Source organism: Oncorhynchus kisutch, linkage group LG21 (assembly GCF_002021735.2).
Source record: "Oncorhynchus kisutch isolate 150728-3 linkage group LG21, Okis_V2, whole genome shotgun sequence".
In the NCBI taxonomy this organism is placed as follows: Eukaryota; Metazoa; Chordata; class Actinopteri; order Salmoniformes; family Salmonidae; genus Oncorhynchus; species Oncorhynchus kisutch.
In genome coordinates this window covers 27,433,971-27,722,328 of record NC_034194.2, presented here as the reverse complement: position 1 = coordinate 27,722,328, position 288,358 = coordinate 27,433,971, and the positions used below count along the sequence as shown (strand labels likewise).

General features: G+C 44.3%; 5 protein-coding genes and 2 non-coding genes across 13 annotated transcripts in view; 4 read left to right on the top strand and 3 right to left on the bottom strand.

The window, feature by feature from the left end:
* The window catches only part of fndc1 (fibronectin type III domain containing 1), a 145,716-nt gene extending 113,195 nt beyond the window's left edge, over positions 1–32,521 (top strand). The window contains exons 16-22 of the mRNA XM_031800162.1: positions 14,807–15,043; positions 16,948–17,056; positions 27,267–27,346; positions 27,563–27,592; positions 30,829–30,990; positions 31,367–31,489; positions 31,729–32,521. Of these exons, the coding sequence (XP_031656022.1) occupies positions 14,807–15,043; positions 16,948–17,056; positions 27,267–27,346; positions 27,563–27,592; positions 30,829–30,990; positions 31,367–31,489; positions 31,729–31,844 (857 nt within the window). The 3' untranslated portion in view covers positions 31,845–32,521. The remainder of the gene's footprint in view (positions 1–14,806; positions 15,044–16,947; positions 17,057–27,266; positions 27,347–27,562; positions 27,593–30,828; positions 30,991–31,366; positions 31,490–31,728) is intronic.
* Positions 32,522–74,001: 41,480 nt separating this feature from the next.
* On the top strand, positions 74,002–89,644 carry wtap (WT1 associated protein). 5 transcript variants are annotated; one of them, XM_020454917.2, is made up of 8 exons: positions 74,002–74,343; positions 75,110–75,147; positions 75,255–75,310; positions 76,757–76,815; positions 80,116–80,243; positions 84,709–84,887; positions 87,876–88,030; positions 88,449–89,644. In XM_020454917.2, exons 2-8 carry the CDS (start codon positions 75,118–75,120, stop codon positions 89,081–89,083), a joined length of 1,242 nt encoding a protein of 413 aa, XP_020310506.1. In that variant the 5' UTR covers positions 74,002–74,343; positions 75,110–75,117; the 3' UTR covers positions 89,084–89,644. The 5 variants fall into 5 exon arrangements, 3 of the variants coding, with proteins under 3 accessions (XP_020310506.1, XP_020310508.1, XP_031656347.1); XM_020454919.2 differs by having other exon boundaries at positions 74,032–74,156; XR_004204668.1 differs by having other exon boundaries at positions 74,040–74,343; positions 84,709–85,673.
* On the top strand, positions 88,121–88,255 carry LOC116356261 (small nucleolar RNA SNORA22). The gene has a single exon (XR_004204747.1). It is a non-coding gene; the product is annotated as a small nucleolar RNA SNORA22 (small nucleolar RNA).
* Positions 89,645–90,558: 914 nt separating the features above from the next.
* On the top strand, positions 90,559–95,938 carry acat2 (acetyl-CoA acetyltransferase 2). The gene is made up of 9 exons (XM_020454916.2): positions 90,559–90,883; positions 91,567–91,701; positions 93,021–93,202; positions 93,370–93,487; positions 94,051–94,194; positions 94,412–94,534; positions 94,772–94,926; positions 95,027–95,137; positions 95,222–95,938. The coding sequence occupies exons 1-9, from the start codon at positions 90,835–90,837 to the stop codon at positions 95,390–95,392; spliced, it is 1,188 nt and encodes a 395-aa protein (XP_020310505.1). The 5' UTR covers positions 90,559–90,834; the 3' UTR covers positions 95,393–95,938.
* Positions 95,939–96,008: 70 nt separating this feature from the next.
* On the bottom strand, positions 96,009–104,399 carry tcp1 (t-complex 1). The gene is made up of 12 exons (XM_020454915.2): positions 104,033–104,399; positions 103,210–103,295; positions 102,974–103,102; positions 102,492–102,589; positions 101,190–101,300; positions 99,301–99,482; positions 98,630–98,756; positions 98,122–98,297; positions 97,821–97,944; positions 97,459–97,651; positions 97,067–97,230; positions 96,009–96,447 (listed from the first exon to the last, which is right to left on the bottom strand). Exons 1-12 carry the CDS (start codon positions 104,103–104,105, stop codon positions 96,234–96,236), a joined length of 1,677 nt encoding a protein of 558 aa, XP_020310504.1. The 5' UTR covers positions 104,106–104,399; the 3' UTR covers positions 96,009–96,233.
* Positions 103,456–103,596, bottom strand: LOC116356263 (small nucleolar RNA SNORA29). Its single transcript, XR_004204748.1, has one exon. It is a non-coding gene; the product is annotated as a small nucleolar RNA SNORA29 (small nucleolar RNA).
* Positions 104,400–105,626: 1,227 nt separating the features above from the next.
* On the bottom strand, positions 105,627–246,960 carry LOC109866231 (pleckstrin homology domain-containing family G member 1). 3 transcript variants are annotated; one of them, XM_031800481.1, is made up of 17 exons: positions 246,717–246,960; positions 147,452–147,987; positions 139,632–139,732; positions 138,926–138,995; positions 128,592–128,638; positions 122,308–122,458; positions 121,854–121,985; positions 120,243–120,425; positions 120,032–120,127; positions 118,728–118,814; positions 118,074–118,107; positions 117,882–117,974; positions 117,713–117,771; positions 116,159–116,350; positions 115,849–115,971; positions 113,797–115,693; positions 105,627–109,133 (listed from the first exon to the last, which is right to left on the bottom strand). In XM_031800481.1, the coding sequence occupies exons 1-17, from the start codon at positions 246,814–246,816 to the stop codon at positions 108,103–108,105; spliced, it is 4,932 nt and encodes a 1,643-aa protein (XP_031656341.1). In that variant the 5' UTR covers positions 246,817–246,960; the 3' UTR covers positions 105,627–108,102. The 3 variants fall into 3 exon arrangements, with proteins under 3 accessions (XP_031656341.1, XP_031656343.1, XP_031656342.1); XM_031800483.1 differs by lacking the exon at positions 246,717–246,960 and adding an exon at positions 181,757–182,086; XM_031800482.1 differs by lacking the exon at positions 246,717–246,960 and adding an exon at positions 170,920–171,433.
* Between the last annotated feature and the right edge of the window lie 41,398 nt (positions 246,961–288,358).

Sequence of the window (288,358 nt, the reverse complement as noted above, 5' to 3'; positions counted from 1 at the left end):
CAAGTCTGGAGGAAACCTGGCACCATCCCTACGGTGAAGTATGGTGGTGGCACCATCATGCTGTGGGGATGTTTTTCAGCAGCAGGGACTGGGTGACTAGTCAGGATCGGATCGAGGGAGAGATGAACAGCGCAAAGTACAGAGAGATCCTTGATGAAAACATGCTGGGTTGACTGGGGTGAAGGTTCACCTTCCAACAGGACAATGACCCTAAGCACACAGGCGACGCAGGAATGGCTTTAGGACAAGTCTCTGAATGTCCTTGAGTGGCCCAGCCAGAGCCCGGACTTGAACCTGATCGAATATCTCTGGAGAGACCTGAAAATAGCTGTGCAGCGACATTTCCCATCCAACCTGACAGAACTTGAGCGGATCTGCAGAGAAGAATGGCTGAAACTCCCCAAATACAGGTGTGCCAATCTAGTCTCATACCCAAGAAGACTCGAGGCTGTAATCGCTGCCAAAGGTGCTTCAACAAAGTACTGAGTAAAGGGTCTGAACACTTATGTAAATGTGATATTTATTTTTGTTATACATGTGAAAACATGACAAAAAAAAAATGTTTTTTTGCTTTGTCATTATGGGGTATTGTGTGTAGATTGATGAGGGGGGGAAAGGATTTAATCTCCTACAGAGACGGAGGGCCAATCAAGGTCCTGGACAGCTGCTCGCATTGTTTGCCGAGTACATCAGCAATTTTGCTTAAGGCCGGCTCTGACTGCACGTGTGTGTACGTAGACCCGTGAGCCACTGCAGCCCCTCATGATGATTTCAGTTTTTTTGTGACCCCACCCTCATAAAAGTTGCCCTCCCTGGTGTACATAATACATGGGACTGGGTCTGTGTATGAAGTGTCATTATGACAGATCAGTGATTTGGAGACAATGGAGTCAGTTGAGAAAGTTGTTTCCAGAACAAATGGTCACACTTTGTACTTCTCAATCCCAATGCTATTGGGTCTTGACAGGCCAGGGTCTTGACAGGCCATGGTCTTGACAGGCCATGGTCTTGACAGTCTAGGATCTTGGCAGGCCAGGGGCTTGACAGTCTAGGATCTTGACAGGCCAGGGTCTTGACAATCCAGGGTCTTGACAGGCCAGGGTCAGGGACTTGAAAGGCCAGGGTCTTGACAATCCAGGGTCTTGACAGGCCAGGGTCTTGACAGTCTAGGATCTTGACAGGCCAGGGTCTTGACAGGCCAGGGCCTTGACAGACCAGGGTCTTGACAGTCTAGGATCTTGGCAGGCCAGGGTCTTGACAGTCTAGGATCTTGACAGGCCAGGGTCTTGACAATCCAGGGTCTTGACAGGCCAGGGTCAGGGACTTGACAGGCCAGGGTCTTGACAATCCAGGGTCTTGACAGGCCAGGGTCTTGACAGTCTAGGATCTTGACAGGCCAGGGTCTTGACAGACCAGGGGCTTGACAGGCTAGGGTCAGGGACTTGACAGGCCAGGGTCTTGACAGGCCAGGGTCCACATGACATGGGTCTGAGTGGTCCTCCCTGACAGAACTTGGATCATGTGACATGGTGACCAAGGACTAGGGATGCACATGAGAACGGACGTCAAAACTCTATCTTTAACCAAAGATTTTTTTAAATGTGAAGACAATGGACATTTTATTTTCGGTGCATAACAAAAAAGAAACAAAGGCCAGCAATACACAGTTCCTCTCCCTAAATTCCCTTTCCCCTCCATGTCTGCATGCATTCTGACTCCTCACTCTACACGCTTGCTGAGTTCACACTCAAGCTCCCGTTAGGCCTACAGAAATAAATGCCTATAAAAACAGTGGGACGGTGGGCATATAAAAATGCCTCTAACTAATGGGATACACAAGCTACATTCCTTGCCAATGACAAAAGTTTTAGCACAAATTCAAAATGGACTGATTGATTGAAGTAGGGAAATATGTGTTTCAACAATGAGCTGCAGTTTTGGAATAATTGCGTCTTGTCTATTTTTTGCTTAGACTACTTTGTGCCATTTAGAATTGTTTAGCTTATGTCAGGGATGCGCCCACAGCCCCACAATAATTTTGGGGGGCAGATCATGTGGGGTCTCAACCAATGTTCCTCTAATTTTCTTCCGCACTGGGCAAAATTTCAGGTCTGCTGAGCGCAAACATGAACATTGTGAAAATTCTGTGCAACTTCCAGCGCGCGTTTACTATGAACCCTGAGGCTGTAACAGCTTTAGCTTACATTTTTAACAGTGGCCAAGTAGGCAACTGTGGCTATTTGATCATAATGTAGGCTTACCGGAGCTTACCATCAAACACAATGGAGAAAATGCTTCACATATAATTTTAACATTCTCTCATTCATCCTACAGTAGCAACCAATATATCCTACCATTTCTAACTATCCGTATGCCAGTTATGCTTATTTTTATATGAGCATTTTTGAGGAACAGTGTCATTTAAAAAGAATATCATGTTTTCATTTGTCAAAATTATTGTCACATGGTTAATCATAAAAATCTGAATTAAAATGATAAAAATCAAAAAGTAAATATTCAACGAATGCAAGAACACCAGCCTTTGCCTCTATGGACACATTGATACACCGTGATACATTGGTGGTTTAAGAAATTAGGCCAATCAGGCCAATGCAACAGCAGGCCTATAACTTGAATCACGAACTAAGTAAAATACATACGCCTAAAGCCGACAAATAAAAACAGTAGAAAATATCCAGATGAAAATTCAGGTTCCTTCAATCGCTCTACTCCGCCTGTCTGCCTCCCTTTCTATTTGTCTGTGTTGGGTTATTGTGTCATTGTCCTGTTGAAAAACAAATGATAGTCGCACTAAGCGCAAACCAGATGGGATGGCGTATCGCTGCAGAATGCTGTGGTAGCCGTGCTGGTTAAGTGTGCCTTGCATTCCAAATGGATCACTGACAGTGTCACCAGTAAAGCACCCCCCCCCCCCACCATCACACCTCCTCCATGCTTCACGGTGGGAACCACACATGTGGAGATCATCCGTTCACCTATTCTGCGTCTCACAAAGACATGGCTGTTGTAACCAAAAATCTGAAATTTGGACTCATCAGACCAAAGGACAGATTTTCACTGGTCTAATGTCCGTTGCTCGTATTTCTTGGCCCTAGCAAGCCTCTTCTTCATATTGGTGTCCTTTAGTAGTGGTTTCTTTGCAGCAATTCGACCATGAAGGCCTGATTCACACAGTCTCTTCTGAACAGTTGATGTTGAGATGTGTCTGTGAAGCATTTACTTAAGCTGCAATCTGAGGTGCAGTTAACTCTAATAAATGTATCAAATCAAATGTATTTATATAGCCGTTCTTACATCAGCTGATATCTCAAAGTGCTGTACAGAAACCCAGCCTAAAAGCCCAAACAGCAAGCAATGCAGGTGTAGAAGCACTGTATTCTCTACAGCAGAGGTAACTCTGTGTCTTCCATTCCTGTGGTGGTCCTCATGAGAGCCAGTTTCATCATAGTGCTGGATGGTTTTTGTGACTGCACTTGAAGAAACTTTCAAAGTTCTTGAAATGTTCCGTATTGACTGACCTTCATGTCTTAAAGTAATGATGGACTGTTGTTTCTCTTTGCTTATTTGAGCTGTTCTTGCCATAATATGGACTTGGTCTTTTACCAAATAGGACTATCTTCTGTACACCAGCCCTACGTTGTCACAACACAACTGATTTACTCAAACGCATTAAAAAGGAAAGAAATTCCACAAATTAACTTTTAACATGGCACACCTGTTAATTGAAATACATTCCAGGTGACTACCTCATGAAGCTGGTTAAGAGAATGCCAAGAGTGTGCAAAGCTGTCATCAAGGCAAAGGATGGCTACTTTGAAGAATCTCCAATATAACATATATTTTGATTTGTTTAACACTTTTTTGGTTGCTACATGATTGCATATGTGTTATTTCATAGTTTTGATGTCTCCACTATTATTCTACAAAATTCAACAACAAAAAAATGAAGAAAAAGCCTTGAATGAGTAGGTGTATCCAAACTTTTGACTGGTACTGTATGTAATGGGGAATTAATCAAAATAAACAATCAAAGGGCAAACAATCGGCACAATGAAACAATGAATGTGCAAGAATTGGCAGGAGACAGCGGAGCACATTCTGGAGTGCTGAGTGCATGCATTCTGGAGAGAGAAGCCCATATCTTCGCCACCCACCCTTCCCCTTCTTCTTGTCTCAACATTTTAAATTATACTCAAGACACATTATCTTGTCACAAACTGGCTCGTAGCCCGTAACAAAAAGGGAGACAACGCAGAGATCAAGGGATAACAAAAATATATTTATTAACTAAAGTAAACTATATACAATTAACAATGGTGTGTGTAGTCAGTAATCAGTAGTGTAAGTGAGTGGTTGCGTGTATCGATGGTGATAATGAGAGGTGTCAAAACAAATAATCCACAAAATGCCACAACCAAAAATAACAGTGTGTCTGTGTGGAGAGAGTCTCCTCAATGAATGGAGGGAATGGAGTATTTAGCCCCAGACACACCCGAGCCCAGGTGTGTCCCAATTTGCTTACGACCCTCCCGGCTCCGCCCACCTATTAAAGAAAACAAGAGAATTCCCCTACCATAAAACCGGGAATCACCAAGGACCCCGGGAACACCACACCAACCAAACATAAACATAATACTGCCCTTGTTAACACTACCCCACCGCAATGCACAAATTGCTGGCTCCCCAAATAGGTGCGAGCTTAGGTCTGCAAATTATGCATTGGGCTTTTTCAGGACAGATTTTTGTGAGAGTGAGTCCTCTCGCTTCGCCTCTTCTTCTCTGCTGAAACTAGCGAGCCAAACAGCACCCCTCTGTCTTACTATATGTAGCCCATGTATCTGATTTTGTCTGGTCAGAAAAAGTATGACATCCCATACTCCTTTTGTCCAGACAGCATCAGACGCATGGTCTACACATAAGGAGACAGAGGGGCGCTGTTTCGCTCGCTCGGATGCTTTATCTGAGATTGAGGCATCTTTCTGTCGGCGCGCATCTCTGTCAAATATTGCATGAAATGAGTTATACAATTGCTAAATGTCTATGCCCCATGGCAAAGAGTAGCCTCGAACGAACCGAGGCTAGGCAAAGTGTGTAGAATTGCACAAAATGAACTGTAAAACTGTTAAACATAGACAAAATATGAAAAAACATTCAATCAAATCAAATGTTATTGGTCACATAAACACGGTTAGTAGATGTTAATGCGAGTGTAGCGAAATGCTTGTGATTCTAGTTCCGACCATGCAGTAATATCTAACAAGTAATCTAACAATTTCACAACAACTATCTTTTACACACAAGTGTAAATGAATGAATAAGAACATGTACATATAAATACTTAAGATTTCCTGGGATAACAGTGTAAGAAATAATACATTAAAAAACAAAAAAACACTGCATAGTTTCCTAAGAACTCGAAGCAAGGCGGCCATCTCTGTCAGCGCCGGAACCCAAATACAAAGAGCATATTTTCATCATAATAATTAAGCCTAGGCCTACTCAGACAGAACAGGACTGGTTCCTCTCTAGGTTTCTTCCAAGGTTCCTGCCTTTCTAGGGAGTTTTTCCTAGCCACCATGCTTCTACATCTGCATTGCTGTTTGGGGTTTTAGGCTGGGTTTCTGTATAGCACTTTGTGACATCTGCTGATGTAAAAAAGGCTTTATAAATACATTTGATTGATTGAATGATACTCACCAAACAGAAGTTGTGGTCTTAGTTCATCACCATGCAGTGTTCAATGTAAAATTAATAACGTGCCAAAATAAGCCTGTTTCAAATTATCACTCCTTGAGAATAACTGTGATGTGAGATGCGCATCACTTCGCACTGAAATACGAGCATTTTGTCTGCTAAATTAACAGAACAAGGATATGCCATTGCACAACCATACAACGGCTTCTACAAGCAGACACCACTGCTGAGGTTACTACCTTTTTGAAGATTGTGTCCCACGATTTCAATAAATGGATCTTAAATGGCATATGAATATAAACTCATCCAAAAAGAAACGTCCTTTTTCAGGAGCCTGTCTTTCAAAGATATTCGTAAAAATCTAAATAACTTCACAGATCTTCATTGTAAAGGGTTTAAACACTGTTTCCCATGCTTGTTCAATGAACCATAAACAATTAATGAAAATGGACACTAAAGAGGACACTAAAGAGGCCTTTCTACTGACTCTGAAAAACACCAAAAGAAAGATGCCCAGGGTCCCTGCGTGAACGTGCCTTAGGCATGCTGCAAGGAGGCATGAGGATTGCAGATGTGCCTAGGTATATAAATTGCAATGTCTGTGAGAAGCCTAAGACAGCGCTACAGGGAGACAGGACGGACAGCTGATCGTCCTCGCAGTGGCAGACCACGTGTAACAACAACTGCACAGGATCGGTAGATCCGAACATCACAGGTACAGGATGTCAACAACAACTGCCTGAGTTACACCAGGAACGCACAATCCCTCAATCAGCGCTCAGACTGTCCGCAATAGGCTGAGAGAGGCTGGACTGAGGGCATGCAGGCCTGTTGTAAGACAGGTAGGTCCTCACCAGACATCACCGGCAACAACATCACCTATGGGCACAAACCCACCGTCGCTGGACCAGACAGGACTGGCAAAAAGTGCTCTTCACTGACGAGTCAAGGTTTTGTCTCACCAGGGGTTATGGTCGGAATCGCGTTTATTGAGTGTTACACCGAGGCCTGTACTCTGGAGCGGGATCGATTTGGAGGTGGAGGGTCCGTCATGGTCTGGGGCAGTGTGTCACAGCATCATTGGACTGAGCTTGTTGTCATTGAAGGCAATCTCAACGATGTGCGTTACAGGGAAGACATCCTTCTCCCTCATGTGGTACCCTTCCTGCAGGCTCATCCTGACATGACCCTCCAGCATGACAATGCCACCAGCCGTACTGCTCGTTCTGTGTGTGATTTCCTGCAAGACAGGAATGTCAGTGTTCTGTCATGGCCAGCGAAGAGCCCGGATCTCAATCCCATTGAGCATGTCTGGGACCTGTTGGATTGGAGGGTGAGAGCTAGGGCCATTCCCCCCAGAAATGTCCGGGAACTTGCAGGTGCGTTGGTGGAAAAGTGGAGTAACAACTCACAGTTAGAACTTAGAACATGTTAGAACATGTTTTTTCCATTGCAGGCCTTGCCTTTCTGTTCTAAAAACATATATACATTGAACAAAAATATAAATACAACATAGAAAGTGTTGGTCCCATGTTTCATGAACTGAAAGATCCCAGAAATGTTCCATATTCACAAAAAGCTTATTTCTCACAAATACATTTTGTGCACAAATTTGTTTACGTCCCTGTTAGTGAGCATTTGTCCTTTGTGAAGATAATCCATCCACCTGACAGGTGTGGCATTTAAAGAAGCTGATTAAACACCCTGATCATTACACGGGTGCACCTTCTGCTGGGGACAATAAAAGGCCACTCTAAGATGTGCAATACCACAGATGTCTCAAGTTTTGAGGGAGCATGACACTGGTATGCTGACTGCAGGGATGTCCACCAGAGCTGTTGCCAGATAATTGAGTGTTTATATCTCTACCATAAGCCACCTCCAAAGTTGGAGAATTTAGTAGTACGTTCAACTGGCCTCACATTGCAGACCATGGATCGCCACATCCGGCTTCTTCACCTGATGAAACTGAGTATTTCTGTCTGTAATAAAGCTCTTTTGCGGGGGAAAACTCAGTCTGATTGGCTGACCTGGCTCTCAAATGGGTGGGCCTATGCCATCCCAAGCCCACCCATCGCTAATTAATTAATTAAAATTAACTGATTTCCTTATATGAACTGTAACTCAGTAAAATCGTTGAAATTATTGCACGTTGTGTTTATATTTTTGTTCAGTATATTTTCCATTCCGAGTACTCTATTACTCAAAAAAATAAACATGCAAGTACTTGAACAGTCAACAAATGTCAAATACCCATCCCTACATTCTTAGAAGAAAGTGTTCCAAAAGGTTTCTTCGGCTGTCCCTCTGTGGAAAGGGTCCTACATGGATCCCAAAATGGTTCTACCTGAAACCAAAAAGGGTTCTTCAAGGGTTATCCTATGGAGACATCCGAAGAACCATTTTAGGTTCTAGATAGCACCTATTTTTTCTAAGAGTGTACCGAGGACACAGAAAGCTGTGATGTCAGCTGAGGCCAGTGAGTGTTCTGAAGCGTCCCGCTGTCTAATGTGCTTACTTTGATCTCCCCCTGTCTCCTCCATCCACTCCTCTGGCTGGAAAAACACGCTGAAAACCCCCCACAAAACATGAATATAAACAACACCTCTAATCCCCCCCATCACCCTCTCCCTCCTCTTGTCTCTAATAAAGGAGCCTCTTGGTGATCTTTGGGCTCATAATGATGATACGTACATTCCTGCTGAGTCACCAGAGAGCGCCACTCACTCATCTCCCATGTGACTGTGTAGATGTGGCATGGTTGGACAGTACCCTAACCAACAGGTCCCAGTAACAGCAGTGTTAGCTGGTATTGTTCACTATGAGGTCCTCAGTTTGGAATGTGTCTGTGTCATTGGAATGCCTTGGAAGCAGGGTTACGAGTTAGACAGTACCACCAATTGGAAATTAATTGCTTCCAATTGTTTGGTTGGTGCATGATGCTTGCAACACCATAGCCATGTACACTGAATATGCTGTAGGCCTATGTGTTGACAGCTTTGGGGAAAAGTCTGCTAATTGACCATATTATTACAATGTTATTACAAGCTTGATGCTCCACCATCATTTGCCCCTGATCCAGGTCTTCAAATCCAGTTAAACAGTTTCTGTGACGAACCTGTGAGCCAAGGCCGGCGGCCGCACAGCGAACACATCTGAAGCTCATTACATCCATGAAAGAAATCCTAGAACAGAATGAAATAGAATAAAAATAGCAGTGAAATAATGAAATAATATGAAACCCGCTGATATCAGCAGTGAGAGGAGAGGTCCCTGTTGGCCTGACACAGAGACATCCTCTCTCATATTTATTAGTTTAATATTTCAGATCCAACACCACAGCCAGCTTCCTGACACGTCCACCATTCTTCTATATAGGGTTCTCTCTCGCTCTCTCGCTGCTCTGTCTGTCTGTCTGTCTGTCTGTCTGTCTGTCTGTCTGTCTGTCTGTCTGTCTGTCTGTCTGTCTGTCTGTCTGTCTGTCTGTCTGTCTGTCTGTCTGTCTGTCTGTCTGTCTGTCTGTCTGTCTGTCTGTCTGTCTGTCTGTCTGTCGTCTGTCTGTCTGTCTGTCTGTCTGTCTGTCTGTCTGTCTGTCTGTCTGTCTGTCTGTCTGTCTGTCTGTCTGTCTGTCTGTCTGTCTGTCTGTCTGTCTGTCTGTCTGTCTGTCTGTCTGTCTGTCTGTCTGTCTGTCTGTCTGTCTGTCTGTCTGTCTGTCTGTCTGTCTGTCTGTCTGTCTGTCTGTCTGTCTGTCTGTCTGTCTGTCTGTCTGTCTGTCTGTCTGTCTGTCTGTCTGTCTGTCTGTCTGTCTGTCTGTCTGTCTGTCTGTCTGTCTGTCTGTCTGTCTGTCTGTCTGTCTGTCTGTCTGTCTGTCTGTCTTCTGTCTGTCTGTCTGTCTGTCTGTCTGTCTGTCTGTCTGTCTGTCTGTCTGTCTGTCTGTCTGTCTGTCTGTCTGTCTGTCTGTCTGTCTGTCTGTCTGTCTGCTGTCTGTCTGTCTGTCTGTCTGTCTGTCTGTCCTGTCTGTCTGTCTGTCTGTCTGTCTGTCTGTCTGTCCTGTCTGTCTGTCTGTCTGTCTGTCTGTCTGTCTGTCTGTCTGTCTGTCTGTCTGTCTGTCTGTCTGTCTGTCTGTCTGTCTGTCTGTCTGTCTGTCTGTCTGTCTGTCTGTCTGTCTGTCTGTCTGTCTGTCTGTCTGTCTGTCTGTCTGTCTGTCTGTCTGTCTCTGTCTGTCTGTTCTGTCTGTCTGTCTGTCTGTCTGTCTGTCTGTCTGTCTGTGTCGTCTGTCTGTCTGTCTGTCTGTCTGTCTGTCTGTCTGTCTGTCTGTCTGTCTGTCTGTCTGTCTGTCTGTCTGTCTGTCTGTCTGTCTGTCTGTCTGTCTGTCTGTCTGTCTGTCTGTCTGTCTGTCTGTCTGTCTGTCTGTCTGTCTGTCTGTCTGCTGTCTGTCTGTCTGTCTGTCTGTCTGTCTGTCTGTCTGTCTGTCTGTCTGTCTGTCTGTCTGTCTGTCTGTCTGTCTGTCTGTCTGTCTGTCTGTCTGTCTCTGATGTGATAGCTGCTGCTCATGTAGATCTGTTTATCAAAGGGTTGGTCAAGCCTCCCAAAGACAGCAGAAAAATGCAGGATAGGAAACTGTACAATTTACAATGGGATCCTCTGCATAGACAGACACGTGGTCAAGCAGTGTGTTATCTGAAGACTCATACAGAGCTTATTATGTATGTCAATGTAGTGTTACAAAAGGGAATACAATTATAAGCACCACATCACGTTTTAGGGAAGACTCAGATGCAGACAGTGTCGAAGTAACAAAAGTTCATTACTAGAATGGGGGCAGTCAAAACGACAGATCAAGGGCAGGCAGAGGTTAGTAATCCAGATCAGAGTCCAAAAGGTCCAGAACGGCCAATAATCTAGTGTTTTTTTTATTTTTATTATAATTCACCAGGTAGGCTAGTTGAGAACAAATTCTCATTTACAACTGAAACCTGGCCAAGATAAAGTCAAGCAGTGAGACACAGACAACAACACTGAGTTACACATGGAATAAACAAACATACAGTCAATAACACAATAGAGAAAAAAAAGTCTATATACAGTGTGTGCAAATGAGGTAAGATAAGAGAGGTAAGGCAATAAATAGGTCATAGTGGTGAAATAATTACAATTTAGCAGTTAAACACTGGAGTGATTGATGTGCAGAAGATGAATGTGCAAGTAGAGAAACAGTGGTGCAAAGGAGCAACAAAATAAATAACAGTGTGGGGATGAGGTAGTTGGATGGGCTATTTACAGATGGGCTATGTACAGGTGCAGTGATCTGTGAGCTGCTCTGACAGCTGGAGCTTAAAGTTAGTGAGGGAGATATGAGTCTCCAGCTTCAGTGATTTTTGCAATTTGTTCCAGTCTTTGGCAGCAGATAACTGGAAGGAAAGGCGGCCAAAGTAGGAATTGGCTTTGGGGGTGACCAGTGAAATATACCTTCTGGAGCGTGTGCTACGGGTGGGTGCTGCTATGGTGACCAGTGAGCTGAGATAAGGCGGGGCTTTACCTAGCAAAGACTTATAGATGACCTGGAGCCAGTGGGTTTGGCGACGAATATGAAGCGAGGGCCAGCCAACCAGAGCATACAGGTCACAGTGGTGTGTAATATATGGGGCTTTGGTGACAAAACGGATGGCACTGTGATAGACTGCATCCAATTTGTTAAGTAGAGTGTTGGAGGCTAATTTGTAAATGACATCGCCGAAGTCAAGGATCGGCAGGATAGTCAGTTTTACGAGGGTATGTTTGGCAGCATGAGTGAAGGAGGCTTTGTTGGCCCTTCTTTGCTTTAGTGTCCAAAGAAGGGCCAGAAGAAGAACAGAATGGTGTCGTCTGCGTAGAGAGGGATCAGAGAATCACCAGCAGCAAGAACAACATCATTGATGTATACAGAGAAGAGTCGGCCCGAGAATTTAACCCTGTGGCACCCCCATAGAGACTGCCAGAGGTACGGACAACAGGCCCTCCAATTTGACACACTGAACTCTATCTGAGAATTAGTTGGTGAACCAGGCGAGGCAGTCATTTGAGAAACCAAGGCTGTTGAGTCTGCTGATAATAATGTGGTAATTGTCAGAGTCGAAAGCCTTGGCCAGGTCGATGAATACAGCTGCATTGTATTGTCTCTTATCGATGGCGGTTATGATATCGTTTAGGACCTTGAGCATGGCTGAGGTGCACCCATGACCAACGGGATTCGAAATGGTCGGTGATCTGTTTGCTAACTTGGCTTTTGAAGACCTTAGAAAGGCAGGCTAGGATAGATATAGGTCTATAGCAGTTTGGGTCTAGAGTGTCTCCCCATTTGAAGAGGGGGATGACTGCGGCAGCTTTCCAATCTTTGGGGCTCTCAGACGATACGAAAGAGAGGTTGAACAGGCTAGTAATAGGGGTTGCAACAGTTTCGGCTGATAATTTTTAGAAAGAGAGGGTCCAGATTGTCTAGCCCTGCTGATTTGTAGGGGTCCAGATTTTGCAGCTCTTTCAGAACATCAACTATCTGAATTTGGGTGAAGGACAAGTGGGGGAGGCTTGTGCAAGTTGCTGTGGGAGGTGCAGGGCTGTTGACCAGGGTAGGGGTGGCCAGGCTTATTGAAATTCTCAATTATTGTGAATTTATCGGTGGTGACAGTGTTTCTTAGCCTCAGTGCAGTGGGCAGCTGGGAGGAGGTGCTCTTATTCTCCATGGACTTTACAGTGTCCCAGAAGGAGGTGCTCTTATTCTCCATGGACTTTACAGTGTCCCAGAAGGAGGTGCTCTTATTCTCCATGGACTTTACAGTGTACCAGAACGTTTTGGAATTTGTGCTGTAGGATGCAAATTTCTGTTTGAAAAAGCTAGCCTTTGCTTTCCTAACTGCCTGTGTATATTGGTTCCTAACTTCCTTGAAAAGTTGTATATCGCAGGGGCTATTCAATGCTAATGCCGTACGCCACAGGATGTTTTTGTGCTTTTCAAGTGCAGTCAGTTCTGGAGTGAACCACGGGCTATATCTGTTCCTGGTTCAAATTTCTTAGAATATAATAGATTCAATGCATAATGTACAGACAAAGGTATGGTAGAATGTGAATATAGTTGAGGTAAACCTAGGCATTGAGTGACGATGAGAGGTATTGTCTCTGGAGACACCATGTCTCCACATCACTGCATGTGTGGGAGGTGGGACAAGAGGGTTAGTTGAGGCATATTGAGCAGGGCTGGAGGCTCTACAGTGAAATAAGACAATAATCACTAACCAAAACAGCAATGGACAAGGCATATTGACATTAGGGAGAGGCATGCGTAGCCGAGTGATCATAGGGTCCAATGAGTAGCTGGACGGGCTGGAGACACAGCGATTCAGACAGCTAGTGGGCTAGCAGAAGGGCCTTAGAGGGACTTTGCGACGGAAGAAGACTGTTGTAGCCCCCCTCGTGTGGTTACGTCGGCAGACCAGTCGTGATGGATTGGCGGGGCTCCATATCGGCAATAAAAATGGTCCAGGCCAATTGGCAAAATAGGTATTGTAGCCCAAGGAGTGGCTGATGGACCTCTTCAGCTAGCTGGGAGATGGGCCTAGCATAGGCTAGCTCCAGGCTAATTGGTGCTTGCTACGGGACAGAGATGTTAGCCAGGAGAAGCCAATCGGATAGCAGCTAGCAAGCTGTGATGATCCAAGTGAAGAGGTTCAGAGCTTGCAGTAGGAATCCGGTGATATGGAGAAAAAGTAGTCCGATAAGCTCTGGGTTGAATCATCCTGTGCAGACTGGCAGGAGTTGTCCGGGCTAAAGCTTAGCTGATGACCGCTAGCAGTGGCTAGCTGACTACTAGCTAGTAGTTAGTTAGCTGGCTAGATTCTGTTGGGGGTTCTGGTTCTAAAGTATAGAAAATAGCAGATCCATACCACATTGGGTGAGGCGGGTTGCTTGAAAGTATGTTGAAGTTGGGGTTAAGAAAAATAGTTTAAAAAATATATGCGAAGAAAAAATATATAATAAGATACATATAAATATATATACACTGGATACGACAAGACAATGACAAAAGATGCTTGTCTGCTACGCCATCTTGAGAAAAAAAAGTGTGGTGTGACAAGGTACAGAATGGCAGGCAGGCTCAGGGTCAGGGCAGGCAGAATGGTCAAACCTGGGAAAGCTAGAAAACAGGAACTAGAATCCGGCAGGAGCAAGGAGGATAGACATGTTCAGATAAAAAAAATAAGATACCATGTGGAAACAGACACTTGTATACATATAGAAGAGAACATACAAGGACAGACACATCAGTGTATGTGAAGACTGTATAGACCAGAGCCATATATGTCCAGATGTGTGTCTGTAAGGACAGTATTAGATGAAGTTGAAACGAGTACAACTCTATTGACTTCTAAAAAGTGTCTGAAAAAAGGAGACGAGAAGCCAGTGAGGACAGTGACACGTGTGGCCCTATTGGCTTGTGCCTCTGGCTGTGTCTGTGCCAAGTCATGTGGTGAGGAGTCCAGCCAAATGTCCATTCCCATCGGCAGCCCAATCAGGCTGGGAATTCTGGGAGTTCTGCAAGTGTTCACAGCTGTGTATGGATCCATCTGGCACTAGCTCCCACTGACACAGAGAACGAGGGAAATACAGACAGACACAGACAGAGAATCACCCAAAGAGGAGGAAAGAAGGGACTGGAGGTCTCACACGGCCCGTTATACTACTCAAAAACACCCAGTCTTACTTCTCCTAAACTCCTGACTAACAGAGAGACTCTCATGGACTGGCTTCTAAACACAATAGATTGTTGCCAAATATTGTCATATGAGACTTTATTGTCCACCAGCAGATGTTACAACATTGCCTTCTTGTATCAACAAAATTGTTTTAGTGTTCGGTAAAGATGTAGTCCAACGAAAACCGGTGCTCTCCCAAAGGGTTTCTTGATTGGAGCGTAAAACCAGCAACAATGTAACATAATTGATCAACCATCTTCCTGCCTCCCCATCCCATCCCCCCTCCACTCCCATCCCTCCCTGCCATCCCCCTCCACTCCCATCCCTCCCTGCCATCCACCCTCCACTCCCATCCCTCCCTACAGCTCCATACGTGAACTTCATCCAGAAGGATCCGGGTGCTCCGTGCTCGCTGACGGAGGCTCTGGAATACCTCCAGGTGGACGTCTTGGAGAACCTGTTCAAGAAAGACAGCCTGGCCTCCAATCAGAAACAGCCGCCCAAGAACAAGCCCCACAACATCACCGTGGTCGCCATGGAAGGCTGTCACTCGTTCGTCATCCTGGACTGGGCCATCCCCCTGAAGGACGACATGGTGTCAGGTGAGTGGACTGGACTGGGCCATCCCACAAAAGGACGACATGGTGTCAGGTGAGTGGACTGGACTGGGCCATCCCCCTGAAGGACGACATGGTGTCAGGTGAGTGGACTGGTCTGGGCCATCCCACTAAAGGACGACATGGTGTCAGGTGAGTGGACTGGACTGGGCCATCCCACTAAAGGACGACATAGTGTCAGGTGAGTGGACTGGACTGGGCCATCCCACTAAAGGACGACATGGTGTCAGGGGAGTGGACTGGACTGGGCCATCCCACTAAAGGACGACATGGTGTCAGGGGAGTGGACTGGACTGGACTGGGCCATCCCACTAAAGGACGACATGGTGTCAGGGGAGTGGACTGGACTGGGCCATCCCACTAAAGGACGACATGGTGTCAGGGGAGTGGACTGGACTGGGCCATCCCACTAAAGGACGACATGGTGTCAGGGGAGTGGACTGGACTGGGCCATCCCCCTGAAGGACGACATGGTGTCAGGTGAGTGGACTGGACTGGGCCATCCCACTAAAGGACGATATGGTGTCAGGGGAGTGGACTGGACTGGGCCATCCCACTAAAGGACTATATGGTGTCAGGTGAGTGGACTGGACTGGACCATCCCACTAAAGGACGACATGGTGTCAGGTGAGTGGACTGGACTGGGCCATCCCACTAAAGGACGATATGGTGTCAGGGGAGTGGACTGGACTGGGCCATCCCACTAAAGGACTATATGGTGTCAGGTGAGTGGACTGGACTGGACCATCCCACTAAAGGACGATATGGTGTCAGGGGAGTGGACCACAATGTCACGCAGGGTGACTAGCAGCTTTCTAGTCCTGTAAGTGTCAAGAGTATTCTGTCAGTGCTTCAAGCAGCTAGTGTGCACTTAGTCTGACTTCACCCATTTGTTGTGCTTCTCAAAGGATCATAGCTGGTCAGCAGAAATAATCTAACTGGTTGTTGATGTACTAGTGAGCTGCTAGTTAGATTTTAGGGACTCGCCCGACCCCGATGTTTTAGACATCACAGAGTTTTGATTACTGTAAAGGAGGCTGTACTTGACCCCCCCCCCCCCCCTCTCTCTCCACACCCCTATCACTTCCTTTCCGATCTCGCTCTTTCTCTCTCATGTGGTTTTCCAGATGTGTTGCAAATTGTGTTACTTATCCCCTCTCCTCTTCATCTGTCTCTCATTCACATTGTTTAGTATAATCACTGGGCTATTTGTTATCATATACTACAGTTCCTGTCTTCTCTCAGTTATCAGGAAAATGATCAGAGGAAAGAAAGAGAGGGAGAGAGAAAATTAAAGGAGGAGAGGAGGAGAAGAAGTGAGTGACAGGCTGCAATAGTGGGAGAGAAAGAGGGAACAACATAATCTTGAGCCAGCTGTGTTGTCCTTGCTTCAGCAGAAATATTAGGTCCTAAAACATTCAATAGGAACACATCGTGGCTTGATGTGGCGGGAAGCGGTGAGCCTGGCCCTCGTAGAGTTTCCACTGGCTGAGTGGCATGATCTGAGCATTCCATGAACTCTCGACTCACACACTGGCCTGGGGCTTTATGTCGGATTACCCTCCTGTGTGTGTGTGTGAGAGAGCAGAGGCAAAAGAAGAGGTGAGAAACAGAGAGGCTCGGTATGGGTAGTGGTTGACAGATCCACAATGTGACTTATGGAGGCTGTCTCTAGTTTAAAACAACTGATACCTTTAAAATTAGTTGTGATTGTTGTCCTGGCTCCAATCACTCTCCTCTAAAATGAAAATCCTCTGAAAACCTCAGACCTCAGACCACACTAACAAGATGGCCACCTCTTTCTTAAACTTCAAAATGGATCTGTCTCTCTTCTGTAATCTCTCGTCACCTTTGCCCCCTAACCCTTGCCATGTGTGTGACCCCTGCAGGCTACATGGTCCACAGCGCCTCATATGATGACATCCTCAACAACAGGTGGTCCTCCAGCGCTTCCAGCGGCACACACCTGGCTGTAGAGAACCTCAAACCCAACTCCAGGTGAGAATATGCTCTGTTTGTGTGTGTGTGTGTGTGTGTGTGTGTGTGTGTGTGTGTGTGTGTGTGTGTGTGTGTGTGTGTGTGTGTGTGTGTGTGTGTGTGTGTGTGTGTGTGTGTGTGTGTGTGTGTGTGCGTGCGTGTTGTGTATTCAATGTTCAAACTCTAATCTTATGCGAGCGACCGGGTACACAAACAAAAGATTTGAGAGATTCTACGGGTCATAGTTTCTATACCGATTTGTGTGCAGTCTATGCAGGTGTTTGGCTGCGTGTTTGCATCTGTGTGTAAGTGTTTATAGCTACAGGGTATTGGAATGTGTGTTTAAATGATTATTGTTCCCGGTAGGTCTCAGTGATGTTAGACACACAACATGTGTACACTGTATCTGTGTGTAATTCTTGTGTATTTACAGTTGTGATATCAGGCCCAGTCAGAGACCAGCAAAGCGTGGTATTGTAATGCTTATTTAAGTGAATAAGCCCTCAGAGTGACATAAATCAGAGCTGACTAGATAGAGGCAGGTTTGAAAACACGTTGAAATCACCCTGAAAACAACGTGCTGAGATACTCCACTGAGACTCACACAGGAATGTACATAGAGCAGACACCAGCGCCACACACACACACACACACACACACACACACACACACACACACACACACACACACACACACACACACACACACACACACACACACACACCCACACAGATGAAACACGCGGCACTGTTATGATGTAGGGCTGTGTTCCTTATGGTTTACAGGTTGCATCTTTCTAAAGATGCGTATGAAAACTTACGCTTCTTTAGTTAAGGCTGGGGGGGGTAGTACTGAGTAGCTTGGATGAACAAGGTGCCCAGAGTAAACTGCCTGCTACTCAGGCCTAGAAGCTAAGATATGCATATTATTAGTAGATTTGGATAGAAAACACTCTGACGTTTCTAAAACTGTTTGAATGATGTCTGTGAGTATAACAGAACTCAAATGGCAGGCAAACATCTGAGAATAAAATCCAACCAGGAAGTGGGAAATCTGAGGTTTGAAGTTTTTCAGCTCATTGCCTATTGAATATACAGTGTCTATGTGGTCATATTGCACTTCCTAAGGCTTCCACTAGATGTCAACAGTCTTTAGAACATTGTTTCAGGCTGCTACTGTGAAGGAGGGGGGAATGAGAGCTCTTTCAATCAGGTGTCTGCCATGAGCTGATCACGTGCGCTCCCGTGAGAGGTAGCTGCGTTCCTTTTCCTTTCTAAAGACAAAGGAATTCTCCGGTTGAAACATTATTGAAGATTTATGTTAAAAACATCCTAAAGATTGATTCTATATATCGTTTGACATGTTTCTACGAACTGTAATGGAATTTTTTACTTTTCATCTGACCAGCGCGTCTTGAATTTGTATTTGTGAACTCAAGGCGGGAACAAAAAGGAGGTATTTGGACATAAATTATGGACTTTATCGAACAAAACAAACATTTATTGTGGAACTGCGATTCCTGGGAGTGCATTCTGATGAAGATCATCAACGGTAAGTGAATATTTATAACGCGATTTCTGACTTTTACTGACTCCACAACATGGTGGATATCTGTATGGCTTGTTTTTGTGTCTGAGCGCTGTACTCAGATAATTTTTTTATTTTTGTATTTTTTATTTCACCTTTATTTAACCAGGTAGGCTAGTTGAGAACAAGTTCTCATTTGCAACTGCGACCTGACCTTATAAAGCATAGCAGTGTGAACAGACAACACAGAGTTACACATGGAGTAAACAATTAACAAGTCAATAACACAGTAGAAAAAAAAGGGGAGTCTATATACATTGTGTGCAAAAGGTATGAGGAGGTAGGCGAATAATTACAATTTTGCAGATTAACACTGGAGTGATAAATGATCAGATGGTCACGTACAGGTAGAGATATTGGTGTGCAAAAGAGCAGAAAAGTAAATAAATACAGTATGGGGATGAGGTAGGTAAAAATGGGTGGGCTATTTACCGATAGACTATGTACAGCTGCAGCGATCGGTTAGCTGCTCAGATAGCAGATGTTTGAAGTTGGTGAGGGAGATAAAAGTCTCCAACTTCAGCGATTTTTACAATTCGTTCCAGTCACAGGCAGCAGAGAACTGGAACGAAAGGCGGCCAAATGAGGTGTTGGCTTTAGGGATGATCAGTGAGATACACCTGCTGGAGCGCTTGCTACGGATGGGTGTTGCCATCGTGACCAGTGAACTGAGATAAGGCGGCGCTTTACCTAGCATGGACTTGTAGATGACCTGGAGCCAGTGGGTCTGGCGACGAATATGTAGCGAGGGCCAGCCGACTAGAGCATACAAGTCGCAGTGGTGGGTGGTATAAGGTGCTTTAGTGACAAAACGGATGGCACTGTGATAAACTGCATCCAGTTTGCTGAGTAGAGTGTTGGAAGCAATTTTGTAGATGACATCGCCGAAGTCGAGGATCGGTAGGATAGTCAGTTTTACTAGGGTAAGTTTGGCGGCGTGAGTGAAGGAGGCTTTGTTGCGGAATAGAAAGCCGACTCTTGACTTGATTTTCGATTGGAGATGTTTGATATGAGTTTGGAAGGAGAGTTTACAGTCTAGCCAGACACCTAGGTACTTATAGATGTCCACATATTCAAGGTCGGAACCATCCAGGGTGGTGATGCTGGTCAGGCGTGCGGGTGCAGGCACGGTTGAAAAGCATGCATTTGGTTTTACTAGCGTTTAAGAGCAGTTGGAGGCCACGGAAGGAGTGTTGTATGGCATTGAAGCTCGTTTGGAGGTTAGATAGCACAGTGTCCAAGGACGGGCCGGAAGTATATAGAATGGTGTCGTCTGCGTAGAGGTGGATCAGGGAATTGCCTGCAGCAAGAGCAACATCATTGATATATACAGAGAAAAGAGTCGGCCCGAGAATTGAACCCTGTGGCACCCCCATAGAGACTGCCAGAGGACCGGACAGCATGCCCTCCGATTTGACACACTGAACTGATCTCCCCCTTTGAAGAGGGGGATGACTGCGGCAGCTTTCCAATCCTTGGGGATCTCAGACGATATGAAAGAGAGGTTGAACAGGCTGGTAATAGGGGTTGCGACAATGGCGGCGGATAGTTTCAGAAATAGAGGGTCCAGATTGTCAAGCCCAGCTGATTTGTACGGGTCCAGGTTTTGCAGCTCTTTCAGAACATCTTCTATCTGGATTTGGGTAAAGGAGAACCTGGAGAGGCTTGGGCGAGTAGCTGCGGGGGGGGCGGAGCTGTTGGCCGAGGTTGGAGTAGCCAGGCGGAAGGCATGGCCAGCCGTTGAGAAATGCTTGTTGAAGTTTTCGATAATCATGGATTTATCGGTGGTGACCGTGTTACCTAGCCTCAGTGCAGTGGGCAGCTGGGAGGAGGTGCTCTTGTTCTCCATGGACTTCACAGTGTCCCAGAACTTTTTGGAGTTGGAGCTACAGGATGCAAATTTCTGCCTGAAGAAGCTGGCCTTAGCTTTCCTGGCTCCGTAGCGGATACAGGCAATGATCGCTGAAATCCTGGTTGAAGACAGAGGAGGTGTATTTGGAGGGCCAGTTGGTCAGGATGACGTCTATGAGGGTGCCCTTGTTTACAGATTTAGGGTTGTACCTGGTGGGTTCCTTGATGATTTGTGTGAGATTGAGGGCATCTAGCTTAGATTGTAGGACTGCCGGGGTGTTAAGCATATCCCAGTTTAGGTCACCTAACAGAACAAACTCTGAAGCTAGATGGGGCGCAATCAATTCACAAATGGTGTCCAGGGCACAGCTGGGAACTGAGGGGGGGTCGGTAGCAGGCGGCAACAGTGAGAGATTTATTTCTGGAGAGAGTAATTTTCAAAATTAGTAGTTCGAACTGTTTGGGTATGGACCTGGAAAGTATGACATTACTTTGCAGGCAGTTCTATCTTGACGGAAAATGTTCTAGTTGGGTATGGAAATCTCTGAATTTCTGGTGGCCTTCCTGAGCCAGGATTCAGACACGGCAAGGACATCAGGGTTAGCAGAGTGTGCTAAAGCAGTGAGTAAAACAAACTTAGGGAGGTGGCTTCTGATGTTGACATGCATGAAACCAAGGCTTTTTCGATTACAGAAGTCAGCAAATGAGGGTGCCTGGGGACATGCAGGGCCTGGGTTTACCTCCACATCACCCGCGGAACAGAGGAGGAGTAGAATGAGGGTGCGGCTAAAGGCTATCAAAACTGGTCGCCTAGAGCGTTGGGGACAGAGAATAAAAGGAGCAGATTTCTGGGCATGGTAGAATATATTCAGGGCATAATGCGCAGACAGGGGTATGGTGGGGTGCGGGTACAGCGGAGGTAAGCCCAGGCACTGGGTGATGATGAGAGAGGTTGTATCACTGGACATGCTGGTTGTAATGGGTGAGGTCACTGCATGTGTGGGAGGTGGGACAAAGGAGGTATCAGGGGTATGAAGGGTGGAACTAGGGGCTCCATTGTAAACTAAAACAATGATAACTAACCTGAACAACAGTATACAAGGCATGTTGACATTTGAGAGAGACATACAGCGAGGCATACAGTAATCACAGGTGTTGAATTGGGAGAGCTAGCTAAAACAGTAGCTAAAACAGTAGGTGAGACAACAACAGCTAATCAGCTAGCACAACAACAGCAGGTAAAATGGCGTTGACTAGGCAGGGAGGGTCGGATTAACTACACACAGAGCCTGAGTGCGGCTGGGGCCGACAGATAAAACATAAACAAGCAGAATGGAGTACCGTGATTAATGGACAGTCCAGCATGCATCAGCTATGTAGCCAAGTGATCAGTGTCCAGGGGGCAGCGGTGGATGGGGCAGGGAAGGTAGACTGGCGAGTATTATCCCAAAAAACTGTCTGGCTGTGCAGAAGGTAAAAGGTAAAAGCCGCTAGCAGTGGCTAACAATGACTAAATAGCTTGTAGCTAGTTAGCTGGTTAGCTTCTGGAGGTTCTTGAGTGTGTTCTAAAAATTAAAAATAATAGCGATTCCGTATCACATTGGGTGAGGCAGGTTACCGGAGCGTATAAACGAATTAAAAATCGAAAAGAGAATGAAAGTAAATATGGGTCCAGTGAGTGGTTGGGAAGCGGCGATTCAGACAGTTAGCAGGCCTGTGCTAACAAGCTAACAGTTAGTAGGCCGGGGCTAAACAAGGTAGCAGTTAGTGGACCGGGGCTAAACAAGCTAGCAGTTAGCAGGCCGAATTAGCAAGCAAGGAGATAGCAAGGGCTAGAAAGTTAGCCTTTGGGAGACGTCGCGATGGGGTGAGTCTGTTTATGCCTCTTCATGCGGTGACATCGATAGACCGGTCGTGGGTCCGGATATTGTAGCCCAGGAGTATGCTTCGGTGGTAGCACAGGAGCTCTGGCCAGGATAGCTTCAAGCTAAGTGGGTGGAAACGCTAGCCAGGAGTAATCATCCGGGGTTGCGGTTAGCTAGTTAGCTAGTTGTGAAGATCCAGCTGAAAATGTTCCTTTTGCGGTGGGAATCCGGGGATAAAAAATAATAGGTCCGTTATGCTCTGGTTAGAGTCGCGTTGTTCGAACTGGCGAGAGCTTTCCGAGCTAAAGGTTAGCTGATGACCGGTTAGCTGAAGACCGCTAGCAATGGTTTGCTGATAGCTGGTAGTTAGCTGGCTAGCTTCAGTTGAGGGGGGTCCCGGATCCGAAGTAAATATAAATACTTTTGGGAAAAAAAGCAGATCCGCGCTACATTGGGTGAGGCCGGTTGCAGGAGAGTATTTATAAGTTGAGGTTTAGCAAAATGTTTTAAAAGATATGCGAAGAAAAATATGTAAAAAAACGATATATACAAGGGACACGACACGACAAGACGTCTGACTGCTACGCCATCTTGGATACATGAGCATGGTATGCTTTTTCCGTAAAGCTTTTTTGAAATCTGACACAGCAATGCATTAAGGAGAAGTTTATCTAAAGTTCCATGCTCAACACTTGTATTTTCATCAACATTTATGATGAATATTTCTGTAAATTGATGTGGCTCTCTGCAAAATCACTGGATGTTTTGGAAGCAAAACATTACTGAACGTAACGCGCAAATGTAAACTGAGATTTTTGGATATAAATATGAACTTTATTGAAGAAAACATACATGTATTGTGTAACATGAAGTCCTATGAGTGTCATCTGATGAAGATCATCAAAGGTTAGTGATTCATTTTATCTCTATTTCTGCTTTTTGTGACTCCTCTCTTTGGCTGGAAAATGGCTGTGTTTTTCTGTGACTAGGTACTGACCTAACATAATCATTTGGTGTGCTTTCGTCGTAAAGCCTTTTTGAAATCGGACACTGTGGTGGGATTAACAACAAGTTTATCTTTAAAATGGTGTAAAATACTTGTATGTTTGAGGAATTTTAATTATGAGATTTCTGTTGTTTGAATTTGTCGCCCTGCACTTTCACTGGCTGTTGTCATATCGATCCTGGTAGCGGGATCTAAGCATACAAACCTAGGGAGGCTGTTGCTATTTTCTCTCAAATGTAATATATAAAAAGGTTATGGGTATTATTTTGGAGTTGGGCACAGTTCGCTGAAAAGAGTTGACCCAAAATAAACTCTGTTTCTGGGTCAGATTTATCTTTTTTTGCTCTATGCAATGTGAACGGAGATAACGTTTGGATACTAATGAGTTCTTGGTAGCTCGACTGTGCGCTCATGGAGTGAGCAGCCTACACTGTGCTTGAACCACTGACCTTTTGTGATTAGCCAGTTCAAATAAACTACCACCCTCTTTTTCTCGATGTTTCTTTCTTTCTCTCTCTATGTACCTGTTTCTCTTTCCCTATCTCTCGCTCTACCTGTTTCTCTCTCTCTATGTACCTGTTTCCCTATCTCTCTCTCTCTCTCTCTACCTGTTTCCCTCTCTTTCTCTCTCTACCTGTTTCTCTCTCTCTATGTACCTGTTTCCCTATCTCTCTCTACCTGTTTCTCTCTCTCTATGTACCTGTTTCCCTCTCTCTCTCTCTACCTGTTTCCCTCTCTTTCTCTCTCTACCTGTTTCCCTCTCTCTCTCTCTACCTGTTTCCCTCTCTTTCTCTCTCTACCTGTTTCTCTCTCTCTATGTACCTGTTTCCCTCTCTCTCTCTCTACCTGTTTCCCTCTCTCTCTCTACATGTTTCCCTCTCTTTCTCTCTCTACCTGTTTCTCTCTCTCTATGTACCTGTTTCCCTATCTCTCTCTACCTGTTTCTCTCTCTCTATGTACCTGTTTCCCTCTCTCTCTCTCTGCCTGTTTCTCTCTCTTTCCCTATCTCTCTCTACCTGTTTCTCTCTCTCTATGTACCTGTTTCCCGCTCTCTCTCTGCCTGTTTCTCTCTCTTTCCCTATCTCTCTCTCTCTGCCTGTTTCTCTCTCTTTCCCTATCTCTCTCTCTCTGCCTGTTTCTCTCTCTCTATGTACCTGTTTCTCTCTCACACTCTCCCAGTCTATTCAGCTCCACAGAGAGGAAAGAAACACACACAACTTCAACCTTAAACACTCCATAACTCTGTATCCAGGGTTAATATTATACATGAGATGCATCCTCACATGAGAGAGAAAGAGGCAAAAAAGAGAAAGAGAGAGATAGAGAAAGAGAGATAGAGAGAAAGAGGGAGAAAGAGAGAGAGTGTGAGAGAGAGAGAGAGAGAGAGAGAGAGGGAGAGAGAGAGGGAGAGAGAGAGAGGGGGGGGGTGTTACACAGCAGAAAACAGTTCATGCAGAGCAGGTGTGTCAATACATCATAAGCGGGAAACCTGACCAGTTCAGCGATGGGCAGACACATACATAGACACACACACACAGACACAGACACAGACACACACACACACAGCTCTGCACCATACCCAAGGTTATGTGTTTCCAAGGTTACAGTTGGTAAGGGGGACAGGTTTATATATTTTATTTATTCAACCTTTATTTAACTAGGCAAGTTAGTTAAGATCTGGGCTGTCCAGACCTTTCCCCTCCTTCTGACAGCCAGACCCGAGCCAAAGGTTCATACCCAAGCCAAAGGTTCATACCCAAGCCAAAGGTTCATACCCGAGCCAAAGGTTCATACCCGAGCCAAAGGTTCATACCCGAGCCAAAGGTTCACGCTCAGGTGTTAGCCTTGCACAGGCAGACACATGTAATCCTACACATAACAGCACATTTGTCTCTGTCACACACACACATGCTGAGTTGTCCCACGAACATCACACACATCATCCACTGACACTGCGGACATGCACATGCACGCACACACAGAGACAGATGTTCCTAAATTCATAACTTCGGAATTTAGAAGCCTACTGAACATGCGTTAGCTTTTGCCCTGTGGTTTGTGTGTGTTTGTGTCTGTGTGCATGTGTGTCTGTGTGTGTGTGCATATGACTTGTGTATGGGTGGATGTGTGTGTGTACATCTGTGTCTGTGTGTGTGCGTATGAGTAAAAACTTTATGTGCAAAAGGCGGGTAGAGTGATTGACAGTTTATAATTGTTCATGAAAGGTTGAACTGAGCCAGGCCGAGTGAGGGTCTACGCTGCTTGGAGCTGGCTGTATATAAGGAGAAATCTGAAGACATGTATACACTGAAGGAACACTACATGTGTGTGTCTATATGGAGGCAGATGTCTCCAGGTGTGTGTGTGGGGGTGGGGGGGTCTGCTTAATAAGCACAGGGTGAAGAATGCTGCTCACTCAAGGGATATAGGGCATGAAACTCTCCTACTTACACCAGAACTATAGTTACAAGATAGACAACTCTAGATATGAAGTCAAGGTATATAGACAAAAGTTATATGAGAATCTCTCTCTCGTTAAAGGGTTTGGGTGGAAATTAGTGGACCGTCAAGTTACTGTACATAACCCTGAAGTGGAGGGAGAACACACAAACAGTCTTGTCTCATGGTGTTGTTTTGAATCTGAGGCGATTGAATAATTCCTACACTGTATTTAAAACACACAGAGACTAAAGTTTCTCAGAGTAGGAGTACTGATCTAGGATCTGACAATATAATATATCTTTTTTTTTTCTTTCTTATTCTTATGATCTAAAATGTCAAACTCCTACTCTGAGTTGCTTTGTGGATGCGGGCCCAGAGCTCAAAGTCTGCTTTATATCGGTCAGGAGGGACGTTGTGTCATATAGAAATGCTCTCTTTGTGACATTGCTGCTTTGAGGTCTTTCTCTTTCTCTTCCTCCCTCTCTCTCACTCACCCTACCTCTCTCCCCCTCTTTCAATCTACCATATTCCCCCTCTTTCTTTATCTCTTTCTCCCTGCTATAGGAACATAAAAACAGTATTCTCTTAAATCTGCCTCCCCCACTCCTCTCTGATGGTGCAGGAGTCGTCTCCCTTCATAGCCATCTGCTATAGTCTGCCTCCCTCACTCCTCTCTGATGGTGCAGGAGTCGAGTGCTGCCTCCCTTCCTAGCCATCTGCTATAGTCTGCCTCCCTCACTCCTCTCTGACGGTGCAGGAGTCGAGTGCTGTCTCCCTTCCTAGCCATCTGCTATAGTCAGCCTCCCTCACTCCTCTCTGACGGTGCAGGAGTCGAGTGCTGCCTCCCTTCCTAGCCATCTGCTATAGTCTGCCTCCCTCACCCCTCTCTGACGGTGCAGGAGTCGAGTGCTGCCTCCCTTCCTAGCCATCTGCTATAGTCTGCCTCCCTCACCCCTCTCTGACGGTGCAGGAGTCGAGTGCCGCCTCCCTTCCTTGCCATCTGCTATAGTCTGCCTCCCTCACTCCTCTCTGACGGTGCAGGAGTCGAGTGCTGTCTCCCTTCCCTAGCCATCTGCTATAGTCTGCCTCCCTCACTCCTCTCTGATGGTGCAGGAGTCGAGTGCTGCCTCCCTTCCTAGCCATCTGCTATAGTCTGCCTCCCTCACTCCTCTCTGACGGTGCAGGAGTCGAGTGCTGCCTCCCTTCCTAGCCATCTGCTATAGTCTGCCTCCCTCACTCCTCTCTGACGGTGCAGGAGTCGAGTGCTGCCTCCCTTCCTAGCCATCTGCTATAGTCTGCCTCCCTCACTCCTCTCTGATGGTGCAGGAGTCGAGTGCTGCCTCCCTTCCAGCCATCTGCTATAGTCATTAGGGTCTAAACCTCTTCCATGTGGAAACAGAGACCTGGCCTCTGTAACGCCTGTAATAATGGCTCTCTCTAATACACACTATTTTGTCTTGGTTGTTTTTTTTTACCTCAGGTACTACTTCAAAGTCCAGGCAAAGAATATCTTTGGGCTGGGACCGGTTAGCGATACGCTCACCTATGTCACTGAATCAGGTCTGTATGAGTATTAGGTGAGGTTGCTAAATACTGTTCTAGGGTCAGTTTTGCTTTGTGCCTGCAAATGGTTGTGGTTCTGGGATTGGAAATAGGTTTGCTGATCCTAGATCTACTAAGGCCACATCTACTTGTCCGTATCATCCAGTTTTTTTAGTTTATGTATGAATTCTGTTCCGGTTCATGTCTCTCATTTGAACTTTTTCTGTTTTTCAGACGACCCTCTTCTTATTGAACGGCCGCCTGGTGAGTTGTATGGAAATGTCTCATATGTTACTCTTACTCTAACAATATTGACAAAACATGCTGGCCTACATTGCTCTAGTCCAGAAGATCACTGCTTCAGGTCATTTGAAGAAACTCGAAGTGACAGTTGCAGAAAGCTGGTGAGGAGTTAACAGTCTGGGGCATACCAAAGGCTGCATGCACCTACACTGACATACACTGGACTTGGCTGACATCCATAGTGGTAAAACGATGCCAAAGTACAGTTTTGGTATTTATTGTTTTTAATTAAGAGAGTGAGTCAGGTATTTCGAAGAGGGGGGATGAGGGGGGCAGGTGCTCGTTCACTCCCTCCCCTCTCACCCCTTCCTACCCCTTCCCTTGGGTGCTATGCACAATTCACTGTGTATCTGAAAAGGAGACTGGAATGGTGAAAACTGTTAATAAAGGGAATGTGTAGTTAGTCTTGACTAGCTCTGTGAGAACTGACAGGTTGAGTGTAGTTTATTTTATCAGGGAGTCATACTGAGACCAAGGTCTATTTTACAGATGAGCCCTGAATTACATCAATTACAGAATAGACAAATAAAAATACAAATACAAAATGCAAGCAGAAAGAAAGAAACACAGTCATGAAAAACAAAGACATTCATCAGTAATAATCAGCGTTCTGAATTGGCCTAAAGGCACCAAAACATACACTTTTCAGAACATTTTGAAAATTGTTCCACAAATAAAATGCAAAAAAACTCAACACTGATTTACCTAACTCAGTAGAGACCAAAGGAATTTCCAGAGCTAGCATCCCTGAGACCGGGTGTGGTAAAGATGTGAGATACAGTGAGACTTTTTGTAAAAGGGCTTTATAAATGAAAACCTGGCCTCCTGAGTGGCTCAGTGGTCTAAGGCACTGCATCACGGTGCTAGCTGTGCCACTAGAGATCCTGGTACGAGTCCAAGCTCTGTCGCAGCCGGCCTCGACCGGGATACCCACAATTGGCCCAGCGTCGTCCGGGTTAGGGGAGAGTTTGGCCAGCAGGGATGTCTTTGTCCCATCGCGCTCTAGTGACTCCTGTGGTGGGCCGGGCGCAGGCGTGCTGACACAGTGTTTCCTCCGACTCATTGGTGTGGCTGGCTTCTGGGTTAAGCGGCATTGTGTCAAGAAGCAGTGTGGCTTTGTTGGGTCGTGTTTCGGAGGACGCACGGCTCTTGACCTTCGCGTCTCTCGAGTCCTTACGGGAGTTGCAGCGAGACTGTAACTACCAATTGGATACCATGAAAAAGGTGTTTTTAAAAAATGAAATAAATATGAAAATATAGCAATGTATCAACCTACGTGACATCAAAGAGGGACAACCAATGTTCTGGTAGAGAATGCAGTGATGACATCACAGAGGGACAACCAACGTTCTGGTAGAGAATGCAGTGATGACATCACAGAGGGACAACCAACGTTCTGGTAGAGAATGCAGTGATGACATCACAGAGGGACAACCAACGTTCTGGTAGAGAATGCAGTGATGACATCACAGAGGGACAACCAACGTTCTGGTAGAGAATGCAGTGATGACATCACAGAGGGACAACCAACGTTCTGGTAGAGAATGCAGTGATGAGTGCTAAAATTGTCGCCCGTAATAAAGCACAGTGTGCTTTAATAAACTGCATCGAACGGCTTTAATGAAGTGGCAGCTGCATTCATAAAGATGATGTCGCCATAGTCTAGGATCGATAGGAACATCGACTGAATAATCTGATTTCTACTATTTATTGAGAGGCAGGACCTATTTCTATAAAAGAAGCCCATTTTTATTCTCAGCTTCTAAACTAACTCGTCATGATGCTTTTTAAAAGATAGCTTTTCATCTATCCAGATGCCCAGATACTTGTAAGCAGGGACACAATCAATATAGACATAGACAATAGTACATGCTTAAATCATCAGTTATTTTTATGCGTTCTAGAGAACAACATATACTTACTTTTACCTGCATTCAATACTAATTTCAGGTCAATAAAGTTTTTCTGTAATACAATGAAGGCAGACTTTAGTTCAGATAGAGCCTTGTCAACTGTGGGGGCAATAGCATACATAACATTATTATTGGCATACAAGTGCAGGTTACAATTTTTTACAGGCAAGTTGATATTGTTAATGTGAAAATTACAGGACCCAAAATCAACCTTTGCGGGACACCTTTAGTAATGTCCAGGAAGCCTGATTTAACACCATCAGTCAGTTAACACCACATCGAGTCCTATCTGTCAAGTCATTTTTAAACCAGTTACATGCAGCCTGGTCTAGGCCAATTGATGAAAGCATCTGAATTAGCAGTGAGTGATTAACAGTATTGAAAGCCTTTGACAGGTCAATGAAGAGGGCAGCACAATGTAGCCTTTTATCTATACAATTAACCACAGGATTTATAACTAGGGATGCAGCAGAGATAGTGCTTTGACCTGGTCTAAATCCCAACTGATGTACATTCAGAATATATTTCAAAGATCAGAAAGATCTTAGCTGAGAATTAATCAAGGATTATTATATTTTAGCTTGGCAGAAAGTTTAGAAATAGGGCGATCATTATTTAGGTCACAAGGGTCACCACCACCTGAAGGGGGAGTACATGGGCCACGTTGGGGATAGTACCAGATATAATCGTTAGGTTAAAAGTATGGGTTAATGATTCAGCAATCAGGGTGACAGGATCTAACATATCAGCTCTACTCAATTTGTTTACATCAAACTTAAGCAAGGCATCTAGCACATCACTGATGGTAAATTGCTGAACTTAAGCAAGGCATCAAAAACATCACAGATGGTAAATTGCTGAAATGAAAACAAAAATTCAGTAAAAGTTGACGTGTTAACCGTTGAGTCAGCTAGAGGGAAGAGCAGTCAATTAGTTAGTCTTGACTAGCTCAGTTAGAGCTGACAGGTTGAGAGTAGGTATTAATGACTAGCTTTGTGAGTGTAGCATTAAGTAAGCACTCTGTTAGATCAGGAGGGACTGTCATGAAGGACATGCTGAGAGCTCAACCTTCACCGCAACAGTTTAGTGGTTATGTAATATATGCCATTTAGCAGACACTTTTAAAATGTAGTTATTTCGAAGACACGCTTATCCAGAACAACTAGGGTTAAGTATCTTCCTCAAGGGCACAGACCGATTTTTCACCTAGTCTGCAGGGATTCAAACCAATCCCTGCCGACTAGCCCAATGGTCTTAACTACTGGGCTACCTGCCTTCCTCTAGGTGGAGAGCCTATCTGGATCCCCTTCTCCTTCAGATTCAACCCCCAGCACAGTGCCTGTAAGGGCAGCCAGTACGTCAAGAGGACCTGGTACAGAAAGTTTGTGGGCGTGGTCCTGTGCAACTCGCTGAGATACAAAATCTTTATGGGCGATGGGCTGAAAGGTACTACTGATGTTACTTCTCACCTTTATATTCTTATCTCTCTCTCTCAAGTTCAAGTCTTGGATCAATTCAAGATGCTTTACAGTTTCTCCTATTCTTTTCTCTCTTATAATCTCACCACCATTTCTCTCCCTTACGCTTTCCTGTTCTTGTTTCACTACCATACCCTCTCGCTCTCCCTTTCATTCTCTCCCTCTTTCACTACATGTATCTGAATCACACCCTTTCTTTACATCTCTTCCCTATGCTACTGGGTGTTTTATGGTTTTGGGGCTCTGTGGACTCATTACATAATGGAATATTGTGTGAGAGTGTGTTCTTTTGTTAACCATTGAGGGCTCTTCCATCTCTCTCATCTCTCTCGCTCTCCTTCCAGAAATGTTCCACAGTATAGCAGACACATTCGGCCATGGGGAGGACCACTGCCAGTTTGTAGACTCTTACCTAGACGGGAGGACAGGCTCCCCCAGCCTCTCAACGTATCTGCCCACAGCACAAGGTACAATAACATAAATCAACTCCCAAAATTCATCACTCGCCTACAGCCTGGTGTAGAATAGTTTTTATGGTATTAAAAATAATTATATTCCAGCTAATATTAAGTCCCAGAGCCTTGATTACAGACAACCTCAATATCCTAGGCTGAAAAGAAACAGTCAGAATCCTCTAACAAAGCATAAAAAATGTGTTACATCTATTTATAATGCATAACAACAGTGCCGGTCCTCCCCTGTGCAGGTTACTATCGCTCTTACAGGCAGGAGCCAGTCAACTTTGGACCTATCGGCCGGCGTACGCCACATCCCTTCGTGGGATGGTACGAGTGTGGGGTGCCCATCCCTGGCAAGTGGTAACACAGGGGGTCACAAAGAGGTCATCACCGAGGGCATACAAACTCCAACCTGCTGCAGCCTCTGTCATGCTCTCACTGACCCCGCCCCCTGGAGATGAACTGTTGCTAACCACAGCAGAAAGACAACAACATTCCAAACTTATACTGCTTCAGATCAAAGAGAATATAATACTTTAAACAACACTAATATTTCCATGTATTCATTACCATGCACTTTTATAAAAGCAGTTTGTATATGAGGGGGGAAAAGCATGTATTGCTATTGCTTAGTTTAACTTTTGTCTTCTGGATCGGAAAGAATCCTTGTTTATTCCCAACTATTCTCAAGTGGAAGTGCACCTGTGATCATGACAACACTAATGAAATGGGAGATCCTGTAAAAGACCAAAGCACAAACTGAATAGTACTAATGGGAGCGAAGGGATTGTATGTGTGTTTACTATCAATCAAGAGATCTTGTTCATAACAGTAGTATGATACAGTAATGGCTTTTGACAACTAGTTTTGGTGTCAGTTTTCTTGAACATGCATAGTGTTTTTATAGTCTTTTGTATTTACGAGACTCCATAAGATCAGAAGTTACTGTGGAAGTGTTGTATGTATACAGACAATGAATAACAATACTTAATATTTGCTCAGGAATGGTTGGACATTAAATAAAGGTGCTATGGAAAACAAGGAACTTAACGATTCATTTGTTCCGTGAGAATATCTGAATTGTCCATGTTTAAAGAAACTCAAACATTACTAAGCAAATAGAGTTTCAGTTTCAATCTAGTATCATAATCTGTCTAAACCACAGTACCAGTCAAAGGTTTGGACACACCTACTCAATTAAGGGTTTTTCTTTATTTTGTACTATTTTCTACATTGTAGAATAATAGTGAAGACATCAGAACTATGAAATAACACATATGGAATCATGTAGTAACCAAATAAAACTGTTAAACAAATCAAAATATATTTTATATTTGAGATTCTTCAAAGTAGCCATGCATTGCCTTGATGACAGCTTTACACACTCTTGGCATTCTCTCAACCAGCTTCATGTGGTAGTCACCTGGAATGCATTTCAATTAACAGGTGTGCCTTTCAATTAACAGGTGTGAATTTCTTTCCTTCTTAATGCGTTTGAGACAATCAGTTTGAGTTTGAGTTTATTTTTATTTTTACAGGGACAGTGCACATTAATCAACATTTCAGTAAAAGTGCCGGTTTTAGCCAACCGGCTAATTTTCAACCGCAGTCCCTGGGCAGGTTATTAAAAACAATTACAATATAGACAATAGCAACATAGAACAAGCAAGACATAGCAACACAGGACAAGCAAGACATAGCATACAGACAGAGCAACATAGGACAAGCAAGACAGAGCAGCATAAAACAAAAAGCAGCAAGACAAAATTCATAAAAGCAACAAAGTGTTTCCACACCTCACAAGCTACAGACAACAGACAACATGGAGTGGCAACACACAGCTAGGGACCATGTTCACAAATCTGATTGACCTTTAGCCATGTCTTCAAGCATTTTGTGAAAGTGTGATATGTGGTGCAGTTATGTGTGTCTGATGGCAGTGTATTCCAGACATGGGAAGCTCTCACAGAGAATGCAGATTTACTAAAGGTGCTTTTCCTTAGGGGAACTATACAGTCACCTCTCATGGCAGACCTTGTTATGTTGTGACAAGGTAGGGGTGGTATACAGAAGATAGTCCTATTTGGTAAAAGACCAAATCTATATTATGGCAAGAACAGCAAAGATAAATGTCAGTCCATCATTACTTTAAGACATGAAGGTCAGTCACTCCGGAAAATTTCAAGAACTTTGAGAGTTTCTTCAAGTGCAGTCACAAAAACCATCATGCGCTATGATAAAACTGGCTCTCGTGAGGACCGCCACAGGAAAGGAAGACCCAGAGTTACCTCTGCTACATAGGATAAGTTTATTGGAGTTACCAGCCTAAAAAATTGCAGCCCAAATAAATGCTTTACAGAGTTCAAATAACAGACATATCTCAACATCAATTGTTCAAAGGAGACTGTGTGAATCAGGTCGAATTGCTACAATGAAACCACTACTAAAGTGTCGCGCCCTGATCTGTTTCACCTGTCTTTGTGCTTGTCTCCACCCCCCTCCAGGTGTCACCCATCTTCTCCAATATCCCCTGTGTATTTATCCCTTTGTTCTCTGTTTGTCTGTTGCCAGTTCGTTTTGTTTCATCAAGCCTACCAGCGTTTATCCCTCTACTCCTGTCTCTCGTTTTTTCCTGCTTTCTAGTTTTCCCAGTTTTTGACCTTTCTGCCTGCCCTGAGCCTGCCTGCCGTCCTGTACCTTTGCCCCACTACTCTGGATTACCGACCTCTGCCTGACCCTGAGCCTGCCTGCCGTTATTTACCTGTGCCCCAAGACTCTGGATAATCTACCCATGCCTGCCTTGACCTATCGTTTGCCTGCCCCTGTTGCTGTAATAAACATTGTTACTTCGACACAGTCTGCATTTGGGTCTTACCTGAAACGTAATACTAAAGGACACCAATAAGAAGAAGAGACTTGCTTGGGCTAAGAAACACCAGCAATGGACATTAGACCAGTGGAAATGTTATGAGACCAAATATGAAATTTTTGGTTCCAACCGCCATGTCTTTGTGAGACGCAGAGTAGTTGAATGGATGATCTCCGCTTGGGTGGTTCCCAACATGAAGCATGGGGGTGCTTTGCTGGTTACACTGTGATTTATTTAGAATTCAAGGCACACTTAACAAACATGGCTACAACAGCATCCTGCAGCGATACACCATCCAATATGGTTTGCACTTAGTGGGACTATCATTTGTTTTTCAACAGGACAATGACTAACACACCTTCAGGCTATGTAAGGGCTATTTGACCAAGAAGGAAATTGACGGAGTTGCAATCTACTGCAGAAATAGGCTGCAGAGTTCTGTCATACTATCCAGGTCTGCACCCAAACAATTTGAGCTTCTACGTTTAAAAATCCACATTTCCAGAATCAAGTCTCTCACCGTTGACGCTTGTGAATTGATTGCCCCCCATCTATCTTCAGAGCTCGTGCTGCTAGGTGACATAAACTGGGACATGCTTAACACCCCGGCCATCCTACAATCTAAGCTTGATGCCCTCAATCTCACACAAATTATCAATGAACCTACCAGGTACAACCCCAAATCCGTAAACACGGGCACCCTCATAGATATCATCCTAACCAACTTGCCCTCCAAATACACCTCTGTTGTTTTCAACCAAGATCTCAGCGATCACTGCCTCATTGCCTGCATCCGTAATGGGTCTGCGGTCAAACGACCACCTCTCATCACTGTCAAAACGCTAAAACACTTCAGCGAGCAGGCATTTCTAATCGACCTGGCCCGGGTATCCTGGAATGGTATTGACCTTATCCCGTCAGTAGAGGATGCCTGGTTAATCTTTAAAAGTGTTTTCCTCACCATCTTAAATAAGCATGCTCCATTCAAAAAATTGGAACCAGGAACAGATACAGTGAGGAGAACAAGTATTTGATACACTCCCGATTTTGCAGGTTTTCCTACTTACAAAGCATTTAGAGGTCTGTAATTTTTATCATAGGTACACTTCAACTGTGAGAGACGGAATCTAAAACAAAAATCCAGAAAATCACATTGTATGATTTTTAAGTAATTAATTTGCAGATTTCCAATGTCTTACCTCATTTGCACACACTGTATATATACTTTTTTTTGTTTATTCCATGTGTAACTCTGTGTTGTTGTATGTGTCGAACTGCTTTGCTTTTTTCGTGGCCAGGTCGCAGTTGTAAATGAGAACTTGTTAGGGTTCTGCATCAGAAGACCTGACCTCTACAATCACCCAACCTCAACCCAAGTGAGATGGTTTGGGATGAGTTGGACTGCAGAGTGAAGGAAAAGCAGCCAACAAGTGCTCAGCATATGTGGGAACTCCTTCAAGAATTTTGGAAAAGCATTCCAGGTGAAGCTGGTTGAGAGAATGCCATGAGTGTGCAAAGCTGTCATCAAGGCAAAGGGTGGCTACTTTGAAGAACCTAAAATATAAAATATATTTGTTGTACACTTTTTTGGTTGCTACATAATTCCATGTGTGTTTTTTCATAGTTTTGATGTCTTCACTATTATTCTTCACTATTATTCTACAATCTTGACGTTTAAAATTGCAGGCAAAGGTCAAGAATACAATTTTTGTAAGGGGGCGAGAGAGAGAGAGAGAGAGAGAGAGACCAGAGAGAGAGAGAGAGAGACAGAGACAGAGACAGAGACAGAGACAGAGACAGAGAGACAGAGATGGCATCTGTTAGTTAGACATCTCAGCTGGAGTAACGGGGCCCAAGAGCTTTCAGTGGACAACAGGTTTCCATGTATGAAGGAATACTGAGCTACTTGTACAGTGTCACTTTCATGTGATAACAGCAGAGTGATGGTTAATATATTCATGAATCAAGGAGTTCACTGGAGGACAGGAAATGTTCTTTGGAAGGAACAGAGGAACATTCTGGAAAAAGGTTTTGATATCTATATGGTTGACTGATTTCATTTTCTGTATTGTTTTGCCCTCTTGAACAAACTCCATCAAACTCAATAAGTAGTTCATCTGGAAACTGTATTTCATTCTCGGGAGATATCTACACTATTTAGTTTCCACATTACCTCCCTAAAAGTGAAAATATATTCCTGTTAAAATGTAATGACTTATTTATCAGGGGGATTCATTCTCATTGTCAGTCTCTGGTTGTAGCCCTCTTGTATGCATACAGGTGTAGGATCTTAATTTGATCACTCTTTTGTTGCTGAGAAAACCCATCCCAATACACTTTTCATGTAGCCCACTTTTGGCCTGCTAATAACCTAACCACCGACCATGCAACATTATGGACGAAACATTCAACTCCTATTGCTGCAGGTTTGCTTTGCTTTCGTTTGCTACATAAACATGACACACCCTCTTACCCTGAAGCTCAATTCATCAATTTTATTCAGTAGTATATGTCTTTCTGACTGATGTCTTCAATAACTCACAACAACAGGACCAGCAGTCTAGTCTGCCCTCTGCTAAGTTAATCTGGCACGTCTGAGTTTTCCTATACGAGTATTTTTTTAAATTTACCAGTGTTTTCAAAGTAGGCATTTATCTGTTTTCTGTGCCCTCAACAGGTCCCCACAGCAATCGAAATCAGAGAAAGTAACAGGGTATACCCACAAGGCTAAACCCAAAGATACATTTATCATCACTATAATTAATTAAATATCTTGCCCAGGGTGAAGTATGTCCTCCATGACCCATAACATAAGAGAGTTTTTATTTTCCGTTATGGCGTCCATCACTGAGAGAGTCTCCATCACCATGTTGGCTTCACCATTAGGAAGTGGCCCATTCTCTCACCATGTTTTCATCACAGCCAGTAAGAACTCAACCATAGAAGAATACTGCAGTGTTATCAGTGAACCCAGCCATTCCTTATCTGCTGCGTTTAAACAAAGTTTTGTTTGGGTTGGCTGATAACAGTCAGACGTGTTGTGGCGGTCAGTCCCATTTAAAAGGCATGGCAGCAGGGTGAACTGGGTGACACCCCTCATAGGGCAAGTAATGATTTTCACAGTGGGAAATTGTAGTTTTTGGGTTGATAGTAAAACCATTTTGTCTTTTTTTCAGATAAGAGTTGCAGGTGAAGGCTACTTCTGCTTCCCTTCTGGGTTTGACTCTACACAAAAATATTTGTATTGGCTCCTTACTGTCTTACAGTGCAGTAATTCTGAGCTGAAGATGGAACAGTGGCGTTTTGGTCCATTCTCAAATGTTCGTAACAACATGGGATGACCCCACAGTTGATACACATTCAAAGACTATATACTATAAGCCTGAGTAAGTGTCTTTCTTTTGGGGAAGAGAAGAGGAGAGAGAATGTGAGGGAAGAAGACAGGAGGAGGAGAAACACACTGCAATAGCACATGCTATGGGACAACCACATCTGCTACAGATGTTAGAGAACAGAGAAAAGGGATAAAATCACTTTGTACAGACTCCTGGACTTTGATGTGTGTGTGTGTGTGTGTGTGTGTGTGTGTGTGTGTGTGTGTGTGTGTGTGTGTGTGTGTGTGTGTGTGTGTGTGTGTGTGTGTGTGTGTGTGTGTGTGTGTGTGTGTGTGTGTGTGTGTGTGTGTGTGTTTGTTGATGCATGCGTGAGAGAGAGAGAGAGAGAGAGAGAGGGGGGAAAAGAGAAAGAGAGCATCAACAGAAAATATGAAAAGGTCAGGAATAATGAGAAAATGGAAAATAAAATAATAATAATGGGCAGATCACCGATGCAACAGGCCTCTGTTTGGAACAGCAGCTGGTTATAAAGACAACAACACCCAAGTAACTGATGCAACAGGCACAATCGGGCACAATCTCAATACCAGTGCACCAAGAGCAGATAATAAGAGCAGGTAATAAATACAACACCAAAGTAACTGATGAAACAGGTCTCTGTTTGGAACAGCATCTGGCTATAAAGCCAACAACACAAAAGTAACTGACGCAACAAAGGTTAGCTATGTAACCACGGTTATGTGAGCTATATGGATCACTCCAACATATTGGTATCACTACGCGACGGAGGGACACCTGTGTCATGGCTGGGGTCCACCCCTATATATAGACCCCATATAGCTCACATAACCGTGGTTACATACGTAACTTTTGTTATGTTTTGCAATATTGGGTCACTCCAATATATTGGTATACCCGTACCAGATTAGTCGGTGCTAGAGGGACTTTTCCGCTGGCTGGCGGAAAAGTCCCAGCGGGGGACCGAGACGCAGGGGCCGTCAATGTGGAAGGGGTGTCCCGGCACTGTCCCCGGAAGGGATGGCAACGCCCAGGACCGCTGAACCAACCACAGAGGGAGGTGCCACATTTATCCGATAGTACCTAGCAACGGTGCAAGAGGAAGCCTAGCTGGTTGCAACACCAACACTCTCAGTAGCGCCCAGGATGTTGCCACACCTTGTGTTGAATGTGCCACAACAGATCCCAGCACTGGCCTGCCAGCCAGGCGGTATGCTGTCATAATCGTGTCCACGATCCAGTGAAACAAAGAGCTGGTCTGTTGTTCTCACTGCCCGTGTCTGCTCCACATAGGCAGCCAGTGCCCTCACAGGGCACAGCATGCCGGAGGGAGGCCCAGACTCCCCTGCCACTGCCGGGGGGGGGGGGTCATAAGCAGACAGGATAAAAAGGGATGTTCACATGCCTGTCGGACAGAACCGTCAGGAGGAATGAAGGGTTGGAGCGGAGAGATATAATCCTCCCCCCTGGGTTCATCCGGTAGCACTCAGAACTTACCAAAAGAGAATGGAGCTCACCCACCCTCTTCATGGAAGAAATCGCTACCAAGAAAACCACCTTCATAGAGAGGTGTTTCAGGGAGGCAGACTAAAGGCTAAAGGCGGCTTTGCCGCAGCTACCAAGACCATCTTCAGATCCCAGCTCGCCATTGAGTGGGTCCTAACTGGACACAGGCGACGAACCCCCTTCATAAACCTGGAGACCAAGGGATGGCGCCCCACTGGCCTGTCCATACACCCGGCATGGCAGGCAGATATAGCGACCAAATACCCTCTCAGTGTAGAGGCTGCCAAGCCCTCATCCAAGCGAGACTGCATGTATTGGAGGACATACTGCACCCTGCATGACTCGGGCACAATCTCAATACCAGTGCACCAAGAGCAGAAATACAGGTATGCCGCGGGTATAACCAGCGCCCAGTGTACATTGTCCAGGGAGGCAAACAGATCCACCTGCACCCTCCCGAACTTGTCCCACAGGTGCTGCACCACCTGGGGATGTAGGCTCCAGTCCCAAAGTGGCGGGCCCTCCATCGAGAGCATATCCGCTGCCAAATTAAGGATGCCAGGTATGTGCGCTGCGTGTAGAGACGCTAGGACGTCCCTCAGCCCAGAGAAGGAGCTCCCATGCCATAATATGGAGGCGGTGGCACCTCAGTCCACCCTGATGGTTGATGTAAGCCACCACTGTGGTGTTGTCCATTCTCACCAGGACATGTCTCCCTTCAGATGTGGAAGGAAAAACTGCAGGGCCAGCATTACAGCTCGGAGCTGTAGTGTATTGATGTGCCTGCCGCTCCAAGGGGTAGCCAACAGCCGCTGGCCGACCTGCCCTTGGTCACACCCCCCCCCCCATCTGATCTGGGTGGCGTCTGTGCTTAACAGCTGGAACATCCTCAGCATCTCCACCCCATCTGAGAGAAAGGAGTGACAGCGCCACCTCAACAATGTCCTGAGGCCCTGTGTGGTCACCCACAGCTGGCGGTAATGGTGGGGTTTTGGGTGCAGCTGGTGGGAGTTGAACCACCGTTGAATAGGCCAGAGATGGATCAGGCCCAAGGGAATCAACAACGAGGCTGCCGTCAGCAAGCCCAACAGGCGTTGGCAGGTTAGGGATTCCACCGGCCCCTGCCGAAATTAGTCGAGGAAAGATAAGATCGCCAGAACCCTTCTGGTGGGCAGACGTGCTCTCGTGAGTCCAGTTCCATGCCAATGAAGGCCACCCTCTGGGTGGGCGTCAGACGACTCTTGTCATTTACAGTAATGCCCAGCCCACTGATGTGGGTCAGGAGCACGTCTCTGTCTGACAGGACCTGGGTCCTGGTTGGGGCACAATCAGCCAATCGTCCAGGTAATTGAGGATCACCAATCCTCCAGAAGTGAGAAGTACTAGGACTTTGTGAAAGTGCGGGGTGCCAAGGAGAGGCCAAAGGGAAGAACCATGAATTTGAAAGCGAATCGGAGGTGCTGCCAATGAGCTGGAGTGAACAGGAACATGGAAGTACACATCCATCAGGTCCAGTGTCACAAACCACTGGTCCCTGGACACGGCCTGCAACACGTGGGCAGGGGACAGCATGTGGAACCTCAGTACCTTCAAGTACCCATTGAGGTTCCGGAGGTCCAGAATCGGTCGGAACCCTCCGTCTCTTTTTGGGAGAACAAAATAAGTGGAGTAGAACCCACCTAGCCATTCTTCCTGCGGAAGACACCCTTGTCCAGGAGTGAGGAAACCTCCAGCCGCAGTGTTTTCTTCAGGAGGTCGACCACCATGATGACACGAAGGCCCCTGAAGGACGGAGGCCAGCACCAGAATTGGAGTCAGTACCCCTCGAACATTGAGGACAACACCCATGGGGACTCCACACACTCCTCCCACTTTGCCCTTTGAGACCAGGAGAAGCGTCCAAGGCCGGGTAAGGGTGTGTCAGGGGACCTGCCGGGGCTCTCCTCTGGTGTCCCGAGTGCATGGGTCCCCCAGGCACGTCCCTATGGTGGTGACAGTTGACACCATCACACCTGTCACAAAGGGAAGCCATAAGCTCAGCCAAGTCAACAAGGCCACGGAGGAGGGGTCCCTGGGAGAGCTTATGTCGTGACCCGATTGGAGGAATAGGAACCCGGTGAGGGATATATTACCCAGTACCTCTACAAAGACAGGCTGTTGCTTCACCTCACATTGTGCCTCTCCCCTCTGTCGTCCCTTAGCACGAGGTGATGGGGCAATAGAGGGACCCCACCGTCGTTCAGGTGCAAGTGGATGGCGACGGTCCATCTGCCTTAGACCCAGTGCCTGACGAGGTGGGATGAACCGTCTCAGGGTCTCCACGAACGTTATCGGTCTGCTCTAGAATGTCATCCACCCCTGGGCCAACGTCAGCCCTGGGGTGATGGGCAAACGTGCTCTGGAGAGCAGCTGGCAGACGGGATTGGGCCAGCCGGACATGGCGCCAGGAGGTAACCACCTGCACCATGGCCCGGAGGAGCTCCTACGTGCCCTCCTGCAGCCAGGAAAACAGAGTCTGCAGGTAGGCCTGCAGCAGCATGGCCGCGTTGGTCAAGAGAGCTGAGGGACCAATATGTGGCTCTCAAGTCAGAATCAAAGACTCTAGAGGGGGTCCAGCCTTCAGTCGCGGGTTCCGCCCTGGCAGGGGCCAAGCTCTCCCGCAAGGCCTCGCGGAACTCAGCAGAGATGGGGACAGATGGAGAGTCCTCACTTGTTGTCCACCAGTTGATGTCCAGTGCAGTGGCTACCCAAGTGAGTAGGCCTCTCATAGCCTCTCGAGCCACTGGCGGTGATGAAGCCCCGCTGGCGGCTTCTGATAGCCTGTCAGCCTGGTAGCCCCAGTGCCAGCATCGTCCCCCAGGAACAGCCTATCACTGGCCAACAGGGAACAGCTATCATTGCCATCAAAGTTATCAACCTCCTGACGCAGGGCATGCACCCTCCGTTCAAGGTCCGACTCATGCCTCCGTCCAGGACTGGCAGCAGATGGGTTCTGCCTGCGGTGGCTCTGGCCACGCTTCCTTGGAGGGGTACTGGGCCCAGTAGAGGGACTAACAGCTCGCTGCCGGCACCACTCATGAGGGAGGGAGCTCGTCCCCAGCCTGAGCCCCAGCCTGGTCGACACACTTGCGCATGGCCTCCAATCGCGCCAGGTGCAGGAGTTCAAAGAACACCACACAAAACAGGCATCCAGTATGGCTCAAACTCAGGCACTGCATACACGAGGCATGCGGATCCCCAAGAGGATGTCACCATCACACCTGTCACAAAGGGAAGCCATAAGCTCAGCCAAGCCACCAAGGCCACGGAGCAGGGGTCCGACACCCTGGGAGAGCTATGTCTTGACCCGCTTGGAGGAATATGAACCCAGTGAGGGATAAATGACCCAGTACCTCTGCAAACACAGGGGAAAAACCCTGTGAGAGAAACAGGCAGACAAAAAAAAACAGCAACCAGGTAATGGATTTGATATATGTGTTGTTTTTGTTTTGTTTTACGCCAACTGCGATTTTACCTAGCAGGTTTAATATCCAAGCAGAAAACAAAAAACAGCACAATATGATGGAGTAACTCCGCTAAGGAACTCCAAAGTTAATGTTTCAACATAGTGGCAGCCCACCACCATACTCTTACATTCTGCAGGAGAAACATCAAGAAAACCCTGCAGGGGAATTAGCAGAGAACCCGTGTAGGGGAATTAGCAGAGAACCCACGCCTATAGGCCTATATATAGGGCAGACCCCAGCCGTAACTCAGGTGTATACGGGAGTAAATCTGTAAAAAACAGCAGCTGGTCATAAAGACAACAACACCACCAAAGTAACTGATGAAACAGGCCAAAGTAACTTAATAATAACTTAATAGATGTATGATCCACAGGCACACCATAGCTGATTGTATTGCTTTGAAAGAGAGAGGATGTGTCCTAAATGGCACTCTTTTCTGCCCTATATGATATAAAAGTAGTGCATTGTATAGGGATTAGGGTGCCATTTCAGGTAACACCCCTGAAATCAGCAGGTTGGTACGCTCCAAAGACAGGATAGGAAATTCAATACTTCTAACTTCTTAACATTCATCCGCACTATCCTCTCTTCTTCATTGACTCACATTCATATCCATGTATTATAGCCCATACAATTGTTCCATGCAGCGGTACCAAAAACTGCACATGTGAGAGATTCTTCTGTCTGTGTCATATCCTCTATAATATGTTTCATGCATTTAAGTGAAAGTCAAGGTCTGGATGCTGTGCAAGCACTGCAGATCCTTTATTTAAAGAGGGCCAAAAGGCCATGGTGGCTTGATTAAGTCCAGGCCTAAATCATTTTCCACACGTGGATCTCACATTATAAAACTGAGCCATCTTTTTCAGTCCAGCTCCCAAATACCATGAGATTTTTAAAAACAAAAACAAGGATATTGGCTACACCATATTCATCAAGAGCGACCCAATTTCCATATATTTGGGTGACGGACACAACAATGCTAAATTACAAGGTTATAAAAACGTCAATTACAACAATTTGCGGCCACGGTAAAAACACACAGGTCCATGAACTGTATTCTACATACTGCTGCTTTTGTGTGTGTGTCATTTTGAATAAGTAGGTCATGCTCTGTTTGGGCTGGAAAATGTTAGCCCTCATTCTGCAGAGATTAAGTCATCGCTATGGGAATCGGTAGAAAGTGTGAGAGAGAGACAGTGAGAGAGAGAGTGAAATACCACAGTGTGCAATCAGAGCAGCAAGATTTGTGACCTGTTGCCACAAGAAAAGGGCAGCCGGTGAAGAACACCATTGTAAATACAACCTGTATTTATGGCTATTTATTTTCCCTTTTGTACTTGAACTATTTGCACATCATTACAACACTGTATATAGACATAACATGACATTTGAAATGTCTTTATTATTTTGGAACTTTTGGAAGTGTAATGTTTACAGTTAATTTGTCATTGTTTATTATCTATTTCACATGCTTTGGCAATGTAAACATGTGTTTCCCATGCCAATAAAGCCCTTAAATTAAATTGAATTGAATTGAGAGAGAGAGAGAGAGAGAGAGAGAGAGAGAGAGAGAGAGAGAGAGAGAGAGAGAGAGAATCGAGGCTAGGGTTAAGATTGAACTGGGATGTGGATATGAAGCTAGGGTTAGGGTTGGCTTGGGTTTGAACTGGGATGTGGATATGAAGTTAGGGTTGGGTTGGGTTTGAACTGGGATGTGGATATGAAGTTAGGTTTAGGGTTAGAGTTGGGATTGAACTGGGATGTGGATATGAAGTTAGGGTTGGGTTAGGTTTGAACTGGGATGTGGATATGAAGCTAGGGTTAGGGTTGGGTTTGAACTGGGATGTGGATATGAAGCTAGGGTTAGGGTTAGGTTTGAACTGGGATGTGGATATGAAGCTAGGGTTAGGGTTAGGGTTAGGTTTGAACTGGGATGTGGATATGAAGCTAGGGTTAGGGTTGGGTTTGAACTGGGATGTGGATATGAAGCTAGGGTTAGGGTTGGGTTTGAACTGGGATGTGGATATGAAGCTAGGGTTAGGGTTAGGTTTGAACTGGGATGTGGATATGAAGCTAGGGTTAGGGTTAGGGTTAGGTTTGAACTGGGATGTGGATATGAAGCTAGGGTTAGGATTAGGGTTGGGTTTGAACTGGGATGTGGATATGAAGCTAGGGTTGGGTTGGGTTTGAACTGGGATGTGGATATGAAGTTAGGGTTGGGTTGGGTTTGAACTGGGATGTGGATATGAAGCTAGGGTTAGGGTTAGGGTTGGGTTTGAACTGGGATGTGGATATGAAGTTAGGGTTGGGTTGGGTTTGAACTGGGATGTGGATATGAAGCTAGGGTTAGGGTTAGAGGTGGGTTTGAACTGGGATGTGGATATGAAGCTAGGGTTAGGGTTAGGTTTGAACTGGGATGTGGATATGAAGCTAGGGTTAGGGTTAGGGTTAGCTCTACACAAGCTATTGCATGTCAAAACAGCTGCAGTTGATAATAGTTTGTTGATAGTTTAAGCTTCTATAAACCATCTGTATGGCACTATCCAATTAAAGTGGGACCAAATGTCTATACAAAGCCTACACTAACTGTTCGCCCCATGTTGTGTTATGGAACAACATTTCTTTTGCAGTACTTTATCAGAACCCTGACTGGAGTTAGCCATTGAAGGTTAGTCTTGTATCCTTGGCGAAAGGCTCTGGAATGGAGGGACCGACCAAGCCGCAAGGCAGCACACGACCGAACAGGAGCCAAAAACAACAGGCTGAGGAAAACACTTCACTTTCCAAACGTAGGGCTACATTTCATGACAGGAAATTTAAGACCTGGGGATTGTCTACTGGAGGCATAATATTTACTGAATTCCACTGATGACATAATAGCCATTATAATAGACTCAATTCAGGTCTGTTGTTTTATGGAAGTTTGGATGAGGTACTGAACGCCTCACTCTTGCTCTTAGCTCATTCAGTCCTGGGCAATTATGAAGCACAGACCCCAGGTGCCATCTAGAATCTAAAAGGGTTCTTCGGCTGTCTCCATGAACCCTTTGAAGAACCCTTTTTGTTTTCATGTAGAACCCTTTCAGTTCCCGGTAGAACCCTTTTGGTTCCAGGTAGAACCCTTTCCACAGAGGATTCTACATGGAACCCAAAAGAGTTCTACCGGGAACCAAAAAGGGTTCTTCCGGAACCAAAAAGGGATCTCCTATGGGAACCCTATTTTCTAAGAGTGTAAGGATTATATCAGCTCCTTGGCACAGGCATGGCTCACGTATCAACCCATCACGCTAGTACAGCTGGAGCCGTGGGGGTAACTGGCTATTGTCATCATAGGGGCCGCTGAGGCCCGCAGTGGCTCGCCCTGCCAGATTCATTTAAAGTTTTTTAGAGGGGAGTGAAGGGGAGGAGGTGCAGGGTGATGGCTCAATGACACTCTCAGTGCACTGCCACATGATCATGTTTGTGTACAGTGTTGAGGAGATAAGAGAGAGAGGGAGAGAGGGACAGAGAGTGACATAGTGCGAAATCAGAAAGGGAAGAAGACAGCTGGACTTGGACCAATTGGAGGCCTGAACACCCCTGAGATATAGTCACATTAGTTACAGTACTGAGAGATGAGGGATAGGGGATTCAAGAATAAGAAAGCGAGGGGAGAGAAAAGAGAAGGGTATGAGGAAAAGAGGGAGAGTGGAGGCAGAGAGGGGGGTGAACAAGGAAGGGGGGTGGGACAAAGAAAGTGGAGAGGAGGAAGAGATAGAGGGATAGAGGGATAGAGGAGGGATAGAGGAGGGGAGCAGACAGACAGAGTAAGGGAAGATGGGAGACTGGGGAGATGTTTTTCCTGCCAGATTTATTCATGTCATGCGGTTTTGGAGAAGTCTTCAGACTCAGCTTAGGTTTCTGTGGAAATGCTGCTTCCATTCCATCGTACCATTAAAAAGTCTGCATCGCAGTGCATCATTACAGACCTGGGTTCGATCCCTGGCTGTATCACAACCGGGAGTCCCATAGAGCGGCGCACAATTGGCCCAGCGTCGTCCGGGTTAGTGAAGCGTTTGGCCGAGGGGGGCTTTACTTGGCTCATCGTGCTCTAGCGACTAGTTGTAGCGGGCTGGGTGCCATGCAGGCTGACCTTGGTCGTCAGCTGAACGTGTTTCCTCTGACACATTGGTGTGGCTGGGGTTAAGCAGGCGGGTGTTAAGAAGTGCGGTTTGGTGGGTTATGTTTTTATTTTTTTAACCCACTTTTCTCCCCAATTTCGTGGTTTCCAATTGTTAGTAATTACTATCTTGTCTCTTCGCTACAACTCCCGTACGGGTTCGGGAGAGACGAAGGTTGAAAGCCATGCGTCCTCCAAAGCACAACACAACCAAGCCGCACTGCTTTTTAACACAGCGCCCATTCAACCCGGAAGCCAGCCGCACCAATGTATCGGAGGAAACACCGTGCACCAGGCGACCTTGGTTAGCGTGCACTGAACCCGGCCCACCACAGGAGTCGCTGGTGCGCGATGAGACAAGGATATCCCTACCGGCCAAACCCTCCCTAACCAGGACAACACTAGGCCAATTGTGCGTCACCCCACGGACCTCCCAGTCGCGGCCGGCTGCGACAGAGCCTGGGCGCGAACCCAGAGTCTCTGGTGACCACTGCGCCACCTGGGAGGCTGGTGGGTTATGTTTTGGAGGACGTGACCTTTGCCTCCCGAGCCCATTGGGGAGTTGCAGCAATGAGTCAAGATAGAATAATAATAGAAAGAAAAAGAAAATAATATAGAAAACTAGAGGAGAGTTAGAACTTAGTGTTTTAATGGAGAAGAGAGGGGAGGAGTCACTTAACTTAGTGTTTTAATGGAGAAGAGAGGGGAGGAGTTACTTAACTTAGTGTTTTAATGGAGAAGAGAGGGGAGGAGTCACTTAACTTAGTGTTTTAATGGAGAAGAGAGGGGAGGAGTCACTTAACTTAGTGTTTTAATGGAGAAGAGAGGGGAGGAGTCACTTAACTTAGTGTTTTAATGGAGAAGAGAGGGGAGGAGTCACTTAACTTAGTGTTTTAATGGAGAAGAGAGGGGAGGAGTCACTTAACTTAGTGTTTTAATGGAGAAGAGAGGGGAGGAGTCACTTAACTTAGTGTTTTAATGGAGAAGAGAGGGGAGGAGTCACTTAACTTAGTGTTTTAATGGAGAAGAGAGGGGAGGAGTCACTTAACTTAGTGTTTTAATGGAGAAGAGAGGGGGGGAGTCACTTAACTTAGTGTTTTAATGGAGAAGAGAGGGGAGGAGTCACTTAACTTAGTGTTTTAATGGAGAAGAGAGGGGAGGAGTCACTTAACTTAGTGTTTTAACGGAGAAGAGAGGGGAGGAGTCACTTAACTTAGTGTTTTAACGGAGAAGAGAGGGGAGGAGTCACTTAACTTAGTGTTTTAATGGAGAAGAGAGGGGAGGAGTCACTTAACTTAGTGTTTTAATGGAGAAGAGAGGGGAGGAGTCACTTAACTTAGTGTTTTAATGGAGAAGAGAGGGGAGGAGTCACTTAACTTAGTGTTTTAATGGAGAAGAGAGGGGAGGAGTCACTTAACTTAGCGTTTTAATGGAGAAGAGAGGGGAGGAGTCACTTAACTTAGTGTTTTAACGGAGAAGAGAGGGGAGGAGTCACTTAACTTAGTGTTTTAATGGAGAAGAGAGGGGAGGAGTCACTTAACTTAGTGTTTTAATGGAGAAGAGAGGGGAGGAGTCACTTAACTTAGTGTTTTAACGGAGAAGAGAGGGGAGGAGTCACTTAACTTGAGAAGAGAGGGGAGGAGTCACTTAACTTAGTGTTTTAATGGAGAAGAGAGGGGAGGAGTCACTTAACTTAGTGTTTTAACGGAGAAGAGAGGGGAGGAGTCACTTAACTTAGTGTTTTAACGGAGAAGAGAGGGAGGAGTCACTTAACTTAGTGTTTTAACGGAGAAGAGAGGGGAGGAGTCACTTAACTTAGTGTTTTAACGGAGAAGAGAGGGGAGGAGTCACTTAACTTAGTGTTTTAATGGAGAAGAGAAGGGAGGAGTCACTTAACTTAGTGTTTTAATGGAGAAGAGAGGGGAGGAGTCACTTAACTTAGTGTTTTAATGGAGAAGAGAGGGGAGGAGTCACTTAACTTAGTGTTTTAACGGAGAAGAGAGGGGAGGAGTCACTTAACTTAGTGTTTTAATGGAGAAGAGAGGGGAGGAGTCACTTAACTTAGTGTTTTAACGGAGAAGAGAGGGGAGGAGTCACTTAACTTAGTGTTTTAACGGAGAATGGAGGGGAGGAGTCACTTAACTTAGATATTTAACGGGGGAAGAGAGGGGAGGAGTCACTTAACTTTGTGTTTTAACAGAGAAGAGAGGGGAGGAGTCACTTAACTGTATAAATACTGGGATTGATTGATTGATAATGACTTTCCTCTCTGACTATATGTGGGGTCTGAAGCCAATCAAACTCACATTGGTCGTTTAGACACACACACACACACACACACACACACACACACACACACACACACACACACACACACACACACACACACACACACACACACACACACACACACACACACACACACACACACACACACACACACACACACACACACACACACACACACACCTCAGCCATGGTTTCTTTTGACATGTATATGTAATGATAATTCTTAGGTCACTGGAGCAAACCTTTCCAAGCCATCACATTACCCAGTTTTTTTTGGGTTGTACGGACTCTTTATTGGCCCATAAACTACATGAGGATTATGGGTAATGAATACCATGGTTTAACCTGGGTGCTACGGAAAAGGCTATACGGAAAGGCACTCCTGACCTGCAAACCAACATTTTATTTCATAAATTGTTCAAATTAGATTAAGGTTAAGGTTAGAATTAGATTTAGATTTTGTTTAGTTGTTTTGCAGGTCAGCAGTGTCCTTATAGCCTCTCCCAGGTGCTACATTAAACCTCACTGTGATCTTGTCGTAGCAGAATCTGTATTTTACATCTAAAAGACATGTATGAAGTGATCTTGACACATATACAGTAGATCTTTACTTTAGTGTCTTTGTTAAATCACCAACGAAGTCAGTTTGAAACACTGTGCTGGATTAATGAGACACCAGACCAGTTAGCCGCCCCCTTTACCGCCAGTGTTCAAAGTCATTACTTTGAAGGTTACTTTAGTGAACTCTTTAAAAACATGATGTGATTTTCAATCTTTGGCCCTATATGCAAGCAGCTGCAAAGGGGTTAGTACTTTTTATCTTGAGGAATTTGTTATCCCCCCCCCCCCTAGCTAATCAGAAAGAGAGATGTAAGACTCTTTAATGAGCGGTATAAATCAATGCAGGGAGCTGACAGATAGCAAGAGGCTAATGATGTTAACCAGGCTACAAGTCTATGGTTCAAAGAGAGAGAGGATGATGGAGTGAGAGATGGACAAGGAGGGAGAAGGAAAGAGAGAGAGGGGGACGGAGAGAGACAGAGACGAGATGAGAATGATGGTGAGGAAGAGAGAGGATGAGAAGGGGGAGTAAGGGAAAGATGTATCCTTAAACATCCCCCAAAATAGCCAGTTTGAAAAACGGAGCGTTGAAATGACCACAGAACCGATCCTGGCAGTGAGACCCCATTCCCCACATGAAGCCATTCGACCCAGAGCCCAATTACCCACACTACTACTTTGAACTCACAGCTGCTTTAATGTTGTATGTAATGTAATGTTTAGTTGCAGACAGACACAGTACATAAAAATGAATAGCCATTAGCCAATCAGAATGACTCAAGACTGTGTTAGCCCACTGAGCCAAAGACTGAGAACTAACATGTCATCAAGTCTCAGGCAAGGTCAGGCTACTCGCCATTCAAAAATTGTTCAGCGAAAGACCTCCACTGCACTTGTCTTGGGCCAAATTACTCAGTTTTTCTATTACTTCATTGTTATTATCATGAGCTTCTGAGATAAATACTCTGGTACGTCATTGGATTGGTCCATGCCAGGAGAAGCCCTAAAGTATGGTTACAAACTGTTTCCTTGATATAGTCAAACCACAGGTTTGGCAGCAGCCTCTTCATTTGACAAGTTTATTGTTTTTGGAAGCAATTGTTACACATCTTAGTCCTCTAAACATTGGCGATCACAATAATGATGTTCGACGATGTTTCGGCGAGGAAATCGGTAAAGTTATTAAAATATTTACACTGCCTTGACAGAGTTCAGAGTGATGCCTCTTAATTTGTTCCTTTATGGTTTCCATGCCAACCACAAAGGTAACAATCAGAGAGGAACAATGAGGGCCTAAGAGGACCTGGGAATCAAACCCTAAACATTCTTTGAACAGAGCATAATGTTCACCTGTTGATGATCACTCTGACTCTACTCCCTGTTCTTATTATCCAGCAGCTGTAAAATAAATGTCTTATTCCGTTTCTTTCCTTTTCCTCTCCGATGAATGAGAGGAGACGTGCTCACTGGGGGCTTCTCTTTCCGTTCTCTGCCTCATCGCCTCTCTTCATCTCTTCAGCTAATTCCTCCTTTCTTTATCGGGCCTCTAAAAACAACCATTATTCCGCCTCAGGGGGCTGACACCTTAGGTGAGTTAGATGACAGTTATTTCATTAAATGGACCAACTTCTTTAAAGTAAGTGAAGCCAGAGAAGCAGTTATTCACGTTAAGCTTTTTCAACATTGTTACTGTCAAACTTGATCTTATCTAACTCACCATTGATCTGTCCAATGGTTTATAATGTTTTGGCAATGTGGCTCTATATCCAATGTCACACCGAAGGATGGCAGAATTAAAGTGAACACAGCCAAATGATTTGCACAGTGTGCTATAACTGTGCCAGTTATAGCTAGAAAGATGAAAAGTCACTTGAAAACAAAGGCAGTTTTCCAAGAGCAAGGAGTTACTCATTTCCCTCAGTCCTGAAGTGGGAAAAACTTCCCCTACAGAAATAGGTGACAAGCAGTTGCAGAACAAAACACAGACACCCATTTCATTCTCAGTATGGGACCATGAGATGGAAGAGGGTTCAGTATTCTCTCTCTCTTTCTCTCCTTCCCCACTTCATCTGTGAAAGAGTGCACGGGAGAGGGATCTAAACGTGGGTTAACTGTGTTACAGGTGGAATATGTGCGTTATTCTATAGGAATTCATGGATGCCCCTGGGCAAGTGACTGTTTCACTGCTACGGTCTCTAAGTATCAGCCAGAAGTGTTGGTAGGGAGTGTTGATGAGGGCTTGGTTTGGGAAAAAAGAAAGAAGTCAAATTCAAGAGCGTCTGCATTCCCTCTGGCAATTGATCCGATTATAATTGATTGATACCGTACTACAGTATCATTAATCAGAGAGTGAATTCATTCACCTGGTTTTCCAGATCTCCCTCGGTCTAAAGTCATTTCACAGATGGTGTTCCACCGCAGTCTCATGAACTGCAGTCCAGAGGCCAGTGACTGAGGGGCTAGGTATTTTCAGAGTGTGATTAAAACAGGATCAACTAGTGGTCTCTATTTCAGGAATACAATACAGGATTATCTCAATATGAACATCACCAGAGAGGTCAGGTCTCCAACAAACCACCCTGATTCTGATCGTTCAACCACATAATGGAACAAGTGCCATCATGTCCAGGTAAGCACTTGCAGGAATTTGACCTTGGCTACTATTTACTTCCTTCACACAATGTATATATGCTTGAACTGTCACGCCCTGATCTGTTTCACCTGTCCTTGTTCTTGTCTCCACCCCCCTCCAGGTGTCGCCCATCTTCCCCACTTATCCCCTGGGTATTTATACCTGTGTTTTCTGTCTATCTGTGCCAGTTCGTCTTGTTTGTTCAAGTCAACCAGCGTTTTGTCTCAGCGCCTGCTTTTCCTCAGTCTCTCTTTTTCCTCATCCTCCTGGTTTTGACCCTTGCCTGTCCTGACCCTGGGCCTGCCTGTCGTCCTGTACCTTGGCCCCACTGCACTGGATTATCGACCCCTGCCTGACCCTGGGCCTGCCTGCCGTTCTGTACCTTGGCCCCACTGCTCTGGATTATCGACCCCTGCCTGACACTGGGCCTGCCTGCCGTTCTGTACCTTGGCCCCACTGCTCTGGATTATCGACCCTTGCCTGACCCTGGGCCTTGCTGCCGTTCTGTACCTTGGCCTCATGCCCTGGATTATCGACCCCTGCCTGACCCTGGGCCTGCCTGTCGTCCTGTACCTTGGCCCCACTGCTCTGGATTATCGACCCCTGCCTGACCCTGGGCCTTGCTGCCGTTCTGTACCTTGGCCCCACTGCTCTGGATTATCGACCCCTGCCTGACCCTGGGCCTGCCTGCCGTTCTGTACCTTGGCCCCACTGCTCTGGATTATCGACCCCTGCCTGACCCTGGGCCTGCCTGCCGTTCTGTACCTTGGCCCCATGCTCTGGATTATCGACCCCTGCCTGCCTTGACATGTCGTTTGCCTGCCCCTGTTGCAATAAACATTGTTACTTCAAAACAGTCTGCACTTGGGTCTTACCTGAAACCTGATATGAACAGCAGTATTGGCAAGGTTACAGGATTATCTCTCCTCCATCCCTCTCTCACTCTGCCTCTGCCTCCTACTCCCTTAGTGTCTGTCTCTCCCTCTCCCTCTCTCCATCTTCATCTTGCATCATCTAATGTTATTACCATCCCAAGTCTAAGATTGTGCATGTTGCTGGTGAAGCAGTATTGTTTGGGAAAATCCGACACACAGACAGCGAAAATTTCAAAAGCAAAGAAAACATCTGGAGTGATGGGTGGTTGGGTTGCAAAGACATCAGTCTTGTGGTTACACCATGAACAGACACAATTAGTTTATTTATGCCTTCCACTGGGACACGATAACAGTATGACGATATCTGTAGACGATGAGATTGCACTGAGGGAAACGCACACACACAGACACAGGCGCACACACACACACAGGCGCACACACACACACACACACACACACACACACACACACACACACACACACACACACACACACACACACACACACACACACACACGGTGTCAGACTCACAGAGAGACAGATAGTTAGATACAGTAAGACCCCTCCTAGTCTTTCCCACGATCGGTTTGCTCTCCTGCTGATATTTAGCACTTGAGTGTCGGTGACCTGGGGCCACAGTAGCATCATCCATTCCAAACACACACACACACACACACACAGCCATGGTCACACACAGTTTTACACATACATGCATAGAGGCACACTCACGTGCACTAATAAATGTATTTACTCAATGAGTGAACACTAATGCTTAGATTCAGGAAACATAAAGCCTGTCTAGTATTATGACTCTGTGGGATCTGAGGGATCTGAGGGATTGAAAATATGTATTTCTGTCCTCCTCTTGGCAATTGCATCACAATACTAAATCTAGACAAAAAACACCACATCTTGAAAAGCCATTTAACAAAACCAGGGAAGCAAAACATAGAAAAAAATCAAGTTCACTTCTCCAAGAGTTGCTTCCAAAGCAATATATTACCTAATGTCTTATTAATAACGGAGCACTAAAAAACATCCTACATGTCAGGACCAAAACATATTGTGAAAGAACAGGTCCTACTCTAGTCTGGCCGATAGCTTGACTTCCGCAGGCCGATAGCTTGACTTCCGCAGGCCGATAGCTTGACTCCCGCAGGCCGAATAGGTTGACTCCCGCAGGCCGAATAGGTTGACTCCCACAGGCCGAATAGGTTGACTCCCGCAGGCCGAATAGGTTGACTCCCGCAGGCCGAATATGTTGACTCCCGCAGGCCGAATAGGTTGACTCCCGCAGGCCGAATAGGTTGACTCCCGCAGGCCGATAGCTTGACTCCCGCAGGCCCAATAGGTTGACTCCCGCAGGCCGAATAGGTTGAGTCCCGCAGGCCGAATAGGTTGAGTCCCGCAGGCCGAATAGGTTGACTCCCGCAGGCCGAATAGGTTGACTCCCACAGGCCGAATAGGTTGAGTCCCGCAGGCCGAATAGGTTGACTCCCGCAGGCCGAATAGGTTGACTCCCGCAGGCCGAATAGGTTGAGTCCCGCAGGCCGATAGGCGAACGGAAAAGTAATATGGTGGCCAGAGAACGAAAGAGAAAAGCGGGGGGACGCACAGAGAGCCCAGTTTAATTGGTTTAATGGCTGTGTCAGATCAACTTGAAGTAGAACCTCGTCAAGAGAGAGGAAAATTAAGCCCCTCGTCATCTGCGACATCCCCCACCGCAACAAACAAACATACGCATACGTATGCACACAAACTCTCCCACACTCTGGTTTGAATAACTTTTGGTAATTACAGTATGTTGGTAATTAGAGTTACAGATGTAGGATCTTAATTTGAGAAGTTTCTCACAGCAGGAAAATAATCCTGCTGCAATAGGAAATGTGAATTATTGTGTGGATTATAATTAATGGAAATTTTTGTATGGATTGATACATGTTTAGTTAGGGCAAATCAAGTCTGACATTTTACTAACTTTAGAAGCCTTTTTAAACCTTTAATACACTACAAGTTTGCAAGTACCAGTGACGCGCTCAATACGGAAGTGGTTCGATGAATCAGACACAAGGCTACAAAACTGTTTTGCTAGTACAGACTGGGTTATGTTCTGCGATTCATCCAATAGCATTGAGGAGTTTACCACATCAGTCACAGGCTTCATCAATAAGTGCATAGACGATGTCGTCCCCACAGTGACTATACGAACGTATCAAAACCAAAAACCGTGGATTTCAGTCAATATCCTTGCTGGGCTAAAGGCTCGAGCTACTGCCTACAAGGAACGGGACATGGAGGCATAAAACACAGCCCTCTACGACCTCCGACAAGACATCAAACATGCAAAAGGACAATATAGGAGGAAGGTGAAGTCCCAATACACCGGCTCTGACGCTTGTCGTATGTGGCAGGGCTTGGAGATGATAACGGATTACAAAGGGAAACCCAGCTGATCTGGCTCTCTGTGGCCGATGTTAGTAAAACGTATAAACAGGTTAACTCTCGCTAGGCCGCCGGGCCAGACGGTATACGAGGGCACATTCTCAAGGCGAGAGTCTTCACCCACACTTTCAATCTCTCCTCCCAGTCTGTTATAACATGTTCCCAGCACAAATTTGATCATTTGAGACTCGGATTGACAAAAAAATATAATAACTTAAGACTCGGGATTCGACTTTCACTTGAGACCGATGACTTGAAAGTATTTGGCCAGGTTTTGTAACAATTTGTGTCACAGAAACTCTGAGGATTACTCTACACTTAGCCAGAGACAGTAGCCGCGGCATCACACCTGCAAATCAAACGTGTAACAACAGATTGGCTGGTGAAATGCACACTCAACCCTCTGATTGGACCAGCAAACTGTCAATCAACACAAGAGCTAGAAAACAGACTGCCGATTTGCTGTACAGCTATTGGATCGGGTGCAGCGCAAACTGTAGGGAGATAGGATTTCCACAATAATGCAATCAAGCTCGATAGACCACCTGAGAGGTGGGGCAAGAACTGGATTGAGAAGAGTAGCGTGAGGCTGGTATGGTCCGGCATCAGAGGACAGGACACACCAAACTCACAGATATATTAAACAATGATCTTTATTAAATACACAGATTTAAGACAGCGTGTTGAAATGTTAGATGACCTACTAAATTCCTGCATTCTCTGTAACCCAATCACAAGTGCTGCAATGACCTAAAGGTGTAAGGTTGTGTGTCTTTCACCACTTGTTTTAACTTTGCACTGTTGGGAAGAGCTCATAAGCATTTCATGGTACAGTCTACACCCGTTGTATTCGGCACATTTGACAGATCCAATTTGATTTGGATCTGCACCTTTTCATAGCGGCACAATACTGAGAGAACCCCAATAATCCACATCCTAGTGAGGGATAAAGTAGGTGAGGTTAAGTTACGTTAAAAAAAGGAGAGAAATAAAAAGGAGAGAAAGAAAGTGGGTGAGGGTAAAATACAGAGTGAGTGACAAAGGGGGGACAGAGAGAGTGGCAGAGGGGACACAGAGAGAGTGGCAGAGGGGACACAGAGAGAGTGACAGAGTGGGGACAGAGAGAGTGGCAGAGGGGACACAGAGAGAGTGACAGAGGGGGGACAGAAAGAGTGGCAGAGGGGGGACAGAAAGGGTGACAGAGGGGGGACAGAGAGGGTGACAGAGTGGGGACAGAGAGGGTGACAGAGTGGGGACAGAGAGAGTGGCAGAGGGGGGACAGAAAGGGTGACAGAGTGGGGACAGAGAGAGTGACAGAGGGGGGACAGAGAGAGTGGCAGAGGGGGGACAGAGAGGGTGACAGAGGGGGGACAGAGACGGTGACAGAGGGGGGACAGAGAGGGTGACAGAGGGGGGACAGAGAGGGTGACAGAGGGGGGACAGAGAGAGGCAAACATGCTTTGAGGGGTTATTTTTAAGGTTCTTCACCACAGTTTCCTGGCTGCAGTACAACTAAAGCATCTGGATCTGTATATGATAGGGCAACGGCCATGGAAAATCCCAATGGCTGAGAGTCTTCTCTCCCTATTTTCCTCTCTCTCCCTCTCGCTCTTTCTCTCTGACCTCTGACCCCCACACATCCTTGTCTACAATTTCCCCCCTCTCACTTTATTACAACCTCTTCCTTTAAAAAAAAACTGACCTTCAACCTTTGATCTATGTGCCCAGCCGACACTGTCCTGGCCTCGCCCACCGCTCCATTCTTCCTCACCAAACACCCCTGTCTCCTCTACACCACAGCAACGCCCAACAGTACATACAATACAATATTCTGTATTTTCTACCATTGCACCTATCAAAAGCTGGTTCCAATTACCAAGCTACAGTCCAGGCTCCACTCCTCTCATTTTCAGTTAGCTATTCTCCGTTGCGACGGGATTTCATCCCCCCCTTTTATTCTTTGCGATCTGGTCCTCATCTCTAATGGGACCCCTGAGCGCCAGACCACAGGTGAGTGAGGAGAGGGGAGACTAGCCAAGGGTCTTCCAACTCCCAAAGCCTTCCCCGGGGTCCTCTCAAAGACTCCCACCGAGGCTTCTGTTAGAAAACCGATCCTGCTTTTTCTACAGACAGGAGGTAAAAAAGTTACAGTCTGGGCATACAGAGTGTTGACCTCATCATTCTCTCTTTCTCCCTCAGTTTTCCATCCATCCATCCATGGCCTGGTCCTGGACCACTAGTCCGTTCTGGTTCAGACAGTGTGTGAGATATTACATGCAGATGAATCTGTCTCAGGAGCTCAAGGAATTATAGTGTAAAAAGTCAAAATACAGTCCTGCATGCAGAGTTCAAATAACCGAGGGCTCGGGAGGGCCGGGCAGCCCTAGAACAATTGGAAGTACCAATTTGCCATCCAATCTACTGTCCCTTCTGTGTGGACATTATGCAGTAGTTGGTGTCAACAATTGAGGGCACAAACAGGTAGCACAAGTGTCACTGATTATGTTCCCGTAGCCTATATGTTATTATTGGCCTTTGCAGTTATTTTGGTTTGCTGTCTCTTTTCTGACTCCTTAATTGTTTCTTTGTAGTTCCCTCCCCCTTGTTGGTCACCATGGCAGCCAGCACACCTAGGAGCTGCCATACCTGAGCCTGATGAGCTAAACGAGCCTGTGCACCATATAAAAGGAGCTCCTGCTATGACTTCTGCCACGGCTGGGTGCACAGCTGGGTGTGAGGATGCCTCCGTGCCACGGAGCCACAACTGAGCCATGCTGCCACCTGGCAGGGGCTGGAGGATAGAGTCGAGCGAGGAGTTATATGATGCATAATGCCTGCTGTTGATCAGAAAAGCAGAGGGCAATTTCCTGGAGTGTTTGACTGTTTCCGAGAGAATGCTTCCCCTCTTGACCCCTGCTCTGTTCTTCCCCTCTTGACCCCTGCTCTGTTCTTCCCCTCTTGACCCCTGCTCTGTTCTTCCCCTCTTGACCCCTGCTCTGAGATCTTCCCACATTTGCAAATTCTTATTGTGTCAGAGGAAGTGTCAGAAACAGACGTGGGCGCTCACACAGCCCACTGCTATACTACATGAAGACTCTACTGACCTTGAATGTAAATGTATAGTACACTATACAGCTATACACTATATAATGGAAGCCAGATTTGACAGTTATATTTGAGTTTGCATACCTAACACACTGGCTCTTTTTCAGAATGACCTGCGTGCCAGTAAATTCAACTCTTTCTTTGATCCTTAGAGCAGGTGGTTTGAAAACTTATGTTCCATCCCTCTTCCCAATCATTTGTTTTCACTCAGTTCAGTAAAACCATATGTTTATTTTATGGCTGTCAAACCGGCACCTCAGTGGACAACTATTGGGCAGAGGAAAGGGAAAACAATAACATTTATTGATGTTTCATGTCGTGAGAGGCAGGGATGGTTCACTTGCAGACAGGTTCTATTTTGTATCTACATATGAGAAGAGATTACTTGACGAGCTCTGAATAGAATCTTACTTTTGGGAGGGTATCGTCAAGAGTCCATTTTCAATTATATTCTGTGCCATACTATCGTGCCCAGACTTTAGGTGCTGCATGAATGGATCATCCTGCCACAGAGAAATGCTCATACTTGAACAGGAAATACAGTCTTCTCCACATGCCAGTATAATATGGCATCTTGGGAACATTTATAATATCCTGTCTCCGGGCGTCTTCCAAATTCTCCCCGTGTTTTCCTCTCCAAACTGTTTTCTTCCCCTACATCCTGAGATCCATGCCAGGGAGGATCTGCTGACTCTTACCAAAAGACTCGAGAAGGCAGCCAAACCCTGCCTGAAAAACTTCTTTCATCCTCTTGATTAAATCCAAGGGAATTATTTCTTAAAATCCAACAGGCTTGATTGCCAAAATGAATAATGCAGAGAGAGAGAGAGAGAGAGAGAGGGGGAGGGAGGGATGCCCCAGAGAGGAAGGACAGGAAAGAGAGGAGAGCAGGAGAGAACTCTTTTTCTCTCTCTCCTTCCTTGCAACAGATTTATTCTCCACCTTGAGTGTTTAGGGCAGCTGGCTCTCACAGTCTGATGTCAGAATCAAACATTCATCCATGTTACTCAAAGTCAAATTTCGAAGTTGTTGCAAACATCAAATTTCAAAGTGTTTAAGGTTCAATTCAGTCATTGAATTGAATTGTTCGGGTTAAGTTTAGGCATTAACTCTGAATGGTTAAGGTAAGGGTTAAGGTTTGGGATAGGCATTAACTCTGAATGGTTAAGGTAAGGGTTAAGGTTTGGGATAGTTTTAAAACAAAAATCTCCAACAACTTTCTATCGGTGGATTTGAACTTGGAATCAGAGGCAGATGCTTACGGGGGAGGCAGATGCTTACGGCTATCGGCCACGATTTGTATTTCATATTTCTTCCTTTCTTTTTTAAGGCTGACAAGGGAGAGAGGAGCCATTTGGACACATCCTTCAGAATATTTCAATGGAGTCATTGATTTCAGTGTGGATTTGTCAAGCTTGGACAGAACCCATGTAAACCCAAACAACCTCTGGGCTGCAACAATTCATCATATTCACTGCTGAAATGATGTCCACCATCGCCCCAATTTTATTTCAATGGAGTATTTGTAACTGCCTGTTACATAACTGAGAATAAATGGTTTACAGGCTCTCTCTCTCTATCACACACGCTAACTGAAGCTAGTTTTCCAGATATGAATACTGTCCATGGGGAATCAACCAATAACAGACAACTAAAGTTGATGAAGTCCACCCATCCCTCCATGGTTCTTCTCCTGTGCTTAGAGTTCTTGAAGGCCATGATGAATAAAGCAACCCTCTTGGGCTAAGCAGCAAGAAGAGGCAGGTAGCCAGTCACCTAAGCCCAGCAGCAATCAAGCAAGAGCCCAACACCCTCATCCATACAATAACCTCCGTTCTCCCAGGTCCTTGGCTCCCCATACAGAGACAGGGAGCTCCATCTCTGGGCACTCAGAACCAGGCGCGAGGCCCAAACGGGTGCCCTGTCTTCAGCTCCAAATGACCACCGCCCCACTTTCATGCCAGGAACAGTGGAGCAACGGAGCTGGAAAGTCTTACCCTCCTCTTGTTGACGCTCCAGTTGAAACAGTTTTCCACTCAAACAGATCTGATGGCAGCTTGTAGAGGACATAGTGAATGGTACTCCATCTTTGGGACAAGTAAGGGCAGCTTTGTGTCCCTTTAGCTTAGCTCAGCTCAGTAATGTGCTGTCAAAGACACAAGGCCATGGAAATTATTGAGGAGTTTTTGGTAAACCACACTGAATAAAAATATAAATGCATCACGTAAAGTGTTGGTCCCATGTTTCATAAACTAAAATTAAAGATGCCAGAAATGTCCCATATGCAGAAAAAGCTAATTTCTCTCAAATTTCGTGCACAACTTAGTTTACATCCCTGTTAGTGAGAATTTCTCCTTTGTCAAGATAATCCGTCCATATGACAGATGTGGCATATCAAGAAGCTGATTAAACAGCATGATCATTACACAGGTGCACCTTGTGCTGAAGACAATAAATGGCCACTCTAAAATGTCCAGTTTTGTCACACAGATGTCTCAAGTTTTGGGGGAGTGTGCAATTGGCATGCTGACTGCAGGAATGTCCACCAGAGCTGTTGCCAGAGAATTGAATGTTAATTTCTCTACAATAAGCTGGCTCCAACGTTGTTTTAGAGAATTTGGCAGTACGTCCAACCGGCCTCACAACCTCAGACCAAGTGTAAACACGCCAGCTCAGGACCTCCACATCCGGCTTCTTCATCTGCTGGATCATCTGAGACCAGACACATGGACAGCTGATGAAACTGTGGGTTTGCACATCTGCACAAACTGTCAGAAACCATCTCAGGGAAGCTCATCTGCATGCTCGTCATCCTCACCAGGGACATGACCTGACTGCAGTTTGGCATTGTAACCGACTAGTGGACAAATGCTGACCTTCAATTGCCACTGGCACGCTGGAGAAGTGTGTTGGTCACGGATGAATCCCAGTTTCAACTGTACCGGGCAGATGGCAGACAGCATCTGTATGGTGAGCAGTTTGCTGATGTCAACGTTGTGAACAGAGTGTTCCATGGTAGCGGTGGGGTTATGGTATTGGCAGGTATAAGCTACAGACAACAAACACAATTTTATCGATGGCAATTTGAATACACAGAGATAACGTGACGAGATCCTGAGGCCCATTGTCGTGCTATTCATCCACCGCCATTACCTCATGTTTCAGCATGATAATGCACAGCCCCATGTCGCAAGGATCTATACACAATTCTTGGAAGCTGAACATTTCCCAGTTCTTCCATGGCCTCCATACTCAGCAGACATGTCACCAGTTGAGCATGTTTGGGATGCTCTGGATCGACCTGTACGACAGCATATTCCAGTTCCTGCCAATATCCAGCAAATTCGCACAGCCGAAGAGGAGGGGACAACATTCCACAGGCCACAATCAACAGCCTGATCAACTTGCGCTGCAGCAGGTAAATGGTGGTCACACCAGACACTGACTGGTTTTCTGATCCGATATCTGTGATCCGATATCTGTGACCAACAGATCCATATCTGTATTCCCAGTCATGTTAAATCCATAGACTAGGGTTTAATGCATTTATTTCAATTGACGGATTTCCTTATATGAACTGTAACTCAGTAAAATCTTTGAAATTGTTGCGTCTATATTTTTGTTCAGTGTATCTACTGCATGAGATGGAGCATTAGCATGAACAACTGCTCTTTCACCTAGTCATACCACAGGCTGTATGTTTTATTTATTTAACCTTTATTTAACTAGGCAAGTCAGTAAAGAACAAATTCTTATTTACAATGATAGCCTGGGAACAGTGGGTTCACTGCCATGTTCAGGGGCAGAACAACTGATCATTTACCTTGTCAGCTCGGGGATTCAATCTAGCAACCTATCGGTTACTGGCCCAACGCTCTAACCACTAGGCTACCTGTACACACATAGAAAGACAATTATAATTCGTAAAATGTGTGCGTGTGTGTGTACGTGTGTGTGTGTGCCTGCATGTCCGATATAGAGACAACCCTCTCGTAGTATGACGCACAAGGGGGAGTACAATGTATATATTTGTTAATGAAGTTACTCTCCTGTATCTCAACTCTAAGTATTTAGAAATGTTTTCTAAGAGAGAAAGACAATATAAGGAAACAGAGCAATCCAGTTTGTTGGCGTAAGGTGCAACTGTCAGAAAGCATTGACAAATAGTGCCACCTGTTGGTGAATGGAGATGATGATTCTCAGAGGAGAAGAGGCATCTTTCACAGTTAGTTAGTCAAGAATGACAAGGTCAGACAAACTGTCCTTTCAAAACAAGCCGGCCCTATGTGACACACAATACATGGCGAAAAGAATGTGGACACCTGCTCGTCGAACATCTCATTCCAAAACCATGGGCATTAATATGGAGTTGTTCCCCCTTTTACTGCTATAACAGCCTCAACTTTTCTGGGAAGGCTTTCCACTAGATGTTGGAAAATTGCTGTGGGAACTTGCCCCCATTCAGCCAAAAGAGAATTAGTGAGGTCGGGCACTGATGTTGGGCGATGAGGCCTGGCTTGCAGTCGTCGTTCCAATTCATCCCAAAGGTGTTCAATGGGGTTGAGTTCAGGGCTCCTTGCAGGCCAGTGGAGTTCTTCCACACCAATCTCAACAAATAATTTCTGTATGGACTTCGCTTTGTGCACAGGGGCATTGTCATGCTGAAACAGGAAAGGGCCTTCCACAAACTGTTGCCACAAAGTTGGAAGCACAGAATTGTCTAAAATGTCATTGTATGCTGTAGCGTTTAAGTTTTCCCTTCACTGGAACTAAGGGGCCTCGCCCGAACCATGAAAAACAGCCCCAGACCATTATTCCTCCTCCACCAAACTTTACAATTGGCACTATGCATTAGTGTTCTCCTGGCATCTGCCAAACCCAGATTCGTCCGTCGGACTGCCAGATGGTAAAGCGTGATTCATTACTCCAGAGAACGGGTTTCCAATGGCGGTGAGCTTTACAAACAGTTCTTGTGCTGACATTGCTTCCAGGGGCAGTTTGGAACTCAGTAGTGAGTTTTGCAACTGAAGACAGATGATTTCTACACGCTATGAGCTTCCCTCGGTGGTCACGTTCTGTGAGCTTGTGTGACCTACCACTTTGCAGCTGAGCCGTTGTTGCTCCTAGACGTTTCCACTTCACAATAAAGCACTTACAGTTGACCGGGGAAGTTCTAGCAGGGCAGAAATTTAACAAACTGACTAATCCATTGTGGAGGTCATAGTGATGGCACAGTCACTCTGAGACGTGATACTGAAATTGTATATGGTTATATTATGTAAACATTATGGTGCAACACTAATAAATCAAACATTATTTTATAACAAATGCGCTTCTCCCGCGTTGGATATGGTCGCGGTTCTGAAACAATCTTCAGTGTGCCGTAGAATTGACACCTTTCCCTATGTTGCTAAAGTTAACCAGCATATTGGGATTGAGAACAATGCAGTGGAGGCAGCAGCAGCAGAGATGGGGAAACAACCCTTGCCTTGAACCTAATTGTCTAAGAAAATTGAGGAGAGGAAACCCCAACTTAATTAGATCTATAATCAATAGCCTCACTGTTAAATGTGCCTGGCTTTATAAATCATCCATATATATTTGCAGAAATAAGACAGATCCTGTTTCTGTTGCTTGTTTGAGTGTTTGTTTAATAACCTACTGATTCTGTGAGCACCAAGCCTCATGCAATGGCAAAATGTCCAATTAAGTAATTTCACAGCTTCGGCTGTTTTTAATCTGTGCTCTGCTGTAATAAAAGCTTTTGTTTTTTTAAATCTGGTATTATTTATCATTTATTTAGTGTTGTTTACACTGTTCCAAACAGGCTGAATCATGATATTGTAATCTAACAGCACCTGTTTGTCACACATAAGATGCACGCAGCTCTTACTCCTTACCTTCTTCTTCTTGGTTTCCTTCTTATTGTTATTATTCCAATTATTATTATGATCATCATTATAATATTAAGTAGTGTCGTTATCATTAGTAGACTTTGTATCGTAGGTTTGTATAACCACCATCGAGCTTTAGGCCTAAGAGAGCGTCCTGTTTAGTCTTAATACCGTAACTTACTTAGGCCTATATTTCAATATATTGGCTACTGTATCAATCAATCACTCGTGCCTTCATGCCATCACATGAAGGCATGAGACATTCATACTTTGAAATGCAATCAAGCATTCTTGTTTTAAAATGAAATAACAAAGGAAGCTTTGAATAATTAGCCTAAACAATAACTAAGCCGCAATTCATGAATACATGCAACTGTTTTAAGTCTGCTGTAATAGAGGATTTATATATCTTATATAAAGGCTTTATACATACCAGTAAACATTAGCTCGTTTTGAGTTTCTTTTTCACGTCCTCTGCATCCATTTTGTAGACAACTGTTACTGTGTTGGGAGTTTGTTATAACCAATGTATTGATGTGATTATGAAGGGCTTTAAATCAGGCCCTATTGGTCATATGCATGCGATGCTTACATGTTTCATGTCAAGAGAGCAAGGGTTGAGAGAATAGGGAATGTTTTTCCTAAACAAATGAGTGATTTCGGTAACAGAACAAGTAAGAAACTAAACGGCTGACATGATGTTGCAGCTTCAGCACAGACAGGGCAATAAACACTTCCTGTGCTGTGGTGCCTTTTCGCTGCAGTAGGGAGGAGAGCAAGTCAACATGCGCCAGTCACACAGTGTGTCTTAATTATTTAATCAAACAGTGTGCTTAATTAAAGCATCAGTCAAGCTCAGTGCATATGTACAGTACAGTGCCTTGGGAAGTATTCGGCCCCCTTGAACTTTGCGACCTTTTGCCACATTTCAGGCTTCAAACATAAAGATATAAAACTGTATTTTTTTGTGAAGAATCAACAACAAGTGGGACACAATCATGAAGTGGAACGAAAATTATTCAGCCCCTTTACTTTCAGTGCAGCAAACTCTCTCCAGAAGTTCAGTGAGGATATCTGAATGATCCAATGTTGACCTAAATGACTAATGATGATAAATACAATCCACCTGTGTGTAATCAAGTCTCCGTATAAATGCACCTGCACTGTGATAGTCTCAGAGGTCCGTTAAAAGCGCAGAGAGCATCATGAAGAACAAGGAACACACCAGGCAGGTCCGAAATACTGTTGTGAAGAAGTTTAAAGCCGGATTTGGATACAAAAAGATTTCCCAAGCTTTAAACATCCCAAGGAGCACTGTGCAAGCGATAATATTGAAATGGAAGGAGTATCAGACCACTGCAAATCTACCAAGACCTGGCCGTCCCTCTAAACTTTCAGCTCATACAAGGAGAAGACTGATCAGAGATGCAGCCAAGAGGCCCATGATCACTCTGGATGAACTGCAGAGATCTACAGCTGAGGTGGGAGACTCTTTCCATAGGACAACAATCAGTCGTATATTGCACAAATCTGGCCTTTATGGAAGAGTGGCAAGAAGAAAGCCATTTCTTAAAGATATCCATAAAAAGTGTTGTTTAAAGTTTGCCACAAGCCACCTGGGAGACACACCAAACATGTGGAAGAAGGTGCTCTGGTCAGATGAAACCAAAATTGAACTTTTTGGCAACAATGTAAAACGTTATGTTTGGCGTAAAAGCAACACAGCTCATGACCCTGAACACACAGTCCCCACTGTCAAACATGGTGGTGGCAGCATCATGGTTTGGGCCTGCTTTTCTTCAGCAGGGACAGGGAAGATGGTTAAAATTGATGGGAAGATGGATGGAGCCAAATACAGGACCATTCTGGAAGAAAACCTGATGGAGTCTGCAAAAGACCTGAGACTGGGACGGAGATTTGTCTTCCAACAAGACAATGATCCAAAACATAAAGCAAAATCAACAATGGAATGGTTCAAAAATAAACATATCCAGGTGTTAGAATGGCCAAGTCAAAGTCCAGACCTGAATCCAATCGAGAATCTGTGGAAAGAACTGAAAACTGCTGTTCACAAATGCTCTCCATCCAACCTCACTGAGCTCGAGCTGTTTTGCAAGGAGGAATGGGAAAACATTTCAGTCTCTCGATGTGCAAAACTGATAGAGACATACCCCAAGCGACTTACAGCTGTAATTGCAGCAAAAGGTGGCGCTACAAAGTATTAACTTAAGGGGGCTGAATAATTTTGCACGCCCAATTTTTCAGTTTTTGATTTGTTAAAAAAGTTTGAAATATCCAATAAATGTCGTTCCACTTCATGATTGTGTCCCACTTGTTGTTGATTCTTCACAAAAAAATACAGTTTTATATCCTTATGTTTGAAGCCTGAAATGTGGCAAAAGGTCGCAAAGTTCAAGGGGGCCGAATACTTTCGCAAGGCACTGTAGCTGATTTATTCAAACACATAGGGTGTGTCTGTCTATATATGGAAAAATAAGTTTCAACATTTCGACCAATCGATTTGTCGAAAGAACAGGACGATTCTCGGGGACAGCACTGGGTGGCACCCTATGACGGTGCCACGTTGAAAGTCACTGAGCTCTTCAGTACGGGCCATTCTACTGCCAATGTTGTCTATGGAGATTGCATGGTTGTGTGCGCGATTTTAGAAACCTGTCATCAGCAGGTATGGCTAAAATAGTCAAACCTATTCATTGGAAGGGGTGTCCACATATTTTGGCCCTTTGGTGTATTTTGGGTTACCTGTTGAAAGTATAGCACTTTACTTGTGTACTTAGCTGACTGCTGCTATGGTAATTGAGACCAGACATCAACTAGGATGAAATTAGGGATTCTATAGTTTATGATTAATAAAAAGTTCATTGTATCCATATGGCTTGGATAGGATTTCCTTCAGTAGAATATGAAAATGGTTTCCGAACGAGCTTTCTTGCCATTGAATATCAATCATTATGGACTTTTCAAAAGCCAAGAGGCGTTTCCCCAGATCTGGTGTGTGTGGATGTCTGAGTTTAAATTAAAACAATAAGCAACTCCACTTCCCTGACCATCAGATATACTCTATAGCTCTCAATATTCTTTGATCAATTGTTTTCATTTGTGGCTTTTGGTCACACCTTTCAACATCAGGACAGTGGCTATCAATCTTGCGGAATATTTGTACAGTGTGACATTGTGTATGCTGATTAATTATGGTGGTATTAAAGTTCAAATAGGGGGTGCTTGAATGTGTCTTGTTTCACTGCACGTATAAGTGGGTAATGGAAATGTATTTTTAGCATATCCTAACTGTCCCTGAGACAGCCTTGGAGAGTGGGGTCACTTCCAGGGATCGGCCATTGACAGCAACCCTGGAGCAATTAGGGTTAAGAGCCTTGCTCAAGAGCAGATCGACAGATTTTTCACCTTGTCGGCTCGTGGATTCGAACTAACATTTCGGTTACTGGCCCAACACTAACCGCTAGGCTACCTGCAACCTAGACACTACATGTGAGTTACACTGACCTTTAAACAAAAACAACAAGCAGATACAACTCAAATTAAATATTTTATCATATTTCATCAAACACATTTGCCTAATATTGGTGCAGCACAGTCAGACAAAAAGCTTTGCAGACTAAAAATGCTCTCTGGACATCTGACACCTACATGGTACCGTATGTGACAGCCATCTTCACTTGGGTTATGAATATATTTTGTAAGCCATTAAGGGAGTTAAGGTCTGAGGGGATAAGGTTTGGGGCAGAGAGGAAGTTCTAGTGTGTGTGTTCTGAGGGGAAATAGTCAAATTTTTGGCAGACTGGATGCGTTCGCTCACGTTCTCCAAGTTGATGACGTTCCAGATGGCTTTGACGTAGTCGGGTCGAACGTTCTTGTACTGGCGATAGTAGATGTTCCCATATATCAATACCCAGCAGAGGGACCAAACCTGGGGAGAAAAAAATGACTTTAAGTAAAATAATGATGCAGCTTCAAAGTATTTGAACAGGCCAGACATCCATATGGTTATTACAGAGAGAGAAAAAATGTAAGATTTTACTGAGTTACAATTCATAAGGAAATCAGTCAATTGAAATGATTTCATTAGGCCCTAATCTATGGATAACACATAACTGGGAATACAGATAAGGTATCTGTGACCAAAGGGGATAAAAATTTATCAGAAAACCAGTCAGTATCTGGTGTGACCACCATTTGCCTCATGCAGCGTGACCCATCTACTTCACATAGAGTTGATCAGGCTGTTGATTGTGGCCTGTAGAATGTTGCACCCACCATACATCATGTCCGCAATGGTCATGTTAGGTGAAATGTGTATATTTTGGGACGTGAACACTCAGTGTGTTTTGTCAGGAAACGGCTCAAAGCCGGTAACAAAAGGGAGACAACGTGGAGATAAGGAGTAACAAAATATAGATTTATTAAATAAGTAAATAAGTATAATATACAATGGTGTGTGTGATCAGTAATCAGTAGTGTAAGTGAGTGTTTTGCATGCAAGAATGTGATAATGCAGTGTGTTGAAAGGTGCCAAAGCAAACAACCAAAAACCACCAAGAGACACAACAAAATCCATAAAGGTGTCTGCATGGAGAGAGTCTCTTCCATGAATGTGGAAGAGGTCTATTTATCCTGGGACACACCGGGCCCAGGTGTTTCCCATGTAGCTGACGACCCTCCCAACTCCGCCCACCGGCAGCCTAATAAGGAAACAAGAACAAAGAGAGAATACGGCAGACAGAGTGGGAAGGTCGTCACAGTTTGACCTTACAAAGATCCGTTTCAGATCGTAACGTTGTCAATAAAGTGGTGAATTGGGAGCTTTAACAGTGTGTGCACCTTCTTGTTCTATACCAGTATTCTTATTAGCTCAGCATCTATGTTTTTAAGGATGTGCTTATGACCACAATTTTTCTGTGGAATGTTGTCCCACTCTTCAATGGCTGTGCAAAGTTGCTGGATATGGACGGGATCTGGAACACGCTGTCGTACACATCGATCCAGAGCATCCCAAACATGCTAAATGTGTGACATTTCTGGTAAGAATGCAAGCCATGAAAGAACTGGGACATTTTCAGCTTCCAAGAATTGTGTACAGATCCTTGCAACATGGGGCCTTGATTATCATGCTGAAACGTGAGGTGATGGCGGCAGATGTATGGCACGACAATGGGCCTCGGGATCTCGTTGCGGTATCTCTGTGCATTCAAATTGCCATTGATAAAATGCAATTGTGTTCATTGTCCGTAGCTTATGCCTGCCCATACCATAACCCCACCGCCACCATGGGGGACTCTGTTCACAACATTGATGTCAGCAAACCGCTCACCCACACACGCTGCCTGCCATCTGCCTGATACAGTTGAAACCGGGATTCACACAACGTTTGAAATACAAAATACAATTAGAAACTGGGTGGTTCAATCCCTGAATGCTGATTGGCTGGCAGCCGTGGTAAATCAGACCGTATACCACGAGCATGACCAAACATGTATTTTTACTGCTCTAATTACGTTGGAAAACAGTTTATAAGGCATCTCAGGGGTTTGTGATATATGGCCAATATACCACAGCTAAGGGCTGTGTTCAGGCATCTGCGTTGCATGCAAGAACAGCCCTTAGCCGTGGTATAACACCCCCTGATCGTTTAAATATATCATTGTTTTTTTTTAAACCTTTATTTAACTAGGCAAGAACAAATTCTTATTTACAATGACAGCCTACCAGGGAACAGTGGGTTAACTGCCTTGTTCAGGAGCAGAACAACAGATTTTTACCTTGTCAGCTGAGATTTAATCCAGCAACCTTTTGGTTACTGGCCCAACACTCTAACCACTAGGCTAAATGCCGCCCCACAAAGATTATAGTTCCACCCATTTCCTTTCCAGATGGGTGAGGACGAGATGGTACACAGCAGGAGTTTCAAACTCATTCCATGGAGGGCCTAGTGTGTACTGGTTTTTGCTTTCAATTAAAACCAGCAGACACTCAGCCCTTTGTGGAATGAGTTTGACCAGAGGCCCAATTCGGGGAAAATCTGTCTCCCTCCAGCAGATGGCGTTTTTTCATTGTTTTGCCCACCAAGCAAGCACTTTTTGTTTGGCTTGGCCTTTTTTTCTTTACCCAAGTTGCATTTTTCACGTTTACTCACCAAACTAGTCCATAATATAACTTTACATGTGAACTCGTGGCAATAACTGGTTGACATATATATATTTTGAAATACTGTGTAATGTACTTTTATTCTAGCTTTCAAATTATACTTAAACACATCTAACATGCCAGCTACCTGGCTGATGGCATAGGCGCATAAAGTAGTGAATCATGCGAAGTTCCCCCGTTTTCTGAAGATGTTGAAACGCTATCTGGTTAGTTCAAAACATGAAACATGTTTGCATGGATAGTAATTGAAATTGATGTGATTCTGAGGTGACAGTGAGCTAGCCTAGCATCTCTGCTAGTATGTTAACATTCTCTTTGATGTGAACTCGTCCAGCCCTTCTTCAGCACTGTAGGGTTGTGAGCAGAGAGCTTTGATGCGCTGCTGCGACGCCATATCCATACCAAAGATTTGTATAACTAAACCAAGATAGACCACAGCCTGTCGTTTCCAATGGGAACAAACAGAGTGAACCTCACCTATGTGAAGAGCGCGTGTGCAATAACTCAATTCGCCTTTGCACTTCTTCTAAAGAACGCGATTTAAAGGGTAAATCTACCCAAGCTTAGTCCACTCTGTTCATAACATATTGTTCTTGCTATTGAGATCAAATGTTTTATCGGTTAGAAAATGTGAAGAACGTCGGCCAAAATCCATATCGTTCCATCTTCTCCCACTGTCGGCCAGTGGGCTTCCTCTCACTACCATATTCGGTGAAATATCTGTCTCATTGTCCTGTGGCGAATTCGAATAGCAAGAACTTTAATGCGCCAACAATTTTACATCGCAAACATTGCCAAGGGAGATCCATAATTTTTCTGCCACCCCACTTTAAACCGGGCAGATTCTTCTTCTTTTAAGATTTTGATGGCAGATCGCATCCGACTTAAGTGCATGCACCGCCACCTACTGTACTGGTGTGAGGCCATTCACGGCCTACCTACATTAAGTTATTGATATGGTAATACAACATTGGTAAAAATAAAAATTGCTCTGCCAACAATTAGCCCTCTCTCTAAGCACATATTCTTCCCATCACTCTCTCTTGGTCTCTGCCTACTCAGGAATCCTCTCAGTATTCCTCATCCTGTACCCATCTTCCTCTACCCCTCTCTTCACTGCTTCAGCATACAACCCTTTCTGTACTAGTCTAACCCTGGAAACCTCAACTTACCTCCGATCTCCAGCCTTATGGGCACCCCCCACAACTAAACACACACAATTTTCTCCACCAATACTACATATTCTTTCGTCTCATGCCCTTCTGCACACTTCTCACATCTAGGAATCTCCCTCCTACACACTGCTACAACATGTTCATAAACTTGACACCTAAAATATCGTAGTATTTACAGAAAAAAGCTCTCATGGGATAACTTACATTTCCCAACTTGACCTTGTCGGGCAGCGATTCTACATCAAAACTCAGCAGGATGGACAATACCTTCTCTGTTTCCCCACGCTCTCCACCGGATCTCCATCACACCAAACGGTTGACATCACAGACACCGGGAATTTTCCATTTTAACTGATCCTCATCAACAGTTCATGCCACCCCGTGATCACTCCTTTCCACAGCACCTTGCTCCGGAGAGCAATCCATGCCACATTTCTTGTCCCTAATCGTGTGATCCTGAGCGCCCACTCCCTCTGGACTGAAGAAACACAAAAAATCATCACCAATCCACTCAGAGTTACTCTCACCAACTCAACATTCCCCAACCTCTTCTCCACCCAACCTGACACAAAATACAAGGATCCATTATCTCCATAAACCTCACTCTCACTGGGTCAGAATCATCCTTTTCATCCTCGGGACGAGGCACAAACTTGGCTGTCCTCACCGCAGGCAATACATCCATACTCTCGTCAGGTTCCATCTCTTAGCTATTACATCACGTACTCCTCTTTTTGCACTTGATGCCAACCCACCTCGCCACACCGCTTCCCTCTACAGTACAACCAGCTCCTTTTCGGCGGTCATAACTGCACCTGCCACCACAATTAGTTAATTTGGGGTAATTTGGGATGGCAGGTAGCCTAGAGCGTTGGGCCAGTAACCGAAAGGTTGCTGGATTGAATCCCCAAGCTGTCGTTCTGCCCCTGAACAATGCACTGTTCCTAGGCTGTCATTGTAAATAAGAATTTGTTCTTAACTGACTTGCATAGTTAAATAAGTAAAATATTCCATCAAAACATATTCAAATGTTCTCCTCCTTTCTCCTTCACCAGAGCTTCCAGAAGGTTTCTGCAATCCCCCGTTCCATTTTTATTCATAATTATGTACCATTTTCTTCCTTTTTTCCTTGTCCGCCATCTTCTTTCATGACCCACACCTCCGTCTCTATTGTTTCCCTTCTTACCAATTTTGCTGGTGTAATTAGGTTTTTAAAAAATCTGATATGCCTACTTGTGTCTTTGAAAATACATTTAAAAAATACATTTAAAAAATACATGTAAAAGGTTCAATGAAGGCTATGCATTTTTTGTACAAATGTATGGACAGTGTTGAATATATGCTACGTCATAAAATAAGATTAGGATATATTGAAGTGCCCCTTTCCTCAAATATCCTGTTTTGTCATTTTAGTACTGTCCACAAGCTGCTATACAGAAACGATAGGCATAAATGCAAAATATCTTGTAAGATGATGGCAAGATATTCATTTGATTTTTCTTGAATGTGGGGTAATTTGTCACATGAACATATTCAAACTCCCACTATTTGGGAAACAGATCAGTGGTGGGCGCCTGGGTGGCCTACCCTCTTGGAGAACTACTGTACCTCTAGGCAGGATTTTCTAAGGTCATATTTTAAAGGGATAGCTTACCCAAATGAATTACATATTTACATGTTGGTTTCTTATGGACAAGGAAATACTGCCATCCATTTTATGGTTAGCCACTGCCACCAGCAATTAATATTAGCATTTTCTAACCAAAAAACAATGTAATTCAATGTCCCCCAGTTAGCAAAAACGAAATGTCATGCCCAAATAATCTAAAAGTAACTTCACCAAGTCGTCGAGTATGTATTCAACTTTAAAAGAATCCTGAAAACACTTGACCTGTGATGTTTTAACATGTTTATTCAACCCTGGTCATGGGCCTAAACCATGTGAAAATATGTAGAATTGCAGGACATTTGCTTTAAAACAGATTGTTCAGGAGGGGGTGAGGGCCCCCTGGTTAAGGGTGGAGCCATTTACGATATGAAATCACACTCCAAGCTACTCCATTTTCAAAAGTTGGCAGCCCTTAACTCAGAAATTAGCAAATTCGGATTGTAAATTGCATATAGGTAGGTGGGCGTTCAATACATTTGGGTTTCGAATATTAAAGCAAACGCGTAAGTGTTCATTCGCAGCAGGGTTTTGCGCGAAAGGAAAAAGGAATGTTCATTTGTGGACGGGGATAGGAGTCGTCTTTCTCCGCCATTTTGTGACAACAAGAAACGGAAAATATAGCTAGCAAAGAACCGACCACAGGTAATTAGCTAGCTGAACATTTTGGGGGGAAAACATAATTTAAGACGATGCATATTGACATTTATTTGAGGTCATAATTAAAAATAGGCAACGCTTCCTTGTAGACTGAATTCAAAAGTGGCTCGTAACGTGACGCTGGTCAATGCGAGGTGTTAATTGTATATATATTTTTTAACATGCTCGTTATTCCGTTAACGTTAAGCTAGCTAGCTACTTTTAGCTAACAGTTGGATAGCCATTGCATATTTATCCTGCTAACTCGATACTTTAAAATGACACCGCTACATATTAACAGTTAATAGAATTGTGGTTTTTAGTTAGGTAACCTTGAAGTAGCTAACGGTAACATTAAGAGATCAGCTGACGTTAACAGTAGTGCAAATCCACAAAACTTAACATTGATACATGACGGCTAACGTTAGCGGTTAAGCAAGCAAATAATGCATCAGACAGGCATATGCAAATTCAGATATTTTTATTATTTCAACTTGCTAACAACTGTACCTAGTTAGTTGGTGTATTATATGGTAGCAGTAGCTAACTTAACTAGCTAGCTAATCGTGTCCACACTGAAAGTGAAACTGCCAACCCACCGTGCGGTAGCGGTGTGCGCCTCAAAGGAACTGCGAAAAGAAAGTTGTCAGAATATTTGCAAGATCTGCTGTAACTAGCAGTTCATTCGACCTCAAGTATCATTATTGAACCGAACGTCTGGCTTTTGAAGCTTCCACTGAATTAATTGCTACTGCTTTCACTTTCCTTTCAGAGTTCAGAATGACGAATGAGGAACCCCTTCCAAAGAAGGTGAGAGAGAAGAGACTATTAGGAAACCAAGTGTCTCAGTATTGATCATGTTATGCAGCTAAAGACTTCTACTTGCTTACTAGAGTATTCCCATCTTCCTCATTCAGGTTCGCCTCAGTGAATCTGACATGAAGACCCTGACCCGAGAGGAACTGTGTGTGAGGTAAATGGATAACACTACTGTAGATGGAGGATGGGACAATTCTGTTTGGATGTGAGGACAAGTGTGTTCAATGTTAAGCAGGACAACGGGACAAGTTAAAATTCACCTAAGGCTGAAAATGGCAAAAGAACGTTGGCTAAACTGGAACACTAGCGCGAGCCCATAGCAAATGAATGGAATCGAACGTTCGAAGAGCCTGTTTTGGCTGGAGTGATGCATATAATTCAATTTTGCCGAAGTGCCACAACTACAATCTGTTCTTTGGACGAAACTGAAAAATAACAACTTGTGTAGAAAGTAACATCTGCACCTCGATGGTGCCAAGTGTGCTTTTGTCTGCATAACGAATAAGTAGGGGGAAAAATGGCAACTTCTAACTATTTCTGGTCTAGCGTTTGATGACAACGGAATACACTGCCCAGCCTTACATACTTAGGAAGAGGAGATACTCATGATTTAAAATGGTATCCAAATATAAAAAATCTATATATACACATTGTGAGATATTTTGCGAAATAGACAGACATACCTATATTTCCCTCTAGGAAACAATGGGACAACCTCAGTTCCATGAGTAATGTTTTTGTTGCTTACCTTTTAACTACAAACACTGTGGGCGGCTCTCCATTGCCAACAATGGCAAAGCAGGCATTGCGATGTAGAACGATTCTGCCTTTAGCCGCCTTTCCTTCCAGTTCTCTGCTGCCAATGACTGGAACGAACTGCAAAAATCACTGAAGCTAGAGACTCGTCTCCCTCACTAGATTTAAGCAGCAGCTGTCAGAGCAGCTCACAGATCACTGCACCTGTACATAGCCCATCCAACTACCTCATCCCCATACTGTATTTATTTATTTATCTTGCTCCTTTGCACTCCAGTATCTGTACTTGCACATTCATCTTCTGCGCATCTACCATTCCAGTGTTTAATTGCTATATTGTAATTACTTTGCCACCATGGCCTATTTATTGCCTTACCTCCCTTATCCTACCGCATTTGCACATACTGTATGTAGACTTTTTCTACAGTATTATTGACTATGTTTGTTTATTCCATGTGTAACTCTGTGTTGTATGTGTCGCACTGCTTTGCTTTATCTTTGCCAGGGCGCAGTTGCAAATGAGAATTTGTTCTCAACTAGCCTACCTGGTTAAATAAAGGTGAAATAAAACTTAAGCTGGGAATAGAACGTTCTGAAAGGGAGTTAGTGCCACGGTGCTCAATAGCACTAATAGGAGCTGGCAGGGTGAAAAATGTCCTAAAATAAGGCCTGTTTTTTGTGTCATTACTTCAAAACTATGGCAGGCTGCTGGGGCATATGGTAATATTATGAAAATGGGCTCCACAGAGGATGCAATGAACTAGTTTTTGTCCGATAAAAGCATTGTTAAAAATGTCATGTGTCCGGCCTATCAATGTGTTCATGTTTATTATTTGTCCTTTAGGTGGAAACAACATGAAGCCTATGTCCAGGTCCTGGAGGTGAAATATGCTGATCTGAATTGTAAGCGATCCACAAATGTAGGCCTACTCCAACATTTCATCAAGTCATCATTCGATACCAAACTTTGGGGGGTACAAATCCACACTATTGAAGTTTATTTTTGTTATGTTATCAAGGAAACCACTAGGTACAACCCTAAATCCGGAAACATGGGCACCCTCATAGATATTATCCTGACCAACTTGCCCTCCAAATACACCTCTGCTGTTTTCAATGAGGATCTCAGCGATCGTTACTTGCATTCGCTATGGGTCCGTGGTCAAACGACCAGCCCTCATCACTGTTAAACGCTCCCTAAAACACATCTGCGAGCAGGCCTTTCTAATCGGCCTGGCCCAAGTATCCTGGAAGGATATTGACCTCATCCCGTCAGTAAATCAAATCATCAAATCAAATTGATTTATATAGCCCTTCGTAGATCAGCTGCTATCTCAAAGTGCTGTACAGAAACCCAGCCTAAAACCCCAAACAGCAAGCAATGCAGGTGTAGAAGCACGGTGGCTAGGAAAAACTCACTAGAAAGGCCAAAACCTAGAAAGAAACTTAGAGAGGAACCAGGCTATGTGGGGTGGCCAGTCCCCTCTTCTGGCTGTGCCGGGTTGAGATTATAACAAGATGTTCATAAATGACCAGCATTGTCAAATAATAGTAATCACAGGCAGAACAGTTGAAACTGGAGCTGCAGCACGGCCAGGTGAGAGAGAGAGAGAGAGAGAAAATAAATAAATAGGACACCAGGAGAAGGACTCCAGCGTTAACAAACTGACCCCCGACACAAACTACTGCAGCATAAATACTGGAGGCGGAGACAGGAGGGGTCAGGAGAGGATGCCTGGTCGTTCTTTAAAAGGGCTTTCCTCACCATCTTAAATAAGCATGCCCCTTTCAAAAAATGTAGGACTAAGAACAGATATAGCCCTTGGTTCACTCCAGTCCTGACTGCCCTTGATCAGCACAAAAACATCCTGTGGCGGACAGCAATAGCATCGAATAGTCCCCTGGATATGCAACTGTTTAGGGAAGTCAGGAACCAATAGACACAGTCAGTCAGGAATGCAAAGGCTAGCTTCTTCAAACATAAATTTGCATCCTGTAGCTCTAACTCCAAAAACTTTTGGGACACTGTAAAGTCCATGGAGAACAAGTGCACCTCCTCCCAGCTGCACACTGCACTGAGGCTAGGCGACACGACACGGTCACCACGATAAATCCATGATAATCGTCGGCTGGCCATGCTTTCCTCCTGGCTACCCCAACCCCGGCCAACAGCTCCGCACCCCTCGCAGCTACTTGCCCGAGCCTCCCCAGCGTCTCCTTCACCCAAATCCAAATAGCTGATGTTCTGAAAGAGCTGCAAAACCTGGACCCGTACAAATCAGCTGGGCTAGACAATCTGGAGCCTCTCTTTCTAAAATAATCTGCCGCCATTGTTTCAACCCCTATTACCAGTCTGTTCAACCTCTCATTTAGTCCGAGATCCCTAAAGATTGGAAAGCTGCCGGTTCATACCCCTCTTCAAAGGGGGTGACACTCTAGACCCAAACTGTTACAGACCTATATCCATCATTCCCTGCCTTTCTAAAGTCTTTGAAAGCCAAGTTAATAAACAGATCACTGACCATTTCGAATCCCACTGTAGCTTCTCCGCTGTGCAATCCAGTTTCCGAGCTGGTCACAGGTGCACCTCAGCCATGCTTAAGGTACTAAACAATATCATAACCGCCATCGATAAAAGACAGTACTGTGCAGCCATCTTCATCGACCTGGCCAAGGCTTTCGACTCTGTCAATCACCCTATTCTTATTGGCACACTCAATAGCCTTGGTTTCTCAAATGACTGCCTCGCCTGGTTCACCAACTATTTCAGATAGAGTTCAGTGTGTCAAATCAGAGGGCCTGTTGTCCGGGCCTCTAGCACTCTCTATGGGGGTACCACAGGGTTCAATTCTCGGGCTGACTATTTTCTCTGTATATATCAACAATGTCGCTCTTGCTACGGGTGATTCCTTGATCCACCTCTACGCAGACGACACCATTCTGTATACATCTGGCCCTTCTTTGGACACTGTGTTTACTAACCTCCAGACGAGCTTCAATGCCATACAACACTCCTTCCGTGGCCTCCAACTGCTCTTAAACGGTAGCAAAACCAAATGCATGCTTTTCAACCGTTCGCTGCCCGCACCCGCCCGCCCGACTAGCATCACTACTCTGGACGGTTCTGACCTAGGACAACTACAAATACCTATGTGTCTGGCTAGACTGTAACCTCTCCTTCCAGACTCAAAAAATCCAAAATCTCCCAATCCAAAATCAAATCTAGAATCGGCTTTCTATTTCGCAACAAAGCGCCTTCACTCACACCGCCAAACTTACCCTAGTAAAACTGACTATCCTACCGATCCTCGACTTCGGCAATGTCATCTACAAAATAGCTTCCAATACTCTACTCAGCAAATTGGATGCAGTCTATCACAGTGCCATCCGTTTTGTTACCAAAGCGCCTTATACCACCCACCACTGCGACCTGTATGCTCTAGTTGGCTGGCCCTTGCTACATATTCGTCGCCAGACCAACTGGCTCCAGGTCATCAGGTCATCTCCAGGTCTATGCTAGGTAAAGCTCCGCCTTATCTCAGCTCACTGGTCACGATAACAACACCCACCCGTAGCACGCGCTCCAGCAGGTATATCTCACTGGTCATCCCCAAAGCCAACACCTCAATTGGCCGCCTTTCCTTCCAGTTCTCTGCTGCCAGTGACTGGAACGAATTGCAAAAATTGTTGAAGCTGGAAACTTACATTTCCCTCACTAACTTTAAAGATCAGCAATCTGAGCAGCTAACCGATCGCTGCAGCTGTACATAGTCCATCTGTGAATAGCCCACCCAATCTACCTACCTCACCCCCATTTTTTCAACTTTTTTTTTTTTCAACTTTGCTGCTCTTTTGCACACCAGTATCACTACTTACACACCATCATCTGCTCATCTATCACTCCAGTGTTAATCTGCTAAATTGTAATTACTTTGCTACTATGGCCTATTTATTGCCTACCTCATGTCATTTGCACACTGTATATAGACTTTTCTATTGTGTTATTGACTGTACGCTTGTTTATTCCATGTAACTCTGTGTCGCATCTCTTTGCTTTATCTTGGCCAGGTCGCAGTTGTAAATGAGAACATGTTCTCAACTAGCTTACCTGGTTAAATAAAGGTAAAATATAAAACTTGGCTCCTTTTCAGTTGACACATTATGGTGAGGTTAACTGTTATATCTGTCCTTTCACTGTTTCAGCGAATGATGTGACAGGGCTGAAGGAGTCTGAGGAGAAGCTGAAGCAGCAGCAGCAGGAGGCGTCACGCAGGGAGAACATCCTGGTCATGCGGCTCGCCACTAAGGAGCAGGAAATGCAAGAGTGTACAGTACGTACCCCACTGCAATACGTCCTGCTGTTTTCCCAAATGAGCAGACTGCAGGATATGTAGTCCTTCCCCTTGGCCCTCCATTTACACGTTCATGCATGCCTCCACCATGCATTGCATTCTCAAATAATCGGATCCCTTTACTTTTTCCACATTTTAATACGTTAAAGCCTTATTCAAAAATGTATTTTGAAAAATCCTCATCAATCTACACACAATATCCCATAATGACAAAGTGAAACAGGTTTTTAGACATTTTTGCAAATGTATTTAAAAATAAAAGACAAATGTCATGATATGAGACTTGAAATTGAGCTCATGTATATCCTGTTTCCATTGATCATCCTTGATGTTTCTACTACTTGATTGGAGTCCACCTGTGGTGAATTCAATTGATTGGACATGATTTGAAAGGCACACAGCTGTCTATATAAGCTCCCCCAGTTGACAGTGCATGTCAGACCAAAAACCAAGCCATGAGGTCGAAGGAATTGTCCATAGAGCTCCGAGACAGGATTGTGTCAAGGTACCGATCTGGGGAAGGGTCCCAAAAATGTCTGCAGCATTGAAGGTCCCCAAGAGCACAGTGGCCTCCATCATTCTTAAATGGAATAAGTTTGGAACCTCCCAGACTCTTCCTAGAGCTGGCCGCCCAGCCAAACTGAGCAATCTGTGGAGAAGGGTCTTGGTCAGGGAGGTGACCAAGAACCCAATGGTCACTGACAGAGTTTCTCTGGAGATGGGCGAACCTTCCAGAAGGACAACCATCTCTGCAGCCCTCCACCAATCAGGCCTTTTATGGTCGTGGCAAGACGGAAGCCACTCCTCAGTAAAGGCACATGACAGCCCGCTTGGAGTTCACCAAAAGGCAACTAAAGGACTCTCAGACCATGAGAAACAAGATTCTCTGGTCTGATTGAACCCTTTAGCCTGAATGCCAAGTGTCACGTCTGGAGGAAACTTGTCACCATCCCTACGGTGATGCATGGTAGTGGCAGAATCATGCTGTGTGGATGTTTTTCAGCGGCAAGGACTGGGAGACTAGTCAGGATCGGGGGGAAAGATGAACAGAGAAAAGTACAGAGATCCTTGATGAAAATCTGCTCCAGAGCGCTTAGGACCTCAGACTGGGGTAAAGGCTCACCTTCCAAGAGGACAATGACCCTAAGCACACAGCCAAGACAACACAGGAGTGGCTTCGGGACAAGTCTCTGAATGTCCTTGATGGGCCCAGCCAGAGCCCAGACCTGAACCCGATTTGAACATATCTGGAGAGACCTGAAAATAGCTGTGCAGCAACGCTCCCCATCCAACCTGACAGAGCTTGAGAGGATCTGCAGAGAAGAATGGAAGAAACTCCCCAAATACGGGTGTACTAAGCTTGTAGTGTCATTTCCAAGACTTGAGGTTGTAATCGTTGCCAAAGGTGCTACAACAAAGTACTGAGTAAAGGGTCTGAATAGTTATGTAAATGTGATATTTCAGTGTTTAAAAAAAAAAATTAAAAAAAATTATGCAAACATTTATAACCTGTTTCTTTGTCATTATGGGGTACTGCTAAAAACCGCTCCAAATTTTCTCCATTCGTTCAAATGACCATTTAACCAACACCCATCTATTGTTGTGACTACCTGGACCTACCATCTGGTTTTGAAGGATTAAAACCAAACCATATGATTTGAATGACAAGTATTTTAATTAACATGAAAGGTGACTGTAAGAAGTGCTCAACATTTCAAATAGGCTATATGTCGTAATAAACAGCATATAAACACTAAATAGGTCAGGAGCGAAGGAACAAATGTTAAAGCCTGCAAAGAAGAGCAGGCCAGCAGCGGAATACCCTCTCTGTGCTTGCAGAGCCACTGGAGATGCAAACACCCTTCGGGCAAGGCTGGGCAGGGATACAGATGTTTAGTTTTTTATATATAGATAGGCCTAAACGTTTTTAGCTAAAATGGAAAGCTCCTTGAAAGAGGTAATATGTCAGGCCTATTGGGCCAAAATCAACGATGGCCAATTGTATAGATAATAGAACAAAAATGAACAGATTTTTTTAGTTTGCTGTTGCTACAATGACACAGCTAGCAGCCACCTTGTTCCTTTCTCTTATCATGTGAACATAGTACACCATGCTTTCAGCATACATGACTTTTCAGATTCCACAATGATTCTTTAGTTGTGAACACTATATCGCCACACTCCCTCACTTGGTCCTCCATCCTTGAAAGTCACCTTGATTTTGCACTGGTGTTTTTCATCAGTTTCTTTATGAAAATATTTAGCTAACTCCATGACTGTAGCTTAGGCAAGGGGCTATAGCAGCACACAAGTAGACTACAAATGCATGTTGGGACGGGCATGCCTTGAGCTTGTGAAGAGAGCGGCATTTTAAGCGGGCGAGAAGGCCATTGGAAAACTCGCTCTTCGCTCCAGTCAAATTGGTTCACTGCTAGTTTAAGCTTTAAATATAGAAAGATATACAGTATATGAACAATGTGACGCCTTGGCAAAGCTCTCTGACTGACAGAACAGTGGCTCACCCAACAGCTTTACAGCAGCATATGCCATCCATTTTGTCCAACTGAGGTCAATCAAACTGACTCGACCAGTTGGGTACATAAAATGTTAAGTTGAACAGATCAAATGTTATTGGTCACATACACATATTTAGCAGATGTTGTTGCTGGTGTAGCGAAATGCTTGTGTTACTACTGCACTTTTGGAGCTAGAATCTAACAATGCACACATCTAAGATGTGCACACATTTAAGATTTACCGTACCGGTAAAATAAATAGTGGGGGTACGCCGTACCGGTAAAACGTGAGCTTATCACAATTTAATACAACATGTCTACAACAAAACTATAGACTATTACACCATTATTTGACACTACTGCATGTCTGCTACATGAAACAGTGAATTGACTGGAAACCGGGTGGTATACGCTCCAAATTGTGTTGTGGTTTGGGGAGAATGCTTACATTTTGCCAAGGCGGAGATGAGTGGCTGAGACGCTTGTGGACATTGCGGGCTGATCAGTAGCTGTGACCAAGGCAAGCGGACAACAGTGGATGCATCTATTCAGGCTACATGTGTAGGCGTAATGACAATTTTTTGACAGTTTTTCTTTTTTAAATTTATGATACCCAGGGGCACACTTCAACACTCAAGACATAATTTACAAACAAAGCATTTGTGTTTAGTGAGTCTGCCAAGTCAGAGGCAGTAGGGATGACCAGGGATGTTCTCGTGATAAGTGTGTGAATTAGACAATTTTCCTGTCGTGCTAAGCATTCAAAATGTAATGAGTACTGTTGGGAGTCAGGGAAAATATAAGGAGTAAAAAGTACCTTATTTTGACTAGAAATGTAGTCAAGTAAAGTTGACAAAATTGTAAGTAGTAAAGTACAGATACGACTTTAGTACTTTAAAGTATTTTTAGTACTGGTGTTTTGTGACTGTCTCTTTCCATTTGTCAAATTGCGGCTGCACTGCTGGGGTTTGGATGCTAAAATCAGTATGTAAGAAAGGGATGCACGTGGGTAACCTACAGGAGCGCCTTAAGTGGTTGTTTGACAATCCGGTGAAAACATAATGTCTTGTTATTTATGCCACATTAAAAGGCATAGGCGGCATGTCCATAAGGCTAGGGGAAGCTTCCCCTAAAGTAAATTGAATGAAATTGCCAAAATTATATCCTAAAAGCTTAATCCTGTCTATACAGAAATAAATAAAATCATTCAGAATAGGCTACTACATCAGAAAGCAGGATTTCGCCACAGAGGATCATTAGGTTGTTTTTTTCTAAAAAAAAATTGCATAGCCTACAGTTGGAAGGGCCCGCAGTTGGGCAGCTTGTGCTGCAAATACCAAATAGATTGTTGAGTGAAAACCAGTCAAGCATCACAATATTTAAAAATACAATCCTGGACAAACCGTTTAGAAAGCAAATGGCTGTTGCTGTAAAGATATGACAATGAACATTTTCTTAGTTATTAAAGTTCTTAGGCTACTGTTCGCTCAATTTTCTTATTGGTACCAGCGGAGAACATCGGTCATATCCCCGGTGAGTGTGCACGTTCACTGTCTTTATCCATGGGTCAGTGCCACTTGTTTGTTTTTGGACAATTTCCTCCTCCTGGTTAGATGGACGTCATATTGTATTTGTCTCCCATTTTTTGGTAGGCCAATCATATGGATCAGACATTGTTTTTCTTTATCTGTTTGTCAGTGTTGGCAGATTAGGATACCCTGTCATTTTTGTTATTTAAAAAAAAAAATCCTTGCACTTGGGTGTCCCGTCCCGGGAAGAAATGACATCTACTTTCACCCTTGCTCTTTTGTAAATTCAGTCAATGTAATTTTATTGGGAACTTGTACAAACCTAAGGATGGATTTATTTTCTAAATGGAGTTTGTGCTTGTGCCTTTTATTGACACCTGTCTCTTTTTCAACCTGCAGACCCAGATCCAGTACCTCAAGCAAGTCCAGCAGCCCAGTGCAGCCCAACTGCGGTCGTCCATGGTAGACCCGGCCATAAACTTATTTTTCCTCAAAATGAAGGGCGAACTGGAACAGACTAAAGACAAACTGGAGCAGGCCCAAAATGAACTGAGTGCCTGGAAATTTACACCAGATAGGTAAAGACGATCAAAATAACTCTTTCCCCCCCCCCCCCCAAAAAAAAGCCAAGACCTCCTCACACCCCCCACCCCCACTGCAGGCATGCAGGAATCATGGTGGGGGGGGGGCAAGGCTGAGAAATGCTGTACTCACCACAAGACTCAAACTTTACCAAAAACTCAAACCCAAACACACACACAAACTGGCATCCATGTTTTGTGTACTCTTGTACTGTCCCCCAGCTACATATCACATAATCTAAACTGAATGAAAAAGACAGTATGGTCAGGTGACACTTGTTTCAGCTCTATCTCCCCCCTCACCGTCCAGGGGCCCTGAAGGAGTCGGAACTGTTCCTGAAGAGGTGGTCACGTCCGAGACGGATATGCCCTGCCCCCTCAGCCGAAGCCAGACAGTTGCCTTATTAAATGTGGGGTTATGGTGGAGAATGAGGCAGTCTTGAGCAATCTGCCGGAGCAGGGAGAGCACCCCTAGCCTAAATCACCAATTGAACATTTGAAAGACAATGCCCCGCTAGCTAAAGACATTTTAACAGTGGAAAACAGCTCACTCGTACCCGCTAGTGCTCCTGAGACTCTAAGGCTCTTGTACAGATTGTAGAATACAATGAAAATACTGTGGGGAAAGCTCTAGAATAAGATGTAAGACTTTGGAAGGAGGGGCCAGTAGAATGTTTAAGAATCTGGAGGAGGAGCCAGATCCCTAGTCCAGAAGTGACTATGGTTGAGGCGTGGGCGAGCGAGGGTCCAATCGCCTATGTCTGATCATGGGCCCGCATACTGGTAGAGTGTATTTACATGTTTTATTTTGTGAGTTTCATATGCTGCGGTTTCATTTACTTTCCTCTTTTGGTTCTCTGATGTGCTCTTGCGCTCGCTGCAGTGTGTCAACAGAGCCATTTGCTCTGTTAGATTTGGTGCCCTTGAAAAAATAACTGGTCGGCTACGATGATTCCGAACTGTTTTTTCTAAAACCTATACACAACTGCAGTTGGTGCTTGAGTGTTATTTTCTCATAGTGATTACAAATGTGTGAAACAAGTAATGTTACAACTTCATGAGAATGTACAGTACCAGTCAAAAGTTTGGACACACCTACTCATTCCAGGGTTTTTCTTTATTTGTACAATTTTCTACATTGTAGAATTATAGTGAAGACATCAAAACTATGAAATAACACAAATGGAATCATGTAGTAACCAAAAAAAAGTGTTAAACAAATCAGAATGTGTGTTATATTTTGAGATTCTTCAAAGTAGCCACCCTTTGCCTTGATGACAGCTTTGCACACTACTTTGGCTACTTTGAAGAATCTAAAATATATTTTGTTTCAACACTTATTTTGGTTGCTACATGATTCCATATGTGTTTTATGTACAATGTAAAAAAATAAAAATAAAGAAAAACCCTTGAATGAGTAGGTGTGTCCAAACTTTTGACTGGTACTGTATTTATTCAGTGCAAAAGATTGTTATTTGTGTAATTTGTTGTTCACCTCACTTCCCCCCCCTAGCCAATTACCTTTTTGAACTTTTTTTGTGTTTGGGGTGGGGGGGTTCAATTCCAGTTAACATTCTAGGGATAATATGAATTGTTTGTCATAGTAATCTATGGGCAGTCTGCAATTAATTGATTTATTTTTAAATTTCAAACAACAGCACAACTAGGTAAACAGCCTATATCCAGCCTTGGATATCTGGCCATCAATATAGGCTAGTTACAACACTCGTACAGTTAAAATTACAAGAGCCCCCCCCAAAAGAAAATAATGCACATGAGTATAAGCTTTTGTCCTCAGTTATCTTTGCGATATCCATTGATGTGCTTTGAATGATTGTTCCGGTAATGTATAATGCCTTGTATTGGATAAAGAGTTCAAAAGTAAAGATTGAGGTTGGGTGGGAACGACTGGTAAAATTGCAAGGATCTGAGGTGTGGTTGCTGAAGAAGCATTGATGAGGTATGATTCAGAGGAAGTAACATTACATTTGCTAATGGCAAGCAAAAATAGTTGATAGCCCTTGAACTATTCTGGTAGCATCCAAAGTAACAAGATTGTGTGTTTTTATAATCCTCAATCGGCTGCTCCTTCAGTTTCTGCTAAAGGCTCGCACCAAATGTGGATGTAGCGTTCGTCTGCTGATCGTTCAGCGCACTGTGTTTTAGGGACCGCCCGCTGTAGATGTCTTACTGACAAACATTTTTCACCTGATTCTACATGTAAAATCGGTGTGCACTCTGTTCGCAAATTGCGTTGAGGTGCTAAGTATTCTCAGCCAGCAAACGCTTGGTCTGTCTGAGCCCTAAGTACTATAGAAAAAATAATATGTTTTGTCATGCTTACTACATTTATATCTCCGGTGACCTTGACCAAAGTGCTGACTAACTCGTTGGTTGTGACAGACTGGGATTTTTGATGGTGTCGTTTGCTGTTGAAAGTACAATTGGGCGTATAGAAACCAAAAGTATGGTTGCTGAAATTGGGTACTTTAACTTGGTGGGTCATTCATCCTGGTGGGCAGTGTAGGCCTGCTTTTAGTAGTAGAATGTGCATAGGGGTACTCAAAAGGTAAAGGTACTGTATGCTACTTTATAAGAATGTTGCTGTTTTATCATCTATGGGGACTTTACTGGTATTCTTTGCTGAGCCCAAAACTGTCTCTGGTATCTTCAACTGTACTCTTTTTGGAAATGGAAACTTGCTGTATGGATGGACCAAAATCATAGTGTTAGTGGATGGGATGGTGCTATTCCAGGTCTTCTTATTTGCAGTCGGGCAGGTGTACATCTGATCTACATGTGGATCCTGTAAAGCTTAACAACTCTCTAATTTGATCATCTGTGGCTCATGACTGCAGAAATGACAACCTTGAACAACACCTGGTTGGGTCACTGGACTGATTGGGCTGTCCCTGTCCTTGCCTGTGGGCGGTGTTTGGCTGGGGCCTGGTTCATTTTGTGATTTGAGGCCTGTCTACCTTGCAGCCAGACGGGGAAGAAGCTCATGGCCAAGTGCCGGATGCTGATCCAGGAGAACCAGGAGCTGGGGAGGCAGCTGTCCCAAGGACGTATCGCCCAGCTGGAGGCAGAGCTGGCCTTGCAGAAGAAGTACAGTGAGGAGCTGAAGAGCAGCCAGGATGGTGAGAACACAATAGCCCACCTCCATCTACAGTCAAATAGCATCTGCATTTCTACTTTGCCATAAAGGTTAAGCTTGAAATGTAACATTTCAGCACAGCGAAGACCCATGGGTGCTTTGTAGCTCCCCTGGTTATTAAACTGTGCTACATTAAAGTGTGGTCTGTAACCTCTGCATTGGAGGAGCTGTATTCTCCTCCACATGTATTCAGCAGACCAGTACATTCAGATGCAGGAACTTTGTGACAGCGTTTCTTAGACATGTTTCTAATATTCAATTAAACCAAATGTATTTTCCCCCTGGGGGAAAAAAACTGTTTGCCAACATTTAACTGGGTCTCTTTGTCTTGATCCTGACTGTGTTCCATCTCCCTGTTTTCTGACCAGTGGCTTCGTCTTGTCTGTTTCTGTCCCTCCCAGAGTTGAACGATTTCATCATCCAGCTGGATGAGGAGGTGGAGGGCATGCAGAGCACCATCCTGGTCCTCCAGCAGCAGCTCAGGGAGACCCGTCTGCAGCTCTCCCAGAACCCAGCTCAGGCTGCCTCTGTTGGCGCAGGGCCCAGCAGGACTTCACCCTCCAGCTCCTCTGCCGAGCCCCCCAGCCAGGCCGAGCAGACCTTCACCCCCTCCGTCCAGCCAGGGAAAGACTGTGAGAGGGTCTCCAACGGACCTAGCAACTGTAGCTCGTCCTCCCAGAGGGGCGCAGCAGCCACCCCCAGCCTGTACCGTGAGGTCAGCAGCACAGAGGAAGACTTTCCTCCGTCTCCCATGGTTTCCAGCCCCGGCGAGACTAAACTCTCCAACCACTCAGAGGCGGCGGGGGGCCTGACTAGTGACGGTGCAGGGGGTTTCGGGAGCCAGCTGAGTGCAGGGTACGAGAGTGTGGACTCCCCTACTGGCAGCGAGACGTCCCTGACGCAGCACTCGAATGACACAGACTCCAACACCGACCCCCATGAGGAAAAGGCTGTTCCAGTCGTCAAGGGCAACAGGACTGCTGGGTTGCGGCACGCTCAGAACGGCCTGGACTCAAACGGGGGCGCAGTTTTGTAATGTACTTTATAATAACACTGTCTTTTTCTTTTTATATGAGACCCAAACAAAAACAATGAACACATAGTCGGTAACAGTACTGTTGTCCAGAATTTGTGTACCCCCCCTTTCCTATCGTGATACCTCTGCCACAACTTAAAGAAAATAATTGCATTACTAAACCGGAACATTATGTGAAATATATGTAGATTTGAATTTAGTTTTTTGTATGATTCAAGATAGATATTATTTTTCTTCCATCTCTTGTTTATTTGAACCCATAACATTCTTCTTTTGAACTCATGACAAAGTCAAATTGTCACACATCTGGTGGTGTATTCATGTTCAATAAAAGTCAAACCACAGTTCACTTTAGGAGCTTTGCAGTGTTCAAGGATTTCATCTTTTAGATGTTGACCTGTGTTTTTTTTTAAATTCAGTTTATAAGTTTCCATCCATGGCAAAATGTTTCAGTTTGACTTGTGTAGTTTCTACGCAATGTATCTTGTTGAATTCATTATTCTGACTTCCATCCTTTTCATGTACTGACCAATATCAATAAAGACTTAAATATGACCATGATTGGATTTTTCTTGTTTTTCAACATAGGTACTGTTAAGCCTTTCTCAATTGAATTGAAAGTGTATGAAACATTTAAGAACGCCTTCCTAATACTGAGTTGCTCCCCCTCAATTTGTCTCGGCATGGACTCTACAAGGTGTTGAAATCTTTCCACAGGGACGCTGGCCTATGTTGACTCCATTGCTTCCCACAGCTGTCAAGTTGGCTGGATGTCCTTTGGGTGGTGGACCATTCTTGATACACACGGGAAACTGTTGTGCTTGAAAAACCCAGCAGTGTTGCAGTTCTTGACACAAACTGGTGCACCTGGCACTTACTACCATATCCCGTTCAAAGGCTCTTAAATATTTTTCTTGCTCATACACCCTCTGAATGGCACACACAATCCATGTCTTCATTTTTCTTGAGGCTTAAAATTTTTCCTTTAACCTGTTTCCTCCCCTTCATCTACACTGACGGAAGTGGATTTAACAGGTGACATCAATAAGGGGTCATATCTTTCGTCTGGTCAGTCTCATGGAAAGAGCAGGTGTTCATAATGTTTTGTACACTATTTCCTGTATTGTAGGGAAGCAGAGAAGCTACAGCTAACTTCCTACAATTCTACCCATTTTGTCATGGAGCAAAGAGAAAAATGTGCAGTTTTTTAGCTATTCTAAAAAAATTGCCATGTGGCTGGGATTTTTGCATTTTTAAAACAAATTTCCTGCTATTCTACACATTTTGCCATGAGGCTGAGAGAAAATGTTGCAGTTTTATAGCTAATTTCCTGTAATTCTGTGTTTTTCCATGGTTTATGATGTGAGCATATGCTATCTGGGGAAAGCAATGTCTGTCTACACCATGCTGGCATCAGGGGGTGTGTGGTACGCCATTGATGCCAGCATGGTGTACAGACTGAGCTACAGTCAGACATTGCTTCACTGCCTGTGTGGCTGCCAAAATCATGTCTGAAGTCCTCCTAGCCATTGGGTGGTGCTTTTGTCAAATATCTGTCCCTGCTACTGCCAGGGATCTTCGTGCTGGTTGCCGAAGGAGGATCTCTTTTGTCATTCAAATGAATCAACATGCTTGAGTCCATTTACAAGTTCAGTGTTTCAGACAGATAGCAAGCCGGCCACTCTAACACGGAAGACACAAGAGACCGAGCAGCACAGTGAAATCTGAAGGATTACCAGCTAGCTGTCAATATGAACACTGAGTCTGTTGTCATCGTTTCTGCTGCAAGGACCCCCATTGGTAAATACATTCTGAATCTGTCTGATTCCACACTAAGGCAATATTTTTCAACATAGCTGGCTACCTGTATCAATAAGAATTGCTTGTATGTATATTTATTTGTTGCATTTCCTTATCACACGAGGTTGGTTTTGTAGCGATGCTGACGTTCCTTGAACGATCGTGCACATTTTTCCAGTCCTGGTTTTGACAATGTTCTTATTTGTTCAACAACATGTTTGAATGTTTTTGAACCTATGAATTGAACAGACCATTAATGTCGTTCATTGTCGCGAGCTACCTCCTGACCAGGATTTTCAATGGTTCGCTTATGCTGAACCTTGATTGGTTGCCTCACCCTCTGCCCAGATTCTCGAAACAGCGATTGGCTGTTGGTCATAGTACCATGGACCCGCAGCTACAGTATTGGCGATAGGCTGGAGATCAAACCGAATGGGGTTGGGCGTATTTTAGTTGGACGGTGTCTTTGCAACCTTTAATCAATCAATACATTTGTTGATGATAGTGTATGTTATCCTGTTGTCTGATGTAATGCAGTGGGAGAGTGCTGTCACACCATGGAATCAGTACTAATGGTGCATTTCTCAAAACCCAGCTACCCGTAATAAAGCAATCAATGGCCTGCTCTTTTTGTGGATACTGAATATAAGGTTATTTCTCAACTTTATTCTTCTGTTTCACAGGGTCTTTCAATGGTTCTCTGTCAACCGTGCCCCTCCAAGATCTGTGCTCTGTGGTGATCAAGGATGTCCTGAAGAGAGCCAACCTTAAGCCTGAGGCGGTGTCTGAGGTCATCATGGGGCACGTTCTGACAGCAGGTAAAGACCATCTGGAACGGAACCCAGTCTGTTTATTATAGCTGTTTATCAGCGCTGACCTGCTAGCTACTTAGTTAATAGTTCCATGTGGCTCAGTTGGTAGAGCATGGTGCTTGCAACACCAGGGTTGTGGGTTCGATTGCCACAGGGGACCAGTATGATAAAGTACAAAAATGTATGCTCTCACTACTGTAAATTGCTCTGGATTAGAGTGTCTCCTAAATGACAAATTTAAGTGCAGTGGTTCCCAACCTTTTTCGGTTACTGTACCACCAATGGATTTTTGCACTGCCCGGAGTTCCCCTAAAGTATCCCCTCATGCGCATCTTCAATTACCCCCTGTGGATGGGTCGAGTACCCCCAGGGGTTGTAAACTCAGCAAAAAAAGAAACTTCCCTTTTTCAGGACATAATTTGTAAAAATCCAAATAACTTCACAGATCTTCATTGAAAAGTGTTTAAACACTGTTTCCCATGCTTGTTCAATGAGCCATAACCAATGAATGAACATGCACCTGTGGAACGGTCATTAAGACACTAACAGCTTACAGACGGGAGGCAATTAATGTCAGTTATGAAAACGTAGGACACTAAAGAGGCCTTTCTACTGACTCTGAAAAACACCAAAAGAAAGATTCCCAGGGTCCCGCTCATCTGCGTGAACGTTCCTTAGGCGTGCTGCAAGGAGGCATGAGGACTGCAGATGTGGCCTGGGCAATAAATTGCAATGTCCGTACTGTGAGACGCCTAAGACAGGAATGTCAGTGTTCTGCCAATGGCCAACGAAGAGCCCGGATCTCAATCCCATTGAGCACGTCTGGGACCTGTTGGATCGGACGGTGAGGGCTAGGGCCATTCCCCACAGAAATGTCAGGGAACTTGCAGGTGCCTTGGTGGAAGAGTGGGGTAACATCTCACAGCAAGAACTGGCAAATCTGGTGCAGTCCATGAGGAGGAGATGCACTGCAGTACATAATGCAGCTGGTGGCCACACCAGATACTGACTGTTACTTTTGATTTTGACCCACACTTTGTTCAGGGACACATTATTCAATTTACGTTAGTCTATCTGTGGAACTTGTTCAGTTTATGTCTCAGTTGTTGAATCATGTTATGTTCATACAAATATTTACATGTTAAGTTTGCTGAAAATAAATGCAGTTGACAGTGAGATGACGTTTCTTTTTTTGCTGAGTTTCGTACCCCTGGTTGGGAACCACTGAACTAGTGTACTAGCCATTCTAAGCCTCTGATATCTCTCTTGCGATCATTCACTTCTCATGCTGCCAATCATTTCCTCTAATCTCCTCTCCTCCCCAGGTCATGGGCAGAACCCAGCCCGTCAGGCCAGTGTTGCGGCAGGTATCCCCTACCCAGTGCCTGCCTGGAGCTGCCAGATGGTGTGTGGATCTGGGCTGAAGGCAGTGTGTCTGGGCGTTCAGTCAATCCAGACTGGAGAGTCAACCGTGGTGGTGGCTGGAGGCATGGAGAGCATGAGCCGGGTAAGATGGAGGGAGAAGGAGGGATATGAGAGATGAGGGATATGAGAGATGATGGAGAGAAGGCGAGAGAGGAAGGGGGGTGTAAGTGAGAGAAAGGGGTGAAATCAATACCATTCTACCAAATGTCCCCATTAATCGGCAATTACTCTTTGCCCTTTGACCCCCAGGCTCCCCACACAGTGCAGATGCGGGCTGGAGTAAAGATGGGCGACACCACCATGCAGGATTCTATCATCGCTGATGGACTGACTGATGCTTTCCACTGCTACCACATGGGCATCACAGGTCAGGGGACCAGAGTTAGAGTTATTGATATCAATGTGTAATGGGAGATTCCAGGTGAAACAAAAGGAGAGCAGTCGCTGATAATATTAATAATATTAATCACATATCAATCTGGTTGCACCAAAGCAGAGAAAATGTCTAGCTGGCCTTTTGGAGACAGGCCCTTTATATTCTAATCAGCCGGCACCAAGTGTTACCTAAACACCAGCCCGAGAGGCTTGTAGGAAGTCAAAACACATTGATGTTGTCAGCTGCTACAGAATCAGTGTTTCACAGAATCGGTGTCCTCGGGTCCTTGTACCTCCTGTTTGGCGTCAATCACTATCAACAGATATGAGTTTAATTCATGGTCTAGTGACCATCAACCTGTGTCACAAACAGAACACTGGAAATCAGGTGTATTACAGAAAATAAAATATGCTAAACATTGTGTTAATGACTCTTAACTGAATACGAACTTTATTCATCTTATACAATGTAACTCATATTTTTCAGTTCAATAAGGAGGAACATTGGGGTGTCTTAATCCAGTAGGGAATGTTGTCTTCATTTTCTGGATGCAGCTGAGAATGTGGCTAAGCAGTGGGGTGTGAGTCGCGAGGCTCAGGACCAGTTTGCCACCCAATCCCAGAACAGGACCGAGGCTGCCCAGAAAGCAGGACATTTCGATCAGGAGATTGTTCCGGTCATGGTGCCGTCCAGAAAAGGCAAGGAATTTGTTGTGCTGGTTTATGAACCCTGAGACCTCAAGTGTGCTCAAATCACTTACGGCTGGGTGCATGACCCAATGGTTCTTATATCGCTAACCACCATTCCTTAGAAGTGAATTAGATGACCAACACCTATTATTTCTCTGCTTAATTAAATGATTATTATGAATGTAGATGTTTCATGAACTATATTGTAACATTCCGCTCTCCTCAGGCCCAGTGGAGGTGAAAGCAGATGAGTTTCCTCGCCATGGCAGCAACATGGAAGCCATGACTAAACTCAGGCCCTGCTTCCTAAAGGACGGCAGCGGCACCGTCACCCCCGGCAACGCGTCAGGTACGCAGGGGGCACTCATCCTTGACGCACTGTGATGTCACTGATCTCTCTCAACTCAATTATCCTTTGGAAGGTTACCAGTTGACCATTCCAATTACATTATGTCTGCTGTTTCTCCTGGCACAGTGATCTAGATTCTACATGGTCATGACCTTGACATATTTCAGGTGGGATACACAGTTTCTTACCGCCAAACAATTTATTTTGTGTTATATTAATTGCCATGTATTCCCTCAGGTATAAATGATGGAGCTGCAGCAACTGTTCTAATGAGCCAATCAGAAGCTCAGAAGCGAGGCCTCAAGCCAATGGCCAGAATCACCTCCTGGGCTCAAGCCGGCCTTGACCCGGCAATCATGGGAACTGGGCCTATCCCAGCCATCAGGAAAGCGGTGAGAACCAATCAGCAAATATTCCGATGTGTATAACTCTAGAATGACTGTAGTGTATAATCCTTTTCATTTGAAAGAATGTGCACTGATTCTTTACCAGGTTGCGAAGGCCGGTTGGCAGCTGGATCAAGTGGACCTGTTTGAGATAAATGAAGCGTTCGCTGCCCAGTCCATCGCTGTAGTGAAAGAGCTTGGACTCAACCCAGATAAGGTAACTTGATGAACCATTATTTCAACACTATTGTTTGGGGCAAACAGTTGAATTCCACATCTTTGGTCTCTCTCCCCTATACAGGTGAATGTGACTGGAGGTGCCATCTCCCTGGGACACCCCATAGGCATGTCTGGCTGCCGGGTTCTGGTGACCCTACTGCACGCGCTCCAGAGGACTGGGGGTCAGAGGGGTGTGGCTTCTCTCTGCATTGGGGGAGGGATGGGCATTGCCATGTGTGTAGAAAGGGTGTGACTGAATACAAGGACACCGATGCTGCATTCAGGATCACCTTATTGGTCTTAAAGGGAATGTTTAGAGTGGTGGTTATTAGAGCGATAAATTGTCACTTCGCTGAAAATGTAATTAGGTGAAGAACGCAGCAACGGTCTCTATTGTGGACCATACAATACTGGTCCTTCATTTTCCATAGCATATGTATTGGAACGTAAGGTTTAGAAGCTAAATTCTTTCTGCCTGTGTGAACCTAGTCATCGGGCAACATATGCTAGTCTTTTTTCCATCAGCAAATAACTATCAACTGCTAAACAAAGGTTTACATGACTGGACTTGTTCACACCCAACCTGATGAGAATTCAGCCTTCCTATTGGCCCTGTTCTCTCATGGAATGATAGCAATGTACCTTAATGCTCTATGAACTGTAGAACGTGGTTTAAGACAGCAGCCTTCCTTAAATATACAAGTGCCCAAAGACGGCGTAAACTTGCAGTATCCTGTTGTAGGTATGAATGTACTGTTTATTACCTGTCCACTTTCCAATACAGAATAGATGAACTGAACTTGTGCTTTCTCAAAATGATGTAGTTTGATTTGACAACTACATGTTTGTTTTATAATAATACAGACCAGAATAATCCAGCAGGGTTTATTTGTGTCCAACAGAATCAGTTACATTTCCCAGATTAAACAGGTTATCACATGGGAACAAGCAGAGTGCACAACCTATGACGGAACAGCCAAGAGCTTGTATGTATAAATACAGAGACAAAGCCAAGCGGACCAGAACCACATTTGGGATCTAAGAAACCCAGGGCAGATTCCAGAACTGGAACCAGTTACAGGATACAGGAATGTCTACCCGTCCATCTGTCCTGATGCAACGGCGTCCTGGTACGAAGGCCCACCCTCCTTCTGGTCTGGGAACAACTTGATGAGGTCATCGATACGGAGGATAGTGATGGCGGCCTCTGTGGCAAACTTGAGGCTCTTGGTCTTCACCATGGTGGGCTCGTACACACCAGCCTGCTTGTTGTCCCTGGGTTTACCATTCACCAGGTCCAGACCAATCCTTTAGGGGAGAAGATAACTTCAAATGAGAAACACGTCACAGCCTCACCAATGTAGAGCTGGACTCTCCAACTCCGTTCCTGGAGAGCTACCAACCCTAATCTATGTGCACCAGACTAATAATGAGCTGGTTGATAATCTGAATCAGGCTAGTTCCAACTGGGGTTGGAACAAAAGTCTTCAGGAGGGTAGCTCTCCAGGAACAGGGTTTGAAAGCTGGGATGCAGAGCTACTGCATTGTAAACTGCTGGCACTTCTACAACTGAAGCTCATTGGGTTCACAACATGTTAAACTGTGATGAACTGATACCGAAGCAGAATACGCAAACCATTGTGACATTAAAAATGTCCAGGCCAGAGTAGTGGCATTACAGCTCAGGGGAAAACTGCAGTCTCCACTCTGGTCCAGCATGCTTTCTCCCACGCGTATCACTGCATACACCACTGATCAGGTATAGCAGCAAATTTAAAATGGGAATGTTAAGCATCCTTGTAGTAAAACTTGACCAAACGGGTCTCAAGCTCAATGGCATCTAAAAAAAAAAAAAAAAACATTAACTTAATGGCATCAACACAAACACGCATGTTGAAATTCATATCTAGTGACGTAGCACACTGACCATTTGAGGTTTTTGCGTTCGGGGTTGACCTGGGCCTCGTTGTGGAAGGCTCGGAGCTTGGCGACCAGGTCAGTGGAGTCCTGAGCAGCGTTCACAGCCAGGGTCTTGGGAATGACCAGGAGGGAACGGGCAAACTCTGCTATGGCCAGCTGCTCACGAGAACCCTGGGAATGGACAAGACATTCACAGATCACAAAACAATATCCCCCCCAATCATTTAGGACACTTCACATCTTTAATTCGGTTTAAAAAAATGGAAAACAAAATGTATTGTTTCCATATGGGAAAACCCATGAAACTTGATGGGTTTCAAAAGCAACAATACCTCTGATCCCATCTAGACAATCAGGACAGAGATAAAGAAGCAGTGATTCCCAGGTGTATTTCTTTACCATACTAGTGGCATAGTTCTCCAGGTAGATGGACAGGGCTGCCTCCACAGCACCACCTCCTGGTACAACAGACTTGGACTCCAGCACCCTCTTAACCACACACAGAGCATCATGCAGGGACCGCTCCATCTCGTCACACATGAAGTCATTGGCCCCACGCAGGATGATGGAGGCACAGGTACGGGCCTTGGTACTAAGAGAAGAACGGAGGAGAAAAGGAAACGTGAATAGTAACAGGGGATAGAGAGAAAAGAATGTTACAAATAAATGTGCTAAAGCAAAACATTGGTAAAGATATGCAAGAAGGTTGTACATTATCAAAACATTTGTGATGAGAATAAGACTTCAGTTCCTGTTCTTACTTTTTGACCAGGATGAGCTCATCATCACACACACGCTCCTGCACCACCTCCTCACAGTGGCCCAACATGGCTGTCTCAAACGTCTCTTCTCCCTCCAGGTTAGACAGGGATGGGCAGATGGTGGCTGAGGGACAAACAGAAAAAAACCTACTCAATTCTGGGTAACAAGCTAACTGGAAACAAACATGGTTGCTTTCAGAAAATAGTTTCAATCACTCACTGAAAAAGAGAAAACAGTTTCAGAACGTTGACCTGAACGGTTATGACATTTATCAAAAGGTTAAAAAAACCTGTAGCTTACCTCCCGTTGCCTTGGCAATGCGTTTGAGGTCCCGCTTGAGGACCCTCCTGATAGCCATGGCTCCCACGTCCACAAAGTACTTGAGGCACATGTCATCGATGCCCCCAGTTGTCAGGATGACGTTAGCACCAGACGCCAGAATCTTCTGAATCCTCTCTTTGGTGATGTCAGACTCCCTGGAACAGCAAAATCAACATGAAGACATTGTGTGTCTCTTGTACAAACCCTGTGTATGTCTCTCAACAAGCCATGACATGAACAAATCACCCTGTCTTTAGAAAATAACTGTTGTCCAGCCCAAAGTAGTCGTATTACAGCTCAGGGAAGAGCTGCAGCCTGAACTCTGGGGCAGAATTATTTCTCCCACGCGTATCACTGCTAACACCACTGAACAAGTATAGCAGCAAATTTAAATGGGAATAGTCTTACGTTGTCATGCTTGTGGCAAGGCTTGATTTAAAACAGTAGGTCTCGTACAAATAGCCTCTGTTTGACATGTCCAACGTACCTCTGTCTGATCTGGTCTAGTTTCTCTGGGTCATTGATGAGGACCTGGACTCCCATCTTCATCTTGGTCTTCTGCAGGCTGAAGTCCAGACACGCCACCTTGGCGTTGGTCAAACGCTTCACCATGCCTACAGGGGGACCAGACCCAGTCATCACACCATTGAACAGAATCTTAACCCTGGTCAAGATAAACCTAACCCCACACAATTACTGATTCCCCTTGCTGATCAGGGAATGTTAAATGTACAGATGGAAATCTATTTTACATAGAGCAAACCTGCCTGACAGAGAATGAGGAATCATGTCAGCTGCTCTATTCATGACATTTCTATCTGTAATATTAGCCTACTACTGTCCCAAGCCAGGATTAACCTATACAATAAAAATTCATTAACATGAAATCTTTATCATATAGATCTGCCTAACAAGCAAATCTAGTCATGGTGACATGTGTGGCCAGAAAAATAGTGCCACGGCTCATACAAGAAGCACCGCAACCATTACTTTTCAAAGCCAGCTTTCTGTCTCCCACGCGTATCACTGCGTACGCAACAAGAACAAACATAGCAGCAAATTTAAATGGGAGTCTGTCAATTGCATCAGACGGTCATTTCATGGTTGTACTGCTACGGAACTGGCGCAGTCACCATCAACAATGTTTTACACATGTACCTTGAGACCCTACAGTGCAATTGAGTGCGTATCCATTGACAAGATAGCTCTCCTTCTGGCTGCGTCCGTGGGCTTTGAGCACGTTAACAGAGTTGATGGGGTACCTCGCCACACCCTTCTGATCCACAAACTTCACTGCCAGAGTAGCGTCCACCACCATGTTGGCAAAGAAGTCTGCATCACTGAGGCGGTCACCGGTCAAGGATTCAAGCTTTTCTATAGGATGGAAGTAGGATTTCACAGCTTTCAATGGTAGTTCCTGCCGAACTACATTGCAGATGCATGCCAGATCCGACAAACCCTGGATAGGCTAACATATCAGCTAACCACATATATAGCAATCTGATGCATGACTACACAGTTGATGAAATGGCATGCAACCATTGGTTGATGCAATGCCTAGGCATCTAGTCTGCCTGAAACTCTAACAAAGCTACCAGGACGTGACGCTCAAGACACCATTTCATTATTAGAAAAAAATAATAAGTTACGTCCAGCCAGTTTTTTATTTTTATTTTTATTTTTTACAAATGATGTTTGTTGCTGCTAGAGCGTTAGTCGGCTGTACCTGCGCCAAACGGTTAAAAAAAAACAATCCTATAGCTTGCTCATCATCTTTGAAAACTACAATATGTAACTTTTCAGGTAACCTGACCAAATGCATAGAAACGCGAGTTATAAATCTGTCACTCTCATTGAAAGCAAGTCCAAAAAGCGGTAGATCTCTTCCATGTGGGCCATTTCTAAGCTTCCCGCTCTTAAGTTTAGTTTTTGCATACCAGCTTCAAACAATATTATTGGTTATGAAAAATAAATTTCACAGCAGTTTAGATAATAAAATTATTCTCTACACTTGCTTGTCATCACAGAAACTGTAATTGGGGATAACACACAACAAAACACATTGTGAATAGACTTGATACGGGTAGCTTCCAGCATTAATTGTAGGCCAAATTTCCTTGCCAGCTTACAGCTGAAGCAAACATCAATTCCCTACCCTGGTACTTTCTGATATGCTAACTAACGCAAAAATAAATGCTGATTTAAAAGCAGACTGTCACCAAAAATGTTATCAATTCACGTAGTCTCCCTCGCCACTAAAACCCATTCACATCGTCTGGTTTCCACTAGATTCCATAGCCAAATTCTGCCTCATGAATGAAGTCACATTTCTTAGAGACAGCACACACTTTCATTAGACATTGCATCTTTAAAGGTTCTTAGCCATTCCCAATAAAGTCCTGAATGGAAGGGATTGTTTATCATCTGTAGCCACATGAAATCAACTAAAACAAGCTCAATTACTCAAAGCATACACACCCCGATTGAATAATATGTATTCACCTGTATTGTGAATAGGGTTGATTTACCCAGTTTATCAAGAGATTTACCATTCAAATACATCACCGTTGTTTTAGGTGTTAATGCACACATGGCTGCCTAAAAAGTGAAAAAACAATTCAACTGTAATGATATCGAACTCAAGACAACCAATGACTGAACAAAGCAATAGCTGAGTTGATCTGTCTGGATCAAGTGCCATTCTGTGAATAGTTAATACAAAAAAAAAAATATGGTGGTATCATTTTGGGATCAAATAGTGATACTAAACCTGGTATCGAAGTCAAAAATGTGGTATCATGACAGTAAACCAACATGTTTCCTGCACTTATTTTCATGACTGATAAAAAAGCATTTCATGCTCTCGTACTATATGATTCCATGTGTTATTTCATAGTTCGGATGTCTTCAATTTTATTCTACAATGTAGAATAGTAAAAAAATAAATAAAAAAAAACATTGAATGAATAGGTGTCCAAACTTTTGACTGGTACTGTGTATGGGAAGGGGAGGTTTCAGGTTAGTCAGTGAGCAGGAAGAAAGGATACACTCCGATGATCTTGGAGGACATGGAGGTCTTCGCTGCGTTGACCAGACACTCCCTTCCCAGGTCATCTGTTGCAATGGTCAGGTTCTCATTGATGTAGCGTACTGCCTCCCTGGTGGGAATGAAAGATATTTTAACCTCTACGGGAGCGGTGTGTCCGTAGTGCTAGGCAGCTAACGTGCGCTAATGTGATTAGCATGACGTAAGTAACAAGAACATTTCCCAGGACATAGACATGTCTTATGAGGGCAGAAAGCTTCATTCTTGTTAATCTAAATGCACTGTCAAAATTACAGTAGCTATTACAGCGAAAAAAATGTATGTTGTTTGAGGAGAGTGCACAAAAACAAAAAACTATCACGTCACCTGGTTTGATACATTCACCCTTGAAGGGTATATAATGTACTTACATTGTCATCCTGAGGGTCCCATAGATCAAAACTATGCTACATTTTGTTTGATAAAATCCATTTTTATATTCAAATGTAGGAACTGGGTTCTACAGTTTGAACCCCGTATGTGATTCAACATTTTGAACAGTATAATGCAATGGTTCATTGGATCAGTCTAAAACTGATGCCATCTAGTGGCCAAATTCTAAACTGCACATAGACTCCTAAGTGATATTATGGCCTTGCTCTTCCATTTCAATGATGAAGAAAAAATAATATGATCTCATGTTCTCTCTCTCTTTGTTTTATCTTTTACCAGATGTGTTATATTCTCCTATACTCATTTCACGTTTCCACAAACTTCACAGTGTTCCATTTCAAATGGTATCAAGAATATGCATATTCTTGCTTCAGGTCCTGAGCTACAGGCAGTTAGATGAGTGTCTTCTTTGGCAGATTTAAAAAATAATAATTTAAAGGGCCCGATCCTTAAATTAAGAGCTCTGTTTACAGAACCAGGAATTTCACAGTTCAGTCTTGTAGTGGAGAACTTTCAGAAGATTAGAATCAAAACAGATCTGTCAATAGCAACAAATGCTCTTCCACTATCCACAGAAACATCGCTCTCGTCAACACCCAATTTGTTTACACATTAGTGCTACAATTGCTAGCTACAGTTGTGTGTTATTGAAAGAAACCAGAGGTGACTCATTCCAAACAACCACTAGAGTTAATTTATGCTTTGGTTGACACATTCATTCTGGAGACAGTTAACAGGCAACAAAGTCAAACAACCCGGTCCTTGTAAACAAAGTAATGAACCAGGAGTGGAGGGGAAAAGGATCTCAAAAGGCTGATAATATGCAAAACAATGGTTGTGAAAATTGGATAGACTGTGGCAAGATTCTTACTTGCAGGCCAGGCGGTATCCACTGATGACTGAAGTTGGATGGATCTTCTGCTTCACCAGTTCATCTGCGCTCTTCAGCAGCTCTGCTGCAATGATCACCTTTAAAACAAAGGAAAGAATATGAATAAGCCAGGGAATATTATTTAATGAATAAGATGATCATTTATTTATATAAATAAATGTGCCGTTATTTCATATAGAGGTGGCGGAATGGAGGCCGTCCAACCCCTTCAGACAATGACGGACAGTCTCTCTATCCCGTTAGCATAGCCGAACATCTGTAGAGGCAGATGAGCGGTACTAAAAACAGGAAGCAGGCCATTTGAACCATGAGTGTGACTAGGCAGGTTCAGGCCAACCTCCACCAAATTATGTTTACCTGATCAAATTGAAATCTAACATTTTAAAAGACTCTTTCGGGTAGGAATATATCAGACAACCTTTCCCTTGACCTTTGTTCTGAGCAGCTGTTGAAGTACTCACCACTGAAGTTGTCCCATCCCCAACCTCCTTGTCTTGCAGCTCAGCCAGTTCACACAGCACCTTGGCTGCTGGGTGCTCCACCTCCAGCAGCTTCAAGATGGTAGCCCCATCGTTGGTGATAGTCACGTCCTAAACATTAGAGCATTTGTAAGAACTTCTTCCGTCAATCTGAATGGTATACAAGCCATATCCAATGAGACTGATGGCGGTGACTATAATTGGCCACAAGTATTTACCCCGATGTCATCCACCAACATCTTGTCCAGCCCGACCGGGCCAAGGGAACTCTTGACGATGTTGGCAATGGATGATGCGGCCATGACTGCAGAAGAAACGTGGGCAAACAATCAAAGCTGATTCCCTTGCCACAAAAAGTAACATTACACTAGCTGTATTAGCTAGCTAACTATTACAAATAACTACCAACAATTAAGTTCACCAATCTAGAAACAATAGCACAATTCCGAAACTGTTCAAAATGATTTAAATTGTTCTGTCAGTTCTATTAGGAGGGGTGGACGAAGCCAGCCGCTCCGTCAAGACAATGACAGTGTTCTCTCTCCCCCATTAGCATAGCCGTTCATTCTGGGATGGATGAATGAACGGTACTAAAAAATGGGAAACGCCTAGGAACTATTTTTGGGGGAAAAAAATCATGTTGCGCACAGGGATAGGTAGGGAGTCGCTAACGCTACCAGCTAACGCCAATGACATATGCGTATTAGTAAGCCAACGTTAGCTAGCTAATGTAGCAACTTAGCAAGCCTAACTAGCACGGATTAGCTATAATATACTGTTAGATAATGTAGCTAATATTGATTTATTATACAGCTTTTTATACTAATGTGGGCAACACAATATGCTTAGGTAGCTAGTTGATTAACATTATATCTTGCAAATTTAGGAAAAGGGAGGCGAAACGACGCATATTTTTTTTCCCGCACGTGCTGCGGAGTGCTAGTTAGCTAACCATTGAACTCCGTCCGCGGCTCTCCCGTAGACACCGATTAAAACACAAATGGCATAAACTGCGAACCAAGAGATAACAACATAGCTCACCATTTTGAGAACGAACGGACTCGCCGGTCGTTCTCGTGCCGAACACGTTTAAGGCTCCATCCATTAACGACATCTTGGACAAGCTAAAGAGACAGAAGAAAGGAAACGAAGTAATGAACTATGGGTAAACCGGTGGGGAACCAGGGCTTCTGGGTAAAGATTAAGAACCGAGAATAGACGAGAACATTCCAGAAGATTAAACTTTAAAACAATAATGGCGTCGGACAAAAATAATTTTCATTACGAAACCAATGTATGCGTAAGACTGCATATAGCGATACACATTTATCACTTTTTATTCAACTGCTATATGATGAAATACATTTCCCAGCATTCAAAGTTCCGTGTTCCCTTTTGTGGCTGTCTTGCTCATGGTCGGCGGCTGCCCTCTACTGGTTGGCTGTGCATATGACACTCACTTTGGACCACCGATGCCACAGATGGGTATCAATTTGTAGGACAACAGAGAACTGTCAAATCCTATTGTAAAGACTGAGGGAGAGCTTGTTCAACTGTCCATTTGGCCAAGTTCTTCACAGGACACTTCATAGTGTTGGTGGCGATGGCTGTGCAATTGTTATTGTTAAATAATAGTGATTCATTTGATTTGTAATCAGTAGCCTAGACTGTTTTATTGAACCTTTATTTAACTAGAAGTAATGACAGTCTTATGTTCTCAAGTGGCACAGCGTTCTAAGGCAATGCATCTCAGTGCAAGAGGTGTCACTACAGTCCCTGGTTCAAATCGAGGCTGTATCACATCTAGCCGTGATTGGGAGTCCCATAGGGCGGCGCACAATTGGCCCAGCGTGGTCCGGTTTTGGCTGAGGTAGGTAGGCCGTCATTGTAAATAAGAATTTGTTCTTAACTGACTTGCCTAGTTAAATAAAGGTTAAATTAGAAAAAATGTAGCAGATCACTTTGGCAGGTGTTATAGCACTTGCTTGTAGTCTCAAGCATTTTCCATACCAAAAACAAGTACAGCAAGTCACCAGTAAGTTTTCTATATCAGTTGATTCTGCAGGGGGGTGGGTCATCCACTTTGAACTCATCCTAAAACCCTCATGAGGCACAACATAACCAGCTGTAATTTGTATACAATCTGTAGTTCTCACAGCTAACAGTAGTCTTTGATTACTGACTTGTCTTACTTACTGTATTGCTTAGGCCTTCCATGCCCGCTATGGAAGCACCCTACTACGGCCCTCTATCAATGGGGGCCGTCATTGAGTGCTTTATGGACTGTTTAAAATATCCTGATGGATACTCATTGTTGTGCATCTGGTAACCCAAAAATTAAAATATGGTTGTAAATGCATTTATCGGTCATTCTAATATTAATGCCCGCTATGGAAGCACCCTACTACGGCCCTCTCTCTGTCGGGGGCGTCCTGAGTGCATTATGGTCACTTTAAAATATCCTGATGGATACTCATTGTTAAAAACCTATATGGATGTCTTTGTGCTAAAATAATGTCTATCATTGGTCAGTTGATGCTCTGAATAGCTCTCATGCAACCTTGTGTATGAATTTATATTATCCATCATGGGTAGCTCACAAGTGTATTTGATCAATGAATAATTGTTCAACAAGTCACAGAAACCCACTTTGTCTTTTATTTATGACCTCAAATACATTTGTTTTATCGAGCAATGCCAACTAGCAGTTTAAAAAAATTACAGTACACTTAACTTAAACATTAAATCATCATATAGCAAACCTATGGCATACAAGAATAACTCTCCTAAAATGTACATCTTTACAAAGTGTTTACAAATCAAATGTAAAAAAAATAATTAATACAAAAAAAAAAAAAAGTGCAAGAGTCAATTCAATTTCAATGAAGGTTGACAATCCCCACCAGTGAAACACGAGAAACAAATATACAATGAATAAAAGAAACATACTTCATATTTTTAAGTTGTTTTGGATACATTTACATGATATTGTGCATTCCAACTTTCCATTTATTATTTTGATAAGGAAAATATAATCAAACAGTGCGTAAAACAAAACTACATTTTTTGTAACATTCACAGTAAACAAATGAACCAAATTTTATCCAAAGTGTCCCGAAATTCATCAAGAAGCCAACAAAGTTATTATTCTAATTTACAAACTGGCTGTGATGGTTCATAATAGCGATGTGTGGGGGTCAAGAATAGTTTTTTGTTGTTGTAAATAAATAAGACATTGTAATTTGGAGACATTGATGAGATCAAACATGAAACAAATTCTCAATAAGTGTGGATCCTCACTACTGAAACTGTTCAGTGATGTCCGAGTTAAAACAAAAAGTAAACTCAATGTATGTGACAATCTACCCTAACATGACATTATTGTGAATATTTGAATGAATCAGGATGATATTCAGGCATAACGTGTTTAGAAAGGGAGTGGGAAGGGTGGGGTGCTGATCAGTAGTGTGAAGGTGAGGGGTGTCCCATGAAGTAAACAAAAAATCTGACCCGAAATTCTGTGAGGTTGAAGAGAAATGTACATCAAAACACAATACTGCACTCATTCAACGCTCTCCTCCATGGTCCCTCTTAGACGTTTTAAAATGAATAAGATAAAATAACATTTTAGGTTCTTCCTATTAAGATGCAATATGCCACTCAACCTACGTAGTAGAAGACTAAAATATACTTATTACCATTTTCAGACGCACAGATTCAAAATAAATAGATAACTCCTATCGCGGCTGCTTATTGAATATCAGCACACTTTTCTCTTGATTTTAAGATTTTTCTGTTTAAAGCGTGATCCCCTAGTCATGACCAAGCCGTTTGAGCAGGTTGAGAAAACCCAATCATTATATTAAGACTGGTATAGGCTATCTACTGCTTTACATCACCACAGCCCAATGTAAAATATACTCAACCTAATGAACAGCAAGGTACTATGTGTGGAGGCTCCATGTTTAAAAAGGCACGTGGATCCTCTTTATATTATTGCTGATAAACTGTCCATATCTAGCCTATAATCCTGAGCTAATTGCAAATTCATTAAGCTGCTTGCACAGATTGTGTTTAATTGGTTGACACTGCATTATGCACAGTTAAAACAGTACCACTGACAACTAGTCACATAGGATCATCCCTCTGATAAGGGGTAAGCTCAGCTATAGGAAGTTAAATACGCTAAAACAACCTTTAAAAAGTAACTCAAACAAAAGTTGAAAACCTTGATTAGATGGTTGTTAACTAAAATGGCATGGTGTTCAAAAGAGCAAATTACAGCAACATAACTCAAATTCAGCCAGTGCCATTTCCTCATCAAGAGATGCTAGCAGACTGCAACAGTGTACCAAATTACATTTTTGGGATGTCAGTATTTTTGTTGAAGGGGGAACGGTTAGAATTAATGGATAGTTATCTATTTCTTACTATTACTACTATAACTGAAATTAGCAGAAATATCTGTACAGTACATGGAATACTAATTTCCAACATCTCTAAAAGATGGGTCTGTATGCTTCCCTTTAAATTGTTAAGCCCATACACTCTGAGCCCCTAGCTACACTGTTGTACTCAGCAATATCATCCAGTTTGCTAAAATGATAACTTTGACCATTTCATAGTTATTTTTCAACTTATCTAAAATAGATACGGAAGTCAATCTGCTTGACATGGAAGACTGTAAAAAGTGCTGTGGCGGTGGTGTGCCTCTGTAGTACTAATATGTTCCTGTACATGTATGTTGCCATGACTACTCAAGTGCAGTATTTGGCATGTTGTTTTGTGATATGTTGAAATTTGCCCATGTGACTTTGGCAAAGCTGCAGTATTGCATGTTGCGTGTGACATTGTACCGGTGAATCAGGCAAAAATGCATATTGGTACTTTTTTGTCCTGAAGACTCTGGCAAAGCTAAAGACCTGTGTGGTGTGTAGTGTTGTGCGTACAGTAGTGTGTTGAATTGACCATTTAGTGTGTCATTCCCTGTTAACAAACCTCCAGCCGTTTAGTGTTATTTGTTGTCATGAGACAGGCAAAGCTACAGACCTGCTTAAACTACATCTACTAGTATGTTCATATGGTGGTGTGTTATGGGTGGTCATGGCAACTCAGGCAAAGCTACTGGAGCTGAGGCATTGGAACTTCTCTCTGAGTGACTGAACGATGTTGGGCTGGTTCTGCTGTGCCGGCTGCTCCGCCCAGAGGTACTCCTGTAGACGCTCCCGGTCCGTCAGCCCACAGGAGGACCTCGACGGGGTGCAGGGCAGACTCTGGGTCTGGGCTGGCCCTCTGGAGCCACCACCACCACCACCACCGTTGTTACGCTGCCCGGAGCAGTCGTGATCCCGCTCGCTCTCATCCTCAGAGCGGATCTCCACGTAATCGTCATCATCGTCGTCTCCATTGTCCTTAAAGTTGGCCAGGTAGTTCTGGGTGGCTGTGAGCATGCTCAGCGCGGAGGCACGGTTCAGGACCACCACCTGCTGACCATCTTGCAGGGTGAGGTCAGAGTGACCGTGACCGCAACTGGACCGCTCCGGGAGGCTGCTCTGCCGACCGGCCCGGCCCAGACTACTGGGACCATGGAGTCTCTCTGAGGAACTCTGGACCACAGCCGGGCCACGGTTGGACCCGGTAAGGTCATTCTCCTTCTCCTGCTGCCGGTCACCCAATGAGCAGATAGACTGGCAGCGGCTGGTAGGTGGTTTAGAGGAGGACGAGGAAGAGGAGGCGGAGTTAAAGGAGGTGTGTCGTTTAATAGAACTGTACACATGCTCCTCCTTCTCACTGGGGGCAGAGACACAAGAGCTCCACCGCTGGGTGGGTGAGGTCTCTGGGGAGGGAGGTAGGATCTTTAGGGTGGGGACGGAACAGGCTGCTGTGAGCCTGCACTGGGGGGCGGAGGACCGTATCCCTGACACAAAGCTGGCCAGCTCCCCGTTGCTGTAGGTGGAGAGGAGCCAGTCATCCTCCAGCCCTAGACCCAGGGAGGAGCAGGTCTCAGGCAGGGATGGGGAGGAGGCCAGCCCTACGTGGGAATGGTGCGAACCAGGAGGACCCGGGCTGCTGGAGCCCTGACCTGGAAGGTCTTTAAACATCACCTGGTCATACAGCTGGGAGTACTCGGCTATCCTCGCACCTGAGAGAGAAAGAAATATAAATAAAATACACAGAATTCATGTTTAGTCCTTTTATTAACCAAACAAACACAGTCAGGTCCAACATTATTGGCACCCTTGATAAAGATGAGCAAAAAATACAGTATAAAATTGGGAAATACATTATTTTATACTAATACAATTGCTCAGAAAAACAGGTAATAAAAACTATTCTAAAAATGATTGGCACCCCTGTTTTCAATACTCTAGCACCCTCTCCTTACAAGGATAATAACACTGAGCCTTTTACTAAAATATTTTATGAGATTGGAAAACACATTGGGGACGATCTTAAGACTATTCCTCCATACAGAATATTTCCAGATCTGGCCTCTTCAATTCAAACCACAGGTTTTCAATTGGGTTCAAGTCCAGAGACTGAGTTGGCCATTGCAATATGTTGATGTTGTGGTCAATAAACCATTTCTTTGTGGATTTTGATTAGTATTTGGGGTTATTTGTCTTGCTGGAAGATCCACTTGTGGCCTTTGATGTGTCAGCTTCCTGGCAGAGGCAACTGGGTTTTTGGTTAAAATGTCCTGGTACTAAAGTTCTTCATTCTGTAGACCTTAACAAGGGCACCAGGACCATTGGAAGGAAATGAAGAGGGCAGTCCATAAGCTACCAAGCTTGCTAGGACAGAACAGATACAACTTCAATTATCACTGTGGTGTGAAGTGAAAGGTGTCAATGCCTTGGCCAAAGCCATAGCAGGAGAGTCTCACAGCCTACCCCACCCAAATCCAGAGGCCTTTGAATCCCTCTCCCGCTGTTCAGAGACCATCCCCTGGCATTTTCTACAAGGAATCTGCCTCCAGAAAAAAGCTTATCCAAAGTGGGTGTGACACCTACTCCTGCTGCACTGCTGCTTAGATTCCACCTGGCGATCTGTTCACCGTCTGCCCTGGCCCGTCTCCCAGTCTGGTACAGGTACCCTCGCCACACTACCCACTCTCTCCCGAGCTTTCGCTCGCCTCCAGCACACACGCACTGTTGGGGTGAGTGACTCTGAACTTACAATGGCTAGCTTTATGCCATTTGCCTTATGACTCCTGCATGCTTTGTTGACTATGAACTTGCTTGTTTACCCAACCGTGGGACAGACTATGTTTGTTCCCACACTCGGTACTCTGACTCTCTATTGATTACACAGACTCTTGGCCTCCCATCCTATTCTAACCACTTTGTATTCATGTTAACTGATGAAATTGCTATACAATATGATCTTGTTGCCATCGAATGCACATTCAAATGTCATAAATCACTGCAGAGCTCCCCCTGTTCTTGGCTGTGCCCTGATTATACTACTGCTGATGATATCTGGAAATGTGCATGTACACCCTGGCCCATCTACTGTTGCTAGCTAGCTTGAAGACGCTTGGACCTTCTTTTTTGATATTTTCAATGGCGTTAACAAACACGCCCCATAAAAAAAAAATTTGAATTAAAAACATGATCTTGCAGAGTTACTCCATCTGAAGAATTCCCTTTGGAGAAAGGCTCGGCACACACGTACTCAGGCTGATGGGCTCTCGTTCAGGCAAATGAGGAATAAGTGCACTCAGGCTATCCGCAAGGCCAAGGTTAGTTACTTTAAGGAGCAGTTCTCTCTCTGTGGGTCTAACCCCAAGAAGTTCTGGAAAACTGTTAAAGACCTGGAGAATAAACCCTCCTTCTCACAGCTGTCCATGTCCCTTAATGTTGATGATGTGGTTGTTACTGACAAGGAGCACATAGCTCAGCTTTTTAATCACCACTTCATTAATTCAGGATTCCTATTTGACTCAGCCATGCCTCCTTGCCCATCCAACATTTCCTCATCTCCCACCCCTTTCTAATGCGACTAGCCCCAATGCTCCTCCCTCTTTTACCCATGCCCCATTATAAAGTTTCTCCCTGTAGTTGGTCACTGTGTCCAAGGTGCTAAAGGAGCTCCTTAAACTTGACCCCCAAAAATCATGGTTTAGACCCTTTCTTCTTTAAGGTTGCTGCCCCTATCATCGCCAAGCCAATCTCTGATCAAGCTGATCCTAACTGTTATAGGCCAATTTCTATTTTGCCCAGTTTATCAAAAGTGTTGGAAGTACCTGTCAATAATCAACTGACTGATGTCTATAGTATTCTCTCTGGTAAGCAATCTGGTTTCCGCTCAGGTTATGGATGTGTCACTGCAACATTAAAAGTCCTCAATGATGTCACCATTACCCTTAATTCTAAGCAACATTGTGCTGCCATTTTTATTGACTTGGCCAAAGCTTTTGATACGGTAGACTATTCCATTCTTGTGGGCCGGCTAAGGAGTATTGGTGTCTCTGAGGGGTCTAAGGCCTGGTTTGCTAACGACCTCTCTCAGATTGCAGTGTAAAAAGTCATAATATCTGCTGTCACAGCCTGTCACCAAGGGAGTACCCAAAGGCTCCTAGGCCCCATGCTCTTCTCAATTTACATTAACAACATAGCTCAGGCAGTAGGAAGCTCTCTCAACCATTTATCCATTCATATGAAGATGATACAGTCTTATATTATAGCTGGCCCGTCCCTGGATTTTGTGTTAAACGCTCTACAACAAAGCTTTCTTAGTGTCCAACCAGCTTTCTCTGGTAAGTGTCCAACTAGCTTTCTCTTTGGTAAGAAGAATGCCCCTCTTGACACAGGTGTGATTACTACCTCTGAGACTTTAGAGCAGGGGTGGTCAATTTTTTTGGCTTGAGGGCCATATTGGGATTTTGAAATTCAATGGAGGGACGCATTTTTTAGGGGACCAATTGTTTGTTAAAATCAAGAGGCTTCCGGAGTGGCGCAGCAGTCTAAGGCACTGCATCGCAGTGCTTGAGGCGTCACTACAGACCCGGGTTCGATCCCAGACTGTGGCACAGCTGGCCGTGATCGGGAGACCCATGAGGCGGGGCACAATTGGCCCAGCTTTGTCCGGGTTAGGAGAGGGTTTGGCAGGCCGAGATTTCCTCGCGCTCTAGTGACTCCGGTGGCGCGCCGGGCGCATGCATGCTGACACGGTCGCCAGGTGTACGGTGTTTCCTCCGACACATTGTTGCGGCTGGCTTCCGGGTTAAGCGGGCATTGTGTCAAGAAGCAGTGTGGTTTGGCTGGGTCATGTTTCGGGGGACGCACGGCTCTCAAACTTTGCCTCTCCCAAGTCCGTACGGGAGTTGCAGTGATGGGACAAGACTAACTACCCGCGGGCCGTACTTTGCCCCACCTTGGTTTAGAGCTCGAGGTAGTCACCTCATACAAGTACTTGGGAGTATGGCTAGACGGTACACTGTCCTTCTCTCAGCACATATCAAAGCTGCAGGCTGAAGTTAAATCTAGACTGTCGTAATCACTCCTCTTTCACCCCAGCTGCCAGACTAACCCTGATTCAGATGACCATTTTACCCATGCTAGATTACGTCATTTATAGATCGGCAGGTAAGGCTGCTCTCGAGCGGCTAGATGTTCTTTACCATTCGGCCATCAGATTATCCACCAATGCTCCTTATAGGACACATCACTGCACTCTATACTCCTCTGTAAACTGGTCATCTCTATATACCGGTTGGTTGATACTTATTTATAAAACCCTCTTAGGCCTCACTCCCCCTTATCTGAGATACCTACTGCAGCCCTCATCCTCCACATACAACACCAGTTCAACCAGTCACATTCTGTTGAAGGTCCCCAAAGCGCACACATCCCTGGGTCGCTCCTCTTTTCAGTTCGCTGCAGCTAGCGACTGGAACGAGCTGCAACAAACACTCAAACTGGACAGTTATCTCAATCTCTTCATTCAAAGACTCAATCATGGACACTCTTACTGACAGTTGTGGCTGCTTCGCATGATCTATTGTTGTCTCTACCTTCTTGTCCTTTGTGCTGTTGTCTATGCCCAATAATGTTTGTACCATGTTTTGTGCTGCTACCATGTTATGTTGCTACCATGTTATGTTGCTACCATGTTGTGTTGCTACCATGTTGTGTTGCTACCATGCTGTGTTGTCATGTGTTGCTGCCTTGCTATGTTGTCGTCTTAGGTCTCTCATTATGTAGTGTCTCTCTTGTTGTGATGTGTGTTGTGACCTATATTTATATTTTATTTATTTATTTTAATCCCAGCCCCCGTCCCCGGAAGGAGGCCTTTTGCCTTTTGGTAGGCCGTCATTGTAAATAAGAATTTGTTCTTAACTGACTTACCTAGTTAAATAAAGGTTAAAAATATATTTAAAAAATAAAATAATAATAATAATAAATATCAAGGATCTGGAAATATTCTGTATGGAACAATGGTCAAAGATCCCTCCCAATGTGTTCTTCAATCTCATAAAAAACCTGTGTAGAAAATGTTTCAGTCGTTATCTTGGCGAGGGTAGGGAGTACTGGAAACAGGCTTCCAATCCTTTACACCCCTATCTTTTTTTACATTGTTTTTATTACTTGTTAAACAAAATCTATTTCTCTGAGCAATTGTTACTATAAAATAATGTATTTTTTAATTTACATTTTGCATGCAATATAGCTCAGTATTTGTATTAATTATATACAGTCTTTTTTGCTCATCTTTATCAAGGGTGCCAATAATTATTGACCTGACTGTAGTTAGCTGTACATATCATGACTGTATAAGCATCTACTGATTATGTTTGTTACCTATGGCAGCGCCACCTTGCTTCTTATCCTCCAAAATGGCTGCCAGGTCTTTCTGCTTCTTCTCCAGGTCTTTCTGCTGCTTCTTCTCCTCCCTGTTGCGTCCTCCTGACCCCATGTCGCCGGGGTCCATGCTCTTCATGCGGAGCAGCTGGTTGGCCTTCTTGATCTTCTGGCTGTATTGGCGAGCCATCAAGAACACACGGTTCTTGGTCTTGTCCATGAGCTCCTGGGAGAAGCTGTCCACTGAGTCCCCTGGAAGAAGAGAAGAGGAGGCCAGGGGGGAGTCCAGTCCCCCCAGCTCTCCAGGGAACAGGCTGTGGAGGTCCCTAATGGAGGGGTCCCTTTGGCTGTGGTCCCGTTGGGGCAGATCCCCCAGCTCATCATCATCTTCCAGACGGAAGCTGCCACTGCTGAGGCGGGCCAGTCTGTTACGGATGGTCTTGACTGTCCCGGAAGGGGCAGGGTCTGGGATGGCAGGGAGGGGGAGGGACGGGGGAGTGAGGGGAGAGGGGGAGGGGTAATGATCTTCATCTTCAAAGGTAGCCTCTCTGAGCAGCTCTGGGAAGTTGAGGATGGGGATGGTGAATTGGTGAGGGGGGGTCACAGTGGGGGGGTTGGGATTGTGGGCTGGGGGGCTCTTGGTAGGGGATCTATGTTTTTGGGAGCTGTTCTTTTTGGGGCTGCTCTTGACTGACGAGGTCTTGGGGGCCTCACTGGCACTCACGGGAAACGCGGCGGGAAGGCGGTCTGCGTTCTTCTCGTTCTTCTTGATGTAGTTTTCCAAATCGTTCCAGATCTCGTCCACCTGCTCCGACATCCGGTCACCGGTGTGGGAACGTTGGGAGAACGTTTCCGAGGCGGATGAGGAGTAGTAGTCCGGTTCGGAGGTGCCGTGGACTGGATGGGAGTTATCCTCCGTCCTCTCGTCCTCCCCAAAATGTAGGTTGTCCTCGGACACGAAGCCCCCCAGGCTCTCACAGCCCGTCAGGTAAGGCTCAGAGGCAGACGGCAACAGACTGTCCCTCTGCTGTGTAGGTCTGTCCCCATCCCTGTCACCCTTGGTTGGGGGCTGCTTAAAGCAGATAGTATCATAAATGTTCTCCTCCTCCACAATCTTCAGGGCACACGTCCCAAATGGCACCCCCTCCAGGGCGGTGGAGGAGTGGTTACTGTCAGACAAGCAGTCTTGCTCCATAAGAGGCTCTGTAATACTCCCAGTGACCCCTGTGTTTAGAGCCCCAGGGCACTGTGTGTCTCTAGGGGCCTCTCTTTGGGCCCCACAACCCTCCTGCTCCCTCCTGATCAGCCCCATGCTCTTCAGGTCCTCATAGCTGATGTTGTCGTAAATGTTCTCTATGTCGTCTATAGTCAGCTGCTCGGTCGACGACGATCCCGAAATGTCGTTGCTGGACGATTCGGTGTGGGTCATCCCTTCCTGGTCATCATCCTGACCAGGGGGGCTGTGTCGGCCGCCAGTCTGTTTCTCCCCCACGCTGCTGGCTCTCCGCAGCACTCTGCTGTCTCCGGTGGATGGGGGGTCTATCTGCACCGTGGGAACCTGCTCCATGTGCCAGCTGCAGGGTCGTCCCTGGGTCTTGCTGGGAGACGATGTGACCTCTAACCTAACAGGAAGTGGTTCTGGTTCTTGCCCGCCGGGCTCGGTGGGGACAAACATCTGGTAGATGTCCTCGTCCTCCTCGTCAGGGTTCATGGTGCGCTGACGCGTAGGGAACATGGCTCTGCGGACACGGTGATCCGCCCAGATGTTCCCCACCGTCTGGGGGTCACCCCCTGGGACCAGCATGGAGGGGACATGGGTGTCCGGAGGTTCCTCTGTCACACGGGGCGTCCTGAGGAGAGGAGGGTGGTGACCTCCCTGAAGAGATTTGTTAGCCCTCTGGAGAGAAGGAGAGATGGAGGGAGGGGAAATTCCATTATTTTGTATATGTGCAAATGCCGATGTACTAGCGATTACCTTTTTTCAATTTGCGTTAAGTCCTGTACACAACTATTCCTACTAGTCATTGACATCACACTGTTAGGGTCAGTCACCTGTAGGTCTGAGGCGCTCATGTTGAAGGTCTTCCATTGGTCGATGCTGCTGTCCATAGACGCCTGTTGGTTCAACTTCTTCCTGCTAGACTTCTCTGGGACTCGCAGTCTCTTTCCCCCAACCTGCACAAAGTTAGAAAATTGTGTAGTTAACATGCCTTTACCTATCTAATCCCTTCTTACCTGCAAAGAGGCTAGAGCAAGGGGCTAAGGATCAAAATCAAATCAGGCAAATCTGATAAACTTGAATGAGGAGAAAGCTGTTCAAAAGGTCAAACTGATGCATTGTGGGTAGGTAGGAGAGACTCACCAGGCCACTGTCGTCCTCATCGTCGGCATCCTGCTGGTGTGGCTCCTCCCCGTCCTCCCTGTCGCTATGGTCAAAATGGTCGCCAGGGTCCAGGGACTCCTGTGATTGGTTGACCAGGCTGCGGCTACGACCAATAGTGCCCAGAGCCAGCTGGGACACGGGGGAGAGCAGGGTGGCACCCAGACTCATCCGCTACAGAGAGGGTGATAAGACAGAGAGTGTTAAATGTGTGCGTGATTGAGGAGTGTAGCAACCATTGCAAATAACACCTAAACTATCTGAAAATGTTACTCTAAAATTGTGATATAATCATAGAATTAGGAATGATAATACTAAAATGGACATGAACCTTCTTATGACAGATATAAAAGTTCAGCCATTTTGGTAAGGGAGCTGGTCAACCATGGTCAGATATAACGTAAAACAATGAATTTGAAGATGATCTGCACTGTATGTTTGTTAGCAAGCTAGCCAACCAGTTTAAGTTGAATGATTCCATAACTGTTTCAAATTAACTGCCAATATGCCAACATTCCATACAAACAACGCAGTCAATCCACAGCCATGCACTGGCTGAAATCTGTTGATGATAGGACTTAGACAAGTTGTAAATCACAAAAATAGCTTTCCATAAAAACACACATTTACAGTCTGTTTACATATATTTTAGAGACTATTTATACATAAATGTATATAAAACCAGTATAAACTATTTATAGTTATAAGACAATATTTTAGGTGTACAATAATTTTGTTACACAGTTTCTGATATCACATGCTGAACACACCGCTCGTGTCGCGTTGCTAAATAAATGTACATGTTATTTAATCATTGCATACAAACTGCTCTCCAGCATCTGCATAGCCAGGCGTTAAAATAGAACGTGGTTTTATTTGTGACGCTTGACGCGCTGCAAGTCCCACCTCTCCCATCTCCTCATTGGTTTTTAGGAGTATACTGTATACCCATGTGGGTGATTGAAAGATGAACTGAGGTCCACACTCTAGTCCAGTTGGTGATGGTAATGCACCTTAAATTTGGTTGCCAACCACCATATAAAGTCCAAAGAAGAACAAGAAGACGAAGAAGACTGGAGGTGAGAGTTTACTAGAAACTAACTAGGTTTACCCTTTTATCTGTGGATTAATTGTCAGAGTAAAAGAACCTTGTGCATTTCAGGTAAAATAACAACAGTGTTTATATCCCAGGACAAATTAGCTAGCAACAGCAAGTTAATACAGTTAATAAATGAATATAGTTGGTTCAGAGTTCATTTTGATATTTCAACATTCATGTCCTGATCACGTCTGATATGGATGGAAAAAAATCAACATGCGTGTGCCGGTCTAGACAGCATGTTAAGACAAGAATTTCTACTTGCCCAAAACAGCACCCATTATCATACCATTCTGGAACTTTTGATTGTTCATGACATAGCCCCTCTTTTCATTTTATAGGATCTATATGGATATATATGGATATAACACTGTTTCTTTGTGTAACTGTAACATTGTGTCACCATCCATAAATTACTAATGTGGGTTTAAGCTGACCTTGGAGCCATCTTCCTTGACACCATGTTTAGCGTTCTTCAGTAACTTGGACAGAGGCTCTGAGGAGAGACAGACAGGACATGTCACAGAGTCAGAGAAACTGGCCCAGTCCATTGGCATCAGCACTGATCATTTACAGTACCTTGTTCCTGTCCCTTCTGTTTCTCACCTGACTTCCTGCGGACCCGTCGAGGGGTGGAGCCCTCCTTGGTGTGGGGGCTCCTCTTGTCCCCGTCAGGACTGTAGTGGAACCCTGGGTGGTCTGGAGAGGACAGAGGAGAGAGGGAATGTTATCAAGCACCAAAATAATGATCTGACAATATTCACAAGAGGCTTCAACCAATATCAAATGGATACTTACGCATAACATCCATCTCCAAAATGGCCTGCTTGGCCTAAAAGAACAGATGGGAAAAAAACACTAAAGTGAGCGCCATATTACAGAATTCAGCAAGACTATAATTGGGGTGGCAGGTAGCCTAGTGGTTAGAGCGTTGGACTAGTAACCGGAAGTTTGCAAGTTCATATCCCCGAGCTGGTACAAATCTGTCGTTCTGCTCCTGAACAGGCAGTTAACCCACTGTTCCTAGGTCGTCATTGAAAATAAGAATTTGTTCGTAACTGACTTGCCTTGTTAAATAAAGGTTACATTTTTTTATAAATAAATAACTGAAGTTGAAGATATGGGGCTACCTTACACTAGATGGCGCTAGACAGTAGTCTTTTCCAACAGAAGCGGACTACTTTACAAGCAACGAGATCCCTTTCATGTAATTACTATGAACCCTCTCAAGGATTTCCCCCAGACAAAAGCATAATTTTCCATTTTAACCAGAGCTAAGGAGAGGTGGAGAGAAGAGAGAAAAAAATTGAGAGAGAGAAAGAGAGAGGAACGGAAGACCGAGCGAGAGGGGTGATCGAAAATGAAAGAGGGAGAGTGAGACCATTCCACCTCCCACACAAGGTTGTGTTAATGTCATTAGTGAGGACACACATTGCTTGCTCCGTGTCTCACCTTGGCTGGGATTTTAGCCGGGTGGTTTTCAAGTATGAGTCTCTTCAGGTGTAGGATCCACATGCGTTTGTCCTGCTGAGACTTGGCCTGGGGGCGGAACACAGGACAACAGAGAGGTTAGAAGGAGAGAGACATTAAACTAAATTTTGAATCCTTAGTTGCTACATTCATTTTGGTACTTATAAATGAATGATATATTCTTCAAGAATAAATAGATATATAACTTCTAAATGCCTCATAAGCTTAGTTCAACAGTCGGACCCCATTAGAACACAATATATAAGCTTATTTTATTCCAATGTTTGTAAACAACAAATGTAAACAAAACACTGTATAGCCTCCAAACATGGTTAAAACTATTAATTTGATATAAAGGATGGTCAGTCCTTGCATCCATAGCTCTGTCTATGAATTTGAGAGTGGTTAAATTTCTCCAGGCCTATGTAACAAATGTGAAATGGCTAGCTAGTTAGCGGGGTGCGCGCTAATAGCGTTTCAATGGGGACGTCACTCGCTCTGAGACCTTGAAGTAGTTGTTCCCCGCAGCTTTTGTGGCGTGATGGGTAACGATGCTTCGTGGGTGTCAGTTGTTGATGTGTACAGAGGATCCCTGGTTCGAGCCCGGCGAGGGGGGAGGGGACGGAAGTTAAGCTGTTACATTGATGCTGTTGACCCGGATCACTGGTTGCTGCGGAAAAGGGGGGTGAGTGTAACCGATGTGAAATGGCTAGCTAGTTAGCGGTGGTGCGCGCTAATAGCGTTTCAATGGGGACGTCACTCGCTCTGAGACCTTGAAGTAGTTGTTCCCCTTGCTCTGCAAGGACCGTGGTGTTTGTGGCGCGATGGGTAACAATGCTTCGTGGGTGTCAGTTGTTGATGTGTGCAGAGGGTCCCTGGTTCGAGCCCGGCGAGGGGACAGAAGTTAAGCTGTTACACCCATCCCTTAGCTTTTTAGCAAAACCGGAGCGGGGAGAAAATGTTTCAATTAAGGATTCTAGCTTTAAATGAAGTATAAGATGACTATGACAAACCCATAACAACAATGGGATATGCCCTTCAACTCTTTTATGTGTTGTTACATAAAACAGATTATGGTGGTGTTTGAAGTCCCTTCCAAAACACTTATGTTGAGAAACAAGCAGCCCTTCTCATTCACCATTAACAATTCAACATGTCTGGGCACGTAGGAGTGGTGGGCTTGGCAAAGCACAGGTGGGATAGCACAGGCTACTTTTACTCTATGCTGTAAAATCGACTGTTGAATATGCAGTAATTTTGGTTTGTGGGGTGTAGTTTTACTTTACCAGTACGGTGTGCTGTAGTTTGGGATTCTTGTAGTGGAACACACTGAAGCTTAGTGGCTCCTTCGGAATGATTTCCACCAACATCAGGTTGCAACACTATAATGACGGAGACATGGTTAGTATTATGGTAGAAGTATAAAGACTGCTATACCTTAGGAAGTTTTGAGAGGTATTTTCTGTCAAATATTTTAGCATTAGTGTTGTGACTGACCAGGATGTGGGCTTTGTAGGTGAAGGCCTCCTCGCGTTTCTTGGTGACCAGCAGCAGTTTGTCAAACAGAAAGAGTGTGCGCTCGTTCTTGGCCCGCTGCAGACGGAATGTCCCCTCCAGAACCAGCTCACCGTAGCCAATCAGATCAGGCCCTTTCCAGTTGGTCAGCAGACTCTGGATCTCCTGAGAGAGGGGGAGGGAAGAGGAGAGGGAGTGAGAGAGAGAGTGAGTGAGTGGAGTGAGGGAGTGGAGTAAGTGGAGTGAGTGGAGTGAGTGGAGTGAGTGGAGTGAGTGAGTGGGAGTGAGTGGAGTGGAGTGAGTGGGAGTGAGTGAGTGGAGTGAGTGGAGTGGAGTGGAGTGAGTGTGAGTGGGTGAGTGGAGTGGAGTGGAGTGAGTGAGTGAGTGAGTGAGTGGGAGTGAGTGGAGTGGAGTGAGTGTGAGTGGGTGGGAGTGAGTGGGAGTGAGTGGGAGTGAGTGGGAGTGAGTGAGTGGGAGTGAGTGAGTGGGAGTGAGTGAGTGAGTGAGTGTGAGTGAGTGAGTGTGAGTGAGTGAGTGAGTGGGAGTGAGTGAGTGAGTGAGAGAGTGAGAGTGAGTGAGGAGTGAGGAGTGAGTGAGGAGGACAGGGGGAAGAGTAAGTGAGAGGGCGAGGGAAAGAGAGCGGAGGAGGAGAGGTGGAGAGTGGGAAAGAGGAGGAGGAGAGAGCGAGAGGGAAAGAGAGCGGCGGAGGAGAGGTGGGAAAGAGAGGAATAGGATGAGAATGAGTTAAGAGAAACAGGTGAGAGAAGAGAATAACAGGGAAGGACAGGAGAAGGAGGAGAGAAGAGAGGAAGAAAAGAACAGAGAAAGGAGAGGAGCGAGACAAAAAAGGACAGAGAATTAGACAGGTCAGCTAAGCACTCTTCCTCAGATCCTAAGTAAATACTTCCACACACATTCCTTCACTCATCTGATCATCCTCCTCCCCACTGAATAAAGCTACTTTCTCTTTTATCTGCCGGCTGTGTTATGCAAGGCCATCATTAGCCCTGGAAAACAATGTCTTGCATAACCTAGCGGAGACAGACGGAGTCTACGTCCCAAATGGAACACTATTCCCTCTATAGTGCACTACTTTTGACCACGGCCCATAGGGCTTTAATTTTTTTTATTATAGTAGTGCACTGTGTAGGGAATAGCATGCCATTTGGGAAGCAGACAAGACTGGTGAAAGCTATGGAAACAATGGGAGGATATGTGGACAGCCACTAATGTCACAGTCTAATTCAAACCACTAAGATGCAGACTTTTCCAAATGTACTTTGTTGGAACATAATAAATGTGTGTGTTGACCAACTTGTAACATGACAGGTGTGTGTGTGTTGACCAACTTGTAACATGACAGGTGTGTGTGTGTTGACCAACTTGTAACATGACAGGTGTGTGTGTGTTCGCCAACCTGTAACATGACAGGTGTGTGTGTGTGTGTGTGTTTGTACCTGCACTACATAAGTCTATTGCCATGACCAGACTATAGTAAAAATCCTGACTGCATATGCAGGTATGTGTGAGCATGTGTGCCTATGTGCATGTTTATATGTGTGAGAGCATGTTCATTTGCAAGTGTAGTCTTACTTGCAGCCTGACGGCGTGTTCATGTTTCCTCTTCATGTCGTTGATGTGCCAGGCCACTCTCTGCATGGTGTCTATGGCCTCCTGCACCACCTCATATGTCTCTGTGTCCTTCTCCAGGTGGTTGGCTATCTCCTACAGGGGACAGAAAACACACCCAGTGTTAGAGTGGGTAATGTACACGGATAGCTGTACGTTAGACTGGGTACCATCTGTTTCTGCAGTAGCCAGCTATGTTGGCCCGGTATTTCTTGGCAGTAGGGTTAGCTTGTTCAAAAATAGACTGGTGGCTAACTTTACATACAGTATATTACAGTACACACAGTTCTTTGTGGTCTGAGTGTTAGGCTTATGTGGGGTTTTGCTAGTGTGATGTCAGTGTGTGTGTGTGTGTGTGTGTGTGTGTGTGTGTGTGTGTGTGTGTGTGTGTGTGTGTGTGTTTAGGTGTATTACTGACGTGCAGCAGTAGGTGGTACTTGAGGATCCTCTGCACTGGCTTGAGCAGGTAGGAGCCCAGAGGCAGGGAGTGTCTCAGAGATTCCTGACGCTCCCGGAAAAACTTAGCCAACACCTTATTCCTCATACACTCAGTCAACACAGCCACTGACCTGCAGAGAGAGAGATGGAGGGAGAGAAGGAAAAATAAAATATGATATTAATCCTAGGAAACAATGACAGATATTGTAGCCCAATTAAAATACAGAATGACAGATCCCACACACACAGTCCTGTCTTAGGGAACAGTGCAAGGTCATGTAAAGGCCCAGAGTGTTTGTAAGTAGATGGATTGTGTCGAGGTACAGATCTGGGGAAGGGTACCAAAAAACTTCTGCAGCATTGAAGGTCCCCAAGAACACAGTGGCCTTGATCATTCTTAAAATGGAAGACGTTTGGAAAAACCAAGACTCTTCCTAGAGCCGGCCAAACTGAGCAATCGGGGGAGAAGGGCCTTGGTCAGGTAGGTGACCAAGAACCCGATGGTCACTCTGACAGAGCTCCAGAGTTCCTGTGTGGAGATGAGAGAACCATCTCTGCAGCACTCCACCAATCAGGCCATTATGGTAGAGTGGCCAGACGGAAGCCACTCCTCAGTAAAAAGGCACATGACAGCCCATTTGGAGTTTGCACCTAAAGGACTCTCAGACCATGAGAAACAAGATTCTCTGGTCTGATGAAACCAATATTGAAACCTGGCACCATCCCTGCGGCGAAGCATGGTGGTGGCAGCATCATGCGGTGTTTTTCAGAGGCAGGGACTGGAAGACTTGTCAGGATCGAGGGAAAGATGAACGATATACAGAGATCCTTGATGAAAACCTGCTCCAGAGAGCTGAGGACCTCCGATTGGGCCGAAGGTTCACCTTCCAACAGGACAATAAACCTAAGCACACAGCCAAGACCACGCAGGAGTGGCTTCAGGACAAGTCTCAATGTCCTTGAGTGGCCCAGCCAGAGCACAGACCTGAACATGATCGAACATCTCTGGGGAGACCTGACAATAGCTGTGCAGAGACACTCCCCATCCAACCTGACAGAGCAAATACAGGTGTGCCAAGCTTGTAGCATCATACCCAAGAAGACTCGAGGCTGTAATTGCTGCCAAATGTGCTTCAACAAAGAACTGAGTAAAGGGTATGAATACTTACGTAAATGTGTTTTTTTCTTTCATAAATTTGCAAAAATTCCCCAAAACTTTTTATGGGGTATTGTGTGTAGATTGTTGAGGGGAAAAAATGATTTCATCCATTTTAGAATAAGGCTGTAACGTAACAAAATGTGGGAAAAGTCAAGGGGTCTAGGGCCTCCCGAGTGGTGCAGTGGTCTAAGGCTGTGCCACTAGAGATTCTGGGAGTCCAGGCTCTGTCGCAGCTGGCCGTGACAGGGAAACCCATGGGGCGGCTCACAATTGGCCCAGTGTCGGCCGGGTTGGGGGGGGGGGGGGGGGGGGGGGGGGGTTTGGCAGGGATGCCCTTGTCCCATCGCACACTAGCGACTCCTGTGGCAGGCCAGGCGCAATGCACGCTGACACGGTCACCAGGTGCACGGTGTTTCTTCCGACATATTGGTGTGGCTGGCTTCCAAGTTAAGTGGGCATTGTGTCAAGAAGCAGTGCGGCTCGGTTGGGTTGTGTTTCGGAGGACGCACGGCTCTCGACCTTCGTCTCACCCGAGTCCGTACGGGAGTAGCAGTGATAAGACAAGACTAACTACAAATTGTATAACATGAAATCAGGGAGAAAAAGGGGTCAAAAAATGAAAAAAGTCAAAGGGTCTGAATGCACTGTATGTACGCATGTGTGTGTATGTGTTTGTCAACCACCCCCTCACACAGCTGGTGACCCTAGCTAACGACTGGTGACCCGACTGACACACACACACAATTACAGTAGGAACCGAGGCTGTAGATGCATCTCCGTCATTCTGAGCTCTCAGGTTGGGTTTCACAGAGATAACAATGTGAGCCCTGTGGAGAGCTGCACTGGAATGTGGACACACGCTATATTTAACTACTTAAATAATCACCATCAACTACTAAATAATCACTTGTCAGTTGTAGCATAATGCACAATGCTAAAACAACACTTCAGACATGTCGCAGCCAATGGTGTACAGCTTGTAATGTGTCACAACCATTGTGAAATGCACTGCTCTCATTAGGCTTCATTGTGAAGAATTGTCTCACATTTTCGGCCCCAAGACACACCACATGCACACACGCACATGGTTTCCTATGACAAGACGTTGTTCACACAAGGTGAAATAAAACATTAAAGCCAGCCACTGAGTATGATAAGGTGGTGGATATAATACCCATCTGTCAGAATAGGGGCTGTAACTCTGTCAACAGGTTCCCTTTCAAATAAATAACTAAATAGAGAGGGAGATGCAGACAGACTGTCCAACATCACTACTCTGGACGGCTCTGACTTAGAATACGTGGACAACTACAAATACTTAGGTGTCTGGTTAGACTGTAAACTCTCCTTCCAGACCCATATCAAACATCTCCAATCCAAAGTTAAATCTAGAATTGGCTTCCTATTTCGCAACAAAGCATCCTTCACTCATGCTGCCAAACATACCCTTGTAAAACTGACCATCCTACCAATCCTCGACTTTGGCGATGTCATTTACAAAATAGCCTCCAATACCCTACTCAACAAATTGGATGCAGTCTATCACAGTGCAATCCGTTTTATCACCAAAGCCCCATATACTACCCACCATTGCGACCTGTACGCTCTCGTTGGCTGGCCCTCGCTTCATACTCGTCGCCAAACTCACTGGCTCCATGTCATCTACAAGACCCTGCTAGGTAAAGTCCCCCCTTATCTCAGCTCGCTGGTCACCATAGCATCTCCCACCTGTAGCACACGCTCCAGCAGGTATATCTCTCTAGTCACCCCCAAGACCAATTCTTTCTTTGGCCGCCTCTCCTTCCAGTTCTCTGCTGCCAATGACTGGAACGAACTACAAAAATCTCTGAAACTGGAAACACTTATCTCCCTCACTAGCTTTAAGCACCAACTGTCAGAGCAGCTCACAGATTACTGCACCTGTACATAGCCCACCTAAAATTTAGCCCAAACAACTACCTCTTTCCCAACTGTATTTAATTTTTATTTATTTATTTATTTTGCTCCTTTGCACCCCATTATTTTTTTATTTCTACTTTGCACATTCTTCCATTGCAAAACTACCATTCCAGTATTTTACTTGCTATATTGTATTTACTTTGCCATCATGGCCTTTTTTGCCTTTACCTCCCTTCTCACCTCATTTGCTCACATTGTATATAGACTTGTTTATACTGCATTATTGACTGTATGTTTGTTTTTACTCCATGTGTAACTCTGTGTCGTTTTATCTGTCGAACTGCTTTGCTTTATCTTGGCCAGGTCGCAATTGTAAATGAGAACTTGTTCTCAACTTGCCTACCTGGTTAAATAAAGGTAAAATAAATAAATAAATAAAATAAACAGACTCTTGTTGGGTTGGGATGTATATCAGGGCTACCCAGAGAGAGAGGCTGGGGTACTGTAGCTCTATAAAGACAGTACAAAGATATACGACACTCTGGGAATCAAGAACTTGAAGGTGAGATTCACCTGTATGCAAATCCAGATCACAAGGAGGAAGATTATACTTCTATATACAGTGCCTTGCGAAAGTATTCGGCCCCCTTGAACTTTGCGACCTTTTGCCACATTTCAGGCTTCAAAAATAAAGATATAAAACTGTATTTTTTTGTGAAGAATCAACAACAAGTGGGACACAATCATGAAGTGGAACGACATTTATTGGATATTTCAAACTTTTTTAACAAATCAAAAACTGAAAAATTGTGCGTGCAAAATTATTCAGCCCCTTTACTTTCAGTGCAGCAAACTCTCTCCAGAATTTCAGTGAGGATCTCTGAATGATCCAATGTTGACCTAAATGACTAATGATGATAAATACAATCCACCTGTGTGTAATCAAGTCTCCGTATAAATGCACCTGCACTGTGATAGTCTCAGAGGTCCGTTAAAAGCGCAGAGAGCATCATGAAGAACAAGGAACACACCAGGCAGGTCCGAGATACTGTTGTGAAGAAGTTTAAAGCCGGATTTGGATACAAAAAGATTTCCCAAGCTTTAAACATCCCAAGGAGCACTGTGCAAGCGATAATATTGAAATGGAAGGAGTATCAGACCACTGCAAATCTACCAAGACCTGGCCGTCCCTCTAAACTTTCAGCTCATACAAGGAGAAGACTGATCAGAGATGCAGCCAAGAGGCCCATGATCACTCTGGATGAACTGCAGAGATCTACAGCTGAGGTGGGAGACTCTGTCCATAGGACAACAATCAGTCGTATATTGCACAAATCTGGCCTTTATGGAAGAGTGGCAAGAAGAAAGCCATTTCTTAAAGATATCCATAAAAAGTGTCTTTTAAAGTTTGCCACAAGCCACCTGGGAGACACACCAAACATGTGGAAGAAGGTGCTCTGGTCAGATGAAACCAAAATTGAACTTTTTGGCAACAATGCAAAACGTTATGTTTGGCGTAAAAGCAACACAGCTCATCACCCTGAACACACACCATCCCCACTGTCAAACATGGTGGTGGCAGCATCATGGTTTGGGCCTGCTTTTCTTCAGCAGGGACAGGGAAGATGGTTAAAATTGATGGGAAGATGGATGGAGCCAAATACAGGACCATTCTGGAAGAAAACCTGATGGAGTCTGCAAAAGACCTGAGACTGGGACGGAGATTTGTCTTCCAACAAGACAATGATCCAAAACATAAAGCAAAATCTACAATGGAATGGTTCAAAAATAAACATATCCAGGTGTTAGAATGGCCAAGTCAAAGTCCAGACCTGAATCCAATCGAGAATCTGTGGAAAGAACTGAAAACTGCTGTTCAAATGCTCTCCATCCAACCTCACTGAGCTCGAGCTGTTTTGCAAGGAGGAATGGGAAAAAATTTCAGTCTCTCGATGTGCAAAACTGATAGAGACATACCCCAAGCGACTTACAGCTGTACAGCTGTACAGCTGCAAAAGGTGGCGCTACAAAGTATTAACTTAAGGGGGCTGACCAATTTTTCAGTTTTTGATTTGTTAAAAAAGTTTGAAATATCCAATAAATGTCGTTCCACTTCATGATTGTGTCCCACTTGTTGATTCTTCACAAAAAAATACAGTTTTATATCTTTATGTTTGAAGCCTGAAATGTGGCAAAAGGTCGCAAAGTTCAAGGGGGCCGAATACTTTCGCAAGGCACTGTATGTTCATACTACACAGACTGTCAAACACGCACCAGAGGAGGTTGGTGGGAAGAGCTATAGGACGACGGGCTCATTGTAATGGCTGGAATGGAGTCAAATGTAGTTTCCATATGTTTGATACCATTCCATGTATTTCATTACAGCCATTACAAATTAGCCTGTCCTCCTATAGCCCCGACCAACAGCATCCTCTGACACACACTCACACACAATGAGTGGGGCAGACTAGACAGAGTATACAAAACAAAGACCTGCTCTTTCCATCCACAGACTGACCAGGTTAATCCAGGTGAAAGCTGTGGTCCCTTATTGATGTCACTTGTTAAATTCACTTCAATCAGTGTAGATGAAGGGGAGGATATGGGTTAAAGAAGGATTTCTAAACCTTGAGACAAGACATGGACTGTGCATGTGTGCCATTCAAAGGGTGAATGGGCAAGACAAAATATTTAAGTTCCTTTGAACCGGGTATGGAAGTGAGTGCCAGACGCACTGGTTTGAGTCTAGAGCTGCAACACTGCTGGGTTTTTCACACTCAACAGTTTCCTGTGTGTATCAAGAATGGTTCTCCAGCCAACTTGACACAACTGTGGGAAGCATTGTCAATATGGGCCAGCATCCCCGTGGAACGCTTGACACCTTGTAGTTCATGTCCCGACGAATTGAGGCTGTTCTGAAGGAAAAAGGGTGTGCAACTCAATATTAGGAAGGTGTTCCTAATTTTTTTGTACACAGCGTTACATGTAGATAACTTCGTTAGAAAGAATACTATTTTTCCCTTGACAGAGTGATGCACAATGTAAAAAAATGGCTCAACTTATCCCATAAGTAGAATATAACTTTGTCCACCCAAATATAGAATATAACTTTATTGTCCACCCAAATATAGACAATAGCCTTTGATTTTACCACACAAGTACAATAAAATAATCTGGTGTCAGAAATCATAGTTGAGGTTGCTTACCTTGGATAGTTGGTGCAGTACTGAGTGTAAATGTGGAACTCTTCACTCTGGGAAAGAAAGACAAAATATTTACATTAATGTTACATTGGCATCAGTCCCTGATCAAATAATTACATTAATGTTACATTGGCATCAGTCCCTGATCAAATAATTACATTAATGTTACATTGGCATCAGTCCCTGATCAAATAATTACATTAATGTTACATTGGCATCAGTCCCTGATCAAATAATTACATTAATGTTACATTGGCATCAGTCCCTGATCAAATAATTACATTAATGTTACATTGGCATCAGTCCCTGATCAAATAATTACATTCACGTTACATTGGCATCAGTACCTGATCAAATAATTACATTCACGTTACATTGGCATCAGTCCCTGATCAAATAATTACATTCACGTTACATTGGCATCAGTACCTGATCAAATAATTACATTAACGTTACATTGGCATCAGTACCTGATCAAATAATTACATTCACGTTACATTGGCATCAGTCCCTGATCAAATAATTACATTAATGTTACATTGGCATCAGTACCTGATCAAATAATTACATTCACGTTACATTGGCATCAGTACCTGATCAAATAATTACATTCACGTTACATTGGCATCAGTACCTGACATCACTCATACCAGTAGCAGCAGCAGGAGGAAATAAACTATCCTCCCTAGAACCAACCTAAATTCCTCTATTGACTAGACACTTTTTAGAACCTTGTAAAATGTGTGCCAACAGGGAAGAGTGAGAGTGAGTTTCCAGTAAATGGAGTGTTTGTGTCAAGGGGAAGGGGGAGGTTACACTGGGTGAGTCAGTGGTCAAGCGTTCCTGGGGATAGATTAAGGAGGTTTCTCACATCAGTTTAAAGGCAAAGAATGAAAGTGAACCTTGATTACATGTATCCATGTCTTAAAGCTTCAATCAGCAGTTGAAACGGTAACAAAGCGTTCTCTCCGCCCGTTTCGGTAAAAAGCTGAGGGACGGGGCTGGAGAAATGTAACCACTCTCAAATTCATAGTTCTCAACTTCTCAGCTATGGATGCAAGGACTGACCATCCATGATATCACATGTATCGTTTTAACAATGTTTTGAGGCTATACTATACAAGTGTTTGTTTACATTTATTTTGTGTACAAACATTGGAGTAAAACAAGCTTATATTTTGGTTTCTGATGGGGTACGACAGTTGAACTAAGCTCATGAGGACTTTATAAGTTATATCTTGACAGATCAGTGGGTACATATCATTAATTTATGAGTACCAAAATGTATGTAGCAACTTCTGATTGACCCTTTAAAGACAATGTTGAGCGCTATATACTGTGGACACTGATTTTCCCATCCCCACCCCTTTAATTTGTCCGTTTCCACCTCTCATGCCTCCCTGCACTTCAAAGACATCAGAGGCAGCATGACTTATCAAAGCTGGAATGAACCTCGCTCTCATCCCTATCCCTTTTTCTCTACCTCCATCACGCTGAATGTCTCTTCTGTTCACGCGCTTTCACTCTTGATCACAGTCTCTCACTACTTATGCCATTACATGTCTTCTACCATCTCTCCCTCTGTCATGTTCCGTCTCTAGCCCTCTAGCTTTCATATCCCTCTCCATACCCTCCTTCCTTTGTCATCCCCCTCCACTTGCTGTCGAGCATTCACATGACCCTAGAGTTGCGTAACTGATAATAGCCCTGGTCCTGATTGTGTTCATCATGTGTCCATAAATACTCTGGGTTAGGCCAGAAACAGGAAGTGGACAGTTATCACAGGAAACAGTATCATAAACACAGAGGACAGATGACTGGGGAGCTGTCTGGTTCCTGTGGCTCTGCACATGAACACCCATACTCTACAAACACATATACCGTACACACTCGAGAACAAGAACAAGTGATGCCATCAACACACACGGGCATACAGTCAAAGGTACAATTATAGAAATACAGCAGAGGCCACACCCTTCTATTCATACCAAAAATAACTCCCATGCACGCGCCCACACACACACACCCTTTCAAATTTGTGGATTCGGCAATTTCAGCCACACCCGTTGCTGACAGGTGTATAAAACCGAGCACACAGCCATGCAATCTCCATAGCCAAACATTGGTAGTAGAATGGCCTTACTGAAGAACTCAGTGACTTTCAACGTGGCACCGTCATAGGATGCAACCTATGCTACAAGTCTGTTCATCACATTTCTGCACTGCTAAAGCCACCCCAGTCAACTGAAAGTGATGTTATTGTGAAGTGGAAATGTCTAGGAGCAACAAAGGCTCAGCCGCGAAGTGGTAAGCCACAAAAGCTCACAGAACGGAACCGGCGAATGCTGAAGTGCGTACAAATCATCTCACGGAGTTCCAAATGTTCTCTGGAAGCAAGGTCAGCACAATAACTGTTCGTAAGCAGCTTCATGAAATGGGTGTTACTGTCCGAGCAGCCGCACACAAGCTTAAGATCAACATGCGCAATGCCAAGCGTTGGCTCGATAGGTGTAAAGCTCACTGACGTTGGACCTTGGAGCAGTGGAAACACGTTCTCTGAAGTGATGAATCATGCTTCACCATCTGGCAGTCTGAAGAACAAATCTGGGTTTGGTAGATGGCAGGAGAACGCTACCTACCCGAATGCATTGTGCCAACTGTAAAGTTCGGTGGAAGAGGAATAATGGTCTGGGGCTGTTTTCAATGGTTCGGGCTAGGCCTTTTAGTTCCAGTGAAGGGAAATCTTAAACGCAACAACATACAAAAACATTGTAGATGATTCTGTGCTTCCAACTTTGTGGCAACAGTTTGGAGAAGGCCCTTTCCTGTTTCAGCATGACAATGCCCCCATGCAAAAAAGCGAGGTCCATATAGACATTATTTGTCGAGATTGGTGTGGAAGAACTTGACTTGCCTGCACACAGCCCTGACCTCAACCCCATTGAACACCTATGGGATGAATTGGAACGCCGACTGCGAGCCAGGCCTAATCGCCCAACATCAGTGACCGACCTCACTAATGCTCGTGGCTGAATGGAAGCAAGTCCCCGCAGCAATGTTCCTACATCTAGTGGAAAGACTTCCCAGAAGAGTGGAGACTGTTATAGCAGGAACGGGGGGACCAACTCCATATTAATGCCCATTATTTTGGAATGAAATGTTCGGAAAGGCAGGTGTACATACATACATACTATACTATACTATACTATACGTGTATGTGTGAACACACACACACAAACACTGCCTGGAGGTTCTCCGTGGGAAAAGCAGTAAATTGAAGAGCAGGCTTCTCTTTAGTCTCCAACAGTCTGCCACCAGAGAGCCAGCTAAACACAACCAGATGTCCCACCAATACACACACACTCCTAATACACACACACTCTCTCCATCCTAACATGTACTGTGACCCAAAAACAGCAAACCAGTCACAGAAATAGAACAGATCTATAAAATATTGCCCTTGTAAAAGTAAATGAACTGTGTGTATATATATATATATATATATATATACACACACACACTGAGCATGCACCCTTGTGGGGCCCCAGTGTTGAGGGTCAGCGAAGTGGAGATGTTTCCTACCTTCACCCCCTGGGGTCGGCCCATCAGAAAGTCCAGGACCCAATTGCACAGGGCGGGGTTGAGACCCAGGGCCTCCAGCTTAATGATGAGCTTGGATGGTCTATGGTGTTGAATTCTGAGCTGTAGTCAATGAACAGCATTCTAACATAAGTAGTCCAGATGTGTGCAGTGTGATGGCGATTGCATCGTCTGTGGATCTGTTGGGGCAGTATGCAAACTGAAGTGGGTCTAGGGTGGCAGGTAAGGTGGACGTGATATGATCCTTGACTAGTCTCTCAAAGCATTTCATGATGACAGAAGGTGAGTGCTACGGGGCGATAGTCATTTATTTCAGTTACCTTTTCCTTCTTGGGTACAGGAAAAATGGTGGCCATCTTGAAGCATGTGGGGATAGAAGACTGGGATAGGGAGCGATTGACTATGTCCGTAAACACCACAGCCATTTGGTCTGCGCATGCTCTGAGGACCCGGCTAGGAATGCGGTCTGGGCCAGCAGCGCTGTGAGGGTTAACACGTTTAAATGTCTAACTCGCGATGGCTACAGAGAAGGAGAGGGGGCCCGCAGTCCTTGTTAGCGAGCAGTGTCAGAGGAACTGAAATGATCCTCAAAGCAGGCAAAGAAGCTGTTTAGTTTGTCTGGAAGCAATTCGTCGTTGTCCGTGACGTGGCTAGATTTCTTTTTGTACTCTGTAATTGCCTGTAGATCCTGCCACATACGTCTCGTGTCTGAGCCGTTGAATTGCAACTCCACTTTGTCCCTGTACCGACATTTTGCTTGTTTGATTGCCTTGTAGAGAGAATAACTACAGTGTTAATGACTACACGGCCATATTCCCAGTCCTCTTTCCATGGTTAAAAGTGGTTCGTGCTTTCAGTGTTGCACGAATTCCTTCCATCCATCTATGGTTTTTGTTTAGGGTAGGTTTCTAATATTCACAGTGGTGGCTAATAGTCACAACCCGGTGGCTATACCGACTCAGACAACATATCCAGAGAGAGCCATGTTTCCGTGAAACAGAGAATGTTACAATCCCTGATGTCTCTCTGGAAGGCAACCCTTGCCCTAATTTCATCCACCTTGGTGTCTAGAGACTGGACATTGGTGAGGAGTATACAAGTGTGGTTCCCACCGTGAAGCATGGACGAGGAGATGTGATGGTACTTTGCTGGTGACACTGTCAGATATTTATTTATGATTCAATGCAAACTTAACCAGCATGGTTACCACAGCATTCTGCAGCGATACGCCATCCCATCTGGTTTGTGCTTAGTGGGACTATCATTTGTTTTTCAACAGGACAATCACACCTCCAGGCTGTGTAAGGGCTATTTGACCAAGAGAGAGAGTGACGGAGTGCTGCATCAGATGACCTTGCCTCCACAAATACTCAACCCAATTGAGATGGTTTGGGATGAGTTGGACTGCGGAGTGAAAGGAAAGCAGCCAACAAGTGCTCAGCATATGTGGGCACTCCTTCAAGACTGTTAGAAAATCATTCCTCATGAAGCTGGTTAAGAGAGTGTGCAAAGCTGTCATCAAGGGGAAGGGTGGCTACTTTGAAGGATCTAAAATATATTTAGATTTTGTCAACACTTTTTTGGTTAATACATGATTCCATGTGTGTTATGTCATAGTTTTGATGTCTTCACTATTATTCTACAATGTAGAAAATAGTAAAAATAAAGAAAAACCTGTGAGAGTCCAAACTTTTGACTGGTTTGCGCACATGCACGCACGCGCACACACACCATCCAAAGTATATCCAGTATATATATATATACACGCTTTTATCCAAAGCGACTTAGTCATGCGTGCATACATTTTACATATTGGGTGGCCCCGGAAATTGAACCCACTACCCTGGCATGTCAAATGCCATGCTCTACCAACTGAGCTATAAAGGACCACAGTAGAAACCCTGACAGAGACCTGGCCGTGTGGTGCCAGGACAAGTACCTCTCCCTCAACCTGATCAAGACAAAGGAGATGATTGTGGACTACAGGAAAAGTGGAGTCCACAATCAGAGGAGCAGGTTGACAGCTTTAAGTTCCTTGGTGTCCACATCACCAACAAACGATCATGGTCCAAACACAATAAGACAGTCGTGAAGAAGGCACGGCAAAACCTATTCCCCCTCAAAAGACTGAAAAGTTTTGGCATGGGTTCTCAGATCCTCAAAAAGTTTTACAGCTGCACCATCGAGAGCATCCTGACTGGTTGCATCACTGCCTGGTATGGTAACTGCTTGGCCTCCGACCGCAAGGCACTACAGAGGGTATACTGGGCCAAGCTTCCTGCCATCCAGGACCTCTATACCAGGCGGTGTCAGAGGAAGGCCCTAAAATTGTCAAAGACTCCAGCCACCCTAGTCATAGACAGTTCTCTCTGCTGCCGCACGGCAAGCGGTACCGGAGCGCAAAGTCAAGGTCCAAAAGGCTTCTCAACAGCTTCTACCCCCAAGCCATAAGACTCCTGAACAGCTAATCGAAGGGCTACCCAGACCCCTCTTTTACGCTGCTACTCTGTTTATTATCCATGCATAGTCACTTTAACTCTACCTACATGTACCTATTACCTAGACTAACCGTCACATTGACTCTGTACCGGTACCCCCTGGATATAGCCTCACTAGTGTTATTTTACTGCTGCTCATTAATTATTTGTTACCTTTATTTTCATTTATATATATATAGACACAATTGAAGTCAGAAGTTTACATACACTTAGGTTGAAGTCATTAAAACTCGTATTCAACCACTCCACAAATTTCTTGTTAACAAACTATAGTTTTGGCAAGTCGGTGAGGACATCTACTTTGTGCATGACACAAGTCATTTTTTCAACAATTGTTTAAAGACAGATTTCACATAATTCACTATATCCCAATTCCAGTGGCTCAGAAGTTTACATACACTAACTTGACTGTGCCTTTAAACAGCTTGGAAAATTCCAGAAAATTATGTCATGGCTTTAGAAGCTCCGATAGGCTAATTGACATCGTCTGAGTCAATTGCAGGTGTACCTGTGGATGTATTTCAAGGCCTACCTTCAAACTCAGTGCCTCTTTGCTTGACATCATGGGAAAATCAAACGAAATCAGCCAAGACCCCAGAAAATCAATTGTAGACCTCCACAAGTCTGATTCATCCTTGGGAGCAATTTCCAAATGCCTGAAGGTACCACGTTCATCTGTACAAATAATAGTACGCAAGTATAAACACCATGGGAACACGCTGCCATCATACCGCTCAGGAAGGAGACGCATTCTGTCTCCTAGAGAGGAACGTACTTGGTGTGAAAAGTGCAAATCAATCCCAGAACAGCAGCAAAGGACCTTGTGAAGATGCTGGAGGAAACAGGTATAAAAGTATCTATATCCACAGTAAAGCGAGTCCTATATCGACATAACCTGAAAGGCCGCTCAGCAAGGAAGAAGCCACTGCTCCAAAACTGCCATAAAAAAGCCAGACTACAGTTTGCAACTGCACGTAGGGACAAAGATCGTACTTTTTGGAGAAATGTCCTCTGGTCTGATGAAATAAAAACAGAACTGTTTGGCAATAATAACCATCATTATGTTTGGATAACAAAGTCAAGGTAGTGGAGTGGCCATCACAAAGACCTGACCTCAATCTAATAGAAAATGTGTGGGCAGAACTGAAAGAGCGTGTGCGAGCAAGGAGGCCTACAAACCTGACTCAGTTACACCAGCTCTGTCAGGAGGAAGTTAAACAATTTAAAGGCAATGCTACCAAATACTAATTGAGTGCATGTAAACTTCTGACCCACTGGGAATGTAATGAAAGACATAAAAGCTACTATTGTCTACTACTATTCTGACATTTCACATTCTTAAAATAAAGTTGTGATCTTAACTGACCTAAGACAGGGAATTTTTACTAGGATTAAATGTCAGGAATTGTGAAAAACGGAGTTTAAATGTATTTGGCTAAGGTGTATGTAAAACGTCCGACTTCACCTGTATGAAAATATATATATTATTTATTTTTACTGAACACTTTTTTTCTTAACTTCTTAAAGCATTGTTGGTTAAGGGCTTGTAAGTAAACATTTCACTGTATGGTCTACACCTGTTGTATTCGGCGCATGTGACAAATAACGTTTGATAATACAGCAAGGCAGAGATGGAATCTGTGCTTTCTGCTCATCTTTGATCTGTGAGGACATTTTCTAAATTACATTACCAATCACTCCTGATATAACATAGATATAGATTAATAGTAGGGACATTTGTATTCGAATACTTGTGTGAATATTCATTTCTACGGGAATGTTTATATATTCCCATTTTAAACAGATTCTATCACTGAAAAGGTGTTTTCTAAATTAGATTCAAATATCCATGTGACGTTATTACATTCAAAGATATGACATTTCTAATTATTAATTAAATAAAACAAAAACCTTTCCAACGTAGTTATGACAAGCATGGTGCCTTCACGTGCATAGCTTGTTGTTTATCTTGGCCAAAGAGGCTCAAGATAAATGTGTAGCAAGTGGAGTGAGAGTTCACAAATGCAATACAAGATGGAATCAAATCTTAGTGAAATGAGAAGGAGTAGGCTATAACAAGCAAACAATCAGTATAGCTGTTGTTTTATCTAAATGGGGTTGGAGAGAAAGCACAGCATGTGGCCTCAATTAGCCTGGCTAGCTATAGCTGGCTGGCTTTGCTATTTAGCTAGCTTCTCTAGGCTACTCCAGTCAAGACAGGCACTGTTATATGGGATGATAAATAACATTGTGGTTGCTACAAGTTAGCTATTCTTGGCTGTAGCCGAGTCGCCTTGGCATCTCTCTCCTTCCGTCTGCTCGCTACACACACAACATGTACTTTGAATATGCAACAACAATTCAGGATACTATTCGAACAGTGAAATTGTTTAAAACCCCCCATCCCTAATTAATAGTGAAGTTTAGATCATCTCAGAACAGCAAGGCAGAGACGGAACCTGAGGATTTCTGCTGAGGTACCATAGATTTAGATATAGTACATCTCCAGACTGTGCTGCTCATCATTATTATGATAGGACTAAACCATTATGGGATGTTATATAGTAATTGGTTTTGCTTCTGTATCGACCGGCTGGCATGCTGAGGGGTCTAGACTGGCGAGAGGAGCTATGGGTTAGGAGATCAGCTAAACGCTGAAGAGGACTGAAGAGGAAAGATTTTTTTCTACCAGATGATAAAACATTATGATCTTGTTTTAATTGCGCAACAGTGGTGCAGTCAGCATGTAGGGACCCATAAAGACTAGGCTGCTTACTCAACACATTTCACTGAAAGCAGGGTAAGGAACATAAGGACAGATAGACGATTAGCTCCAAGAGGAGGGGGGAGGGAGAGATTTATGGTCTGTTTTTTCACTCCTTCAAAAGCTTTGCCGAGTTGTGACTAAATTGGGGGGGATTGTCTGCAATGAACAAATGTTTCCAGGCAGTTGTCTGTCTACTGACCCAACACCAATTCATGACCCACACACACACTACAATAATCAGGGAATGTTTCTAAACGCACGCAACCTCTATTGTATGGTCACGTAAGTGATGGCACACACTACTTTGGATAACTGCAATCAAAATGTGTGTGTGTGCAGGATTGAATCTGTACTAAATATGTAAGTAAACACACATTTAACATGTGTAAAGTGACTGTGATAAGGCCACCTACAAACCACGGAGGCCCTTAATTCATTAATAGGGTATTGTAAAATATACTAAAGAAAAATATAAAACGCAACATGTAAAGTCAGCTTCATGTTTCATGAGCTGAAATAAAAGATCCCAGAAATGTTCCATACGCACAAAAAAACGTCTCTCTCAAAAATGTGTGCACAAATTTGTTAACATCCCTGTTAGTGAGGATTTCTCCTTAACCAAGATAATCCATCCACCTGACAGGTGTGGCATATCAAGAAACTGATTAAACAGCATGATCATTGCACAGGTGCACCTTGTGCTAGGGACAATAAAAGGCCACACTAAAATATGCAGTTTTGTCACACAACACAATGTTGTCGCAAGATTTGAGGGAGCGTGCAATCGGCATGCTGACTGCAGGAATGTCCACCAGAGTTGTTGCCAAATCAATTTTGAATTCAGACTGTAAAGCAACAACATGTGGATTAAGTCAAGGGGTATGAATACTTTTGAAGTGATTTATTGTCGTATTGGGATGATGAATATGTGGAGCATGGACTGGGTAACTATACAAATTCAACAAGAGCACTATCGTACACACTGGCACAGACCGCAGTGAAATGACTAGTGTGTTTGTGCATGTCCAGACTGATAAACTCTGGTTACAGACAGATTACTGTGTACCTATTGTGGTATTGGTAGAGATATGTCTGTTGAGTAAGTTTTAGTATGCAGTTATCATGAAATAGAATGATTTAATGTAGAAAAGGATTGGAAAGACCAAACACAGTTATAGACACACACAGAGAGAGAGAGAGATAAGAGAAACGAGAGGAGAATATTTTTTCTCAGGTGTTGAAGTATTACCATTAGCCCTCACCAGTAAATGGTGACTAGACATTTTGCCGGCCCTTAAATTTCCTCAGAAATTGTGCTTCTCTGTCAGTATGATGAAGTACAATTTTGGTTAGTTTGTAACCTAAATAATGTTGTGTATGTTACATGTTCTGGAGTGTTTTTTGTTGCGAACCAGCTGTTCAGACAGGCTTCAACAAGAAAGAAAAAGAGAAAAGAAGAGAAAGAGACCTACCTTGGCTACGAAACACTCTGCAATGGCCACAGGGTCCGAATTACACTTTTCCAGGTCATGAAGCAGATCTCTGTAAACCCCAAAAATGATTGCATCAGCATATCAGTACTTTAACCACTTGCACACCACACACTTAATTCAATCATTGGAATACAAACTGAGAGTTACACACTTACCAAACTGCTCCCCATCGCTCTTTGTTATAAACAGCAAAAATGTTCAGGAACAAATATAACTTGGGACACAGTATTAGGTCCTAGGGTACTCTGCTTACAACAAAAAGTAACTTCCGTGAATAGAAATAGGTTGTGTGTGTGTGTCCCTAATTCTTATTGGTTGATGGATATATGGTCAACTGGTGTAGCCATTGTTACATGTCTAGGGAATGAGGTCATTGTAACGGTTTGTAAGGAGTTTGTGTCAAACCAAACTCCCTCACTATGTGAATTCTCCCTAGGTTTTTCTCTCCCTCCCTGTGTTGCTGTGTGTCTTTATGTGACAGCTGACAGTCTGAGTGACTAGGCTCCCAGCAGACCTGGTGGTTTTGAACATACACTCCTCAGATGGACAAAACAACGTCGATTGGTCACTGGCCCCCTCACACATCGACAGGTGAGACAAACTGTCCTCATTCTGTAGATTCTTTGGATACTGCACTCTGTATGTATGTATGTATGTATGTATGTGTGTGTGTGTGTGTGTGTACCTGTTGAAGTGGTAGATGTCTCGGATGTTCCCGAATAGAGAGCCTCTCTCCTCTGAGCTCAGTGCCAGGCAAGACTGGTTACTGATACACTCCAGGTAATCCTACAGACAGAGAGAAAAAAATATGTTTTTTGAGAAACAATGTATGTGACTTCATGCAATTGTACTTTCGACTTCTAAATGTATGGTTTTTGAAATACATTGCCAATTACAGAATATATTTCATGCCCATAAAGCATATTGAATTGAGTGAAAGTGAGCGAGAGCAACAGACACACAGACAGAGAAAGAGAGAGAGAGAGACAGCGACAGAGAGATATGGAAAGAGCGAGAGGGACAGCAAGAGGCAGCGACAGACAGAGACACGGAGAGAGCAAGGTTAGTTATGAACCCCACATCAAAGTGTTTTGAGGAATATCTCATCAAGTCATGCGAGAGGGACAGTGTGACTGACATGCTCCCTGGCGTCATTCTACCAACCCCCCACCAACACGCACTCTGAACACACTCTCCACTTATAAAAACACAGCATCGTAAACACTTTGAGACCACATACACTTCTCACACGTATTCAACACACATTCAATCTGCTTTAGACGAAGAGCATTCCAATCTAGTAAAACAACTGGGCCCACAGCCCACTTCTCCCTGCCTTCAGTCCAGTCTTAACCCGCCTACTTAACTGGAGACTATTCAGTGGGTACTCCTCTTTGTCCAGATGGCTGTTTGACCAGCACAGCAAAATGTCTAAGGGCCTACAGTATTCACAGATGGACAGTGTCCAAAGCTAATAGGATAGGATACATTGGTGAGAGGCTTGTAGAGAAGTGCTTAAGGAACTGAGGCTGTGTCTGTTCAGACAGTATCTTGTCTCACCATCTCAGCCATCAGTCATGACATGTTCAGCTACCAATAGTGATTATATGCCTCAGCATTCTCTCCACGCGTACACAGACATGGTACCGCGCGCGCACACACACACACACACACACACACACACACACACACACACACACACACACACACACAGTCTCTCCCTCATCCTGTTTCTCCTCTCGATCTCATTGACAGATGGGATAAGTACATTCTACAGTTGAAGTCGGAAGTTTACATAAACTTAGCTTGGAGTCAGTAAAACTAGTTTTCAACCACTCCACAAATTTCTTGTTAACAAACTAGTTTCGGCAAGTCGGTTCGGACATCTACTTTGTGAAAGTCTGGCCGTCATACTGCTCAGTGAGGAGACGCATTCTGTCTCCTAGAGATGAACGTACTTTGATGTGAAAAGTGAAAATCAATACCAGAACCACAGCAAAGGACCTTGTGAAGATGCTGGAGGAAACAGGTACAAAAGTATCTATATCCACAGTAAAAACGAGTCCTATATCGACATAACCTGAAAGGCTGCTCAGCAAGGAAGAAGCCACTGCTCCAAAACCACCATAAAAAAGCCAGACTACGGTCTGCAACTGCACATGGCGACAAAGGTCATACTTTTTGGAGAAATGTCATCTGGTCTGATGAAAAAAATATAGAACTGTTCAGCCAAAATGACCATTGTTTTATTTGGAGGAAAAAGGGGGAGGCCTGTAAGCCAGAAGAACACAATCCCAACCGTGAAGAACGGGGGTGGCAGCATCATGTTGTGGGGGTGCTATGCTGCAGGAGGGACTGGTGCACTTCACAAAATACATGGCATCATGAGGTAGGAAAATTATGTGGATATATTGAAGCAACATCTCAAGACATCAGTCAGGAAGTTAAAGCTTGGTCGCAAATGGGTCTTCCAAATGGACTATGACCCCAAGCATACTTCCAAAATTGTGGCAAAATGGCTTAAGGACAACAAAGACAAGGTATTGGAGTGGCCATCACAAAGCCCTGACCTCAATCCTATAGACAATTTGTGGGCAGAACTGAAAAAGCGTGTGCGAGCAAGGAGGCCTACAAACCTGATTCAGGTACACCAGCTCTGTCAGGAGGAATGGGCCAAAATTCACCCAACTTATTGTGGGAAGCTTGTGGAAGGCTACGCAAAAAGTTTTACTCAAATTAAACAATTTAACCTGTTGAGTGTAGGGGGCAGTATTTTGATGTTTGGATGAAAAACGTACCCAAATGAAACTGCCTATTTCTCAGGCCCTGAATATGCATATAATTGTCAGATTAGGATAGAAAACACTCTAAAGTTTCCGAAACTGTCCAAATATTGTCTGTGAGTATAACATAACTGATATTGCAGGCGAAAACCTGAGGAAAATCCAACAAGGAAGTGCCTAAGAGAAACTAATCTCCCTGTTCCATTGCATGCCTTCCCTCCATTTAAAGGGATATCAACCAGATTCCTTTCCTTATGGCTTCCACATGGTGTGAACAGTCTTTAGACATAGTTTCAGGCTTTTATTCTGAAAAATGAGCGAGAAGTATCACATCGCGTCAGTGGATGGCTGGATGCCAGCAGAGTTTTACATGCGCAACAGCTTGGAGCAGACATTTTCTCTCTGACTCCTATTGAAAAAGCTACAGTCCGGTTGAAATATTATCGAATATTTATTATAAAAACAACCTGAAGATTGATTATAAAAAACATTTGACATGTTTCTACGAATTTTATGGGTACTATTTGGAATTTGTCTGCCCGTCATGTCCTGCACGAGCCTGTGGATTTCTGAACAAAACGTGCCAACCATAATCTACTATTACTAATTGAGTGTATGTAAACTTCTGACCCACTGGGAATGTGATGAAATAAATAAAAGCTGAAATAAATCTACTATTATTCTGACAGTTCACATTCTGAAAATAAAGTGGTGACCCTAACTGACCTAAGACAGGGAATTTTTACTAGGATTAAATGTGAAAAACGGAGTTTAAATGTATTTGGCTAAGGTGTATGTAAACTTCCGACTTCAACTGTTTATCTGCAGGCCACACAAAGTAGCCAACCTGCGTCTCACCCCCCCTCCCCCTCTCTAACACACACACAACACTCTTAGGAACTCTGACAGAATCATTGTGTAAAATAGAAGCAGGGGTCAAAGTTCTGAGGTAAGAGGAGACAGTTTGGAGGATTTAGGGGTGAAAGGGCAGATATGGGGGTTTCAGGGCAATGGTTTAGGGCCAGGTTTGGGGGTTAGAGTTTTGGCTTTAATTTAGGATAATGGTGGTCGGTGGAGTCACGTTAAGAGACCAGGATCATGTTTAGGGTTTGGGTTGTCAATCAACACAGCCTAGTCTGAGCCTGATCACTAGAGGTCGACCGATTAATCGGAATGGCCGATTAGTTAGAGCCGATTTCAAGTTTTCATAACAATCGGAAATCGGTATTTTTGGACGCCGATTTTTTTCTTTTTCTTTATTTAACGAGGCAAGTCAGTGAAGAACACATTCTTATTTTCAATGACGGCCTAGGAACGGTGGGTTAACTGCCTCGTTCAGGGGCAGAACAACTGATTTTTACCTTGTCAGCTCAGGGATTAAATCTTGCAACCTTACGGTTAACTAGTCCAATGCTCTAACCACCTGCCTCACGATGAACCTGCCTGTTACGCGAATGCAGTAAGAAGCCAAGGAAAGTTGCTAGCTAGCATTAAACTTATCTTATAAAAAAAACAATCAATCATAATCACTAGTTATAACTACACATGGTTGATTATATTACTAGTTTATCTAGCGTGTCCTGCGTTGCATTTAATCGATGCGGTGCGCATTCGCGAAAAAGGACTGTCGTTGCTCCAACGTGTACCTATCCATAAACATCAATGCCTTTCTAAAATCAATATACAGAAGTATATATTTTTAAACCTGCATATTTAGCTAAAAGAAAGGTTAGCAGGTAATATTAACCAGGTGAAATTGTGTCAATTCTCTTGCGTTCATTGCACGCAGAGTCAAGGTATATGCAATAGTTTGGGCCGCCTGGCTCGTTGCAAACTAATTTGCCAGAATTTTCTCCAGGTTTCTCTGTGAGTTCGTTTGGAGAAGCCTGATATGCTGCTTAAAACACAGTTATTCAGCCAGGGAAGGACCACCATACAGTGGGGCAAAAAAGTATTGTCAGCCACCAATTGTGCAAGTTCTCCCACTTAAAAAGATGAGAGGCCTGTAATTTTCATCATAGGTACGTACACTTCAACTATGACAGACAAAATGAGGAACAAAATCCAGAAAATCACATTGTAGGATTTTTTATGAATTGATTTTCAAATTATGGTGGAAAATAAGTATTTGGTCAATAACAAAAGTTTCTCAATACTTTGTTATATACCCTTTGTTGGCAATGACAGAGGTCAAACGTTTTCTGTAAGTCTTCACAAGGTTTTCACACACCGTTGCTGGTATTTTGGCCCATTCCTCCATGCAGATCTCCTCTAGAGCAGTGATGTTTTGGGGCTGTTGCTGGGCAACACAGACTTTCAACTTTGGGGTTGAGATCTGGAGACTGGCTAGGCCACTCCAGGAAATGCTTCTTACGAAGCCACTCCTTCGTTGCCCGGGCGGTGTGTTTGGGATCATTGTCATGCTGAAAAGACCCAGCCACGTTTCATCTTCAATGCCCTTGGCTTTGTTACTTTGGTCCCAGCTCTCTGCAGGTCATTCACTAGGTCCCCCCGTGTGGTTCTGTGATTTTTGCTCACCGCTCGTGATCATTTTCACCCCACAGGGTGAGATCTTCCGTGGAGCCCCAGATCGAGGGAGATTATCAGTGGTCTTGTATGTCTTCCATTTCCTAATAATTGCTCCCACAGTTGATTTCTTCAAACCAAGCTGCCTATTGCAGATTCAGTCTTCCCAGCCTGGTGCAAGTCTACAATTTTGTTTCTGGTGTCCTTTGACAGCTCTTTGGTCTTGGCCATAGTGGAGTTTGGAGTGTGACTGTTTGAGGTTGTGGACAGGTGTCTTTTATACTGATAACAAGTTCAAACAGGTGCCATTAATACAGGTAATGAGTGGAGGACAGAGAAGAGGTTACAGGTCTGTGAGAGCCAGAAATCTTGCTTGTTTGTAGGTGACCAAATACTTATTTTCCACCATAATTTGCAAATAAATTCATAAAAAATTTTACAATGTGAATTTTCTCATTTTGTCTGTCATAGTTGAAGTGTACCTATGATGAAAATTACAGGCCTCTCTCATATTTTTAAGTGGGAGAACGTGCACAATTGGTGGCTGACTAAATACTTTTTTGCTCCACTGTATATAGGGTGCATCTACCATGTACTACTCACATACATTTACAGTGCATCTGGAACGTATTCCGACCCCTTGACTTTTTCCACATTTTATTTACATTACAGCCTTATTCTAAAATGTATTGAATAGTTTTTTCCCCTCATCAATTTACACACAATAGTCCATAATGACAAAACAAAAAAACTGCTTTAGACATTTTTGCAAATATATAAAAAATAAAAAACTGAAATAGTACATTTACATAAGTATTCAGACCCTTGACTCAGTACTTTGTTGAAGCACATCAGCATCAAGTCTTCTTGGGTAGGACGCTACAAGCTTGGCACACCTATATTTGGGGAGTTTCTGCCATTCTTCTCTGCAGAAACTCGGTCAGGTTGGATGGGGAGTGTCGCTGCTCCGACACAATCCTGTCTCTGAGCTCTACGGACAATTCATTCGACCTCATTGCTTGGCCTTTGACCTCATGGCTTGGTTTGTACTCTGACATGCACTGTCAACTGTGGGACCTTATATAGACAGGTGTGTGCCTTTCCAAATGATGTCCAATAAATTGAGTTTACCACAAATTGTAGAAACATCAAGGATTATCAATGGAAACAAGATGCACCTGAGCTCAATATCGAGTCTCATAGCAAAGGGTCTGAACACTTATGCAAAGAAGGTATCTGTTTTTGATTTGTAATACATTTGCAAACATTTCTAAAAACATGTTTTCACTTTGTCATTATGGGGTATTGTGTGTATCTTGATGGGATGCACTGTACATATACATGCATTATGTGCCACACACACATAAACCACTATACACATATGCACATACCAATACAAACACACTGCTTGTGCCACATCACCGTCCGTCGTTGACAGATGGAGCGCAGGTGAGCCCACAGGAGTCTGGTTAAATATTTGTGTTTGGGCAATCACCCCCTCTAACCCTGCGGAAAGCACCACGCAAGGGATTCTGGGTAATGGGTGGAGGGTGACAGCTCTGATGGCGATTGGCCACGGTGGATAGTAGCACTATACTGTACATTGGTGGTGGTGAATATGATGGTGAATGAGTGCGATGTGTTACACCCACTTAATGGGACCTACTGACAAGCACTAGATATAGCAAGGCAGTCTGCTCTGAATGTAATCCACTGATGATGAATAGCGCAAATGTTGGAAGTCTTAATAGAGATTGACATCAATAAAGGGGGAGAAAGGAGTAAATTATGGTCCTGTCTAAAAGTGTAGTGGAAGAGTGGGTGTCCGGCCGCATAGATCTGATAAAGGGGTCTTGTTGAGTAGTTAGGGGGGGTCCAGGTCTAAGGGGAGTATACGTCTTTAAAGCGATCTCTGCTCAGTGTTTAGCTAACCTACTTTAGACATTGTTATTACAGCTCTAAATCCCTCTTCCTACAGCACCGCTCTCCCATTCCTATTCTCCTCACCCTGAATGGAGCGAGGAGGCATGGTGGGGGTAGGGACATCCATCTTGGTCCCTGTGACAAGGTGGGAGGGGTGAGGAAACCGTTTCTCCGACAACTCACCCACCCCCCCTATCTCTTTCTGAAAGGACCAGTTTCCTGCTGGTTGGGAACTCTGACGACAACTCTTCCACCCAAATCAACTTCTCCTGTATATGGGTGTTGTCTATGAACACTCTGGACACATCTTGACCCCCGTTCTTTCTTACACAGGTCCTGACTGGTATGATGCTGTTCAGTAATATACTAGTATCTGTACTCCTACACTGCAGTGTTCCATCCAGTCCTCCAGCAGTCCCAACAGGGTTTCATCTCCGGCAGTCCCAACAGGGTTTCATCTCCGGCAGTCCCAACAGGGTTTCATCTCAGGTCCTCCAGCAGTCCCAACAGGGTTTCATCTCCGGCAGTCCCAACAGGGTTTCATCTCCGGCAGTCCCAACAGGGTTTCATCTCAGGTCCTTCGGCAGTCCCAACAGGGTTTCATCTCCGGCAGTCCCAACAGGGTTTCATCCAGTCCTCCAGCAGTCCCAACAGGGTTCTCATCCAGTCCTCCAGCAGTCCCAACAGGGTTCTCATCCAGTCCTCCAGCAGTCCCAACAGGGTTCTCATCCAGTCCTCCAGCAGTCCCAACAGGGTTTCATCTCAGGTCCTCCAGCAGTCCCAACAGGGTTTCATCTCAGGTCCTCCAGCAGTCCCAACAGGGTTCTCATCCTCCAGCAGTCCCAACAGGGTTTCATCTCAGGTCCTCCAGCAGTCCCAACAGGGTTCTCATCCAGTCCTCCAGCAGTCCCAACATAATATTTTGGTTTTAGTCCTGGGCAAACTCACCTGATTCAACTCACTGAGGGCTTGATGATTAGTTAACAAGTTGAATCAGGTGTGCTTGTCCAGGGCTACAACAACAATATGTACTGTTGGGGGTACTTGAGGACTGGATTAGGGAAACACTGCATGTGCTGTCCTACTGTTTGCATCTCACCTAACAGTCTGAAAATGTACCCCTGTGCTGTATGTAGGTGCAGTGATAGCTGGTGTCTCCCCAGTGGTGTTGTGTGGTACCATGTTCCTCACAGTACTGGACAGACTCCTGTAAGAAGGATATGTACTATGTATGCGTCTCCCCAGTGGTGTTGTGTGGTACCATGCTCCTTACCTGTACGATGCTCTGCAGGTCCAGTACGTAGGTCCTCTCAGTGTCCATTATCTCCTGAACCACCCTGTCCACATACTGCACCCTGGGCCCTGGGGAGCTCCTCTCCCCAGCCTTGGTGTCTGACAGGGGGGTCTGGGCAGACACCTGTCTAACAGTCCCTTTTCCTGCATCTGTTCCTCCAATATTCCTTTCCTCCTCATCCCCACATTCCAGCTGTCTGGCTGGAACCAGCTCTAACCGGATCGCCCCGGAGTCCCGGTCAGGAGGTGGGTGACAGTGAGGGGAGGGGCCTAAAGTGGAGCGGCTGCCCAGTGAGCAGTGGCTGTCCCTGGAGGAGGCGGAGGAAGAGGTGGAGCCGTAGCTGATTGGGCGCTCAGCACTGTCTGGGGAGGAGTCCATGCTGTGGGCGGAGCAGTAGCGTAGAGGGGTGTGGTGGATGTCGGAGTGGCGAAAGCGGCCCGGAATGCCCACTGAGCTCAGGACCGAGCCGGCATCCGGAATCTCTGGGAGAGGAGGAAGGGCATCCGTGTAATCGTCTGAAAGAAGGAGGCGAGAGAGGGAGAGAAAGGAAGTGTGAGAATTGAGACCTTTATCCTTGTCCTCTCATCAAGTTCAGAGTAAACGTTGTTAATACTCAACCATCCTAATAAAACAACAAAAAGTGAACCCCTTTATGTTCCCACAGTGTCCCTATCTGGATTCCAAGTGGCAAGCTTGCCAGGACACAGTTTAACTAGACACTGGAAGCCTCTCTCTCATCTCTCTCTCTTGCCGTCTCATCTCTCTCGGCAAAAAGGCCAAAGTAGAAAACCCACACCTTGTTCATGTCCCTTGATGGTTTAGGATTCCAACTGAAAAACAGGCCACACCACAGTCATGAGAGTGTGGTGTCCAGTCTAACTGAAACTGACCACAACCATGTCCTCAACTCACACCATGGCCAGAAGGCTTTAAACACACACAAAAATAAGCACTCTAACAAGCCATGATGACCACACTAAGTCATGGTGTGGGGAGACCAGAGAGAGAGAGAGAGAGAGAGAGAGAGAGAGAGAGAGAGAGAGCGAGAGCAGAGAGACGAGCGAGAGAGAGCCCAGAGAGAGAGAGAGAGAAAGCCCAGAGAGAGAGAGAGAAAGCCCAGAGAGAGAGAGAGAGAAAGCCCAGAGAGAGAGAGAGAGAAAGCCCAGAGAGAGAGAGAGAGAGAAAGCCCAGAGAGAGAGAGAGAGAAAGCCCAGAGAGAGAGAGAGAGAAAGCCCAGAGAGAGAGAGAGAGAGAAAAGCCCCAGAGAGAGAGAGAGAGAGAAAGCCCAGAGAGAGAGAGAAGAGAGAAAGCCCAGAGAGAGCAGAGGAGAGAGAAAGCCCAGAGAGAGAGAGAGAGAGAGAAGCCCAGAGAGAGAGAGAGAAAGCCCAGAGAGAGAGAGAGCCCAGAGAGAGAGAGAGAGCCCAGAGAGAGAGAGAGCCCAGAGAGAGCCCAGAGAGAGAGAGAGAAAGCCCAGAGAGAGAGAGAGAGCCCAGAGAGAGAGAGAAGAGCCCAGAGAGAGAGAGAGAGCCCAGAGAGAGAGAGAGAGCCCAGAGAGAGAGAGAGAGCCCAGAGAGAGAGAGAGCCCAGAGAGAGAGAGAGCCAGAGAGAGAGAGAGAGAAAGCCCAGAGAGAGAGAGAGAGAGAAAGCCCAGAGAGAGAGAGAGCCCAGAGAGAGAGAGAGAGCCCAGAGAGAGAGAGAGAGCCCCAGAGAGAGAGAGAGAGCCCAGAGAGAGAGAGAGAGCCCAGAGAGAGAGAGAGAGCCCAGAGAGAGAGAGAGAGCCCAGAGAGAGAGAGAGCCCAGAGAGAGAGAGAGAGCCCAGAGAGAGAGAGAGAGCCCAGAGAGAGAGAGAGAGAGCCCAGAGAGAGAGAGAGAGCGAGAGACAGAGAGACCAGAGAGCCCAGAGAGAGCGAGAGACAGAGAGACCAGAGAGAGAGACCAGAGAGAGAGAGAGAGAGAGACCAGATAGAGACCAGAGAGAGAGAGACCAGAGAGAGACCAGAGAGTGAGTAAGTGAAAGGGGTATGAATCCCAAACCACCGCCTCGCCCCTACCAACTCGCCCTTGAGGGCCCTCTGTCATCACGTGTTGCTGACGAACATAAAATTCAAATGAACAAATCCCCTGTCGTTTTACAAAATATAAACCTCAGTTATAGTTAAACATTTAATTTGGGAGGTATTTAATATTTTACGTGCCAAGTCTCACCATCAGACAAATGAATGCTTTTATCATATAATTAGGCACCCCACTCCAATATTTTGTGTGAAACTCAACAATAACGCTGTGCCTTATGGGATTCCAATTCGCTAATTAGCCCCTACACCCTAGATCATTTTCATTCCTCAGCTTTGGGACACTTGTGCAAATGGTGCAAATGGAGAGCCAAGGGGGTGATTTTACAGTACTCTACTTTTCTTTACTGTTCTGTATTGTTTTCTACTGTACATCATGCAAAAACAAACATCCCATGATTGGTTCAGATTTGGTCTTGCCAGGATGGACTGACCAATTTTTTTATTTTATTCAAAAGTTCATGTATATTGGTTGGTGCTCAGTGGTTGAGGATGCTTGTTACAGTAAATGGAAAGAGGTTAGGTGGTAGGTATCATGGTAGGAGTCAGTAAGAGCTGGGAGAGGTGACATTACATGGAGAAAGAAGAGCGAGAGTGTGATTTCACAGGTCGGGACAAACTCCCATTGTAGCCAAATAAATTTCAGTAATTCAGAATTAACAGAATTACGAGTTTTAATCAAACTTGATATCAGTAAAAAAACACAAAATTATATATAACTAATTAGCAGGTCTACCTGTAATTGTTATGTGGGTTTTTGGTAACGGAATTACAAGGCAATGTTTATTAAACTCACAGAAGGCAAATAATTCAATAATATAAAAGTGTTGCTCTTAGTTGTGTTTTGATGCACTTCTAATACCTTTTAAGATGTTTTCTAAGACCCCTTTTTTCCATCTACTTTCCATCTTATTCAACATTTTTGGGATGAAAAATAGTTAAAATGTATACAGTGCATTAGGAAAGTATTCAGACCCCTTGACTTTTTCCACATTTTGTTATGTTACATCCTTATTCTAAAACTGATTCAATTGTTTTTTCCCCCCATCAATTTACACACACCACCCCATAATGACTAAGCAAAAAACAGACATTCTTGCAAATGTATAAAAAAAATAAAAATAAAAATCACATTTACATAAGTATTCAGACCCTTTACTATGTACTTTGTTGAAGCAATTTTGGCAGCGATTAAAGCCTTTTCTTGGGTTTGATGCTACAAGCTTGGCACACCTGTATTTGTGGAGTTTCTCCCATTCCTCTCTGCAGATCCTATCAAGCTCTGTCAGGTTGGATGGGGAGGATCGCTGAGCTGCTATTTTTCAGGTCTATCCAGATATGTTAAAAATCGGGTTCAAGTCCGGGCTCTGGCTGGGTCACTCAAGGACATTCAGAGAATTGTGCCGAAGCCACTCCTGTGTTGTCTTGGTTATGTGCTTAGGGTCCTTGTCCTAAGGTACTGAACACTCTGGAGCAGGTTTTCATCTCTGTACTTTGCTCAGTTCACCTTTCCCTCGATCCTGACTAGTCTCCCAGTCCCTGCTACTGAAAAACATCCCCACAACATGATGCTTCCACCACCATGCTTCACCGTAGGGATGGTGCCAGGTTTCCTCCAGACGTGACGCTTGGCATTCAGGCCAAAGATTTCAATCTTGTTCTCACATCAGACCAGATAATCTTCTTTCTCATGGTCTGAGAGTCATTTAGGTGCCTTTTGGCAAACTCCAAGCAGGCTATCATGTGCCTTTCATTGAGGAGTGGCTTCCGTCTAGCCACTACCACAAAGGCCTGATAGAGATGGGAGAACCTGCAGCACCATCCAGAAAGACAACCATCTCCACAGAGGAACTCGGGAGCTCTGTCAGAGTGACCATCAGGTTCTTGGTCACCTCCCTGACTAAAGCCCTTCTACCCCGACTGCTCAGTTTAGCCGGGCGGCCAGTTCCAGGAAGAGTCTTGTAGGTTCCAAACTTCCATTTAAGAATGAAGCCACTGTGGTCTTGGGGACATTCAATGCGGCAGACAAGTTTTGGTACCCTTCCTCAGATCTGTGCCTCGACACAGTCCTGTCTCGGAGCTCTACGGACAATTTCTTCGACCTCATGGTTTGGTTTTTGCTCTGACATGCACTGTGGGACTTATGCAATGTGCATTCTCCCTACTTCCACTCATGCTACAACCAGAACGGCAGCTGCAATGAATGAGTATAGTAAAGTTAATTTATTAGCAGCTTGTGTCTAATAAAGGAATATTTCACTCTCTCTGGTCATAGGAGAAACAACATGAATTGGTGCATGAGGCAGAAATAATAGTGACTTGAGTTTCACCATCAGCTGGAAGACTATGTCCCCTTTTCTCAGTGGAGGGAGTCAGGTGAGAGGCAACCTCAACGCTTCTCCACTCCACAGTACTTACACCCATGACATTGGAAGAACTCTGTGTTTCGTGTGTGTGTTTCTTACATGCATTTGGTTTATCACCCCTGAGATAATGCTAACTGAGCTAATGGTTTTAGTGGGACTCCTTATAGCCATTAGACATGGGCCAGCAACATTCACACAAAGAAACCATGTGTCTCTACCCCTAGTGAAAACCAAACAGACGAAGACTTCCTTACTTCTGTTTACCCAGCCCTTCCCCTGCACCTTCCAGACCCCCTGTTCGGGACACACCTAACCTGTTACACGCGCGCTTGCACACTGCACACCCAAACTCTGTGTGAGTGGTAAAATGTGACTAGAACAAGTAGAGAGTGTGAGTGAGGTGGGCAGGGGGGGGTTGGTGTTATCTTCAGCCCAGATTATGTTCAACCTGATCTGTGTAAATTCTCTCTAATTACGGGCCTAAAGCCTCAGAGTTGGTACCGTTTCTCCAGTTGTGTGTGCATGTCTAAGTCTGTGTGTCTATGTCTGTGTGTGTGTGTGTGCGTGTCTAAGTCTGTGTGTCTATGTCTGTGTGTGTGTGTGTGTGTGTGCGTGTCTAAGTCTGTGTGTCTATGTCTGTGTGTGTGTGTGTGTGTGCATGTCTAAGTCTGTGTGTCTATGTCTGTGTGTGTGTGTGTGTGTGTGCGTGTCTAAGTCTGTGTGTCTATGTCTGTGTGTGTGTGTGTGTGTGTGCGTGTCTAAGTCTGTGTGTCTATGTCTGTGTGTGTGTGTGTGTGTGTGCGTGTCTAAGTCTGTGTGTCTATGTCTGTGTGTGTGTGTGTGTGTGTGCGTGTCTAAGTCTGTGTGTCTATGTCTGTGTGTGTGTGTGTGCGTGTCTAAGTCTGTGTGTCTATGTCTGTGTGTGTGTGTGTGTGTGTGCGTGTCTAAGTCTGTGTGTCTATGTCTGTGTGTGTGTGTGCGTGTCTATGTCTGTGTGTGTGCGTGTCTATGTCTGTGTGTGTGTGTGTGCGTGTCTATGTCTGTGTGTGTGTGTGTGCGTGTCTAAGTCTGTGTGCGTGTCTAAGTCTGTGTGTCTATGTCTGCGTGTGCGTGTGCGTGTGCGTGTGTGTGTGTGTGTGTGTGTGTGTGTGTGTGTGTGTGTGTGTGTGTGTGTGTGTGTGTGTGTGTAAGGATTAGACTGGGTATTAGTGCTGTGAGCTCTTCCTTTCTTGCCAGAACAGCAACACAGTGAACCAGTGGCTCGGAGTCTGGCCTACATTTAGGCTAACTCAATAAGGACAAAGACCAGGCCTACATTTTTTAGCAAATTTATTGAAAATGAAAGAGAAATATCTCATTTACATAAGTATTCACAACCCTGAGTCAATACATGTTAGAATCACGTTTGGCAGCGATTACAGCTGTGAGTCTTTCTGGGCAAGTCTCTAAGAGCTGAGCACACCTGAATTGTACAATATTTGCGCATTATTCTTTAAAAACTTCTTCAAAATCTGTCAAGTTGGTTGTTCCTCAAGCCAATGTAAGTCAAAACTAACTAGGCCACTCAGGAACATTCAATGTCTTGGTAAGCAACTCCAGTGTACACTACCGGTCATCTACTAATTAAGGGTTTTTCTTTATTTTTAAGATTTTATACATTGTATAATGATAGCGAAGACATCAAAACTATGAAATAACACATATGGAATCATGTAGTAACCAAATAAAGTGTTAAAACAAATCAAAATATATTTTATGAGATTCTTCAAATAGCCACCCTTTGCCTTGATGACAGCTTTGCACACTCTTGGCATTCTCTCAACCAGCTCCATGAGGTAGTCACCTGGATTGCATTTCCATTAACAGGTGTGCTTTCTTAAAAGTTAATTTGTGGAATTTCTTTCCTTCTTAATGTATTTGAGCCAATCAGTCGTGTTAGGGGTGGTATACAGAAGATGTCCCTATTTGGTTAAAGACAAAGTCCATGTTATGGCAAGAAGAGCTCAAATAAGCAAAGAGAAACAGTCCATCATTTAAGACATGAAGGTTAGTCAATACGGAACATTGCGTGAACTCTGAAAGTTTCTTCAAGTGCAGTCGCAAAAACCATCAAGCGCTATGATGAAACTGGCTCTCATGAGGACCGCCACAGAAATGGAAGACCAGAGTTACCTATTTGCAGCCCAATTAAATGCTTCACTGAGTTCAAGTAAAAGACATCTCAATATCAACTGTTCAGAGGAGACTGTGAATCAGGCCTTAGTTGACAAATTGCTGCAAAGAAACCACTACTAAAGGACAACAATAATAATAGACTTGCTTGGGCCAAGAAACATGAGCAATGGACATTAGACCGGTGGAAATTTGTCCTTTGGTCTGGAGTCCAAATTGGAGATTTTTGGTTCCAACCGCCGTCTTTGTGAGATGCAGTGTGGGTGAACGGATGATCTCCGGATGTGTATTTCCCACCATAAAGCATGGAGGTGGTGGTGTGATAGTGTCACTAGCAAAGCACCCCCACACTGTCTGATTTATTTAGAATTTAAGCCACACTTAACCAGCATGGCACCCACAGCATTCTGCAGCGATACGCTAACCCATCTGTTTTTTAGCTTAGTGGGACTATCATTTGTTTTTCAACAGGACAATGACCCAATACACCTCCAGACTGTGTAAGGGCTATTTGACCAAGAAGGAGCGTGATGGAGTGCTGCATCAGGTGACCTGGCCTCCACAATCCCCAGACATAAACCCAACTGAGATGGTTTGGGATGAGTTGGACTGCAGAGTGAAGGAAAATGATCAGCCTATGTGGGAACTCCTTCAAGACTGTTGGAAAAGCATTCCAGGTGAAGCTTGTTGAGAGAATGCCAAGAGTGTGCAAATCTGTCATCAAGGCAAAAGGTGGCTGTTTAACAGTTTTTTTCATGATTCCATATGTGTTAGTTCATAGTTTTGATATCTTCACTATTATTCTACAATGTAGAAAATAGTAAAACAAAGAAAACCCCTTGAATGAGTAGGTGTTCTAAAACATTTGACCGGTAGTGTATATTTGGCCTTGTGTTTTAGGTTAATGTCCTGCTGAAAGGTGAATTTGTCTCCCAGGGTCTGTTGGAAAGCATACTGAACCAGGTTTTCCTCTAGGATTTAAGCTGTGCTTAGCTCTATTAAATTTATTTTTATCTATACAAACCCCATAGTCCTTGCCGATGACAAGCATACCCATAACCTGATGCATCCACCACCATGTTTGAAAATATGAAGAGTGGTACTCAGTGATGTGTTGTGTTTGTCCGAAACATAACATTTTGTATTCACGATAAAGTTAATTTCTTTTCAGTTTTACTCTCGTCCCTTATTGCAAACAGGACACATATTTTGGAATAGTTTTATTCTGAACAGGTTTCCTTCTTTTCACTCTGTCAATTAAGGTAGTATTGAAGAGTAACTACAACGTTGTTGATCCATCCTCAGTGCTCTCCTATCACAGCCATTAAACTCTGTTTAAAATCACAATTGGCATTAAGTTGAAATCCCCAAGTGGTTTCCTCCCCTCAGGCAACTGAGTTAGGAAGGACGGCTGTATCTTTGTAGTGATTGGGTGTATTGATACACCATCCAAAGTGTAATTAATAACTTCATCATGCTGAAAGATTATTATTTTAACCCATCTACCAATAGGTGGCCTTCTTTGCAAGGCATTGGAAAACCTCCCTGGTCTTTGTGGTTGAATCTGTGTTTGAAATTCACTGCTTGACTGAGGGACATTACAGATAATTGTGTGTGTGTGGAATACAGAGATGAGGTAGTCATTCAAAAATCATGTTAATCACTATTGTTGCACACATATTATGTGACTTGTTAAGCAAAAGTTTACTCTTGAACTTATTTAAGCTTGCTATAACAAAAGGGGTTGAATACGTATTGACTCAAGACATTTCAGCTTTTATTTTTTAATTAGTTTGTTGAAATTTCTAAAAAACAGAATTCCACTTTGACATTATGGGGTATTGTGTGTAGGCAGGTGACACAAAATCTCAATTTAATCCATTTCAAATACAGGCTGTAACACAACAAAATGTGGACAAAGTCAAGGGGTGTGAATACTTTCTGAAGGCACTGTTACAAGTCTACTTCAGTCACACATTTCATGTGTGAGATTCACCATCCTTCAGAACCGTCATTTGCTCCATCAACTCCATCCACAAGTACTGAAGCTTCATAACACATTAACACTTATATAAATATGGTATGAGTTACAGAAGCACAATGAAACTTAATGTTATAGCATAATATACATTTAGTTCATCTCAATAGGTTAGTTATTATTGTTTTAGTTTCCAATGGAGCCCCTAGTTCCACTCATCATACCTCTGATACCTCCTTTGTCCCACCTCCCACCCATGCGGTGACCTCACCCATTATAACCAGCATGTCCAGAGACGCAACCTCTCTTATCATCACTCAGTGACTGGGCTTACCTCCGCTGTACCCGCACCCGTCTGCACATTATGCCCTGAATCTATTCTACCACACCCAGAAATCTGCTCCTTTTATTCTTTGTCCCCAACGCTCTAGGCGACCAGTTCTGATAACCTTCAGCCGTACCCTCATCCTACTCCTCCTCGGTTCCTCGGGTGATGTGGAGGTAAACCCAGGTCCTGCGTGTCCCCATGCACCCTCATTTGTTGACTTCTGTGATCGAAAAAGCCTTGGATTCATGCATCTTAACATCAGAATTCTTCTCCCTAAGTTTGTTTTACTCACTGCTTTAGCACACTCCGCCAACCCTGATGTCCTTGCCGTGTCTGAATCCTGGCTTAGGAAGGCCACCAAAAATTGAGATTTCCATACCCAACTACAACATTTTCCATCCAGATATAACTGCCAAAGGGGGAGGAGTAGCCTGCAAAGTTCTGTCATACTTACCAGGTCTATACCCAAACAGTTCAAACTTCTAATTTTAAAAATTAATCTCTCCAGAAAAAAAAGGCTCTCACTGTTGCCACCTGCTATCGACCCCCCTCCCCTCCCAGCTGTGCCCTGGACACCATTTGTGAATTGATTACCCCCCATCTAGCTTCAGAGTTCGTTCTGTTAGGTGACCTAAACTGGGATATGCTTAACACCCCGTCAGTCCTACAATCTAAGCTAGATGCCCTCAAATCTCACACAAATCATCAAGGAACCCACCAGGTACAACCCTAAATCCGTAAACGTGGGCACCCTCATATACATTATCCTGACCAACTTGCCCTCCAAACACACCTCTGCTGTTTTCAATCAGGATCTCAGCGATCACTGCCTCATTGCCTGTATCCGCTATGGGTCCGCGGTCAAACAACCACCCCTCGCCTCCTGGGTGGCGCAGTGGTTAAGGGTGCTGTACTGCAGCGCCAGCTGTGCCATCAGAGACTCTAGGTTTGCGCCCAGGCTCTGTCGTAACCGGCCACGCCGGGAGGTCCGTGGGGCGACGCACAATTGGCCTTGCGTCGTCCGGGTTAGGGAGGGTTTGGCAGGTAGGGATGACCTTGTCACGTCGCGCACCAGCGACTCCTGTGGCGGGCCGGGCGCAGTGCGCGCTAACCAAGGTTACCAGGTGCACGGTGTTTCCTCAGACACATTGGTGCGGCTGGTATCCGGGTTAGATGCGCACTGTGTAAAGAAGCAGTGCAGCTTGGTTGGGTTGTGTATCGGAGGACGCATGACTTTCAACCTTAGTCTCTCCCGAGCCTGTACGGGAGTTGTAGCGATGAGACAAGAAGCTACTAAAACAATTGGATACCACGAAATTGGGGAGAAAAAGGGGTAAAAAACTAACAAAAAAACAACACCCCTCATCACTGTCAAACGCTCCCTAAAACGCTTCTGCGAGCAGGCCTTTAATCGACCTGACCCGGGAATCCTGAAAGGATATTGACCTCATCCCGTCAGTCGAGGATGCCTAGTCGTTCTTTATAAGTAATTTCCTCATCATCTTAAATAAGCATGCCCCGTTCAAAAAATGCAGAACTGAGAACAGATATAGCCCTTGGTTCACTCCAGACCTGACTGCCCTTGACAAGCACAAAAAGATCCTGTGGCGGACTGCAATAGCATCGAATAGTTCCCGTGATATGCAACTGTTCAGGGAAGTCAGGAACCAATACACGCAGTCAGTCAGGAAAGCAAAGGCTAGCTATTCCAAGCAGAAATTTGCATCCTGCAGCTCTAACACCAAAAGGTTTTGGGACACTAAAGTCCATGAAGAACAAGAGCACCTCCTCCCAGCTGTCCACTGCACGGAGGCTAGGTAACACGGTCACCACCAATAAATCCATGATTATCGAAAATTCCAATAAGCATTCCTCAACGGCTGGCCATGCCTTCTTCCTGGCTACTCCAACCGCGGCCCACAACTCCCCCCCCCCCCCACGTCTACTCGCCCAAGCCTTCCCAGCTTCTACTTCACCCAAATCCAGATAGCAGATGTTCTGAAAGAGCTGCAAAACCTGGACCCATACTAATCAGCTGGGCTAGACAATCTGGACCCTCTTTCTAAAATTATCCGCCGCCATTGTTGCAACCCCTATTACCAGTCTGTTCAACCTCTTTCGTATCGTCTGAGATCCCCAAAGATTGTAAAGCTGCCGCGGTCATCCCCCTCTTCAAAGGGGGTGACACCCTAGAACCAAACTGTTACAGACCAATCCTGCCCTGCCTATCTAAAGTCTTCGAAAGCCAAATTAATAAACAGATCACTGACCACTTCGAATCCCATTGTACCTTCTCTGCTGTGCAATTCGGTTTCCGAGCCGGTCACGGATGCACCTCAGCCACGCTCAAGGTACTGAACATATCATAACTGCCATCGATAAAAGGCAGCCATCTTCATCGACCTGGCCAAGGCTTTCGACTCTGTCAATCACCGTATTCTTATCGGCAGACTCAATAGCCTTGGTTTTTCTAATGACTACCTCGCCTGGTTCACCAACTTCTTTTCAGACAGAGTTCAGTGTGTGAAATCGGAGGGCATGTTGTCCGGACCTCTGCCAGTCTCTATGGGGGTACCTCAGGGTTCAATTCTCGGGTTGACTCTTTTCTCTGAATATATATATCAATGATGTCGCTCTTGCTGCGGGCGTTTACCTGATCCACCTATACGCAGACGACACCATTCTGTATACTTCTGGCCCTTCCTTGGACACTGTGCTAACTAACCTCCAAATGAGCTTTAATGCCATACAACACTCCTTCCGTGGCCTCCAACTGCTCTTAAACGCTAGTAAAACCAAATGCATGCTTTTCAACCGTTCGTTGACCGCACCCGCCCGCCCGACTAGCATCACCACCCTGGACGGTTCCGACCTAGAATATGTGGACAACTATAAATATCTGGGTGTCTGGTTAGACTGTAAACTCTCCTTCCAGACTCACATTAAACATCTCCAATCCAAAATCAAATCTAGAATCGGCTTTCTATTTCGCAACAAAGCCTCTTTCACTCACGCCGCCAAACTTACCCTAGTAAAACTGACTATCCTACCGATCCGACTTCGGCAATGTCATCTACAAAATAGCTTTCAATACTCTACTCAGCAAACTGGATGCAGTCCATCACAGTGCCATCCGTTTTGTTACCAAATCACCTTATACCACCCACTCCTGCGACCTGTATGCTCTAGTCGGCTGGCCCTTGCTACATGTTCGTCGCCAGACCCACTGGCTCCAGGTCATCTATAAGTCTATGCTAGGTAAAGCTCCGCCTTATCTCAGTTCACTGGTCACGATAACAACACCCACCCGTAGCACACATTCCAGCAGGTATATCTCACTGATCATACCCAAAGCCAACACCTCATTTGGCCACCTTTCCTTCCAGTTCTCTGCTGCCAGTGACTGGAACGAATTGCAAAAATCGCTGAAGCTGGAGCCTTTTTTCCCCTCACCAACTTGAAACATCAGCTATCTGAGCAGACAACCGATCACTGCAGCTGTACATAGTCCATTTGTAAATAGCCCACCCAATCTACCTACCTCATCCCCATATTGTTTTCATTTACTTTTCTGCTCTTTTGCAGACCAGTATCTCTACTTGCACATCATCATCTGCTCATTCCAGTGTTAATCTACTAAATTGTAATTATTTCGCTCTCCTCATGCCTTTTGCACACACTGTATATATACTTTCTTATTTTTCTACTGTGTCATTGATTTGTTTGTGTTATTGGCTTGTTTATCGTTTATTCCATGTGTAACTCTGTGTTGTTTTTGTCGCACTGCTTTGCTTTATCTTGGCCAGGTAGTAGTTGTAAATGAGAACTTGTTCTCAACTGGCCTACGTGGTTAAATAAAAAAGACCCTATATACACAGTATATTTACTCTATTGCACATCATCCTGTAAAATGCCTCATTTCTTCATACTGTATATACAGGCACAATTCATAACATAGCTTAGAGTGTTCATAGTGCAGTCCATAGTTTTTTTGCTGTGTTGTTGTGTACATACTGTATGTGAATTGTGTTGATTCTGTGTCTCTATGTCTTGTCAGTATATTCTGTTCGCCTGTCCGTATATTCTGTTTGTTGTGGCAGCACCATTTCACGAGTCAAATTCCTGTACATGCAAATGTATTTGGCGAATATAGTTGATTCTGAAGGATGACTGACAGTCAGATGTCCTATGGCTGCTGTATGAGACGTATGTGCCTTCGTAGTCAGCAGATGATACAGATAGAATCAGGTCTGTATAGAGCAGCTGCAGCCCTCTCTCTCCCTTTTCTCTCTCCCCCTCACTACACAAAGGACCCCCCCCCAAACACACACACACACCATGCACACCTCATCCTCTCTACCTACCACCATGATCCATCCGCCAAAATAACAAACATCCACAAGCAGCTCCCGCATTCATATCTAATCTATCAAATCTGTCTGAGCCCAATGAAAGGAGAGAAAAAAGTTAAGATGGATAGAGACAAAATAGAGAAGAAAGAGTGTAAGGATAAAAAAGGAGGGAGAAATGGAGGGAGCCCTTCCCCCTTTCCCCAATACCCTTGTTGAGTGCTACTGATGAGAGACTCAGTCTAAATCATGACGTAATTGAATTCAGCTCCATTCAGGACAATGGCCTGGCCTGTGAGCTCTTGACCTCCCCTACCCCTCCCTTGTTTTCTTTCTCCCTGTGTCCCTCCTCTTTTCTTCCTCACGTTTCTCACCCTCTTCCTTTCTCCATCAGACTTTTTTTCCCCCTCTCTCCATCTCTCACTCCCTCCCTCCATTCATTCATTAATTAATTACTTACTTTCCTCCTTCCTACATCATTTCCCCCAACACATAAATATAACTGTCACCTCTTCAGGTCTTCCATGACAGTGATATCCATAGAGACATGATGTTTTTGAAGTCATATAATAGCTCCCCTAACAGCTTTGCCAATTCCAGCATTCCCTATAAGTAGCCCTGGAGATTCCAGAGGGATTCTGAGGGTCATTCCAAACCACTCCAAGCTTATACTTTCCTAAATTAAAATATACACACACAGCAGAGCATATGTACTTACAGACAAGGGCACATAGAATGCAGAGAACATGAGTGGGCCAAGCCTAGTTCACTTTCTCAAATCTCTAGATGTTCACCTACACTGCTAAACAACATGTCAATCACAACTGTCACTTGAAATCTTAAGTCCATAAACTTTATATGAGTGCTGTGGGAGCCGTAAGAGTGCCATGGACATACCTCTCCTCTCAAAGCTTGGTCATCAGAGGTTAAAGGGGATTTCACCCGGATATTATCAAGGTGAATCCATGATGTGCTGTCCTGTCCTGTCATACCAAGGAGTCAGGGGTCGGTCTATACATAGAGCTACTATATATAGAGGGACAACAGAGAAAGTAGAGAGAATCTGGGACTGGGTTCTTAAATCAAGTCAGAATAAATTCCAGCCCTTTTCTCACCAAGGGGCCAAATGTGGTTTCTTCACCCCACAGAGGAGCACCTCTGACTGGGCAGGGTCTGACCACACATTCCCCTTCCATCAACCTTGTGTGTTCTTGTTTGCCGCATGGACAATAGAGAACAACAGTGCCAACTGGTAGCAGTGTCTATGCCACACAATTGTCTACTGCCCTCTATTCATTGCACTAAATCTGTGGTGACAATCAATCATTATGGATGGTGTCTGACATGTCTGCAATAAGAGAGTTGAACACAAACAAAAACAAATAACAACAACATCCAAGTACAAATAGTGCCCAAGGTGGGGTGTGTATTGGGTCTGGGAGAAGGGGCAGAGGACACTCATAGGGACATGAGTAGCTGTAATAGGCCAAAGGCTTTTCCGTGAGTTACAGCAGTCTCTCCACCTCCGCAACTCTATGGTAGCAGTTTTAAATGTGATTAAATCAGATAAGGACTAACTCAAGAGGGAGAGAACACAAGAGAGAAAAAAAAGAGAAAAAAAGAGTCAAATGCCACCCTTCCGTTCACCGCCGCCCCCCCTACAACCTATCAGGATATTTAGGCTAGTATGGATCTAGTAAACACCTCGGAGTGGATCCACTCTTCTCTCTCTGGCTCTGAAATATTGTCCTCCAAGTGTCTCTCTCTCTCTGATAGAGATGCAGGGCTGATCTTCACCGACGTTTAACAACTTAAAGTGTCACTCAGGATTTCACACTGCAGCCCAATGAATCCAAAAGGAACAGAAGGAATAGAGAGAGTAGGAGAGAGAATATCTGACACAGACCTGCCATGACTGGGCCATACATTAAAGAACAGACGTTAGACAGAAAGAAAAAGCGAGCAGAAGAGAGAATAATAGTGAACTTCAGAGATTGCATATGTGTGTCGGAGTGGGTAAAACATTTTTTTTTAAACATTCCAACTTAATGCTTTGGCTCTGCATGAGCATGTTGCAACAACAACAAAAACAACATCATCTGCACAACAATATTTCAACCTGAAGAGGGCCTGTCATGACTAAACACTAGAGATGATACTGATGCCACAGAAAATGTTGCGCTACACATGTAACACAGCAATCCTAACCTACCACACAGTTTCTGCTGTGTGGATCGAGCAATCAACTAGTCGAGCAGTCATTTGAAAGAGTAAGAACATTTCAGCGAGATGACTCAAAAGTGGAAATCTTTGCCCTTGACAATCGTGGACGATGTTGGCTTTCGCCTACCGGAGTTACACATGAATAGCGTCACTGCTATTAGCTTCACAACGTACTATGGAATGCCGTTTGGGTCTTCGCGTGTCAAAAAAAATCTACACGTCAAATTACACTTTGACGCATTAAATAAGATTTTAATTTGACTCGTCAAATAACACGGTTCTATTACAGAATGTTGTGTGTTCTGAATTTGCACGTGCAAGCCAAGTGCCACCACTATCAGTAGTACTGTCAAAGCTGTACAAAAAAGCCTGCAGACAAGCAAATGCCGGCCACGAACGATGTGTTTACAATAACATGTTGATAATAAAGCATTATTTCATCGACCGCAACTTCTGGGGTAGCTACCTTTAGTTTGGTACCTAGCTAGCTCCAATGCAACCACCATGAAAACAATGACCAGTAGAAACTGCAGTCATTTGCATTATTCTTAGCAATGATTTAGGAATCCTTGTAAGTATTAGCTAGGTAAGCATTTGTTGTACGCCTATTGAAATTGAACTTCAGTTCATGAAAATAAATAGCTAGCCAGCTACTGGAGGCTCTACTGGACCGGGTTATGTGTTGTGAAGCTAGCCACAATAAGGATTAGGCACAATAGTGGAATTTGCGGTTTGCCTTCAAAATAAACGTACCTCCTTTGAAAGGGATGCAGAAGGTTACAATTGGTGTTGTCATGCCATATTTAGACTAGATCATATTAAACAAGGTTGGAATGTGAAGCAATGAAATGGGGTATCAGTCTACTTAGTGACACCCACAGAACACGGCTGTGAAGAGTCTATGCAATTATTCGCGTTGTAGCTCTTGTCGCGGGACTGTGACTGTGTGAAATCACCTCCCCAGTCAGCCCATTGTGTGTATTGACATTCATATTGCAGTGTACAGCTTTACCTAAGGATTGGGGATCAATGTAATTGGGTATCAGTTTACTCAATACCCAATATATATTTTTCCCAACGTCCTCCTCAGAATTATCAGACTCCAAAACATCCACGCAGTATTGTTTTTCCTCAGGAATAGTGTTCAATACACATGGGATGACAATAAATGTGGCTCAATTCACAGAGTCCCGCTACAACGCTAATGTTCTCTGGGAGTCACTGAGTAGACTGATACCCCATGTCATTGATCCAAAATCCATAGGTAAGGCTGTACAGTAAAATAAGTATGCCCCCAATGTAATTCTAAAGTATAATAATTCCAACGTGATTTCAACAGATTTGTCAAATTAACAAATTGTCTTTTGTTGATTTTTATATAACATTCCAACCTCGTTTAGCTTGATCTATTCAACTACGGCATAATTCTACTATTTGTATGAATTCGCATCACTGTCAATTACATACTTTTGTTTTGAAGGATAACAACAAAGTCCACTATTGTGGCTAATCCTTATTGTGGCTAGCTTCACATAGATGGGTCCGACCACCATTAATCAAATAATAAAGTGCAGCTAGCTAACTATATAGCTAATGAAACAGATGTCGTTTTGCTATGTTTTTGGGGAAGAACATTGTTTGCATCCAAGAGCTAGCTTTTTTTTTAATGACCAACACTATAGGTGCCCGAGACAACTTTACCAGCATCATAGCATAGGTATCGATGAATCGTTGTGACATGAAATACGAGTGATAGTGTAATCAATGTGTAATAACTACGTAAAATAATGTATGAATGTGTTAAATTATTATGTGATGTGCAGTCATATTCAGGTCCCGATTGGTCAACAAGCTTATTTGACACATTAAAAATGGACCCAAGCGGCATCCCAAGTACGTGAAAGAAATAGGTTTTGATTATGGTTTTACTGGTAAATGGGGACATAATGCCAACGAAATAAATGCCAACAAAATAACTTTATGGTCGTGTGTGTAACCTTTGCTTAACCTTTGCTTAAGTCAGTTAATTAAGAACAAATTCTTATTTACAATGACGGCCTACCCCGGCCAAACCCGGACGAGGCTGGGCCAAATTGTGCGCCACCATATAGGACTCCCAATCACGGCTGGATGTGATACAGCCTGCGTTTGAGGATCAAGGATCTCGCTGTACTTTTCTCAGTTAATCTTTTCCTTTATCCTGACTAGTCTCCCAGTCCTTGTCACTGAAAAACATCCCTGCAGCATGATGCTGCCACCACCATGCTTCACCATAAGAATGGTGCCAAGTTTCCTCCAGACAAGACGCTTGGCATTCAGGCCAAAGAGTTCAATCTTGGTTTCATCAGACCTTGTTTCTCAAGGTCAGAGTCCTTTAGGTGCCTTTTGGCAAATTCCAAGCGGGCTGTCATATGCCTTTTACTGAGGAGTGGCTTCTGTCTGGCCCCTTTACCATATATGCCTGATATTTGGAGTGCTGCAGAGATGGTAGTCCTTCTGGAAGGTTTTGCCATCTCCACAGCTCTGTCAGAGTAACCATTGGTTCTTGACCAAGTTCTTTCACCCCAGATTGCTAATTTTGGCCAGGCAGCCAGTTCTAGGAAGAGTCTTGGTGGTTCCAAACTGCTTCCATTTAAGAATGATGTAGGGCAGTGTCTTCTTGGGGACCTTCAAATGGTGCAGACATTTTTGGTACGCTTCCCCAGATCTGTGTCGACACAATCCTGTCTCTGAGCTCTGAGGATAAATCCCCTTTTTTTTTTTTACCTTTATTTTACTAGGCAAGTCAGTTAAGAACAAATTCTTATTTTCAATGACGGCCTAGGAACAGTGGGTTAACTGCCTGTTCAGGGGCAGAACGACAGATTTGTACCTTGTCAGCTCAGGGATTCGAACTTGCAACCTTTCGGTTACTAGTTCAACGCTCTAACCACTAGGCTACCCTGCCGCCCCTTGAGCTCATGGCTTGGTTTTTGCTCTGACATGCATTGTCAACTGTGGGACCTTATACAAACAGGTGTGTGCCTTTCCAAATCATGTCCAATCAATTAAATTTACCACAGGTGGACTCCAATCAAGTTGTAAAATCATCAAGGATGATCAATGGAAACAGGATGCACCCAAGCTCAATTTGGAGCCTCATAAAAAAAGGGTCTGAATCGGTTTTTATTTTTAATACATTTATTTATTTATTCTACAAACCTTTTTTCCCTTTGTCATTATGGGGTATTGTGTGCAGATTGATGAGGGAAAACCTTGAATCAATTTTTGGAATAACGTTGTAACGTAACAAAATGTGTAAAAAGTCAAGGGGACTGAATACTTTCTGTATGCACTGTATAGTGTGTATAACAACAGATGAACACCTCGTATCTTAGTAGTGTCTATAACATGAAAATAACAGTATGGACACATTAGTATAGTGTTCATTCTGTGTTATTAAAGTGGGAGAGGGCTCAGGGGGGTGGGGGGTGGTATAGCTGAAAGTGGAGAGGGCGAGAGAGAGTTGCTGTGGGGAAAAGTCCACTAACACCCACTTTTATTCAAACAGACACACACAAACACCTTTGGGACACCAACAAGCCCCCTGGCACACTCTATCGCCCTTCCTATGACTATGTGACATACTGGGCTTATTCTCAAAAGTGATTGGATCTCACCACCCCACAGAAATCCACACCATAGGAACTGAAATAGTTGCGTTCCTATCCTATCCCTCCCACTCATCAAGCCTGACATAGATTTTCACTTCTCTCTCTCACTAGTATCCCTTACAACTTCCCACATTATTAATGTCTGCATTGTCCCACTAGCCTGTACTTGTCGTCCACAGCCTCCCTACCTCTTTTAACAATACACACACCAATAGACATGAGAGCTTTGAGGGTGAAAGGGGAAGATATTGATTTGTTTTGTTTGAGCAATTTCACCCAAATTGACCTCCCACCCTCGCTCCCCCAGCAGGGCTAGCTATGTATGGGGGCAGATGTCCTACTGAGCTGGGGTAGTTTGGTGGTGTATTGTTCACTGAGCCTCTCAATAGTAATTATGCCCCCCTCTAGCCCCCCTGCCTCAACCCCTCGCGCCCTTCCTGCCACCCCTGAGGGCTCTAATTTGGGTCATGGGCTGCAGAATGGCATTTCAGCCCTACCCAAACAGCTACTTTGTCAAACAGAGACAGTCAGGTATGGAGAGGAAACCAACACACACCAACTAACAAAAAGCCCTCTGAGATAACAGGAGTGCAGAGATGGAGAAATTAAATAACACACAATTTAAAAAGAGAGAGTCAACATAGCCCAATGGTGTAGTTATGGGTATACACAAGTATACGGCATTGCATATACTCACTTCTTAATCCCCACAATGCGTATGAAAGTAGTGTGGTGGTGGAATAGGCCGTATCAATTAATAAGGTTGATGGAACAGATCAGAATGTTTAGCTTAAAATGTTGATAAACTAATATTTCTTCACATTGTAAGGGCAGCAATAGGCACACGGCCAGTGGCCTTCACGCAAATGTTACAAAATGCAATTGCAGGAAAACACCATGCACATACAAGCGGTTGCAAGCAGTTTCATAGACAGAGATGGAAATATCTGCTATAAATTTAGAAAGAGGGAAGATCTAAAGATGCATCAACTATTATGGGTTGATATATGACTAGCATAACGTCTTTGGCTGCCAGACAATGAAAGAACAGGACAGCGTATACAAGAAAGTCTTTATAAAATAAATGCCTCCATGTTTCTATGGTGGTATTTTGGCTATAGGTTACTTTGAAGCAAAGACATGCCTCATAATATGAAGTAAAATGTCCAGGTTTCATTCAATGAAGAAACAGGAAAAATATAGTGATGCTAATAATATACCTAACCATCTTCTGGTAGATGGAAAGGCTTTCCCAGAAACCATCTCTATTAAAATCTTCACAAGCTACAAAGTAGCCTATGCCTACCTGGCAGAATGATACCATGATTATTTGCATCAATCCAGTGTCCATTTCTTTTGCAAACTCCATCTCATGTGCGCTACAGAAACAATGCTAACCACACAACATTGCTAGGTGCCTGCAGCACAGTTTAATTAAAGGGAAACTACATGAAAAATAAAAATGTCTTACATTTTCCGCAGACCTCATGTCATCCCGATGTGGTTCACGCATTGTTATGGACTTGGAACACCCAATTTTGGTGTTTTTAAAAACCTCTGAATTTCTGACTTAACTGACAGCCTAATGTATGTTTCAATTGTAGGCCTACTATTAGCCTACTTGCAGAGTACAGGTTGGGTTGGCCTTCCCTTCGCCGGACAGGTTTTTGTTTTTGCTAAATTAGAGTACACACTTCTCCAGGCACTACACCACTCACATAGCTCATTCATGGCCCATGCGAAAAATAAACTCTACATAGAAACATTGCATGGAAATAACTCCATGTCAATTTAGCAAACAGACACTTTTACGCAGAAAACATTATTTGAGTATAAACTTCTGTCAACAACCTCGGTGAGAAGCTTCTTCCATTGACTGACAGGAAAGTATCTATACCAGATATACAGTTGAAGTCGGACGTTTACATACACTTCGCTTGGAGTCAGTAAAACTTGTTTTTCAACAACTCAACAAATGTTTGGTTAACAAACTATAGTTTTGGCAAGTCGGTTAGGACATCTACTTTGTGCATGACAAGTAATTTTTCCAACAGTTGTTTAGACAGATTATTTCACTGTATCACAATTCCAGTGGGTCAGAAGTTTACATACACTAAGTTGACTGTGCCTTTAATAAACAGCTTGGAAAATTCCAGAAAATGATGTCATGGCTTTAGAAGCTTCTGATAGGCTAATTTACAATTTGAGTCAATTGGAAGTGTACCTGTGGATGTATTTCAAGGCCTACCTTCAAACTCAGTGCATCTTTGCTTGACATCATGGGAAAATCAAAAGAAATCAGCCAAGACCTCAAAAATTGTAGACCTCCACAAGTCCGGTTCATCATTGGGAGCAATTTCCAAATGCCTGAAGGTACCACGTTCATCTGTATAAACAATAGTACGCAAGTATAAACACCATGGGACCATGCAGCCATCATACCGCTCAGGAAGGAGACGCGTTCTGTCTCCTAGAGAGGAACTGACTTGGTGCGAAAAGTGCAAATCAATCCCAGAACAACAGCAAAGGACCATGTGAAGATGGAGGAAACAGGTACAAAAGTATCTATATCCACAGTAAAACGAGTCCTATATCGACATAACCTGAAAGTCCGCTCAGCAAGGAAGAAGCCACTGCTCCAAAACCGCCATAAAAAAGCTAGACTACGGTTTGCAACTGCATATGGGGACAAAGATTGTACTTTTTGGAGAAATGTCCTCTGGTCTGATGAAACAAAAATAGAACTGTTCAGCCAAAATGACCATTGTTTTATTTGGAGGAAAAAGGCAGAAGCTCGCAAGCCGAAGAACACCATCCCAACCATGAAGCACGGGGGTGGCAGCATCATGTTGTGGGGTGCTTTGCTGCAGGAGGGACTGGTGCACTTCACAAAATAGATGGCATCATGAGGCAGGAAAATTATGTGGATATATTGAAGCAACATCAAGACATCAGTTAAAGCTTGGTCGCAAATGGGTCTTCCAAATGGACAATGACCCCAAGCATACTTCCAAAGTTGTGGCAAAATGGCTTAAAGACAACAAACTCAAGGTATTGGAGTGGCCATCATAAAACCCTGACCTCAATCCTATAGAAAATTTGTGGGCCGAACTGAAAAAGCGTGTGCGAGCAATGAGGCCTACAAAACTGACTCAGTTACACCAGCTCTGTCAGAAGGAATGGGCCAAAATTCCACCAACTTATTGTGTGAAGCTTGTGGAAGGCTACCCAAAAAGTTTGGCCCAAGTTAAAGAATTTGAAGGCAATACACCCAATTAGTATTTGGTAGCATGTAAACTTCTGACCCACTGGGAATGTGATGAAAGAAATAAAAGCTGAAATAAATCATCCTCTCTACTATTATTCTGACATTTCACATTCTTAAAATAAAGTGGTGATCCTAACTGACCTAAGACAGGGAATTATTACTAGGATTAAATGTCAAGAATTTAGAAAAACTGAGTTTAAATGTACTTGGCTAAGGTGTATGTAAACCTCCGACTTCAACTGTATCTCCACCTCTCAAATCATTGAGAATAGGCTCTACCTACGAACAACGTCTGTGGGGGAGAAATTACAGGAGAGGAACTAAGGATGATGTGAATTTGAAATAATCACTCGTAATCTGCAATGGAATAACAACAATAACAAGAACCAACAACCCCGCGAAAAAGCAAACATGTTCCATTCAACTGCCTCAGCAGGAAAACTAGAAAACACTGTTCACAGCATAGGGGAGAGAACCATTCGACAAAGAGGTCACACATACTTCACACAACAGTGTGAGCAGGGAGAAGATATCACACCAACACACAAAAGGAGCCAACACACAACCACAACTGACAGCAATAAGAGGGCTAGATACAACACACAACTAACCAACAAACAAACAAGGACGACAAAAGCACACAATACAAGTTTCATTCAAATTACCTTTACCAGACGCAACAATTAGATGTGGAACTAAAACAGAGCCAGCTCTTACATCCATGTGAATAAAAACATGAACAGGAGTACTCATTCCTACCAGACACACCATCAAGGCAGTCACCTTCAAAGACTTTCAATTAACCACAAGGACCCCAGTTTACCACAAATAATAATAATAATTATATGAAAGATAAGGAAATCTAAACTCTGTTGCACCTTTGACTGCAGATCAAACACCTGAGGAAAAAAAAAATATATATATATATATATATCTAGGCATTTTTTTACCATACAAAACCAACTGATGTTGAGCTCTCAAATGGCCTAGGACAAAAAACAGTCTACATTAGAAATACCTGAAATAAATTCTGCTTACCAGTTGGCATAATGGCTTTGAATTTCCTTTAGCAAAAATAACAGGAGTGAATGGTTTGAAAGTAAACAACCGTCCAGGAAAATTCACATATGCACAGGGAGTAGACTATTCTGATCGCAGTATTCCCAGTTCCAGCAACCAGCAGAATTCCCACAGCACACCTCACATTCTCTCAGTCAGCCCGATACATTTCCTTCTTCAGGGAGCAAGCGTGCAGTCCGCTGCTCCCAACACACTCACTCTGCCACCTATCACAGACAGACCTCTTACTGGTGTAGCAGCTGACCACTTTTGCTATCCTATTCTTTCTGTCTGATGCTCTGTATAGCTTTCTCTCGCTTTCTCCTTTGCTGGCTTGCTAAAACGGTCTCTCATTGGGCTCTCGGTCGCTCTTTCAGACAGCCTACATTTCTCTTTCTCTAGTGGTAGCACGTATGTGTCTGTATCTCTGTGTGTGCATCAGAGTGAATGGCCTTTGCTCTCCCCTGTTCCCTCTCCACTGGGCTTTCCCCTCCCCTGACTCCTCCTCTCTCTCCCACAGCAAAGTACAAGGACCGGAGTTCCACAGTAAGTGCCCTCTTCAGGGCCGGCACCAGGTATAAGTGACATTAGCGGTCGCTTAGGGCCCTCGCCGCTAGGGGGCCCGTGACCACCAAAATGTTTTGGGGAACTGAGTCGGGGTCTCAATTGTCTCTGTTGAGAGTTAGAATAGTAGAATATACAAGGTGCAATTTCGAAATGGGGTTGTGTATCAGCAGTTTCTCTTGATATGTCAGTAACTGACAGTGACTCAATTAGTCCATGTCAGGAAAAATTATTTTTGATTAATTTAACCAGTCTAGCCAGCTATATAAACTTGTAGTAATCATGGTTGAATTATCAAATCGGGCACGTACCAAAGGGGGGGGGCTATATTTTATTTAAGTGGGTATTGCGTATACTCACTTCTTAATCCCAACTTATATGTGTCAAAGTAGAATAGTGAACAACATCAGTAGGATTGGAAAGACGTTTCAACTTACCAGTAAATGCCAACTAAGGCAACAATGGGTATGATGGCCAGGCATTGGAAAAGTTTGGTCCAAAGTCTTGGTTGAAACTTTGCGATTCGCAATGCAATCATCATGCGATGTTAGAATGAATATTTCTTTCCCAACAAACCTTCCCAATAAATGTTGACTGCAAAGTAGACCTACCTGGCAGAATGATATCATTATGATTTTTATCAAAATCGGGAGGGCATACAATGTAGGCCTACAGCACAGAAACACCGCTACCTCTATGGTGCGATTTCAGTGACAGAAACTGTATTTGAATTTCATAATTTAGAATTTGTATTAGGATATTGAATTTGAATGTAATATTTTTTTTAACGTTTTGTTTTCGAAATGATAGTTTACGGATTTGACCATATTAATAACCTGAGGCTCGTATTTCTGTGTTTTATTATGTTATAATTAAGTCTATGATTTGATAGAGCAGTCTGACTGAGCGATGGTATCGGATTTTTTTGGTCCTCCAATCGGTGTTGAAAAATCATAATCGGTCGACCTCTAATTATGACCCCCTTTCCTGAAAGCTAAATCTCTCTGGAGCATGGACGTTCCTCGCTATGATGATCACAGGCTGCGTTAGAAAGGAGTGTCACAAAAAACTATATGTATTTGGACCCATAAGAATATAGGTTGAAATGCCCCTTCATAGCCCTTCTAAGGATAGTCTTTCCACTCCCTGTTTAATATTGCACTTGTGACTGACTGGGTTCAAACCAGGCCTCTTAAAGAGGCTCCTCTGTCCTCCACTCATTACCTGTATTAATGGCACCTGTTTGAACTTATCACTATAAAAAGACAGCTGTCCACAACCTCAAACAGTCACACTCCAAACTCCACTATGGCCAAGACCAAAAAGCTGTCAAAGGACACCCGAAACAAAATTGTAGACCTGAACCAGGCTGGGAAGACTGAATCTGCAATAGGTAAGCAGCTTGGTTTGAATAAATCAACTGTGGGAGCAATTATTAGGAAATGGAAGACATACAAGACCACTGATAATCTCTCTCGATCTGGGGCTCCACGCAAGATCTCACCCCGTGTGGTCAAAATGATCACAAGCAAAAATCCCAGAACCACACGGGGGGACCTAGTTAATGACCTGCAGAGAGCTGGGACCAAAGTAACAAAGCCTACCATCAGTAACACACTACGCCGCCAGGGACTCAAATGCTGCAGTGCCAGACGTGTCCCCCTGCTTAAGCCAGTACATGTCCAGGGCCGTCTGAAGTTTGCTAGAGAGCATGTGGATGGTCCAGAAGAAGATTGGGAGAATGTCATATGGTCAGATGAAACCAAAATATAACTTTTTGGTAAAAACTCAACTCGTCGTGTTTGGAGGACAAAGAATGCGGAGTTGCATCCAAAGAACAACATACCTACTGTGAAGCATGGGGGTGGAAACATCATGCTTTGGGGGTGTTTGACTGATCCGTGTAAAGGAAAGAATGAATGGGGCCATGTATCGTGAGATTTTGAGTGAAAACCTCCTTCCATCAGCAAGGGCATTGAAGATGAAACGTGGCTGGGTCTTTCAGCATGACAATGATCCCAAACACACCGCCCAGGCAAAGAAGGAGTGGCTTCGTAAGAAGCATTTCAAGGTCCTGGAGTGGCCTAGCCAGTCTCCAGATCTCAACCACATAGAAAATCTTTGGAGGGAGTTGAAAGTCCGTGTTGCCCAGCAACAGCCCCAAAACATCACTGCTCTAGAGGAGATCTGCATGGAGGAATGGGCCAAAATACTAGCAACAGTGTGACAAAACCTTATGAAGACTTACAGAAAACGTTTGACCTCTGTCATTGCCAACAAAGGGTATATAACAAAGTATTGAGAAACTTTTGTTATTGACCAAATACTTATTTTCCACCATAATTTGCAAATCAATTCATTAAAAATCCTACAATGTGATTTTTTTGTCTGTCATAGTTGAAGTGTACCTATGATGAACATTACAGGCCTCATCTTTTTAAGTGAGAGAACTTGCACAATTGGTGGCTGACTAAATACTTTTTTGCCCCACTGTACGTGATGAGAACATTGCATGAGACCTGAAGACATGTTAGTTTGACGTGTGTTATTTTGTCTTAAAACATAGTCTAGGTTCAAGTCTCCGGCAAAGGTAGTCATTATAAGGATAACATGACTGACTGGGTTAACCTGTTGAGCTAAAGCCTAGGCATTGGTCCTGTGACTTGGATGGGTCTCTTTAAGGAGGAGGTCAAAGGGGCGTGAAATGTAGCAGGTGGTTCGTTGACCATGCTCGTGTGATGAGTAACTGCTGTTAGAGCGCGGAGCTTAAGAAATTCACTGTATCCTGCAATTGCATGTGCGATGCTGTGCATATGACTAATAAACTCATCTAATCAAACTTGTCTGAGACCTGAAAATTTAGTCTGGTGCACAGGAGACACATCAGTTAAATAAACACGTCTTCATGTCTCAGCCAAGGATGCTCATCACAGACCTTTTTCCATACTACCTTGCCTCTAAAGTCTTCGAAAGCCAAGTTAACAGATACCCGACCATTTCGAATCCCACCGTACCTACTCCACTATGCAATCAGGTTTCCGAGCTGGTCATGGGTGCACCTCAGCCAAAGTCCTAAACGGTATCATAACCACCATCGATAAAAGACAGTACTGTGCAGCAGTCTTCATCGACCTGGCCAAGGCTTCGACTCTGTCAATCACTGCATTCTTATCGGCAGACTCAATAGCCTTGGTTTCTCAAATGACTGCCTCGCCTGGTTCACCAACTACTTCTCAAATAGAGTTCAGTGTGTCAAATTGCAGTCTCCATGGGGGTGCCACAGGGTTCAATTCTCGGGCCGACTCTTTTCCCTGTATATATCAATTATGTCGCTCTTCTTGCTGGTGATTCTCTAATCCACCTCTACACAGACGACACCATTCTGTTACATCTGGCCCTTCTTTGGACACTGTGTTAAGAAACCTCCAAACGAGCTTCAAAGCCATACAACACTCATTCTGTGGCCTCCAACTGCTCTTTAATGCTATTAAAACTAAATGCACACTCTTCAACCGATTGCTGCACGCACCCGCCCGCCCCTTCTAGCATCACTACTCTGGACAGTTCTGACTTAGAATATGTGGACAAATACAAATACCTGGGTGTCTGGTTAGACTGTAAATTCTCCTTCCAGACTCACATTAAGCATCTCCAATCCAAAATTAAATATAGAATTGGCATCCTATTTCACAACAAAGCCTCCTTCACTCATACTGCCAAACATAGCCTCGTAAAACGGACTATCCTACCGATCCGTGACTTCGGCAATGTCATTAACAAAATAGCCTCTGACACTACCCAGCATATTGGATGTACTCTATCACAGTGCCATCCATTTTGTCACTAAAGCCCCATATGCTACTCACCACTGCGACCTGTATGCTCTTGTTGGCTGGCCCTTGCTACATATTCGTCGCCAAACCCACTGGCTCCAGGACATCTATAAGTATTTGCTAGGTAAAGCCCTGCCTTATCTCAGCTCACTGGTCACCATAGCAACACCCACCTGTAGCACATGCTCCAGAAGGTATATTTCACTGGTCATTCCCAAAGCCAACACCTCCTTTGGCCGTCTTTCCTTCCAGTTCTCTGCTGCCAGTGACTGGAACGAATTGCAAAAGTCACTGAAACTGGAGACTTATATCTCCCTCACTAACTTTAAGCATCAGCTGTTAGAGCAGTTTACCGATCACACAGCCCATCTGTGAATAGCCCACCCAACTACCTCATCCCCATGTTATTTTCTTTGCTCTTTTGCACTCCAGTATCTCTACCTAGAGGTCGACCGATTATGATTTTTCAACGCCGATACCGATTATTGGAGGACCCCCCCCCCCCCCCCCCCCCCAAAAAAAGCCGATACCAATTAAATCGGCCGATTTTCATATATATATATATATATATACATACATATATACATACATACATACATACATACATATATATATATATATATATTTGTAATAATGACAATTACAACCATACTGAATGAACACTTAAACTTAATATAATACATCAAAATCAATTTAGTCTCAAATAAATGAAACACGTTCAATTTGGTTTAAATAATGCAAATACAAGGTGTTGGAGAAGAACGTAAAAGTGAAATATGTGCCATGTAAAAAAGCTAACATTTAAGTTCCTTTGCAGTGAACATGAGAATATATGAAAGCTGGTGGTTCCTTTTAAACATGAGTCTTCAATATTCCCAGGTATGAAGTTTTAGGTTGTAGTTATTATAGGACTATTTCTCTCTATACCATTTGTATTTCACATACAATTGGATGTTCTTATAGGTACTTTAGTATTGCCAGCCTAATCTCGGGAGTTGATAGGCTTGAAGATGGGCATAAACAGCGCAATGCTTGAAGCACAGGGAAGAGCTGCTGGCAAATGCAAGACAGTGCTGTTTGAATGAATGCTTACGAACCTGCTGCTGCCTACCACCGCTCAGTCAGACTGCTCTATCAAATCATAGACATAATTATAATACAATAACACAAAGAAATACGAGCCGTAGGTCATTAATATGGTCAAATCCGGAAAATATCATTTTAAAAACAAAACGTTCATTCTTTCAGTGAAACACGGAACAGTTCCGTATTTTATCTAAAGGGTGGCACCCATAAGTCTAAATATTGCTGTTACATTGCACAACCTTCAATGTTATGTCATAATTACGTACATTTCTGGCAAATTAGTTCGCAAAGAGCCAGGCGGCACAAACTGTTGCATATAACCTGACTCTGCTTGCAATGAACGCAAGAGAAGTGACACAATTTCCCTAGTTTAATATTGTCTGCTAACATTAATTTCTTTTAACTAAATATACAGTTTTAAAAAAAATACTTCTGTGCATTGATATTAAGAAAGGCATTGATGTTTACGGTTAGGTACATTCGTGCAACGATTGTGCTTTTTTCGCAAATTACCTTTTGTTTAATCATCCCCTGTTTGGCGAAGTTGGCTGTCTTTGTTAGGAATAAAATGGTCTTCACACAGTTCGCAACGAGCCTGGCGGCCCAAACTGCTGCATATACCCTGACTCTGTTGCACAGAACGCAAGAGAAGTGACACAATTTCCCTAGTTAAAATAAATTCATGTTAGCAGGCAATATTAACTAAATATGCAGGTTTAAAAATATATACTTGTGTATGATTTTAAGAAATGTGTTGATGTTTATGGTTAGGTACACATTGGTGCAATGACAGTGCTTTTTTCGCAAATGCGCTTGTTAAATCATCTGTTTGGCGAAGTAGGCTGTGATTCAATGATAAATTAACATGCACCGCATCGATTATATGGATATGAAATGTCTGGACACGGACCAGAAAACCGTCCTCTGCAAAATATACCACAGGGCGGTCCCAATAACAGGCTCAAACACCACTAACCCCTTTCACCACCTACGCTTGAATCATGTGAAACAGTACGGAAAGAGTCTACGGGTGAGAACCAAAAAAGTACAGTCGGGTGCTCAAAACAAACCCCTGACTCAGACATTGTTTGGTTTGGATATTTTAGACCATATTCACATTTTAGGCCTATTTATTTTATGTTTTCTACTTACCTTTTTAGATTTTATACATTCATATTTTATATTTCGTTAAATGCTTAATTGAACATTTGTACAAAGGTTCTAAATAAAAGGAGAAACAATCAAATATGAGTAAGTACCTTTTTATTTGTTGAGTATAATTAAAAATGTAATAAGAAATAGACCTTTACATATGGTCATTTTATATAAACTATTTATTCATTGAATGTACAGAAAATGTGCTATATCGCAATATGTATCGTTATCGCGATATGAAATTACCTATATAATCGGGGATATGAGATTTTGGTCATATCGCTCAGCCCGAACTCCTCCCCATGGCAAAATGAGTAGAATTGCATGAAATCTGTTAAATTGCCAAATATTTTCTCCACTCCATGGCAAAATGTGTAGAATTCCAGCAAACTTTCTTCAAAACTGCAAAATTCTCTGTATAGTATAAAATGTATAGAATTGCGGGAAATGTACTCAAAATGAATTCTCTCTCAAATTTCACAGATTTAACTCACACTCTTTACAAGGAGGGTTAGTCCTAATCAATAGCTGGTAGCCGTTAGTCCTAATCAATAGCTGGTAACTACTTGTGTTTAGTGTTCAGTTTTTCACCCTATATACACAGAATGGGTTTGTAATGGGACAAGTGTGAGAGTGTAAGTTTGCACACATACAGGTACACTGTGCATCAAACAAGAATGGAATGCAACAGGAAGTATATTTCTTCAATAAGCCAAGGTAATTGCCACATGTTCCAAATGAACACCATTTGTTTATTTTAATAAATGGCTACAAATATTTAATTTCAATTTTTATGAGTGATCACCTAGTCTGCGTACAGTTCAGCTCACGTCAGGACACACACACACACACACACACACACACACACACACACACACACACACACACGAGTAGGTCGGCTATTTGATTTGTCCCCCTTCTTCAGAGGAGAGGTACTGGTCCCAGCAGCAGGGCGTCCCCTAAACCCTCCCCCTTTTACTGACCATACAATAATACTGCCCCCCTCCCCTACCCCCTACTGGTCAGTGCAGCTTACTGGTCACTGGTCAGTAGGTTACCATACAACGCTAGTGAACCCTCTCAGTGGGAACTCTAACTAGAGCCCCCACCCCAATACATCTCAGGAAACCTCCAGTAAGTAGTCCATCTCCAGCAGCACAACCCCTCTAGTACTAAGGGGACCCACTGACCCTTGAAGGCCTCTTCCTCCACCCTCTCCCCCTATCCCCAAACACCGACTGCCTTCTCCCCTTGCCACATAACGAGCACCCCCTGCTAAGCAAATACACAACACCATTGACCAGCCCTCCTGCTCCGAAGTCTGGACAGTTCATTAAGGACCAATCCCTACAGTCAGTCACAGCCTGTCCTATCTGACACCCTTACAACCCAGCTGCTCTTGCCTCTCTTACCCTCGTTTCCTCCTCACTAATATAACGTTTTACAACTCCTCCACTTTCCCTCTAGCTCTTCAGAAGCAAAACAATTCTTCTGAAAACAGCCCATCACAAGGCCTCACTCCACCACTCTCCATGGCTAACACAGAGCACCCACAAACACATGCACACACACACACTTAGGGTTTGAGGGTTTGTGTGGTTGCCAGGATGATCGAGGCTATAACGCTGTGGTCACCATGGCAACAGTCCGGCGCTCAGCTCACCCCCGAGCCTGAGGAAGGGAGTGAAGAGAGGCACCGAGAGCAGAGCGTCAATAAAGCCCTCTATTTCTCATAGCACTCAGACAGACAGACACTTGGAGTGGGGTAAGGGTTCAGTCACACACACGACCAGAGAGCTTGAAAACAAGAGAAACGAAACTTTATGAAAAAGTTCTGCACGAAAGGAAAAAAGTGGCTAGTTCCAACCCCCTCGGCGCTTTAGCATCTGTCCCAAGAGGGGGGATATAGACGGGAAGGGGGGCGGTTGTTATTGCAGTCGGCACAGAGTGAGCGTGTGTGCGCTTCCTCAGACGACCTGACAGCTCCTTCGTTTTCCCAGCTGTGCCAGTCACAATGAGGCCAGTGTGTTTCTACAGTAAACCAGTTTGGGGAGCAGAGGAGGAGGGGTTCAGTACTGAGGGCTAGATAGAGTGGGAGTGACCCTGTTACACTGTCAGCCCAGAGATGGATCACTTATAGATCTGAGGGAAGCTCCGTTCTTCTCGTCCACATTCACCTAATGTCACTGTAGGAAAGCCAACATAATCATTCATTCTGCATACCTCACCTCTTACATTCTCTTTTGATATTTGACTGTACTGTTTGATACAGTATACCAAAGTTAATTTCAACTACTTCAACTAAAGCCTAACAGCCTAAGAGTTTCATATGGGTTTTCAGAACGATTCATGTCCATATAAATAGCAGTGAATAAAAAAATTACATCACTGACAACAGACCAATTAAAAAGCACTATCCTCCACCTGGTGGCCTCCATAATGTGTCGAATTTATTTTCCTAAGATTCCTGCCTTATGAGCTTCCCATATTCCCTGAGCAGCGTGCAGCAGTCTGGCCAGGGTGCCGGGACAAGTCCAGGAATGTCTGAGTCCGGGGGACAGAATTCAGACTGTGAATAAAGCTCCTATAAGAGCAGGGATCCCTCGGGATGACCAGAGAAACTGGAAAACCCATGAGGAAAACAAGGAGCAGCTTCTGCCTTATAGGAGACTAAACAACAACAATGAACAGCATTGCCACTGAAACAACAGCAGCACTTTGACCACAATAGAAAATACAACATCCAATACTATAAAAGGTAGTAACTTGTATAGTGTTTAGTATTGACATAAACGGCTTAATGAGTAAACAAATCACTACAGGCGGAAGAGGAGTGGAAATGAGAGAGGGAGGGAGAAATGAACTGGGGCACAGAACTTAAAAGGGGCAAGAAAGAGAGGAGGCTGCCAGTTACATTTGGACATGGTAGTGTGTGAGATATGTGTGTGAGAGTGCGTGTGAGTGAGTGTGTAGGGGACATACTGAGGAAGCTGTGTTCGTACTCAGATTAAAAATGCAGGATGAGGGTCCAGCAGGAAGAGATTGTGAAAGGGCATACCTCTCCTCCACCTCTCCACTCTCTCTCCTCCACCCTCTATTCCCACCATTACAACACAACTAAACACAGCCCCCTGGACATAGGAAGAACAGACACGTCTCAATTGAACATCCACATTTCCTTGGTAACTTCGAGTTTATGAAACTCAAAATGTAAACAAACAGTACTGTTGTATTATGTAAGAAGTTAAAATAAATCAAGGCTAAATATGATCCAAAGACAAAGTACTTTCAAGTTGTTCTGTCCTCCTCCGTGTGTGACGCAGTTTGGCTGGATGCCCCAGTTACCCCTCTCACAATAAGGGCACACACAACCACAATCAAGCACACACACTAGTGTTCGAAAGGTGAGATACTAGAGTCTGGGGTTGACAGACAACAACCTCAACATGACAAAACAACAGGCCAAAACCCTATCAAACCATCATTATCCTCCACATCAAACAAAATCACATTTCAATCATAGAAGGCTTAGAACATTAAGATCCAGACACACGTCTTCATTCCATTTCAATAAAACAAGACAAAAAACCCACTAACATCTCAATACATTATACTACAACAACCCTCCATCACACACACACATCCTAGCACTCTAAACATAGGATACTGTTTCCTGCCAACCTGCAGCCCCACATGATCATATACACAAACATGAAGCTTCAGAGAACCAGAAGGATGTATACACTGTTGGACACTAGTAGACACTAGACAGTGACACAAAGACACACACCTTTACCTTAACTGCAGAAGAGAGGATAGATGCTATAATACCAATAGACTGACATCTAATTAAAGGGGGATCCAAGGGATCCGTAAGCTCCAGGCTAATTTAAAACCTTGAACAGAGTCCTTTCAGATCAGAGCAGCCCAGGCGCATCAACCACCACAATGATGTTTAAAAGAGACTCTGGAGGGGAAAACCATGTCTAGAGTTAATGTAAAGGAGACTCTGGCAGGGGATTCAGCCTTACAAATTCACTACTTTAAAACTGATACACACTTTCAAAAAGACCTTTGCTGTGAATCTCCCTGACAAAGTCTGATTCATAGTCACACAGTACAAGTGTACAGTATATAGCAATATTACAGAACAACAGCGTTAGGAAGTCCCTCCTCACCTTTAAGACTGTTCCAACAGCTAGTCTTTCCTTTGGGCAGCCAGTCGCTGATTTCCCAGTATCCTTTAACTGTTTAGGTCCATCTCCACGCATCGGGAAGTTTTGCCTCACACAGACACACACACACACACACACTAAAACTGGTACATGCTCTAAAGCAGAGAGCTATTCTGTATATTGGGATGGTCAGTGGAAAGACAGGTCTCCACCTCGATGAGGTCAGTCAGCTCAAAGAGAGAGGGGAGAGAAGCGAGGTGAGCAGATGGGAGCGGAACAGAAAGGAGCAGAGCCGACTGGGAGGGGAGAGAGAAGGGAGCGCTCGTCCAGCCAGCCCACATCCTGACCAATTACTGCTGCAAGAGAAACCTCTCTTTCACTATCTTGCTCTCTCCATCACTCTCCCTCTCTCACAAACACACACGGCCTCCCTCTCACACACACAGAGCGCCCTCCCACACACACACGCTCCCGCTCCCTCACACACGCGCTCCCACACACACACGCTCCCACACAAGCTCCCACACACACACACACACAAGCTCCCACACACACGCTCCCCCACACACACACGCTCCCGCCCACACACGCTCCCGCCCACACACGCGCGCGCTCCCTCACGCGCGCTCCCTCACACACGCGCGCTCCCTCACACACGCGCGCTCCCTCACACACGCGCGCTCCCTCACACACACGCGCTCCCACACACACACGCTCCCACACAAGCTCCCACACACACACACACACAAGCTCCCACACACACGCTCCCCCACACACACACGCTCCCCCACACACACACGCTCCCGCCCACACACGCGCGCGCTCCCTCACGCGCGCTCCCTCACACACGCGCGCTCCCTCACACACGCGCGCTCCCTCACACACGCGCGCTCCCTCACACACGCGCGCTCCCTCACACACGCGCGCTCCCTCACACACGCGCGCTCCCTCACACACGCGCGCTCCCTCACACACGCGCGCTCCCTCACACACACACACACGCGCGCTCCCTCACACACACGCGCGCTCCCTCACACACACGCGCGCTCCCTCACACACACGCGCGCTCCCTCACACACACACACACACGCGCGCTCCCTCACACACACACACACACACACACGCGCGCTCCCTCACACACACACACGCGCGCTCCCTCACACACACACACGCGCTCCCTCACACACACACACGCGCGCTCCCTCACACACGCGCGCTCCCTCACACACACACGCGCTCCCTCACACACACACGCGCTCCCTCACACACACACGCGCGCTCCCTCACACACACACGCGCGCTCCCTCACACACACACACGCGCGCTCCCTCACACACACACAAGCGCTCCCCCACACACACACAAGCGCTCCCCCACACACACACACACACACAAGCGCTCCCCCACACACACACGCTCCCTCACACACACACACACGCTCGCTCCCTCACACACACACACGCTCGCTCCCTCACACACACACGCGCGCTCCCTCACACACACACACACACGCGCGCTCCCTCACACACACGCTCCCTCACACACACACACGCTCCCTCACACACACACGCACGCTCCCTCACACACACACGCACGCTCCCTCACACACACAAGCTCGCTCCCTCACACACACACACACACGCGCGCTCCCTCACACACACACACACGCGCGCTCCCTCACACACACACGCGCGCCCCCTCACACACACACACGCGCGCTCCCTCACACACACACACGCGCGCTCCCTCACACGCTCCCTCACACACACACACACGCGCGCTCCCTCACACACACACACACGCGCTCCCACACACACGCGCGCTCCCTCACACACACGCGCGCTCCCTCACACACACGCGCGCTCCCTCACACACACGCGCGCTCCCTCACACACACACGCGCGCGCTCCCTCACACACACACACGCGCGCTCCCTCACACACACACGCGCTCCCTCACACACACACGCGCGCTCCCTCACACACACACGCGCGCTCCCTCACACACACACGCGCTCCCCCACACACACACGCGCTCCCCCACACACACACACGCGCTCCCCCACACACACACAAGCGCTCCCCCACACACACAAGCGCTCCCCCACACACACGCGCTCACGCTCCCCCACACGCGCTCTCCCTCACACACACGCGCGCTCCCTCACACACGCACACGCTCCCACACGCTCCCACACGCTCCCACACACACACAGCGGCCTCTTCTGCACGCGCGCGGAATCCCGCAAGCTCTCTCTCCCCCGCACGCGCTCCCTCCCCACCTCCCACACGCGCCCGCTCCCTCCCCTTCTCCCACACGCGCCCGCTCCCTCCCCACCTCCCACACGCGCCCTCTCCCTCCCTACCTCCCGCACGCGCCCTCTCCCTCCCTACCTCCCGCACGCGCCCTCTCCCTACCTCCCGCACGCGCCCTCTCCCTACCTCCCGCACGCGCCCTCTCCCTACCTCCCGCACGCGCCCTCTCCCTACCTCCCGCACGCACCCTCTCACACGCTCTCTCACACACACACACACACACACACACACACTCCAACCCAGATGTCCTAGCTGTGTCTGAATCCTGGCTTAGGAAGGCCACCAAAAATTCTGAAATTTCCATCCAACTGCAACATTTTCTGTCAAGATAGAACTGCCAAAAGGGGGCAGAGTGACAATCTACTGCAGAGATAGCCTGCAGAGTTGTGTCATACTAGGAATGTGCCCAAACAGTTCAAGGTTCTACTTTTAAAAAGCCACCTTTCCAGAAATAAGCCTCTCACGGTTGCCACTTGTTATAGACCCCTTTCAGCCCCCAGCTGTGCCCTGGACACCATATGTGAATTGATTGCCCCCCCCATCTATCTTCAGAGTTCGTACTGTTAGGTGACCTAAACTGGGATATGCTTAACACCCCAGCCGTCCTACAATCTAAGCAAATTATCATGGAACCTACCAGGTACAACCCAAAATCCATAACCATGGGCACCCTGTTGGATATCATCTTGACCATCTTGACCAACTTGACCAATCTCAGCGATCACTGCCTCATTGCCTGCGTCCGTAATGGCTCCGCTGTCAAACGCTCCTTAAAACACTTCAGCGAGCAGGCCTTTCCAAATCGACCTGGCCCGGGTATCCTGGAAGGATATTGACCTCATCCTGTCAGTAGAGGATGCCTGGTTGCTCTTTAAAAGTGCTTTCCTCACCATCTTAAATAAGCAAACCCCATTCAAAAAATGTACAACTAAGAACAGATAGTGAGCCCTTGGTTCACCCCAGACTTGACTGCCCTTGACTAGCACAAGTTCTGCATTAGCATCAAATAACCCCCACGATATGCAACTTTTCAGGGAAGTCAGGAACCAATACACACAACCAGTTTGAAAATGCTAGCCTTTGCTTTCCTAACAGAGATTTACATCATGTGGCACTATTTCCAAAAAGTATTGGGACACTAAAGTCCAAGGAGAACAAGAGCACCTCGTCCCAGCTGCCCACTGCACTTAGTTTAGGAAACACTGTCAACACCGATAAATCCACGATATTCGAGAATTTCAGTATGCATTTTTCCACTGCTGGCCACACTTTCCACCTGGCTAACCCCCCCACCCTGCTTTTCCTTCACCCAAATCTAGATAGCTGATGTTCTAAAAGAGCTGCAAAATCTGGATCCCTACAAATCAGATGGGCAGGAATCTGGACCCTCTCTTTCTAAATTTATCAGCCCAAAATTGTTATAACCCTTATTGTTAACCTATTCAACCTCTTTCGTATCATCTGAGATCCCCAAAGATTGGAAAGCTGCAGATGTCCTCCCCCTCTTCAAAAGGGGAGACACTCCAGACCCAAACTGTTATAGACCTATATCTATCTAAAATCTTTGAAAGCTAAGTTAAAAAACAGATCACCGAACATTTCGAATCCCACCGTACCTTCTCCACTATGCAATCATGTTTCCGAGCTGGTCATGGGTGCACCTCAGCCACGCTCAAGGTCCTAAACGGTATCATAACCGCCATCGATAAAAGTACTGAGCAGCAATCTTCATCGACCTGGCCAAGTCTTTCGACTCTGTCAATCACTGCATTCTTATCGGCAGACTCAATAGCCTTGGTTTCTCAAATGACTGCCTCGCCTGGTTCACCAACTACTTCTGAAATAAAGTTCAGTGTTTCACTGGAGGGCCTGTTGTCAGGACCTCTTGCAGTCTCTATGGGGGTGCCACAGGGTTTGAATCTCAGGCCGACTCTTTTCTCTGTATACATCAATGATGTCGCTCTTGGTGATTCTCTGATCCACCTCTACGCAGACAACACCATTCTGTATACATTTGTCCCTTCGTCGGACACTTAAATTTCAATGCCATACAACCCTTCCGTGGCCTCCAACTGCTCTTAAATGCTAGTTAAACTAAACTGTATGCTCTTCCACCGATTTCTGCCCGCACCCCCTGCACGACTAGCATCACTACTCTGGACGGTTCTGACTTAGAATACGTGGCCAAATACCAATACCTAGGTGTCTGTTTAGACTGTAAATTCTCCTTCCAGACTCAAATTAAGCATCTCCAATCCAAAATTAAATATAGAATTGGCTTCCTATTTCACAACAAAGCCTCCTTCACTCATGCTAACAAACATACCCTCGTAAAACTGATTATCCTAACGAACCTAGACTTCGGGGATGTCATTTACAAAATAGCCTCCAAAACTCTACTCAGCAAATTGGATGTAGTCTATCAATCACAGTGCCATCCATGTTGTCACTAAAGCCCCATATGCTACCCACCACTGCGAACTGTATGCTCTCATTGGCTGGCCCTCGCTACACGTCGCCAATCCCACTGGCTCCAGGTCATCTATAAGTATTTGCTAGGTAAAGCCCTGCCTTATCTCAGCTCACTGATCACCATAGCAACACCCACCCGTAGCACGTGCTCCAGCAGGTATATTTCACTGGCCATCCAAAGCCAACACCTCCTTTGGCCGCCTTTCCTTCCAGTTCTCTGCTGCCAATGACTGGAACGAATTGCAAAAGTCACTGAAACTGGAGACTTATATCTCCCTCACTAACTTTAAGCATCAGCTGTTAGAGCAGTTTACCAATCACTGCACCTGTACACAACCCATCTGCAAATAGCCCACCCAACTACCTCATCCCAATATTGTAATTTTGTTTTGCTCTTTTGCACCCCAGTATCTCTACTTGCACATCATCTGCACATCTATCACTTCAGTGTTAATGCTAAATTGTAATTATTTCGACCACTATGGCCTATTTATTGCCTTACCTCCCCAATCTTACAATATTTGCACACACTGTACATAGATTTTTCTACTGTGTTATTGACTGTACGTTTGTTTATTCCATGTGTAACTCTGTTGTTTTTGTCGCACTGCTTCGCTTTATCTTGGACAGGTTGCAGCTGTGAATTAGAACTTTTCCCAACTGGCCTACCTGGTTAAATAAAGGTGACATAAATCAAATAAACATACCTGCATATCTGAGTGAATAGTCATTGTGAGTAGGACTCATTGTTCTGAATCCTCAGTGCAGTGTGCACAGCCAGGTCAGAGGAAAGTCCCCTCACTGAGAGTCAACGGCGTTCCTCACTCCTGACTTCAACAAGGTTGCCTGGGATCAGATACTCACAGCCAAGTTCCCAACACCAGTTCCCTTCCTCATTTCCATGTTCTCAGTGAAGGATTTTCATTTTATAGAAATATGAAACTGTTAGGATGCCAGTCCTTGGACTGGACAATTATCCTTCTGGGGAAATCACTCATGCACTGTATGTATACACATGCATGTGTCACACACACACACACACACTACAGTAAGTAATGTTAACCATTGACTCTGACATATCGTCTGTGGCGATCCCACCATAGCCATCCATACTCTGTGGGCAGAGAGGATATGGGTCACCAGCTGTTATCTTAACCTGTATAATCACCAGGCTGCCACACCCAGAGAGCAGGGAATAACACTCACACAATACAAGAACACGCAGGCAATACACAACAGCCTACAGACTCAGTACAAACACTGTCTTTAAAAACATATATACATATACGTTTAAGACACTAGGGCTGTGACGTTGATGGAATTTTGGATGACTTATTGGTCAGCCAGATGACTGCGGACACGTTATAAATCATTTGAACAGCACGGTTTAGTTTTAAAGACGCACATTTTTTCCTCTGCTCCTGACGCCACTCCTGACTGCAGGGAAGGGGCAGTGCCTAGGCAACCAAAGACTTGTTTGCTACAACACCTTGCTTGTTTGAGCAAGGAGCAACAAAGCGTTATTAGGTTGTAAAGAATCCATGTTAACGCAGAAAAGGACACGGCACAAATACTGGCCGTCCCATCTACAGTCAGCTGTAATGCCTCCCCCCTCCAAAAAAAACATTATGTTGGCTATTTTAATTTCAAGACGGTCTTCATCCATAATCAACGGTTACTCAATTATACGGTAATTGTGCCAGGCCTATATGACACACAATACCCCAGACCTACAAGAGGATGAGGAGAATAATAGATATTAGCTGGTGATTATGATATCCTTGGGCAATGTCCATGGTTGGGCTCCAGAATAATGTATTAGCACAACACAGGATGCCAAAGATGGGGAGTGACGATTATATAGCCTAAACAACACAATAAGGACTGCTCCTGGGTGGTGGAACAGAGAAGCCCCAAGGGTCATATTATGAGGGGAATACTAGAATGACCTACTGAGAGGCAGATAGTGCATCCATTGACAATGTTTTGACTACTTATATCATATGATCTACCTGACATGTGCACCATCTGAGAATATAGATGCATTAGGAGTGTAGGAGTCAAAAGACACCCACCGTCATTGGCTGCACACGTGTTTGTCAGAGAGGTGAGATATTGCAGCACACTAGAGGTGCTATTGGTGGAAAATCAGATGCCAGTCAAAACAAACCCCTAATATAGATGTAATGAGGAGCGAATAAAAGCCTCGGACTCGGCCCCAAACTTCCACAGGAAATGCCTCCCCTCCCCACCCCTTCCTGTCCCTCTCCGGATGTTTGGAGATTAAGGAATCAAACAGGAAGTGATGTCATCCACCTGGGACATGAATCATCTCCATTTAGTAGCATTGTCACGCCAGAGGAGTAAGTCGAAACCCCATCCTTTCATTCTCTCTCTAATCAGGGATCTTTTCATTCTCATGCATTGTTCTGGTGATGGTATCATTTAACACGTCTCATTGTTTACTTCCTGGTTCTACTGAATGAGCTCATGTCAGGTTATGATGAACTTTGGAATTAGATTGTGTGTGACAGCAGTATAGAGAGATAACGTCATTGAATGAGTAAGCAAAATTTCAAGTGAAGTGGTCGACCATTTCAGGCCAAGCATGCACGCACGAATATAACAGACAAGGAGTTTGAGACATTTTCTATAAAAAAAGTGTTTTTAAAGGGAGTACATAGGGAGTACTAAGTCCCTCTAAAATACACCACACTATAGATGTGTAATTGGGCATCAGAGGGAACCCATGTGTTTGCTATTAAAATTAAAAACCTATATTACAGTGTAGAACAGAGTAGGCCACAACGCTACCACAGAGCTTTTCATGAAAACAGCCTTCTCAGTAATCCTGGCCAAAACACATTAGTGCCCGTTGAGTTTTGGTGAAGTTTCCTCCATTTGCTGGTGGTGAAGAGGGGGTAAAAGCAAAAATTGTATGTATATATGTGCTACTGTTTGATAGCGTGTGTATTTGTGCATGCCCCAGATCAAGAAGTGGGAGGAATGTTGGCAGTTTGCTTTTCACCTACAATATGGGGGGGGGGGGGGGGGGGGGGCATCTGCAGACCGGCCCTCTGCAGCCTTCAGGGAACGTAAGATGTCATTGTGAACAAAAGGAGCGCTGAAAGCCGTCCAACTCAGAGGTCTATTATTTACTGTACCAAAAGAAACTTGCTCTCCCTCTTTAGCATTCCCTCCCTCTCTCATTCTTCCTCACCCTCTCCCAAATGAGGAGGAAATGGTGGATTTTCTGACCAGAACAGGCCACAGAGGGAGGAAGTCCTTCTCTGCAGGACAAACCCCAGAGTTATTCACAATGCAGAGACATATTTATGCTGATGTGTGGACTTTGTTAACCATGATTCAGAGTAGCGGAGAGTGGGGTAAGTTGAGCCACCCGTGTTTCCAGGAAACCATACACCAAATAACATCCTGAAATACACTGAGTGTACAAAACATTAGGAATACTTGCTCTTTCCATGACAGACTGACTGGGTGAATGCAGGTGAAATCTACACTATATATACACACACACCAAAGTATGTGGACACCAAGTCAAATGAGTGGATTCGGCTATGTCAGACATACCCATTGCTGACAGGTGTATAAAAATCAGGCACACAGCCATGCAATCTCCATATACAAACATTGGCAGTAGAATGGCCTTACAGAAGAGCTCAGTGACTTTCAACGTGGTACCGTCATAGGATGCCATCTTTCCAACAAGTCAGCTTGTCAAATGTCTGGCCTTTTAGAGCTGCCCCGGTCAACTGTAAGCACTGTTATTGTGAAGTACAAAAGTCTAGGAGCAACAATGGTCCAGCGGTGGGCACACAAGCTCACAGAACGGGACAGCAGAGTGCTGAAGCACGTAAAAATCGTCTGTCCACGGTTGCAACACACACTACCGAGTGCCAAACTGCCTCACAGCAAAGTCAGTACAATAACTTTTTGTTGGGAGCTTCATGAAATGGATTTTCATGCCAAGCATCGGCTGGAGTGGTGTAAAGCTCGCCACCATTGGTGAATCACGCTTCACCATCTGGCAGTCCGAAGGACAAATCTGGGTTTGGCAGATACCAGAAGTCCACCTGCCCGAATGCATAGTGCCAACTGTAAAGTTTGATAGAGGAGGAATAATGGTCTGGGGCTGTTCTTCATGGTTAAGGCTAGGCCCCTTATTTCCAGTGAAGGGAAATCTTAACACTACAGCATACAATGACATTCTAGACGATTCTGGGCCTCCAACTTTGTGGCAGGCCCTTTACTGTTTCAGTATGACAATTCCCAGTGCACAAAGCGAGGTCCATACAGAAATGGCTTGTCAAGATCGATGTGGAAGAACTTGACTGGCCTGCACAGAGCCCTGACCTCAACCCCATCGAACACCTTTAGGATAAACTGGAACGCAGACAGCGAGCCAGGCCTAATCGCCTAAAACCGGTATTCCCAAACTGGGATACGTGCAATGCCGTCGGAGGTACGCCAAATAAATAAAAATTCACATTTTAAAAATATATAATAAATATTTTTATATTTTCCAACGAGGCTATACATTTGCGAGGTTTTTTTCCTCACCCGAGTAGCCTCGTTTCACTGCCAAAACTAAAATGAAACCATCTAGTATTCTGCGAAATAACAACACAATGTCAAATACAAGTAGCCTAGTCAAATAATTAACATCCAATCACATTAACTGTTACTCTCACGGGAATTCCACTAACGGTCCATATGTAGCTGCTACTCATGCTCTGCTCATCAGTACTGATGGCGCAAAAGCAATGACAGGGAGACATAGTGGAGTGGTAACACACGTGCAAGCAGTTGCTCCCGATGCCACTTGGGTACACTGCAGCATCCACCGAGAGGCTCTTGCTACCAAGGGAATGCCTGACAGATTGAAAGACGTTTTGGACACTACAGTGAAAATGTTCAACTTTGTTAAAGCAAGGCCCCTGAATTCTCGTGCATTTTCTGCACTGTGCAATGATATGGGCAGTGACCACGTAACGCTTTTACAACATACAGAAGAAGTGTGCTGGTTATCAAGGCGCAAAGTATTGACATGTTGTTTTGAATTGAGAGATTAGCTTAAAGTTTTATTTACTGACCATCATTTTCACTTGTCTGACCGCTTGTATGATGACGAGTTTCTCACATGACTGGCCGATCTGAGGGATGTTTTTTCCTGCCTGAATGATCTGTATCTAGGATTACAGGGACTCGCAACTATATTCAATGTGCGGGACAAAATTGAGGCTATGACTAAGAAGTTGGAGCTCTTCTCAGTCTGCGTTAACAAGGACAACACACAGGTTTTCCATCATTGTATGATTTTTCGTGTGCAAATTAACTCAAACTTACAGACAATGTCAAATGTGATATAGCGAAGCACCTGAGTGAGTTGGGTACGCAATTACGCAGGTACTTTCCCGAATGGATGATAAACAACTGGATTCTTTATCCCTTTCATGCCCAGCCTCCAGTCAGTCCACTTACAGATATCTGAACAAGAGAGCCACATCGAAATTGCAACAAGCAGTTCTGTGAAAATGTATTTTAAAATCAGAAGCCACTGACAGATTTCTGGATAGGGCGGCGCTCCGAGTATCCTGCCTTGGCAAATCAAGCTGTTAAGACACTGATGCCCTATGCAACCACGTACCTATGTGAGAGTGGACAATCGGCCTTCACTAGCATGAAAACTAAATACAGCCACAGACTGTGTGTGACAGACTCTCTCCAATACGCAGCAGGTAGCCTAGGGGTTAGAGCGTTGGGCCAGTAACAAAAAGGTTGCTAGTTTGAATCCCCGAGCTGACAAGGTCAAATTCTGTTGTTCTGCCTCTGAACAGGGCAGTTAACCCACTGTTCCTAGGCCGTCATTGTAAATAGGAATTTGTTCTAAACTGACTTGCCTAGTTAAATAAATAAAAAAATACAACCCAACATTGAGGAGTTATGTGCATCCTTTCAAGCACACCCTTCTCATTAACCTGTGGTGAATTACTCACAATTTTTGATGAACAAATAAGGTTTTATATGTAAGATGGCTAAATAAAGAGCAAAATTATTGATTGTTATATTATTATTTGTGCCCTGGTCCTATAAGAGCTCTTTGTCACTTCCCACGAGCCAGGTTGTGACAAAAACCGCACTCATTCTTATGTATAAATGTATCACATAGTGCATTCTTATGTATAATGACGGCAACAAACAAAAAAACATTTGAGAGTGCGCTGACCCTGGTGCTAGAGGGGGTACGCAGCTGGAGGTTAAATGTTTAAAGGGGTACGGGACTATAAAAAAGTCTGGGAACCATTGGCCTAAAACGTAAGTGCCCAACCTTACTAATGCTCGTGGCTGAATGGAAGTCCCCCCAGCCATGTTCCAACATTTAGTGGAAAGCCTTCCCAGAAAAGTGGAGGCTGTTATAGCAGCAAAGGGGGGACCAACTCCATATCAATGCCCATGATTTTGGAATGAGATATTCGATGAGCAGGTGTCCACATACACTTCATGACCAAAAGTATAATCCTTTTGTGATGTCACTTGTTAAATCTACTTCAGTCAGTATAGATGAAAGGGAGGAGACAGGTTCAAGAAGGACTTTTAAACTTAAAAAAATTTAGACATGGATTGTGTATGTGTGCTTTTCAGAGGGTGAATGGGCAGGACAAAAGATTTAAGTGCCTTTGAACGGGGTATGGTATTAAGTGCCAGACGCACCAGTTTGAGTGTGTCAAGAACTGCAACACTGCTGGGTTTTTCACGCTCAACAGTTTCCTGTGTATCAAGAATGGTCCTCCACCCAAAGGACATCGAGACAACTTGACAACTGTGGGAAGCATTGTCAATATGGGCCAGCATCCCTGTGGAACACTTGACACCTTGTAGTTCATGTCCCGATGAATTGAGGCTGTTCTGAAGCAAAAAGGGTGTGCAACTCAATATTAGGAAGTTGTTCCTAATGTTTTGTAGACAGTGTTACATGTAGATAACTTTGTTAGAAAGAATACTATATTTCCCTTGACAGAGTGATGCAGAATGTAAAAAATAGCTCTACTTATGCACAATGTAAAAACAAATGTAAAAACTTACCCCACAAGTAGAATATAACTTCACTGTCCACCCAAATATAGACCACACATCATCCATTGTGACAGTATGATCAACAGTGGGGCCTTTCATAAGAGGAAGCAACACCATTAGAGAGACAGACCCTCTATGAAACAGCCTGGCCTTAGAGACCTAATGACCTTACAGTATATGAGGCGCTACACAGTAGACCCATCGGTCTCCGTTTTCCAGTAGACAAGCAGTACTGCATGTTTAGTTGATGGGATTACAACAGTGTGTTGGCCAGGCGACCAGACCACTGAGTGTGAGGTCATCTACACAGACTACCAGACTGCTCTTAAAGATCCACTTTTAGACTTTTACACACAAAGAAAAACTCCATGATACAGATCCATAATGCACATACAAAGCCGCGCCCCATGCAAGCACACATACTCACTGACATTCACAGACAGGCACCTTTCGACCTACACACAGGCATGCATACACACAAAAATGCACTAGGGCCAGGACGATACCAGTATCGCTATGCTCGTTAGTATTGTGGTAAGGAAACAAAACAAAGAGGATTTAACTTATTTTGAAAAACAGCCCTAACATTTGAAACAAACATCACTGTTGTCATCCAGTCTCACAGGCGATATCCTGACACAGCACTTCCTAAACCAAATGGACCAGAGAGGGGATGGAAAGGTGGGTTGGAGAATAATCGAGCTCGAATCCTCAGACACAGAATGTCAATGCGGCAACCAGGTCACCCGGGATACAAGTCAGTATTCGACGTCCATCCATGTCTGAGGACATCAGAAGAAAAAACGGCCACTAGGGGCAACAGTGAGCGCTGTTACCTTCAAGTACGTTTCAGTTTTGCAAAGGAGTTAGGGATGGCGGGTGGGTGTAAGCATCTGTCTTTAATCCAAAAGGTTGCATGTTCGAATCCAGTGATGAAGTTTTTTTTTGTTGCATGTTTTTTAAGCCTATCCCAAACCTTAATCATTTAGAGTTAATGCCTAAACTTAAAATCTAATTTTATTGGTCACATACACATGGTTAGCAGATGTTAATGCGGGTGTAGCGAAATGCTTGTGTGTCTAATTCCGATAGATATTGCTAGACTAACAATTCCCCAAAAACGACCTAATATACAAAAATCTAAAGAGATGGAATAAGAATATGTCCATATACATATATGGATGAGCGATGACAGAGCGGCATAGGCACGATGCAGAAGATAGTATAAAAATAGTTACGCACCGTTAAGACATTTTTGGCCGATATCCCATATTTTTGGGGCAAAAAAAAAACTATACCGATAAGATATTTAAAATTATTGATGCCTTTTAAGCATTCTAGTACAGTTAAATAGTACACACGCGCACACACACACACGGACGCAGCGGTCTAAGGCATTGCATCTCAGTGCAAGAGGCGTCACTACAGTCCCTGGTTCGAATCCAGGCACATCCATCACATCCAGCCGTGATTGGGAGTCCCATAGGGCAGCGCACAATTGGCCCAGCGTGGTCCAGGTATGGACGGGGTAGGCTATCATTGTAAGAATTTGTTCTTAACCGACTTGCCTAGTTAAAAAGGTCACACACACCAAAAAGTTACTTTGTTTTACTAGTAATACGTAATGACAACAATCAAAACCTATTTCTTTCACTTATTTGCTGTGCTGTTTCGTTGTTCAGTCGTTTCATTCTCAACCAGGATTTCTCATACCATGGAAAGCTGTTCGGGTCTATTTGACGTGTCAAAAAAGCTTGTTGACCAATCAAGACCTGAATATGACTGCACGTCACATAATTGAACACATTGATACATTTATTACGTAGTTATTACACGTTGATTACGCTATCACTCGTATTTCATACATCACAACGATTCATCCATACGTACGCTATGATGCTGGTAAAGTTGTCTCGGGCACCTACAGTGTTGGTCATAAAAATAAAATAAAAAGCTAGCTAGCTCATGGATGCAAACAATGTTCTTCCTCAAAAACATAGCAAAACAACATCTGTTTCAGTAGCTATATAGTTAGTATAACCCTAATTTATAAGACACTTATTTGATTAATGGTGGTCGGACCCATCTATGTGAAGCTAGCCACAATAAGGATTAGCCACAATAGTGGACTTTGTTGTTATCCTTCAAAACAAAAGTATGTAATTGACAGTGATGCAAATCACTATTCTACTATTCACTATTCAAATCACTATTCTACAAATAGTAGAATAGTGCCATAATTGAATAGATCAAGCTAAACGAGGTTGGAATGTTATATAAAAATCAACAAAAGACAATTTGTTAATTTGACAAATCTGTTGAAATCACGTTGGAATTATTATACTTTAGAATTACATTGGGGGCATACTTATTTCACTGCATAGCCTTACCTATGGGTTGTGGATCAATGACATGGGGTATCAGTCTACTCAGTGACTCCCAGAGAACATTAGCGTCGTAGCTCTTATTGCGGGACTCTGAAACAACTGAATTGAGCCACATTTATTCAATACACCCATGTGTACAATACTGCGTTGATGTTTTGGAGTCAATGGGAAAAAATATTGTGGGTATTGAGTAGACTGATACCCCATTTCATTGATCCCCAATCCTTAGGTAAAGCTGTACACTGCAATATGAATGTCAATACACACAATGGGCTGACTGGGGAGGTGATTTCACAGTCACAGTCCCGTGACAAGTGCTACAATGCTAATAATTGCATAGACTCTTCACAGCCGTGTTGTGGGTGTCACCGAGTAGACGGATACCCCTCTATTGCTTCTCATTCCAACTTGGTTTAACATGATCTAGTCTAAATATGGCATGACAACACCAATTGTAACCTTCTGCATCCCTTTCAAAGGAGGTACGTTTATTTTGAAGGCAAACCGCAAATTCCACTATTGTGCCTAGCTTCACAACACATAACCCAGTCCAGTAGAGCCTCACTAGCCAGAAGAAGCTAGCTGGCTGCTTATAATGTTAGCTTTGGGCAACAGGGTTAAGTAGCTGGCTAGCTATTTATTTTCATGAACTGAAGTTCAATTTCAATAGGTGTACAACAAGTGCCTACCTAGCTAATACTTACAAGGATTCCTAAATCATTGCTAAGAATAATGCAAATGACTGCAGTTTCTACTGGTCATTGTTTTCATGGTGGTTGTATTGGAGCTAGCTAGGTACCAAACTAAAGCTAGCTACCCCAGAAGTTGCGGTCGATGAAATAATGCTTTATTATCAACGTGGTATTGTGAACACATCGTTCGTGGCCGGATTTTGCTCATCTGCTGACTTTTTTTGTACAGCTTTGACAGTGATACTGATAGTGGCAGTGCTTGGCTTGCACGTGCAAATTCAGAACACACAACATTCTATAATTAGAACTGTGTTATTTGACGCGTCAAATTTAAGGCTTATTTAATGCGTCAAAGTTTAATGTGACGAGTAGATTTTTTTTGACATGCACCAAAGGGCGTTCCATAGTACGTTGTGAAGCTAATAGCAGTGACGCCATTACTGTGCAACTCCGGTAGGGCAACTTGTGTACCGGTGCTCGGCCAGTACAGTTGATCGTGAAGGGTTGATCGTGAAGGGCAAAGAATTCCATTATCTTGGTATTAATGGATTTTGCCTTTGAGTTGTTTCGCTGAAATTCTCTTACTCTTTCAAATGACTGCTCGCTCCACACAGCAGACATTGTGGGCTAGGTTAGGAATGCTGTGTTGCACGTGTAGCACAAAATTTCATGAGGTCACGTCATGTACCTACGTAATACAAGTATGCATGTCAGCTTTGACATCGGTTTTGCACTTCGGCGTTAAACTACCGGGCCGATGAATATCCTCAGATTCCGATATGTTCACTGATATATTGTGCATGCCCCCAAAAATTACAGTATATACATAAAATATGTAAACATTAAAGTGGAATTATTAAAGTAACTAGTGGTCCATTTATTAAAGTCGCCAATGATTTTGAGTCTGTATATAGGCAGCAGCTTCTCTGTGTTAGTGATTGCTGTTTAGCAGTCTGAGATAAACAGCTTCTATCAGTCTCTCGGGCCCAGCTTTGATGCACCTGTATTGACCTCACCTTCTGGATGGTAGCATGGTGAACAGACAGTGGCTCGGGTGGTTGTTGTCCTTGATGATCTTTTTGGCCATCCTGTGACATCGGGTGCTGTAGTTGTCCTGGAGGGCAGGTAGTTTGCCCCCGGTGATGCGTTGTGCAGACCACACCACTCTCTGGACAGCCATATGGTTGTGGGCGGTGCAGTTGCTGTACAAGGCGGTGATACAGACTGACAGGATGCTTTCAATTGTGATAAGCCAAATTTCTTCAGCCTCGACATCCCGTCGATGTGGATAGGGGGGGTGCTCCCTTTGTTTCCTGAAGTCCACGATCATCTCCTTTGTTTTGTTGATGTTGAGTGAGAGGTTGTTTTCCTGACACCACACTCCGAGGGCCCTCACCTCCTCCCTGTAGGCTGTCTCATTACAGAGGGAAAATATATGTAGTGTGATTAGGGAATGTAAACCAGGTGTGCGAGGAAACAAGAAAACACATGGAACAATGAAAAGTGGACTGCCGAACACCGCCCGAACAAGAAGAGGAGCCGACTTCGGCAAAAGTCGTGACAAATTGATCATTAGAAAACCCTTTTGCAATTATGTTAGAACAGCTGAAAACCGTTGTTCTGATTAAAGAAGCAATAAAACTGACCTTCTTTAGAATAGTTGAGTATCTGGAGCATCAGCATTTGTGGGTTCGATTACAGGCTCAAGATGGCCAGAAACAAATAACTTTCTTCTGAAACTCATTAGTCTATACTTGTTCTGAGAAATGAAGGCTAATCCATGCGAGAAATCCCCAAGGAACTGAAGATCTCGAACAATGCTGTGTACTACTCCCTTCACAGAACAGCTCAAACTGGCTCAAATCAGAATAGAAAGAGTGGGAGGCCCTGGTGCAAGACTGAGTACATTCTCCAAGATGGCATAGCAGTCAGATGTCCTTTGTCCTCGTCTCGTCGTGTCCCGTATATATATTTACATCTTTCTTCGCATGTATTTTCTTTTCCAAAAACTCAACTTCAAAACACTCTCCTGCAACCCACCTCACCAATAAAAAAAAGAAAGTATTATTTACCTCAAATCTGAAATCCACAATAGAAGCTAGCCAGAAGCTAGCCAGAAGCTAACCAGAAGCTAACCAGAAGCTAACCAGAAGCTAACCAGAAGCTAACCAGAAGCTAACCAGTTTACTGGCTAACATTAGTATTCAGCTAACCACGGTTGATGGTCATCAGCTATCCTTTAGCTCGAAAAGCTATCGCCAGTTTTGTACAACGCGACTCAGACCAGAACATACCGGACCTATTTTTCGCTCCATATCCCCAGATTTCAACCGAAAGCTCTGGACATTTACACCTGGATCTTGCAGCTAGCTAGCTGCTATCTGTGTGACTATTGGCTTACGTCGATCCCATAGCAAACATAAATTATTCCGGAGCTAGCCAGCTGAAGAGTTCCATCAGCCACTCCTGGGCTACAATCACCTATCCGGACCCGTTTTTACTGCCGACGCAGAGCCCCAACGGGCCTTCACGACTGGACTACCAACGTTATCTGCCCGAGGGAGCTATCCAACTGGCCCATCCGTCGTGACCTTACCTGAACGCCCATCTGCGGCCCGCTAATTGTTAGCGGTCTTATCGGCTGCTATCTGAATAGATCTATCAGACCATTTTTCTTGGGTCATTATAACTATATCTATTTTGCCAATTGGATTGATCCCCTCCACCACACGGAACCCCACTAATCTACCGACGGAAACGCACAAGGTGGATAAAAAACAGACCTCCATCCTATGCTAGCTTGCTACCTATAGCCCGGCTAGCTGTCTGAATCTCCGTTACCCCAACCAACCTCACTACTAACTGGACCCTTATGATCACTCGACTAAGCATGCCTCTCCTTAATGTAAATATGCCTTGTCCATTGCTGTTCTGGTTAGTGTTTATTGGCTTATTTCACTGTAGAGCCTCTAGCCCTGCTCATTATACCTTATCCAACCTTTCAGTTCCACCATCCACACATGCGATAACATCACCTGGTTTCAATTATGTTTATAGAGACAATATCTCTCTCATCATCACTCAATACCTAGGTTTACCTCCACTGTACTCACATCCTACCATACCTTTGTCTGTACATTATACCTTGAAGCTATTTTATCGCCCCCAGAAACCTCCTTTTACTCTCTGTTCCGGACCTTCTAGACGACCAAATCTCATAGCTTTTAGCCGTACACTTATCCTACTCCTCCTCTGTTCCTCTGGTGGTGTAGAGCTGAATCCAGGCCCTGCAGTGCCTAGCTCCACTCCTATTGCGCAGGATCTCTTTTAACTTCTGTAACCGTAATAGCCTTGGTTTCATGCATGTTAACATTAGAAGCCTCCTCCCTAAGTTTGTTTTATTCACTGCTTTAGCACACTCAGCCAACCTGAATGTTCTAGCCGTGTCTGAATCCTGGCTTAGGAAGACCACCAAAAATTCTGAAATCTTCATCCCCAACTACAACATTTTCAGACAAAGGGGGTGGTGTTGCAATCTACTGCAGAGATAGCCTGCAGAGTTCTGTCCTACTATCCAGGTCTGTACCCAAACAATTTGAACTTCTACTTTTTCTTTTTATCCACCACACTAAAAACAAGTCTCTCACCGTTGCCGCCTGCTATAGACCACCCTCTGCCCCCAGCTGTGCTCTGGACACCATATGTGAACTGATTGCCCCCCCATCTATCGTCAGAGCTCGTGCTGTTAGGCGACCTAAACTGGAACATGCTTAACACCCCAGCCATCCAAAATCTAAGATTGATGCCCTCAATCTCACACAAATTATCAATGAGCCTACCAGGTACCACCCCAAAGCCGTAAAAACGGGCACCCTCATAGATATCATCCTAACCAACTTGCCCTCTAAATACACCTCTGCGGTGTTCAACCAAGATCTCAGCGATCACTCATTGCCTGCATCCGTAATGGTTCAGCGGTCAAACGACTTCCACTCATCACTATCAAAAGCTCCCTGAAACACGTCAGGGAGCAGGCCTTTCTAATCGACCTGGCCGGGGTATCCTGGAAGGATATTGACCTCATCCCGTCAGTAGAGGATGCCTGGTTATTTTTCTTTAATGCTTTCCTCACCATCTTAAATAAGCATGCCCCATTCAAGAAATGTAGAACCAGGAACAGATATAGCCCTTGGTTCTTTCCAGACCTGACTGCCCTTAACCAGCACAAAAACATCCTGTGGCGTTCTGCATTAGCATTGAATAGCCCCCGTAATATGCAACTTTTCAAGGAAGCTAGAAACCAATATACACAGGCAGTTAGAAAAGCCATGGCTAGTTTTTTCAAGCAGAAATTTGCTTCCAAACTCAAAAACGTTCTGGGACACTGTAAAGTCCATGGAGAATAAGAACACCTGCCCACTGCACTGAGGATAGGAAACAATGTCACCACCGATAAATCCATTATAATTGAGAATTTCAATAAGCATTTTTCTACGGCTGGCCATGCTTTCCACCTGGCTACCCCTACCCCGATCAACAGCACTGCACCCCCCACAGCAACTCACCCAAGCCTTCCCTGATGTTCTGAAAGAGCTACAAAATCTAGACCCCTACAAATCAGCCGGGCTAGACAATTTGGACCCTTTCTTTCTAAAATGATCTGCCGAAATTGTTGCAACCCCCATTACCAGCCTGTTCAACCTCTTTCGTGTCGTCTGAGATTCCCAAATATTGTAAAGCAGCTGCGGTCATCCCCCTCTTCAAAGGGGGGGACACTCTTGACCCAAACTGCTACAGACCTATATCTATCCTACCCTGCCTTTCTAAGGTCTTCGAAAGCCAAGTCAACAAACAGATTACCGACCATTTCGAATCCCACCATACCTTCTCCGCTATGCAATCTGGTGGTCAGAGCTGGTCATGGGTGCACCTCAGCCACACTCAAGGTCCTAAACGATATCTTAACCGCCATCAATAAGAAACGATACTGTGCAGCCGTATTCATTGATCTGGCCAAGGCTTTTAACTCTGTCAATCACCACATCCTCATCGACAGACTCGATAGCCTTGGTTTCTCAAATGATTGCCTCGCCTGGTTCACCAACTACTTCTCTGATAGAGTTCAGTGTGTCAAATCGGAGGGTGTGCTGTCCGGACCTCTGGCAGTCTCTATGGGGGTGCCTCAGGGTTCAATTCTTGGACCGACTCTTCTCTGTATACATCAATGATGTTGCTCTTGCTGCTGGCAGACGACAACATTCTGTATACTTTTGGCCGTTCTTTGGACACTGTGTTAACAACCCTCCAGACGAGCGTCAATGTCATACAACTCTCCTTCCGTGGCATCCAATTTCTCTTAAATACAAGTAAAACTAAATGCATGCTCTTCAATCGCTGCCTGCTCCTGCCCGCCCGTCCAACATCACTACTCTGGACGGTTCTGACTTAGAATATGTGGACCTACCTAGGTGTCTGGTTAGACTGTAAACTCTCCTTCCAGACTCACATCAAACATCTCCAATCCAAAGTTAAATCTAGAATTGGCTTCCTATTTCGCAACAAAGCATCCTTCCCTCATACTGCCAAACATACCCTTGTAAAACTGACCATCCTACAGATCCTCAACGATGTCATTTACAAAATAGCCTCCAATAACCTACTCAATAAATTGGATGCAGTCTATCACAGTGCAGTCCGTTTTGTCACCAAAGCCCCATATACTACCCACCACTGCGACCTCTACGCTCTCGTTGGCTGGCCCTCGCTTCATACTCGTTGCCAAACCCACTGGCTACAGGTCATCTACAAGACCCTGCTAGGTAAAGTCCCCCCTTATCTCAGCTAGCTGGTCACCATAGCAGCACCCACCTGTAGCACACGCTCCAGCAGGTATATCTCTGGTCACCCCCAAAACCAATTCTTCCTTTGGCCGTCTCTCCTTCCATTCTCTGCTGCCAATGACTACAAAAATCTCTGAAACTGGAAACACTTATCTTCCTCACTAGCTTTAACCACCAGCTGTCAGAGCAGCTCACAGATTACTGCACCTGTACATAGCCCATCTATAATTTAGCCCAAACTACCTCTCCCCCTACTGTATTTATTTATTTAGCTCCTTTGCACCCCATTATTTCAATCTCTACTTTGCAAATCTACCATTCCAGTGTTTTACTTGCTATATTGTATTTACTTCGCCACCATGGCCTTTTTTTGCCTTTACCTCTTATCTCACCTCATTTGCTCACATCGTATATAGACTTGTTTATACTGTATTATTGACTGTATTTTTGTTTTTACTCCATGTGTAACTCTGTTGTTGTATGTGTCAAACTGCTTTGCTTTTTCTTGGCCAGATCGCAATTGTAAATGAGAACTTGTTCTCAACTTGCCTACCTGGTAAAGGTAGGTGAAATAAATAATAAAAAAATTGTGAGGCGTCTGTTTCTCTAACTAGACACACAAGTCCTCAACTGGCAGCTTCATTAAATAGTACCCGCAAAACACCAGTCTCAACGTCTATCAGTGAAGAGGTGACTCCGGGATGCTGGTCTAAGGGTGCCGGCTAGGGATGCCCTCTGGGCCGGCAGCCTTGCGAGGGTTAACAAGTTTAAATGTCATACTCAAGTCAGCCACGGAGAAGGAGGGGGGCGCGGGCGCAGTCCTTGGTAGTGGGCCACGTTGGCGGCACTGTATTATCCTCCAAGTGGGCAAAGAAGGTGTTTAGTTTGTCTGGAAGCAAGACGGTGTCCGTGACGTGGCTGGTTTTATTTTTGTAGTCCGTGATTGTCTGTAGTCCCTGCCACATATGTCTCGTGTCTGAGCCATTGAATTGTGACTCCACTTTGTCCCTATACCGACATTTTGCTTGTTTGATTGCCTTGCAGAGGGAATAGCTAAACTGTTTATATTCCTACATATTCCCAGACCTATTTCCATGGTTAAATGCAGTGGTTCGAGCTTTCGGTTTTGTGCGAATGCCGCCATCTATCCACGGACTCTGGTTAGGGTAGAGCTGGGTGATAAGGCCAAAATATCATATGGTATTTTTCAAATTGACAGTATGATGGTATTTTATGTTTTTGATGAATAAAAGTTCTACATTTGCTTTATGAGTACTGCGTGTCCCTAGGGTGGCAACACATTTATTCTCAATTATTTCAAAATCAGTCTCTCCATTCTGATTCTTTTATATTGTTCAATTCAACCTAAAATAATTTCCTGCATTTCCATCAATTTCTGCATTTCAAATCAAATTTTATTTGTCACATACACATGGTTAGCAGATGTTAGTGCGAGTGTAGCGAAATGCTTTTGCTTCTTGTTCTGGCAATGCAGTAATAACCAACAAGTAATCTAGCTAACAATTTCCTGCACTCATGAGATAATTTCCACACTGCCATGATATTTGCAAAAATACTAGGCCTTATTTTTAACCAAATGTTGCAATTGAGATTTAGATCAAAAACACTTGGGTGAACTTTTGGAATCATGGAAATAGAATGTTTATTCTAATTATATAGTTAGAATATAAATAATAGTGGGCACTTTGAATACAGTGTTTGACATGACAAATGAAAATGCCATGGACGAGTTGTTGTGACAGGGTTGGAACCAAAGTGATATTCAGAGTTCCCTAGGGGACCCTATAATCTTTGGCCACATTAAATCTTTATTCATATAGCCAACATATTCATGCTTCGCCTATTCCTCTTTGATTTAGAAGATACTGTTGCACAAACAACATGCTGATTTAAGCCTCCACCAGCACTGGTATCAGGCTGTATTAGCCAGCTACGTTTGCTCTGACTACCTAGCGATTAGCATTAGTGGCTAACACGATTTAGCTGAACTTGCTCAGAAAAATACAAACTAGCTGTTTACAGATGTAAGAAACACAAATATTATAATTATAGAAAACTTGTGGATTTATATTAAGATCAAACTGGAAACAACATTATCATCAACATTGTTGCATGTGCTGCATTGATCATGCAGACTGAATGAATGAAAGTGTCTCGTGGTCAAGCAACAACATGCGCTCCTTGAGTGACGGGTGGGACTAGGTCTGTGTGGAATGCCGCACGGAGAGAGAGAGAGGACAAAGGGATGACTCAGAGTAAACTATACACATGGACGTTACTCACGGTGTATCACATTTAACAAACCAAACATTAAAATACCGTAATAGAAGGTAAAGTAAAAACCCAGACTGGTCCGTGCATCAATACCGGTACATAGTAAAATACGGTATACCGCCCAGCCCTAGGTTAGGGTAGGTTTTAATAGTCACAGTGGGTATATCTCCAATGCACTTCCATAAACACTCACAGAAGCAGTGTGTAAATCAATGTTACTCTCCGAGACTGCCCGGAACATTTCCCAGTCTGCGTGATCAAAGCAATCTTTACACACACACACGCGCGCTCGCTCACCCGCCCATCCGCTCACTCGCCCGTCCGATTGTTCAGACCAGAGTTGAATAGTTCTTGTCACGGGCACATCCTGGTCGAGTTTCTGCCTATAGGACAGTATAAGCAAAAAATGGAGTCGTGGTCGGATTTGCCGAAGTGAGGGTGGGGGAGGGCCTTGTATGCTTAGCGGAAGTTAAGAGTAGAAGTGATTCAGTTTATTGCCCGCACAAGTGCTACAATCAATATGCTGGTAGAATTTAGGTAGCCTTGTTCACAAATTTGCATTGTTAACATCCCCAGCTACAATAAATGCAGCCTCAGGATATATGGATTCTAGTTTGCATAGAGTCTAGTGAAATTCCTTGAGGGCAATCGTGTTATCGGCTTGAGGGGGGATATGCACGGCTGTGACAATCACAGACGAGAATTTTCTTGGGCGATAATATGGTCGGCATTTGATTGTAAAGAATTCTAAATCTGGTGAACAAAAGGACTCGAGTTCCTGTATGGTTGTTACGATTACACCATGAGTCGTTAATAATGTACCATACACCCCCCCACACTTCTTTCCAGAGAGATGTTTATTTCTGTCGGCTCGATGCATGAAGAATTTGTGGCTGTACCACCTCCGACAACATATCCCGAGAGATGTTTCCGTGAAACAGAGTGTGTTACAATCTCTGATGTCTCTCTGGAAAGCAACCCTTGCCCTAATTTTATCTACCTTGTCTAGAGACTGGACATTGGAAGGTAATATGGGGCGGCAGGGTAGCCTAGTGGTTAGAGCGTTGGACTAGTAACCGAAAGGCTGTAAGTTCAAATCCCCAAGCTGATAAGGTACACATTTTTTTTAAATTTTAACTTTATTTTACTAGGCAAGTTCAGGGGCAGAACGACAGATTTGTACCTTGTCAGCTCAGGGATTCGAACTTGCAACCTTTCGGTTACTAGTCCAACGCTCTAAGCACTAGGCTACCCTGCCGCCCCAAATCTGTCGTTCTGCCCCTGAACAGACAGTTAACCCACTGTTCCTAGGCCGTCATTGAAAATAAGAATTTGTTCTTAACTGACTTGCCTAGTTAAATAAAGGTAAAATAAATCAAATGTAAAAAAATTGGCAAATAATATACTCGGAGTGGGAGGTGTGCATGGCTTCGAAGTCTGACCAGGAGGCCGCTCCATCTACCTCTTCTGTGGCGACTTTGTTTCGAGTCGGCTTCTGGTATTAGATGCAAACAAAGGATCTGCTTCGGAAAAGTCGTAATGTTGGTAAGTAGTCCAATAGTTCTTCCCGGCTGTATGTAATAATAATTTCCTGGGCTAACAATGTAAGAAATAATACATTAAAAATTAATACTGCATAGTTTCCTAAGGACTAAAAGCGAGGCGATCATCTCTGTAGGCTCCATCTAGCCGAGAGAACCACTTCGAAATTTGACGTTTGATAAACATGGATGAACGTCTAATTCTTAAGTGAGACAGAGCTTAATGCAATGCATACCCTTTCCTACCGGCATCATGTGATGCATCACTGCTCCTAGGAGCCCGACACTGAACTCAAAAACTTATTTGACAGGTACTGTGAGAGTAGGTCAAGGGTAAGATTAACTAGGCAGCACTTTGGCCAGGGTGGATAGTGTGTGTGCCTGCGTGCATTAATTGGATCAAGTCCTAGAGGTAACAAATGGGAACAGGAGCTCTCGCACTGCATCATATCACACACAGATATGGGGGAACACAGTCAAAGGCTTTATTCGCCATCACACCAGTAGTCACGATTTAATAGAATACAGTAGTTTGAATGTACGTTCTGACACCACTCCAACCTATAACCCACACTTCTCTCTCTTCCCCCTCATTCTCTCACTAACTATTTACTAAACTGATCTGCAGCATTAGCTACCTGTATTACGTTTCAGCCCAAGTGTGTTGCTAATATAGGACAACTGTGACTTCAATGACAACACCCAGATCTCCCAGCCCAAACCCACCCTTTCTCTAACCCTCCTCGCCTGGCTCCCTAAGGTGCTGTAACAGAACTCAGGATCTAGGACACCCAGTGCTAAGAAAGAACGAAAGAAAAGAAAAAGAAAGAGCGCAAGAGAGGGCGGGCGGGCGAGAGAGGCCAGGTGGGAGAGCCAGAGGACGGGTGGGCGAGCGGACGGGCGAGCGGACGAGGTGTGTTGAGAGTGAAGTGTGCGCGGTGTGTTGAGAGTGAGGTGCGAGTGAGGTGCGGTGCGTGAGAGTGAGGTGCGAGTGAGGTGCGGTGCGTGAGAGTGAGGTGCGAGTGAGGTGAGGTGCGTGAGAGTGAGGTGCGAGTGAGGTGAGGTGCGTGAGAGTGAGGTGCGAGTGAGGTGAGGTGCGTGAGAGTGAGGTGCGAGTGAGGTGAGGTGCGAGAGAGTGAGGTGCGAGTGAGGTGAGGTGCGAGAGTGAGGTGCGAGTGAGGTGAGGTGCGAGAGTGAGGTGCGAGTGAGGTGAGGTGAGTGAGGTGTGTGTGTGTGAGGTGTGTGTGAGGTGTGTGTGTGTGAGGTGTGTGTAAGGTGTGAGGTGTGTGTAAGGTGTGAGGTGTGTGTGTGTGAGGTGTGTGTAAGGTGTGAGGGGTGTGTGTGTGAGGTGTGTGTAAGGTGTGAGGTGTGTGTGTGTGTGTAAGGTGTGTGTGTGTGTGTGTGTGTAAGGTGTGTGTGTGTGTGTGAGGTGTGTGTAAGGTGTGAGGTGTGTGTGTGAGGTGTGAGGTGTGTGTAAGGTGTGTGGTGTAAGGTGTGTGGTGTGTGTGTAAGGTGTGTGGTGTGTGTGTGTGTAAGGTGTGTGGTGTAAGGTGTGTGGTGTGTGTGTAAGGTGTGTGGTGTGTGAGGTGTGTGTAAGGTGTGAGGTGTGTGTGTGTGTGTGTGTGTGAGAGTGTGTGTGTAAGGTGTGTGGTGTGTGTGTGTAAGGTGTGTGGTGTGTGTGTAAGGTGTGTAAGGTGTGGTGTGTGTGTGTGTGTGTGTAAGGTGTGTGGTGTGTGTGGTGTGTATAAGGTGTGAGGTGTGTGTGTGTGTGAGGTGTGAGGTGTGTGTAAGGTGTGTGTGTGAGGTGTGTGGTGTGTGTGTAAGGTGTGTGGTGTGTGTGTGTGTGTGTGTGTAAGGTGTGTGGTGTGTGTGGTGTGTGTGTGTGTGTGTGTGTGCGTGTGTGTGTGTGCGTGTGTGTGTGTGTAAGGTGTGGTGTGTGTGTGTGTAAGGTGTGGTGTGTGTGTGTGTGTAAGGTGTGGTGTGTGTGTGTGTAAGGTGTGGTGTGTGTGTGTGTGTGTGTGTGTAAGGTGTGGTGTGTGTGGTGTGTGTGTGTGTGTGTGTGTAAGGTGTGGTGTGTGTGGTGTGTGGGTGTGTGTGTGTGTGTAAGGTGTGTGGTGTGTGTGTGGTGTGTGTGTGTAAGGTGTGTGTGTGTGTGTGTAAGGTGTGTGTGTGTAAGGTGTGTGGTGTGTGTGTGTGTGTAAGGTGTGTGTGTGTAAGGTGTGTGTGTGTGTGTAAGGTGTGTGTGTGTGTGTAAGGTGTGTGTGTGTGTGTGTGTAAGGTGTGTGTGTGTAAGGTGTGTGTAAGGTGTGTGGTGTGTGTGAGGTGTGTGGTGTGTGTGTGTGTAAGGTGTGTGGTGTGTGTGTGTGTAAGGTGTGTGTGTGTAAGGTGTGTGGTGTGTGTGTGTAAGGTGTGTGGTGTGTGTGTGTGTAAGGTGTGTGGTGTGTGTGTAAGGTGTGTGGTGTGTGTGTGTAAGGTGTGTGGTGTGTGTGTGTGTAAGGTGTGTGTGTGTGTAAGGTGTGTGTGTGTGTAAGGTGTGTGTGTGGTGTGTGGGTGTGTGTAAGGTGTGTGTGTGTAAGGTGTGTGTGTGTGTAAGGTGTGTGTGTGTGTAAGGTGTGTGTGTGGTGTGTGGGTGTGTGTAAGGTGTGTGTGTGTAAGGTGTGTGTGTGTGTGTAAGGTGTGTGTGTGTGTGTAAGGTGTGTGTGTGTGTGTGTAAGGTGTGTGTGTAAGGTGTGTGTAAGGTGTGTGTGTGTAAGGTGTGTGTAAGGTGTGTGGTGTGTGTGTGTAAGGTGTGTGGTGTGTGTGTGTAAGGTGTGTGTGTGTAAGGTGTGCGGTGTGTGTGTGTAAGGTCTGTGGTGTGTGTGTGTGTAAGGTGTGTGGTGTGTGTGTAAGGTGTGTGGTGTGTGTGTAAGGTGTGTGGTGTGTGTGTGTGTGTAAGGTGTGTGGTGTGTGGTGTGTGTGTTGTGTTGTGTGTAAGGTGTGTGTGTGTGTAAGGTGTGTGTGTGTGTAAGGTGTGTGTGTGTGTAAGGTGTGTGGTGTAAGGTGTGTGGTGTGTGTGTGTGTGTAAGGTGTGTGGTGTGTGTGTGTGTGTAAGGTGTGTGAGTGTGTGTGTAAGGTGTGTGAGAGTGAGGTGCGAGTAAGGTGCGAGTGAGGTGAGGTGTGCGAGTGAGGTGAGGTGCGAGTGAGGTGAGGTGTGGAGAGTGAGGTGCGAGTGAGGTGAGGTGTGTGAGAGTGAGGTGCGAGTGAGGTGAGGTGTGTGAGAGTGAGGTGCGAGTGAGGTGAGGTGTGTGAGAGTGAGGTGCGAGTGAGGTGAGGTGTGTGAGAGTGAGGTGCGAGTGAGGTGAGGTGTGTGAGAGTGAGGTGCGAGTGAGGTGAGGTGTGTGAGAGTGAGGTGCGAGTGAGGTGAGGTGTGTGAGAGTGAGGTGCGAGTGAGGTGAGGTGTGTGAGAGTGAGGTGCGAGTGAGGTGAGGTGTGTGAGAGTGAGGTGCGAGTGAGGTGAGGTGTGTGAGAGTGAGGTGCGAGTGAGGTGAGGTGTGTGAGAGTGAGGTGCGAGTGAGGTGAGGTGTGTGAGAGTGAGGTGCGAGTGAGGTGAGGTGCGGTGTGTGAGAGTGAGGTGCGAGTGAGGTGAGGTGTGTGAGAGTGAGGTGCGAGTGAGGTGCGGTGTGTGAGAGTGAGGTGCGAGTGAGGTGAGGTGTGTGAGAGTGAGGTGCGAGTGAGGTGAGGTGTGTGAGAGTGAGGTGCGAGTGAGGTGAGGTGTGTGAGAGTGAGGTGCGAGTGAGTGAGGTGTGTGAGAGTGAGGTGCGAGTGAGTGAGGTGTGTGAGAGTGAGGTGAGGTGCGTGAGAGTGAGGTGAGGTGCGTGAGAGTGAGGTGCGAGTGAGGTGAGGTGCGTGAGAGTGAGGTGCGAGTGAGGTGAGGTGCGTGAGAGTGAGGTGAGGTGTGTGAGAGTGAGGTGCGAGTGAGGTGAGGTGTGTGAGAGTGAGGTGCGAGTGAGGTGAGGTGTGTGAGAGTGAGGTGCGAGTGAGGTGAGGTGTGTGAGAGTGAGGTGCGAGTGAGGTGTGGTGTGTGAGAGTGAGGTGCGAGTGAGGTGTGGTGTGTGAGAGTGAGGTGTGTGTGAGGTGTGTGTAAGGTGTGAGGTGTGTGTAAGGTGTGAGGTGTGTGTAAGGTGTGAGGTGTGTGTGTAAGGTGTAAGGTGTGTGGTGTGTGTAAGGTGTGTGGTGTGTGTAAGGTGTGTGGTGTGTGTAAGGTGTGTGTGTGTGTAAGGTGTGTGGTGTGTGTAAGGTGTGTGGTGTGTGGTGTGTGTGTAAGGTGTGTGGTGTGTGAGTGAGGTGAGGTGTGTGTGAGCTGTGTGTGTGTGAGGTGTGTGTGTGTGGTGTGTGTAAGGTGTGAGGTGTGTGTGTGTAAGGTGTGAGGTGTGTGTGTGAGGTGTGTGGTGTGTGTGTGTGTGTGTGTAAGGTGTGTGGTGTGTAAGGTGTGTGTGTGTGTGTGTAAGGTGTGTGTGTGTGTGTGTGTGTGTGTAAGGTGTGTGTGTGTGTAAGGTGTGTGGTGTGTGTGTGTAAGGTGTGTGGTGTGTGTGTAAGGTGTGTGGTGTGTGTGTGTAAGGTTGTGTGTGTGTGTGTGTAAGGTGTGTGTGTGTGTGTAAGGTGTGTGTGTGTGTGTAAGGTGTGTGTGTGTGTGTGTAAGGTGTGTGTGTGTGTGTGTGTAAGGTGTGTGTGTGTGTGTGTGTAAGGTGTGTGTGTGTGTGTGTGTAAGGTGTGTGGTGTGTGTGTGTAAGGTGTGTGTGTGTGTGTGTGTAAGGTGTGTGGTGTGTGTGTGTAAGGTGTGTGGTGTGTGTGTGTAAGGTGTGTGGTGTGTGTGTGTAAGGTGTGTGGTGTGTGTGTGTAAGGTGTGTGGTGTGTGTGTAAGGTGTGTGGTGTGTGTGTGTGTGTGTGTGTAAGGTGTGTGTTGTGTGTGTGTGTGTGTGTGTGTGTGTAAGGTTGTGTGTTGTGTGTGTGTATGTGTGTGTGTGTGTAAGGTGTGTGTAAGGTGTGTGTTGTGTGTGTGTGTAAGGTGTGTGTGTGTGTGTGTGTGTAAGGTGTGTGTGTGTGTTGTGTAAGGTGTGGTGTGTGTGTAAGGTGTGTGTGTGTGTGTAAGGTGTGTGTGTGTGTGTAAGGTGTGTGTGTGTGTGTAAGGTGTGTGTGTGTGTAAGGTGTGTGTGTGTGTAAGGTGTGTGTGTGTGTAAGGTGTGTTGTGTGTAGGTGTGTGGTGTTGTGGTGTAAGGTGTGTGTGTAAGGTGTGTGGTGTGTAAGGTGTGTGGTGTGTAAGGTGTGTGGTGTGTGTAAGGTGTGTGGTGTGTGTAAGGTGTGTGGTGTGTGTAAGGTGTGTGGTGTGTGTAAGGTGTGTGTGTAAGGTGTGTGGTGTGTGTGTGTGTGTGTGTGTGTGTAAGGTGTGTGTGTGTGTAAGGTGTGTGTGTGTGTGTGTGTGTGTAAGGTGTGTGTGTGTGTGTGTGTGTGTGTAAGGTGTGTGTGTGTGTGTGTGTGTAAGGTGTGTGGTGTGTGTGTAAGGTGTGTGGTGTGTGTGTGTGTAAGGTGTGTGGTGTGTGTGTGTGTAAGGTGTGTGGTGTGTGTGTGTGTGTGTAAGGTGTGTGGTGTGTAAGGTGTGTGGTGTGTGTGTGAGTAAGGTGTGTGTGTAAGGTGTGTGGTGTGTGTGTGTAAGGTGTGTGTGTGTGTGTGTGTGTGTGTGTGTGTAAGGTGTGTGGTGTGTGTGTGTAAGGTGTGTGGTGTGTGTGTGTAAAGTGTGTGTGAGGTGTGAGTGTGTTGTGTGTGTGTGTCAGTGTGAGAGGTGTGTCCACCTGTCAACATCTCTAGATAGTAAGTGAAATTCGTTCAGACTCAGAAATGCATCTGTTCGGCAACAAAGACCTATCACTAAAATCTGCAACAATCTGAACGGGAGAGAGGAAATGCATAGGATTAATTAGGGATGCAGAAAGAAGTGTGTGTGTTAGTATGGGGGTATGGGTTTGCGGTAACAGCTGCAATTAAGTGCTCATTAGGACATGAGAGCTCGTTTGTCACCACCCTACTGGGATCCACTTAGAATTTACCACCAAAGAGAGAGAAAGGAGAGAGAGAGAGATCCACCTCATTGTCTCTTATAGATGAGCATAATATAATGCAGTACCATAATCATTGTCTGCATTGGCAGGCTGAGGCTTGGCCTAGTTCAGCCCCAGATAGAAGCTACCCGACTGGGGCAAGCCAGCTCAAGAGGTGGCCTAGAAAACTGAGTAGGTGTGAGTGAGTGTTTATGGCACTATATGTGGCCTGGATACAGGAGAAGAGAGATGACCGGGGGACGAAGGGAAGGAGAGACGGGGGGGGGGGGCAGAGAGAAGGAGGAGCAGAGAGCAGGAGAGAAGGGGGGGCAGAGAGAAGGAGGGGCAGAGAGAGGAGAGAAGGGGGGGCAGAGAGAAGGAGGGGCAGAGAGAGAAGAAGAGGACAGAGGGAAGGGGGAGATGTTTGGAGTATATTTAGCTGTGTTCCCTAGCACACTTATAACCAGGATGTGATTTAGGACCTTGCTCCTAACAGGGCTTCAATCACCGATTATAAATAGGCCTCTTACATGCTGAACAGACCGCTCTTCCGTGTGCGCCATCGCATGCATGTTGATTTTGTCCACCCACACTAGACGCGATGAGGACACACAGGTTGAAATATCAAAACAAACTCTGAACCAACTATATTAATTTGGGGACAGGTTAAAAAGCAAACATTTATGGCAATTTAGCTAGTTAGCTTGCTGTTGCTAGCTAAATTTGTCCTGGGATATAAACATTGGGTTGTTATTTAACCTGAAATGCATATGGTCCTCTACTCCGACAATTAATCCACAGATAAAGTTCATCTCTCCTCCTTCAGGCTTCTTCAGACATTATATGGCTGTTGGCAACCACCTTTAAGGTACATTACCACTACCAACTGGACTGTGGACCTCAGTTCATCTTTCAGTCACCAACATGGGTGTATAGTATACTCCTAAAAACCAATGAGGAGATGGGAGAGGCGGGACTTGCAGCGCATCACAAATAGAACCAAGTTCTATTTTAGCACCTGCTACGCAGACGCTCGTTGACGCGCACAAGCAGTTTGGATGCAATGATTGAATGAATTGTAAATTTATTTTGCAGCGCACGCAAAGCTAGCAGTGTGGTCAGCATGTTACACTACAATACTGGGCCTATATAAACTCAGAATTTAAGTGTTGCACAAAAAAAACACTAGTAAAATCACGCAGCCACACAAAAAAAAATATTTTGCTTTCTGAAATGTATTTAGTTGACCCGTGTCTGTGAAACCAGCCCTAGGTGTCATCCTCCTGGTGTCATCCTCCTGAGGGGATAGAAATCTGACCTTGACTGAGAAAGCAAAAACCAACACCTCTGACTACCACTCAGTGTGTTCACCTTTGGATCCAGAGAGGGAGATAAAGAGGCGGACAGGAAGGAGAGACCTGCAGGGCATCGTAAAAACAGGAGACATTTGCGCATGAGCAAGGTTCAAGCTTCTACCTTAACCTTTGAGACTAGTTTAGAATGCTGCAGCTAGAGAACACTCTGCCATGGAACTTCCAAAACACATTCATTCATGTCACACAGGAACTACACACACACACTCCAATCATGCAGACATAAGAGGCTATTTATACGCCACTTCCTTTTATTTACCCAGTTCATTGTTCAGGCCACATCTGCTGAGGGCCGAGGACACAATGGATAGGCCACACACACACACACACACACACACGTCTGCATCATTCCTCGGTCTTACGTTCTCCCTTGCTCCCTCCCTCGCTCTACCACACACACACATCTGTTGGGTTCCTGCTGCACAAAGAGACAGAAAAGCCAGCATTAACAGATATCCCCAGCTATTGTTCTCAGCTACACTGACAAACTCCAGAAGCTGATGCCACCTGTTACATACTGACACTGACCATTCACTCCCTTTCCCCATCTCGGTCTCTCTGACACACACACACACACACAGCTAAGCAGTGGCTAGTATTAGTACAGTAGAATACCTAGCTAAGCAGTAGCTAGTATTAGTACAGTAGAATACCTAGCTAAGCAGTAGCTAGTATTAGTACAGTAGAATACCTAGCTGAGCAGTAGCTAGTATTAGTACAGTAGAATACCTAGCTAAGTGCCACAAATGACAGTTGTTTATACCCCCAGTCTGTTTCATATCAGTCTTAATATTAAAGGATGTCAGTTTAGCCTTCACCTAAGGGATTACACACACATTTAATACAGGGTACACCTACACTATGCAAATACATAAGAGTACAGCCGTGCACAAGCAAAGGTGAATGTGGCAAAACCAGCAATTAGCACCAAAACGGCATCCGCCCCGGTTCACCCACCACTCTGTCATTTCCTGTGAGAAGCAACTTCCCCAAAATGGCCCCTGTGGGGTAAACACCAGGGTCATTACGACCGCCAGGGGTGGGACAGGGTCTGAGTGCAGGAAGGATGCCATTTTTTTATTATCTCTGAATCCCCACTAACCAAGCACCTACTCACCTCAGTAAATGAGTGGCGTCTTTAGGCATGTCACAATGCTTCCGATACCCTCTAAGGCGGTGTTTCTCAACCCTGTTCCTGGGGATGCATGAGGACCTACATTTTAGTCCTTGCCATAGAACTAAACACACTTGAATCAACTGATCATCAAGACTTTGATTTGGATCAGGTGTGCGAGTGCTAAAACTAAAATGTGCACCCCTTTGGGTCCCCAGGACCAGGATTGAGAAACACTGCTCTAGGGACCTTAACAACTGATTTTGGATCAGCTCTGCCAACTTCAGGATCAGCTCTCTTCATTGCTCCTTTGCACCCCATTATTTTTATTTATACTTTGCACATTCTTCCACTGCAAATCTACCATTCCAGTGTTTTACTCGCTATATTGTATTTACTTTTTTTGCCTTTACCTCCCTTATCTCACCTCATTTGCTCACATCGTATATAGACTTGTTTCTACTGTATTATTGACTGCATGTTTGTTTATTCCATGTGTAACTCTGTGTTGTATGTGTCAAACTGCTTTGCTTTATCTTGGCCAGGTTGCAATTGTAAATGAGAACTTGTTCTCAACTAGCCTACCTGGTTAAATAAAGGTGTTCTCAACTAGCCTACCTGGTTAAATAAAGGTGTTCTCAACTAGCCTACCTGGTTAAATAAAGGTGTTCTCAACTAGCCTACCTGGTTAAATAAAGGTGTTCTCAACTAGCCTACCTGGTTAAATAAAGGTGTTCTCAACTAGCCTACCTGGTTAAATAAAGGTGTTCTCAACTAGCCTACCTGGTTAAATAAAGGTTAAATAAAATAAATAAATAGCAAACTTAACCTCAACGACTTTGAGCAGAACAAGTCAAACAGGCCCTAGATCAGCTGTTTAGGGAATGCTGTACTTTCCCATCTCCCTTAGCACAGACACCATTTTGTGTTTCATGATGATACTTTGCTCGGCTGGCACTACAGGAAGGGCTGCTGTTTTTGGCCATTTTTCTGCCTCCCCCGTACAGGAAATGGTCGTTCGTCAACGCAACAAATAATAGCTGGGTGTGTCTGAAATGGCATCCTATTCCCTACGTAGTGCATTTTACTTTGACCAGGACACAGACAGGTCTCTGGTCAAAAGTAGTGCACTATGTAGGGAATAGGCTTCCATTTCAGATGAAGCCACTGTATTTACTGTCCTCAACTGAGAGTTTTTTTCAGTCAGTTTTGGGGGGGGGGGGGGGGGGGGAAATCAGGAAAACATTTGTAGTGAATTTTTCAACCATGTGTTTGAGTCTGAGGCATGAAAAGTTATACATCCATGGATAATGCTACATCTTTCCTCTTCAAAGTCGTACTAAAAAACATTGGGTTTGAGTTGACATTTAGGCATAATGTGTAACAGTCTTATCAGTTGAGCCAATCCACTATAATAGTTCCAATTTAGGCACTGACTAGAGGAACTCATGAGTCCCTTTTTCCATAAACAACACTGAAACAACCACACAGCTGGGTGACAAACACTAACATCTAGTCAACATCAGGGTTGTGTTCAGTAGGCTGAACAGCGTAGTAAGATGTTTGAAGTGATTTACAACAGAAGTGTTTCATATTGGACAAGTTGAATAGTAGGTTACCACCCTGTTTCAAACCGCTTTTTCTGGATACAGCCCAGACATTTAAAACACGTTCGCTTTTCTTGTTTCAACTGACATTGCTGGTGCACAAATATAACCGGAAATTAGAGTTTGAACAAAAACGCTATACAACAATATCAATATCATGAATCCAGCTATGAAAGTATAAAGCAGGTGTTTAAGCCAAGGAGGGGTTACATGTAACATCTCCAACACACCACAGAGACGCCAAACCTCCATCGCTGTGCTAATCCTCCGCTTATCTCTCCATAAACACTGCTACAGACTAGCTACAGCCCAGTGTTCTGAGGGTTACTGGACCCCTGTGCCGTAGTGAGGGGGGTTTCCAGCCAAACACACAAAGCCATCAGGCAGAGGGGGAGAGAAGGGGGATTTAGGGAAAGGGGGTTGGCAGGGGGCAAAAGAAAGTGAGGGAAACAGCTGCTGAGTGGTAGAGGGGGGTGAAGGGGAAGACAAAAAAAAAAAGGAAAATGAGAGGGGGGGGGTTCCTCTCTTTCTTTTCTATGTCAGTGAAATAAATTACTTTTATGTTTGTGCCCCGTCTCGGATACTTTAGTAAGGTTGACCAACCCCGTCTTGGAAAACACTCTAGCCCCCAGAACACTGTCAAACACATTCAATACACTCATCTGCTCTGAGAAGCACAACTGAAACTCATAGCAAAGTATCCTCTCCAGAACATACTGAAAACAGTATCTTGAAAATTAAATTAAAATGTACTTTAAAAAAAAATCCAGACAACAGTGCACATTTCCTCTTATCACATTCCCAGCTCTCAAAGATACACTACATGTCCACATAGAATTAATGGGAGGTGGGGATTCAATTATATTCCCTTGTCTGTGGAATGTTCCTCATTAGAATGCTGGTGTCCCTCCAGAGCTGGGACACGCACAGCGCTGACAGCTCTGCTTAACACAGATGGCGATGACAGCCCTAGACTGCCTTTAAACATGAAACCAGGAGGGAGGGTACAGGTGGGACCCTCACCTTTATCCCCGTTCTAAACCTGGAATGTTCCTTTACATGTATGGTACACAGTAACAGGGCCTTCAGGCGTGCTGGAGTAATATGGCCTTTCATATTAATAGTAAAATGCACATGTGTTACTTAGAAGGGACCGGTTGAAACTTATGCAATTGTTACCCAAAGAAAATGGGAGATGGTCATGCTCTCAATTTCAGTCAGCGAAAGGGTTACAGTTTTATATATTTCTTTTCACCATGAGAGGGTCATGTCATTTGTAAATCGGTTAAAAATGTCAGCATTTGGGAATTTAAGTAGAGTAAAAAAGTACAAACTGAAATTAGCCTACAACTGTGCAGTTTACAGTCCTAGACAATCATTGTGTACTCACTTGATAACAATAATATTTTCCTCATTGCACTGTGTTGTTGTAGCCTAGGTAGAATAATGTTTTCTAAAAACATAGGCCTAATCAATAGTGGAGTTGTGTACCCGACTGCTGCAGAGAGCAGCCTGGAGGAATGCACAACTCTACCATTTCGTAATCCAACTTTTTTTTCTTACACTTTGACAGGTAAATATTTAACTAATTCGGCTACTCATATCAAGCTAATATTTTGCTCATTTCGGCTTCACATCTCTAGCCTCGCTCTTCTAGCTATTCCCGTGAGCATTAGGCTATAGGCTACAAGCCTCTCCACTATTCCTCTTCTCATGAAATCATAGAAAAAGCTATAGGCTACAGGAGATGATCTTTTCTGCATTTTTAATACTAGGCCTGATCGGATGTGTGGAGAGAAGCAGGCTTGCTCTTACTAATTGCTTAATGTAGGCCTAGGCCAGATGAACTGTCGGGGAAAGTGGAGGAGAGAGAATGCATCACAGGTCAGTGATAATAACATTGTTGCACTTGTGTAGCCTATTAAAATGGTTTCAGAGGACAGACTGATGAGCACAGTGAAAAAGAGACAAATGAATTGACATCCAATCGAAAAATGGAAATCATTTGCAAACCACTTGAGCAACATGTAAAAAGATTCAGGCTAAACAGCGTTTGTTGGTGAATTTCTACATTTAAATTCAAATAAGAGTTTCTAGATTTTTTCAATTCGGCTACATGTAGCCTAAACTGAAGTACTATTTGCAGTTGTCACTAAGACAATGAACACACCCTAAAGCAGTGCGACCACCATATTAATAGGCCTACAGCGGATGCTGTATAGGATGCTAGGTAAAAATATATATTCCTCCTCAGGGGAAGGGGACATCCATTTTCATTACAAAGAGGTCAGATTACCTCCAGGCATCCCTCAATATGAATAACTTCCAGTCCCTAAGAACCGGTATAAAATGTTTAGGTAATATAGTATATGTGTTAGGTATAGTATGCATGTTAAAACGAGTGTGCAAAAAGTATATGAAAAAAAAAAAAAGTGTATGTTAGGTAGGCTAAACCCCTATCCAGCAGACAGACCGCTGGTGTGACCAGGGGGGGGGGGGGGGTGACAGGCCTGGTATGGTTGTTTGGTACTGTAGCCCTGAGCACTGTCCAAATACAGCTGTTACTGCCGCATGGATCCCACTAACCAAACAGCACCAGAAAACAGGCTTGCAACAGGAGGGCCAAAAGGAACGGTTTGTCGCAAAACAGCAAACCTCCACGCCCCACTGTTTATTTTTGTTTAAGAGGCTACTCTCCCCCTTTCTCTCCCCTTCGCTTTCCCCTGCTCTCCTGGCAGGGCCTTTCAAATTTACATTAAAATAACAGGTTGCCAAAAATAGTGCAGAACGAGTAGGAGACTGTAGACATAACAGAAGATGGAAAGAGGCCAGACAAATACAGGCCTTATGGACAGCAGTGAGTGAGTGAGTGGACATTCACATACTGTAGGCCAGAGCTTTTCATCAGAAACCTGGGCTCCCTACATCCTGTGGGGTCAGTTAGTGTTTCTCAAATGGTTTTTGTACCAAGGACCAGCAAGCTACGGTTCCTGCTTTGGGAAAGAGCAGACTAAACTATATAGGTTTGAGACCATGAATTGATGGCTTGGGGGGGGGGGGGGGGGGGGGGGGACATGACAAGTGGGTTTATTATGTCTGGTCAGTCCCAGCTTAATAACACGAATACAATCAAAACAAGACTTTACATGGGATCGAACCAGCTTGTGATGGTCAAGATCTGTGATAACCCCATCTCTGCAGTCCCCTCTATCACAAACACCTTCGTCCCATGGTCACTTCAGGTCTGAGTTCATATTTTTGGGACGAAGGAATGCGTTCTCCCCACAACATTAAAACCCACAGTTTCCCAGTTTGACTTCAGCTACAACTGATAAACTTAGAACGCTGGAATCTGCCCTACTTCCATAAAAATGCCACCAGTCGTCATGGGGAGATTCCACACCAGGATAACCTAAATATATTTTCCCCATCTCAGATTGTTCTGGCAATTCTAACATAGAAACCTCATTGGCAGGAATGATGTTAGACATGATTTTACATGTATCACAAAATCATTTTAGGAAATCATGATGAAAGTAGCCATTTAAGGCCTTTCTTAGACCTATACATGCCTCTTGTAAGACCCTATGATCCGTACATAATACAGACAACATCTTGCTGTCATTATACTCCTTAGTGTGCTCTAAAATAAGGAGTATGTCTACATTCTGAAATACAATATTTCACATTCATTTACTCAACATAAAAATATAAATCTCTCAAGTGCCTTTTTTGATTTTGTAAATTTTTAAGAGACATTTATTGGATCAATATACTCAACAAGTACATCATTTTTTAGAGTGGGCTCTGTACTCATTTTGAAGTTGATGATAAATGTTATGAGCACCACCAACACAGTGAATGGGAAATAGATTCAAAGGGAACTCCCCCTACTGGTGAACGTTCAAAGATAGATATTGACTATGTATAAAATGGGTCATATCGTCAAAAATACCAGAAAGCCCACTCTGGTAATTCTACGTGCTTGAAGTCTTCCTCCAGATTAAGTTTCTATGTGGGAATTGAAAGAACAATCCGAGTTACCAAAAGCACTTTTTGGCTATGTTGGAGTGGAATCGCCCCATGGGAACATTCTCCAACTGCCAGTCCAGTCGGGCGGTGACCCTCTCTCTGGGTCAGATCTTATTGGTCATTAAATAGCCATAAAACGACTACTTATCAACATGAGGCCAATACAATTGGCCCCACAGGGATTGAGTTTAATCATTGGTAAGAGTGGGTCTTGAGAACTCTGCAGTGTGGAATAGGTTTGCCATTCAGTGGACTCACAAATATAAAAATGTCAATTTAATTACTTTTTATTATCATACACAAAATGTTTTATTAGGAATGTTTGTGTATTGTGGGTATGTAACTGGACTGGGATGGAGGGCAGGTTTTCAGTGGGAAAATGGTAGAGAGATGGCATGAGACTCAAGAGTAGAGTACAAAGGGTGTCTTTTCACAAGCGGACATATGAACAGTGCGGATCTCAAAGAAACATTTAATTGGCTTAAGCTGCTGTGTCAAATCCTATCGCCTGACTAACACAGTGGACACACACACCAGATGGGTGTTAATCTTCAGCTGTCTGTGCCAACCTTTAACAGTTCTAAACGTACACCTGGGATGGCCACTGCTGGGGAGGTCCGGGGGTAAATTAATATAGGGGAAATACTGCACACACAATTAGAGTGTCTAAAGCCCGCCACGTTTCATGCTCAGGCAGAGAGAAGTAGAGGTAAATTACAAGGGTATAACTCGTCCCCCTGACAAGCACGCACTGTTCTGTATAGGCCAAGTGGCCTCCTATAGAGAGGGGGAGGGGTGGTGCTGTACAGGGGTTAAGACATCCCAAACCCTCAGACCTATGGCATACATCCCTCACACAGAGGCACCAGTACATTGGAACAGAACACAGCTCTGTTAGCCAGTAGGCATGGTGTGACATGGTTGGAACTGAGCAGGATCCCTTAATTAGGGACAACAGAACAAGAGAGCTTGTCCAAGACCTGTCTGTGCATGCCGAACAGACACACTCTCCCTCTCTCAAATGTCAGGGCTGGGTTTGTCTTCCATCTTGTAAAATGACATGTTAACATTAGAGGTCGACTGATTAAAATAGGAATGGACGATTGATTAGGGCCGATTTCAAGTTTATAACATTCGGAAATCTGTATTCTTGGACACCGATTTTGCCGTTTTTTTTTGCACCTTTATTTAATATTTTTTTAACTAGGCAAGTCAGTTAACGTGTACTCTCGACTAAAAAAACGTACCCATTTGAAACTGCCCATTTCTCAGGCCCAGAAACGAAACTAGAATATGCATAAAATTGTCAGATTAGGATAGAAAACTAAAGTTTCCAAAACTGTCAAAATAATTTACACAGAACTGATATTGCAGGAGAAAACCTGAGGAAAATCAAACCAGGAAGTGCTGTTTTTCCTGAAAGCTCTCTGTTCCATTGGATGCCTTGCCTCCATTTAAGAACACATTCTTATTTTCAATGATGGCCTAGGAACCGTGGGTTAACTGCCTCGTTCAGGGGCAGAACGACAGATTTTCACCTTGTCAGAGCGGGGATCCAATTTTGCAACCTTACAGTTAACTAGTCCAACGCAATAACGACCTGCCTCCCTCTCGTTGCACTCCACAAGAAGACTGCCTGTTACGCGAATGCAGTAAGCCAAGGTAAGTTGCTAGCTAGTTAAACTTATCTTAGAAAAAACAATCAATCATAATCACTAGTTAACTACACAAGTCAGTTTGTCAAATTTCTGCCCTGCTAGAGCTGCCCCGGTCAACTGTAAGTGCTGTTGTTGTGAAGTGGTACCGTCAAGGAGAAACAACAGCTCAGCCGCGAAGTGGTAGGCCACGCAAGCTCACAGAATGGGACCGTCGAGTGCTGAAGCGTGTAAAAATCATCCGTCCTCGGTTGCAACACTCACTACTGAGTTCGTTGAGAGCTTCATGAAATGGATTCCCATGGCCGAGCAGCCGCACAAGCCTAAGTTCACCATGTGCAATGCCAAGCGTTAACTGGAGAGGTATAAAGCTCGCCTCCATTGGACTCTGGAGCAGTGGAAACGCATTCTCTGGAGTGATGAATCACGCTTCACCATCTGGCAGTCTGATGGACGAATGTGGGTTTGGCGGATTCCAGGATAACGCTACCTGCCCGAAAGCATAGTGCCAACTGTAAAGTTTGGTGGAGGGGGAATAATGCTCTTGGGCTGTTTTTCATAGTTCGGGCCCCTTAGTTCCAGTGAAGGGAAGTCTTAAACGCTACAGCATACAATGACATTATAGACGATTCTGTGCTTCCAACTTTGTAGTAACAGTTTGGGGAAAGCTCTTTCCTGTTTCAGCATGACAGTGCCCTGTGCATAAAGCAAGGTCCATACAGAAATGATTTGTCAAGGTCGGTGGAAGAACTTGACCTGCCAGCCAGACCTAAACGCCCAATGTCAGTGCCCAACCTCATTAATGCACGTGGCTGAATAGAAGCAAGTCCCTGCAGAAATGTTCCAACATCTAGTGGAAAGCCTTCCCAGAAGAGTGGAGGCTATTATAGCAGCAAAGGGGGGACCAACTCCATATTAATGCCCATGATTTTGGAATGAGATGTTTGATGAGCAGGTTTCTACATACTTTTGTTCATGTAGTGTACAAGTTTCATACTAGCACTCAGCTTTGTGGGTTAAAACTGAGACTTCCCTGCTTTCTGGAGCTTGAGACTCCCTCAGTGTGTGTGCGCGCATTGTATTTAAAACTTCTTATGGCTGCAGGGGCAGTATTGAGTAGCTTGGATGAAAGGTGCCCAGAGGTGCCCAGAGTAAACTGCCTGCTCCTCAGTCCCAGTTGCTAATATATGCATATTATTAGTATTGGAATAAAAACTCTGAAGTTTCTAAAACTGTTTGAATGATGTCTGTGAGTATAACAGAACCTATATGGCAGGCAAAAACCTGAGAAGAAATCCAAACAGGAAGTGGGAAATCTGAGGTTGGTCAATTTTCAACCCAGCCCCTATTGAATACACAGTCGGATATTGGTTATGTTGCACTTCCTAAGGCTTCCACTAGACGTCAACCGCCTTTAGAAACTTGTTTGAGGATTCTACTGTGAAGTGGGACCGAATGAGAGAGGAATGAGTCAGGTCTGCCAGCAGTGATGCGCTGGTCACACGAATTTCACATGAGAGGTATCTCCCGTTCCTTTGCTTTTCTGAAGACAAATGAATTCTACGGTTGGAATATTATTGAAGTTATGTTAAAAACATCCTAAAGATTGTTTGACATGTTTCTACAGACAGTAACAGAAGCAACGCGCTTCATGACTTTGGATTGGTTTACCAAAAGTGCTAACAAAAGTAGCTCTTTGGACATAAATGGACATTATCGAAATAAATCAAACATTTAATGTGGAACTGGGATTCCTGGAAGTGCATTCTGATGAAGATCAAAGGTAAGTGAATATTTACAATGTTATTTATGACTAATGTTGACTACCCAATATGGCAGATATCTTTTTGGCTGCTTTGTTGTCTGAAAGCTGTTCTCAGATTATTGCATGGTTTGCTTTTTCCGTAAAGTTTTTTTTTAAATCTGTCATAGCGGTTGCATTAAGGAGAAGTGTATCTTTATTTCAATTGTGTTTTTCAATTGTGTTTTCATCAACATTTATAATGAGTATTTCTGTAAAATGATTTGGCTCTCTGCAATATCACCGGATGTTTATGGAACTAGTGAACGTAACACGCCAATGAATACTGAGATTTAATATAAATATGCACTTTATCGAACAAAACATATATGTATTGTGTAACATGAAGTCCTATGAGTGTCATCTGATGAAGATCAAAGGTTAGTGATTCATTTGACCTCTGTGTGCTTTTTGTGACTTCTCTCTTTGGCTGGAAAAATGGCTGAATTATTCTGTGACTTTTAAAAAAAATTAAATTTTATTTCACCTTTATTTAACCAGGTAGGCTAGTTGAGAACAAGTTCTCATTTGCAACTGCGACCTGGCCAAGATAAAGCATAGTAGTGTGAACAGACAACACAGAGTTACACATGGAGTAAACAATTAACAAGTCAATAACACAGTAGAAAAAAAAGGGGAGTCTATATACATTGTGTGCAAAAGGCATGAGGAGGTAGGCAAATAATTACAATTTTGCAGATTAACACTGGAGTGATAAATGATCAGATGGTCATGTACAGGTAGAGATATTGGTGTGCAAAAGAGCAGAAAAGTAAATCAATAAAAACAGTATGGGGATGAGGTAGGTAAAAAGGGGTGGGCTATTTACCGATAGACTATGTACAGCTGCAGCGATCGGTTAGCTGCTCAGATAGCAGATTTTGAAGTTGGTGAGGGAGATAAGTCTCCAACTTCAGCGATTTTTGCAATTCGTTCCAGTCACAGGCAGCAGAGAACTGGAACGAAAGGCGGCCAAATGAGGTGTTGGCTTTAGGGATGATCAGTGAGATACACCTGCTGGAGCGCGTGCTACGGATGGGTGTTGCCATCGTGACCAGTGAACTGAGATAAGGCGGAGCTTTACCTAGCATGGACTTGTAGATGACCTGGAGCCAGTGGGTCTGGCGACGAATATGTAGCGAGGGCCAGCCGACTAGAGCATACAAGTCGCAGTGGTGGGTGGTAGAAGGTGCTTTAGTGACAAAACGGATGGCACTGTGATAAACTGCATCCAGTTTGCTGAGTAGAGTGTTGGAAGCTATTTTGTAGATGACATCGCCGAAGTCGAGGATCGGTAGGATAGTCAGTTTTACTAGGGTAAGTTTGGCGGCGTGAGTGAAGGAGGCTTCGTTGCGGAATAGAAAGCCGACTCTTGATTTGATTTTCGATTGGAGATGTTTGATATGAGTCTGGAAGGAGAGTTTACAGTCTAGCCAGACACCTAGGTACTTATAGATGTCCACATATTCAAGGTCGGAACCATCCAGGGTGGTGATGCTGGTCAGGCGTGCGGGTGCAGGCAGCGAACGGTTGAAAAGCATGCATTTGGTTTTACTAGCGTTTAAGAGCAGTTGGAGGCCATGGAAGGAGTGTTGTATGGCATTGAAGCTCGTTTGGAGGTTAGATAGCACAGTGTCCAAGGACGGGCCGGAAGTATATAGAATGGTGTCGTCTGCGTAGAGGTGGATCAGGGAATCGCCCGCAGCAAGAGCAACATCATTGATATATACAGAGAAAAGAGTCGGCCCGAGAATTGAACCCTGTGGCACCCCCATAGACTGCCAGAGGACCGGACAGCATGCCCTCTGATTTGACACACTGAACTCTGTCTGCAAAGTAATTGGTGAATCAGGCAAGGCAGTCATCCGAAAAACTGAGGCTACTGAGTCTGCCGATAAGAATATGGTGATTGACAGAGTCTAAAGCCTTGGCAAGGTCGATGAAGACGGCTGCACAGTACTGTCTTTTATCAATGGCGGTTATGATATCGTTTACTACCTTGAGCGTGGCTGAGGTGCACCCGTGACCGGCTCGGAAACCAGATTGCACAGCGTAGAAGGTACGGTGGGATTCGAGATGTTCAGTGACCTGTTTGTTGACTTGGCTTTCGAAGACCTTAGATAGGCAGGGCAGGATGGATATAAGTCTGTAACAGTTTGGGTCCAGGGTGTCTCCCCCTTTGAAGAGGGGGATGACTGCGGCAGCTTTCCAATCCTTGGGGATCTCAGACGATATGAAAGAGAGGTTGAACAGGCTGGTAATAGGGGTTGCGACAATGGCGGCGGATAGTTTCAGAAATAGAGGGTCCAGATTGTCAAGCCCAGCTGATTTGTACGGGTCCAGGTTTTGCAGCTCTTTCAGAACATCTGCTATCTGGATTTAGGTAAAGGAGAACCTAAATGTCCACAACACGGTGGTGACCGTGTTACCTAGCCTCAGTGCAGTGGGCAGCTGGGAGGAGGTGCTCTTTTTCTCCATGGACTTCAGTGTCCCAGAACTTTTTGGAGTTGGAGCTACAGGATGCAAACTTCTGCCTGAAGAAGCTGGCCTTCGCTTTCCTGACTGACTGCGTGTATTGGTTCCTGACTTCCCTGAACAGTTGCATATCGCAGGGACTATTCGATGCTATTGCAGTCCACCACAGGATGTTTTTGTGCTGGTCGAGGGCAGTCAGGTCTGGAGTGAACCAAGGGCTATATCTGTTCTTAGTTCTGCATTTTTTGAACGGAGCATCCTTATTTAAAATGGTGAGGAAGTTACTTTTAAAGAATGACCAGGCATCCTCAACTGACGGGATGAGGTCAATGTCCTTCCAGGATACCCGGGCCAGGTCGATTAGAAAGGCCTGCTCACAGAAGTGTTTTAGGGAGCGTTTGACAGTGATGAGGGTTGGTCGTTTGACTGCGGCTCCGTAGCGGATACAGGCAATGAGGCAGTGATCGCTGAGATCCTGGGTGAAGACAGCGGAGGTGTATTTGGAGGGTCAGTTGGTCAGGATGACGTCTATGAGGGTGCCCTAGTTTACAGATTTAGGGTTGTACCTGGTGGGTTCCTTGATGATTTGTGTGAGATTGAGGGCATCTAGCTTAGATTGTAGGACTGCCGGGGTGTTAAGCATATCCCAGTTTAGGTCACCTAACAGAACAAACTCTGAAGCTAGATGGGGGGCGATCAATTCACAAATGGTGTCCAGGGCACAGCTGGGAGCTGGGGGGGGGGGGGGGGTCGGTAGCAGGCGGCAAGAGTGAAAGACTCATTTCTGGAGAGAGTAATTTTCAAAATTAGTAGTTCGAACTGTTTGGGTATGGACCTGGAAAGTATGACATTACTTTGCAGGCTAACTCCTCCCCTTTGGCAGTTCTATCTTGACGGAAAATGTTATAGTTGGGTATGGAAATCTCTGGTGGCCTTCCTGAGCCAGGATTCAGACACGGCAAGGACATCCGGGTTAGCAGAGTGTGCTAAAGCAGTGAGTAAAACAAACTTAGGGAGGAGGCTTCTGATGTTGACATGCATGAAACCAAGGCTTTTTCGATCACAGACGACTTGGCGGTGACCTAACATAATCATTTGTGGTGCTTTCGCTGTAAAGCCTATTTGAAATCGGACACTGTGGTGGGATTAACAAGAGTACCTTTAAAATGGTATAAGATACATGTATGTTTGAGGAATTTTAATTATGAGATTTCTGTTGTTTTGAATTTGGCGCTCTGCACTGTCGCTGGCTGTGGTCATATCAATCCCGTTAACAGGATTGCAGCCCTAAGAAGTTAAATCAGGGCAAGGTTCTGTATGTAGGTGATCTGAATATAGGCCCGTGGGTCAAGAGCTCAGGTCAGTTGGTAGTCATGCATCTCTAGATCATGTCTTTGGAGCAGTTTAATCGTCAACACGTTCAAAAATGTCACAACAGTAAACGTCTTCATCGCTGTCACTATAAGAAAAAAAAGAAGGTTTAGAAGGTATTTACAGACTTTATCCTGCTGAAAAAAAAAAACTGTTAATACTCAGGTATTCAAATACATTTTTAGCTTGTTGGGAAAAACCCAACAAGTGAGGGTGAAAGAGAGTGAATGACAAACAGTGCAGTTAAATGTTATTGCAGCAGCCTTATGACAGCAAGCTGTTCTATAGTGGACAATGATTTCCGTCAGTCCTTATGACAGCATAAATACTTCAATTGACACAAAGCTCCCTCCTGCAGGGACATTCCAGACTCTAGGCCCCCAAAATAATTTGCTCTCCAAAAGGAAATCCTGGGATGAGGGAGGGGGGGGGGGGGGGGACAACAAACCCTCCCTCTAGCAGTGCAGTGCTCAGCGCTCGTACACAACAAACCAAAAATATCAGCAAGCGCCGAGCAGTGTCCAACAGGTCCCTGCCTGCCCCTTTCTGCCTCCAGTTTGGGCCACGGAAACAGTGGTTGGACACACACAGGCACATACATTTGAGGACTTCAGGAAACAAATGCTGATGCTTGTCAGTCCGCCGTCCTTCGACAAACAAACACAAATGCGTGTGGGTCAGACGACAGAGTTTCCATAAAGAGCAACAGGAAGCAGCACTCACAGCAGATGTCCCCTTATCAAGGCTGCAGGTGACCACTACAACACTAACAAACGTTAATGCAACACAAACAAAACAAACACCCTCCTGTCCATAAACTGTCAATCTTTACCTCCACATCATTATTAATACACAATCTGGTTGCTATGGAGAGTGAGTAGCAGGGCCATGAACCAAGTCACACTGATTTGCATGTTGGTTAAGGGCACACTTTGCATTGAGGCCCTTTTGCATGCAAAATCCCGACAGGAGCAGAGGAAGAGGAGAGAATGGAGGGTAGGGGTGTTCTCTGCTTCAAATGGCACCAGAGCCTTCAGTGCCTGGAGCTTCCAAACTGATAGCCATTTAGTCTTCAGATGAATGGAATTAATTAGGGGGGGTACTAGTACGGCCTTTACATTCTCACAACATGTCTCAAATTATAATGCTCTGTACACAATCAGTGTGTGAGTGCATGCATAAGTGTTTGCATTCATGCATTTTGTGTTGTGTGCAATAGCCAAAATGTCTGATTGTGGCAAGGAAAATGACGAGCTCAAGTCCAAGCTGAACGTCTTGCTTGTTGGCACAGCTCACTTCCTTTTCCTGTACGGCAAGCAGGAAAGGCCATTCAGCTGTGCAGGAAGACAAACAGGCCAGTTTGACAGGGCCAATTTGGTGTTTTCCTCATCAGCAAGGACAAACAGCGAAGCCTCCCCCACACCCCTTTCTGGCTTAAAACACACACACAGTGCTCTGGCTAGGCACAGAGATATGTTAAATTAGAGATATCTTACAAAAGTTCACTTCCTCATCTTGTTGCTCCTATTTTCTCCTAAGAGATAGTTTTTTTTTTCTCTTCCACATAAACTGCTGAAGTCATGGCTTTGCCTGGAACAACAGACAGGTGTGCGGAGACTGATTTACTCCTATTCAATACCAACCATACCCCAACACACAAAACATCACAACACAGGCAGTATATTGTATAGTATTAGAATTAAATATAAAGTCAAATCTGAACCTTAATGCGCAGACAATTTCTCGCTTGTGTCTTTTTGCCAAGCAAAACTTTTCGTGTTATGTACAGCGCTGCGCAGACCCCTCTCGTACATTAAACATCGTCCAGATATGTTGAGTTCTTCTTGTAGGCGTATTTGGCAAGGAAACTGAAGCGAGCGCTATACCCTATTGCCGGTTTCTGAGTCTTTTATTAAGGAATGTGAAACAATGTGTGTTTGTTGCTTTTCACTAAATCATGCATAGCTCTTTTTTTTAACCTAAAATAAGTTTGTTCATATGGGTAGAATATTATCTATAGGCTATAGCATACCAAATGTTATTCCGTTATGACAATAAAACGGTTAATGAGAGTGGAGAAAAAAAAAAAAATCCTGTAAAGTACAGATATTTGGAAGTTTCAATTATACTCAGTCACATGACTAGCCTATAGAAATGTAAAACATTGTGATATTAGAGGGTAAGTAACTATAGCCTATGATTTAAGGGACTACAGTCAATTTGTAACTGGGCTCTCACCATCAATGTCATCATTAGGCTATTCACATCATTCAAATTGAATCACCTCACATGCGCAACTCAATCCCCATCATGTATTAATTGATATAAGTGAGGAGACACACATTGGGTCTAACAGCCAAGATCTAGGACGGTGGTCACCAACCGGTCGATCACGATCGACTGGTCGATCTCCGAGGTATTCGTAGTCGATCACCAAACTATGATGTAAAAATTACAAAATTATTTTCAATGTAGTGCTGTTGGCGGTAGGTGAACTTGATTCAGCTGCCCTAGCCGGGAAGGCAAAGTGTTCCCAGTTTTAACCATTTCATGCATCTGAAAGGCTGGTTATGGCTCACATCAACACAATCCTCCTAGAAACCCCAGACGACGTAATCTCTATTGCACTACCCTTTCCCACTGGACAAAAGTAACACCTGTGTGAGAATGCTATTCATTGGCTACAGCTCAGTGTTCAACACCATAGTGCCCTCAACGCTCATCACTAAGCTAAAGACCCTGGGACTAAACACCTCCTTCTGCAACTGGATCCTGGACTTCCTGACGGGCCGCCCCAGGTCGTAAAGGGTAGATAACAATTAGGGATGCACAATAAATATACAAGAAATACAAAAAAAAAGGAAATACAATAAAGCATTTACAAATAAATGTAATTAATTATTTGTTTTATTTTTTAAGTAATAAAAGTAATTTATATTTATTTTTTAAAAACGGTGAACATATCGGAATTGGACGATGTTAGCTAAAAATGCCAACATTGGTATCGCCCAGTTCGTTTAACGCCAATGTTAAAAACCGATGTCAAAGCTGTCATGCATACCTACAGTGGGGCAAAAAAAGTATTTAGTCAGCCACCAATTGTGCAAGTTCTCCCACTTAAAAAGATGAGGCCTGTAATTTTCATCATAGGTACACTTCAACTATGACAGACAAAATGAGAAGAGAAAAAAATTTCCTGAAAATCACATTGTAGGATTTTTTTATGAATTTATTTGCAAATTATGGTGGAAAATAAGTATTTGGACAATAACAAAAGTTTCTCAATACTTTGTCATTGCCAACAAAGGATATGTAACAGAGGTCAAACATTTTCTGTAAGTCTTCATAAGGTTTTCACACACTGTTGCTGGTATTTTGGCCCATTCCTACATGCAGATCTCCTCTAGAGCAGTGATGTTTTGGGGCTGTTGCTGGGCAACACGGACTTTCTACTCTCTCCAAAGAGTTTCTATGGGGTTGAGATCTCGAAACTGGCTAGGCCAGTAATGGGGACATACGTAAATGCCAACCAATTCATGTTTGGGTCAGTGTGGTGTGTGTGTAACCTTCATTTAACTAGGAAAGTCAGTTAAGAACAAATTCTTATTTTACAATGACGGCCTACCCCGGCCAAACCCTCCCCTAACCCGGACGACACTAGGCAAATTGTGCACCGCCCTATGGGACTCCCAACCACGGCCAGATGTGATAGAGCCTGGATTCGAACCAGAATCTGTAGTGACACCTCTAGCACTGAGAAGCAGTGCCCTAGACCGATGTGTGACTCAGGATACAGCTGCTGTTTTTATAAGTTCATGTTTAAGATGTTATTCAACATTGTCAACACTTTGTTAAACACTTTTTTATAAGCTGTAAAATGTGAGTTCTCCCTAATTCCACTCACGCTACAACCAGCACTGCAGCTGTAACAAATGAGTACAACCAGCACTGCAGCCGTAACGAATGAGTACAACCAGCACTGCAGCTGTAATGAATGAGTAAAGCAAAGTGTTGTTTCGATAAGCTTGCATTGTTATTATTAGCAGCTTGTGTCTTTTTTAATAGAGGAATATTTCACTCTCTGGTCATAGGAGAAACAACATGAATTGGTGCATGAAATAATGCAGTGCGACTTGAGTTTCACCATAAGCTGGAAGACTATGTCCACTTTTCTCAGCAGAGGGAGGGAGAGCGGAGGGAAGTGAGTCAGGTGAGAGGCAGCCTCAACACTGCTCCCTCCCCTCAGACTGAACATCAGTAAAAAATATAAAAAATAAAGAGCTAATTATGGTCATTCACCTGTGCCTCACAAGTAATACAAATGATCGATTACCATTATATACTTAAATTGTTAAATAGGATTTAAAAAATGTCTGAGAAGAACAACATTGGCAGGGCAATTCAAGCATAGACAGTATGCAGTGATAATGTATTGGGCCTATAGCTTACTGCACAAACCTCATTGCTACAGAACTGTTTTTCCTTTTTATCTGAGCGGTAGATCTCAGTTTGCTTTTGGACTGAGAAAGTGATCTTGACTCAGAGAAGGTTGGCGACCACTGATCTAGGACTATAATTTAATATTTCTTTGTCATGACATTTCATAACCTGATTACCAGATATTTGTGTTTATAAAGCACACTTGGCAACTGATTTGCGGTCATTCTAAATAAAATGTCCTGAATAATGGAAAGAACAATACCATTGGGTCTTACGCAATAGCCTACACAATTGCACACAGTGGACTAGGTGTCCAATCCGACACACAGAAACATGTGACGTTCGGAATGACAATTTCATCACCACCCTGTATAAGTATTTGGGTGTTTTTGAAGCCTTTGTTCATGTTTTTGTTCAAGGCCCCCATACTACACATTGAGGATGAGATTTGCTGTTTGTGTTATGTTTCTCAAAAACCTGATTTCACAAAAAAAGTATGCCTGGACCCTTCTATAACATACATTTCCATTAAACATTTAGATGTGGTTGTAAAAAAGAACACTTCTCCTTTAAATCTTTACCTTGATGCTTTCTTACTAGATCCTGCTGTAAAGCAGACAATATCAATTTACTCACTCGACTGTCATTCAGAAAATTATTTACTGGATCAGCTGATGGTCGACAATAGGCCTATCACAATACATGCCAGACTAAACCACTGGCCACCAAAAGGGCATCTAACGAAGTTAGTCCATGTATAATTATTGAAGAACCACGTTAATGACGAATCAAGTTACAGGTGACTTTCGGTTAGCGTAGGCTATATAAACTTTCGATATTGCATTCACATACACCATTTTGCTGATTAATGTTTGTCAGCAGCCTTTGGTGCGCCATCAGAATATCATCCCATAAGGTGTCAATGGGATGATTTTCAGATGTTTTATTCGAAATAAGCTTCCATAACAGCGAAACTGTTCAACCAGCACAAAGTCTGGACACTTTCCTACCTGTGCAGGCCAGTCACATTTCGATCTCTGATTTTCATATCGAAATTAATGCAGCCTATTAACTGACAGACTTTCCATTTTGGTGCCGATCACTAGTAGCCTAGTAATATTTATCCAATCTATAGAGATATTCAGTATGTTGCTGACACAATAATCAGATTTTAGAGCAAATTGAAATAATGAATTATTTATTTTTAAAGTTAAAAATAACTCATGCAGGATAATAAATATTCTCCTATTAGTAGGTTAACTTACAGATGCAATTTTTCAAGTAATCTGCCCGACTCAGTTCTTTTTTTAGTCAAGAAGGCAGGCAAAATATAAACTAGATATAGCCTTCATATAAATTACAATAGCAACTGTTAGAAACAAACATTGTGACAGTTGTCATTTTCTATTTTTAGAAAGTAGACATGGCCTTAGACTACAAAATAAAAACTAGATGAAGAGAAAACATTCTTTACAACAAAAAGTACATTGTGGAAGCCACACTGACCAAAAATATAAAAACACAATTTGTAAGGTGTTGGTCCAATGTTTCATGAGCTAAAAAGACCCCTGAAATTCTCCATATGCACAAAAAGCTCATTCAAATATTGAGCAAAACTGTATTTACATCCCTGTTACTGAGCATTATATAAAATCATCCAGCATTCAAATTATTGCATATGTATTAAAAATGTAAAACAGAAATACCTAAGTATTCAAACCCTTTGCTATGAGACTCGAAATTGAGCTCAGGTGAATCCTGTTTCCATTTATCATCCTTGTCTACAACTTGATTGGAGTCCACTTGTGGTAAATTCAATTGATATGAAAATAATTTGGAAAGGCACACCTGTCTATATTAGAGATTAATTCATTAATCGGTCAATCTGCATTTTCGGACACAGATTATGGCCGGTTACATTGCACTCCACGAGGAGACTGCCTGGCAGGCTGACTACCTGTAACGCGAGTGCAGCAAGGAGCCAAGGTAAGGTGCTAGCTAGCATTAAACTGATCTTATAAAAAACAATCAATCTTAACATAATCACTAGTTAACTACACATGGTTGATGATATTACTAGTTTATCTAGCTTGTCCTGTGTTGCATATAATCGATGCGGTGCCTGTTCATTTATCATCGAATCACAGCCTAATTCACCAAACGGGTGATGATTTAACAAGCGCATTCACAAAAAAAAAAGCGCTGTCATTGCACAATGTGTACCAAACCATAAATGCCTTTCTTAAAATCAATAAACAAGTATATATTTTTAATCCTGCAAATTTAGTTAAGGAATTCATGTTAGCAGGCAATATTAACTAGGGAAATTGTGGCACTTCTCTTGCGTTCTGTGCAAGCATAGTCGGGGTATATGCAGCAGATTGGGCTGCCTGGCTCGTTGAACTGTGTGAAGACCATTTCTTCCTAACAAAGACTAATTAATTTGCCAGAATTATACATAATTATGACATAACATTGAAGGTTGTACAACGTAACAGCAATATTTAGACTTTGGGATGCCACCCGTTAGATAAAATACGGAATTCATTCAAACAGCACCTTCCTGCATTTGCCTGCAGCTCTTCGCTGTGCTTCAAGTATTGCACCATTTATGACTAAGCCTATCAACTCCAGAGATTAGGCTGGCAATGATATAGGGCATATAAGAACATTCAATAGTCAAAGGTATATGAAATACAAAATGGTAACGAATTAGTCCTATAATTCCGATAACTACAACCTAAAACTTCATACCTGGGAAAATTGTAGACTCAGTTGACAGTGCATGTCAGAGAAAAAAAAAACAAGCCATGAGGTCGAAGGAATTCTCCGTAGAGCTCCGAGACAGGATTGTGTCGAGGCACAGATCTGGGGAAGGGTACCAAAACATGTCTGCAGCATTGAAGGTCCCCAAGAACACAGTGGCCTCCATCATTCTTAAATGGAAGAAGTTAGGAGAAAGACTCTTCCTAAAGCTGGCCGCCCAGCCAAACAGAGCAATCGGGGGAGAAGGGCCTTGGTCAGGGAGGTGACCAAGAATCTGATGGTCACTCTGACAGAGCTCCAGAGTTCCTCTGTGGAGATGGGAGAATCTTCCAGCAATCCACCAATCAGGCCTTTATGGTAGTGGCCAGACAGAAGCCACTCCTCAGTAAAAAAGGCACATGACAGCCCGCTTGGAGTTTGCCAAAAGTCACCAAAAGGACTATCAGATCATGAGAAACAAGATTCTCTTGTCTGATGAAACCAAGATTGAACACTTTGGCACCATCCCTATGGTGAAGCATGGGGGTGGGAGCATCATGCTGTGGGGATGTTTTTCAGCGGCAGGAACTCTTCGCCTCAATCCCAGGATCGAGGGAAAGATGAACAGCGCAAAGTACAGAGAGGTCCTTGTTGAAAACCTGCTCCAGAGCACTCAGGACCTCAGACTGGGGCGAAGGTTCACCTTCCAACAAGACAATGACCCTAAGCACACAGACAAGACAACACAGGAGTGGCCCAGCCAGAGCCTGGAATTGAACCCGATCGAACATCTCCCCGTCCAACCTGACAGAGCTTGAGAGGATCTGCAGAGAATGGAATAAACTCCCGAAATACAGGTGTGCCAAGCTTGTAATTGAAAAAACGACTAAACCTGTTTTGGCTTTATCATTATGGGGTATTGTGTGTAGATTTTGGGGAAAACGATTTAATCAATTATAGAATAAGGCTGTAACGTAACAAAATACAGAAAAAGTCAAGGTGTCTGAATACCTTCCGAATGCACTGTATAACCCTTAACAGCAAAGCTTCACAATTTCTCAGGCTCAATAAACAACAAATGCTTCCTCTCTGCTGGCATGCCCATTTTTCACCCCACTGTCCCCCACTCTCCAAACCTTCCCCCACTCTCCAAACCTACCTTCCCTCTAGAGCTGTGAGGTACACCATATGTTACTATATACACACACCGGTATTGATACACAGACTGATTTGGGTTTTTACCTTCTATAACGGTATTTGAACGTTTGGTTTGTTAAATGTGATACGCCGTGAGTAACGTCCATTTGTTTAGTTTAATCCGCTACTTGACTCATCCCTCTCCATTCCGCTTTCCACACAGACCTAGTCCCACCCCGTCACTCAAGGAGCGCATGTTGTTGTTGCTTGACTACAAGACACTTTCATTCAGTACCTGCATGGTCAATGCAGCACATAAAACAATGTTGATGACGATGTTGTTTCCACTTTGATCTTAATATAAATCCACAAACATTCTACAATTACAATATTAGTTTGTGTTTCTTACATCTGCAAACAGATAACTTGCTAAGAAAATACAAACTAAGCTAAATTGTGTTAGCCACTAATGTAGGGTGACCAGATGTCCCCGGCTGGAGCTGTCCCGGAAATGTCCCCGTTTTTAACTGTTCGTTAAAAACAGACTGCAAAGTGAAATAATATTTTATGTGGCAAGAAAGACCGGGCTGCAGAGCCTATCGGTTGACGTCTCAATCACGTTGTGCTTGTTTAGGCCAACAGAGGGGATCTGCTCGCTATAGCAGCTTCATTCACTCTTCTACTAACTACTTGCTCGCGCTAGTTTTAGAGAACTGCCGTGGAAAACTTTGCCAGAAGGTAGCAAGTGAATCTATAACATCACCACAAACATATTTTCAAGCCAGGTAAGTTACAATTGATACTAGCTAATGATGTTATGTCACAATTTATTATATAGATAGATGATCTGCTTTATAAAAAGGTTTTAAATAGCTAATGTCGACTAAATTAACGTTATCTAGCTAGGTTAAGCTAGCTACTTTCATGGTAGCTAGGTTAAAAAACGTTCACATGTAAACATGCAGTGGACGGGCTATTTTGAAAATATGATTATTAAATTAATGCATAATTCTGAAAAATCTATTTGAAGATTACAATTAATGGTTTGACATAAGTAGTGTGAAAATATATTTAGAAATGTTCATGGATAACATTAGCATAATGTTTTCTGTTAAGAGTGGATAGGAGGAAGACTGGATAGGAAGAAGAGTGAAAGAGAGAGGAAGTGTCACGTTCTGACCTTTTTCCTTTGTTTTGTCTTCATTTAGTATGGTCAGGGCATGAGTTGGGGTGGGCAGTCTGTGTGTTTTTCTATGTTGGGGTTTTGAGTTCAGCCTAGTATGGTTCTCAATCAGAGGAAGGTGTCGTTAGTTGTCTCTGATTGAGAATCATAGGTGGCCTGGGTTTCACTTTTGAGTGGGGGGTGTTTCTGTGTGAGTGTTTGTTGCCACACGGTACTGTTTCGGTTTCGTTCATGTTCACATTTATTGTTTTATATTTCAGTGTTCAGTTTGTCTGAAAATAAACTTTATGGACACTTACCACACTGCGCATTGGTCCTCCGATCCTTCGAATGCATCCTCCGAATGCCGTTACAGGACGAAAGGTAAAGATATGATTGCAGAGCCTGCCAATTTATTATTCCGAACAATATTTTTTAGATAAAATACACACAAAAAAATGAGGCAAGCAATGGGAATCTGTTAACCAAATTATTTTATCTAATAGTGTACTATTTATTATTAAATATTGGAGAGGAAGGAGAAGGAAAAATTAATGGAGTAAAAAGAGTGAAGCAAGGAGTGTGGAGGAAAGGTAAAGAGAAGCAAAGGAAGAAAGAGCAGGAAGACGAGTGAAGAAAAGAGGAGAAAGATTGGAGAATAAAAAGTTGAGTAAGAAGAGTGACAGAGTGAAGAAGAGTAGACAGAGGAGGTACAATGGCTCTTTCCAAGAAACGGAAATGCCATTTTAATGACCACATGAGAGAATTTCCATTTATACACTCAAGCCAAGATGATAGAATGGTTAACTGCAACCTTTGTAATTCCTCTTTTTCAATTGGCAGCGGGGGAAGAACGGCAGTGGTAGAACATCAACAGACTAAAAATATAAAGCCTCTCTGATTGGCCGTGTTGGTTTGCCCTCTGTCACCACATTCTGCAAGAAGGTAGAGCCTTCCCAAGAAGAATATGATTTAGCTGTGCAGGAGGGTGTCTTTGCATACCACACTATGTGACACAATCATAGTTACAGATCTATGGACTGCACAGCACAACTCACACGGAAGATTTATGAGCCAAAGTTTACATGTGCTAGGACAAAATGTTACTCACTATGGCTTCATGTGTTAGCACCATGGGCAACTACTTTGGTAACACAGGACCTAGATCAGGTTGAATTTGTGTCCCTGTCCATTGATGCGTCCAATCATGGACATGTAAAGCTGCTGCCAATACAAGTCAGATATATGATGGCAACACATCTATGAAAACAAAACTGCTTGATTTTGTTGAATTGAAAGGAGAAACAGCAGAGGAAATTGCAGCTGAGGTCCTGGTGGTCATCTAAAAATGTAACCTGGAAAACAAAGTCGTGGCATTCTCTGCCGACATCACACATATCGACTTTGGTGGACTGAATAGGCTGGGGAGGGTCAATGTCCATACCAAAGTTAACCTGTTTGGGAACAGGGTTCTGCTGGCGGAACCCTTCGCCAACAGCCAATGAAATTGCAGGGCGCCAAATACAAATCAACAGATATCTCATAAAATCAAATTTCTCAAACATACAAGTATTAGGCACCATTTTAAAGATAAAATTCTCGTTAATCCAGCCACAGTGTCTGATTTCAAAAATGCTTTACAGCGAAAGCTCCACAAAGGATGCAGGATGGCAACAACTGCCCAAGTTACACCAGGAATGCACAATCCCTCCATCAGTGCTCAGACTGTCCGCAATAGGCTGGCCTGAGGGCTTGTAGGCCTATTGTAAGGCAGGTCCTCATCAGAAATCACTGGCAACAACGTCGACTATGGGCACAAACCCACAGCCACTGGACCAGACAGGACTGGCAAAAAGTGCTCTTCACTGACGAGTCGCGATTTTGGTCTCACCAGGGGTGATGGTTGGTTTTGCATTTATCGTCGAATGGATGAGGTGGAGGGTCCGTCATAGTCTGGGGCGGTGTGTCACAGCATCATCGGACTGAGCTTGTTGTCATTGCAGGCAATCTCAACGCTGTGCGTTAAAGGGAAGACATCCTCCTCCCTCATGTGGTCCCCTTCCTGCAGGCTCATCCTGACATGACCCTCCAGAATGACAATGCCACCAGCCATACTCCTCATTTTGTGCGTGATTTCCTGCAAGACAGGAATGTCAGTGTTCTGCCATTGCCAGCGAAGAGCCAGGATCTCAATCCCATTGAGCACGTCTGGGACCTGTTGGATCGAAGGGTTGTTGAATTGAATTGTCCCTTGTATATATAGTTTTACATATTTTTCATCGCATATCCTTTAAAATATTTTGCTAAGCCTCATCATCTAAATACTCTCCTGCAACCCGCCTCACCCAATGTGGCGTTGATCTGCTTTTTTTTCCTAAATTATTTATATTTATTTCAGATCTGGAATCCCTCAACTGAAGCTAGCCAGCTAACTACCAGATATTAGTCAGCAAACCATTGCCAGCGGTCATCAGCTAACCTTCAGCTCGGAAAGCTCTCGCCAGTTCGAACATCGTGACTCTAACCAGAGCATAACGGACCTGTTATTTTTATCCCCGGATTCCTATTCCCCCCCCCCCCCAAAGGCTAACTTTCTAGCCCCTGCTGTCTGCTAACTGCTAAACTGCCGGGCCCTGGTCTGCTAACTGCTAGCTTGCCTGCCCGGTCTGCTACCTGCTAGCCCTTGCTAACTGCTTGCTTGCTAACCCGGTCTGCTAACTGCTAGCTTGCCTGCCCGGTCTGCTAACTGCTAGCTCTTGCTAACTGCTTGCTTGCTAACCCAGTCTGCTAACTGCTAGCTTGCCTGCCTGGCCTGCTAACTGCTAGCTCTTGCTAACTTCTTGCTTGCTAACCCAGTCTGCTAACTGCTAGCTTGCCCTGGTCTACTAACTGCTAGCCCATGCTAACTGCTAGCTTGCTAACTGCTAGCTTGCCCTGGTCTACTAGCTGCTAGCTTGTTTAGCTCCGGCCTACTAACTGTTAGCTTGTTAGCCTGCCAACTGTCTGAATCGCCGTGTCCCCAGCCAGCCCAACCACTCACTGGACCCATATGTTCACTTGGCTACGCATGCCTCTCTCTAATATCAATATGCCTTGTCCATTACTGTCCTGGTTAGTGATTAATGTCTTATTTCACTGTAGAGCCTCTAGCCATGCTCAATATGCCTTAACCAACCATGTTGTTCCACCTCCTACATATGCGATGACATCACCTGGTTTAAACATCTCTAGAGACTAGATCTCTCTCTTCATTACTCAATGCCTAGGTTTACCTCCAATGTACTCACATCCTACCTTACCTTTGTCTGTACACTATGCCTTGAATCTATGCGATCGTGCCCAGAAACCTACTCCTTTTACTCTCTGTTCTGAACGTGCTAGACGGCCAGTTCGTATAGTCTTTAGCCGTACCCTTATCCTACTTCTCCTCTGGTGATGTGGAGGTTAATCCAGGTCCTGCAGTGCCTAGCTCCACTCCCACCCCCCCAGGTGCTCTCATTTGTTGACTTCTGTAAACGTAAAAGCCTTGGTTTTATACATGTTAACATTTGAAGCCTACTCCAAGTTTGTTTTACTCAATGCTTTAGCACACTCTGCCAACCCAGGTGTCTTAACCATCTGAATCCTGGTTTAGGAAAACCACCAAAAACCCTGAAATCTCCATTGCTAACCATAACGTTTTCCGCCAAGACAGAACTGCCAAAGGGGGCGGTGTTGCAATCTACTGCAAAGATAGAAAGTAATACAGAACTCTGCAGGCTAAGTCTGTACCCCAAAAAATTTAGCTTCTACTTCTAAAAATGCACCTTTCCAGAAACAAGTCTCACTGTTGCCGCTTGCTATAGACCTCCCTCTGCCCCCAGCTGTCCCCTCGATACTATATGTGAACTGATTGCCTGCCCCCCCCCATGGGACATGCTTAACACCCCGGCCATCCTACAAACTAAGCTTGATGCCCTCAATCTCACACAAATGATCAATGAACCTACCAGGTACAACCCCAAATCAGTAAACACGGGCACCCTCATAGATGTCATCCTAACTAATTCGCCCTCCAAATACACCTCTGCTGTTTTCAATCAAGATCTCAGCGATCACTGCCTCATTGCCTGCATCCGTAATGGGTCTGCGACCAAACAACCACCCCTCATCACTGTCAAACGCTCCCTGAAACACTTCTGCGAGCAGGCCTTTCTAATCGACCTGGCCGGGGTATCCTGGAATGAGATTGACCTCATCCCGTCAGTAGATGATGCCTGGCTATTCTTTAAAAGTGCCTTCCTCACCATCTTAAATAAGCATACCCCTCTCAAAAAATGTAGAACTAGGAATAGATATAGTCCTTGGTTGACGCCAGACCTGTCTGCCCTTGACCAGCACAAAAATATCCTGTGGCGTTCTGCATTAGCATCGAATAGCCCCCGTGATATGCAACTTTTCAGGGAGGTTAAGAACAAATATACACAGGCAGTTAGAAAAGCTAAGGCAAGCTTTTTCAAACAGAAATTTGCATCCTGTAGTACTAACTCAAAAAAGTTCTGGGACACTAAAGTCCATGGAGAATAAGAGAACCTCCTCCCAGCTGCCCACTGCTCTGAGGCTAGGAAACATTGTCACCGCCGATAAATCCACTATAATTGAGAATTTCAATAAGCATTTCTCTACGACTGGACATGCTTTCCACATCGCTACCCCGGTCAACTGCCCGGCACCCTCCACAGCAACCCGCCAAAGCCCCCACCATTTCTCCTTTACCCAAATCCAGATAGCCAATGTTCAGAAAGAGCTGCAAAATCTGGACCCCTACAAATCAGCCGGGCTAGACAATCTGAGATTCCAAAAGATTGGAATTCTGTCGCAGTCATCCCCCTCTTCAAACACTCTAGACCCAAACTGCTACAGACCTATATCTATCCTACCCTGTCTTTCTAAGGTCTTCGAAAGCCAGGTTAACAAACAGATTACTGACCATTTCGAATCCCACCATACCTTCTCCGCTATGCAATCTGGTTTCAGAGCTGGTCATGGGTGCACCTCAGCCACGCTCAAGGTTCTAAACGAAATCATAACCGCGATCGATAAGAGACAGTACTGTGCAGCCGTATTCGTCGACCTGGCCAAGGCTTTCGACTCGGTCAATCACAACATTCTTATTGGCAGACTCGACAGCCTTGGTTTCTCAAATGATTGCCTCGCCTGGTTTACCAACTACTCTTGCTGCTGGTGGTGATTCTCTGATCCACCTCTACGCAGACAACACCATTCTGTATACTTCTGGCCCCTCCTTGGACACTGTTAACACACTGTTAACTAACCTCCAACCTCCAGACGAGCATCAATGCCATACAACTCTCCTTCCGTGGCCTCCAACTGCTCTTAAACACACTAAATGCATGCGTTTCAATCGATCGTTGCCCGCACCTGCTCGCCCGTCCAGCAGCACTATTCTGGACCGCTCTGACTTAGAATACGTGGACAATTCAAATACCTAGGTGTCTGGTTAGACTGTAAACTCTCCTTCCAAACTCACAGTAAGCATCTCCAATCCAAAATTAAATCTAGAATCGGCATCCTATTTCGCAACAGTGCATCCTTCACTCATGCTGCCAAACATACCCTCGTAAAACTGACCATCCTACCGATCCTCGACTTCGGTGATGTCATCTACTCTACTCAACAAACTGGATGCAGTCTATCACAGTGCCATCCATTTTGTCACCAAAGCCCCATACACTACCCACCATTGCGACCTGTACGCTCTCGTTGGTTGGCCCTCGCTTCATACTCGTCGCCAAACCCACTGGCTACAGGTTATCTACAAGTCTCTGCTAGGTAAAGCCCCGCCTTATCTCAGCTGCACCTGTACTTAGCTTATCTGTAAACAGTCCATCTATCTACCTACCTCATCCCTATACTGGTATTTATTTATTTATTTGGCTCCTTTGCACCCCAGTATCTCTACCTGCACATTAATCTTCAGCCGATCTACCATTCCAGTGTTTAATTGCTATATTGTAATTACTTCGCCACCATGGCCTATTTATTTCCTTAACTTACCTAATTTGCACTCACTGTATATAGACTTTTTGTTTTATTTTGTTCAACTGTATGTTTTGTTTATTCCATGTGTATCTCTGTGTTGTTGTATGTGTCGAATTGCTCCACTTTATCCTGGCCAGGTCGCAGTTGCAAATGAGAACTTGTTCTCAACTAGCCTACCTGGTTAAATAAAGGTGAAATAAAATAAATAAAAAGGGTGAGGGCTAGGGCCATTCCCCCCTGAAATGTCTGAGAACTTGCAGGTGCCTTGGTGGAAGAGTTTGGTAACATCTCACAGCAAGAACTGGCAAATCTGGTGCAGTCCATGAGGAAATGCACTGCAGTACTTATTGAAGCTGGTGGCCTGTTACATTTTATTTTGACCCCCCCACCCACCCCCTTTGTTCAGGGACACATTATTCCATTTCTGTTAGTCACATGTCTGTGGAACTTGTTTAGTTTGTCTCGGTTGTTGAATCTTATGTTCATACAAATATTTACACATGTTAAGTTTGCTGAAAATAAACACAGTTGACAGTGAGAGGACGTTTACATATATATATTGCCACCCTACTACTTATAAAGCAAATTTAGAAATAGTATTTTATTTTTTTTGCCCTTTTTCACCCCAATTTCGTGGTATCCAATTGTTATCGCTGCAACTTCCGTACGGGCTCGGGAGAGACGAAGGTTGAAAGTCATGCATCCTCCGATACACAACCCAACCAAGCCGCACTGCTTCTTAACACAGCGCGCATCCAACCCGGAAGCCAGCCGCACCAATGTGTCGGAGGAAACACTGTGCACCTGGCAACCTTGGATAGCGTGCACTGCGCCCGGCCCGCCACAGGAGTCGCTAGTGCGCGATGAGACAATGATATCCCTACCGGCCAAACCCTCCCTAACCCGGACGACGATAGGACAATTGTGCATCCCCCCACGGACCTCCCGGTCGCGGCCGGTTACGACAGAGCCTGAGCCTGGGTTAACTGCCTGTTCAGGGGCAGAACGACAGATTTGTACCTTGTCAGCTCGGGGGTTTGAACTTGCAACCTTCCGGTTACTAGTCCAACGCTCTAACCACTAGGCTACGCTGCCGCCCCGCCTCTGGAATGCCTTTAACGCAGTACAGCGCCCTTAACCACTGCGCCACCCGGGAGGCCCATAAATGTTGAACTTTTATTCATCAAAAACATAAAATACCATCAAATCTTTTTTTAAATACTGTATGATATTTTGGCCATATCGCCCAGCATTCCCCTTCTCTCCTACCTTCCCCCTCCAGTCTTCCCTTCCCTCTCCACCTTCCCCCTCCTGTCCACGCCATGCCTCAGCTCCCAAACGTGACCTCACAGCAGGGAGGCTAGCCAGTAGCAGGTGAAAGGTCGTGAACCACCATACAAAAGACCCACTGCTGCTCATGTACAGTGTCAAACAGCCAAAACCAAAGCTCCTGAGGATTTGGTGATAGCACTGGGCAACAGATCATAGTATTATACAGTAAAAAGTCAAGAAGAATAGCTCTGTTTAATCTCCCAAAGGCCATCTCCCTATTCATTCACCTACAAAAGACCCCCCTCTCGGCAGTATCTCTACATTCAGTAATGATACTACCCCATGTTGGAAAATATTTGCGATATGCCTTTAGTGTCTGATGGCAGTCACAGTTGGGTCTCTTCCGTCTACAGTGTGTTTGAACTTGAAACACAATCTGGAACTCCTTAGAGAAGAGCGGAGATAAAAGTGTAGGGTTTCTGGGGACACACACACTAGCACAACCCTCACACAAAAACTCAACTTCAAGCTCTACTTCCAGCAGGTTTTCTATCTGTAGTGCAGTACAGAGGGCAGGTTGAGGATGTCATTCTGAAAGTGAGAAATTAAATGTTATACAACACAGACAGGAACAGGTCCAAAGGAATGCTGTGGAAGTGGAGCCATCCCTGTAAAGAGCAAACCTAGTAACAGCTACAGAACACAGTGAGGGACAGCTGTGCTCCCCTACTTCTGCCCTGCAGGGTACAGCTCAGCATAGTCTTCCCAACCAGACAGTGACCACTAAGTAAAAGAACAGGGAGTGGTGATAGCAGGGCTTATTCTAGATCAGGTGTTGTACATTAGAGAATAAGAGGGGTGGGGCCTGGAGAATGCAGAGTTCTTGAACACACGCTCCCGTCCACCTAGCTCCCGTCCTCCCCCCACCATGTGAAACGGTCACAACTCACTGGAAGCGCACCCCCTCGTATAAACCGAGCACATCATTAGAGCACCAGTAAATCACTAGGGAGGAGTCACTGGGAGTACTGGGGGATCCAGCCTGTCCCATCACCAGTGTAGCTTTACTGAGTAGCAAACTGGGGGGGTGTCACTTCCTCTCTGGTTACATTCTTATGAGAATTAAGTGCCAGTGTAAACACCTGCACCCTGGCATGAAGAGCTGCAGGGCTCCCTGGGCAGGTGGTGCTGTATCCCAGTGGTGTGACAGGCAGGTTTCCTTCTCTTCATATCCATTGATATACAAAGACTTGATAGGTTTCGTCAATATAAAAATACACCTATCCAATCACTTTACAAGCCAGAGGTGATGAAGGAAATGTATGGTTACTCAGGCCTGGTCCTATGTGTAGGATTTCTTTCTGATCTGTTATGCTGATGAAATCACCTCTAGCGCTCTTCAGAGAAAGCAGAAAAGGCCATTTCTCTGCAAATCTTGTCAATGGTACAAAAATGGACCATATTTCCACCACAACAACAATCAATAAATTACGTATGTACAGAAACTACCCTTCTGAATACAGCGCCAAGTATTATTACATTAACACACACAAAGCCAACAAACCTATACTGCACATGGCACCCAACTCCCAGTCACAAATTTTTCCTGCACATGGTCAGCAAAAGGTACCCATGATCAATTCTGCTGTATAGCCTTCAGTGTTCCATGACAATTCCTGGGATGTTAGGGAAAACAGTGTTGATCTAAATCTTCAATGACAGACCCTCTGGACATAAACTCAACATAATGGCCATGTGTGTAACTTTAACTTGTCTTTGTGTAAATTTCAAACACACCCTTGGAACGCGCCTCGAAACGTTTTATCCACATGCAGAGTGGACGGGCTATGAGGATAATTCAGACGCCTGCAAGAATGTTGAGATGAAGTGTCAATCATCTAAACGTCACTGGGTCCTGATGAGGCAACTAGCGATGTCTTCATAGGTTCAGAACAGTGAAAAAGTGTAATGTCTTTCCCCAATCATGTACAGAATGGCATTTCAGATTAAACACGTATTCGGCACTTACTTGCTTTCTTTGACGCTTTGAAAGGATTTGACCGTCCTAACCTTCGACATCCTGTCCGTGAAAAATGATTCACTCTCACCGGAGAGAAGCTGTTCTTCATTGAGCTTCCGTTTACCTGCAAAACTTCTGTAAACAACCGCCAGCAGCGACGCTCTGAGGAAACAACAATGTTTTTTCATCAAATGAATTGGCCATTTTCATGAATAGAAGTTCATAATCAAGGTATGTACTTTGACATGTAACGTTCCTTTGAATACGCGCATGCGTACATTAATTATTTGCAGGTGTCAAGCTCAGGGGTCACGTGTGCTGAAGGAACGCACTTCAATTAAAGATCCAAATAGGTCCTAGGTCCACTGTTTCAAATGCAGCCTTATTCAATCATTCATGTAGCCTACACCCAAAGCTGATTTTTTTTTTTTTAAGTCTAGATTACCATCCTTGAATTGGCATTCTTGTTTGTATTCCATTTCTTTCCAATAATGATTCACTTGATATTTTATGATTTATTCAGGACATTAAATAATATCAAAAGGTTAAAATATAATGGGGAAAGTACAATCTGGAGTTCAACTAAACAAGAAATAAGGACCAAGAATGACATTACATTATTGCTTGCTGGTATGAGTGGCTTTTCCATTTCTTCCATTTTTGAAACAAACCTTTCCTCCCAGTGACATCACTTGAGCCTCTGGAATGCCTTTAACTCAATGTAGGAGATGTGGACACAAGATAAGACATAGATCCAGGGGGCTTCAACATGGCATCACAGTGACATCTGAATCCTCTGATGTCTAGAGAGAGTATTTTATGACAAGGTCTCTTCATTTTAGAATTGATGACACTTCCACTTCTGTATAAGGACTTTGTGACATGTAAAAAAGGGTTTTATAAATCAATTTGATTGATTGACTTACATATTGTTGTTTATCATATTTTTATATTGTCTGTGTTCCGCTTCACCAGCCTCTCAATTGTGATTCAATTTTGCTCAAAAGATCAGGAATATGGATATGACATTTTCGGTAATGTTTACCAGTTGTAAGTCCCCCTGAATAAGTCAATGCTATACTGCATTTGTATTGTTATCAGTTCAAAAGTTAGATGGCTAGTTTTGGACTTTGGTATACAGTGGTCAGTAATACGCTACCACAATGCCCCAAACCAACCCCCAAGCAGAACTGGTTAGCCTCAGTTCATGGCCAGTCCATTGGGGCCATCCATCCATGTCGTGCCTAAGGGTGTGTACTAGATTACATCGATGGAGCATTACATTAAATAAGTGGAACTGGCTGGGGGTACTGGAGGAGAGTTTCGGAAAACCCTGAGTTAAGAGGACCATCCGTGTTGAGCCTGAGGGCGTGTTGAGGCTTCAGTAATTCCAACTGTCACTAGGCACGGGCAGAGATGGACACACCAATTACATCAATGAGATTCTCAATGGTCCTATGTAATCGTATAGACAGACAGTCTTTATTGAGTTCACACTACTGTGCCATCACATTACCACTACGTTACTGCACATTGCTACTCTTCTGTCTGAGTGTTATCATTCATGTGAGGTACATGCTCATTTTGAATGTACACAGGAAAACTGTCCTATATGATCTCGGTGTTTTCAGTGTTTGTGGTTGGCCTTGTCAAATGCACAAACAGGGGATGAACCTAGGAAAGGTATTTTGTCTTTTTCATTTCCAAAGCAAAAAAAGTAAAAACATTAAAACAAATGATTGGAACGTATTATATTAGCAAATGCATCATGCTTTTATTCCATTGTTCCTTTGTTTGGCCTAAAAAATGGGTTATGTAGATAATCAAATGCACCCACGTGAATTTAGAATGATGACAGCAATGCTGTCATTAAAATCAGATATAATCTGTTTGATTAGAAATGCAGTCCAGGTATATTGCTAAGGTCATTGCACAATGGAAAAGAAAAACATGATGGTATTGTAAGATGTGCTCCCTCTCTGGCCTCTAGGTGACCAGGCTGCTCATTATGGCACACACCTGTCACCTTTGTTACACGCACCTGTCACCTTTGTTACACGCACCTGTCACCTTTGTTACACGCACCTGCACGTCATCAGACTCACCTGGACTCCATCACCTCCCTAATTATCTTCCCTATATACAGTTGAAGTCAGAAGTTGACATACACTTAGGTTGGAGTCATTAAAATTCAACCACTCCACACATTTCTTGTTAACAAACTATAGTTTTGGCAAGTCGGTTAGGACATCTACTTTGTGCATGACACAAGTAATTTTTCCAACAAATGTTTACAGACAGATTATTTCACTTATAATTCACTGTATTACAATTCCAGTGGGTCAGAAGTTTACATACACTAAGTTGACTGTGCCTTTAAACAGCTTGGAAAATTCCAGAAAATGATGTCATGGCTTTAGAAGCTTCTGATAGGCTAATTGACACAATTTGAGTTAATTGGAGGTGTACATGTGGATGTATTTCAAGGCCTACTTTCAAACTCCGTGTCTCTTTGCTTGACATCATGGGAAAAATCAAAAATAAATCAGCCAAGACCTCCAGACCTCTACAAGTCTGGTTCATCCTTGGGAGCAATTTCCAAATGTCTGAAGGTACCACATTCATCTGTACAAACAATAGTACGCAAGTATAAACACTATGGGACCACGCAGCCGTCATACCTCCTCAGGAAGGAGACGCGTTCTGTCTTCTAGAGAGGAACGTACTTTGGTGCGAAAAGTTCAAATCAATCTCAGAACAACAGCAAAGGTCCTTGTGAAGTTGCTGGAGGAAACATGTACAAAAGTATCTATGTCCACAGTAAAACTAGTCCTATATCGACATAGCCTGAAAGGCCGCTCAGCAAGGAAGAAGCCACTGCTCCGAAAACGCCATAAAAAAAGACAGACTACGGTTTGCAACTACACATGGGGACAAAGGTCATACTTTTTGGAGAAATGTCCCCTGGTCTGATGAAACAAAAATAGAACTGTTCGGCCATAAGGACCATCGTTATGTTTGGAGAAAAAGGGGGATGCTTGCAAGCTGAAGAACACCATCCCAACCGTGAAGCACGGGGGTGGCAGCATCATGTTGTGGGGGTGCTTTGCTGCAGGAGGGACTGGTGCACTTCACAAAATAGATGGCAACATGAGGTAGGAACATTCTGTGGATATATTGAAGCAACATCTCAAGACATCAGTCAGGAAGTTAAAGCTTGGTTGCAAATGGGTCTTCCAAATGGACAATGACCCCAAGCATACTTCCAAAGTTGTGGCAAAAGGGCTTAAGGACAACAAAGTCAAGGTACTGGAGTGGCCATCACAAATCCCTGACCTCAATCCCATAGATCATGTTTGGGCAGAACTGAAAAAGTGTGTGCAAGCAAGGAGGCCGACAAACCTGATTCAGGTGCACCAGCTCTGTCAGGAGGAATGGGCCAAAATTCACCCAACTTATTGTGGGAAGCTTGTAGAAGGCTACCCAAAATGTTTGACCCAAGTTAACCAATGTAAAGGCAATGCTACCAAATACTAATTGTGTGTATGTAAACTTCTGACCCACTGGGAATGTAATGAAAGACATAAAAGCATAAATAAATCATTTTGTCTACTATTATTCTGACATTACACATTGTTAAAATAAAGTGGTGATCCTAACTGACCTAAGACAGGGAATTTTTACTAGAATTAAATGTCAGGAATTGTGAAACACTGAGTTTAAATGTATTTGGCTAAGGTGTATGTAAACTTCCGACTTCAACTGTATGTCACTCCCTTTGGTTCCTTCCCCAGGCGTCATTGTTTCTGTTCCAGTGTCATGTCTGTGCCTTGTTCGTGTTTGGTATTATGTTACGTTTATTTATTAAAACACTCACTCCCTGAACTTGCTTCCTGACTCTCAGTTATTGTGAGAATTTCTTTGTTAACATTTGGAATAACAGAAACTGTTTTATCATAACCTTTTCATCTGATTTACTGATTGTGCTTTTTTGTTACATTTTGTATTAAATCAAACTCACTTACTCTTTTCACTGACAACAGAGAGCATATAAAGTGTTTTAAAGAGAACAGTGAGAAAAAGAGAGCTAAACCTAGTCCACTAGCCTACTTCCTGAACTCAAGTGGTCTGATTGTAGACTAAAGGGTATGAAAACAGTGTCAGTATGAGGGGAAGGACATGTCTATCATCACTGATCTAGCTGTGGGAAACTGGGTCACAACATTGAACTTGGGCCTGCATTCACAAAGCGTCTCAGAGTAGAAGTGCTGATCTAGGATCAGACTCCCCCTGTTAACATCATACAGTATTATTCATTATGATCTGAAAGGCAAAACTGATCTTAGATCCTGTCACTCCTGCTCCCTCCCTCTCGGCGTCGCCAGTCTATTAACCACCGGTCCTGGCAACTATGACTACGCACACCTGCTCCCAAACCATTACGCACACCTGGATTTATTATTCCCCCCTTATTTAGCCCTCAGATTAAATCAGTCATTAGGTAGTATTGTTTTCTCTCACGTTCTGTACACGGCTCATGTTTGGTCATCTGTATTTCAATATTAAACTCACCTTCTGCACCTGCTTCCTGACTCCCGGTGTATTACGTTACAGATCCTAGGTTCTAGGATTATCTTCAAGTGTTTTGATGAGAGAGATCAGCTGAATCAAATGTATCTTAATGGTTGTTTCCCAAACTATTCATTGCACTTAAGGCAACATTATTCATAGTCTCCCTAGGGTCTGATAATGGTTTAAGAACAATTTAGGGGGTCCCATCGGAATGATCAAATGCTCTGTTAGGTGGCATATTTGTACCTCTGAGAAAATCCTTGATCTTTCTGGTTCATTCACAGATGAAGATGATGATGAAGAAGAGCAGGGGAAAGCATTCCCCTTCATCACATGATTTACGGTCTAGGTCCCATGCCCTCTGCCGACAGCCAAGAGTAAGCTTGGGCTAGTGGGTAATGTGTTCCGGAGGATCTGGGATGGACGGTGAAGGATGTGATTCCTCCACAGGGAGTAATGCTCAGAACCTGGCCTCACAACCTTTTCAACTCCATATTATCTTTCCTGTTGAGGGATGACCTCATAGTCAACTGGAGACAGGTGGATCCATGGAAATAACCAGAAGTCTCTGTGAAGGAGAAGCAGTTAGAGGCCCTACTCAGGTAACAGTCAGACAACGGCTAAGCTTGTTGTTGTACTGTGTCCTCCTTCTCGACAGGATGTAGCCTCCCAAGAAGAGGGCTAACAGTCAGATAACTGCTAAGCTAAAAGCAGGCTAGCAATTAGACATCTACTCTGCTACCTCAGAAAGCTGAAAGTCCTGTTGCTGAGCTAATAGGCTATATGTCACTTAGGCACAAACTCCAACCTGTAGCGATCAGCCAGCTAGCAGGTAAATCTGTAAATTAAAAAGTCAACAGATATTATCTACTATAATTGTCAGTTGCTAGCATGCTAACATAACCGATGATTAACACATATTTAATTTTAATATGAGGTTTCCACAGTGGAATATTACCCCGTATTGCATTCCAGTCATGGATAGGCCTAAATAAATTAAGCAATGGAATCACTATCCAAATACAAGGAATGGAGGACATTTGGATAAAAATAATACCATAGAAGTGTAATGGCACGTGGATTGAGTCATCCACAACAAAGTGTATGGCTACAGACACTATAATGTAGCTAGATTCCCCTAGAACCTGAATAAGCAGCATTCCATAATGGAGGGAAATGAGGCTCTGTACATATGGGCCTTTATCTCAGATGAGTCGGACCGTGGGACTCAATGATTACTTCCTGGATTGGAGATAAACACTTCCTGCAGTGCGTTTACCAATGTTTATGTCTGTGGTGTAAAGTGCTGAAGTAAAAATACTTGTCGTTTTTGGGGGTATCTGTACTTTACTATTAATATTTTTTACAACTTTTACTTTCTCTTCACTACATTCCTAAAGAAAATTATGTACTTTTTACTTCATACATTTTCTCTTACATCCAAAAGTACTTGTTACATTTTGAATGCCTAGCAGGACAGGAAAATTGTCTAATTCACTTACTTATCAAGAGAACATCCCTGGTCATCCTTACGGCCTCTGATTTGGTGGACTCACTAAACACATGCTTCGTTTGTTTGGACCATGCCCTTGGCTATCCGTAAATGTAGAAAAAACAAGTCTGGTTTGCTTTATATAAGGAATTTAAAATGATTTTTACTTTTACTTTTATTTTAGCAATTACATTTACTTTTGATACTTAAGTGCATTTAAAACCAAATAGTTTTATACTTTTCCTCAAGTAGTATTTTACTGGGGGACTTTCACTTTTACTTGAGTCATTTTCTATTAAAGTATCTTTACTTTTACTCAAGTATGAAAATTGGGTACTTTTTCCACCACTGGTTTATGCTCCCTTGTTAATATCAGTGCGTTCTCAAATCAAATTTTATTGGTCACACATGGTTAGCAGATGTTAATGCGAGTGTAGGGAAACGCTTGTGCTTCTAATTCCGACAATGCATTAATATCTAACAAGTAATGTAACATTTCCACAACAACTACCTAATACACACACATCTAAAGGATTGGAATGAGAATATGTACATATAAATATATGGATGAGTTATGCATTAGTTAGTTGTTGAGTGTTTTCTTGTTTTTGTTGATTCTTTTTCATCCACACTTATCCATATATACCACTTGTCTATTCAAAACAAGTACTGTATAGGATTAGATGGACCAGAGGGCTTTGCTTTTAAGTGACTTCATGACGTCATCTCATAATGTAACTACACTATAAAAGGTGCTATCTAGAACCTTAAAGGGTTCTTTGGCTATCCCCATAGGAGAACCCTTTGAAGAACCCTTTTTCGTTCCATGTAGAATCATCTGTGGAAAGGGTTCTACATGGAACCCAAAAGGGTTCTACCTGGAACCAAAAGGGTTCTCCCTGGAATTAAATATGGTTCTCCTATAGGGACAGCCGAAGAACCATTATGGAATTATTTTTTCTAAGAGGGTAGTGCAGGTTGTCAACAAGCCAGAACTAAAGAACATGTCAGTAGAACTAAGAACAGAATGATACACATACTGTTGCTATTCCATAACGCACACAGTCTTTCATTCAATAGCATATTACATTACCCAGGCCCTGCTGGAAGAAGAGTCTGACAGTTACACAGGATTCATTTACAGGGCCTACAGGAAGTATTCACACACTTTGACTGTTACAGCCTGAATTTAAAACCTATTAAATTGAGATTTTGTGTCGTTGGCCTCCATAATGTCGAAGTGGAATTATGTTTTTAGAAATGTTTACAAATTAATTAAAAATGAAAATCTGAGATGCCTTGAGTCAATAAGTATTCAAACCTTTTGCTTTGGAATGTCTAAATAAGTTCAGGAGTAGAAATTTGCTTAACAAGTCACATAAGTTGCATAGACACATTCTGTGTGCAATAATAGCATTTAATATGATTTTTGAATGACTACCTCATCTCTGTACCCCACACATACAGTACAATTATTTGTAAGGTCCCTCAGTCGAGCAGTGAATATCAAACACAGATTCAACCACAAAGACCAGGGAGGTTTTCCAATGCCTCGCAAAGTAGGGCACCTATTGCTATATATACTGTAAAAAAAAATTAAAAGCATCCCTTTCAGCATGGTGAAGTTATTAATTACACTTTGGATGGTGTATCAATACACCCAGTCACTACAAAAATACAGGCGTCCTTCCTAACCGCTCAGGGATTTCACTATGAGGCCAATGGTGACTTTAACATAGTTAGGAGAAATCTGAGGATGGATAAACAACATTTTTGTTACTCCACAATACTAACCTAAATGATAGAGTGAAAATAAGGAAGCCTGTACAGAATACAAATATTCCAAAACATGAATCCTGTTTGCAAAAAGGCAATAAAGTAAAACGGCATAGAAATTAACTTTATGTCCTGAACACAAAGTGTTATGTTTGGGGCAAATCCAACACAAGACATCACTGAGTACCACTCTTTATATTTTCAAGTGTAATGGATGTGAAACGGCTAGCTTAGTTGCGCGCTAAATAGCTTTTCAATCGGTGACGTCACTTGCTCTGAGACATTGAAGTAGTTGTTCCCCTTGCTCTACAAGGGCCGCGGCTTTTGTGGAGCGATGGGTAACGATGCTTCGTGGGTGACTGTTGTTGATGTGTGCAGAGGGTCCCTGGTTCGCGCCCGGGTATGGGCGAGGGGACGGTCTAAAGTTATACTGTTGCACAAGCATGGTGGTGACTGCATCATGTTATGGGTATGCTTGTCCTCGGCAATGACTAGGGAGTTTTTTAGGATAAAAATGTATGTAATAGAGCTAAGCACAGGCTAAATCCTAGAGGAAAACCTGTTTCTGTCTGCAAATTCAACTTTCAGCAGGACAATAACCTAAAACACAAGGCCAAATATACACTGGAGTTGCTTACCAAGATGACATTTAATGTTCCTGAGTGGCTTAGTTACAGTTTTGACTTAAATTGGCTTGACAATCTATGGCAAGACTTGAAAATGGCTGTCTAGTAATGATAAACAACCAACTTGATAGATGTTGAATATATTTTTTTTTCAAATATTGTACAATCCAGTTGTGCAAAGCTCTTAGAGACTTACCCATAAAGACTCACAGGTGTAATCGCTGCCAAAGGTGATTTTAACTTCATGACGTGTTGTCTGAAAGACACAGAAACTCACGAGTTGTTGTCTGAGACAGTGGTTGAAGTGAATGTGGCAGTGCAGCGACGCTATAAAACCCCAAAAGCCTGTAAAGCTTAGTCCAGACTCCATACAACCATTATCAGAGCGTTCTGTGTATGTGTGTGTGTGCTTGTGTGTGTGTCTCTGTGCTTGCGTGTGTGCTTTGCGTGTGTGCCTGTGCTTACTAGTGTAGTTGTGGTGAAATGGTGGGTTAAGATGCACATTATCTGTAGCTGACTATGGAGACTGTAGAAAGAAAGGGCCTCTGGGTGAACTAAGTCAGAGAAAAATGGTGTCTGGTATTTGGATTATTCCACACACACAAATACATTTAGACTATTTAACTCTATCACGCACACACGCACGCACATGCGCACACACACACACACGCACACACACACACACACGCACATGCGCACACACACACACACACACACACACACACACACACACACACACACACACACACACACACACACACACACACACACACACACACACACACACACACACACACACACACACACACACACACACACACACACACAGACACAGCTGCCAGACTGTATAGCCATGGGCTGTGGGATCTGTAACACTTGTAGTTCACACACACACACACACACACACACACAGGGGAAGCTTATCTCCACCATCGGCTCAGAAACACTGGGAGCCCAACGCTTTCAGCGAGAGCCTTTCAGTAAGAGAGAGCCTTTGTGAGATCAGCGTCTAATACAGAGAGAGCCGTCAGAGAGAGAGGCTAGTTAGGATTGATGACCATTAATTCAGAAAGAGAGAGAGAGCAGGAAACACCACAGGAAATGCCTTAGAGGGCGTGTAATGCTATCTCTGATGAATGCTGGGACATACTACCCACTATACCATTCTGCCTGCAGATAGGGTGGCATACGAGGGTGAAATGCCATGTGTATGGGCCATAGATATAAAGAGTTATCTTCACACCCCAAGCATTTTTATGGCTAAGGATGGTTATATTATCCTGATAGGACTGTTTATAGACAGGTAATGGTGTACACCCTGCATAAGTGTTTATAGTGTTTATAGACAGGTAATGGTGTACACCCTGCATAAGTGTTTATAGTGTTTATAGACAGGTAATGGTGTACACCCTGCATAAGATATCAGTGTTTGATATAATTTGGCTTGTTAATATGACTGACACGGTGTGACATGACTGACACGGTGTGACATAACTGGGCCTATCCCTTTAAATGCTCACCCATGAGGGGGTATTTGATTAAGCTATACTCAAGTCAACGGGACTGACGTATTTATTAGTCTCTAGTTGCTCAGTTCAGATTGTTGTGCCTGAAGTTTAACTGATAAACAGAAACTCTATCGTGTGCTCTTTTACCCCCATATTCCCCAGGTGTCTGCAACAAACAGTAATACAACTAAACCCTGTTCCCTTCCCCTATGTGTATCTCACACTCAGTGGAGCAGAAAGAGAGAAAACAGGTCCTATCTGATTGACACAGGAAGCAGATACCTTACCCCTGTCATCACCATCATTGTGCCCATATACAACAATCTTCAGACAGTTTTCCGTTATGATTGGCCTTGTTGGGGGTGCATTGGTCAATAACTAAATGATCTTATTTTCATCCCAGTGGTAGTGAAAGGATGGCATTGTTGGTCTTCCTGTAGCTCCACATACTGGTGGTGTTGGTGGAAAAATATGTCTGTGAATATTGTGTTTCCTGGGAGGTGATTGCTATTGGAACAAGTGGCCATACTGTAAATCCACTCTCTATGGCGTTTCAACAATAATAAGTATCCTTTTCTGTTTTAAATCTAACTTGAAAGGCAAAGCAACACGGTAACACCTTCCAATGTCAATATTGTCAGAGAGAGTGAGAATATGATGAAGGCATTTCATCAACAGTGCTAAACTTTGAAATATGGTGTTAGGGTTGGGGTTGAAGTTGGTGTGAATGATGGGTGAATGTATGTGAGTGTGTGTGTGTGTGTGTGTGTGTGTGTGTGTGTGTGTGTGTGTGTGTGTGTGTGTGTGTGTGTGTGTGTGTGTGTGTGTGTGTGTGTGTGTGTGTGAAACAGGAGCGGACAAGAGACCACAGACACACACACCAGAGGGCAGGTGTTCTTCCGTAAGTGTTTGATCATCCATCAAACCTCCAAACAGAACATTAGCTTATAAAGTCATATCTATTCCTCAGATCACTGTTGTTCTTAGGGATGCATGCTTGCTGCCCCAGCCCCCTTACTTTCATACACTGTGTCTTACATCATCAGCTGGTGCCAAGCACTGTCCACAGATGATGATATCATCACAATCAAAATTTCCAGTTACAATGGGAAAGTGATACAGACAGAGATTCTCATGAGAAGTACCTATCCCTCTCCCCCATTCTCCTCTTTTCTAGCCCTCTCTCCTTCATACCTATTGTCTCTTCTATCCTACCCTCCTATTATTTACTCTCCCTCCCTGGTCGTGAGAGACAGATGAGTTTATCTGGAACATCAGGCCGGTGAGCTACAGTGACCACTCCTTTAGTTTTACTGTATGAGATCAGTGTCCAACAGTAACCCTGCCCTGAATGCTGCTGTGGGTGAGTCTCAATTTACACCTGCTATGAAAACTTCCCAGCAGAGTATTACCTCAGATTAGAATCTCCTGTGACACAGTATGCTGCATGTTCACGTAAATACAGTTCGCGATTTAAAAGTAGAGTGCTACTGGACGCTACTCACCCCCTCTTCCCATCCTTTCTCTCCCCCACTGACCCCCTCTCTTCAACCCAGATATCTGATATACTATCCTCAACCTGACCTGTACCCACCTCTCCACTCTCTTTGTCTCCCTCCCTCTCCTACACTTCCATGTCATCTGCATTTCCCATTATCCACAATTTGAGGAATCCCCCCCCCGCCCGTGCTCCCCCGTCCCTCCACGCTCTGGCTGTCAAGCCCCTCTCAGCATCAGAGGGGGCCAGGGGAGGGGGCTCTGCTTTTTCCATCATCCCAGTCAGGAGAGGGGGATGTCGGGCAGGCTAGGTCACAGACTTCCCCGGGGCTAGATCACCTCAGACCAACTTTGACTACTGTCTGTCACAAAGAGACTCGTGTTTAATGCCATTCCATTCACAATGAGACAGGGAGACGTGTGTAAATTGAGACATTAGGTGTCTGGGTGAGTGTGGAAGGCGGCTTATTAGCTACAATACTGCACTGTTTGCAATTTTCAACGCCGAGGTGTATTAAATATTCCCCACTTTTTATGGGAAGTTAGAAGAATGAGGTTTGTTTGCTGATTGTCTTGATAAAAATCAAATCAGGCCGATGGGAATAGGAAAAAGTGAAGTTTCTGTATTGAATACAACCGATCGTGGGATTTCGCATATTCTGCAACTAAGTCTGTGCAAATGGTGGGTCTCCCTCTCCCCCGTCAGTGTATATTCGTCCAACTCACACAGATTGAGTTCAACTAGGAGGAGACCCACTATAACCAGTTCCCCTGGCAATAGAACTAGCTAGAACATTCTAAAAACAGATACCGTGTCACTGATAGGCTAGCTCCCTCAACATCCTTTTTATAGAGCTGACAGATGGAACTAGGCTGTCGCTAGGCTAAAGTTAGCGTTGCAATTAGTTCACACGTTAATTAGCAGTGAGAGGAGCAGAGGCGCACCAGATTTCCCCGGTGTCGAAAACCCGTTTTTTGGACCTGAATAAGAACGAATGAGGACCAAGCAAGAGGCAGATGGAAAATCCCAAAATAAAGTGGAAAACATGGGAAGCTGAAACACAAAGTTGATGAAAGTGATGATGATGTTATTTCCTGAAGGAAATGGGGTTTTTAGCGCTTCTATTTGTGGTATGAGGTGCATAATATGGCATCATGGCTTCTTATCTAAAGGATAACAAAACACCTTTACTGAACATTATATTCCGGCTGATACACAGCCAGTGTAAAACAATATTCAAGTGTACACAGGCATATACAGTGCCTTGCAAAAGTATTCATCCCCCTTGGAGTTTTTCCTATTTTGTAGCATTACAACCTATAATTTAAATTGATTTTAATTTGGATTTCATGTAATGGACATACACAAAATAGTCCAAATTGGTGAAGTGATATTAAATAAAAAAATGACTTGCTTCAAAACATTCAAAAAAATTTAAAACGCATTAGTGTTGCGTGCATATGTATTTACCCCCTTTGCTATGAAACCCCTAAATAAGATCTGGTGCAACCAATTACCTTCAGAAGTCACATAATTAGTTAAATAATGTCCACCTGTGTGCAATCTAAGTGTCACGTGATCTGCCACATGATCTCAGTATATATAAACCTGTTCTGAAAGGCCCCAGAGTCTGCAACACCACTAAGCAATGGCATCACCAAGACCAAGGAGCTCTCCAAATAGGTCAGGGCCAAAGTTGTGGAGAAGTACAGATCAGGGTTGGGTTATAAAAAAATATCAGAAACTTTGAACATCCCAAGGAGTATCATTAAATCCATTGTTAAAAAATGGAAAGAACAAGGCACCACAACAAACCTGCCAAGAGAGGGCCGCCCAGCAAAACTCATGAACCAGGCCAGGAGGGTGTTAATCAGAGAGGCAACAAAGAGACCAAAGATAACCCTGACGTAGCTACAAAGCTCCACAATGGAGATTGCAGTATCTGTCCATAGGACCACTTTAAGCCATACACTACAAGGAGCTGGGCTTTACAGGAGAGTGACCAGAAAAAAAAGCCATTGCTTAATGAAGAACAAAATAAGCACACAAGTTTAGTGTTTGCCAAAAGGATGTGGGAGACTCCCCAAAGATATGGAAGAAGGTACTCTGGTCAGATGAGACTAAAATTGAGCTTTTTGGCAATCAAGGAAAACGCTATGTCTGGTGCAAACCCAACATCTCCCATCACCCCAAGAACACAATCCCCACAGTGAAGTATGGTGGTGGCAGCATCATGCTGTGGGGAGGTTTTTCATCAGCAGGGACTGGGAAACTGGTAAGAATTGAAGGAATGATGGATGGCGCTAACTACAGGGAAATTATTGAGCGCAACCTGTTTCAGTCTTCCAGAGATTTGAGACTGGGACAGAGGTTCACCTTCCAGCAGAACAATGACCCTAAGCATACTGCTAAAGCAACACTTGAGTGGTTTAAGGGAAACATTTAAATGTCTTGGAATGGCCTAGTCACAGCCCGGACCTCAATCCAATTGAGAATCTGTGTTATGACTTAAAGATTGCTGTGCACCAGCAGAACCCATCCAACTTGAAGGAGCTGGAGCAGGTTTGCCTTGAAGAATTGGCAAAAATCCCAGTGGCTAGATATGCCAAGCTTAATTTTTATTTTATTTGATTTATTTCACCTTTATTTAACCAGGTAGGCTAGTTGAGAACAAATTCTCATTTACAACTGTGACCTGGCCAAGATAAAGCATAGCAGTGCAACACAAACAACAACACAGAGTTACACATGGAATAAACAAACACAGTCAATAATACAGAAGAAAAGGTATATACAGTGCCTTGCGAAAGTATTCGGCCCCCTTGAACTTTGCAACCTTTTGCCACATTTCAGGCTTCAAACATAAAGATATAAAACTGTATTTTTTTGTGAAGAATCAACAACAAGTGGGACACAATCATAAAGTGGAACAACATTTATTGGATATTTCCAACTTTTTTAACAAATCAAAAACTGAAAAATTGGGCGTGCAAAATTATCGTCGTTCCACTTCATGATTGTGTCCCACTTGTTGTTGATTCTTCACAAAAATGTTTATGTTTGAAGCCTGAAATGTGGCAAAAGGTCGCAAAGTTCAAGGGGGCCGAATACTTTCGCAAGGCACTCATTTGCACACACACAGTGTGTGCAAATGAGGTAGGATAACGGAGGTAAGGCAATAAATAGGCCATAGTGGCAAAATAATTACAATATAGAAATTAAACACTGGAGTGATTGATGTGCAGAAGATGAGTGTACAAGTTGAGATACTGGGGTGCAAAGGAGCAAATATAAATAAAATAGATAACAGTATGGGGATGAGGTAGTTGGATGGGCTATTTACAGATAGGCTATGTACAGGTGCAGTGATCTGTGAGCTGCTCTGACAGCTGGTGCTTAAAGCTAGTGAGGGAGGTATGAGTCTCTAGCTTCAGTGATTTTTGCAGTTCGTTCCAGTCATTGGCAGCAGAGAACTGGAAGGAAAGGTGGCAGAAGGAGGAATTGGCTTTGGGGGTGACCAGTGAAATATACTGTACCTGCTGGAGCGCGTGCTACAGGTGGGTGCTGCTATGGTGACAAGTGAGCTGAGATAAGGTGGGGCTTTACCTAGCAAAGACTTGTAGATGATCTGGAGCCAGTGGGTTTGGCAACGAATATGAAGCGAGGGCCAGCCAACGAGAGCATACAGGTCGCAGTGGTGGGTAATATATGGGGCTTTGGTGACAAAACGGATGGCACTATGATAGACTGCATCCAATTTGCTGAGTAGAGTGTTGGAGGCTATTTTGTAAATGACATTGCCGAAGTCAAGGATCGGTAGGATAGTCACTTTTACGAGGGTATGTTTGGCAGCATGAGTGAAGGATGCTTTGTTGCGAAATAGGAAGCTGATTCTAGATTTAATTTTGGATTGGAGATGCTTACTGTGAGTCTGGAAGGAGTGTTTACAGTCTAACCAGACACCTAGGTATTTGTATTTGTTCACATATTCTAAGTCAGAACCGTCCAGAGTAGTGATGCTGGGCGGGCAGGCAGGTGTGGGCAGCGATCGGTTGAAGAGCATACATTTAGTTTTACATGTATTTAAGAGCAGTTGGAGGCTACGGAAGGAGAGTTGTATGGCATTGAAGCTCGTCTAGTGGTTAGTTAACACAGTGTCCAAAGAAGGGCCAGAAGTATACAGAATGGTGTCGTCTGCGTTGAACAATGTGGCACCCCCATAGAGACTGTCAGAGATCAGGACAACAGGCCCTCCAATTTGACACATTGAACTCTGTCTGAGAAGTAGTTGGTGAACCAGACGAGGCAGTCATTTGAGAAACCATGACCAGCTCGGAAACCAGATTGCATAGCGGAGAAGGTACGTTGGGATTCGAAATGATGATCTGTTTGTTAACTTGGCTTTCGAAGACCTTAGAAAGGCAGGGTAGGGAAGATATAGGTATGTAGCAGTTTGGGTCTAGAGTGTCTCCCCCTTTAAAGAGGGGGATGACTGTGGGAGCTTTCCAATCTTTGGGGATCTCAGACAATACTAAAGAGAGGTTGAACAGGCTAGTAAAAGGGGTTGCAACAGGTTCGGCAGATAACTTTAGAAAGAGAGGGTCCTAATTGTCTAGCCCAACTGATTTGTAGGGGTCCAGATTTTGCAGCTCTTTCAGAATAGCAGCTATCTGGATTTGGGTGAAGGAGAAATGGGGGAGGCTTGGGCAAGCTGCTGTGGGGGGTGCAGGGCTGTTGACCGGGGTAGGGGTAGCCAGGTGGAAAGCATGTCCAGCCATAGAAAAATGCTTATTGAAATTCTCAATTATCGCGGATTTATCGGTGGTGACAGTGTTTCCTTTCCTCAGTGCAGTGAGCAGCCTGGAAGATGTGCTCTTAATCTTCGTGGACTTTACAGTGTCCCAGAACTTTTTAGAGTTTGTGCTACAGGATGTACATTTCTGTTTGAAAAAGCTAGCCTTTGCTTTCCTAACTGCCTGTGTATATTGGTTCCTAACTTCCCTGAAAAGTTGCATATCACGGGTGGCTATTCAAAGCTAATGTAGTACGCCACAGGATGTTTTTGTGCTGGTCAAAGGCAGTCAGGTCTGGGGTGAACCAGGGGATATATCTGTTCCTGGTTCAATTTTTTTTAAACGGGGCATGATTATTTAAGATGGTGAGGAAAGCACTTTTAAAGAATAACCAGGCATCCTCTACTGACGGAATGAGGTCAATGTCCTTCCAGGATACCCAGGCCAGGTTGATCAGAAAGGCCTGCTCGCTGAAGTGTTTTAGGGAGCGTTTGACAGTGATGAGCGGTGGTCGTTTGACCGCACACCCATTATGGACGCAGGCAATGAGGCAGTGATCGCTGAGATCCTGGTTGAAGACAGCAGAGGTGTATTTGGAGGGCAGGTTGGTTAGGATGATATCTATGAGGGTGCCCGTGTTTACAGATTTGGGGTTGTACCTGGTAGGTTTATTGATAATTTGAGTGAGATTGAGGCTATCAAGCTTAGATTGCAGGACGGCCAGGGTGTTAAGCATGTCCCAGTTAGGCCACCTAACAGCATGAGCTCTTAAGAAAGATGGGGGGCAATCGATTCACATATGGTGTCGAGGGCACAACTGTAGGCAGAAGGTGGTCTATATCAAGCGACAACGGTGAGAGACTTGTTGCTGGAAAGATGCTCAAATTGTTTGGGCACAGACCTGGATAATAAGTCAGAACTCTGCAGGCTATCTCTGCAGTAGTTTGCAACTCCGCCCCCTTTGGCAGTTCTATCTTGTCAGAAAATGTTATAGTTAGGGATGTAAATTTCAGGGTTTTTGGTGGTCTTCCTAAGCCAGGATTCAGATACAGCTAAGACATCTGGGTTGGCAAAGTGTGCTAAGGCATTGAATAAAACTAACTTAGGGAGGAGGCTTCTGATGTTAGGACGCATGAAACCAAGGCTTTTACGGTTACAGAAGTCAACAAATGAGAGCGCCTGGGGAATGGGAGTAGAGCTAGGCACTGCAGGACCTGGATTAACCTCGACATCACCAGAGGAACAGAGGAGGAGTAGGATAAGGGTACGGCTAAAGGCTATAAGATCGTCTAGTACGTTTGGAACAGAGAGTAAAAGGAGCAGGTTTCTGGGCACGGTCGTACGACGACCGCCGAGCACCGCCCGAACAGGGAGAGGAGCCGCCTTTGGGGGAAGTCATGACAGTACAACAGACAGCAGCTCCCGCAGCGCACCGACGCCGGCCTCAAGGACGACCCGGAGAACGAGGCACAGGGTGATCCGGATGGAGGCAGTGAAACTCCCTCAGCAGAGATGGGTCCAAGACGTCCTCCAGCGTCACCAAGCATCTATCCTCTGGACCGTACCCCTCCCAATCCACGAGGTACTGCAGGCCCCTCACCCGACGCCTGGAATCCAGTATGGATCACACTGTGTACGCCGGGGCCCCCTCGATGTCCAGGGGGGGTGGAGGGACCTCCTGCATCTCAGCTCCTTGAAGCGGACCAGCTACCACCGGCCTGAGGAAAGACACATGAAACGAGGGGTTAATAAGGTAATAAGGGGGCGCTGTAATGTATAACACACCTCGTTTATTCTCCTCAGGACTTTAAATGGCCCCACAAACCGCGGACCCAGCTTCCGGCAGGGCAGGCGGAGGGGCAGGTTCCAGGTTGAGAGCCAGACCCGGTCCCCCGGTGTTCGCCACACTGTGGTGGCGGTCAGCTCTCGCTTTCTGCCTTCCTTTGGCCAGTTTCAGGTGCCCGTGGACGGCCTCCCAGGTCTCCTTCGGGCGCTTCACCCAGTCCTCCACCACAGGAGCCTTGGTCTGGCTCGGATGCCATGGTACCAGGACCGGCTGATACCCCAACACGCACTGGAAGGGCGAAAGGTTAGTTGAGGAGTGGCAGAGTGAGTTCTGGGCCATCTCTGCCCATGGTATGTACCTCGCCCACTCCCCTGGCCGGTCCTGGCAATACGACCGCAGAAACCTACCCACATCCTGGTTTACTCTCTCCACCTGCCCCTGCGGCAGGGTAGCCTAGTGGTTAGAGCGTTGGACTAGTAACTGGAAGGTTGCAAGTTCAAACCCCCGAGCTGACAAGGTACAAATCTGTCGTTCTGCCCCTGAACAGGCAGTTAACCCATTGTTCCTAGGCCGTCATTGAAAATAAGAATTTGTTCTTAACTGACTTGCCTAGTAAAATAAAGGTAAAAAAAAAATTCTCGGGGTGAAAACCAGAGGTCAGGCTGACCGAGACCCCCAGACGCTCCATGAACGCCCTCCAAACTCGGGACATGAACTGGGGACCCGGATCAGACACTATATCCTCAGGCACCCCATAGTGCAGGAAGACATGAATAAACAGGGCCTCCGCAGTCTGTAGGGCCGTAGGGAGACCGGGCAAGGGAGGAGACGACGAAAAATTACGAAAAATTATCCACAACGACCAGGGTTGTGGTGTTACCCTGGGACGGAGGAAGATCGGTTTGGAAGTCTACCGTCAGGTGTGACCAAGGCCGCTGTGGAACGGGGAGGGGTTGTAACTTCCCTCTGGGTAGGTGGCTAGGAGCCATGCACTGAGCGCACACTGAACAGGAGGAGACATAAACCCTCATGTCCTTAGCTAAAGTGGGTCACCAGTACTTCCCCCTAAGGCTTCGTACCGTCCTATCGATACCCCGATGACCAGAGGAGGGTAACGTGTGCACCCACCGAATCAACCTATCACGAACACCAAGCGGGACGTACCTCTGTCCAGCAGGACACTGAGGTGGAGTAGGCTCTGACCAAGATGCCTACTCGATGTCCGCGTCCACCTCCCACATCACCGGCGCCACCAGATGAGAGGCCGGAAGAATGGGGGTGGGATCGATGGACCGCTCCTCTGTATCATACAGACGGGACAGTGAATCTGCATTAGCGTTCTGGGAACCTGGTCTGTACGATATTGTAAATCTGAATCTGGTGAAAAACATGGCCCACCTTGCCTGGCGAGGTGGTGGGAGTCGGCCAATTACCCATGGCTGCAATGCGGTCACACTCCATCACCAACCCTGATGTGGAAATGCGATAACCCAGGAAGGAGACGGCCTGTTGGGAGAACACGCATTTCTCAGCCTTGACATATAGGTCATGCTCCAACAGTTGCCCAAGTACTCTGCGCCCCAGAGACACATGCGCGGCGCGTGTGGCGGAATATATCAAAATGTCATCGATATACGCCACAACACCCTGCCCATGCAGGTCCCTGAGAATCTCGTCTACAAAGGATTGGCGATCTTCAACCCATACGGCATGACCAGGTACTCATAATGGCCGGATATAGTACTAAACGCTGTCTTCCACTCATCTCCCTCCCAGATACGCACCAAGTTATACACGCTCCTGAGATACAGTTTTGTGAAGAAGCATGCTCCGTGAAATATGACTCAGTTGCCGTATTGATGAGAGGTAGCGGGTAACTGTACCCAACCGTAATAGACTTTAGACCTCTATAGTCAATGCACGGACGCAGTCCTCCCTCCTTCTTCTTCACAAAAAAGAAACTCGAGGAGGCGGGTGACGTGGAGGGCCGAATGTACCCCTGCCTCAGAGATTCAGAGACATATGTTTCCATAGCCACCATCTCCTCCTGTGGCAGGGGATACATGTGACTCCTGGGAAGTGCAGCGTTTACCTGGAGGTTTATCGCACAATCCCCTCGTTGATGAGGTGGTAATTGGGTCTCTCTCTTTTTACAGAAGGTGATTGCCAAATTGGCATATTCGAGGGGAATGCGCACGGTGGAGATTTGGTCTGGACTCTCCACCGTCGTTGCACTGATGGAAACTCCCACACACCTACCTGAGCACTCCTCTGACCACCCCTTTAGAGTCCTCTGTTACCACGAAATAGTGGGGTTGTGAAAGGCCAACCAGGGAATCCCCAGCACCACTGGAAACGCAGGAGAATCTATGAGGAAGAGACTAATTCTCTCCTCATGACCCCCCTGCGTAACCATGTCCAGTGGAGCCGTGGCCTCCCTGACCACCCCTGACCCTAATGGTCGACTATCTAGGGAGTGCACATGGAATGGTTTGTCCATCTGAACCAGGGGAATCCCTAACCTATGCGCGAAACCGCGGTCCATAAAATTCCCCGCTGCGCCTGAATCTACTAGCGCCTTATGCTGGGAATGGGGGAAAAACTCAGGGAAAGAAATTAACACATACATGTGACCAACAGGGGGCTCTGGGTGAGCCTGGTGCTGACTCACCTGGGGTGCCCGAACAGTACTCGGCCTGCCGTCTCGACTCCCAGACGAGCTCCTCCAGCACCGGTCGGCAGTGTGCCCTCTCCGACCACATACAGCTCCTCCTCCGATCGCCCTCGCTGCAGCAGGACCCGATCCGGACACCCGCGCGTAGCCAGCAAGTTGTCCAACCTGATGGACATGTCAACTAGCTGGTCCAGGGTGAGGGTAGCGTCTCTGCATGCTAGCTCCCTGCGGACGTCCTCACGTAAGCTGCACCTCACGTAAGCTGCATGCTAGACCCCTGCGGACGTCCTCACGTAAGCTGCACCTATAGTGGTCAATCAGGGCCCTGTCGTTCCACCCTGCGCCGGCGGCCAAGGTCCTGAACTCCAGAGCGAAGTCTTTTGCTCTCCTCGTCTCCTGCCGTAGATGGAACAGACACTCACCCATCCAGGGGGATGGTCGAACACGGCCGGAAGCAGCGGGTGAACTCTGGGTAGTGTGGTCCCTCGCCGAGTCTGGTCCATCCCAGACCGCGTTGGCCCACTCCAGAGCTTTGCCTGACAGGCAGGAGACGAGGGCGTTCACGCTCTCACCTCCCAGCTGGAGCAGGAAACCCTTGCACCCGGCAGCTGTCCCATCGTACTTCCTTGGGAGCGCGAGCCGAATACCGCTGGGGCCGGATGACACCGGAGAAGGTGGTGGTGCTGGTTGGAGTGTGGCTGGTTGAGGGGTAGGCAGGCCACCCCTCTCCCAGGCCACCCCTCTCCCATCGTCGCCATCACTTGATCCATGGTGGTCCCGAGACGGTGGAGAACGGTGGTGTGGTGTTGCACGCGCTCCTCCATGGACGTGGAGAGCGTGTCAACTCCTGCTGGTTCCATAAGTGGTGCGGGATTCTGTTATGAGCCTTCTTAAAGGAGGGAGGTGCAGGAATCAGGAGCAGGAGAACAAGGAAGTCCCATTGGCACAATCGTTTATTTAAGACATCCCAATTCAGCAACAACATGGGGGAGAATACGCCCAAACGAGGTCGCCACCCACAGGGAAATAAACGTTACACACGGAGGAGAAACCTCTACTCATAAACACATACCAAACGGTACAAACTGCCGTGTAAAAGAAAACCCGTGGTTCAGACACGCACCCCTAACAAAGATACCACAGCAAACAATCCCACACATAGACTAGCAGGCAGCAGAGGTCAATAAACCCCCCGAAATCAACTGATAGGACACAGGTGTAAACAATACACACAGACACGAACTAAAAGAAAAAATGGATCTGTGGCAGCTAGTAGGCCGGCGACTACGACTGCCGAGCACCGCCCGAACAGGGAGAGGAGCCACCTTTGGTGGAAGTCATGACAACGGTAGAATAGATTCAAAGCATAATGTACAGACAAAGGTATGGTAGGATGTGAATACAGTAGAAGTAAACCTATGCACGATGAGAGAGATAAGAGTGACGATGAGAGAGGTAATGTCCCTAGAAACATAATTTAAACCAGGTGAGGTCACCGCATGTGTGGGAGGTGGAACTAAAGGGTTAACTAAGGCGTATTGAGCAGGGCTAGAGGCTCTACAGTGAAATACGGCAATAATTACTAACCAAGACAGCAAAGGACAAGGCATATTGACATTAGAGAGAGGCATGCATAGCCGAGTGATCATAGGGGTCCAGTGAGTGGCTAGGGCCGGAGACATGGCAATTCAGGCAGCTAGCGGGCCGGTGCTAGCATATCCCAAGAGATTTGCAGCTGTAATTGCTGCAAAAGGTGGCTCTGCAAAGTATTGACTTTGAGGGTTGAATAGTTATGCTCAAGTTTTCTGTTTTTTTGTCTTATTTCTTGTTTGTTTCATAACAAAAAATATTTTGCATCTTCAAAATGGTAGGCATGTTGTGTAAATCAAATGATCCATTTTCATTCCAGGTTGTAAGGCAACAAAATCGGAAAAATGCCAAGGGGGGTGAACACTTTCGCAAGCCACTGTAGATCCTTGGGTAGCACTTCAAACCCCTAAGTGTAGGCTTACACTTAATGAGGTCAACTATAAAGTATACCTGAATACTGGTATGTAACACTGTGGTCAAGCCGGGTCAAGTTTTTCTGTTTTATGTGAATCTTTCTCTCCCTCCCCTCATAGCTTGCCTTGCTGTCTGGTTACAATGTGGTTCTACTTTGGGGCCAAGGGTTCCTGAGAAAGCCACATTCCCACATGCTCTCAGTATTTGTTACCGCTGCCAAAATTTTGAAAAGTAGAGGTTTGATGAATGTTCATCAATCAGCGTGTATGTGTTTGCATGTTAGTGCGTGCGTGTGCGTGCGTGCATGCGTATATGTGACTGCGATGTAGGGGTTCTGGGATATGGACTTATCTTGCCATATCTTGCCATATCTTGCCATATTTGTGTATGTCTGTGCATGTGTGTGTATCTGTGTATCTGTGTATCTGTGTGTCTGTGTGTTTGTGTGTGTGTTGGGGTGAAACCACAAGCTGAAGAATGTGGAAAGGAAAATAAAACAATTAAAGCACTGTAAGGGGAGTGTAGAGCTGGCAGCAGACTCTGTCAGGTGCAACGGTCAAGACGGGTACCCAACAATGGAGCACTCTGGAGAAGAGATCAATGTCATATGTATCATTTACCATGAACAAGACCTAACATTTCACTTGACGGGCAAGTTGAACACATTAGGGCATTCCTATTGGTCAAGAGTCACCGGACTGTCACCATGATACAATCCACTCAAAAGACTGCATTGTAGTATACACTATTTGATACTCATACCCGGGTTGGAAATTCAGCTAGCCCATTAGTCCAAGGCCAACACTTTTTAGACTGCTCTAGTAGAAAATGTGCCAAACTAGCCCAAAGGGCCAGTGAAATTTGAGCTTTTCACACATTGCATGGCACAGATTTCGGACCCAAATGTTACCCAGGCTAGTAGAAATCGCGACCTACTAGCCTGGCTTACCGGTGCCTGAAATCCTAAAGTTCCATCCCTGCTCATACCACATGCTCATAATGCCATACACTATTTGTATCATACTGTTACCAGTATGACAACAAATCACACATTTTCCATGTTTAGACCTGGAGATTAGCTGGCAATTTTAGGTCAAGTACATCACTTCAAAATGTCAGTGTTCTCCAACTGGGTCAAAAGTCAGTCCACTCTCCTAACCAGAAGAACAGATCATTCTCAATTTTACTTCTTCCTTGTACTGCTGATTCCTAAATACCATTGCTGCTCCACCGAAACAGAGGAGGAAATAACCTGGCATCAAATGAAAGCCGGCCAACTCTCCCTCCATGGACAACTCTCCCTCTGCGATTCATACACTTGTACTCCCCCACAGCTTTTGAATAGGGATCCCGCCCATTTACGAGAAACAGCAGCATCACAGGGAGAAGGATCTAACAATGAAGTATCCAGGGTGGAACGCTGTGTTGTTGTGTATCTTTAACTATCAATTACCTGTTAGTTACCTGTTAGTTACTCGTTAGTTACCTGTTAGTGACCTATTATTAAAATGTTAGTTACCCATTAGTTACCTGTTAGTTACCCATTTGTTACCTATTATTTACCTGTTGGCTACCTGTTAGTTGCCTGTTAGTTACCTGTGAGTTACCCATTAGTTACCTGTTAGTTCTGTTAGTTACCAGTTAGTTACATGTGAGTTACTCATTAGTTACCCATTAGTTACCTGTTAGTAACCTATTAGTTACCCGTAAGTTACCTGTAAGTTACCCATTAGTTACCTATAAGTTACATGTTAGTTATGTTAGTTACCCATTAGTTACCCATGAGTTACCTGCTAGTTACCTGCAGTTACCCATTAGTTACCAGAGTAGAGTACTGAGTTGTGATTTCTGAGTCACACTTTATTTTAAAACGAGAATGAAAGTAAAGTTTCACTGAGATTGCAGTGTCCCCATTGTGTCTGTCTGCACAATGGCTACAAAGAGGCCAAGGACTGCTCTGCAGGAGATATTCAAACCCTGGAAGCACTTTTCAAACTGATACTTTTAACACAGTCATTCCACAGAAACTCCACATTTACAGACTGCATTCACTGGGGAGAAATCAAATACATACAGACACTGAACACCACCATTACTTTACTGTAGAACCCTCATAGTCCCTCAGGTGATTTTCAGGTGTGTGTCTGGAGGTCAGACTCATACCCCACACACTATCCCCCCCAACCCCCGCCCCGCCCCTCCCCAAACACCAACCCCCGACCACAACTACACTCCCAAGAATCGTAGCACAAGGATGCCATTTTGAACTCAACATCCTGAGCGTCAACAGTGTACCCACAGCACCAGATGAAGCCCCATAAATCACAGGCCCTGAGCAGCTGGGAGAGCCCATAAAGCAGACAGCAGAATTGAGGGGGGAGGCAGCTAGGCGAACCCCTTGTCTATGCCAATGACTGTATATATGAATGGTCAAAGCCAATGATCACGTGACACCATTCATTCCTTTGTGAAGACTCAACTCGTGATGACATAACATGAGCCATTTGAGCTACTCCAGGAAGTGATGTTACAGGCTAGCTCAGTGCTGCCCCCTCTCGTTGAGTAACTCAAGTTGAAGGCCGACCGGGGTACTGCAGGCTGCTATTAGCAACTCAATTTTCCGTATAACTTCTTATGTGTTAAATGTTTTAATAATCAGTTCAAGAACATACATCTGGTATATTAGAAGCAACTATTTGTACCATGAAACATTGTCTTTGAAACCATTTTTCTATACACTATAATGGCAGATCCTGTTTTCTGCAAACAATGCCTGCAGTACGACGGTCGGCCTTGAACTTCCTCAAGGAAATTGAAAGGGAAAGGGGGAAACCTATTCAGTTGTACAACTGAATGCATTCAACTGAAAAGTTTATTCCGCGTTTAATCTAACCCCTCTGAATCAGATAGGTATCGGGGGGCTGCCATAATCGACATCCCCGTCTTCGGCGCCTGGGGAACAGTGTGTTAACTGCCTTGCTCAGGGACAGAATGACAGATTTTTACCTTGTGAGCTCGCCCAGAGAGGGCTTGGGCCCAAAAGAGTCATTGCCCATAACTCTCCCATTTTTTGTGGCAGTGCTTTGTCCATGTTTATGTTCTCATTATCTCTGGAGTAAATCACGCTAGGGAAAACGCTTGTTTAATGGTGGCTGTTACTACTGCTGTTGCTAACTGGCTGTCTGGCCTTAAGTCTCCACAGAGAGTAAAACCAGATGTCAGGGTGGGTCGTGTGAGGGAGAGAGAGAGAAAGAAAGAGAGAGAGTCAGTCAGAACATAGTGGAGAGAAGTGTGGACCACCACACTCTGTCTACTCTGTCCACACGTAAGTACTTCTGGGAGGTTTGACCCGGTTTGTTTTCACCTGGTTTGATCTGGCACTCAGAGAGTTTGGTTCAGTGTTTGTTCTTGAGCTCTAGCCTCCATTTTGCCTACGGCTGATTTTCCGAGAGCGCTGTAATATCAGGGTGTAGTTAAGATACTATAGTATTAGTGGGAAATGAATCCTTATGACAGTGTAAGTGTCTACTACACTTTAACATCACTGTGTGAATGCTTATGACATTTTGATGTAATAAACCCCTTTAACCCTTTGACCGCCGTTATAAGAGCTTGACCGTCGTCATGGTCTGTGGGGTGGTTGCCCCGACCGTGTTTCTCCTAAGCCCCCTGTGAGTGAATCTATTTTCTGAGGCACCTCTGACACTCTTCTGGACCATAACAATGAAGCCTTTCTCCTCTCCACCTCACGCTTGGTTGGCCTTTCTGAATAAGGCCCGGGGCAAGATCATCCATAATCCAGAACCCCTACATCGCAGTAACACACAGACATACGCACGCCCACGCACACTCATATGCATACACACACAGACTTAAATGGTCACACAAACTCACACACACTCGTAGTGACAACCTTTCTTATACATGAAAACATATAGCACACACAATCCAAACTAATTTACCTTGCTGAAAACTTAAAACATTGCCCCCTTGTGGCGATCTGGGGAAACATAGCAATCAGTGCTATTCAGTTGTGAGTTCAGTCCTACATGTTTTACCTGGATTGAATGTACATGCATATATTAACTTCATAATAACCTGTGTTGGAAAGAACAACAGAAAACGGACCCTCACCAGAGTCAACAATGATGTTCAATAGACCAGTCCAACATGGGTGCATGACGTCACTGATCATAGCTCTGTCCTAAACACAGATTGATGCAGATGTTTCTGAGCATAGCTCTGTCCTAAACACAGATTGATGCAGATGTTTCTGAGCATAGCTCTGTCCTAAACACAGATGTTTCTGAGCATAGCTCCATCCTAAACACAGATTGATGCAGATGTTTCTGAGCATAGCTCTGTCCTAAACACAGATTGATGCAGATGTTTCGGCTGAGTGCCTCTTAATTGGATCTGCTGGAGCCTAAAACACCATGTGTGACAGTGTGTACACTGGTGCTCCATAGTAACATGAGTAAAACAGAACCATGGCAAGGAAAGATACATTGTTACAACATGCCTCTGAAAATGAAGGGCAATTAGGCTTGACAAATAGTTTGTTTCACTGTGTCTATGTGTGTTCACAGAGAGAGTGATTGCAGATTGTAAATGGGGGATGCCTGCATGTATGCTTGAGTGTCTGTGTTTGTGTGGATTGGTGGTAGGTCTATATTTTTGACCTGACATTACTTCAAAGTACTACTAGGCAGGTGTGTGTGTGTGCCTGTGTGTGTGTAGCTGCCATGGTGTAGTGGGCTAAATAAAGAGTGGGGAGAAACAGTAGCCATTTTGTCTGTGGAATGCCTGAACAACACAGTCATGTTTGGACAGGAATCCCTCTGCTGCCCGGCAACAGCACAGGCATCAATCTAAACATGAATCTGTATCCATCTATTCCTTCATCCATCTGTACACTGAGTGAACAAAACATTATAAACACCTGCTCTTTCCATCCACAGACTGACCAGGTGAATCCAGGTGAAAGCAATGGTCCCTTATTGATGTCACTTGTTAAATCCACTTCAATCAGTGTAGATGAAGGGGAGGCCACGGGTTAAAAAAATATATTTTTAAGCTTTGAAACAATTGTGACATGGATTGTGTATGTGTACCATTCAGAGGGTAAATGGGCAAGACAAAAAAAGTGCCTTTGAATGGGGTATCATAATAGGTACCAGGTGGACTGGTATGAATGTGTAAAGAACTGTAATGCTGCTGTTTTTTTTTACACTCAACAGTTTCCCGTGTGTATCAAGAATGGTCCACCACCCAAAGGACATCCAGCCAACTTGACACAACAGTAGGAAGCATTGGAGTCAACATGGGCCAGCATCCCGTTGGAACACTTTCAACACCTTGGGGTGCCACTTAATATTTGTTTTGTACACTCAGTGTATCTAAATAGCTATCCACTGATTACACTCCAATAGGTCTGTATGAGCCTTACCTAAGCAACATGGAATGATGAGTTATTTAATCTGAAGTGGTCCTCCAGCAGCATAGCACCTTGCATCCCACTGCTGGCTTGTCTCTGAAGCTAAGCAGGGTTGGTCCTGGTCGGTCACACTTGCTGGCTGGCCTCTGAAGCTAAGCAGGGTTGGTCCTGTTCAGTTACACTGCTGGCTTGCCTCTGAAACTAAGCAGGGTTGGTCCTGGTCGTTCACACTGCTGGTTTGCCTCTGAAACTAAGCAGGGTTGGTCCTGGTCGGTCACACTGCTGGCTTGCCTCTGAAACTAAGCAGGGTTTGTCCTGGTCGTTCACACTGCTGGCTTGTCTCTGAAACTAAGCAGGGTTTGTCCTGGTCGTTCACACTGCTGGCTTGCCTCTGAAACTAAGCAGGGCTGGTCCTGGTCGGTCACACTGCTGGCTTGCCTCTGAAACTAAGCAGGGTTGGTCGGTCCCTAGATGGAAGACCAGATGCTGCTGGAAGTGGTGTTGGAGAGCCAGTAGGAGGCACTCTATCCTCTGGTCTAAAATATATATATGTATATCCTAATAACCTAACCGTGATTGGGGACATCACCCTGTGTAGTATGCTGTCTTTTGGATGGGATGTTAAAGAGCTGTCCTGACTCTCTGTGGTTACTGAAGATCCCATGGCACTTATTGTAAGACTAGAGGTGTTTACCCCGGTGTCCTGGCTGCATTTCCAATTTGATTATCATGGCCACCTAACCATCCCCATCTTCCAATTGGCTCATTCATCCCCCCTCCTCTCCCCTGTAACTATTCCCCAGGTCGTTGCCATAAATGAGAATGTGTTCTCAGTCAACTTACCTGGTAAAATAAAGGTAAAATAACTACAAATAAAGTCAAAACAATTATGTACATATGTATCATCAGTACACATTACAACATGAATAAGTAACAGAATAACAGAAAATCTGTGGAGGACTGGGTGTGTTTGTTGTTTGAATCATCTCTACTCTACACAAACACTGTCTGTTTGGCTAATTATAATTTCCCTGGTTGTCCACATATGTCTGGAGTGTTGTGGTTTGTCTCTCTGTCTGCTTGTCTGTCTGTTTGTGCACAGGCCCATTCTATCTGTCAGGATATATCCCGGCATGTTTGGGGCTCATGTTCAACCTGTCAGGGTTTGACTGACAGAACTGGAGTGGTCGTTAACAGACAGTAAGCTGGGGGAGATGACATGATGGAGAGAGAAAGAGAGGCGTGGAAAAAGTAGGTATGATGGAAAGGGGGAGTAGTTTGCTAACAAAGTGATTGATTTGTGAGTATGTACCTGTTTTAGCTGTCTGATCTTCTCGGTCATCTGACCCTGCCTCCTCCTACACAGAGCATTTGATTGGCCCGACCGCAGCGTGATCCAACACATTTCCCCTTGTTTGGCTCCAACCGACAGACAGTAAGGAAGAGGCTTGATTTTCACGGTCTCTCTCTAATGTAATTTCTCTGCTCTGACGCTTCTGTGAGGATTAATAATATCACATAATATCATCACTCAGCTCCGGGCCTGACTCCTACAGACTGTTATCATACCTGAACATGACCTAGTTATCTGAATCTTAACTCATGTGCAGTGTTTGTTAACGTCAAGCAGAGGACACAAATCCATTTCTGCCTGTGCTTGATATAGAACCTGAGAGACGGAGGAGGTGTGTATGTGTGTCTGTGTGTGGACGTGCGTGTGTCTGTGTATGCGTGCATTTGAGGGCCACTTATACCCAACACATTTCATAAACCAACTACCTCTTCGTAGCTTTAGGAATGGGGAGTGCCTTTTAGAGCCTTTTCAGTTGAAGGAGGGAGCAAAAAAAAGTTGTGGATTTGCCAGGGTTAGTCTTATAGTGCCCCCCAGTGGGCGAGGGGAAAACGCAAAGATTCTAATCTAGAAATGTGCTCATCTTAATCTCTCTGTCTGAATCAATGAAACCAAGAGAGGGCAGCAGCATACCTTCTGATACACTACATGACCAAAAGTATATGGACACCTGCTCATCGAACATCTCATTGCAAAGTCATGGGCATTAATATGGAGTTGGTCCTCCATTTTCTGTGTTAACAGCCTCTACTCTTTTGGGAAGGCTTTCAAGTAGATGTTGCAACCAGTGGGGGGAGCTATAGGAGAACTGGCTCATTGTAATGGCTGGAATAGAATGAATGGATTGGTATCAAACACACATCAAACATATGGAAACCAAATATTTCTGTTGCTCTGTTGCATTCATTCCATTCCAGCCATTAGAATGAGCCCTTCCTCTTATAGCTCCTCCCACCAGTCTCCACTGGTTGGAACATTGCTGTGGGGACTAGCTTCCGTTCAGTCATAAGAGCATTAGTGAGGTCGGGCAATGATGTTGGGCGATGAGGCCAATTCATCCCAAAGGTGTTTGATGGGGTTGAGTTCAGGGCTCTGTGCAGGCCAGTCAAGTTCTTCCACACCGATCTCGACAAACCTTTTCTATATGGACCTTGCTTTATGCACGGGGGCATTGTCATGCTGAAACAGGAAAGGACCTTCCCCAAACTGTTGCCACAAAGTTGGAAGCACAGAATTGTCTAGAATGTCATTGTATGCTGTAGCGTTAAGTTTTCCCTTCACTGGAACTAAGGGGCCTTGCCCGAACCATGAAAAACAGCCCCAATGTTCCTCTTCCACCAAACATTACACTTGGCGCTATGCATTCGGGCAGGTAGAGTTTTCCTGGCATCCGCCAAACCCACATTCGTCCTTCAAACTACCAGATGGTGAAGCGTGATTCATCACTCCAGAGAACGCGTTTCCACTGCTCCAGAGTCCAATGCCGGCGAGCTTTACACCACTCCAGCCGAACGCTTGGCATTGCACATGGTGATCTTAGGCTTGTGTATGGCTGCTCAACCATAGAAATCAATTTCATTAAGCTCTCGATGAACAGTTCTTGTGCTGACGTTGCTTCCAGAGGCAGTTTGGAGAGAGGGGGTGTCCACATGTGGCATCCTATGACAGTGCCACATTGAAAGTCACTGAGCTCTTCAGCCATTTTACTGCCAATGTTGGTTTATGGAGTTTGCATGGCTGTGTGCTCAATTTTATACAACGGGTGTGGCTGAAATAGACAAATTCACTCATTTGAAGGGGTGTCCACATACTTTTGTATATATAGTGTAGAATAATACCACCATCATATTATGATGGGTCAGTGCAGCTTCATTAGGAGTGGGGGATTAGCTAAGAACAGAGGCTCTTACTTGCACTGCACAGCGATGACAGAGGCAGACCTACAGCTCTGGGATTCTTTGGTATCATGGCATCCCCATTCCCTTCATCTTTCTAGCAGCTAGAGTCCTTAATTGAAACAATAACAATGTGTTTTCCCCTCCACTGTTTCGCTAAAAAGCTAAGGGATGGGGATGATGTAACCACTCCCACATTCATAGACAGATCTATGGCTAACCATCCATGATTTCCATGTGATTTCCATGTGATTTCCTTGAAACCATGTTTCAAGGCTGCACAGTGTTTTGTTAACATTTATGTAAAATGTAAAACAAGCTTATATATTGTGTACTAATGGGGTCCGACTGTTGAACTAAGCTTGTGAGGCATTTCTAATTTATATCCTTCAAGAATCAATGGGTATATATCATTAATTTATAAGTCCAAAAATGGATGTAGCAACTAAGGATTCTAGCTTCAAGACAACCTAACCCCATTTCGGCTGTCTGTACAGAAACACAACCCCACCATCCCTACATGAGGATGTCTGTTCAAGCTGATGGCAGAGTGCCTGGGCCCATCCTGTCCTCCTGTCCTGTCCATAGCACCACCCACAGAGGTCAGATGTTCTTGCCCTAAAGAGTGCCCCCCCCCACCTCCCCAGCCTCAGCAGCACTTACAGGGTCTGACAGATTCCCTCCTCACCCCCTGGGGCACTGCTCTCGCTCCGTTATGATTCGAGTGGCCCCCCTCTCTCCTGTCCTCACTACCGAGCCACAAGAGAACATAAGTCAGCCAGCAAAGATTTCTGACATATGATCCGACATCTGTTTTGTCACCAACAGCTGACCTGTCATAAGACCTTTGTAGGATGGAGGCAGGGGGAGTGGAGGGGGGAGGCAGGGGGACTGGAGTGGGGAGGCAGGGGGACTGGAGTGGGGAGGCAGGGGGAGTGGAGGGGGGAGGCAGGGGGACTGGAGTGGGGAGGCAGGGGTAGGTTAAAGGAGGAGAGAGGGCCTTGTTTTCAATGGCCCTTCAGCAAGAGGGTTGAGGGGTTTATTTTGAATCTAGCTGCCTAGCTGTATGCGATTACAAACTGAATGACTGCTGCCATAGGAGTGTGGTTCTATAATCTATCATAATACCATAAGCCAGCCAGTGGATCTACAGACTTTGACCCCTCGCAGGTGCATAATAAGCACCATTCACTCCGCTGCACATTCTCTGCTCGCTCTGTGTGTGTGTTCCTTCTCCTAATTCTACACACACACACGCCCCACCCGGACATATGTTTACCCCCTGCAACAAACAAAGCATCATATTCATCTCTCAGGAGTTGAGAGGTAGCTTAGCTTAGCCTGACCTTTAGCCAGTTAACTAATTGACAGCTCAACGGGTGGTTGCATAACAACTTACATCCTAACTAACAGTTTCTTAATATTGGCTTAAAGAAGGAAATGTTGGCTACTGGGCATTTCCATGTAAAAGGACCCATGAGCACCAACAGGTTAAGTTCATATGAGCATGTCAAATCTGGTGTAAAATGAAAGCTAGAGTCTATATTATATAAATATATACATTTTTCAACCATTTTCTATACTAAACATTAGGAATAAGCAAAGGCTTTGAATTCTGGCCAAATAGATGGAAAAGGGGTCTTAGAAAACATCTACCAGAAAAAGTCTTAAAAGGTCATAGGAATACATCAAAACACAACAACGTTGAAGGCAAGTCCCGTGCCAGGTGATATCAACATTTACAGTGCATTCAGAAAGGATTCAGACCCCATTTTGTTACATTACAGCCTTATTCTAAAAAATGGATGAAATACTTTAATATTTTTTTCCTCTTCAATCTACACACAATAACCCATAATGACAAAGTGAAAAAAACGTTTTTTTTGTTGTTGTTTTTTGCAAATGTATTAAACATAACAAACAAATATCTTATTTACATAAATATTCAGACCCTTTGCTATGAGACTCGAAATTGAGCTCAGGTGAATCCTGTTTCCATTGATCATCCTTGAGATGTTTCTACAACTTGATTGGAGTCCACCTGTGGTACATTCAATTGATTGGACATGATTTGGAAAGGCACACACCTGTCTATATAAGGTCCCACAGTTGACAGTGCATGTCAGAACAAAAACCAAGCCATGAGGTCGAAGGAATTGTCCATAGAGCTCAGAGACAGGATTGTGTCAAGGCACAGATCAAATTTCTGCACCATTTGAAGGTCCCCAAGAACACAGTGACCTCCATCATTCTTCAATGGAAGAAGTGTGGAACCACCAAGACTCTTTCGAGAGCTGCCCGGCCAAACTGAGCAATCGGGGGAGAATGAGTTGACCAAAAAACCAATGGTCGCTCTGACAGAGCTCCAGAGTTCCTCTGTGGAGATGGGAGAACCTTCCAGAAGGACAACCATCTCTGCAGCACTCCACCAATCAGGCCTTTATGGTAGAGTGGCCAGATGGAAGCCACTCCTCAGTAAAAGGCACATGACTGCCCGCTTTGAGTTTTCCAAAAGGCATGTAAAGACTCTGACCATGAGAAACAAGATGAAACCAAGATTGAACACTTTGGCCTTAATGCCAAGCCATCACGTCTGGAGGAAACCTGGCACCATCCCTACAGCGAAGTATGGTGGTGGCAGCATCATGCTTTGGGGATATTTTTCAGCGGCAAATTTCTAAAAACCTGTTTTTGCTTTGTCATTATGTGGTACTGTGTGTCGATTGATAAGGGGGGGAAACAATTTAATCAATTTTAGAATAAGGCTGTAACATAACAAAATGTGGAAAAAGTCAAGGGGTCTGAATATTGAATTGGCTACAATGGGAAATCTCATAGTAGTCACAAACCACCACCGTTGGGTCAACTGCTACACTACTCCCTTCCACTGGCATGTGTGAAAAAAGTTTGGACAATCTCAATTGAAGGGCTTTATTGGCTTTATTTGTTAACATTGCCAAAGCAAGTGAGGTAGATAATATATAAAGTGAAATAAACAATAACAATTAACAGTAAACATTACACATACAGAAGTTTCAAAACAAAGACATTACAAATGTCATATTATATATATATATATATATACAGTGTTTTAACAATGTACAAATGGTTAAAGGACACAAGATAAAATAAATAAGCATAAATATGGGTTGTATTTACAATGGTGTTTGTTCTTCACTGGTTGCCCTTTTCTCGTGGCAACAGGTCACAAATCTTGCTGCTGTGATGGCACACTGTGGAATTTCACCCAGTAGATATGAGAGTTTATCAAAATTGGATTTGTTTTCGAATTCTTTGTGGATCTGTGTAATCTGGGGGAAATATGTCTCTCTAATATGGTCATAATCTCTCTCTCTCTCTCTCTGTGTCTGTCTCTTCTGACACTTACATGAGCCCCTTCTCTTTCCATTTACTATAACCAGCATCCTTACCCACTGAGCACCGACCGACAACTGATGTCCATGGATGTTGCAAAGTAGTTGAAATTTGGTCAGTCCGCCCTGGCCTTGATTTCAATATCCACAGATGTAGATTTTTGGTCTGGTCCTTGATTTGGCCCAAACATAGTTACTTTGCTTTACTGTACTCTACTGTGCTTTACTGTACTGTGCTTTCCAAACTTGTGAAACATAGTCCATCATCGGTTCAGACTTGGTCAAGTCCAGAGCGGACCAAATCTGAACCAATCATAGACTATGTTTCACAAGTTTGGAAAGCACAGTACAGTAAAGCACAGTAGAGTACAGTAAAGCAAAGTAACAAATATTGAGTACAGTATAGTGCAGTACAGTACAGTAAAGTTTAAAAATAAAATGTAGTATAGTTCAGTACAGTACAGTCTCGTAATGTACAGTATAGTAGAATAGACTTCAGTACAGAACACAGTAGACCTCACTAGAGTTGAGTACACTAATGTATTTTACTGTATGTAACTCTACTCTACTCTACTGTTCTGTGCTGTACTGTAGGGAACTCAACTCCACTCTATTCTATAGTGCTTTCCGTTATCGCTATTCTGTTACCGGGTGTAGATCCACTTCACTTACTGTAGTTAAATAACCAAAATATATATTTTTTTCTGCAGACATCTTAAAATATCAATTTGGAGCAGATTCTTACGTTTTTGGAAAATGTGGTCACATAAAAAAATAAGGGAGATTTTATACAGAAAATCTGTTACCAAACTTTGCATCTGCACAGTTCTTCCAGTTTGCATCTGTTTTTGCAAAATGTTCAGTGTAAATTGTTAAATGTGGTCCTTGTGAATGCTTTGTTAAGGTTTGAAATCGATGGTTTTTATTTGGCATACAATTTAAAGTAAAAAATCGGAGTCTAAGCACAATTCCGTTACAGTGGAATTGCCCTACTTCATAACGTGTCATGAGAGAGAGAGAGAGGGTGAAGGGGCAAGGATTTGGGAGGAATTGGCTGCTGAATAGGGCTTGACATTGTTGTGAAGAGGACAGCAATTTAAAAAATGATTTAGCATCAATTGGATTGGAAAATAATCATAAAATGTGAAGGCCAAGTTACAATAAAGACAAGGAGCAGAAATAAATTCTCCCCTCTTCTTTCATGAATGAAATTAGCAGTATTGTCTCTCAAGGTTTCTCTTGAGTTTTTTTGCAAGCCTCAGTCACCTTGTGCTTAAGATACCTGGGTGCATAGGATTCTTGTTAGAAAACTATATGTTGAATTAATCACTTTGTGCAAAAAATGGGAGAAAGAGAGCAACATCACCTTTCCAAAATATACATTTGCTAGTTATTCAAATTAAATCCAATCTTATTTGTTGTATGCACCGAATACAACTGCAGTGGCGACCAGTCATTCAGGGCATGTGGGGCTGAGCCCCACATTTTTAACAAAAAATAAATAAATACACATTTTGGGGGGGCTTTCCTGAGTCACATATCAGTTTGCAAATGTAAAAAATATATAAATCATTGAGTTAGTAAAACCGCATACAAACATGGTCACTTTAAAAAAAAAAAATCTGTAAGGCAGCTCCAAAATGCAGGTGTTTCAGCCTAGCTCAGTGCTTTCTGTGGGGGTGGGACAAGCCAGCAGAAAATACGGAGCATTGAGCCGTGATTGACTCAGTGTTCTGTCACTCATGGGGACACTACATCACCGCCAAGTCTAAGCGTAGAGCTCGAAAATTCAAGCCCCTTTGGTCCTGCCATAGAGTTACATTAGAAGTGCCCATCCAAGAAGGCTCAAGGTCATTGGCCACAGTTAAAATGACAACAAATCACATTATATCTACAGACCTTTGATTGGACTGATCATGTCAACATCATACTTTCAAAATCTTAGTTAGCAGTCATCATCATGTATCAAGTCAACAATCTACTGGCAAAATATTTTTAACCCTTGTCATATGAAGAGAAATAATGAAGAGAAATTATAGATAAAACATATTGGTGCTCATCAGCCATTGGACGTAAACATTACACAACAAGTTGGAAATTGCAAATTCAACAATGAGTGTTTTGGAAGGAATCAGTGACTAACTGCAAGTGTTGCAAAGCAGTTACTAGACTGCTATTCAGTGGAGTGGGTGTGTTGTCCAAGTCTGGGTTTAAGGGTCTCTTTTCCTAGTTTAAAATTATAAACATTCAACATTGGCCATGATGTCAATGAAGCATGACTTGAGCCGTGCTCAAAACAACTGTTAACTCAGAACTGCAAAATCTGATTTTAGTGAGTTCAAGACAACTGGGAACTCGGGAAAAATGAGCTATGACTGGGAAAATACATTTTGAACTTTCATCTAACTAGGAATTGTAAAACTCTGGCCTCTTTCTAGAGCTACGACCTGAAGATCACGGACATTTTTTTTCCAGAGTTCCCAGTTGTCTTGAAGGCATCAAAAATCCAGAGAATGACAGACTTAGATGACAAAGTTTGACAACCAAATTTGCCCACGAAGGACCGCCGCGCCACCTTCCTTTTCAAGTGAGCACAGCACAACAAGGTGAGTCCAAAAATGTATTGTATTCCGCTGCATAAATTATGTAATATGCCAGGGAGATATGTATACTGTAGCTAAAAGTAATACTAAGTGTATGTTGTGTAGTAAACTGTAAATAGCCCATGTGCCTCACCCTAAAAATGTTGTCTATTTTCACCTCTTAATTTCACCTACTGTTCTAACTTGGTGGTGCACATGTTGCCTATAACCTGTTTTTGAGAAATAGAATCATTGAATATTGTAAGAGCTTTCATTGTCTGCTCAGATGCCCCCTTTATTTATCCTATGGTTCTGTCTTGGTGTACAGGGAGAACACTGTAAGAACCGGCCATGATCTGAATTTCAAAAGTGCTGAACAAATAGTTATATTGACTACGTCCGTCCTAGCTCCCTCATTAATGTTTTAATCGAAATTACGGATTGCCTCTTATCCTCTTCTCATACCCTTATGCCACAGTTTGTACAGTATATCTCAATTGTCAGCAGAAACCACATTTGTTTACCAGACAAGGTTTCGCTGATAGCCAGGTGTAGTGGTGCTAAGGTGTTGGGAATGCTGTTAGAACCCTGCTGTTAGGACAGCTTTATGTAGGACCTAACAGTTTGTGGGAACCATTTGCCACCATTAAAGTGCAATTAATGTATTTTTTAGTGTTGTGTTGTGTAGTGGCTTTGCTGGCATGCATCCCACAATTTTTTTGCCCCATCAAGATTTGTAGACTTTACCGTGAAATGCTTTCTTATGACCCCTTCCCAACAATGCAGAGTTTAAAAATAGTAACACAAGGAATGAAATAAAATACACAAGAATGGAGCCATATACAGGGAGTACCAGCACCAGATCAATGTGCAGAGGTATTAGGTATTTGAGGTAGATATGTACATGAAGGCAGGGTAAAGTGACTAGGCATCAGGATAGGTAATAAGAAAAGTACATTTAAGAACAGGGCCCAGTTGCATACATCTTAAATGTTTCCCTTAAGGGTTTACCTTAATAAATTATTTCCCTTACCTAAGGCACTTGTTTAAGGGCGTTGCATAGAGCCACTCAAACATTTCCTTTGGCAAGAGCGTAATTTAAGGCATGTAAGGGAGAAAGAGTCTCTGGTTACCATGGAGATGACCTGATTCACTGAATGAACATCTAATTAAAGAGATCGCATTTATTTTGGGAGATCGCAAAATAGAACTTCTACGTTCAAGACAGGATAAACAAATTGATTCAGAAGATAAAACATGTATTTTAGTTACTTCTTTCTCAACTTGTTTCTATTACTTTCTAGCGTGTAAAGCTAACTTAAAGAATAGGTAGCTAGCTAGCCAGCTAGCTTTGGAGACATGGATTGTGCACCTTCCATTGTTAGCTACCTAGCTAGTTAGCTGGTGAATGTTTTCTTTTTGAAACCAGGTCAGAGGAAAGCAATATTCACCTCCACAAATATTGTTTACATTGACATCCATACCGAATGAAGCACTTAAGGAACTTCATGGGCACAGTTCACTTTTTCACTTAATGGGGAAACTCGCCTTAAAATGGTTTGTGCAGCTGACTTAAAGTGAAGGAAACTTACATTTTAAAAAATCTTTTTTTTAAACAACATTTTAGAATAAGGCTGTAACGTAACAATATGTGGAAAAAATGGTATGGGTCTGAATAGTTTCCAAATGCACTGTATAGTCTAGTGAATGTCCATATATATATTTATTTGTTTATATAACCTTTATTTAAACTAGGTAAGTCAGTTAAGAACAAATTCTTATTTACAATGATGGCCTACCCCGGCCTAACCCGGACGACGCTGGGCCAATTGTGCGCCGCCCTATGGGACTCCCAATCACTGCCGGTTGTGATACAGCCTGGAATCGAACCAGGGTCTGTAGTGACGCCTCTAGCACTGAGATGCTGTGCCTTAGACCGCTGCCGCACTCGGGCGGATAGTAAATGTGTGTAGGGTCAGTGCAAGATAAAGCAGCCAGGTCACCCTTGAAACAAGTCAGTATTCAACGTCCATCCATGTCTAAGGATGACAGGAGATGACATGGAAACCAGCCACTAGGGGCAACAGTGAGCGTTGTTACCTTCAAGTAGGTTTGGGTTTTGATAGGGCTTTGTGGATGGAGATGGCAGATGGGTGTAAGCATCCGCCTCTGTTGCATGTTCGAATCCAGTGATAGAAAGTTGTTTTTGCAATTTTTGTTTTCAGCCTATCCCAAACCTTAACCCTTATCTTAACCATTCAAAGTTAATGCCTAAACTTAACCTTAAGCACTTTTACATTTGGAACTACTTAGAAATGTTATGTTTGAGAAACATGGATGAACTTCTAATTCTGACGTGAGACTGTTTGAGCTTGTTGAGATAGAGTTAGTGCAGATAGTTTGGGTACCATTAATAATTTACTATTTAGTAGTCTGGCTATTTAGCAGTCTGACTTGAAGGTAAAAGCTGTCTCGGAGCCTGTTGGTCCGAGAGCCAATGCTCTGGTACCGTTCGACGGTAGCAGAGTGAACAGTGCTTGGGTGGCAATATTCAGTTAGTAAATCCTGAATAAAACATTTTAATAATAGTGTAATACGGTGTATACAGAAGCAAAAGGAGTTCCCAGAAATCAAACAGATAGCTACCTACATAGATTACATACTAATACCCCACTGTTTGGTTAAGATTAGGCCTACTTGACCAACGGACCCAGTCCGGTAGTCCCTACCTAGATGCAGAACCCGTTCTCTGTTGTTCCATTTTGTTGGTCCCTAGCCTCTACCTCTGGTTCCTGTGTTGTTCCTCAGCTTCCAGAGTTGATCAGGGTCAACCAACAGTTGACACATTACGAAAGCCGAGAGTTCTGATGAGTGAAATGTGAGCCTCAATAAGTCTTATTTTCTTCCTTTGTTACCGGTTACCGGTTATAGCAGGGACCATTCTTCCGTAGGGTACAGACACACAGAACATCTAACTTTAATGGCACTGTCCATGTCTTTATGTCCCTAAAAGTGGATCTAAGATCTGTTTAAATTACAGTATTAATTTATCTTGTGCAAAAAGTTAACATAAGAAACAGAGTCACTGTCATCCAAAAATCACCTGCATTGGAAGGTCAATGCCAAATGAACGATTGTGTTCAAACTACCTAATTGGTCAGAAAGAGGTCAGAGTGTTAATAAAAGCTATAGGGGGAAATGGAATTGGTTTACAGAATTGTATTAATTTATCTCAGATAAACTTGTCGCTTACTGCAGAATTCTTTTCACAGTCAATTCCAATCAAAGCTCATTGGAAAGGGATTATAAATTGGCCCTAAGGGAATTCTGTCCTGTACGAATATAACATGCCATGCCCAATGTGGCATTGCATCAATGTTGTGCTGCCATGCTGGCCTCGGTGCTGCACTAGTATAAGCCTTTATGTCAGAAGGCTTGTCATCAATGTTCTGAATGGAAAGTTAATTTTTTTCAACAATTAAAACTTTAAAAGTTGTAGGCCTACTTTCATGAAATAGAACATGATCATCTTGCAACCATAGACACAAACAAGTCAGTAATGTAGGCCTATGCTGCATTAAAAAATATATATACACGACCAGTCAACAGTTTGGACACACTTACTCAATCAAGGAATTTTCTTTATTTGTATTATTTTCTACATTGTAGAATAATAGTGAAGACATCAAAACTATGAAATAACACACATGTAATCATGTAGTAACCAACAAAGTGTTAAACAAATCAAAATATATTATATTTTTCAGATTCTTCAAAGTAGTCACCCTTTGCCTTTATGACAGCTTTCAGGATCGAGGGAAAGATAAATGGAGCAAAGTACAGAGAGATCCTTGACGAAAACCTGCTCCAGAGCTCTCAGGACCTCAGACTGGGTCGAAGGTTCACCTTCCCACAAGACAACAACCCTAAGCACACAGCAAAGACAATGCAGGAGTGGCTTCTGGACAAGTCTCTGAAAGTCCTTGAGTGGCCGAGCCAGAGCCCGGACTTGAACCTGATCCAACATATCTAGAGAGACCTGAAAATAGCTGTGCAGCAACACTCCCCATCCAACCTGACAGAGTTTGAGAGGATCTGCAGGGAAGAATGGGAGAAACTCTCCAAATACAGGTGTGCCAAGCTTCTAGGGTCATAATACTTATGCAAATGTAATATTTTGGTATTTTTTAAATTTGATAAATTAGCAAAAATTCTTAACCTGTTTTTGATTTGTTAATATGGGGTATTGTGTTCAGATTGATGAGTGCCACGACTTCCGCCGA

What these genes read in the sequence shown, in the direction of transcription:
- wtap (XM_031800487.1), top strand. An exon ending in GAAATATGCTGATCTGAATT is followed by an intron (nt 76,816 to 80,115) that starts GTAAGCGATCCA and finishes TCACTGTTTCAG; the next exon opens with CGAATGATGTGACAGGGCTG. An exon ending in GCTGAAGAGCAGCCAGGATG is followed by an intron (nt 88,031 to 88,448) that starts GTGAGAACACAA and finishes TGTCCCTCCCAG; the next exon opens with AGTTGAACGATTTCATCATC.
- acat2 (XM_020454916.2), top strand. Translation starts at nt 90,835, where the DNA reads ATGAACACTGAGTCTGTTGTCATCGTTTCTGCTGCAAGGACCCCCATT. An exon ending in CTACCACATGGGCATCACAG is followed by an intron (nt 93,488 to 94,050) that starts GTCAGGGGACCA and finishes TTCTGGATGCAG; the next exon opens with CTGAGAATGTGGCTAAGCAG. An exon ending in TTGGACTCAACCCAGATAAG is followed by an intron (nt 95,138 to 95,221) that starts GTAACTTGATGA and finishes TCCCCTATACAG; the next exon opens with GTGAATGTGACTGGAGGTGC.
- tcp1 (XM_020454915.2), bottom strand. Translation starts at nt 104,105, where the DNA reads ATGTCGTTAATGGATGGAGCCTTAAACGTGTTCGGCACGAGAACGACC. An exon ending in GTCCGTTCGTTCTCAAAATG is followed by an intron (nt 103,296 to 104,032) that starts GTGAGCTATGTT and finishes TTTCTTCTGCAG; the next exon opens with TCATGGCCGCATCATCCATT. An exon ending in GAACGCAAAAACCTCAAATG is followed by an intron (nt 96,448 to 97,066) that starts GTCAGTGTGCTA and finishes TCTCCCCTAAAG; the next exon opens with GATTGGTCTGGACCTGGTGA.
- LOC109866231 (XM_031800481.1), bottom strand. Translation starts at nt 246,816, where the DNA reads ATGAAGAACAGCTTCTCTCCGGTGAGAGTGAATCATTTTTCACGGACA. An exon ending in AACTACAGCACACCGTACTG is followed by an intron (nt 118,815 to 120,031) that starts GTAAAGTAAAAC and finishes TTCCGCCCCCAG; the next exon opens with GCCAAGTCTCAGCAGGACAA. An exon ending in CGGCTAAAATCCCAGCCAAG is followed by an intron (nt 118,108 to 118,727) that starts GTGAGACACGGA and finishes CTGTTCTTTTAG; the next exon opens with GCCAAGCAGGCCATTTTGGA.